Genomic DNA, 288,358 nt, shown 5'->3' with positions numbered 1-288,358 from the left:
CTTAAACTTCTTCAATCTTTCTGCTGATCCTCTAACGAACTTAACGGCCTCGCGTATCCTAGAAATAGATTCATTATACAAATCCATACCGTCTTTAACCACTAAGGCAAGGATATGTGCTGCACATCTAAGATGCATGTGCTCTCCTCCCAAAATTGCAGCCTTCCAACCCACAACTCTCTTGGACAAATAAGCAACTGCTTCATTGTTAGAACTAATATTATCAACTGTCAAAGTGAATACCCTTTCAATCCCCCACTGTAAAAGACAAGCTGCAACTGTTTTACCTAATTCCAGACCAGTATGATCCGTAACTGGACAGAAATTCAATATCTTCTTCTTTAACACCCATTTCTCATCAATATAATGACCTGTCAACACCATGTAGCTCATGTTTGTAACTGAAGTCCACGTATCAGTGGTGAGACATAACCTTCTACCATACTTTTTAAATTCAGCTTTCAATTTGTGGTACTCACTTAAATACATCTTCATGCAGTCTTTAGCTTCAGTAAAACGAGAAGGAACATCAAACCTAGGTTCTAGTTGATGACAAAATTCTAAGAAGCCTTCACGTTGTAAAAACATAAAAGGTAATTCATCTTTGATGATCATTCTGGTGAGGGCTGCTCTGCATGCATCTTGGTCAAACGAGTGATTCACAACGGAACGAGTCTCACCATTATCACTTACTTGAAAGGCTAACTGTTGTTGTCCAGGTGGAGTGTAGTTAGGACACCTTCTTTGCTTTATATGGTTGTTCATGTTTGTTGTTCCATGAGAGTTAGAACCCCCTATATCGTCTTTACCCCATGAAAACTTCCTTTTACAATGCTTGCACTGAACTTTAGGTGGCTTAAGATCAAGGCGCTTATCAAAATGTTGCCAGCAGTCTGATTGCTTCTTACCAGAAGCTTTCGGAGGCTTTGAAACTTCAACCAGAGATGATGGTGTAGCTGTAGATATGCTCTCGACGGTTGCCGGGTTAACTGTAGCCATGCTCTCATCAGGATCGTCAACAGGAATAGAAGGTCCCTTAGTACTTGAAGCCATCTGCTCTCAGATTCTCCTGTTCATACCCATTGACAGTAGATATTGAAAAATAAGATTGACAGAATCAATGATGCAATGATCTATAAACTAAAAGAGTTAAAATCAACTCAAATAAGAAGGCTCACTTTTGGGATATACCTTACCAAGGGAATGCTTTCTACTCGCAACAATATGGATTAGTCAGATTGCTATTTGAAAAGGGACAAAAAAAAAGAGTAAAAATTGCGAAAGTTATCATACAGGCATGCAACTACAGTATGCAGGCACAAAAGCTCATCATTAATAAATTTGCATAAGCTGACCAATAATATGAGTTATCGATGAGTGAAGCGGTAGATCTAACCGAAACTCTCTAATGTTGGATACGATGCTAGACATAAATATAATTAGCCGAGATGTTAGGAAACCAAGTTTCAAATTCGACCCACATGCTATTCAAAAAATCTAATCTTATAATGAATACATATTAGTAGCCGCTATGTAATCATGCTACCGTTTGCAGGAACCTAATTTTGAAAACAATAACCATCTAATAAAAATGATGTACACACTGTACCCACATATGTAATACTATAAGTACTCTAAATCAGTTATCAGTATTCACATGATTTTCCATCTTATGTACATGATTCACATCTTAAATACTACAGGAAATTGCGGATACACTAAAGCTAAATGACTCCACCAGCAATTTTTCTCTATAAGACTATTCTTCCATATTTATTAGTAAGGTATACTATTTGATAACATTTTACACAGAAGCTGTACTACTAAGGTACATACATATATGGCTACAAAGACTTGCAACATGCATAGGAGGAAAAAAATCAGTATTACAAAATGCAAATAAGAAGATATGTTACAGAATGCAGAGATAGCAACATCATACCCAAACAATTGTAGAACTGATAATACAAGCTTCACCACCTACCCAAGGATTTTAAATACTGTTCTCCTGAAGATTCTTCTCTCCAATCCGTGGATCTACCTTGTTTCATAAATAACATACATGAATTAGACAATCCACACCCACAACTGGTTTAATTTTCAGCACTGATAATGGTCTTTACCGACCAAATCACCCAAAATCTCTAAACTGGAAGAAAAAACTAATTTAAGAAAACCCTAAATCAAACATACTCAAAATTATTTTGACATCTAAGAAAATTCCAAACCAATTAAAACGAAATCAACATCACTAGAACATATAATAATCATTGAAAGTCAAAAGAAATGAAAATGAGAGAACTACTTACAGTTACTGATGCTGATGCTGCTCAGAGAAGAAGAATGAATGAGAGAACTAATTTACTGTGATGAGAAGAAGATGAATCGAAGGATATTTACTGTGAATCTGTGATGAGAAGAAGATGAATGAGAGAACTAATTTACTCAGAGAAGAAGAAGAATCGAAGTCTCTTCTCTGAGACTATTAGGTCTCTTTTCCTCTCGAAAAAAACTGATGCTATTAGGTTTCAACGAAAGCTAAAGATGTTTATATATCAAACTCCAACTTCCCATATTGTCCTTAATACATTTACTAAATTCCCTATATGTCCTACGGTGCGGGTAATCCGCGGTTATCAAATCCCAACCGCAACCGTAACCGCACCGCGTGCGGATTTGAGAATGCACCCGTGTCCGGTCCATAACTCTTGCGGATTGGTTTTCACCCGCAATTTTGCGGACGGATACGGGTCAAATCCGCGGTTCCGGTTTTTATGCTCACCCCTATTGGTGGCGTCCCAGCAGAGGAAAAACTGGTTCAGAACAGCAGGTCCAACAGCAAATGAAGTGAAACAGATGCAGATGCAAATGCTATGCAGTGAAATGCAAAAATAGCTAATAAAACTACTAGAGAAACAAACCCGAGTCCCCGGCAGCGGCGCCAAAAACTTGGTGGGCCCGGAGATGTGTGAAAAATTGAAGAGCAATGAAAACGGGCCTACAGTAATACCGCAAGTGCACGGTCGTCAGTTGTAGCTCGTGCAAGTACGGGTCGATCCACAGAGACTGGGAGTGTTTGGAGTTTCTAGCTATTTGGGCTCTAAATTGCTATTGGGTAACTATGAAGCCTTTTGGGCTTTGGGCTTAGGGTACCTTTGGATTATAGGCTTGTTTGACAATGAAGTGAACTGAGCTTGGGCTCAGTTGGTCTTGAAGTGCACTAGGCTTGGCCTTTGAAGTGCACTGGGCTTTGAGTGTCAATGGGCTTCTAGATTAACCCAAGACTGAACTGGGCTTTGTAATGAATCTGGGCTTCAGTAGTCTTTGAAATGAACTGAACTGAACTGGGCCTTAGGCCTTAACAGATACAGTGGGCTTTTGTAATGACTGGACTTGTAGCCCAGAATTGAACTGGACCTAGAGCAGAAGCAGTGCACAGCAGCAGCAGACAAGGCTGGGCTGGAGAAGAAGCAGCAACAGCAGCAGGGGAGGAAGGTAAGCAGGCAGGGTTGCAGGGCAACTGAGCAGAACTGGCAGCAAGGCCAGGGAAATAAGAAGATGGTAGGGGAGGTGGAGCAAACAAAATGTAGCAGTGGCACTAGGCCAAGGTAAAACATGGATATTTACAATGGCAAAAGCAAACAGCAAACAACAATGATGATGGTGAAGGTGACAATGGCATAAAGAATGACAAAGAGATAAACCAAGGCCTAAGCCAAGGGCAATGGCAGGGGAGCAAAATTACAGATACAAAACAGAGAAACAACACAACTAGGTTATGAATCCACCTTGTGACCTAGCCAGATAGTGTAATTCTATGTTAAATCCATGTCCCTAATGGAGCTAGGTGAAGGTTCAAGCCTGCCTATGTTCCAGGGTATACATAAATGGAATGGAAGGAGAAGAAGCTTGCTCAACTGTTTACTCCTAGCATTGACTGTCTTTTGACAGCACAATCAATCACAAGCACAGTTGAGCACTAAATTCCTCCATTACTCAATCAACTCAATTTACATGAATTATAACCTAGCATTCCACCACTAACAGTGACTTAAGGCATCATCTCAGCCTAGCTATACACATACACATGTGAGCTCACATAACAGCAACAAAAACAAAACAATTACTAAACAGAGCATTGAACTGAACATAAACAAACACAGAAGACATAAAACAAAAACATGAACTGAATTGAAACTAAATAAGAGCAACTGAACTGAAACTAAACAAGAGTAATGGAATAAACATAAAGATAGTTGCAAATTAAACACTAACCCTTGAGACACTGGCTATTCCAGTGCTCTTGGGTGACACACTGGCTAATCCAGGCATAAGCCTTTACATCACACCACAGTCCCCTTTTTATACCCAGACACCCAAATTAGGGTTTACAGAAAAATTCCCCCAAATCCCCAAATTGAACAGTGACAAAATTAGGGTTTCTCACCTAATTCGACTAATTTAATCATACCCATGTTTCCACTGTTCTTCCTCATGCTCTCCCTAGCAGTAATTAGGGTTTTCTCAAACAAACCCTAAATGGACAGAAAAATTAGGGTTAGGGATTTTTCTTACCAAACCTGCGATTTGACGCTTCCCTCTTCAACCCATTCCTCTCCTCGTTCACCAGCTCCATTCCCATGCCTTCAATTGCTTTTCTAGCTTCACTAATTCGTCAACCACTCACCTAGGGTTTCGGAAGGGGAGAAATTGACGAATTAGGGGGCTATAAAGATGGGTAATAGTTGTAGGAAGGTAGGGGTGATGATGGTGGAGGTGTGGTGGTGGTAGAGGAGTTGGTGGCGGTGGCAGTGGAGTGGGTAGTGGTGATGAGGGAAAAGGTGGTGGTACGGGTTCTGCAGACGGGGGAAGGAAGAAGAGATGGAGAAGAAAGAAGAAGTCGATAGAGTTAGGGTTAGGGGGCGTTTGGCTAGGGGTATATGGCTCGGATGTTATGGTGTTGAGCGGTTTCAGCGAGGGAAGATGTTATGCGATCTGCGTCGTAGGATGAGAAGATGGTAGGTAGATCTGACGGCGATTCGGAGGCAAGCGATGAGCGACCGTCGGATGAAGGGATACAACGAAACGGACGGCACTTGGTGGAGTTAGGTACTGTAGTGTAGATCGGGAGTATCTAATTTTGATGCACAGGCATAGAAGCGATCGTTGGATTCAACTACAATCTAATCTGAAGGCTTGGAATTTAAGCGCTGTGGTGTTTTGCAGAGACTTCAGATATTGATGCTCTACGAAGGAGCGACCGTAGGATTTCGATGTAGTCCCATCTAACGGCTGAGAACGGAGGCGGTTATGGATATAGAAAATGGGTTTGGGTAAGGGTTTTGGGCCTTGGGTATGCCAAGCCCATATCTTCTTTAAGAACAATTCTTCCTTCTTGAGCCCATTCCTAGCTTTTTGGACGTGTGCTCCATTCTTTGCGGCTTCCTTGTGTAACTCCTCCCAACTTTTCATTACTTTTCTTCTCTTTTCGCTCCGCAATTCATCCAAACTTTATTTACAACCTAAAAATGCAAAATTAATTAATAAAAATATTTATTCTTGAAAACAATGAAAATACAGAATATGGGATAAAATGTAGAATTAATGCACAAAAGATGAGTTAAATGCCAACAAAAATATATAGAAATATGCACTTTTTAGCACTCATCATTTACCATGAATATAACAAACGAAAATTAAGGTGATATATGAAAAGTGCGATTTTGCGCATTTTGCGAGACCCAACAGAAAAATATTGCATTAGGATTCTAGGATTAGACTACTGATCGTCAGTTCTAATTAGACGCCTATATTCTTGCTGAAACCCTAAAGAAATCTCTAAATATCTTGACACGTTAAGCATTCATGTCAATGAGATAATACACTTGTTAAAATTAAAAGTTTACCTTCCTTATTTAACAAAATAGTCCTTCCTTATTGAATTTCAGACGCAATTTTTCCTACTACATTATTACTACTATCATAATTGATTTTTTGTAAAATTCATAGACCAGCACTTATTGATCATGCATGGTTTACCAGGGTTTACAGGTATTATGTGACGCTGGTGTATTTCCATATCTTGATTTGTCAAAATACATCATTATTATCCTCTCCTGACCCGTCCCATCTCTTAATTGCACACAACGTTATCTTTAAGAGTAAAACGAGGCGGTAGCCTAATTTTAAGGCCATAACTGTACCATTATGGTTCACCAGGGTTCGTATGTTTGGCTCATGTATCAAGCCATATAAGTACCTGACCAAGTGACCAACAATAAGATCTAATTAATAATAAAATAAAATAATAATATTTTTCATCGACGAAATTAGGGATGGTCATGGGGCGGGTATGGGGCGGGTAGTGTCAATCCTAGTCACTGCCTCGATCGTAAAAAAAATACCCATCCCCGCCCCGTTACCCATATGAATTGGGGCGGGGCAGGTATGGGGAATACCCATATGGGGCGGGTTTCCCATGGGTTACCCGTAACACTGAGTTAATACATAAATTTGATTATAATCAAAACTTAAATATGATTCAAACAAAAATAATAACGTAAGAACGACGCATTCTGGAATCTTAAATTCAGTAATTTATCTTAAGGTGAACAAAAGAATCTGTTAATGACTTATTAGTTTTTCTGTTTTTTCCTGTCCCGTTCTATCTTCGTCCACGTTAACCATTTCATTATCTGCTTCATTTTCTCTATTTCAACTTTTAGAGAATGTGTTTGATCACAAAAAAAAGAACGAAAGTGATGAATGTACAAGAACGATCGAGAATATGATAAATGAAAGAAAGCTCGACTAAGTGGTGGAAATATAAAAATTATACAATTGTTGCATAAAAGTCTAAACCCCTAACTTGTGAAAGATACGGGGCGGATATGGGGCGGGGACCTTGAATCCCATCCCCACCCCATCCCCGTAGCTTAGTTTTCGGGTATTACCCATACCCGATCCCATCTCCATTTGTGCGGGTAAAACCCTACCCGAAAGGGGCGGGTACCCACGGGGATTGTTTTGGGTGGGGAAAATGGCCATCCCTAGATGAAATAGGCAAACGTGCAACAAGCTGCGCCGTGAGCCCTTTTTGAATTGCAACCTAACCTATGGAAAACAAACTCCCTCGAACCAGGAGTCATGACATTACTGTGCATAAATTTCTGGACTCTTCTGAGGAGTCCAACCGCCTCCGGAGCTAAAAAACCAAAAGTATCAAAAGCAAAAGGAATAAAGGTATGCCCATTATCATGACACGCTTTCTCATGTTTCACTATCTTACCTGAGGCAGCCCTCAACGCCGCTTGCCCGACTATAAACGTACCATGTCCAATTCCTACTAATGGAGAAACCCCAATAAGATTAACACATGCATGTTTTCCGTTAGCCCACCCAAAAATTAAAACATCTGCTGGTCTGAGCGTCGATTTCCCTTCGAGTGGATCAGTCAAAAAATTGACAGCCGCTTCTTTCTTTGCAGAAATACCGGCTCTCCATAGTATATCATATAAAATGTCCCTCACATGATCATGTATATGTTTAAACCTAGGGTCTACGTTACAATGAACTGCATGTTCCCCATAATTGGAATAGCAAGTAAGAAATCCTGAACATGCCCGGCTTGCAGACAACCCGTAAACCCTATCCATGTCTTTAACTGCTTTACCAACAATTAAAATCAAAAAATGGTCAAACATAAGGTCCCTGCACAAATTGTGTATATTTATTTATTTAATTTTAATTAGTTAACAGGGGCCATATCTTGAACTGTAGCTAGCATGGGAAACTACCAACACTATGTCAACAGCGCCTGAGACATAGTCTATTCTTTCTCCCAAACGATCAGCAGCAGAAATCTCTCTCGAATCCTTTCTTTTTCGTCGAAATCGAAATCCAGCTTCATCTTCATCAATTTCACACCCTAAAATCTCCATCAATGTTTACTCAATTTCGACTTAGATTACAGAGTTTGGATTTGGTTGATTGAATATTCAATCTTCTCTAACCTGTAACCCTAAATTCAAAGTTGGGTGAATTGAACGAACCACCACCACCATCACCAAGTTCTTCCTCTGCTTTCTAATCGAAGACTGGGTGAATTCATTGAATTAATTCCACGATGATTATCTTCATGTAATATTCATTTGGGGTTTCTTGGAGATTCATCTGCAGAAAACTTTATCAACAACAATGAATCAATTGATTCTTCTGTGAAAGATCGATTCAGGCCTAGATTTAAGTTTAATCGATCTCTCATAGAAGTATTGCTAGTGATTCATAATTTTGGAAATGCAAATCTTGGTCATCTTCATCTAAGGTATTTCTCATTCATTCATTTGGGGGTTTAATGATTTTTCAAATTGGAGGTTACACATTACTGATTTTGAATGGTACAATTTCTGATGGTGATTATGAACATCTATATCTTTCAGATTTTAGGTGTATTATGTTTGATGTGAATTGTATCCTGTTTTGAGAATGTTTTGGTGATTATGAACATCTCTATCTTTCAGATTTTATGTTTATTATGTTGTTGTGGATTGTATCCTGTTTTGAGGATGTATTGTGATTATGAACATCTCAATTTCATGATTTATGCCTCTACCAAGTAGTTTTATATGTCAGTTGATAGATGATCTTAAACTAAGACATAGTATTTGGTTGTATGATGCCATCATTGGTGAATAAAGCTTGTATTCTGTTTTGAGAAGCAGCATCTCAGGAGTCACCGTGATTTGTATTCACTTTCATATTATAGAATTAAATTAGGTGTGCATAAGGCTCCACCAAGTAGTGCTCATGTCAATTATGTGCAAGTCGAATTAAATTAGTCACTGCGATTTGATCTTTATATCTAAAGATTAAACATATATGGATGTTCGTAATTTGTCCCTTTGCCAGATTGTATATTAAGACTAGGTGTGTATATGCCTCTCTATCAAGTGAATTAGACTGGATAGAAAAACACTAAAGTAACTTGTTGTCAATATGCATTTGTTTTCGATACATCTTACTATCTTAGTCTTGTACATGATCCAGTTCTTTGATTGTAGTTTTAGTTTCTAGAATACACCCTGCATCTCCAACATTATCGACGCACAATCGTTGGACAATATAAATAAGCCGACTTCATCATATTGGATTTAAAAAAGTTACAACCGTTCTGTTCATTCAGTGTTGAGCAACATTTACATGTTCATAAACTCAAGCATACCCATTTACAAGTATTTCACCATCTTACCCACAAAAAATCTAAATATCAAAAAGAAAAATAAAAAAGCAAAATAAACATAACATTCCCCTGCATTTTCAATCTCCATTGCCAGAACCAAAAAAGAAAACATGATTCAGTGACTTACCATTTGCATTAGACCCCTCTCCATTCGAATTCTTCTCTGTACTTTGATAATAGCTATTTCTTAACATTATGTCATCATTTCCATTCGAGCACTTACCCAAAAATCCACCATCTCTCTACAGAAGAATTAAAATGCCGATAAGGCTTACTCATTGTCATACCCACTACTCGGAATCAGAATCATCAGATTCATCTTTCTCCTCATCAGACGCCTCTTCCTCATTATCAGACCCCTCTTATTCCTCGCCAGGCCCCTCTTGCTCCTCATCAAACCACTCTTCCTCCTCGTCTTCATCTGCATCGTCCGCTTCGGAATCGTTCTTTTGGGCCAACACTGCATCATTAATCCCAAATCTCTCATCTTGGCGAAAATCCTCAATCATCACTCTTATAACAGATTCTGTATCACTTCCATACCCAAAAAAAGCAGCAGAATCTTCATCTTCGGAAGCATCACTGTTATTTTCTTTCTTCATTACTTCCCTTTCAGCCAACCTCATCTTTTTAGCATGCACTTCCAAGAACTTCTCCTCCTCTTCTTCATCTTTGGAAAGATCAAAACGACGCTTGTTTTGCAAAATATGTACCGGTTTTTCAACTGGTTTCTCTTTTTCAACTGGTTTCTATTCCGCTTTGATTACATCCACTGCAACATGCATCTCTTCCCAGAGTGTAGGGACTTCAATATCATATAACAAGTCATTTACTCTCTTGTTTACCTTCTTCAGATCATCCTTGTTCATCTGCTCAATCATCTGCATAGTGGCTTATAGCCTTTCACATCTTTCTTTCTCTTCTAACTCTTTCAATAGTTGCTCTTCAGTCATGGGGGCTTTACCCTTTGGTATGTGTTGATCATCATCACCAGCCATTTTGATTGATTTGATTTGATTTGATTGAGAAAAATTCAGAAAACAGTAATCTCCCTCTACAAATTCTCTCTCTGAATTTTTTTGCTCTCTGACCCTTTGGTTTCCTTGTTAATCCCTTTGGTTTCCCTGTTTATTCTCTCTCTGGAATAAACTATATTCTTGTAGGGTCACGGCTATTCCCAAGAGAAAGCTTTAATCGAACATGTACCCTAGTCTAATTGGCACCTATTCTAATCCACAATGTCATAATGACGTGATAAACCTAGTCTAATATTTTTATTTCCTTCTCTTACTTGCGCGTGAGAAAGACTGGAAGAGGCGAAATAGAGAAACCCTAGGTAAGGGATTCTTTCCTTCTCTTATCAGATTAAATTCAAACTTACGTGTTTAATTTCATGAATGGGAGATGTTTTTATTTTATTAATTTGAAATTACTCTTGCTAGGGTTTCAGGTATATACCTTTCCCAACTCTAAAATCGTTTTCTACCGTATTATGTAAACCTAGGGTTCTGTCAATTTTAAGAGTTTTTTATGATCTTGGCTGTGATTCTATATCTTAGTAAGAATTTTAAGAGTTTTTTATTGTCAGGGGTTTCTTTTGTTTTGTTCAGGTCTTTCATATTTTTATGATCATAAACCAATTTAGGTCTTTCATATCTTTGTATTAATTGGTTGACACAATTGATGTTTTGTGTGATTCTTGTGACGGAAATTATGGAATTTGGTTTAGGTTGAGATAATTTTTGTTACTAGTGGATGTCAATGGATTTAGGAATTTGCTTTTGTTGCTGTAAGGAGTAAAAGTTACATTGTAGATTAGGCCGGCGTTGTTATATAGCTGGAAAGGAGAATCTGTTACTGTATTCTATCGATTTTGTTTTTCTTCACTTCGCAACGGTGTTTTATCATGCTAAGCAATTGGTTTAACAGGGAAGAAGGCGTATTTGAACCCGGCGTTCGACAAGCAACGCACATGCACTCCACTTGTAGCCTATTAGAGAACCTACTCATTCCTTACCTCCACATACAACAAATGGCATCGTTTGACTCCGCGGAAGATTTGGCAATCACCAAGCATGGGCAGCCGAAAGTCGATTTCTAGATCGCTCCTCGACCGAGACCCTTTGGGCGAAGATACATAACAAATTTAGCCAAGATTATGGGAACCCGAGAGGAAGAAGTGTTCAACAAATCAAGGATAAGCACAACATCATCCTAGATGCGGTAGCTGGGTTTTTTAAAATCAAACACCGGATCTGGCACTCAAGCCACCTGAGCTTGTCCCCTCTACAACTTGTACGTATCTTTATGGTTTATTCGGCACAATAATTTTTTCAATTTATATGTAACCAAATAAGTTTGTGTGTTGTTTTTGTAGCACGAAACCGTTAAAGCGCGCTACTTAGAGGAAAAGGGGGAAACATTCACATTTGATGAAATCGTTTACTTCATATTATTCATATTTTCGGAGTACCACCAGCTACGGAGTATCACCAGAACTCAATGGTGGGTGAATTGGACTCCATACTCTTATTTGGCTTCCAGATAGCAAAGGCCAATTCTCTGTTAAGAGTGTCTGTAATGTGTTGTCTAGTGCATCTAATACTTTTGCAGGTACTAATTCTGTTTCTCCACGGGTATGGAAAGCTTTATGGAAGTTAAATTATTTGTTTGGAAGTGCTTAAAAGATATAGTCCCAACAAGAGATAAAATAGCTAGATATGGAAATTATTTGTTTGGTTTTAAATATCAATGTTAGTAATATTATGGTACAATATTGTTCATTTAGGAGCTAGATTCTCTCTTGGTTTTCTGCAGGAAATAATATTACTTTTGGTGCAGGACATTTGAAGCATCAGTTTGGACAATTTGATGTTCAAAGATTTTTCAGAACATAACTCCAAATAAGACAATGTCAATAGATGTCATTAATAAACTTGTGCCTCCTGGAACTAATCTTGTTTCTTCTACTAATGGGGTTGTGCAGCCGCTAAGATGGAAACCTCCTGATAATGTTTACAAATTTTGATGCTTCTTTTAAGTCAGATTCATTACAAGGTGGAATAGGGATAATAGTTAGGAATTGTGCAGGTAGCTGCATTCGGGTGCAAGGACAATGCTTCAATGGAGGAATGAAGATAGGAGTTGTAGCTGAGGAGCTGGAATGTAAGTCTATGCTGGCAGTTGTTACTCTGGCACAAACTTTAATCATCTTATCTTTGAATCAGATTGACAAACTTTAATAAAATCCATCAATGATCAAACCTATTATGTTAATTGGATGAATCAAGCTTTGGTTTTAGATATTAATTCTAATTGGACAGAACACACAAATATAGTAGTGTGTTTTAGTTCACTTAATTCTAATTGGGGCCATAGCAGTTCTTACGATTTTTATTTTCAACTGCACCAACACGTACTCCACTTTATACAAAGATAGGTTTTTACTTTAGTACCGTTATAACAACTGCAGCAACACGTACTCCGCTTTTTACCTATCATTTTGATTTATTTATTTATTTTTGATTCATTTTGATTTATTTTCTGAATTCGGGTACGAACAAAAAAAACTTTAGTATGGAATGAATATTAATCGCATCGCATCTAACTCCGGTCATTTAGAGCCGTCAAAGCAGAAAATTATGCAGCAGGATAACAAGATTTGACTGAGAAAATTCTAAACATAGAACGTGCAACATGCAAATTGAAGGATCTTTACCTACCTATTTTACCAAATTATTTACGATATACACTTAAATATTTTGCCAAATTATTTATTAGTAAAGATATTGCCAAATCTCCATTTACCCTACGTGTTCATCTCTCTCGTCTTAAATCATTTCATGTTTCTGATCTTAAATCTTCTAACCTCCCCCTAGAAAACAAAACAAGTTGTTACTTTGATCATCTGATTCATCTCCTGGATAAACCATATATTCCCCTGTCAGTTTTGCTTTGCGGATTAATCGGATCGACCGTGTAAGTAATTCTTTTCAGTACTGCTTTGTTAACTGAGATTGTAACTCCAATGGTCATAGTAGGGTAAATATCGTCTTCACATGCAACTGTATGTAGGTAGATAACCTCTGATTATTTGTATGATTCATATATGATAACTGAACTCACATTGTGATTTGTTATTACTCTTTGTGACAAGTTTTATTATTTCGTAGTTTTATTCGGACCACAATAACATTTTCACAAGATGTTGACAAATTTTTTCTCCGTCTAGGTATCTGAGAATTCATAATGGATCCTAGAGTGGATCCTAGAGTAATGGATAAATCTTGGATGTATACCGATAGAACCAAACCACATTATCAAGACGGAGTTGATGCATTTATAAAGTTTTCTACGCATACATACCAACAGGATATTGCGACTGGGAAACAGAAACCATACAACAAGGGAAAAGTTAAGATTCTATGTCCATGTGTGAAATGTCTCAACGTCTACGTTCACAAGGCAAGTGAAGTTAAGTATCACTTATATACTTCTGGATTCACTCAAAATTATGCCGTATGGACTAAGCACGGAGAAGGAGATGAATCATCATGGTGGACACTTCTGGATGGTAATGGAAGCGACGGTACGCACTCTGATGAACCAGCACATGCTGCAGAGACTATAGAAATGGTCAATGCTTTATTAGGAGAAAATTTTTCAAAGGAATCTGAGAAGATGCAACGGATACTCAATGATGCTGGGAAACCCCTATACGAAGGATGTAAGGATTTTACAAAGATATCTGCAATGTGTGAACTGTTTAACTTGAAGAGCAAGCATGGAGCTTCCGACAAGTTCTTTAATGAACTTCTACCACTGTTACGATCCATGCTCCCTCCAGGAGATGAGATGATGAAAAGTACATATGAAGCTAAGAAGGTGATGAGAGATTTGGGTTCAGGTTACGAAAAGATACATGTATGCATCAATGACTGCATTCTCTATAGGAAGAAATACAAGGATGACATCAAGTGTCCCACCTGTGGGGAATCAAGATGCAAAGTTGACGACACCACCAAAGAGGTGCATGAAAAAATTCCGGCAAAAGTTTTGTGGTATTTCCCAATTATCCCAAGACTGAAACGGCTGTTTCAATCAAAGAGAATTGTCGAATATTTATTGTGGCACGACACCAGAAAGAAAGAAGAGGGTGTTTTACGGCATCCGACGGACTCACCAGCATGGAAAAATATAGATGAAAGATATCCCGTAATTCGTGATGATCCTTGAAATCTGCGGCTAGGCATTTCGGCTGACAGGGTTGACGTAAACAAAGGCATGCAAAAACAGCACAGTGTGTGGCCAATTCTGACAGTGATACAACCTTCCGCCAGAGTTGTGTATGAAGAGAAAGTTCACCATGCTGTCATTAATTATCGATGGGGGGCCTTGTAAGGACATTGATGTTATGTTACAACCGTTTTTCGAGGATCTCAAGGAATTGTTTGAGGGAGTACAATGTTTTGATGCGCTGAAACAAGAGATCTTTACTCTACGTGCGGTTGTTTTATGGACAATAAATGATTACCCTGCTCTCGGTACACTGTGTAGTTGCCCCTACCAGGGACGAGACGCCTGTAAGGTGTGTGGGAGAAATACTTACTATGTCAGGCTAAAACATTATAGAAAAAAGGTTTATACCGGGCATAGAAGATACCTACCATACGATCATCTATTCAGACGTCAGAAGGGGTTCAATGGAAAAGAAGAAACTGAAAAGGCTCCGGAACTTATGACCCCGTCACATATATACAATGAGGTAAATATTATAAAGAATAAATGGGGAAAGGGACGGAAGAACATTGTGGTGGAATTCGTGCAGGATAACCCTGGAAGAGGTGGAAAGATGAAGAGAATCGAAAATACCATCGACCCAAAAAAGAGGAAGGGGAAGGAGAAGGAGACCGAAAGGCGCTACTGGAAAAAGTTCAATATATGGTTCCGGATCCTCCCCTACTGGAGGTATCATGTTGTCCACCATTGCATAGATTTCATGCACGTCGAAAAGAATGTATGCGAGAGTATCGTTGGAACATTGTAGAACAATGAATTTAAGTCGAAAGACCACCTTGCTGCTCGAATGGACCTGAAGGAGATGGGTTTTAGAGACGAGTTGCAACCTCGGGAAAATGGAAAAAGGGGATATATACTAAAGGCAGCATGTCACTCATTAATCCCGGAGGAAAAGGACAAGTTCTATGCAACATTATCCGAGATAAAGGTTCCACAAGGGTATTGTTCAAACTTTTCAACACTGGTGAATCGAAAAGATCGAAATCTTATCGGAATAAAATCGCATGATTATCACATACTAATGCAACATTTTTTCCCCATTGCGATTAAATCAATTATGCCGCAGCCAACAAGATATGCTATTATCAGGTTTTGTTTCTTTTTTAGGGCAATATCTAACAAAGAAATCAAGGTGGCAGAGCTATAAAAATTGCATTCGGATCTCGTTGTGACGTTGTGCTTGCTCGAGAAATACTTTCCTCCATCCCTTTTCGACATCATGGTTCATTTAACTGTGCATCTTACCAGGGAAGTGCAAATTTGTGGTATTGTATACTTTCGATGGATGTATCCGTTTGAAAGGTGCATGAAGGTCATAAAAAGGCATGTGCGAGACAGAAACAGACCTGGAGGAAGCATTGCTGAAGGGAACCTTGCGGAAGAGACAATTGAGGTTATCAGTGATCACCAACAAAGCATGAATGATACAATCGCAATTCCACCAGACAAACTCAACACATCTGACACTGGCGAAGATTCTTATTCTTTCAGGGGAAAACCAATGTCAAATCCTAAGTTTCCTCGTGTTGATAAGGATCTGTTTGATAAAGCGCATTTCTATGTGTTGCGGAATTCGCCTGAAGTTGCTCCTTACGTTGAGTAAGTATAACTAGATCTAACCAAATAACCTCATTTTTTATTTAGTTTTTGATTATGTGTCTGAATTTCTGTAAAGATAATAACATTAATCATTGCACTGTCCAGCCGACACCAGAATTTTTTGAAGGATAAATATCTTGGTATGAGTGATAGACAGCTAAATCAAAAACATCGTGAAGAGTTCGCCAAGTGGTTACAAAAAGTGGTAAGAGTTTGAATAAAATGTCACTCTTGCTATGTAACTTTTGCGTTGAGACGGAGGCTAATTCTTATAATGTATTTCAGGTTGACAGTGAGTGGGCATACTCTAGGAAAAACTTCAATCAGGACTTAAGGTGGCTATCAATCCCACCGAATGCACAAGTAGAGACATACGAAGCATATCACATCAATGGATACCTGTTTCGCACAAAATCTCATGATGGTTCCGTTAACCAGAATAGCGGGGTTTACGTAGAGGCAACTGACACGCACATTAGACAAGCGGGGATTACCCTTAATCTGGCGGATTATTATGGTCTTTTACAAGAGATATGGGTGCTGACATATCATTCGCTGAAAGTTCCACTTTTCAGGTGTAAATTGGTTACCAAAGCAGGGGTCTCAAAAGACAAACTTGGCTACATTTTGGTTGAGCTTGATAAGTTGGGACTCCAGGATGATCCTTTCGTTGTAGCCTCCCAAGCTAAGCAGGTATTTTATGTTCCAGACCAGGAAAATAAAAGAAAGTCTATTGTGTTAGGTGCACCTACCCAAATCTGGAAATATGCTGGTGATGAAGTCGACGATGAATTCAGTACGGCAGTTATTTGTCGGAATGAGTATAAATTGCCAAAGGTAGATAAACTTGACCTGCAAAGGACATCCAGGGATGATTACTATCGTGACGACATTAAGGGTAGAACTACAAGGAAACCACCAGCACCAGCACCAACAGCAGTCCCTGCTTCTCAAACGACTGCATCTGAGCAAACATTTCCAAGGACTAAGCGACAAGCCAGGTGATAGAATGTAGTTGTTTGGATTTTTCTGTTAACTAGAGAATGAATGTATGTACTGTTGAAAAAAATTGATTCTTAAATCATGGTGGGGTTTTGTATGCAGATGGGTTTTAGCAATGTTGGATGAGTTTGGATTTGGCTATACTGATTATTGAATTAATATTCTGTCATGCTAGGATTAGTAGTAATAGTACTAGGCTTGCACATAGATTTTTTTTTGGAATTGGGCCTAAAATAGTCTTTGAATCTTACTCCAACAATATTTTATAAACTGGAGTAATACCCACATCTTAAACAACATTTTATATACCCTATTGATTCATTAATTCAGTCATTCCTACCCATCTCTACTTAACAATCATTGGAATTTTAGAATCATTCACCAAGAACATTGCTTGTTTGTACATTTACAAAAAAAAGAAGACAATAACAAAAACAAGTCCAATACTACAAACATTCCTTTAACATTTATCAGCTCATTGAGCATTATATCAAGTTTTTTCAATTTTCGCATCAGCACCACAAGTTTACACAACTATCAAACCCTCAAAAGATCAAAGCTTTAAACTACCATTACAACTACCATTACATATTCTAAAAATACCTTCACCAAAAGGCCATAACCCAAACCCCTTTCATTACAAACCATTACTACAAACTTGAAACAACGACTACCCCTTTCAACTTTACAATCCAAACACAAGAAAATTCCATGTATCTTACTACTTGCCCACAAAATAAAAATAAAAGGAAATCCAAAACCTTCCGCATCAACTTTCAAAATACAAAGAAACTTACCATCTTTCGCACCAACATCAGGAAGAGTAGAAGGAAGGAAAATTACCAGAAAAGCTGTTTTGCAAAAAACTTGTTCATCGTTTCAGTATTTATGCAATGCCTGAAAATCTATCCTTTCCTGGTAACTCTAATGAGCTTACCACCGTTCATCCTCATCAATATCCAGACCCTCTCCACCATAGTCCTCGCTATCAGATGGTGCAGGAGAAGTCCCACTGGATGATGATTCATCATCACTATCCTCATCCCCTTCTTCCCTTTCTTCCTCACTTGACTCATCATCGAGATCAGCGATTCGACGACTCACCTTCACTGCAACAGGTTCACCCTCACTCATGGTGCGAGCAAAACTCTTGGGATGGGCAAGTTCATATTCAAATCGCCTTCTCGCCTTCTCATCATGATAAGAATTCATCCTTTGCTTGTCCTCCGCAGCATCCGAATCTAGGTCACTGGTATCCACTTCATACTCATACCCTTCTGAGGCCTCGGAATCACTTTCTGTTGAACTGCCAAATTTTGGGGTCTTGGCCTGCTTCTCAGACTTTTCCTCATCCTTCCGTTCTTTCCATTCTAAGAACTTGGGTATCCATGCATTTTAGAGAGCCTCAAATCTCCTTTTCTTCCGCTCCTGAACAACCTCTTCCTCCTCTCTCTGACGAGTTTGCTCTTGAATCCGATGATCAATTTCAGAATGTGCATCTTCTCTTAACTGCTGCAATTCCTCTATGCTCAAAGAAGGGATAATTGACTTGGCTTGTGCAAATTCAGGTGTTACTGGTGGTGCATTTGGAAGATTTCCGATGGAATTGGTTGAATTCTGGGCAGGATCAGCCATACTCTCAATTTAGTTTGCTAAACCTAAACCTTTCCTCTTCTGTTAAAGATCTCTCTGAAAATGGAAATCTCTCTGCTAATTAACCCCTCAAATACCCCATTGTGCCAATTCAATTCCATTTATGGCGCTTAGTTAGCCATCATGTCACTTTGTTAACTACGCCCATTCAAAGCCATCCGTGTCCCCTTCACTCTAATAACCATCATTACCCTATCAAGACCTATTTTCAACACCTAATTCCCATTAAGACTTTTACCCTCTTTGGAACTGCCATTAAGGGAGTATCTGGTGGGTCACCAAACTTTGATGTTTATCTTTGGGGTCTAATTAACTCTGTATATTTTATGCATACTAGGAGATGGCAGCACCAGTTGGGAGGCTTCATTGCAACCTGCTAAAAATGCTCTTCCTGCTAGAACAGTCCTTCATATAATAGCGCGTCCAAAAAAGGAAAATGTCAGTTTAGAGACGGGTAGCCCGCTTGACACTTCAAGCCCGTATCTGACGAAAATAGTTGAGGGCAGCTGCGGTTCGGTACTGGGTTTCGACTTCGGGTCACGGGTAGCCCGCTTAGAGAGTCCGTTTGCCAAATATCTGCCAAGTGTTTGCTGCCGCCTCTTAACGTCCAATAAGTTGGGGTGGCGTTCAATAGGTCTTTGCATGCACTTAGTAGGCATGTGCCTCCATAAGGCCTGTTTGGAAGAAATCAATTTTAATTTCCAATTCTGTAACTCTGTAACTTCCAAATTCCATCTCCGCAAAATCCCTTCAGTGTTCCAATTGTTGAAGCTATGTCTAAGCGAGGTTATAATGCACATCTAAATCTGAATAATCGCTCAGCCATGTCTACAAATCAGGAATCCATGGGTAGACCAGAGGAAAAGAAGGCTAAGATGAATATGCAAGAAAACCAGGTATTGATTTTTGATAATCATGGAAGAATTGTTGGGTTCAAGGTGTTGAAAGTGAATTTCATAGTTGTAATTGGCTTTATTAGTAACTGTGATGGTGTAATTGATTGGGATTCCCCCATTTCTCCAATTTGACAGGTAGTAGAGATAAGCAGTAGCAGCAGTGAGGAACCAAAGCCAAACATGCAAGTTGGTACTGGAGGTGTTAGAGAAGTCAAAGAGGATAGGGTTGTTATGCATGATAGTGCCAGTGCTTATGCGTTGGATCCTCAACTTCCTCAACTCCAAGGGGCTGATGAAGGGTGGGTGGTGTATGTCGTTCATCCTGACAAAGGCCAGTTTGTGATTAATTAAGGTGTGGTGCTTGTAGGGGAGCAACAGGTGGTTTGTGGTGGTTCTAGACAGGGGTTCTATTCAGCACCAGTTCCAATTGCATGCAAAGCTAAGATTCGGAAGAATGACACTCATGGTTTCACCAATGATGTGGTAGTCTTCCCTAATATCTTCATGCTAGCACCAGTGGTGCGACAGTTGGTAGAGAATGCTTATGATATTGCAATTGGACCAGGGGAGATAACTGATTCTAATGATATTCCTGAGGATGTAGTAGTGCCTATGCCTCCTCCTAGGGGAAACTATTTTGTTCCAAGGAGGGGGGATGCACCAGAAGGGAGTGGAGCTAACAAGAAGGTTGTTGGAAGTGGTGTGGGGACCTCTGGGTTTGCACCAGGAGCTTGACCAGTATTCAACCATCCCCTTCCAGATGGTAAAGTAAGTATTCCTGTAAATGTTTTTTGGGTGAATATTGCATATGTTTCTCATGGATAAACAGTTAATGCTAGTGGTGCTGATTTTGGATTTGATAGTGTTGGTTTTAAAGACAATGATGTTCAATTGAATGTATATGTGGTTCTGGTTTATTGTATTATGCTTGGTTGAGTGGCTGTTGTGTTTAATTTTGGTTTTGAGATTGATATGGTGACTATAGTAAATATAAGGGGGAATTTGAAAGGGGGTTATTCCCAAAAGTGTTTTGTACAGAAAGTTATTTACTAAAAATGTCTAGTTTTTTAAAAATTCCGAAAAAGGTATAATGTGTACACATTGTAGGTGTGGATTCTTGATATTGTGTACACAATATCAAGCAATGGGTACATATTCAAACATTTTTGGTAATTTATAACATTTTTGTTAATAACTAAATAAAACTAGACACCTTTGGAAATTTTCTCGTTATCATGAAGGTTTGAAATTGTTTTATGGGGTTAATAGTTTTATCTGGGCATTCATATGAACTACTCCAACTGGTAGCATAGGCAACTTTCAAGTTATAGAGATAGAATAACATATTAGTACAGGAATGCTTGAGAGAGCAATGAAAAATCTTACAAGAAATGCAGTGTGGTAGCTGAGAGGAAATTTTGATAGCACACATAGTCCAGGAGTAGGATCTTTTAGAAACCAAATTGCAGTCTCCCAAGTTATTTATAGCATTCCAATGCAACAGATTAACAAAGAAATTTTGATTATAGGTGTTTAGAAGATTTGCAGAAATAGTTTTGGAGAACCCAATAACTTGCAGAACATGCAAGTCAGAATCTATTCCAGAGAAAGCTATGGAATTAGTCTTGAGGGTTTTGGGTGTACTTTTTGGCCACACTTTCAACTTGGCGTGTTTATTTAAATGTTGAGTAGTTCAACCAATCTAGTATTTTCAAAACACTAATCAAAAACATCTAAAGATGGGAAGCTTGGTGGATTGGTACGTTATCTAAATCCTTCGAGGTCATGCGTTCGAATATGGGCGAAAGATTTTTATTAATTTTTTCAAAACGAACTTTTTAGCCACGCTATAAAACCGGCGTGTCTACAGAACGCACACTATGGACACACATATACTAGCGTGTCCAAAGAAGAACTTTTTGGACACACTTTCAACTTGGCGTGTTTATTTAAATGTTGAGTAGTTCAACCAATCTAGTATTTTCAAAACACTAATCATAAACATCTAAAGATGGCCAGCTTGGTGGATTGGTATGTTATCTAAATCTTCGAGGTCATGCGTTCGAATATGGGCGAAAGATTTTTATTAATTTTTTCAAAACGAACTTTTTAGCCACGCTATAAAACCGGTGTGTCTTTAGAACGCACACTATGGATACACATATACTAGCGTGTCCAAAGAAGAACTTTTTGGCCACACTTTCAACTTGGTGTGTCTATATATCCTACACTATGGACACGATATACTGGCGTTTCAATAAATCGTACACTATGGACACACATATACCGGCGTGTCCAAAGAAGAACTTTTTGGCCACACTTTGAATTTGGCGTGCCAATCAATCATACACTATGGACACGCATATACTGGCGTGTCTAATGAACCAACTTTAAAACCACACCTTAAATGGCATGACTAACCTTTTGGACACACCACAACTCCCTAATATAGCCATAAACTGGTCTATAAACACGCCCAATACCTAATGTGGCCATAGACTGGTCTATAAACACGCCCAATCAAAAATTTGAAGTTAACGTGACTAAACGGTTGAAATTTTGACACGCTAGTAGCCCTGGTGTGGCTGAAAGAACTTATATGAACACGCCCATTGAACATTGTGTGTCTATAGGGTAGAAGTATACCCTATAGACACGCCAAAACCAAAAAGGCGTGACAGGCAAATTTATATTTGGCGTGGCTCAAGGCCATTTCTGTACTAGTGTTTCTGATTGAATACCTTATGCAAAGACCTTATCCTTGATACTTGGAAATTCGTGCTACTCTGCTGCGAGTGAACACAAATTGTCATGCCATATCAACATTAAGGGTGCAGCCAGGGAACATAGCACAAGAAGCATTCAAAGAAACTTATATTAGTTGAATGTAGGCAAGGTGCCAGAATTTACAGAATACCTGGGATTGTTGCTACATGCACCATTCTGGGTAAATTTCATAAGAAAATATTGAGTTTCTCAATAGATGTGCCAGTGAAGAGGTTGACACTCATGGCTCTGTTTCCTTACAGAGTGATGTCACATCAGATGCAAGGTTTTACAATTTTAACCCTAAGCTAAAAAACACCATCAACAACAATGTCATAGTATTATTACATAGTATCAAAGTTCAATTGTATCACAACTTTGACAATAATACTATGGTGATATGTATCACCCCCCCTTAGTCAATACTTCATCTCAACATGTAAAGCACTCCCCCTTACATAATGATCCGTAAACCATATGTGTCTGTTGTATGAAGCTACACATTAATTCTCCCCCTTTTTGTCAATATAAATTGGCAAAGGTACGAAAACTAGTGGGATCCTCAAGAAATTTTCATAGAGATACTTCATGACCAAAAGAGAATAGCATACCAACTTATTTAAATGCAATCATAAAGTCGAAGCTAAATGCATTCATCAAGAAGTTTATAAAGATACAAGATAAACCCTATAATATTCCACAACCACACTCCCTACAAATATTTGGCAATTAAGCACAAGTTCAATTAAGAACTCTCCCCTAAAATGTCATTCCCGAAAGAACAACAAAGGCGACCTTACTTTTACAAGAAAAGAAGGATTTCTTTGGATATAACCAAATCACATGAAAACATGAATTTGAATCCAAAAATTTCAATCAACCACAAAAAATGATCAACTCAATTGGTCATGCTCGACATAAGAGAACTTACGGAGCAACACAGTATGTGCACAAAAATGTGGATCGGAGATCGACCAATACTGCGGAATGCACAAGGATTCATTTTATTTTTCATCACTGTTTGCACAATGACATATAATAAACATAATCCTTCTAACAAAAGTTCATCCTTTCTTCCATCAAAAAAAATGACACAAAAGGCATTAACTTTTGTTAGTATAAAGTTCATTCTATCTTTTATCAATACTTGCATACCAACATAATAGAGATAACTTTTGAACAAGTATGGGACAGTCACAGGTTCACGGACGTAAACAACATATCCCATAACATTTTGCAATATATAAAATCATAAAGATTAAAAGTTGCAAAAATCATCTTCCAAAAAACTTAGATTTAAATAAATAAATCCAAAAACATGAAGATGAAAACGTTGGACATAGCTATGTGTACTCACAATAATGGCTATTCCAAACCCTAATTATTCTTCTAAAAACACAAGAAATAAATTCTCAGAAGATTTACTAGAAAAAATAAATCAAAGACAACTTTAAACCCAAAGAGAAATCACAAGTGATAATCAGAGTTCCGGTACTGAAACTTCACTGGTTGCAATACCTTCAAGCTTATGACTAACTGTATCAACTGTATCTTCAGAGAAGCTATCCTCATTGAGAAGATTCTTAACATGTGACTTCATGAGAACAAGGTCCGAGTTAACCTTTTTCAACTCAGTTCGCAGCATGTTAAGATCCTTTACCGAGTTCTCAAGTTTTAGTTGAGTCTTCCCAAGGTCAGTGAGATAACCATGAACTACTTCAGCAGAGACCATCTCAGCATTTTCTCGATCTTCATGAGAAAACACATAATAGCATGAGGCATAGGATTCGATTTCATCAACTTTAACCAGGTTTTTGTTCTTCTTTTAAAACAAACTCCAAATAAATAGAATAATCAATTCAATCAGCTGGTAAATCCCAAGAGTTTGAAAGAGACCCCATTATTAAAACCAGGATAGGAGAGTATGCGTACTCTCATAGAGGTTTGGTATTTAAAAGGTTTCATAGAAAAACAGAATTTAGGGTTTCCCAAGTTGGTCCGCGACAAATAATATATGTACCCGTACGAACACAACCTTCACCCTTAAAACTATAAAAGACCCTAGAAGGTATCAAACAACCAAGAGCGTTGTTTATTCACCAAAGTGTTTGCTAAGTGAATAGATTCACAGAAATAGGCTCAATAAATCTTATATTCTCACAAGAGAAAAAATTCAGAGCATATAAGGGTAGCAATTTTTTGACTCGACAAAAAAAATCTCAAGAAGAAATTAGTAGAACCCGACACCTATTAGAACAAAAAAATACTTATGCATGACTGTTTGTAAATGATAATCCATCTAAGAACGATAAGAAAATAACATAGAGAATCAGAGAACATTTTGACATGAGTATACCTGAATACATCTCACTCTGTCAGGATTTTTATTGAGAGTGAGGTTTCAACCTTGTGATTAATTAGCACAAGTATGAGCCTTGAGCTCATTAAATGAACGTTGTTTCTATACCTCAATTTTTTCTTCCTTCTTCTAGTACCTTTTTCACATCATGTACAACATTATCTTCTTTTTTGAAAGAAGAAGAACCATGAGTTCTTCTTGACCGAAAAATGTTACAGAGTCTGTTTAGTTCTTGAACATAAAGAACACCTTGAACTGACTTTCCTGGTAGAATACACAGGGTGAGTACTAAAACCAATTGGTTTAGACATACGAATGTCAGTTACACCTTTGAGAATTAAGTCTAAGGTGTGTTGAAGACGAATGATAGAATTTTCATTCAACCTGGATTTCTTCTTTTGTTCAATATGACCTTTTGAATTACAAAAGAGACATACCTTCTGATCACATGAGTGATCAGAAGTAACCAGCTCAACACCATTGCTGGGAGCCTTCTTCCTTCCATGTGGTGTGGATATTCCTTGGTTAGAGGAAGACACATGCACATCCTTTTTAACAGGAAGGGATTTTGGTTTTACTTCTGAAATTGATTTTTTAGTTAAATCAGAAGCAGTTGGTATGGTGGACTCTTTGGAATACTCTTGAAAGGAGAGTTTACTTAAAAGAAGTTCAATTTCCAAAGCATCCTTTTTGAGTTTTTCCTCAAGTAGAGTTCGTGAAGAACAAACAGAGACATCTTCCTCTTAAAGAACCTTTAGACGAGAGTCACGCTCATTTACCATACCAACAAGGACATTGACTTTGTGTTTCAATCGGTTGACATCATCATCCTGGATTTTAATAAGTTTTAGAATCACTTCACTCTCTATGGCTGCATTCCTTTCAACTTCAGAGTCAAACTCGTCGGTAAGGTTATTAGGGTAACACTTGTCAATGTACGTCTGTTTCCTTGGAACACTGGGTTCATCTATATTTGAGATTGACAAATCTTTCTCTTTAATAGGATTTATAGAAACATAACTTTTATTTCTGGCAATGCGTTTATCAGAGACAATATCGTCCATCCTCAGATTACTACAAACACAGACTTATGAGGCCTTTAATGTGTTTTCCTGCTCTGATACGGTTTGATTCACTCGAATCAATCATGAACATTATAACCACGGTTTGCAAAGATTGCATTCCTTATTATATAAATGTTTATGTTCATGTTCATAACCGATTTTAGAACGCATACTTGAAATACCCAGACTAAGATTAGGTTTCGCCAGTACGCAAACGGGTACGCGAACTTTAAATCCCAGCAGAAATTCTCGGACATGAACCTGTACGCCAGTACGCAAATGGGTACGCATACTTAGGTTTCCGGATTTCTCAAACCAACAGGTATGCAAACGGGTGCGCATACTATGGTTCCCGGACATGGATTACATATGTGCAAGAGTGCACAACATGACATATCGAATAATGGATAAGTGTTCTAAACTCTTATCTTAATCATTGAAACTTTCTTAGAGGATCACAATAGCCGTTTTCACACACTATTAGCATCAAAGCAATTTTCAAGTTATTGAAATAATCATTACGAAACATTCCAAGACTATACCAAATGATTGTATCACACAAACCATGTAAGATGTTACTCGGAAATTTTCACATGATATAAGATGAACTTGGTCGAAGTGAAAGCTTGCCAACACATATTTCGAGAAATATGTAAGCGAGATAAACTCAGCTCGAAATCTCAAATGTGTATATAAAAAACTATATAGTAATACGACTTATGTCTCAATATAGGAGATAGAGTATAAATAGACTTTCCAAGTGATAGATGAGTTTAAGTCTCCACATACCTTTTGTCGATGAAGTTCCACAAGCTCCCCTTAGTAGTTCTTCGTCTTCAAATGATGAACGCCGTGAAAACTAAGCTCAACTACACAATCTATGTCCTAGTCCGAGACATCTATAAATAGGCTAGAAATCAAGACTTATAGTTTTGATCACTAACATTGACAAACATGCTTGAGATAGCAACGCATGCGAGTTCGACCGAGCAATCCTCTAACACAAATTATTTTTCTTTTTGCACCAGTATAGAACTTTTTTTTATATATAAAATTGCTTATACAGATTTTCTTATTCTAAATGTCATTTTATATGTAATATTCTTTAAAAAAGCAAACGAATTGTAAAATGAGAATAAATATCCTTCTAGTTTACAATATTATAATGAAAGGTTGATTGTATCACTTCACCAATGCAGAAACTTAACGAGAAGCTATTAAGTTCCCAAGAGCTTCTTTAGGTCTATCCTACATTACCCGCTTGTTTCCAAATAGCTTATAACTCTATTGTCATGTAGTTGAACAATTTTTTTCTTCCTTCAATAAGTCCCACCTTTAGAAAAATTACTAACTATGTCTTATTTTTCTTAACGCGGTCTTAGTGACACTTCCAAAGCTTCTTCAAGCTTAACAAATATATTCACATTATCTCCGACAGAATTTTGCGTTGTTAGTAAATGTTAATACTTAAAGATACAAATATGAGTTTTGATCTTATGTTTTTTGAGGTCTCTTAATTTTAATGTTAACTATCTTTCCTCGAAACTCTACACAGTATGCGCTCCCACATTAAGCGGTGATGAAATCCTTGCTTTTTTTTCTTTTCAAGCAATATTTCGCTTAGAAATTTGTATGGACAAACTCCAATATACTTTTTATGAGAATCAACTAGACAGTCAGACTCAATCAATAAAAAGATATATCAAAGAGTTTATATCTCAATCTCTCGATTTGATTTTTACTCAAGCTAAAATAAATAGCGAGTCTTTATCAAAGAAAGATAACTTGGATGGTACCAAAGACCAATGTCCAAGGATCAATTAATATTAATCACAACCAAAGGTTGGATTTCCAATTGATGATCACGAACGCACAACCTGTATTATTTCAATTATATAAAATATAATGCGGAAAAGAAATAACACAGACACTAGAAATTTTGTTAATGAGGAAACCGCAAATGCAGAAAAACCCCGGGACCTAGTCCAGATTGAATACACATTGTATTAAGCCGCTACAGACACTAGCCTACTACAAACTAACTTCAGACTGGACTATAGTTGAACTCCAATTAGTCTCCCACGATCCAAGGTACAGTTGGACTCCTACGCCTCTGATCCTAGCAGGATACTACGTACTTGATTCCCTTAGCTGATCTCACCCACAACCAAGAGTTGCTACGACCCAAAATTGCAGACTTGATAATAAACAAATCTGTCTCACACAGAAAAGTCTATCAAAGGATAAATTTGTCTCCCACAGATAAACCCTAGTTTTTGTTCCGTCTTTTGATATAAAATCAAGGTGAACAGGAACCAATTGATAATCCGGTCTATATTCCCGAAGAACAGCCTAGATTAATCAATCACCTCTCTACAATCCTTCCTGACTACACAAGAGGATTGTCGAGGAATGACAAACAGTGAGATGAAGATGTTTGTGACTTGTTTATCTTTCCTATCGGAGAACTCTCATGATCTCAAGCCAATCAATCGATTGTAATCGTACGATATAAGATGCAAGATCAGATCACACAACTACGATAAAGTAGTATCGGTCTGGCTTCACAATCCCAATGAAGTCTTTAAGTCGTTAACCTGATTTTAGAGAAGAAAATCAAAGGTTAATGGAGATCGATTCTAGCAGGCGCACTAGTAGCACACAGACGTGTGGGATTAGTTTTTCACAATGCTAGAAGTCTCTTTTATATAGCCTTCAAATCAGGGTTTTGCCTTAGTTACAAAGCAATCCATATTCATCGTTAGATGAAAACCTCATTTAGATTCAAGCTAATATTTCTCAACCGTTAGATCGAAAACTTAGCTTGTCACACACACTTTGGTAAACGTTTACTGGGTTCATGAAAACCATGCCAAAATGTGTACGTGTATGTTGGTTCAACATAGTAACCCAAAAGGTTAACCATATGAGCATTTCATATTAACCATGTTCTTCTTCACCATAACTAGTTCAATTGACTCAAATGAACTAGTTAAAGAGTTGTTCAATTACTATGAGATCTTATGTAACTACACAAGACACAATTGAAACAAAGATGATTCGATTCGATTGAATCGGCTCATGAACATTATAGCCATGGTTTGCATAAAGCATTCCTTAGTAATTTAATGTTTCATGGTTAGAGCACATCTTTAGATCATAACCTCTTAAGTTCACAAACAAGTTCGCGGACTTAAGTTAATCGGTTGAGTTTTCCAAACTTAGTTGAAATTCTCAGAAAGAGAACTTACGCCAGTTCGCGGACTAAGCACACAAACGAGTTTTGGAAAATCCAACAGAAATTCTCGGTCGAGAAATTCCGTCAGTTCGCAGACTGAGTTCGCGGACTGGGCAAGCCAATTCCACAATCCTCCCGATTTCTCTTGATCAACAAAGTTCGAAAACTTCGGTTCAAGGAATACATGGTTATGTAATCTAAACTCTTATTTCAATCATTGAGACATTCTCAGAGGACGCTATGTAGCCGTTATTCACAGACCGATTCACGTCAGAGCAATTCTCAAATTGACTGAAACTTTTCATGACTTTCGTCACTAGGTGAAGATAAACTTGATCAAAGCAAAATGCTTTACCAACACATGATTACAAGAATGGGATCATAATGAAATTTCCACAAGAGACATTTCATGACCAAAAGAAAGAAAACACATCATCTTAATTTAGATGTAATCTTATAGCCGAAGCTAACAACATTCATCAAGGAGTTTTAAGATGCAAGATAACCCCTATAAAATTCCACATCCGCACACCCCGCAAGATATTACCATTATGCACAAGTTCAAAAGAACTCTCCCCCATTTGATGTCATTCCCGAGAGAACAACAAGAGTGACCTTAATTTCGAAAGAAAAGAAGGATTTTTTATTGGACACCAAAAACCATGAGAATGATTTTCTATATCCAAAACTCAACCAAATTAATCAAAAGTAAACCCATGATTAATTCAATTGGAATACGCAACTAATCAAACCACAAAAGTGATCAATTTAATTGAAAGTGCTCAACATAAGTAAACTCACGGAGCTACGACTAAGTCAATCATACGGAGATGACTAACTTAACCGTTCAAATACTCAAGATAAGGAAAACCTTACAGAATATATGACTACATTAACCAATAGAACATGATAGTGTAGCCTTTCATATACTCAACACAAGAACTTGTGGAATATATGAAAACTCAACTATATTAATTACAAGAGAACCCATAATCAATCTAATTGGAATACAAATAACCAAACTAATCACCGAAGTAATCAATTTAATTATTTTGGGCTCAACATAAGAGAACTTATGGAACCCCGACTAAGTTCATCATAGAGTATGACAACGTTAACCGTACATGTACTCAACATAAGAAAGAAAACTTATGGAGTACAAACTAAATAACCAAACTAGTTGATTAATTTAGTTCTTATTGCTCAACATATAATATCTTACGGAACAACCAACAAAGCCAATAAGAATAATCAACTTAGTTGTAAGGTGCTCAACATAAGACACACAATGGAGCCTTCACGGTAAAACATAATAACATGGATCAATGAAGATCAATACCGTGGATAACATACAATGATCTATTCTATTTTCCATCGTAACGACATAATAGACTTTATCCTTGTTACAAAAGATTTCATCCTATTTTCCATCAAATAAATGATTGCATAGGCATAACTTTTGTATATGTCAAAAGTCCATTCTTCCTTTCATCAATACGAATACCAACTCATGAACGACTTTACTTTTGACCGCAATATGAGACCTTCAAGTTCACGAACGCAAACAATACATACCCCATAGAAATATTGCAATATATCAAACCATTAGAATACTGCAATAATCATCATCCTCCAAATATTTTTAGAATTTAAAACCAATAAACCTAAAAAATAACATAAGAAGATGAAAACAAAAATAGCTATGTGTAGTCACAATCATCGTTATTCAAAGCACTAGTTATTCTTCCAACTAATCCAAAAAGAAGACTTACTAGGTATTGTAGATCTTTCTTAGGGCATCTACAGAAAACTCCTTCTTGTTATTGAAAAACCCATTGATTATGGGATCGTTCAATTCCTCTAAATCTTCAGAAACATCAGTTAACTCACTAAGTTCCCTTTTTAGATCACGCAAGGTATTCTTGGTTAAAGACAACCTTTGTTCATAGTGAGTTATTTAAATCATTTCTCTTGCTGATGAAGTCTTTCACCATTTCTCTAGAATGATCATCAGCACGACAACCAGAGAAGAGACAGTTAGAGGAAGAACTTTTTCTATTAAGGAAGTAATTCCTTTGCATAAAAGTACGTTGAATGCTTTTACTGTATTACTTTTGGAAGTCCCTCTAGTTACAGGAGACATAAAACGTATGAGAATAAGGAAGAAGATAAGAAGATTTATAAGTGTCAAACCCTAATCCTTGACACAGTCTTCCACAGTTTAAGGATCCACAATCAAAAATGTTAGTAGGAAAAATTCTTAACAAACAAAGATACATACTTGAGCCACAAGATGCAGAGCCTCAATACTCTCAAGCTAAGAATGATGATGCAGGCGTCTCCGAGCTCAACCAGAGACAAAGTGAGCTAGACGCTCCCCTTGCTTGTCAAGGCTTGTTGCATAAACAGGTTTTCTCCTCATTCTGATTCTGGAAGCATTGGTTTTGCACGACCTTTGATTATCCATATTCAACTTTTGCATGTTCCCTTGTAGTTTAGAAATTCTTTTGTTCTTCTGCTTGAATCTCCGACACGTGTATTGAACATGATTTGCATTTCCACAAAACGAACAAACCGGCGATCCTTTGTCTTGTTGAAGTGCCTTATGTTTATCACAACTGCCAGCCTTTGTTTTCCGATGGCACTTAGGATCAAAGTTGGTGATACCTGCTGTCTTTTTCTTAAATCCTAAACCATTAGTGTTTCCAACGGATTTCTGACCAAATAACATTGCTGAGATTTTATCAGAACTTCCAGATAATCGTTGAAGATCATCTTTGAGAGTATTAATCTCTTTTTCCTTTAGAAAAATGGTTCTGGTGAGTTGATCATTAAGACAATCTATCTCAAGATCTTTCACTTGGATTAAAGATTCCAGTTTCTTCAATAAGGCTTTTAATTGAAGATTTACTTGAAGGACCTCTTTGTTCAAGAAATCGAAAATCTCTGTGTCAGACTCAATTTCTGAATCAGATTTTGAGTGTATGGAGGTTTCTGCTGCGAGAGCTGTTGAATAACTTCCAACAGACGTATTCAAGATGTCGACACAAAGAGATTTATCTTCCATAGAATCTTTAGAAGCAATAGATGACAAGGAATGTATATCACATCTAACCCTCCTCTTTATAAAATCCTTGATCCTTTCTGTTAACAACGGTTTATTGAACCAATGACCAGATGAACAACATTCATCACCCCAAGATAAGTTAGAGGATTTACTTGTCTCGGAAACATCATTGAAAGCAAAGCTTTGAACAGAAATTGGATCACGAATTGTCACCTGTCCACAAGAGGTATTCATGAAAGGAGTATTGAGGTTTGAAAAGGCGGGGGTCTAACAACACCACCCAATATTTCGCTTAGCAATCTGTATGGACAAATTCCAATATACTTTTTATGAGAATCAACTAGACAGTCAGACTCAATAAATAAAAAGATATATCAAAGAGTTTATATCTCAATCTATCGATTTGATTTCTACTCAAGCTAAAATCAATAGCGAGTCCTTATCAAAGAGAGATAACTTGGACGGTACCAAAGACCAATGTCCAAGGATCAATCAACTACAATCAACAACCAAAAGTTGGATTAGAGAAGTTGATGATCACGAACGCACAACCTGTATTATTTCTATTATATAAAATATAATGCGGAAAAGAAATAACACAGACACCATAAGTTTTGTTAACGAGGAAACCGCAAATGCATAAAAACCCCGGGACCTAGTCCAGATTGAATACACACTGTATTAAGCCGCTACAGACACTAGCCTACTCCAAGCTAACTTCGGACTGATCTATAGTTGAACCCCTACCAATCTCCCACTGATACAAGGTACAGTTGTACTCCTACGCCTCTGATCCCAGCAGGACACTGCGTACTTGATTCCCTTTGCTGATCTCACCCACAACAAAGAGTTGCTGCAACCCAAAATCACAGACTTGATAATAAACGAATCTGTATCACACAAAAAAGTCTATCGAAAGGATAAATATGTCTCCCACAGATAAACCCTAGGTTGTGTTCCATATTTAGATATAAAATCAAGGTAACATGAACCAATTGACAATCCAGACTTATATTCCCGAAGAACAGCCTAGATTAATCAATCACCTCTCTACAATCCTTTCTGATTACACAAGCGGATTGTCGAGGAATCATAAACAGTGAGACGAAGATGTTTGTGACTTCTTTATCTTGCCTATCAGAGAACTCTCACGATCTCAAGCCAATCAATCGATTGTACTCGTACGATAGAAGATGCAAGATCAGATCACAAAACTACGATAAAAGTAGTATCGGTCTGGCATCACAACTCCAATGAAGTCTTTAAGTCGTTAACTCGAGTTTAGAGAAGAAACTCAAGAGTTAATGGAGATCGACTCTAGCGAGAGCACTAGTAGCACACAGACGTGTGGGGATTGGGTTTGCTCAATGCTAGATGTCTCCTTTATATAGCCTTCAAATCAGGGTTTCGCCTTAGGTACAAAGCAAACTCTATTCACCCTTAGATGAAAACCTGATTTAGATTCAAGCTAATATCTCAACCGTTGGATCGAAAGACATAGCTTGTCACACACACTTGGGTACACGTTTACTGGGTTTGAGAAAACCATGCCCAAACGAGCACGCGTATGTTGGTTCAACATGATAACCCAAAAGGTCAACCATATGAGCATCTCATATTAATCATGTTCTTCTTCACCATAACTAGTTCAATTGACTCAAATGAACTAGTTAAGAGTTTTTCAATTGATATGAGATCTTATGTAACTACACAAGACACAATTGAAACAAAGATGATTTGATTCGATTAGAATCGGCTCATGAACATTATAGCCACGGTTTGCATAAAGCATTCCTTAATAATTAATGTTTCATGGTTAGAGCACATCTTTAGATCATAACCTCTTAAGCTCAAAAACAAGTTCGCGGACTTAAGTTAATCGGTTGAGTTTTCCAAACTCAGCAGAACTTCTCGGGTCGAGAACTTTCGCCAGTTCACGGACTTAGCACACAAACGAGTTTTGGAAATCCCAGCAGAAATTCTCGGTCGAGAACTTCCGTCAGTTTGCGGACTGAGTCTGCGGACTGTCGCGGACTTGGCAAACCAATTCCACAATCCTACCGATTTCTCTTGATCAACAAAGTTCAAAAACTTCGGTTCAAGGAATACATGGTATATAATCTAAACTCTCATTTCAATCATTGAAACATTCTCAGAGGGTGATATTCAGTCGTGAAGAACAACAGACCTTTCTCGTCAGAGCAATTTCCAAAGTGATTGAAACTTTCATGACTTTCGTCACTAGGTGAAGATAAACCTGATCAAAGCGAAACGCTTTACCAACACATGATTTTGAATAAAAGATAAGCAATGAATACTCAACTCGAAATATCAAGTGTATATGATCTAGTCTATATAGCATACGACTTTTGTCTCATAAGAAGTAGGAGAAGAATAGATAGAATTTCGAGTGATAGATAAGTTCAAGTCTTCACATACCTTTTTGTTGATGAAGTTCCACGGTTCCTTGGTGTAGATCTTCATCGTTGTCGTTGAATCACCATGAAGTCCTTGAGCTCAACTACACTTTTATTATCCTAGTCCGAGACTTAGCTAATAGGCTAGAAATCAAGACTTTATAGTTTTGATCACTAACATTGACAAACATGCTTGATATAGCAACGCATGCGAGGTTGACCGAGCTATGCTCTAAAAATCTCCCCCTTTGTCAATTTTAGTGACAAAACTATTAATACATATGGAATACAAAAAATATAAACTTTAGTGGCTCCTATTCCATAGTCCAATCTTCAACGTTCCTTGAAATCTTCGTCCTTCCAAGTACTCCAATGATCCCAAAGGTTGTAAGTTTAGTATCACCGTTGTTGAAGATCCATAGCTATAACAATGAGAGAAATCGAGATTATCGATCATTATTATACAGTGTCATAGTATTATTATGAACATCAAAGTCCAATTGCATCACGACTTTAACAATAATACTGTGGTGATATGTATCACTCCCCCTTAGTCAATACTCCATCTCGATCATGGAAACCACTCCCCCTTACACAATGATCTGAAAACCATATGTATTTGTAGTGTGAACTTGTAAACCCTCACGTGAGTTGTTTGTATCCTTTAGAATAAGTTTTGTTTGATTTTCTCGAGGACTAGGAAAGTCTAAGTGTGGGGGAATTTGTTAGGTGTTGTAAACACCTTGATTTTATATTTATGTTTATGCTTTCTTTACTAGTTTTCTTGTAAAATATGTATCTTATGTTTCTTTTTGAGTTACTAGGTGCTTCGAAGTCATTATGAGCAAAAGAAGGAAAAAATGTCCATTTGGAGCGTAAAGGAGCATTTCATGCGCAAGTGCCAGTGGAAGCACAATGGAGGAAAAGAAGACAACCACTACAGCTTAGTCTAAAGAAGCATGGAGCAGAGAACTTCGGTCGTCCTTAGCTAATGAGCCTAGAGTCACCCTGGTTACCCCTTATCCATCTCACCTGGGTGGCTGTATCTACTTTAATTCCCACACTACCCTAAAATTCAAAGAATCAATCGCTCAATTATTGTTTCTTCTGAAATTGAGAAAGAGATGAGTAAATGGAGGCGATTGTTTGAGATTCTACATCTGAGATCGACGAGCGCAGGGAGAATTCAGAGAAGATGAAGTGAAGAAGAATATGATGGGGGAAATTGGTTGCTGTTGGTTTACTAGAAGATTGTGGATCTGAGATGTGCGTTTCAGTATGCTACTGTGATGAAGAATAATGAAGAAATTAGGGATTAGAAAGTGGATTTGGTGTTGGAGGTGCAGAGAAGAAATCAGTGAGGGTTGAGACGGTTCTGCATCTGCAATTGAACCGAGAAGAGGATTGATTGAATGGGTGAATTCAAGGGGTTGGTTATGAGAAGAACTGAGGATTTATGTTGAGATTCAAGGTCTGTGAAGAATGGTTTAGTGGGATCTGTTGCTGCTGTCGATTTGATACAAGACAGAAATGTTGAGATGAGTTTTGGTCGGACTTGAAGATGGGAGATGCTATTAATGGAATAGAAGACTCTGTGGGTGTTTATGTTCATGGGTCTTTGATGAATTAGGAAAAATGAGGTAAGATGCAGCTGAACTGTTGGTGTAAGAGAATTGTGATGCTGGTACGATGGAGAATTACAGATGTTGTAATGAACAATCAGTTGAGCAGAGAAACTGGAGGTGTAGCTGTTGGTGGATTACACTGAGCTATGGTTTGCAGAATGGATGTTGAGATGCTGTTGCAGATGCAGTTTTGGTGATTTCCATGGGTCTGAGATGAGGGATCAAGTGCAGAGAAGAAAATGGAATTGCAGCTGTGTTGGCATCACAGATAAGTGGATGAACTGAAATGGTCTTGTTTGAAGTGTTGTTAATCCGGTGCTATGGCTTGACTTGCAAGAAGCTGAATGAGAGAAGATGGGTTGATTTGTTGGTGGTGGTACCAGATTCAGTACAAGGTGATGGAACTGGTGGTGCTAGAGAGTTACAGGAAAATGGGTGTTGCAGAGTGTAATGCAACGGATGAAATCATTGCGACTTTTGATCTGAAAATGGAAATTGGTGGTCACTAAAGCGAAGCAGCTGAGATTTGAGCTAATAGATATGTCGGTGTTATGTTTATTGCAATGAGGGAACATTTTATGGGAGTGAATGCGTTGCAAGTTGGTGCAATGACTTGCATAGGAGGAAGTGCAGATGCAATTGGTGGCATTGGACTGAAGTTGCAGTAGTGGAAGAGTTTGTGTGTATGGCTCAAAGCTGAATTGCGGGTTATGATTGACACTGTAGGTGATCCGTGGTGTTGGTATGTAGCTACAGAGATTGCAGGTGGAATGGTTGAGCAGCAAGATGCTGTTATGTGCTTGAAGTTACATATTTGGTTGCTGCTCATGGACAGTGCAGTGAAGATTATTCCTGGGTTCGAGAGGGTAATGAAGCTGTTATTTCTGTGAAGCAATGGATCCATGTTGTTCTCGATTTACAGGATTGTTGCAGTTGCAGAGCTACCCGTGTTACAGGTGGTTGTGGTCATGAAAACAAGACAAAGAGATGGCAGCTGAGCTACAAGTGGTGACTGCAATTGAAGTTGGTGGTTAAGATGATACTGCAGTTGCAGAGCAGCAAAAGTGGCTCAAGGGAAGGAGAATACTGGTGTTGCAGGTGGGGATGGAATTGAAGCTGAAACTGAGCATGGGAAGGGACGAAGTGCCAACATGGCTGGCTGAGAAGCAATGATGCACGATCATGGTGCAACAGAATTTTTGGCCGTGCAAGATGGTCTGATCCTATGCAATTCAGCTCAATCAGGCTAGTTAGACCCTGACTCGCTTCTGAGTTGACTTGGGTGACCCGGTTTGACTCTTCTTTGAATCAATTGACCCGACCGAGTTGGATCGTTTGACCGGTGACCGGGTGGACTTTGCCGGTCACCTGAGATGTTTTCCGATGACTTTTTCGGCGAGTTTCCGGCTGATTTCCGGCCAATTTTCGACGATAATTTTTGGACATAGTTTCTACATGGATTCTTCACATACATGGGCTTGGTGGACTTCTTGGTGATGGGCTTTTGAAGACTTGACCTAAGAAGAGCTACAAAAAGGAAAAAGTTTCTACTTCTTTGATCACGTATTTTTCTACTGTGAGCTTTGGAGATAGCCGCAACTAGGGTTTGCTTTTGCATATTTTTCATCTTCTTAATTTATTATTGATTATGATTATGATTATGATGAACTCAATTATTATGAGTAACTAAACTCAATTATTGGTTATGGGATAAAAGTTATTTCTCAAGCATGTTATTTAAATCAACGAATTATTTTTGTCTCAAAACTTTATTGTTTATGATTCATGGTTGATATTGTTTTATGATTTGAATGCTAGTGTGGTTGAGTCCGGAATCAATTAGATTAGTCTTCATCTCTATTGCTAGATTAGGGTTATTATATGAAAAAGTGATAATTCCTGATTCTAAGTAGCATAGTGCCATTATTACTTGTAGTGATACATCTCTTTAATTGCATATGAATCATAACCTTTGTTAAAACGAATTAGTGCTTTTACACGTTTGTTTGCATTGATTAGTCTTATTTCATAGAACTTATTGCTCTTAGGGAGTTAAACTTAATTGTGCTTTTACACTTTAGGTTGCTTTCTAGGTAGATTTCACAATAGCATCTTTTAATGTTGTTAGTGATAAAATCGGGAAATAAACGGGATATTCTTGCGATCAAGATATCCTAGGACTTTTGATAAATGAGAGATTAAATTTCAATTAGTCATTGATGAAAATACATGTTTGTGAATGATACTATCCCATGACCAATATCTTCTCCTTATTCATTATTCAAATTATTTTATTCCTTTCAATTACTTTTATTGCTTTGCTAAAACAAAATCCCCCCTTGGTTACTAAGAAACTGAAATTTTATAACAACAAAAGCCTCTCTGTGGGAACGAACTATTTATTATCACGTATTATATTTATATCTAGTTGAGTGAGAAAGTGAAATTATATTTGCTCGGCTGACAACCGGTCACCCACGGGCGGAAGTTGAACTCAGGTTCATCATATAACACATCAATGAGGCGTGCTTTAGACCGGGGCTGCTTTGTAGACCAGCGCATGATCCTGGCATTATCTTTCTCAAAGAAGATGTGACGAGCATCAACATTCGGTCCTTGCAAAATATTACGTGGAATACGTGCATAGTTCTTGAAGTGTTCCCACATCAAAGCTTGAAGAAACATCGTGTTGGCATAGCACTCAATCTTCATAAATCCATTCGACACACTGGAGTCTATTATCAAGGAGTCCAAGTTAGAATACAAGAACCCAGGAATAAGATACCTATCGGAAGTTGCTCACCTTAATCCATCTTGATAGCAAAGGGGATCACGAAGGGCTTCAACAAGTTTCCACTGTCTTCAAATATGTCTCTGGACAGCCATAAACATAAGAAAGCAACAATGGGCAACATACCGTCGATGGGACTATCGGAAACCTCGTCTTTTAGCCACCAGCGTGTTAACCAGTGAGTATAGCATCCTTTACTGCCAGACGCCTTATTCACTTCCTCCATTGCAGATGTCAAGATGTTAGAAACTGCAGTCTCCTCATCTGAAAGATCCCCAGGGAGATTTCCCGTGATTGGGAGATGCATCAAAGCAGCCACATCCTCTAAGATAATGGTAAACTCTCCCCATCTACATATGAAGGTGTGAGTGGGAATACACCAACGAGAAAGTAGAGCCACAATACCTCTCGCATCATGAAAAATGAATAAGTCTCCAGAAGCCTGAATAGCTCTCGTCACTTGCGCCTGATCAAGCATAGCCCTGACATGAGGGAAACCCAGCATATGTCTTGCCCATCCAGAGAATTTTTCCGAAGGTCGTCGAAAAAGCCTAAACTGTATGATTGATGCAAAGAAGATCCCTCGTTCAAGGCAAAACCGGATCACTGTCTTAGGAGTCACCAATTTCTTCTGAGTAACATTTCTTGGATTTATCAGAAGACGATATGCTGGAGATTTGAGATGTTTTTCAGCTTCCTTCTGAACCTCAAAAAATGCATCATCCATATTCGGGACATTCTTAATTCCAGGGGCTTCATCCTCTTCTTCGCCAACGGAAGTCTCATCCATACATGTTTCATCTCTGGAGGTATCATCATCAACGCACATCTCATCTCTCGAAGCGTCATTAGCCTGGGAGTTGGACATCTTTGCGGAGTAGCTGTAAAATTCACACTGCATGCTACTTCAGTACACCATCCAGATATGAAATTCAACAAGATGATGGAATCATGAAAATGGAAATACTAGCATCTACAAAATGGTAATTCTTAACTCTTACCTTTTCACGATTTCACTAATAATAGTGATAGTAATGCGAGAGTTAAACACCTCAAAAATCGTTCATCTCTTCGAAACCTACAAAAAACGAACGAAACTCAGATTTTCATAAAATCATGAACATTTCTACTGTGTGAACATTCACCATGGAATTATGAAAACTAAAACATTATTTCATCATAAATAATTGTTTATTTTGAATACTACTCAAAATCAAACTTGGGTTTTTGAAAATATATGTTTACAAAAACATGAACAATAACTCATGTTTTTATTTTTGTGAGTGATAACTCACGCAAAAAAAAAAATTCCGTGAGCATGTCAAGGTTTTGTATACAAAGATATTTATCGTAGACAGATCACGATCTTATATAAAAAAAAAAAAAAACTTTTCCTTCGTATCATCGTCCGTCTTTAAAACGAAGGTTTATTTCAATTTTTGTGAAATCTCACACCTTATAAGATAAAGTTTTGATTTCCATGAAAGCTCATAAACAAAAAAATTTCACTGGACACAAGTCTATATAAAAAAAAAAACTTTTTTCCTTCGTGTTATCGTCATTCTTTAAAACGAGGGTTTATTTCGGTTTAGTGAAAGTTCACTCCTTTTATGATAAAACCTTGGTTCTCATGAAAGTTTTATCAAAGGACCTAGGTTTATGTATAAAAAAAAAAATCTCTCCTAAATCAGGGATTTTTGTTAGCTTCTCAAACTAACGATCAAATGAACATACGTTTTCAAAGAAAAAGGGGGTTTTCAACAAAACTCACACTCATATATATGCACATGTATATATAACCCAAACATGATCACTTCATGGAACTCTTATGAACTTAAAAAAAAAAAAATCCGTACCTGGTCGGCGCCGCTCGGAAATTGGTCGGACGGTGGCGGCGCTGGAAACTCTAGCGAAAATTTTCTTCCTCCCTGGCGTGAAGATGATGAAGGCATGATGAAGGTGGTGGTAGGTTTAGCTGAAGTAAAAAAAAAAGGATTAATTCCCTTTTATATCAAATTTTATTTCCAAAACCTAATTTCACAAGGATTTCCTTATTGGGGCCGACCCCGCGAATCCTAAACGACCAAGGTCCCGTCGTCCAAATCAGAGGTTCAACACCAATTTATTCTCATTAGACGATGCTCTATCATGGCACTGGGATCTTCATTCAATTCGTGGTTTGCTTGTACTATCAGAAATCCGGTAACGTCATAACTTACGATTAAGTTCAATTACTTATATTGTTGTAACCGGAAAATCACCATTTAATGCTGACTGAGGAACACGATTGTTCCTCACCAAGCATGGGACTTAATGCAGATGGTGGATTTTTGACTAAGGCTAAAATCGTAAACCCATAATTATACGAACTTCTGATCCAGCAATCAGACGCGAGTATCGAGACACGGGTCTCTCATCGAATCTCTGACTGAGAATACTGTCTCTCATAGTACATGCAGATATGTAGTCTCTCGGCTAGGCAACAACATATCTCATGAATACTGAACACTTCAGTAATTACTTCTATATAGAATCACGAGATTGGACGGCTCCTAGACAGCTTGCTTGCTAGTATAGAGCAATAACGTCTTCAGGATACAAACAACAGTTTTCCCTGACTATATAAAGGATATGACGCTTCAACTAGCTCATGTCGCTCAAAATAATTAATGCTCCTAGACGATCGTACTAGTATAGAGCCATCAATTAATTATTCCTAAATTCTTGGATTCATCCACTGAATTTCTGAAAATATTCAAATATTTTCGTAATATTTCGTTACTTCAATCTATGGTTCTTCCCAGCAGAATTCCATGGGTTAGTAATAAATATTCAACGTACGGGCGTCTGAGTTACCTTCGAGTAAGCCCCGACTCAAAAGGTGCAAGTGTATTCGACGATGATGCACTAACAATCACCTGAACGCACGAACGAGTATTTCAAAATACGACGAAACGATGAGCCTATGCAAAATAGGAAAGAAAATAATAAATAATAAAATATTGACCAAGGCGCTGGGGGACTGGGCCCACTAGACGGCAGGCCGTGTCGTGGCCAGTCCCACGCCAGTTTTATATTTTATCATATTTTTGTTATTTTCCTTGATCTTATGAAAATCCTTTCATTTGAACAAATATCCTTCGTTTTGAGGAAACTCCTCAGTTTCATGGTGTTTCCTTCGCACCAAGGAAATAATATAAAATTGGGAAAAATACTGTGGGGCCGTGTTTATTGGCCAACCATCCATGCCTTGATCTCGGCCGGCCCCACACCTCATGGTTCCTTGTTATTTTATTAATATTTCCCTAACCTCATGAAAACTCCTTAATATCATGGTATTTTCATAAAACCATGAAAAATATAATATAAAATTAGGAAAACTCGTGAGACCGGGGCCCAGCCGGCCGACCATGCCCTATCCGGTCCCACACGTCCCTTTATTTTATTATTATTATTTTAAGTTTCCTTGATCCCATGAAATTCCTTGATTTCATGGTATTTCTCTCAAATTATGAAAATTCCTTCAAATCATGGAAATAATACACAAAAATTACATAAAATTAGGGAAACGCACGGGACCGGGCCCCAGCCGGCCGACCATGCTCAAAGTCAGTCCCACACGCCCTTATTTTATTATTTTAATATTATTTGTTTCCTTGGTCCCATGGAAACTCCTTCACTTCAAGGAAACTCCTTAATTTCAACAAACTCCTTGATTTCATGATATTTTCATAAAATCATAAAAAATAATATAAAATTAGGAAAGGCACCATGGGACCGTGGTCACTGACCGGACGGCCATGCCTTGGCCTCAGCGGTCCTAAGCTTCATCATTCCTTCATTTTATAATTATTTTCCTTCATCTCATGAAGTTTCCTCTGTTTCAGCAAAACCCTGATTTTGTCATATTTTCTCAAATAGTTGCTCAAACGCACACCAGAAAATACCAAAATTCTCAGCACTGAGATAGGACGTTTTGACGACGTGAGCATGTTACCTTGACCGACCAAGGTTGGCTCTTTGGCTCGTAAGAAGCCGGTCCCACATATTTTCATGAATTGACCTAATTGGCTCGCACGAAGCCGGTCCCTCATCTCTTCATAATTAATTAGGTTTTATCACCTAAGGCTCAGACGAGTATTTTTCTAATAAATGATTAAACCAGCATTTAATCATTCTTTCATCAACAAATCACCAACTCTTCAAGAGACCCTGGTATTTGCTCACTCGAGCATATGGGCGCTGCATGGCCGATACATGATCCCATGTAGCCGGTCCCTCCTTCATCCCATGTTTAATTTTCAAATAAACCATCAATTGGTCATCAATTGATCGAATTAGGGTTTCTGAGTCCAAGGATCATAATTCCAGATTCAAACACCAATAACTTTACAACGATCTCATGATCAGTACTTTTATTAATTATGCTCGGTTCAATTACCAGTATTTTAAATTAATATTTTATCTTGGTCACGCTATCAATGATTCATCAATTGAGCAACATTTGCTCAGATGAGCAATATTTTCTCAAACCAAGGAATATTGGTTCAACTATCAATATTCAACAATTCATCGAATGAGCAATACTTGCTGACCTTAACTATCAATGTTTACTTAAGAATCATACCTCTGTATCAACAGGCACGTTCAATTCATGAGTCTCAGAACATTTTGCAAAATCATGTTCAACTCAGCAAATACATGGACTAATCGTCCCATGAATTCAACAACTGACTAATTAACCACGAGACGTCAATCGTGTCACATGGGGGGATATTAACTAGGGTTTTGGTCTGGCGGTCTACGGCACGTGTGTTCATACACACGATGGAATGTGAGCAAGTCGTGCAGTCAGTTGAAGGAGTTAACAAAGTAGTGGATGGAAAATCGACCAAGTCTCCGCACGATGAGCAACTGGTTTCAAACACGATTTCCATTTCCCCACTTTTTGATTCCATCAACTGTCACACTTCATGGGATCATGGTGTCTACAATTCCATCAATATAAATAAGTCTCTGAATCATGATTGAATATACAAGAATCTCACGTCAAACAGACAACACGAGATTAACAACTCAACATCTGAGTAATTACTCTCAACAAAGATCAATCATTCAGAACTTATCTTATTCAGAATACATAACACACCTACAATCTTTGATTACCATTGATTCCGCACATTTCTCAACTTCCCTCCTACAGATCGACCCATCCTCTCTTGTGACCGAATTTACTCTGGAACGACCATTGTATTGGTTTAGGATGGAGTACTACAGATTGATCTCTCGAATTCAAAGCACTCCCTTCTTGCAGTGCATCTGTGTGAGGTTGAACATTTCGTTGGGTTCAAGGAGTCTCCTCCGTACGGTCGTCTCCTTAATTCCGTAAAAACCACAAATCATTTTGCCCCATCTACAAACACAGACACCAGAATTTTGTTAAAGAGGAAACCGTAAATGCAGAAAAACCCCGGGACCTAGTCCATATTGAACACACACTGTATTAAGCCGCTACAGACACTAGCCTACTCCAAACTAACTTCGCTCTGGACTTTAGTTGAACCTCAATCAATCTCACGCTGATTCAAGGTACAGTTATGCTCCTACGTCTCTGATCCCAGCAGGATACTGCGCACTTGATTCCCTTAGTTGATTTCACCCACAACTAAGAGTTGCTACGACCCAAAGTCGAAGACTTTAAAAAACAAATTTGTATCACATAGAAAAGTCTACGATAATAGATAAATCCGTCTCCCACGAATATACCTACAAGTTTTGTTCCGTCTTTTGATAAATCAAGATGAACAAGAACCAATCAATAATACCAGACTTATATTCCCGAAGAACAACTCAGTATTATCAATCACCTCACAATAATCTTAATCGACGCAGCGAAAAAGATATTACGGAACCACAAACGATGAGACGAAGTTTGTTTGTGATTAATTTTTATCTTGCCAATCGGAGATAGAAATCTCAAGCCAATTATTACAATTGTACTCGTGCGATAGAAACAACAAGATCAGATCACCCAACTACGATAAAAGTAGTATCGGTCTGGTTTCGCAATCCCAATGAAGTCTTTAAGTCGTTAACCTGGTTTAGAAGAAGAAACCAAAGGTTAAAGGAGAATCGACTCTAGCTTAGCAAAACTAGTATCACACAGAATGTGTGGGGATTAGGTTTCCCAGTTGCTAGAGTTCTCCCTTATATACACTTTCAAATCAGGGTTTGCAATCAATGTTAGCTTAGTAACAAAGCATTTAATATTCATCGTTAGATGAAAACCTGATTAGATTCAAGATAATATTTCTCAACCATTAGATCGAAAACTTAGCTTGTCACACACAAATGAAATGTCCAATTTTGGGTTTACGAACCGTACCCAAACATTAAAATTTGTTGGTTCAACAAGTCAACCAAATGGTTAGCCATATGATTACTCTCATATCAAACTTATTCTTCTTCACCATAACTAGTTCAAATGACTCAAATGAACTAGTTAGAGAGTTGTTCAATTGCAAGGAAATTTTATGTAACTCCACAAGACACAATTGAAGAAAAATCGGTTTGATTCACTCGAATCGGTTTGATTCACTCGAATCGGTTCATGAACTTTATAGCCACGGTTTGCAAAAGCATTCCTTAGTTTATTTAAACATTAGTTAAAGAACAACCGACTTTAGATATAACCTACTTAAGTTCGCGGACTGGGTTCGCGGACTTAAGCTCATGGAAGGAGTGCACAAACTGCAGCAGAAAATCTCGGGCCGAGAAGTTCCACAAGTTCGCTGACTGAGTTCGCGGACTTGGCTCACGCCACTTCCAACTTCTCTTGATCAACAAAGTTAGCAAACTTTGGTTCAAGGAATAGGATTTATGCATATATGTGTTTCCACAACAATGCTTATATCCACGAATGGTTATGTAATCTAAACTCTCATTTCAATCATTGAAACATTCACAGAGAACGTTATATAGCCGTTATTCACAGACCATTTTTCGTCAGAGCAATTTTCAAAGTGATTGAAACGTAACATGACTTTCGTCACTAGGTAAAGATGAATTCGGCTAAAGCGAAAGCTTACCAACACACATTTCGAGAAATAGATAGGCGAGATAAACTCGGCTCGAAATAGCAAATGTGTATAATAAAAGGCTATATATCAAAACGACTTTTGTCTCAAGAGTAGGAGATAAAGTAAATGGACTTTTGAGTGACAAATAAGTTCAAGTATCCACATACATTTTAGTCGATGAAAATCCACCAGTTCCTTGAGTGGTCCTTCGTCTTGTATGATGATTTTCATGGAGTCTTGAGCTTAACTACACTTTCTATCCTAATCCAAGACCTTAGCTCTAATAGGCTAGTAATCAAGACTTATAGTTTTGATCACTAATATTGACAAACATGCTTGAGATAGCAATGCATGCGAGTCCGAACGAGCAATGCTCTAACAGAAACCACGACTATCAGATGCATAGCCAAGAAAAATACCTTCATCGCTTTTAGAATCAAATTCCCTTTCTGTTCTCGATCTTTTAGAATGTAGCACTTACTTCCAAACACTCTGAGATAGTGTAAGTTGGGCTTCTTATCGTACCATAACTTATAAGAAATATTTAGGGTCTTTGACCGTAAATAGACATGGTTGATTAAATAGCATGCTGTAAAAACAAATTCTCCCCAAAACTTTAACGGTAAGTTTTTGTTATGGAGCATTACCCTTGCCATTTCCTGAATATTCCTCTTCTTTCTTTCTGCAACTCCATCAGATTGTGGAGTAATGGGTGGGAGTACTGTTGAATAATCCCCAGTTTATCACTAAATTCAAACACTTTAGTATCCCAGTTCCACGCTCGCCCCTAATTTTTTTTAGTTTGCGACCCCGTTCATTCTGGATTCTATTGACAATAATCTTGAATTCATCAAGAGTTTCATTCTTGTGAGGTAAAAATGCTACCCAAGTGAATCTGGTGTAATCATCTACAATAACCAAAGCATACTTCTTCCCAGAAACATTAGGTTTTTGAATAGGTCCGAAGAGATCCATATGAATTAAATCAAGCAGAGCTTTAGTGAGAATATCTCGAGATGATTTATGTGGAACTTTTGTTTGTTTACCCTTTTGACAGCAGTTATTTCTACCACGAGTTCCCTGAAAAATTACTTTTCCAGTTTTGTCTACAATGTCACATCCATTCGCATTGAACACAACTTTATGGACTTTGTCATAAATTGACTAACAGAAAGAAGATTAGCAGTCATACCTTTTACGTATACAACTTCATGGATTTCAGGAACGCCTGGTAGTTTGATCGTCCCCTTCTTGCTTATATAGCAGAAACTCCCATCTCCAAATGTTACTGGACCTCCTTTAAAATCGCTTGAGTTCATAAACCAAGAAATACCTCCAGTCATATGTCGGCTACATACACTATCAAGGAACCACTGAAAGGGTGATGTTGATTTTAGAGCAAAATCTCCCATACTAACACTATTATCCCAGTTGGGATTTTTTGTTAGACTTGTATACCTTTTTAGAGCAGTAAACAGTTGTTCAGCTTTCTTGTGAACATCACTAGCAACCTTTAAACTTTTCTTGAAAGGTATACATGTATGTTCAAAATGATCACGAGAAACACAAAACATACATGTACCAACATCTTTAAACTCATCAAAGAACTTCTGAGTCACATCAGGTTTTACGAAGCCTAAACCTCGCTTATCCAATCTTACGACAATCCTTCAGGAAATGATTAAAGGAGTTTTTCAAATCCATTGAAGATAAATTGACAGACTTCAAATCCTTGCTTTTTGCAATTCCTACAACATGATCAATATCAATCTGGATTTGTTCATCCAACTTCTTTTGGAGATAACTACCTCTTCAGAACATTCTCGAAGATCATAGTTTTTGATATAAATTTCGCAATGAAGAACATCAATTTTCCTTATCAATCGATGTTTCTCTCGACAAAGATTTTTGATGATTTTCTCTAGATCAAAACATTCAACCTCATCTATGGTTTCTAGAACACACCCGAAGTTGAGTAGATCTACATCTGCTGAAATGTCTATAGAGACTTTGTTGTCCATAGAGTCAGATTGCTACAAACACAGACTTATAAGGTCTTAGAGTGTTTGCCTGCTCTGATACCAATTGAAAAGGCGGGGGTCTAACAACCACACCCAATATTTGGTTCGGCAATCTGTATGGACTAACTCCAATATAATTTTGTGAGAATCAACTAGACAGTCAGACACAATCAAGGATATATATATCCAATAGTTGTATCTCTATTTCTTAATACAATCTGCAATCGAACAATTAAGAATCAGTGAGCCTGATTGATATGAGAAATAACTTGAATGGTATCAAAAACTAATTCAAGTGTCAATCCATTATTACCCAACAAACAAGACCAGATTTACAATTGATTGAACTACGCACAACCTGTGATATTTCAATTATATAAAATATAATACGGAAAAAAGAATAAGACATGCACCAGAAGTTTTGTTAACGAGGAAACCGCAAATGTAGAAAAACCCCGGGACTTACTCCAGATTTGAACACCACACTGTATTAAGCCGCTACATACTCTAGCCTACTACAAGTTAACTTCGGACTGGAATGTAGTTGATCCCTAACCAATCTCACACTGATTAAGGTACAGTCGGGTTCCTTACACCTCTGAATCCCAGCAGGACTCTATGCACTTGATTCCCTTAGCTGATCTCACCCACAACTAAGAGTTGCTACGACCCAAAGTCGAAGACTTATCAATAAATCTGTCTTCCACAGAAATGTCTATTCTGATAGATAAATTTGTCTCCCACACAAATACCTAGTGAAGTTTTGTTTCGCATTATGATAAATCAAGGTGCACATGAACCAATTGATAATCCGGTTTTATATTCCCGAAGAACAGCCTAGAAATATCAACCACCTCACAATGACATAACTATATGGTAGCAGAATAAATTATTGTGGAATCACAAAGAATGAGACGAAGAGATTTGTGATTTATTTTTATATCTTACCTATCGGAGATAAATCTCGAGCAAATCTTAGAGAAGATAATACTCAACACGATTGTAAAAGCACTGCTCGGTCGAACTCGCATGCGTTGCTATCTCAAGCATGTTTGTCAATGTTAGTGATCAAAACTATAAGTCTTGATTTATAGTCTACTATTAGCTAAGTCTCGGACTAGGATATAAAGTGTAGTTGAGATCTAAACTCCATGCCGATCATCATACAAAGACGAAGAACTACTCAAGGAACTGGTGGAACTTCATCGATTAAAATTTATGTGGAGACTTGAACTTATCTATCACTCAAAAGTCTATCTACTCTACCTCCTATCTTGAGACAAAAGTCGTATTGCTATATAGACTATGATTATACACATTTGCTGTTTCAAGCCGAGTTTATCTCGCTTATCTATTTCTCGAAATATGTGTTGGTAAGCTTTCGCTTTGGCCAAGTTCATCTTTACTAGTGACAAAAGTCATATTAATTTCAATTACTTGAAAATCGCTTTGACAAAAAATAGCTTGTGAACAATAACTATATAATGTCCTCTAAGAACGTTTCAATGATTGAAATGAGATTTTAGAATATAACCTTGAAAGGATATAAACATTGTGTGATAACTCATACGTGTGTAATTCCTTATTCCTTGAACCAAAGTATGCGTACTTTGCTGCTCAGGAAAACCGGAACTGAAGTCCGCGTACCAGTATGCGCACTGTCGGAAGTTCACATCCCGTGAATTTCTGCTGGAGTTTGTGAACTGAAAACAAACTTATTCCGGTTACTTAATTCCGCATACCAATATTCAACCCTAGTCGTTCCCATTACTTGCAATGATGTTGAAAAAGATATTTCCTATTGTTCGACTTCCTTAAACATGTTGATTTTGATTGCATGCTAGGCGACACTTAAGCCGCCCCCACTATATGTGGAGATATTTCCAAATAGCAAAGACGCCGTTAGTTTCTAAAAACGATTATTCGTGAACTTAAACTTATATAAACTAAGGAATGCATACTTGCAAACCGTGGCTATAAAGTTCATGAATTGATTCGAGTGAATCAAATAGTTTTTGTTTCGATTGTGTCTTATATACTTCTATAAGATCTAAGCAATTGAACAACTCTCTAACTAGTTCTCTTGAGTCATTTGAACTAGTTATGGTTAAGATGAATATGGTTGATATGAAAGTGCTCATATGGCTAACCATTTGGTTAACTACTGTTAAACTAACTAAATGTACATGTTTGGGTACGGTTACACAAACCTAAATAAACGTGCATTTCATTTGTGTGTAACAAGCTAAGATTCGATCTAACGGTTGAAAGATATTAGCTTGAATCTAATCAGGTTTTCATCTAACGATGAATATTGAATGCTTTGTTACTAAGCTAACATTGGTTGCGAACCCTGATTTGAAAGACTATATAAAGGAGAACTCTAGCAACTGGGAAACCTAATCCCCACACCTCCTGTGTGATACTAGTTGTATTATCTAGAGTCGATTCTCCTTTAACCTTAGGTTTCTATCGAGACCATGTAGGTTAACGACTTGAAGACTTCATTGGGATTGTGAAGCCAGACCCAACTATTTTCTCTGTAGTTGTGTGATCTGATCTTGTTGTTTCTATCGTATTTGAGTACAATCGTAAGATTAGCTTGATATTAATTTCTCCGGTAGGTAAGATAGAAAAATAGTCACAAACACCTTCGTCTCATCGTTTGTGATTCCACAATATCTTATTTCGCTAGTCGATTAAGATTATTGTGAGGTGATTGATAATTCTAGGCTGTTCTTCGGGAATATAAGTCTGGGTTATCAATTGGTTCATGTTCGCCTTGATTTATCAAAAGACGGAACAAAAACTTGTAGGTATTTCTATGGGAGACAGATTTATCTATTACCGTAGACTTTTCTGTGTGATACAAATTTGTTTATTAAAGTCTTTGACTTTGGGTCGTAGCAACTCTTAGTTGTGGGTGAGATCATCTAAGGGAATAAAGTGCGCAGTATCCTGTTGAGATCAGAGACGTAAGGAGCGCAACTGTACCTTGGATCAGTGTGAGATTGATTGGGGTTCAACTACAGTACAGACTGAAGTTAGTTTATAGTAGGTTATTGTCTGTAGCGGCTTAATACAGTGTGTTTTCAATCTGGACTAGGTCCCGGGGTTTTTCTGCATTTGCGGGTTTCCTCGTTTAAAAAACTTCCGGTGTCTGTGTTATTTCTTTTCCGCGTTATATTTTGTTATATAATTGAAATATCACAGGTTGTGCATTGATTCGATCAATTAGGAAATCCAACCTTTGGTTGTTGATTGATCCTTGAACATTGGTCTTTGGTATCGTTCTAGTGATTTCTCTTGTATTCAATTAGACTCGCAGATTTCCATTTGCTTGAGTAAGTATTGAATCGAGAAAGAGAGATACAACTCTTTGGTATACTTTTATTAAGATTGAGTCTGATTGTCTAGTTGATTCTCTTAAAAGTATATTGGAGTTTGTCCATACAGATTGCTAAGCGAAATATTGGGTGTGGTTGTTAGATCCCCGCTTTTTCAATTGGTATCAGAGCAGTCAAACACGTTTAAAGACCTTATAAGTCTGTGTTTGTAGCGATCTGACTCTATGGACAGGAATTCTATCTCCATAAACGTACCACCAGTCTCCGATGGTCAAACTACTTATGGTGGAAAATTGCTATGCATGCTTTTCTTCAAGCTCGTGATTTTCAAACATGGGTACGTGTTGTTAATGGCTATGATCCACCGGTTAATATAGAAGGCGATGTATTTATACCTAAGGATATTGGTAGATATAGTCCGAAAGAAATCCTTGTTGCAAAGTAAAACTCTGACGAGTTAAATGCTATCATACATGCCATTACCCCAGATCTTCATCACCATGTGACTACGTGCACAAAGTCTAAAGAAGCCTGGGATATCTTATAAACTGTATTTGAAAGAAATACCAGTGAGAAAGAAGCTAGGCTTCAAAACCTAAATTCTGATTGGGAAAACCCTCGTATGGAAGATGAAGAACCATTTGATGAGTTTAATCACAAAGTGTCTGAAATTGTTAATGCATGTTTTGCATTGGGTAAGACTATTCCTGAAAAGGACATTGTGATGAAAATTCTCAGATCGCTGCCCTCCAGATACGATTCTAAGAAGCATGCCATCGTTGAAGGAAATAATCTTGCAACTCTATCCAGAAATACACTGGTTGGGAAGTTAAAGATATTTGATCATGAGCATACGTCCAAGTCTAGTAAGGATGTTGCTTTTAAAGCACTAAAGAACACTAAATTACTTGATAAAAGTAAAAGTGTCTGCATCTTTGAAGATGATTTTTCTGAGGCTGATTCATCAGATGAAGATCTTGACAAGTCAGTCTCGTTGATCACAAGACAGTTTAGAGATCTTCTTTTGAAGAGAATTAAAAGATTCTCCAGAGATAAATCCAGGTCATCGGATAAACCCCATAATCGTGTTCCTCCTAAAAATAGGGATAATGATGAAACTGATGACGAGGATATGCCTCGGTGCTTTAAGTGTAAAGGTTTTGGTCATTTTGCAAATGAGTGTCCAAATCAAAAGAAATACACTAGAACAAAGGTCTTGCTGCAACTCTTGATGAAATGTCTGACAACTATGATTCTAATGAATACGAAAAATCAAGTGTTGCACTTCTTTGTGAAAATATTGATTTTGATTATTGTAGCAATACATACATAAATCTTGATATTCTTTCAGAAGAAAACTCAGCCAATCTGGAAGATAAATTGACCCTACTATTGGAAACTCTTTGTGTAATATTTCAGGTTCCACTATGTGTCTAGCATCTTGCACATCTCAGATGCCTGAATTATATCAAAGATTGACGTGATCATATTGTTCACTCAAAGGTCATGAACTATAAAAGCGTTACAAGTATAAACACAAATTGAGGCATGTCAACAAACTTCAACGAAGAGCAAATCGATTAGCAAACAAGCTCAAACTTGCTCAAAAGACCGCTGAGGTATGTAAGATTTTATCTTCGTCTAAGAAGTTAGTTTCCAAGGAAAAAATAAGACCATTGAAAAGAAAGTTGTGGTCTAAGAAGTATGAGAAACAGGGTTCTATGAATTCCGATCAAAAGGGATATGATGGACAAATTATTGTTCATCCCAACACAAATTAAATTGTGTTGGTAAGTGCATCTTGTCTCATGTGCCTAATTAAAAAGAGACAGGATCTTTCACACCTCAGGCTTTAAGAAAAGAAAAATTCTTTAGTTGTCTTGATATTTTTCTTTTGTTTGAACAAAGTCTGAAATTCACACTTCTTTTCACATCTAATTGATTTTGGAAAGAATTTCCTTGTTTAGTCAATAAAAAGAGGGTTAAAATAGACAATTATGCCTTTTATAAGGTTGAGAGTTGTGTGTCCACGAACCTATGTGTTTCTAGGTTTCGTGACCCTACATATCTTTTCCTTCTCTGAAACTCTTTTCAATCAAAGACTGCTTGTTGAGCTTATTTTGTGATTTCCTCTCACAAACTCATACGCATATGAATACTCCAAGCATCATGTCTTCTGATGGAAAAGATGTTAGGTTGTTAAGCCATAAATCATGAAGGAAAAATAAAAATCTCCGATACCTTCAACTTTGAAAAGAAAAAGAAGGAATGTGAGGAAGCCAAGAGTTGTTCCTTCAAATTCTCAGAAGTTTTCTGATGTTCTTGAAGAGTTAAAGGAGACAAGGAAGGAGATTCAACAAATAAAGTCTTTTGTTTTGAGAACTTTTGAAATTCAGAAGGCCCTGGTTCGACATCTTCAGCCTAGAAGATTTGTTGGAATTGACCCCTTTCTTCATGAACCATATGTACCCATGGCGGTGGACGACAAGGAGTTTGGGGACGATAAAGAATTTTTCAGAGGCCTCAATGTCTAGTAAATCTTCTTATGAGAATTTTATTCTTGTTTTTTAGGAAGAATAACTAGAGTTTGGAATAGTTATTATTGTGATTACACATAGTTATGTCCAACGTATTCATCTTCATTGTTTTTAGGTTTATTTGTTTAAATCTAAAATTGTTTGGTAGATGATTTTTGCAGTATTGTCCCATACTTTGTCAAAAGTTAAGTCTTTCACATGTCGATATGCAAGTATTGATAAAAGAATGAATGAACTTTTGACATTACAAAAGTTAAGCCTATTGTATGTCATTATGCAAATATTGACGGAAGATAGGATGAACTTTTCTTTACGAGGATTATGCCTATTATATGTCATTATGCAAATAGTGATAGAAAATAGAATGAATCCTTGTCTATTCCGCAGTATTGATCTTCCCTGGTCCATATTTTTATGTATATACTGTGCGGCTTCATAAGTTCTCTTATGTTGAGCATTTTCGATTAAATTAATCATGGGTTTTCTTGTGGTTAATTTAATTGAATATTTTGGATTCAAATTCATATTCGTATGTGATTTGTTATGTCCAAAATAAATCCTTCTTTTCTTGTGAAGGTAAAGTCGCTCTTGTTGTTCTTTCGGGAATGACATTTTATGGGGGAGAGTTCTTAATTGAACTTGTGCTTAATTGCCAAATATTTGTGGGGAGCACGGCTGTGGAATATTATAGGGGTTATCTTGTATCTTTATAAACTCCTTGATGAATGCATTTAGCTTCGGCTATATGATGGCATCTAAAAAGTTGATATGTGCTTTCTTTTGGTCATGAAATGTCTCTATGGAAATTTCATTAGGATCCCACTAGTTTTCATACCTTTGCCAATTTTATTGAAAAAAAGGGGGAGAATTAATGTGTAGTTCACACTACAAATACATATGGTTTTCGGATCATTATGTAAGGGGGAGTGCTTTCCATGTGAGATGGAGTATTGACTAAGGGGGAGTGATACATATCACCATACTATTGTTGTCGAAGTTGTGATACAATTGAACTTTGATGTTGTGTAATAATACTATGACACTGTGTAACAATGATTGAGAACTCTTGTTTTCTCATTGTCATAACTACGGATTTTCAACAACGATGATGCTAAACTTACAACCTTTGGAATCATTGGAGTACTTGGAAGTGACGAAGATTTCGAGTAATGTTGAAGAACCAAGGAGATCATGCATGTGGAAGAGAAGCTACAAAATTTTATTTATTTATTTTGTATTCCATATATATTGATAGTTTTGTCACTAAAATTGAAAAAGGGGGAGATTGTTAGAGCACTGCTCGGTCGATCTCGCATGCGTTGCTATCTCAAGCATGTTTGTCAATGTTAGTGATCAAAACTATAAGTCTTGATTTCTAGTCTACTATTAGCTAAGTCTCGGACTAGGATAGAAAGTGTAGTTGAGCTCTAGACTCCATGGCGATCATCATACAAAGACGAAGAACTACTCAAGGAACTGGTGGAACTTCCTCGACTAAAAGGTATGTGGAGACTTAAACTTATCTATTACTCAAAAGTCTATCTACTATATCTCCTTTCTTGAGACAAAAGTAGTATTGCTATATAGACTATGATTATACACATTTGTTATTTCGAGCCGAGTTTATCTGGCTTATCTATTTCTCGAAATATGTGTTGGTAAGCTTTCGTTTTGGCCAAGTTCATCTTTACTAGTGACGAAAGTCATATTAGTTTCAATTACTTGAAAATCGCTTTGACGAAAAATAGCTTGTGAACAACAACTATATAACGTCCTCTAAGAATGTTTCAATGATTGAAATGAGAGTTTAGATTATAACCTTGAAAGGATATAAACATTGTGTGATAACTCATACATGTGTAATTCCTTATTCCTTTAACCAAAGTAGGGGTACTTTGTTGCTCAGGAAAACCGGAACTGATGTCCGCGTACCAGTACGCGCACTGTCGGAAGTTCACATCCCGTGAATTTCTGCTGGAGTTTGTGAACTGAAAACAAACTTATTCTGGGTACTTAAGTCCGGGTACCAGTATGCGTATTTAAGTGGGTTAGTTTCTAAAAACGATTATTCGTGAACTTAAACTTATATAAACTAAGGAATGCATACTTGCAAACCGTGGCTATAAACTTCATGAATTGATTCGAGTGAATCAAATCGTTTTTATTTAGATTGTGTCTTATATAATTCTATGAGATCTAAGCAATTGAACAACTCTCTAACTAGTTCTATTGAGTCATTTGAACTAGTTATGGTTAAGATGAATATGGTTGATATGAAAGTGTTCATATGGCTAACCATTTGGTTAACTACTGTTGAACCAACTAAATGTACATGTTTGGGTACGGTCACACAAACCTAAATAAACGTGCATTTCGTTTGTGTGTAACAAGCTAAGATTCGATCTAACGGTTGAAATATATTAGCTTGAATCTAATCATGTTTTCATCTAACGGTGAATATTGAATGCTTTGTTACTAAGCTAACATTGATTACAACCCATGATTTGAAAGACTATAGAAAAGAGAACTCTAGCAACTGGGAAACCTAATCCCCACACCTCCTGTGTGATACTAGTTGTATTAGATAGAGTCGTTCTCCTTTAACCTTAGGTTTCTATCGAGACCCTGTAGGTTAACGACTTGAAGACTTTATTGGGATTGTGAAGCCAGACCCAACTATTTTCTCTATAGTTGTGTGATCTGATCTTGTTGTTTCTATTGCATTTGAGTACAATCGTAATATTAGCTTGAGATTAATTTCTCCGGTAGGAAAGATAGAAAAGTAGTCACAAACACCTTCGTCTCATAGTTTGTGATTCCACGATATCTTGTTTCGCTAGTCGATTAAGATTATTGTGAGGTGATTGATAATTCTAGGCTGTTCTTCGGGAATATAAGTCTGGATTATCAATTAGTTCATGTTCGTCTTGATTTATCAAAAGACAGAACAAAACTTGTAGGTATTTCTGTGTGATACAGATTTGTTTATTAAAGTCTTCGACTTTGGGTCGTAGCAACTCTTAGTTGTGGGTGAGATCAGCTAAGGGAATCAAGTGCATAGTATCCTGCTGGGATCAGAGACGTAAGGAGCGCAAATGTACCTTGGATCAGTGTGAGATTGATTGGGGTTCAACTACAGTCCAGACCGAAGTTAGTTTGTAGTAGGCTAGTGTCTGTAGAGGCTTAATACAGTGTGTGTTCAATCTGGACTAGGTCCCGGGGGTTTTCTGCATTTGCGGTTTCCTCGTTAACAAAACTTCTGGTGTCTATGTTATTTCTTTTCCGCATTATATTTTGTTATATAGTTGAAATATCACAGGTTGTGCGTTGAATCGATCAATTGGAAATCCAACCTTTGGTTGTTGATTGAAATTGATTGATCCCTGAACATTGGTCTTTGGTACCGTTCAAGTGATTTCTCTTGTATTCAATTAGACTCGTAGATTTCCATTTGCTTGAGTAAGTATTGAATCGAGAAAGAGAGATACTACTCTTTGATATACCTTTATTAAGATTGAGTTTGACTGTCTAGTTGATTCTCTTAAAAGTATATTGGAGTTTGTCCATACAGATTGTTAAACGAAATATTGGGTGTGGTTGTCAGGCCCCCACTTTTTCATCGATAGAACAAGTAAGATCAGAATACACAACTATAGAGAAAATAGTTGGATCTGGCTTCAGAATTCCAATGAAGTCTTTAAGTCGTTAACCTAAAATGGTCTTAGGAAAAACCTAGGTTAAAGGAGAATCGACTCTAGTCGCAACTAGTATCACACAGGAGGTTTAGGGATTAGGTTTCCCAGTTGCTAGAGTTCTCCTTCATATATCCTTTCAAATCAGGGTTTTCTAAGTTAGCTTAGAAACAAAGCATTCCATATTCACCGTTAGATGAAAATCTGATTTAAGATACAAGCTAAGTTTTCTTGAAACCAAAGCAATATCTCTCCACCGTTAGATGGTCTTAGCTTGTCATACACAAATGAAATATACTTTCATTTAGATATGGGTAACCGTACCTAAACGTGTATATTAAGTTGGCTCAATAATAGTTAACCAAAGTTAGCCATATAAACACTTTTGTCTCAACCACATTCATTGAAAAAGTGGGGGTCTAACAACCACACCCAACAATTCGATTAGCAATCTGTATGGAAAAACTCCAATATACTTTCTAGAGAATCAACTAGACAATCAGACTCAATCTAGATAAAAAGCATATCAAAGAGTTTATATCTCAATCTCTCGATTTGATCTTTACTCAAGCAAATAGAAATCTGCGAGTCTTTATCAAAGAGAGATAATTTGGATGGTATCAAAGACCAATATCCAAGTGTCAATCAATTTAAATCAACAACCAAAAAGGTCGGATATTATAATTGATTGGACAACACACAAACTGTATTATTTCAATTATATAAACAAATATAATGCGGAAAAGAAATAACACAGACACTAGAATTTTGTTAACGAGGAAACCGCAAATGCAGAAAAACCCCGGGATCTAGTCCAGATTGAACACACACTGTATTAAGCCGCTACAGACACTAGCCTAATCCAAATTAACTTCGGTCTGGACTGTAGTTGAACCCCAATCAATCTCACACTGATCCAAGGTATAGTTATGCCCATACGCCTCTGATCCCAGCAGGATACTGCGCACTTGATTTCCTTAGCTGATCTCACCCACAACTAAGAGTTGCTACTACCCAAAGTCGAAGACTTTAATAAACAAATCTGTATCACACAGAAAAGTCTACGATAATAGATAAATCCGTCTCCTACGAATATACCTACGAGTTTTGTTCCGTCTTTTGATAAATCAAGGTGAACATGAACCAATCAATAATACCAGACTTATACTCCCGAAGAACAACTTAGTATTATCAATCACCTCACAATAATCTTAATCGACGTAGCGAAAAAAAGATATTGTGGAATCGCAAACGATGAGACGAAGTTTGTTTGTGATTACTTTTTATTTTGCCTATCGGAGATATAAAATCTCAAGCCAATTATTTCAATTGTACTCGTACGATAGTAGATGCAAGATCATATCACACAACTATAAGAAAAGTAGTATCGATCTGGCTTCACAATCCCAATGAAGTCGTTAAGTCGTTAACCTGGTTTAGAAGAAGAAACCAAAGGTTAAAGGAGAATCGACTCTAGCTTAGCACAACTAGTATCACACAAAATGTGTGGGGATTAGGTTTCCCAGTTGCTAGAGTTCTCCCTTATATACACTTTCAAATCAGGGTTTGCAATCAATGTTAGCTTAGTAACAAAGCATTCAATATTCACCATTAGATGAAAACCTGATTAGATTCAAGCTAATATTTCTCAACCGTTGGATCGAAAACTTAGCTTGTTACACACAAATGAAATTTCCAATTTTGGGTTCACGAACCGTTCCCAAACATTAACATTTGTTGGTTCAACAAGTCAACCAAATGGTTAGCCATATGATTACTCTCATATCAACCTTATTCTTCTTCACCATAACTAGTTCAAATGACTCAAATGAACTAGTTAGAGAGTTGTTCAATTTCTTAGATCTTATGTAACTACACAAGACACAATCGAAGCAAAAACAGTTTGATTCACTCGAATCGGTTCATGAACTTTATAGCCACGGTTTGCAAAAGCATCCCTTAGTTTAAATAAACATTAGTTCAAGAACAACCGGTTTTAGATATAACCTGCTCAAGTTCGCGGACTTAATCTCATGGAAGGAGTTCACAAACTCCAGTAGAAATTCTCGGGTCGAGAACTTCCGCCAGTTTGCGGACTTGGCTCACGCCACTTCCATTTCTCTTGATCAACAAAGTTCGTAAACTTTGGTTCAAGGAATAAGGACTTATACATATATGTGTTTCCACAATAATGCTTATATCCTATCAATGGTTATGTAATCGAAACTCTCATTTCAATCATTGAAACATTCTCAGAGGACGGGTATAGCCGTTATTCACAGACCATTTTTCGTTAGAGCAATTTTCAAAGTGATTGAAACATAACATGACTTTCGTCACTTGGTAAAGATGAAATTCAGCTAAAGCGAAAGCTTACCAACACATATTTCGAGAAATAGATAGGCGAGATAAAGTCGGCTCGAAATAGCAAATATGTATAATGAAAGTCTATATATCAAAACGACTTTTGCTCAAGAGTATGAGATAAAATAGATAGACTTTTGAGTGACAGATAAGTTCAAGTCTCCTCATACCTTTTAGTCGATGAAGATTCACCAGTTCCTTGAGTAGTCCTTCGTCTTGTATGATGATTGCCATGGAGTTCTTGAGCTCAACTACACTTTTTATCCTAGTCTGAGACCTTTAGCTATGTAGGCTAGAAATCAAGACTTATAGTTTTAATCACTAACATTGAAAAACATGCTTAAGATAGCAACGCATGCGAGTTTGACCGAGCAATGCTCTAACAATCTCCCCCTTTGTCAATTTTAGTGGAAAAACTATTAATACATATGAAATACAAAAAATAAATAAATTAACTTTTGTAGCTCCTAATCCACATGCCTAATCTTCAACATTACTCGAAATCTTTGTCACTTCCAAGTACTCCAATGATCCCAAAGGTTGTAAGTTTAGCATCATCGTTGTTGAAAATACGTAGCTATAACAACAAGAAAACAATAGTTCTCAATCATTGTTATACAGTGTCATAGTATCATTACACAACATCAAAGTTCAATTGTATCACAACTTCAACAACAATACTATGGTGATATGTATCACTTCCCCTTGGTCAATACTCCATCTCACATGGAAACCACTCCCCCTTACATAATGATCCGAAAACCATATGTATTTGTAGTGTGAAATACATATTAATTCTCCCCATTTTTTCAATAAAATTGGCAAAGGTACAAGAACGGGATCCTAATGAAATTTCCGAAAGAGACATTTCTTGACCAAAAGAAAGCAAAAGTATATCATCTTGTTTAGATGCAATCATAAAGCCGAAGCTAAATGCATTCATCAAGGAGTTTATAAAGATACAAGATAACCCCTATAATATTCCACTCCCCACAAAGATTTGGCAATTAAGCGCAAGTTCAAAAAGAACTCTCCCCCATAAAATGTCATTCCCAAGGGAACAACAAGAGCGACCTTAATTTCGAAGGAAAAGAAGGATTTATCTGGACATAACAAATCACATACAAGTATGAATTTTAATCCAAAAAGTTCAATTAAATTAACCACAAGAGAACCAATGATTAATTCAATCGACAAATGCTCAAACATAAGTGAACTTATGGAGACTTAAAAGCTACAATTAGATTAATCACAAGAGAATCCATAATTAATCTAATTGAAATATATAACCAAATTAATCACAAAAGTAATCAATTTAATTGGTCATGCTCGACATAAGAAAACTTACGGAGCAACAACTAAATAACCAAACAAGATGATTAACTTAGTTGAATATGCTCGACATAACGTACCTCACGGAACAACAACATAGCTAATCAAGAATAATCAACTTGGTTGTTTAATTCTCAACATAAGACACTTTACTGAGCCTCACAGTAATACATAAAATATGGATCGGGGAAGATCAATTACTGCAGAATACTCAAGGATTCATTCTATTTTCCATCACTATTTGCACAACGATATTTAATAGACATAATCCTTTCAAACAAAAGATTTTAACCTATCTTCCATCAATAATTGACAATATAGGCTTAACTTTTGTATTTTTCAAAAGACCATTCATTCTTTTATCAATACATGCATATCGACTTACGAAAGACTTTACTTTTGACAAGATATGGGACGGTCAAGTTCACGGACGTAAACACACAAATCCCATTACATATTGAAATATATAAAACCATAAAGATTAATACTGCAAAAATCATCTTCCAAACAAGTTTATAGTTTAAGCCAATAAAACTAAAAACATGAAGATGAAAACGTTGGACATAGCTATGTGTAATCACAACAATGGCTATTCCAAACTCTAGATATTCTTCTAATGAAAACAAGAAAATAGAATATTTACTAGATGAAATCAACAAGCTAAGGAACAAAAGAAGACTCCAGTGCCATGGCCGAACACGAACTAAGGTCAAATAGACGGTTCAGGATCCTCACGAGTCTTGGTGTCTTTGAGCTTGTGATTAGCAGCATCCATTGCATCTTCAGAGAAGAGATTCTTTTTATGAAGATCATTGATGTGAGATTTTATGAGACCAAGGTCAGTTGAAACCTTTTTCAACTCAGTTTTCAACATATCAAGATTTTTCAGAGTATCAACGAGCTGCAGTTTTGCTTCCTCAAAATACTTAAGAAAGTCATGGACCACTTCACCAGAAATCATATCATCCTTCTCAACATTCTCATGAGTATACGCATAGTAACACGAGGAATTGGGATGATTTTCATCTACACGGGTTCTTTTCTTCCTCCCTTCGGATTCAAAACCAATACCTTTATCAAGAAAGCCTTTAGCAAAACCACACGATTGTGAAGAGGACGACATTCTTGATAAACCAAAATAACCTAGAGTATGCAAACGTGACTCATAGGTTTGGTATTTATATGGTTTCTTAGGGAGGAAGACCTTTAGGGTTTGCAAACCGTTGACTCGTGATGGTAACCCGTGTACACATACGAATACAACATGGCCCATAAAGACTAAAACAACAACAGAAGTTTTTCTACATGAGAAATGGATCAACAAAGTCCTTACCATAGGAGAAATTTATAGCACACTTGTAGCAGCTCACAAAGATGTAAAAGAAATACAAAGAGAGAAACGATAAAACAAAAATACATCCTAGGAAATATTGTCTGCAAGCACTAGTTTAGCTATAAACGATAAGAGAATACCTCAACTAAGCAGAACACCAAATTGCCATAGTATACCTGATTTTTACACATCTTGCTCAACAGGATTTTTATGAGCAAGTTCTTAACCCTTGTGATTAATTAGCACAAGTATGAGCTCTGATCTCATTAAAAGAACTGTGTTTATGATCGAGTCTCTTTTTCCTTCTGAATCTAAAGAGAGGTTCTCTTTTATGTGAGAAATTATCATAAAACTTACTGTCATCAAAATACGAGACATAGTTAGAGTTCTTACCAGAAGAATTTTGACTTGCGGAGGATGATAACCTGTCGACAATTTCTGTATATCCTTCGATTATCTCTATCAGGTTATCATCAATTTTTCTTTTTCCTTCTGGAATTTCGTTCACATTAAGGGAAATGTCATTTCCAGAGGAAACTACTTGATCCTTCCTTGGACGATTCTTGTTAAGACTTTTATTCTGCTTTAGAGCATTTGACGAACTCATTGAACTGACCTTCCTGGTAACATACACAGGGTAAGTACGAAAACCAACTGGTTTAGACATACGAATGTCAGTTACACCTTTGAGAATTAAGTCTAAGGCGTGTTGAAGTTGAACCAAGGAGGTTTTATTCAACCTAGAGTTTCTCTTTTGTTTAGCAGAGCCTTTTGCATCGCAAAAGAGGCATACTTTCTGATCACAAAAGTTATTAGACAAAGTAGTCTTAACAACCTCGTTAGGAGATTTCTCCCTTCCATGTGATGTGGAACATACTTGATCAATGGGAAATTCAGACACATTCTTTGCAACAGGAAGGGATTCCAATTTTACTTATATAGTTGGAAAGTTTTCAGGCGTAGCAGAAGTACTTGGTATATTAGACTGCTTAGAGCATCCTTGAATAGAGAGTTTACTCAAGCGATGTTCAATTTCCAAAGCATCCTTTTTGAGGCTAGCCTCTAGAGTCATACGTGAAGAATGATCTTCAGTATTTTCTTTGAATTTGCAGTCTCTAATTACACCAAGCAGAACATCGACATGATGTTTTAACCGGTTAAATCTATCAGCTTGGATTCTAGCAAGATTTAGAATCAAGGTACTCTCTTCAACTGTTTCCCGTTCATTTAGAGAAATAGACTTTTTTGAAGGGTAATCGGAAATACTCATGTCGGAGCCTGTCTGTCTTGTTGGAATACATGGTTCGTCTATATTCTAGATTGAGGAATCTTTCTCTTTAATAGAATTAGACAAGACAAAGTCTTTATTTATGGTGACGCGTTTATCAGAGATACTATCGTCCATCCTCAGATCGCTACAAACACACACTTGTAAGGTCTTGACGCGTTTGCCTGCTCTGATACCAATTGAAAAAGTGGGGGTCTAACAACCACACCCAATAATTCAATTAGAAATCTGTATGGACAAACTCCAATATACTTTCTAGAGAATCTACTAGACAGTCAGACTCAATCTAGATAAAAAGCATATCAAAGAGTTTATATCTCAATCTCTCGATTTGATCTTTACTCAAGCAAATAAAAATCTGCGAGTCTTTATCAAAGAGAGATAACTTGGATGGTACCAAAGACCAATATCCAAGGGTCAATCAATTTAAATCAACAACCAAAAAGGTCGTATATTCTAATTGATTGAACAACGCACAACCTGTATTATTTCAATTATATAAACAAATATAATACGGAAAAGAAATAACACAGACACTAGAATTTTGTTAACGAGGAAACCGCAAATGCAGAAAAACCCCGGGACCTAGTCCAAATTGAACACACACTGTATTAAACCGCTACAGACACTAGCCTACTCCAAATTAACTTCGGTCTGGACTGTAGTTGAACCCCAATCAATCTCACACTGATCCAAGGTACGGTTATGCTCCTACGCCTCTGATCCCAGCAGGATACTGCGCACTTGATTCCCTTAGCTGATCTCACCCACAACTAAGAGTTTCTACGACCCAAATTCGAAGACTTCAATAAACAAATCTGTATCACACAGAAAAGTCTACGATAATATTTAAATCCGTCTCCCATGAATATACCTATGAGTTTTGTTCCGCCTTTTGATAAATCAAGGTGAACAACAACCAAACAATAATACCAGACTTATATTCCCGAAGAACATCTTAGTATTATCAATCACCTCATAAAAATCTTAATCGACGCAGCGAAAAAAGATATTGTGGAATCACAAACGATGAGACGAAGTTTGTTTGTGATTACTTTTTATCTTGCCTATCGGAGATATAAAATCTCAAGCTAATTATTTCAATTGTTATCGTACGATAGAAGATGCAAGATCAGATCACACAACTACAAGAAAAGTAGTATCGGTCTGGCTTCACAATCCCAACGAAGTCTTTAAGTCGTTAACCTGGTTTAGAAGAAGAAACTAAAGGTTAAAGGAGAAACGACTTTATCTTAGCACAACTAGTATCACACAGAATGTGTGGGGATTAGGTTTCCCAGTTGCTAGAGTTCTCCCTTATATACACTTTCAAATCAGGGTTTGCAATCAATGTTAGCTTAGTAACAAAGCATTCAATATTCACCGTTAGATGAAAACCTGATTAGATTCAAGCTAATATTTCTCAACCGTTGGATCGAAAACTTAGCTTGTTACACACAAATGAAATGTCCAATTTTGGGTTTACGAACCGTTCCCAAACATTAACATTTGTTGGTTCAACAAGTCAACCAAATGGTTATCCATATGATTACTCTCGTGCCAATCATATTCTTCTTCACCATAACTAGTTCAAATGACTCAAATGAACTAGTTAGATATGTAACTACACACACAATCGAAGCAAAAACGGTTTGATTCACTCGAATCGGTTCATGAACTTTATAGCGACGGTTTGCAAAAGCATCCCTTAGTTTAAATAAACATTAGTTCAAGAACAACCGGTTTTAGATATAACCTGTTCAAGTTCGCGGACTGGGTTCGCGGACTTAAGCTCATGGAAGGAGTTCACAAACTCCAACCGAAATTCTCGGGTCGAGAACTTCCGCCAGTTCGCGGACTTGGCTCACGCCACTTCTATTTCTCTTGATCAACAAAGTTCGCAAACTTTGGTTCAAGGAATAAGGACTTATACATATATGTGTTTCCACAATAATGCTTATATCCTATCAATGGTTATGTAATCTAAACTATCATTTCAATCATTGAAACATTCTCCGAGGACGGATATAGCCGTTATTCACATACCATTTTTCGTCAGAGCAATTTTCAAAGTGATTGAAACATAACATGACTTTCGTCACTAGGCAAAGATGAAATTCGGCTAAAGAGAAAGCTTACCAACACATATTTCGAGAAATAGATAGGCGAGATAAACTCGACTCGAAATAGCAAATATGTATAATGAAAGTCTATATATCAAAACAACTTTTGTCTCAAGAGTAGGAGATAGAATAGATAGACTTTTGAGTGACAGATAAGTTCAAGTCCCCACATACCTTTTAGTCGATGAATATCCACCAGTTCCTTTAGTAGTCCTTCGTCTTGTATGATGATTTCCATGGAGTTCTTGAGCTCAACTACACTTTTTATCCTAGTTCTAGACATTTAGCTATGTAGGCTAGAAATCAAGACTTATAGTTTTGATCACTAACATTGACAAACATGCTTGAGATAGCAACGCATGCGAGTTCGACCGAGCAATGCTCTAACAATCTAACACATCTAGATCAACTATGATGATCAATCAATCATGAAAGATAATCAAATGAATCTAATTGTGTTTCGTAGAGTTATTCAATTATTGACAATCAAATAGAAATATATATATGATCCAATTGAAGCAAAATCGGAATGATTCATAATGTACAAAGTACAAGAATCAGTTCATGAACATTAATCCACGGTTTACAAAGATTGCATTCCTTATTTCATAAATGTATTTGTTCATGAGTATGTAAACATATTAAACCAATTTTAGAACATTGACCACTAAGTTTGCAAACGGGTACGCAAACTTTAGTTCCGGACTTTGGCCTTGTCCAACAGTTTGCAAACGGGTACGCAAACTGTCGTCCCGGACCTAACTCAGGTAGAACTGTTCGCATACTGGTATGCGAACTTGGTTCCCGGACTTTAACAGTTAAAACCGTTCGCATACTGGTATGCAAACTTGGTTTCCGGACCTGAATCATACCAACACAGTTTGTACACTAAGTAGGCATACTGTGATGTTTTCTAGACATGGGTTTTAGTTCTAAACTCCCATTTCATTCATTGAAACATTCTTAAACCATTAGCTTATAAGCAATTTTCAAATGATCGAATGATCAATATGAAACTTTCCAAATCGACATCAAATGACTGCCTCACACAAATCATGTAAGATGTTTCAAGGCAATTTCCACATGATCATCTTTTGACTTATTATTTAGTTTCCAACAAATAAATTGTTTAAACTCGTCAATAATAATGATGAATGTAGCAAGAGGAAAAAGATACCAACACATATTTCGATAAATAGATAAGTGATTTATACTCAGCTCGAAATAACAAATGTGTATGATGTGAAAGTCTATATCGCTACACGACTTTTGTCTCAATAGGAGATAGAATATACAATAGAAACTCTTTTAATTAATACTCGATTATTTAATAAACTCTCTTAAATAATATTTTTGGCCGGTCCCAAGTCGGGGACAACGTGCCAAATTAATAATTCGCTAAAATTATAAGATAATACATTTTTGATTACCTATGTAGACCCCATATGAAATATAAATTAATAATACATTATATATATATATATATATATTCAATACATTAATGATTTACGAAGACTTTTTGAAAAATGATTTAATTGTCTTCTATTTTTTGCTAAAATCAATAGCGCATTGAATTTCATCTCTAATTTTTCTTATCATCTAATTTTGTCGGTTTTTGTCGCTTAACATCACCTCTTTTAGGAGCAAGACATAGGTACTCTGAAGACCGCTTAATTGTATTTGATATCGTCCCTTGACTCACTTGCAAACCGTAGTTATTAGAAACCCATTCCTGCAATTGCTTTTGAGTGACAGTTGGATTATCCTTGTTGTGCTTGCATAATGCTCTACGAATTTCACCAGTCATTGTTAATTTTTTAACACCTTTAAGATGAGAAGCCGTATTATGTGTATGATTTGTTTGTGTTAGTAGTATGATTTCATATTGTATTTATATATGAAATATTTTTTTATTTGTTAATAAATAAAAAACTATTTAGAAAATATGATTTGATATTGTGTTTATAAAAAAATATGATTTGATATTGATATTGTATTTATATAGGAAATATAAAAGATATGATATGGTGTTTTGTTTGTATAGAAACTAATTATTTGATATGAAATGTATCTATAAGTTAATAAAGTATTAATTAATATATAAATTAATAATTATTAATTTATCGGTTAATTAATATCTCGCTTAATTAATAAATTTTGACGGTCCCGATAGTATTAATTTATAGAGTTTCCACTGTAATAGAATAGACTTCTGATTGATAGATAAGTTTTAGTCTCCACATACCTTTTGTTGATGAAGTTCCTCTGAGTTCTTCAGTAGATCTTCGTCTTCAGTTGTAAGCGCCGTGAAGTCTAAAGCTCAACTACACAATCTATCCTAGTCCAATCCAAAACTCCTATAAGTAGACTAGAAATCAAGACTAAACTTGACAAACAAACTTGAGATAGCAACGCTTGCGAGTTCAATCGAGCAGTGCTCTAACAATATGTATGAACTTGTTTTCATAATAAAAAGGGAAATCCTGATTGGTCTTGTTATTCATTGAATATCTTTTGGATGACCAACGGAAGGTGACTATGGTAGAACCTATCTTAACTTTGTTGAGACTTGAGGTATAACCGGTCATAGCCTATATAATATAGCTAGTTGTAATCGGTCATGAGATGCATTGGAAATCAAGGTGTAACCGATCACAACTATATTGGAATGCATGTTGTAACCAGACACAAGTTACTTTGGGAACCAAGGTATAACCGGTCACAAGATGAATTGGGAAGTTAGTTTTAATCGGTCAAAAGCTACCTTTGGGAATCAAGGTGTAACCGGTCACAAGATACTTCTGGAAGCAAGGTGTAACAGGTCACAAGATACTTTGTGGAACAAGGTGTAACCAATTACAGCCTATATTGGGAATCATCTTATAACCGGTCACAACATATTTTGGAGTGATGGTTTAATCGGTTCCATGTACAAAACCAATATCCATGGTTCACATATTTCTTTATGGTGTATGTGAATTAGGGTTTTGGGTTTGTCAAGATGAGAAGCTTCCAGATGTCGACATATTTGAACATGTACATAACTCTTATCATTTAAAGTTCAAAGATATTCCTTGATTCTCTAGGTGATCCCTGGTATGAAATATTGAAAAGCATTTAATTATGATTTTCATCATATATCTTTTAATTACCAGCAATTAAAGCATATCCTCTGGAAAATATTATTAGTTAATGTGCTAGACTAATAATAGAAGTTTTCTATGAGAATTTTCGGAAATATTGGTTAACATTAATTGGAAATAGGAAAACCGAATTTAAGTACTTTAATGAATATCTTGAGAATATTTTCGGTTTTGGAATTTCCTTGTTGTACAAACAACCTTGGTGTATAAATACTTGAGTTTGTATTTCTTGCAAACTATCCTAAGAGCCAGGCAAACTTCATTTCTTGTTGTTTCTGTTGGAGTCGTCTATCCGAAGAGGAAAATACCATAATTAGGCGAAATCTCTTACGACCGCTCGTTTAAAGAAATCTGTGGGATCAAGAAGCTCTACGAGTACCGTTGGTGGGAAACTAGATAATTCCAGTGTTATTAGTTTTCGATTATTGATTTGATTGACTAACGGTTGTTATAACTTTGATTGCACCTAGTTTGTTTATTCTTGAGCACCTTCTCTTCTGATATAAGGCTCACTGAAAACTAGATCAAATTAGCGACGGGATCTTTAGAGCCATCTTCGGATCTAAAGACATCTTGTGATAATCCATTGTTAACAAACTCCGTTTTATACATGATTTATCACAAGAGGACTCAAGTATTCTTGTGCAGGTTATTGAAGACAATAGAAGATCTGAAGACGAAGAAGAATTCTTATTAGTTTTTGTATCTTGTAGATTTAGTGCACAAACCTTGATTGGTTGGGATCTAACTAGAATCGGTTTATCTTTGATAGACTTGATTGATTAGTTGTGTGAGATCGACATCTCTCTATAGTTTCTCTTTGAGATATATATTGATTGATTGCGAATCTAGAGTTTGATTATTTTGGTAATTAAAAGATTGATTGATCTAATCAGACCAAGGAGTTTATTAAATTAACCAGAAGAGCCTTTGTCAACGACTCATTAATATCTTCTAGCAAGATTGATTAGAGTGGTTACCAAACAGATTCTTCCTTTGTTGTTTGGAATACGATCCAAAGGACTTGCTATTCACGTGCGTGACTCTAAAAGTCAAAGGCGCAGAGATACTGACGAAACTAAGTAGCTAGGGGTAGTCTACTTGGTCTCAACTATACGAAGTTGGTATTAGATTTTGTATAACATCTTAATTCTGAGAGTATTCAAAACTGGACTAGGTCCCGGGTTTTTTTTTTTGCATTTGCGGTTTCATCGTTAACAATATCTTGTCGTGTCATTTAATTTGTTTTCCGCATTATAATTAAGTAAATTACACATGTACGTTAACTCCGTTACACTTGATATTGACCCTATAGAGTTTCGCTTTAATAACGTACCTATTATCAAGTGCACACTTTGTTTTCGTATCGTCTCGATCTTGTATCCATAGCCAATCACACAAGTGATCTTGTTGTTGTATTATCTCGATCTCGTATCCATAGACGATCACACGAAGTGTGAACTGCATATGTTGTATTGTCTCGACTATGTCCATAGACGATCACATTCGGTAAAGGACTTATAGGTGGATAATTAAAAGATTTTGGTGTATTTGGGTACCCTCGTATTTTCACTATATTAGCAAAGACCCATGACATGTTAGCAAAGACCTATCTTGATTTTCAAGAGGAAACCAAACAGAATTTTCAAAATAATGCCAAGACTCTTGCTAAGTTAGAAGTTCAAGTAGGTCAAGAAGTTAAAATTCTAAGTGAACGAGAGAATGGAAGGTTCCCTAGTCAGACCGATCCAAATAAAATTAGAACCCTTAGGAGTGGTATAGTAGTAGACAATCAGGTAACCATGCCTGATAGTGAACATACTTTAGTTCACCCCTCAGGACCACCGGTAGTTAAGGATACTGATAAATTTTCTGATGGTACCAATTCGGTTCCTGAGAAATCCAATGTAGTGCCTAGAGCCCCATTCTCGTAGCTACTATTACCAACCAAAAACAAATCCCATTTTAATGACATATTGGAGCTTTTTAAGAAAGCTACCATAAACCTTCCTTTATTATATGCAATCAGGCAACTTCCTGCTTACACTAAGTTCCTTAAGGATATGTGTACGAGAAAGAGAAAGCTAAATATCCCTAAGAAAGCTTTTTTAGCTACTCAGGTAAGTTCGATCATCTAGAACACCACTACTCCTAAATACAAACACCCAGGTTCCCCTACCATTTCTTGCAAAATAGGTAACTACCGGGTAGAAAAAGCTTTACTTGACTTAGCAGCCAGTGTGAACTTACTTATGTACCATGTGTACCTCGAGCTAGAGCTCGGTGAAAAGAAACCTACCAAGATAAGACTTTAGTTAGCTGATAGGTCTGTGAAAATTCCTTGTGGTGTTATAGATGATGTTCTAATTGAGGTCGACAAGTTTATATATACAGTGGATTTTTTAATCCTAGATACCCAACCTGTCCCTGACCTAGAAAATCAGATACCATTGATTTTAGGTCGCCCATTCTTAGCTACATCCAATGCGATCATTAATTTTCGAAATGGTATCATGAACCTGTCTTTTGGTAATATGACTATTGAGCTTAATATTTTAAATATTTGTAAGAAACCCTCTCAGTTAGATGACTCGTCCTTTGAGGAGGTAAACATGATAGGAACCCTCTGAGTCATTACCAAACACTTTTTTAGAAGATACATTAGAGAAATGCCTATCCCACTTTGGGTTAGATTTTGATGATGATAGTGTGGTTAATGAGGTCAATGCTTTATTAGATTCCTCCCCTTTGATTGACATTAGTAATGGATGGAAGCCTAAGTTCGAACCACTACCAGTTTCTAAATCTACCTTAATTCCTTCTTTAGAACAACCTCCTAAGTTGGACCTTAAACCATTATCATATACCCTGAAGTATGTGTTTTTAGGCCCATCTGAGATTTTACCTGTGATTGTTGCTTTCAACTTGGGTAGTGATCAGGAAAGTAGGCTAGTCACCGTACTTCAAGACAACAAGGAAGTTTTAGCATGGAATGTAGCAGACATTAAGGGTATTACTTCTAGTGTTTGTATGAATCGGATTCATTTAAAAGATGACACTAAACCCTCTAGGGAGATGCAACGTCGCCTAAACCCTAATATGAAAGAAGTAGTTCGAACTAAAGTGCTCAAGTTGTTCGAAGAGGGTATTATTTACCCGATTTCAGACAATAAGTGGGTCAGCCCCGTTCAGGTTGTTCCAAAGAAATCTAGTATCACTATAGTACAGAATGATAACGATGATATAATCCATACCTGGATGACCACGGGGTGGCGTGTCTGTATTGACTATAAAAAACTGAACAAGGTCACAAGGAAGGATCACTTTCCCCTTCCTTTTTATCGACCAAATGTTAGAGAAATTAGCTGGACATAGTCATTGTTTCTTCTTAGATGACTATTTAAGCTATAAAAGACCAAGATAAAACCACTTTTACCTGTCCCTTTGGTACGTTCGCGTATAGACGCATGCCTTTCGGGTTGTGTAATGCACCTATTACTTTCCAGCGGTGTATGATAAGCATATTTTCTAACATGGTAGAACGATTCTTTGAGGTCTTTATGGATGAATTTTCAGTGTTTGGTTCATCTTTTGATGAGTGCTTGCATTATTGACATTAGTTTTAACTAGGTGTAAGGAAAAGAATTTAGTGCTTAATTGAGAGAAATGACATTTCATGGTTAAATCAGGAATTGTGTTAGGGCACATCGTTTCTTCAAAAGGTATAGAGGTATACAAAGCCAAATTTGAACTTATTAAAACTCTACAGGTCTCAAAAACTGTAAAACAGATTATGTCATTCTTAGGGCACGCAGGTTTGTATCGTCAATTCATTAAGGATTTTAGCTTGATTTCTAGACCTTTTTGTAATTTACTTGCGAAAGATGTTAAGTTTGTCTTTGATGTTGCTTGTTTAGAGGATTTTGAGAAGCTTAATACTTTACTCACTATCGCTCCCATAGTCCAAGCACCTAATTGGAACCTACCCTTTGAAATTATGTATGATGCTTCAGATTATGCCATAGGTGTTGTGTTAGGTCAGAGAGAAAACAAATTACTTCATGTGATTTACTATGCTAGCAAAACTCTGAATGATACCCAACTGAACTATACAACTATCAAGAAAGAACTGTTAGCCATCGTCTTTGTCTTGGATAAGTTTAGATCCTACCTATTAGGTTCTAAGGTCATAATCTTTACTGATCATGCTGTTTTGAAATATCTTTTGTATAATAAGGATTCCAAACCTAGATTGATTAGATGGATCCCGTTGTTACAAGAATTCAAGTTAGATATTAGAGACAAAAAGGGTGCAGAGAATGTAGTAGAAGATCACTTGTCTAGGCTTGTTGTGGATTCCCCTGACGATTTCACTCTTGTTAGGGACAGCTTTCCTAATGAACAATTGTTCTTTGTTTTTGAATTTCCTTGGTATGCAAATATAGTGAACTATCTTGTTACTGGTCAATTACCCCAACATTGGGGTAAGTAAGATCGTTTTAGATTTTTACTGAGGCTAAGCATTTTTTTTGGGACGATCCTTATATGTTTAAGTATTTCCCAGATCAGATTATTAAGAGATGTGTACCTGAGAGTGACCAGCCTAGTATTATCTCCTTTTGTCATGACTCATGAACATGCGTGTGGGGGTCATTTTAGTACTAAGAAGACTGTTGCTAAGATATTGCAGTGTAGATTTTACTAGCCTTCGTTTTTTAAAGACTCCCATAGTCATTGTGTTTCTTGTGAGCTTTGCCAAAAGTTAGGGACCATTTCCCGTAGAAATATGATGCCTTTGAACCCTATTTTAGTGATTTTAGGTCTTTGATGTGTGGGGCATTGATTTTATGGATCCATTTCCTAATTCTTTTGGTTATCTTTACATACTTGTCACTGTAGACTATGCTTTTAAGTGGGTTGAGGTGGTTCCGTGTAAAATGAATGACCAAAGGTTGTACTCCAGTTTTTGAAAGATAATATACTTACACATTTTGGTATACCGCAAGCTATAATTAGTGATGGAAGAACACACTTTCGTAATAGACCATTTGCACTTTCTAATGAAACAATATGGTACTGCCCACAAAGTAGCTACCCCATATCACACTTATTGACTAGTGGACATGTAGAGGTTTCCAGTAGAAAGATAAAACGTATTCTAGAGAAAACCGTTAATCCTAATCGGAAAGACTGGTCATCGAGGCTTACTGATGCCTTACGGGCTTACCATACTGCGATAAAAACCCTCATTGGAATGTCACCTTATCGTATAGTATTTGGAAAGGCATGTCACTTACCTGTTGAGTTAGAGTATAGAGCATATTGGGATGTTAAGCAGCTAAACATTTCACTTGACAAATCAGGAGCTTACAGAAATCTCCAGCTCGATGAGTTGGATGAGATTCATAGAGATGCATACGATAGTGCTAAGGAGTATAAGAACAAAATGAAACTTGTGCATGATACATATATTTTAAGAAATCCATTTTCTTCATGTCAAAATGTTCTTATGTATGATACTCGTTTGTATCTATTACCCGGGAAGTTGCGCTCTCGGTGGACCGGTCCTTTTGTGGTACGCACTGTTTTTCCCCATGGCACTGTTGAAATTGAAACACTAGATGGTAGTAGTTCTTCCAAGGTTAACAGTCAGAGATTGGATCCCTTTTTAGAACCTTTGCCTACAGGTGATGTTGAGGAGGTCCCTCTGGAGGACCCTGTACCTTGATTGACCATCGAGGTATTTGGTATTTGTATGTTGTATATTATTTTTGCTATTTGTTTTTAGGTTTTTCTGTTTATTTTCCTCCTTATTCTCCGTTGAAGGATTGCTACACTTCACCCAGATACTATCTTCTTAAACTTCTCTCTTTACTGATTCCTCGTGTTAATATACTGTTGGTACTGCACTTTAATTTGAAACATTGAGGACAATGTTAGATTTAAGTTTTGGGATGGAAGCATCTTGGTTGTAGAAGTTGAGGAACCCAACAATAGAGTATATTCAATAAAAGCATACAACTCAAGTGTTAGAAATAACATGGTAGTTTCGCCATATCTCGTTGAGTCCTTATTACTTTCTGTTTTTATTTTATTTATTTTTGAAAACTTATTTGTTTCTCTAAGTGTTTTGGTGGGGCACACGCATCGAACTGTTACCACTGCTGGGATGATATAGAGTGACTGAGTTACAAAAAAAATGAAATTAACACTTGGATAGCAATGTTTTTGTTATCTAAGACCATACCATGCCAACTAGGCTAATCAGAAAATAAAAATAAAAATAAACAATTGGATAACAATATGTGTGGGTTCTCCCTGTCTCCGTCCCTAAACAAGCGTGGAATGCAGGATCCACGGGAATTACCATGTTATCTGCTGACAAGAAGCATGCGCTTGGATCCGCAAGATCTAATCATGTTGTTAGTTCTTAAAAAAATTGTTTGTTAATGTTCAATGAATAAATCGACCGCTGGATCCCTTGTATATGCCAGTTGAGTTGATCTATAATTAGGATTATCGACCACTGGTTCTCTTGTATATACCAGTTATGTTGATATTAGTTCAGACCAATATCTCAATCCATTAAGATAGGTTCATCTTGGCAGTGGCTTTCAGACGGATATGGGATACACCGTTCACGTTAGTCAACATCTAAAAACCATCTACGTTTTTTTCTATATCCATCTTATTAATCGATCCATATGATTTTTTTAATTCCGAGCATGGATGTGACAATATGAGTAGAGCTTTGTCACTCACATCAGGGTACTTTCTCCTATAGCCAATGAGAGTATGCTAACCAAGGAGATTCTTTAGTTTCGTTCCAAGGTTATGCGTAGATAGATAGGATCTGGAGTAAAGGTTTTGTGGGTTCACCTCTTGTAAACCCTCCCAAGACTACAACTCGGCCCCTGGCCACCTAGGGTTTTAAAGGCTTGTTGCACACGCTAAGTGCAATCCTGATGCCTGCGACAGTGAGTTAGGATTTTATCTTGTAAATTTGATTTGCTCGAGGACTAGCAAATAATAAGTTTGGGGGTATTTAATGAACACAATTTTGTGTTTTATTTGATCTCAATTACGTGTATTTTTAGTGCTCAATTTTGTACTTTATTGGTTATTTATGTATTTGTAGGTGTTTTGGGAGAAATAAGCTTTTGCGGCAAAATTGGTTCGAAAAGTGGTGTTTGCACCCCCGAGAGAAAATTACCGAGGGAACCCAGAAGATGCATCAAAGGCACTCCGGAAATATGTTGAAGACACCCCGAATAAATTGATAAAGGCACCCCATAAATTACTAAGGGAACCCACACTATTTGTTAAAGGCACACCTGTTGATAAAGGAAGGCGCTAAATGGATAGGGGTACCCCCTTTCTTCACCAATTGAAAATTTATTTTGCCGGGAAAACAATCTAGTCGTTGCGTGTCTTCCTGGGTCAGAGTTGGTAGAATTTTAAGTGAACTTTTTGACGGAAATGGATTGGTTCGCCCTGTTACACTAAAACGGGGATGATAATGATTTTAGTTTCGAGAAATAGGGAAAGTTATGTGGAATTGGAGAAAACAGGGGCATGCATTTTTCTCGGGTTTTCTATGGATTAATTATGGGAGTTACGTGAACAATAGGGGAGGATATTCTGCCTACTTTCATGTATATCAACTTTGGAAGAGTTTAAGAAAGTCAGGGAAGACGCCTGAAGGGATAACACAGAGAAATTAAAGAGGGAAAATTCTCGGGATTCATCTTTGATATCAGGCATGAAATATCTGGAAATAATATCTTCTTTAAAGGCAAGTAAATTTGTTAACATGGTATTGGTTTTACGAGAAAAGAGCAGGCGCGTAAACAAATAAAGGAGAATCCGTAACCTGCAAGGAAAGAAAATAGGATATGTTCGAAGAAGATTTACCCTATTTATTGACCTGTGGTGTATAAATAGAGGTGGTTGAAGTGACATGAGGACTATCGAGTATTAAGGGAAGTTGGAGAGCAACAAAAATCTTCATAGAGCGATTCTGCAGCAGCAGGTGTAGAAGAAGAAGAAGAAAGAGGTTGCATATGACACCGAGGAAGATCGTTTTCAAGAACACAGCTATCGCAAGAACTATTGTTTGCAGCTGCAGTTTCCAACAACTGAAGATTAACTTGCTACAACTATTCTTTGTAAGGTGGGATCTATAATACTATTACAGCGTTACAAATTCCTGTGTTATATAATTTCTTCAATAAACACACCTTTTGAGCTATGTATTATTATTTTGAGCGTGTTTTCACCATGAAGAGCTAAACCCCATCACTGGGACAACGGAGGAAGTTGTATTTCATCCCTGTGGTAATTTAATTAGTTATTTTATTACTTTTTGCATGGATTTTTATTAATTACTTGTGACTTTGTTTGATGGAGCATGCTTAGTCTTAGGGATTTTTGATGCGCCATGCTTATAACATACAAATAATATTTTATGATATCTACCTTTGGAAAATAAATTGAGTTGATATTTATTTTGGTTGAGCTATTATTGTCTAGGATTAATTTCTGAACCACTTTGAATATGAAAAACATTGAAATCCTGAGTGTCAGTATCTCTCGATATTGTAACGATCTTTTGTGTATATTTTCTTAATTTTTAATATTTTCTATTATTAAGTTTTAAAACAAATTTTATCAATTCCGAGGGAATGATATCTTATTTACCACTATAAAAATTACATCAGTTAGCTAATCAAAACTATATCATGATTTCTGTCTACTAAGTCAAGTCTCGAACTAGGTTAGAATTTGGTAGTTGAATATCAGACATCACCCTTGAAGACTGAAGATCGACGAGGACATTTGAAGAACTTTTGTATCATGTATGTGAAGATTAGACCATTCTATTTTACTCACTATCTTACCATTCTATTTGTTGAGAACGTTCTATTTTACTCACTATCTTACCATTCTATCTGTTGAGATGATGTCTTACGACTTCTAGTAGATTTACAAAGAAGAAGATTCAAGTCAAGCTTGTCTTGTTAAAACTCTCGAAATATGATTTTAGCAAAGATGTTCAACGGTCCTTAACAATATTATTTCTAAGCAATTTATTGTTTGTGAATTAATTTTTGGATCAATTGAAAATTGCACATGCAATGGTGTTCAAATATGGACGAGGTCCCGAGGTATTTTTGCAGTTGTCGTTCCCTCGTTAACAAAATTCTTGTGTGTATGTGCTTTTTACTTTTCCCCTTTTGATTGTTAAAAGTAATATACAAGTTCATACTCCTATCAAAACGAAAAAGTTGGTAGTGTACTTGGTAACCCTGCATTTTCATTTTCGATTTTGGAAATCCCTTGATATCCAAACTACCTTGGTCATTATAAATAGTGAAGTTTGTTCTCCTTAAAATTTGTCCCGTAACACAAAGTACTCCACGTTTAGTGTGGGGAAATCCCATTAGTAGTAATGTCGTAATATTTTCTCAAAAAAAGGAAAGTAATCTAATTAGATGAAATCTCTTATGTGTGCTTCTTTTAAAGACTTCTTTGGGATCAAAAAGCTTTTATTAGTACCGTTGGTGGGAAACTAAATCGTATTATCATTTATTTCTATTATTGATTTGGTTAACTAATGGTAAAGTTGAATCTTGATTGCACCTAGTTTGTTTATTCTGTGATTCTTCTCTTCTGATATAAGGCCACTCGTACTAGATCAAAAATTAAGCAATTTCATATCTGAAGATAGGATTTATGATCATCCATTGTTAATAGACTTTGTTTTGAGTGTGATCAATCACAAGGGGATCAAGTTGTTTGTGTATGTACATTAAAGACTAAATATTTGAAAACTAGAAGATTTTCTTAATGGTATTTTGATATGTGAGATTATACTTCTGCAAACCTTGATTGACTTGGATCCAAAAAGTTGGTTTATCTTTGATAGACTTTCATAAATTATTGTATAGATCCACGATCTATCATTTCATGGTTCTCTTCAGATTCCAAATCTGATAGGTTGTGAACTAAGGTTTGATTATTTCGATATCTTAATCTTGGTTGATTTAAACCAATACACAGGAGTTCATATTGATTAAAGGGAAGATCCTTTGTAACTCCACTATATCTCTGATTAACTTGGTTGATCTAGAAGATTTATAGATTAGTAACAGGAACGGATTAGTCATTTATTGTTTCCATAGACGATCCACAGAAGTTTAGTGCAAAATGTCTTCACAAGCGGGTGAATCCGTGAAGCAACTTAAGATAGTACAAAAAGTATTACGTGCATAGACTAGGAATACTGAAGGAACTGAGTAACTTGGAATTAGTTTACTTGGTCTCAACTATATGAAGTTGGTAGTGTATAACAGCTTAATCTGAGAGTATTCAAAACTGGACTAGGTCCCGGAGTTTTTCTGCATTTGCGGTTTCCTTGTTAACAAAATCTTGTTGTGTGTTTTTACTTTACTTTCCGCATTATAGTTATTGTTTTATTTATAATGAAGTAATTTCATTGTACATTAATCCGACACTTGGGTTTAATCATAATAGTTAGGTTCGGTTCTTATACCTATTCTATATATCCAATGTCACCTTATTGAAAAGTAATCTCATTGACAATACTTGTCTGATCTATATTAAAAAAGGTGTATCTTAATTAGGTTGATATCAAAAAGATTGTAGTGTGCTTGGTACCCTCGTCATTTCAGTGTTGCAAAAATTACCATTTTTGCAGTGTCATTTTGCTTCTCAGAAGAGTACTATTTTGGTATTGTATATACCCCTTGTTTTTCATTCACATGCGCATCATCCATGCACATCAATAGGTATCAATACATTGTCATTTGTGTCCATTATGTGATTGGCTATAACATGGTTATTAACAAAATGAAGCTATTGCATTTGTAGATGATGTTATACAGCGACAAATATCGATAATACTACATCCTGTTTGTTTGCAGCTGACTCGGCGTCTGGATCTGAGTCAACCTCTGACTCGGACCGAGTCAGCAGTCAGACCGTTTGTTTTGCATTTTAAGTCAGATCTGACTCGACCTATGACTCAGACATAACCCCTGACTCGGACCCGTTTGAGTCAGGTAACAAAATACCCCTGACTCACAGGACCAAACCACTGACTCACGTTTTTTGAGTCAGATGAGTCAGATCTGACTCAAAACAAACATATTGAGTCAGATCCAGATGAGTCAGGTGATTTCACTCAGATCCAGATGACTCAGATCCAGACGACTCAGATGAGTCGGGAGTAAACAAACATAGTGCTACTCATGATGAAGTTGTTTCCTTTGTAGATGAGTATATAGACAAAAGTTCAGATGTTCAAGTTCTTGCAGAGGAGTTTCCCTTTGAAGAATTTGAAAAATCTAAAAAAGAGGCAAAGAAATTGGATGCAGCTGCGGATAATGCCTTGGCAAAACAACAGGCTACAGTTAATGCTCTAACTGAGTCTAGGCAAGCTAAAATATGAAGCAAAAAAAGAAGCTCCAAAAATTGCGGAAGCTAAATTTCAACAAGAAAAGATGGATGAGGATTTAGCTAAATTTATACAGCTATATTTGGATGGCAGAAAAGTTTCCGATGATAACAAGTTTATTACTCCTCCAAAGATTACAAGAAGAAAAGCTCCCAGTTTGCATGATCATTTTGTTGGCGTGGAAACTTAAAATAGATACAGATGGGGAGATGAGGATAGTGACTGTGAGGTTATAGATGGGTTTGTTAATGAGACTGGTGAAGATGAGGAGGACAAAGTTGACGTTTCTATTCCACCGATAATGCCTTTAGTTCACTCAAATGCTGGAATACAATAAGGGTGCAAGTTGAAAAGGAAGATGGGGTGGTTTTGTCCATGACTTTAAATGATACGCAGCGAGCCAAGCTGCAAAAATATAAAGTGAGATGCAAAATGCTATATAAAGAAGCACATTTGATGATGATTCAGGGTAAGTATGATTTTCCAGACATTCCTAAAGGGGAAAAAATGGCAATAAAAGTAACCCGATCGAGTACTGATGTGAAAGATAATATTAGTGAGTTATGCAATGGGGAAAAAAAGAAGAATACTTTAGCCACCAATGAAGCTTTTCCTTATGAAGGCACTCCGGGTATAACAGATAGGTCTGTATCTAGGAAGAGCACCGAAGTGCTAAAACAAAGAGTACACAAGTCTCCTCCATTTCGGCTAAAGCTCTAGCATTGGGATTCTACGGTGGAGGCATGTTTTCTTGTTTTGTTGAAGTTATTTTTAAGTTTGTGTATGGGGTGTTTTTAGGTTTTTCTTTGATATTTTTCGTTGAAGTTTTTTTTCCTCTTTAGCATCCCCATGAAATTACTTGTAATTGTGTTTTTATCTTAATAAAACTTTTGATCTAGCTGAAAAAATGGCTAGAATAACAAGGGAAATTCTTGTTGTGGGAGTATCCTCGTGGTTTCTGTATCTCCTGTTAACTCTAAATTGTTCATTCTTCATGTTAACTTCTTCCTCGTTCTCTTGTCTTCCATATCATTCTCTAAACCTTCAACTTCTTTTTTTTTCTGATCGATCAAAGAGAATATATTAAAAGGCGCACAAGCCGTGTGCGTGGAAATACAACTGACGTAAAGCGAAAATCCAACAGAAAAAGAAACAAAATAAAAACAAAGTTAAAAAAAGTTGCAAACCACAACAAAGACCACCGCATATTGACAAAACAATTAAGACCGTTGCCTATTGACAATTAGCATACTCGTTATCATCTTCTATGACTAAATCATCGTGATTTTTTGCGAGATCATTAAACATTTCTTTACGATTAGTCTTTCAAGGCGGAAATTCTAAGCCCCATGAAAAACCAAAATCCACTAGTTTATTTGCAGAGACTTTGTTATCCACTTTAGGTTTAGGTAGTTTTTTTCTTTTTTAAACTTAAGAGAGTACTCGTACCTGTACCATTGGATTTCCTCCCAATTCCTATAATTGGTTTTGACGAAGAAGGCTTTGCGATGCTAATATTTGGATCTTCCCCAACTAGCGGAATGTCCACCTCTTCTTCTTCTTCCAATCCATGAGAACTGTTATGGGATTCAAAACCAGGGGAAATGCGGGATCAACGGACGAGGTGATTGCGCTTCCTATTTTCTTTTTATCGGCGCCTTTCTTTCTTTTATAAGAAGCCCACTCACCAAGAACCTTACTTTCAATTGCCTCTTCTTCTTTTTTTCCATTTTTATCAACATCAACATCCAAACTCTTATTTCCTTGCAAAATCAGACTCTCGTCCAAATGAATCTTTTCTATCACACTGTCTTTATTGATTAAGTTTTCAAAAGGAAGTTAGAGTCAAGAATGCTATAAGTATTCAAAACTTTTGTAGGCTCCTGAACCTTTTTTTCCAGCTTTCTTCTTTTTTGGGTTTAACCAATTTCCATCTGAAGGCTTAAGAACCCTCTCCAAAACACAATTTCCTTCCAGCATTTTCGATAACTTCATCCACTAGAGGGATTTGCTCAATTCTGTCTTGAGTAATCTCATTTTTATCCCCTGTATTAACAATCAACTCAGTATTTCTTTGAGCGACTAAATCTTCAGCATTAACCGGAGATGTACAATGAAGCAAAGACATTACCTTTGAGCTACACTTAGCACTTGAATGTCCAAGTCTTGCAGTGAGAGCAAGCATCAGGTTTCCAAGGATACTCAGCCTTCACTATAATTTTACAGTATCCACTTAAATAGGAAATTTAGTTGGGAAAGCGCAATCAGCTGCAACTTCAACCAAAATCCCGGCATAAGACATCCTAGTCTTCAGAGCTGTTGGAGTGTCGGTCATGATTGGAATGCCAACAATGCTTGCAATCCTAGATAATCCTAATTGATTCCAGAGATAAAGAGGAACCTGCATGAGATTCATCCATACCGGGACTGAGGTAATAGCACCAATGTCTTTCTCTAATGAAATGGACCAAGGTCGGATAACAAAGAGTTTATTTGCAGTGAATACTGAACCCAATTCTAAAACTTTAATCTTGTCTTCTTCTTGAGCAAATTTGAACAAGAAAGCTTGCTCCCCATGAATAGTCATGGAGAAATTCCCTTTTAATTTCCACAGAGATATTAAACTTTCTTTTACAAAAGGGAATTGAAGTTTCTTTCCCAAAAAATATCCTACTACATAAGATTCACAAAGTGAGATTTGAGTTCACCTGAATTGAAAACAGCAGTTGAGACTCCATCAATCTCCTTAGCTTCATCATAAGAAAGTTTGGTTGATGGGTTTGCTTCAATATTGTTGTTACCGAAACAACCAATATATTGTGACCTTAGTCCCATATTGGTTAGATGGGGCTTAATTGGGCAGTTTATAAGTCTGTGGATTCCCTCATCTAGTCAATTGGTTTTCGAGTTGAGTTCTATCCATGGATTTATGACGAGTCGGGATCGGTATCCTAACATTTGGTATCAGAACCAACCACCACGACCCATGCCCGCTTCACGGAAGGGATGACCTATAGGCTAGATTAAAGTATAGGGACACCTACAAAGATTAGATTAGGTTTTGGATCACTATTAACCCTCAAAGATGGATTTAGCGGTGGAAAATCCCTAAATCCTATGTTAACCTCTGAAAACTAAAGCAGGATTTGATGCTTCTGCAAACGGAATTGAAGTGTAAGAGAACTGGAAGAAGATTCATGGCATCCTGCCATTGATAAACTCAAAAGAAAAATACCCTAAAAAATCTCCCCTAAGGCCCTTGCCACGTCAGCGCTTTTTTGTTAGATAAATATTATCAGTTCCACTAAATCAAGTGACTGAATTACCTTCAACTTCCTTCTTGTATTGAGCAAGTTCTTCAAGTGTTAACCTTGCACATACGAATATTCAGCAGCCTCTACACACTTTTCTTTCATTATGTGCTACTGTCCAATATTGGTCACAAAGACTGTAGGGTTGTCTCTCCCGATGATGATACCACTTGCTGTTGGATTCCTCCAATCTCCTCTTTTAAATGTGTTGTTAAATCCATCTCAACCCTTGCAGTTATCATGCTTCCATACTTCAGTCTACAATTTTGGGGATTAATAGAAATCCTTTTTCCCAAATCTGCCACAGCTTCATCCATGACTGCAAATAATCGAGCATTAGTTAATGGAGTTTCAATTGTAACAGGTTTATATAGAGCTTCGTCTACTACTGCAACAGATTGGTGTTTTAGAAGAAGAAATAATCGAGCATTAATTAATGGAGTTTCAGTTGTAATGGGTTTCTATATTCTTCTTCCTTCTTACTTTGCCCCTCAACTCAATCATCAATTGGAGCTTCAATTTGCTTGTCAATTTACCACAAAAAAAAATAATACAAACACTTTGATTTCTGGCATCCAGAAAATCATGATGGTATCTCTTCTGGAAGCTTGCGGAAAATGTTGGTTGCACCTTCAATTCATTCTTTCCCGCAAAACGAGTCAATAAGCCACCCTCCCAACCACCAAACTCAGAAAATTTAATAAAAACAAGGCAACATTATAGGACAAGGAAAAGAGAGAACGTCTCCGGGAACTCAACAATGTTGCATTAATAGGAAAATTTTAATTTACATCCAGCAACTGTTATGGTATTTGAACTTTCTTTTCTTTTATATTAATCCCTATGTACACCCTCATCTATGGAACTAATTGAGGTCGACAGAGGCTGATTTTCTTGCCTTTTCACTTGTTTTTCTTCCTTCCCAGCAAGGATGGTTCACACTTAGAAAAAAATTACACTTAATGAATTTAACCCCATTGGAAAATCAGCCTTGAATGGGTGCTTTATAAGAAAATGGAGCAACTACATGTTCCTACGACAACGGGATTTTTCATGAGAAAAAGAGAAGAAAACAAGATCAGGATGGGGTTGTTGTCATCATGGATAGACGAAACACAATGCCTGTACTGAGTCCTCAAACTCCACCAACCACAACTGCATCCACAAAGAAGAGTTATAATAAAGCCCAACACAATCGACAAATACCACAACCCCCAACACCGTCTCACTGGAAGATATAACGAGCGCCAATAACAAATGACCTATACTATCATCGTACTGCTAGATTTAACCATCCTTTTTTTCCCCTTTAGGAGGTTGTTGGTATTCACTTGTATCTTTCCTTCAGTACCCGCATCAAACAAATCTCATGCTACCGAGTATCTCAGGAGATGCTAATATGGTGGGGGTTCCTCGGCTCTTTCTCTAATTGTAAATTTTTACAGGCTTCTCGTATGTATGGCGGTTCTGCAACAACAAAAAATGTCAAAGAAGCTCAATATTTCTAGGTTTGAACATTTGCGTAAACAAAAAATATCAAAGAAGCTTTGAAAAGTTAACTTTCATACGAAAAACAAGCATTAACCACCACATAACAACCATACAGTTTAAAAGAGAAGTGACATCTCAAATACTAAGGTGGTAGTATATCTACCTGGTTGGCTGCATACGCCCTTTTTGGAGCACTATCCGAGTGTTCTAACCCTAAATATTGCTCCCAAGCTCCATAAATATCCCTTTTCTGAAGGCACAAAAGTTAGACAAAAATTGGACGTAGGAAGAAGAAAAAGCTACTTAAGCCATTGAATTCTAAAACAATTAGACAAAATACAATTGCAAAAGTTATGATACAAACATACCTGAAAACGACTGGATACAACATCACTGTCCTCGAGGTAGTCAGGCCTTCCCAACGACAAAAACGCAAATCTCCACTGGAAGAAAGAAAATGAAATCTCATCATACAATTCCAGAATAACTTGCCTGAATACAACACTGGACCTGACAAAGGCATGAGAATTAGAGGAAGGAAATACCTTGGCGAACTCCTCGTCTGGCACCTGCAGTTTCTTTTGTATGCGACCTTTAACATCAGCTAAAGTCTCTCCTTCATGGATGAGCAAGAAAAATGGTTCGCCAAAATTTTGGACCTGCTGTAAATTCAAAAGGGTTTGATATAAAATCACAACAGTTAGTGGAAGTATATGAATATGAAGTCTTACAATATGTAATCCCTAGAAGACGACACATGAGATATTTACAATTGTATTTATATACCATTTGAGTTGTATCTTTCGTAAAATGGTAAACATGAATCAGGCGATCATTAGGCCCAAGGTTTTTCTCTTCCTCTGGAATCTGAAACAAGGAACAAGAACAATTGGTATACTAGTACATCTTCCCATACCACCAAAAGAAAATATATTTCGTGAGCATAAATAATTAAGCGAAACAAAACCATCGAAACTTGCCTCCTCCGCACGTAATGTCCAGTATTGATCATTAATATTTTCGATCTTTTCATTAAGTGGGAAAATCTGCAGAGAAGGAACAGACAAGTAATGGGCTTGAGAACAATGAACGAGGGTGTAATCGAACAACGAGTAAATGTAGAATCCATTTAAGAGTATCCCTAGCAGATTGAGTTAGTAAACCAAATAGCTCGATTGTTGGATCCATCACCCGCTCCACCCTGGTACCCAATCTGCTTTCCTTGACACTGGACTTTAATATTGAGCTTACTCCAACTATTAATAGATCCTAACATAAAATTCTCTGCCAATTGAACTTTCAAAACAGCCAAAATGCATTTACCTTGTAGATCTTATGATAGAATACTTCAAGCAACCTGAGCTCTGCACCGGGATGGGACAATTCGACCTGTTTCATGGGTGCAAAAGTTAGTTGGGAAGTTGAGAGTATCCATAGCCAGTAGAAATTCAAGTAAAAAAGGGAAAACCCCATGAGCCCCCAGTACAGAGAAAACCATAACGCATTCCAGCTAGAAGCAGAAACACGCTCAAGTTGTAGAGAAAATGACAATAAGATTCTCAAATGTAAGGTATTTTCGAAAGAAGTAGAAACAGGAATGCAACAACATGTTACCTTTGTTTTCAGGTCATTAATGACATCTCCAACAGTGCTTTGCTTCGGCAATCTAATACAGTGAATTACTGCCTAAAATTTTATGAAAAGGAAACACAGACTCAATTAAGAGTTCAAAAGCGCGTCTTACAAAAATTATATTTTAGTCCAACAATCTGTATACTCACTTCTTCCTTTGTTGCATGATGAAAAGCAACCTTCAAAGTTTTTAAGCCTTGCAATTCTGGTAAAGGAATGTCCAATACTTCATAATACAATATATCGGAAGTCTGGAAAAGAAGATATCCATCAACAAACTTTACACACAAATTACTATTCAAAGGGCACACTGTTTCCAGCAAAAACAAAAGCAGTGCAACATGGTTATGCAAGCAAGATCTAGGAGAACTACCTGATTGTAGTGAACCAACATATCTGACAAACGGTCAACTCCCCTATACTTGATAGGTTGGGGTTTAGGTTGCTGAGAGTAACAGTTGTGTGATGTGAGCCTGATTTTGGATGGATCCTCCAAACCAAGTTGTTGTGCAACTTTTTCAACGACTTCATCATAGGAGAATATTTTTGACCTTCAAAAGTTAAACGGAGAAGGGGTATAAAAATTCGCAAAGCATAAAGGGAGACAAAAGAAAAAGGTAAAAACAACATACAGCTCAAGACAGAAATCATCCTCCTTAGGTTTCTCCAACGAACGGAAATGAACAACCTGTAACAAAAGGATGGAGAGGTATCAGCTAAATCTGAATTACATAATACTGATATATGACAGCAATTCGTCCATTCAGAACCATACCTGCCGATTGTGAACATACTCCAAAAATGAAGGTACATCAGGATAACGATGCCGTTGTTCAGGTTCAGTAGAAGGAGATTTCTGAAAACATATAATATCACCATCTTCGAGCTGCAAAGAAATGTTATCTCAAGGTCAATCATCACAAAATCAAAAAGACTAAAACTAAAAAATATCAAAATTTACCTACATACCTGGCTAGTTCGGAAAGTGAGTTTCTTGTCAATGTGTTCACACATAACACTAGGATCGAACTTTATTTCCTAAACATCAAGAAAATCAAAATTAGCTAACTTTATTAGCAAATAACCAACTATTAGTAGCTGTTGGTGAGACAAGGCAAAGAGGGATGCCTAAAGAAAATGATGATCTGATCATACAATAAAAAATTTAGATGGATGATCAACCTCATAAAGTTCAATTTCTTCACTTGGAGCAAACCCAGCCATTTCATTTAGCTTAGACAGTATCTCCAAGGGCTTGCCACTGCCTTTCACAAATAACCTCCCTACAAACCTGATTATTTTCAAGGAAATAAATCAAAACCTATAATTCTCTTACATGAGCAAAACTTGGATAAAGGGAGACTAAGAATACCTGAGTGCTTCTTTCTCTGAGTCATAAAGCTTGAAGAAAATCAAAATATCGTCTTTCGTTTTCTCAGGTGGAGGAATAGGACGTAGATCCTGCATGAACGTCATATAAGTACCAGTGCCCAGCCATCATATAATAGTTAAACCTACAAGTGTAGAACAACACTTACCAGTCCAACCTCCACTTCCAAGAATAACTTCAACTCTGCGTTGTGAGCTTTATTTGAAACCTCCCTCAGGTGTCCAACCTAAAACACAAAAATGTTGCATACTTTATAGAAGTTTTTGATACTCTCAATATTAAAAATACATGTTTAAAATTCTCAGTAACTCAAAAAGGTGAAATAAATTAGACGTTAAGGACCAAAAATGAAACCAGAAGAGATGCACCCACTAGGACTGATTCTGTCATCCCCAAGTCCATGCAAGTAATAACAAGAGAAACAAAAAATTGCAGAGTATTCACATCATACTGCCAGGATAACCATGTGGAACATAACTAGTACCTAAAGTATATCATTGAGCTATCAGATGAAAATTGAGGATTTATAAGAAATTCGCATGCCTAAGCTCTTCCTAAGATATAGACATTCATAATCATGATACCAAAGATGCACCCGGTACTCCAGTAGTAACTTCTCATGGAGCATCACAATCTTGATTGTGTGACTTTAGTTACGATGCATCAAAGTTCTAATTTCATATAAATTACAGGAAATTCAACTGACTAGATGAGGAAATATCATATAAAGATGTTTTACAAAAGCCAGACAGCGAAAAGGTATTTACCGACTGAGTTTCCTCTTGATGTGTCAGTGGTCGATTTGGACGATATGTGTGGTTCTGCCGCTTTGCCCACAGCCAAAAGCGCTGGCACTCTACTGGTATACCAAACTTTTTGGCCACCTCTTCCTGCAGACATCATCAAGAATGGACAAAATTTAGGGCTTGGCCATAATAAACTACAAAATACATAGTGAGCGAGTTGAGTTTCGAAAGTGCAAGTCGATCATTCAACATTATATATCACGTTGAGCATCCATCTAACAAGATTACAGCGTGACAATCCCACTAAAAAGAGAGTACGTCAACAACACCTATTTATAGGTCATACCTTGAAAACATTAAAAGGCATCTGCTTTTGAATGCGAAAGCTGCGACCTTTATCATGATCCACAAGATCAAAATAGATATCCCTGCCAATCTGTTCCGTGAGATCCTCATTCCTCGCAACCTAGAAGCATCAAAGAATTGTTCTTAAAGACAGAACTTTCATTAAAACAGAAAAAAAAATCCCAAGAATGTGTGTCGAGAAGAAAGACCTTTATAATAGTATAAAGGTGTGCCTCTGCTTTTTCCTTTTTCTTGTGCTCCTTTTCTTCCTGTTCTTTCTTTAATCTTACCTGTATAATGGCATTGATCAGAAATTGCCGTCACAGTACAACATCTTATATATGAAATAAATAGGCGGCGGGTAGATTGGATCTTACCCTAAGGTGTTCAGCAATGTCCTTCTCATCCACATTGCAAATAATCTTATCCTTATCACTATCACGTATATACACAAGCATGTATGCATTTGAATATTTTGTGAACTTAAACGGAGTGTTATTGAAGCCTGCATTTGGCAACTGTTGGACATAGATTGCAAATTCAAAAGATTAATGTCTAAATTGAATGTTGGTGTAGGTGTGATGCTACAGAGCAATAAAAATGATGATTGAAATCACCTCTTCCTCCCCACCATACTGTTCTTCAAGTGCTCTCTTCATATCTTCTTTCGTAACCCGCTCATCATCAAATTTAAACCTAGAAACATCAAGCACCCACTAAATTTAGAGATTTTAAAAAGGGATCTAAAATGATTTGATGCTACATCAAACAAAGAATTAGCCAAGTCAAAACCTTGACAGGGAAGTATGTGAGGCAACATGGAAAATCCATTAACTTTACCATTGATCAGAGAGGGTTGGCCGAATAAAAGCGTAGTAATGTCCACCATGCACTCCGCCACTATGAACCAAGACACTGCAAATAGACCAAAGTGGGTAAGAAATTAATCTCTCAATTTGCATCCATAGGGATGTTGAAACCCAGATAATATAAACAACTACTGGAACACATCCCTACTCTACTCAATCTACCAGATGTCATATATTTTACAGTAAGGACGGATTTTTTACTCATGTCCCTTAAATTTAACAGTTAGCATACCTGTGAAGTGTGTAAAGGTTGCGAACTCCTCTATCTGCATCTGGCGATAAATACTTGCCATTCTCTCTATCAAGGTCAAGTTGCAATGGAAACTCATAACGGTCATTAATCTGCAAAGCAGTATGAACATTCAAGACATATACTCCTTCCAGAAACAAAGATAAGAGCTCGGTAAAGCTACATGGGGAGAAAACATACTGATTCATGAAACTCGGACATGGAAAAGGGAGACAAGTCGAAACTATACACTGACCTTTACCATAGTGTCCCTCATGAAATCATACTCAAACCGCTTCAGCTGAAGCTGGAGAACAGGAGGAAAGTCAATAAAGAGGACACCTTTCTTAGCATCCTGAAACAAACACAGGTCAAAAACCTTCATTAAATCCCACTGTAAAAAAGTGCAAGTTTTACACATAGTTCCCCGTTTATTGTTCCCAATATTTAATTTCTTCTACAAAATATCCTGCAGCAGTAGGAAATTTACAACTAACCTGCAATCCATGTTGCTCAGCATGATACTTGTTATCACCTTCAAGACGTTCCACTTCCACATATTTGTCAAAAGAAGCATAGACATCTCGACATCCTTTAACATCGAGCTGAAGGTCTACCATGTGCACAACAAGTTTAGACTATAATAACACTGGTAACTCATTAGCCAAACACACAAAAATTGGAACAGTTATTAATACCATAAAATGACTCCTTTCTCGTAGATTTGTAGTCCACATTGATGCACTCAATATAGTTCATATGGTGTCCTTCAAACAATTGCTGGATAGTGCCCTCTACAACAGTCCCCTAACCAAAAAGACAGAGATCAAACTGAAATCAGTGCCTGATGTCAGACAGACCAACAAAATTCATCTCTAGGTTGTCAAAGTACTTTGTAATTTTGTTAAAAGATCGGCTGAAAGTGCTTACTTTCATTTTATCCTCGAGCTTTTCAGAAAGAACCCTATTGAGTTCTTGCACATCATGCTGCATGAAAGAATCATACGTGTCCCATCCAAAAGATTTTGTCAGCTCTTTAGTTGCAACACTGTTGTCACTGTATTGAAGCTTGTAAAATAGGCTCTGCAGAGCCAGAGGAATGCTTCCAGATGGCATATCATTCTCAGTTGTTGGCATATGGTATACGGCCTGTAATACCCAATCCCACAATTATAGTTTGATCAAAACAAGTTATAATGAGTCAGAATGAGATTCCAGATGAAAATCTGACCTTTCTGAAGTAAGGGATATGATAAAGAGTTTGCAGTAGAGAGTTCATGTAACATGTTGCACCCTGATTCTTAAGACCAACAAAGCCTGTTTCTTTCTTTGAATCATAACTCCAATAATCCACAACCTTACGAACAATAACCTCGGCTTCAATGATTACTGTATCATTGGCAAGAAATCCTCTGCTAGGATCGTAGAGTTCACTTAAAGGCATAAAGGACGTGAAGCCCCAATCACTCTCTCGTGCATTGAACTGATGTTGCGTGTCTGCAGAGGTGCAAGGATATTGGAATTGCAATCAAACTTAAAAATATATTATTCATAAATCATGTCATTTCAAAAACTGAAAATAAGGGCTAATTGTCCCTACAAGTGGGTGAATTTGTGACCCAGGAGTATAAAGGTTGTTAAAATTCAAAACACTGTGAGCATAATTGAGAAAGTGCCCTATTAAAAATGTGACCATATACAATTTGGCAAACTGTCTTAAGAGAACGGGCGAACACGGTAATTTCCAACAACGGACAGCAAAGCAATACAGAATGGCATTATACAAAGGTACCTTTTCTAACAGTAAACTTATTCTGTGATTGATTCACCACAGCCAAACTGAATTGAGCATATCTACTCCATCCATAAGGCAAGTTCTGTGAATCTGCAACATCTAGGTACATTGACAATTGGTCGACATTGTTTCCCTTGGGAAAAATCAGTACCCGCCTATTCAAAGTAATGTCATCAATTTATTAAATGATACATAATGATCCATCAGGTATAAAGTTCAAAATGAAAATATAAACAAAAGAGATATAGATCACCGTACCATTTAAAACCACCCACTACAAATACATCAGAGTAGTGTTTCTTTACATTCAACCTAGAAAAACTCTCAATTGTCCATGTAAATCTCGAAGTTGGAGGATCCTCAATTTGCTGATTCTCCACGGTACTAACAGTTTCCGGTTGCACTGCTGTTACTCCTAAGTTACAAGAAAAAATAATAATTTCAAAGCCCTAACAATGCAGTCTTTACTTAAAACCTAATATAACTGAATACATAAAATTTTAGAATCAAACACTTGTGAAAGCAACAATTCAAAACCCAAAAGGACAACAGTAATTACCTTCTTCCATAGGTTGAGCACCATCAACAAAATCTGAATGTGGAACCAACATCTCCTCATCTTCTTGCTGCTACACCCAATCAAAGTTCGGATCCAGTTAATAAACAATTTTAAGTGTTGAAATCAAAACCCTAAAAGTCAAAACAATACAATTCCACACTTGCCAATTGTACTCTATCCATTAACCTCTATTTCAAAATCATAAATATAAACATAACAAACCCTAGAAAACGATCAAACAATAACTAAACAAACAGTGATTAACACAACAACATAAAATATAACTAAAATGATAACGGATTAAATAAATAGCAGTTCTAGGTTGGAGCTCCAGAAACAAGATTAGAGATAGTGAATTGGTAAACGTACATCTAATGGTGGAGGAGTCATCATAGTCATGAATGATGATGATGATGATAGTATCTGGACTAGTCTCGATCGATGAATCTGAGAAACCAACAAGAAGAAGAAGACGGAAGAATAAGAGAATGAGAGAATTTTATACTAGTACTAGAGAGGAGGAACGGTCTCTCTTTCTGTAACGAGTCACCACCAAAAAAGAAAAAACACTTCGTCAAGAGGTTTAAGTCTCTGGCTTCGATTAAGGGTAGTTTGGGTAATGTTTGTTATACGGAGGCGAGATAAGAAATAGCTGGGAGTTTTAATTACTTTGGAATCGTAAATATTTAGAATAAAATCATGATTATGTAACTAATTAATTTTTTTAATGGGTACGAGGTCATTTACACCCTTCGTAGGTCCCGCTGAAACGTTAGATCCTAGGATTATAATCAGAAATGCCGACTGATTTACTGATGGACGTAGATATCGACTCAATCAGAAGCTCGGGCATTAAAAACATCCATGTCCATATCTGCATTGTGCGTTTCAAATTGCTTTCCAAAAATATAGCTGAGTGGCTGACTCGCATTCAACTCATCTTGGAATAAAAGTTTTTTACTCCTTGAAGTGAGTAAGGACTAAGGAGATATATATATATATATGATGATAGTATGTATAATGTAGGTATCGGATAAACTGAACCTGTTTTCTTAAGGTGGTTGTTGATATTAATATGGCAAATAATGTTTCGTTAATTTACTCAAAGTAATTTCGAAGTGACAGTTGAAGTAACATGATTATAACATCATTTGTATATTCTTTTTAACGGGTAAAAATTTGAAGATATGAATGTTGTATACAGATATGACCGTTGAAGTAGTCGGAAAGAAAAGGTATGACAATTGAAAGAACATAATTATGATATTACCAAGATAATTTCTTTAGAATATCTCACACGTTTGTTCTTTAGATAACGTACACAAAGCAATTTCGAAGTGACGGTTAGAAAACTTAATAATTACAATACCTGTTGTAATTTTTTTAATCGACAAATTAGATTGTTATGAGGGTAGTTGATATAAATATTGTTCATGACAATTAAAAGAATATAATTGTGACATCAACGATATTATCTCTTTTACCAACGAATTAGACTCCTTAAGAAGGTAGCTGATATAAATGCTACGACAATTCCGATAGGAGGAACCAAATCCAGTAATTAAAAAGACCACGTGCATATCCAAATCTTAAGTCATTGTGGTATAATAATCAAAAGGTTTATTAGATGTACGCCAACGGCTACTATTTTATATCCTATGTATACGACACATCATCCACACTTTCAACTCACACCGTCTCAGCTTTTATCTAGTATTATATACTACTTCAAACTCTTATCAAATCATATCACTTATACTAAAAGAAAATTGACCAGAAATCAGTATGTTATCTCAAGAAAAACATTTAAAAAAGAAGAAATAAAGTGAGACTTTGCCCATTTCGATTTTTTGAACACCTCAGAGTACGAAAACCTCATGGTTGTCTCAATGTGGAATTAGTTAAAAGCCCAATTCTAAGCGAGGTTATTTACTTTAAACTTGATCATTCACTACAAATAAGGGTTTCATGTAACCACACAATTTCTCCCTTGAAAAATTGTGTGTGTGTTGCATAAGGTTGTTTTCCATATCTTTGTTCTTCACGAACAAGAGTAATATTTCAAGAGACTTTACATGGGGAAGCACATGGAAGTTATCTTCTTTCATAATTACGGAACTTGTTCCCAGGTGTTTTTCATAAACCTTAGTTTTGATAGATCAAAATATCTTTAGATTTTCTAGGTGATCTTGTGAGAAGGATCAATTGGGTTACGGAACCGTAAACCCTAATTGTTGAGAAGTATTTTCTAAAGAGAATTAACTTTCTACTAAAGGATTTTTAAGAGCATCTTCTAAAGAGAATTGGGGTTTTGCTATAAGGTTTACAAGAGGAATTCCTAAAGAGAATTGGTGTTCTGCTAGGAGTTATAGGGGTGCACGAATACAGCTGAAGCAGGTATTACATCTAGTCCGAAATCTGGTAGTAGGTAGTTGGTGTAATAGCTTAAATCGGTGAGTGTTCAATCTGGACTAGGTCCTGGGATTTTCTACAAGATTGTAGTTTTCCTCGTCAACAACAATCTCTGGTGTTCGTGTTATTTTTTTTCTGAATTATATTGTTTTATCTCTATAATTGAAATATCACAGGTTGTATGTATCTAAACATATATAGTATTATCTCAACCGTAAAAAACTTACAAGACTCGTTCTTGTTGAATATGTATCATGGAATATAGATTACAAGGCTTGTTCTTGTTGGAATTCAGCTCGTGAACAGTTTAGCAACCTACCTTCTCTAGAATACCTTGATTTATCTTGTGTGTGGCAGCCCAACAGATAATCCATTTTTATTGTGTTGAAAGTGTACCCTCACCAAGAAATGTCTTAGTAAGAAAGATGGTGGGGAAGGCACAAGAACTAGAGCGCACATATTACTGGGTAAGATAGGAATATTTGGTGAAGCCTTAGGATTCATGATTGAATTCTTTTAAATGGTATGTCTATAAACTTGAGAAAGCTTTATGATTCTATCATTATATGCTTGATGCCATGATCCTTTAATATCAAAAACATTTTCTTTTGTTATTGGTACTCTTACTTTTGCTAAGTGATTTGATGAAAATCTGTGTATCATCATGATTAATTGTTTAAACACTTACTTGAAGTTAAATACTCAATGTTTCTGAAGACACTAATATTCATCTTTGTTTCATGTTGAACCATCAATTGCTCCATAGAGATGTATTCATGCCAAATAGTTATGTGACCTTCTGTAGAAATCGTTATGACTGTAAATTTCCCTATTGGTTGTCATAATTGTCTTTCATATATGCACCTATAAGATTCAATATAGTTTTATACGACTCAAGGTGTACCACATCGCTTGTGAGTCCAAATTGTGATGACTTCATGTGGGTATCAACACTTCTATACAGATCATACTAGAAAAATAAAAAGTCTTTTTCTTATAAAAAATAAAATAAAAAATGGGATACCCAAATATCTTTCCTCTAGAGACATTTTCTTGACCTTCATCCTCCTTGCAAGCATTATGCAATGTCTCTCATGTAGATTGTTTGAGAAGTATACAAATGAATTTTGAAAATTTATTTGTTGACGTGAGATACAACTGTTGGAAAACAATTAATAGAAAATTTATTTTTAAAGTTTTTAAGAAAAATAATAGCTTATTGTTTTCTTTTGTGAATGAAACTTTTTAGTCCCACATCGGGGAATTCCTCTTTTTTCGTTGTATTATTCCATTATATAAACAAATTCTCTACTTTTGTAAAATCCATGGGAAAGGGGATTCTCTATTTTTTAGAGAGACCCCCAAAGGAAAATATTTTATGGTGATTTCTTTAACGTTCGCAATTTTCCTTAAGGGTTTTTTCGGAGTTTACAAGATCAAGTTAAGCATCTATTACATATGCTAGTAGTAGGTGTAGTAGGGTGTTTTATCCTGGAGATATCCGTCCTGTGAGGGATATAGCATCACTCTTGAGTGTATCCGGGTGCTAATGTCTTAAGGACGGCGTGTTGAACACGTGACTCACTCTGTTTTTCCAAAGTTTTTCCTTGTTACTGTTGCAGAGATTTGGGGAGCTCGTCTGTTTCATCGAATCGATCACTTCCATTATAAAGGAGCTAAGTATCAATAGCTTTTGCTTATTTGATTTTTTTCCTTATTTTGATTATTGCACCCAACAATATTAAGACATTAGAATTTTGTAATAATCATGGATGTTAATTATGGAGTGAAAAATAAAAAAGAATTTTTAATCAGCTATAGAGTTTCGAATTTATCTCTTAACCTAAAAGGAATTTCGATGAACCCTTTTGACCTAATGTAGTAGACATCTTTATCGTTACCCACATAAAATTTCAGAACTTTTGGAGTTTTAAAAGTATTTTTTTGATATTTTACAAAATAGAGAAACGTTCTTGAAAAATTCTGGCAAGCAGAAATTTGTTGTTGCCTAAATTAGTTTTTATGGGGTAACCACGAGTTTTTTGATATGATGATTCAAAAGAAGTTTGTAGATCTAGATGTCATTTTTAAAACTTATATTTTATTTTCCTATTCGGAACTAAGGTTTGTGAGATGTGGTGTATTTGGTGATTGGAAAATTACCATGTCTGTGGTCAGAGTATGAACGAAGATTGTGACATGAAACTGGAAAGGGACATGGCTACTAGGCGCATGTGGATGAACACAAATCTTCCAAAGCTGACAAAGGCGAGAACATCAAACAACTCTAAGCGCAGTCTTCATAAGAAAGGTATGTTTCATAAAATTGAATCCGACATTACTTTAATTAAGGGTGATTGTTATTTTGTAAAATTCTTGGCCACCCGGCAGTAAATTGTAGACAACATAAAAACCTTAATAAGTAGAAAGTTATTGCTAATTTAGTTGAAACAAACTAGAACGACTTTAGTGGCATGATGTCGGAAGTTATTTTAATAACCAATGTGAGAGACCAGTAGGTGGACTCTGGAGCCACCAAGCATGTTTGTTTAAACAGAGACCTGTTCACCTCCTATCAGAGGATAGGGGATGTCGAGAAACTATTTATGAGTAACTTATCTGCAACAGAGGTTGCATAAAAGAAAAAGGTCAAGCAGAATCTCATATCTGTAATATCCTCACATTGAATGAAGTTTTCATGTTCTGAGCATATGCAAGAATCTTGTATCTTGTTCTGTTGTAGGTGGTAAAAGTTTTAAGCTTTTGATTGAATCTGGATAAGTTGTTGTAACTAGGCAGTGATTTTTTAGGCAAGAGTTATAGGACTTTGGGTCTATATATGCTTACCGGACAAAATGATGAAGTAGTTGATTCTTGTGTTTTCCTTTGTGTGATTGAATGTTTTGCATGGTAGACATGGAACCGTAAACTTATAAGTCAAATCATAAACTGGAGAGCGTAGGCTGCATACCCAAATTTAGTTTGGATATTGAAAACACAAAAGTTAACTCTTCGTAGAATCAAAATACGCTATAAAACCTTTTAGCAAAATTGTTCAGAGTAATTCTAAGACCTTAAACCTAGTTGACGTGAAATCAACCCAAACTAAGGTGGTAAAAGGTGGTTTATAACTTTCATAGATGATTGTACAAGGTACTATCTTGTATACTTACTTAGGGGTAAGGATGATGCCTTAGAAGCCTTAAGAGTATAAACTTGACATTGAAAGCGAAGTATATGTTACCACTAAAAGGGTTAGGTATGAACGTGATGGCATGTATGAAATTCATATAGAAGAACTTTACTTGTTAAATGTCATTATTCATGAATAAAATAACCTTTAAAGGATCAAATAGAACTCCATATAATTATGGTAAGATAGAAACCTTCTTATGCATACATCAAAGTGTGGCGGTGTTTGGATAAGACAGTTATTCCTTCTTCTAAGAGAACTAAGATAGGAACCAAACTTTTGATTGTTTCTTTATATGATATCCGGAATACCATACAGCATATAGTTTTTGGTTGTGAGTTCTGATTTTCTGACTCTGGTATGAATACTATTATGGAGTCTAGGGATGTTGAGTTCTTTGAACATTTTTATTGTGAAACATGTCTCTCCTCAGGGATGTGTTTTTAATCCCTGGATGTTTTTCAACTAGTCAGAATTTACCTTAATTTACCTTCAAAGAAAGATGAATTAGAGTTGATCCTATGAGAAATAAAAGGATTACAACTGAGACTTCTTATGGACCTGACTTCTTAATAAGCCTAGCTTAGTCTGAGATCCATAATCGTAAAGAAGTCGTAACATTTACTAAAACCCTACTCTGGTAAGAAGATTCATTTAGTGAAATGGACCCACTCCATCATAACCAGAATTGAGAGCTTACTAATTTACCTCTAGGGAGTAAGACTATATGATGTAAATGAGTCTTTAAGAGGAAAGGTAAGGTAGATGGAAGTGTGGAAAAATATAAGGCTAGGTTGGTAGCTAAAGGCTATAAACTAAAAGAAGGTGTATATTTCATTGATTCTTATTCACCCGTGACGATAATTACTTCCGTTGAGATGCTAATTGCTATTGCTGCCATAAACAACTTAGAGATACATCAGATGGATGTTAAGACAGCTTTTCTAAAACCGTGAATTAGATAAAGAAATTTACAGAGACTAACCTGAGGACTTTGTAGCGAAAGATTGTGAAGACAAAGTTTGTAAGTTGAACAAATCTTTGTATGGTTTTCAAATAAGCACGTTGTTTATGGGTGAAAACTATTTCTGCTGGTTTTGGTAATTTGGGGTGTGTGGATGAGAAATGAATCTAAACCCTAAACAAATGCACTGCACGGGAGTGCTTTTGATTCGAGAGATCAATCTGTACAATTCTCGCCTAAACCAAGAAATGGTCGTTCCAGACTTGCTTCGGTCACAAAGTGAAGGAGATGTGGTTGATCTTAGGGAGGGAAAATCGTGAAGGTGTTGGTTGTTTTTGACTTGTATCAGAATACCGAACTGGCTTGCAATAATGTAAGCAAAGCTCTGTGTGTTTGAATACGTTGTATCAACACTTGGTTTTTTTCTTGTCTGTTTTATGGAAATAGGGAGGAGAACCTATTTATACAAGTCATCGAGCCTAACCCTCATCTCTCGTAGGAAGTGGAGGAAGTGGAGTGATGGAATAGCGGAGTCGTGTTAGTGTCACACGATCAATCATTGCCCACTTCTCCCATCATTACTAACCATCCATGTCTTCCTGACACGTTCTTGTGATGGCACGTTGCATGCTGCACGCTGTAAACCGCCAGACCAATACCCCGGTATGTATCCCCCAGTTTGTGACATGCTTGATGTCTTGATTGTGTGGATCGTGGGACCCACATAAGGTAGCATACGGTGCTAGGTTAAATAACTAAGTTATTTGGGAAACTGATATTTATGAAATAACGTGTGTATTCTATGCATGTAATGCATCGAATATATTCAATATGCATGAAGCATCGCTGTTTTAAAGCTTATCGGAGTAAGCTGTGGATTAAGCGTCTCAAAACAGTTGCACGCATAACTAGCTTCAAGTGATTGTTTGGAGGCTGCGTAGGCAAGCCCTCCCTTCGCCGATCACATGATGTGGTAGAGTGATGGATGGTGATCACCACGACACCTTATTGGCCAACTAACTCCTAGCCTGGGCTGCCTAACCAAGCTGGTAGAGTTGGACGGACGAGATGATATATGACGCTCATCTGCGACCGTTGATGAAGTTTTAGGGTTTTGAAGAGGTGCGCAAGCATCACTCTTCAGCTTGGTCGAATCCAAGCATGGGAGACGATTTTGGCAGGACCAACCGAGCATGCGTGTAGACAGCTTGCCGGTGTACACGTCTGTACATCACTGTCCCATGAAGATGTGATCTAAGCCACTCAATTTGTCCCGCAAAGTTGAGTGGTCGAGATTTGTTTGCGGCAGAAATCCGTTGTCGCAAAGGAGTTGGAAGCCGCGCGACATGCCTACTTCGGGCGCGCGTTTCGAGACGCTCAGCCATGATTGGCCTTGGTCGATCGGTCATGCGTGTAGATGGGCCCACGGTGATCATGTTGACATGATCGGGACCTTTTAAGTCTACATCTACACCCTCCATCCATGCTTGCGAAGATGGACGCTCGTGATCAATTAACGACACATGTAACATGCCACAAACCCTAATTAGGGTTTTGGATCGGTCATGTGTACACGACTTCAACCTAACGGTTTGGAAAGCTATGCTCCTCCTTTGAGGAGGCCGACCATGTGGGACCCACATTGAGCCGGTGGTGAGCATGTGTGTACTTGTCCCACGGTCATAGGCTTGATCTAAGCCATCCAAACATGCCGGTGAAGTTGGATGGTTGTGATCAATTTAAGACACTAGTGGACATTCCTGTGACCCTTAAAACATCACGTCGGCCGAACTTCGAGCAAGCGTTTGCTCCTCCCTGGCTAGGTCGTGAGAAGGTCGGTCAAGTAAGTAAAAATGGGGCCCGCCGGTGTGCAGGACAACGCTTGTCCAACCGGTCATGGGACGATCTATGTCGTCCAACCATGCGGGCGAAGTTGGACGGCCACGATCTGTTTTGAGACCGACATTGGCAGTCTTGTGCGTACAATCTTTTCCAAGCTACTCCACACCAGCCCAACCATCCTACTTTAGGCTTGCGTTCGGTGGTTGTTTGGGAGGTGTGGTATGTATTCGACCGACTAGGGAAAAAACGGGCCCGCTGGTGGTCATTAAAGGTGGTAGCCTGCTCCTGCTGAGGATCGTCTAGGCTGGTTAAATCATGCGGCCAACTTGCGTTGTCGTGATTGTTTCTGAGACTGACATGGACATCCCATATACTCAATCGGGCTAGTATAACAAACCGAGAGATGTAGCTTGTACGGGTATTTCGTGCATGCCTCATTATCGATACTTGGAGATTCGTGTCACTCTGTTGAGAGCAACACTCAGTCGTCATGCCGCACCATTAATAAGGGTTCTGCGGGAACATCACAGGAAATACAAGGCTAATCGCGCATTAATTAATATTGCTATAAATTCACAGGGTATATGGGATTGTTGCTACATGCTCCAACCTGGATGAATTTTGTGTATTTAATTCACAAAATACTGGGATTGTTGCCACATGCTCCATTCTAGATGAATTAGTAAAGTGAAGAAGTATTCATCACTTATCAATGGCTTTATCCTTTGCAGGATGTCAGCGCATAAATTTGGTTTTACAATTTTAGTCCTGACCTAAAATCCACCATCAACATTATGTCCCCTGCCTAGCACATAATGGTTGCATCATTGTGGGGTAGGCATGAGATGGTGACAAATTTGCATATTGAAATGACCGAGCTAAAGTAAATACATATTTACCGCATAGATAGACATCGCCAGGTGTTTTCTTGGAGCTGGTCAAACCTGATTAGGGTTCGGGAGAAAAGTACGACTTGGTCGGCGTTGAGGCCTTATTCATCGGATAAGCTATGTTGCAGCCGATTCAACCTTTCTCTAGGGTTTTCTCGACACATGTGCAGGGGTTTTAAAAACCGCCCATTGTTGATAGGATTTTCTTGCAGAGACTCCATCTCTTCATCATGTCAAACGACATCAGATCATCTTCTTCGTACCACCCAGGCTCGTCTGCTAAACGCGCACGATCATCTGAGGTTCAGGATGAACAGCTTCGCGATGACTCTCCTGCTCGTATTCGCCGAGTTAAGAAGACCGTACTGATTCGTTCCCTTTACTTTTTCTAAACCATTGCTTGTTCTTCATGATCATACGAATAAAGTTTTCTCTTTTTTGCAGAGACGCCCATGTGTGACAGTGATCGATGATGATGATTTAACCAGCCCTCCTCCTTCGAATTCAAACACACCTACTCCTGTGGACCTTGAAGATGTTGATCTGGGCATCTCTTCTTACGAATATCCCAGTGCATGTCTTCCATTCGATATTCACATGAAATGCATGTCTTCCAGTTATCGAACCGTCGGCAGATTCTTGGTGCGGAAGAAGTTTGTGCCTTTATACACAAAAGTACGGAGGAGGTATGGCCATATTGCAACCAGGAATGTAGTTCAGCACTGTGCATCTGCTTTGGTTACCACAGTAAATTGCCTTCTCCCTATGATTTCCGAGATCGAAGATATCTCCATCTGTAACATTGCTGAATCGAAATTTGAGGAGTGGGAGAACATGGTGTCTACCTATGAAACGATGGGATTCAATGTGGGTTGGTTGCGGCAGCGTCTTGACATCATCAAGGTTGATCGAGCCGGCATCCTTGCGAACGTAGTTCTTGCTGCGAAGGCTATCTTGGAAGAAGAAAAGGCTCTGGACGCTGAAGATGTGATCTAAGCCACTCAATTTTTCCGGCAAAGTTGAGTGGTTGAGATCGGTTTGCGGCAGAAATCCGTTGTCGCAAAGGAATTGGAAGCCGCGCGACATGCCTACTTCGGCGCGCGTTTCGAGACGCTCAGCCATGATTGGCCTTGGTCGATCGGTCATGCGTATAGATGGCCCCACGGTGATCATGTTGACATGCTCGGGACCTTTTTAAGTCTACATCTACACCCTCCATCCATGCTTGCGAAGATGGACGCTCGTGATTAATTAGCGACACATGTAACATGCCGCAAACCCTAATTAGGGTTTTGGATCGGTCGTGTGTACACGACTTCAACCTAACAGTTTGGCAAGCTATGCTCCTCCTTTGAGGAGGCCGACCATGTGGGACCCACATTGAGCCGGTGGTGAGCATGTGTGTACTTGTCTCACGGTCATAGGCTTGATCTAATCCATCCAAACATGCTGGTGAAGTTGGATGGTTGTGATCAATTTAAGACACTAGTGGACTTTCCTGTGATTCTTAAAGCATCACGCCGGTCGAACTTAGAGCAAGCGTTTGCTCCTCCATGGCTAGGTCGTGAGAAGGTCGGTCAAGTAAGTAAAAAGGAGGCCCGCCGGTGTGCAGGACAACGCTTGTCCAACCGGTCATGGGACGATCTATGCCGTCCAACCATGCGGGCGAAGTTGGACGGCCGCGATCTGTTTTGAGACCGACATTGGCAGTCTTGTGCGTACAAGCTTTTCCAAGCTACTCCACACCAGCCCAACCATCCTACTTTAGGCTTGCGTTCGGTGGTTGTTTGGGAGGTGTGGTATGTATTCGACCGATCAGGGCAAAAACGGGTCCGCTGGTGGTCATTAAAGGTGGTAGCCTGCTCCTGCTGAGGATCGTCTAGGCTGGTTAATTCATGCGGCCAACTTGCGTGGTCGTGATTGTTTCTGAGACTGACATGGTCGGCCCAGATACTCAATCGGTCTAGTATAACACACCGAAAGATGTAGCCTGTACGGGTATTTCGTGCATACCTCATTATCGATACTTGGAGATTCGTGTCACTCTGTTGAGAGCAACACTCAGTCGTCATGCCACACCAATAATGAGGATTCTACGGGAACAACACAGGAAATACAAGGCTAATCGCGCATCAATACTTCTTTATATAAAGGAGAATGTTGAAGCTGGCGTGTCAACTCCACATTCATTTTCAAGAATTCTAAATTATTGTAGCGCCACATAGGCATACACTAAGCGCCACATCATATATTATGAATAGACACTTCTTGAACAAGTATTTCGAAGAGATATGTCTTTTTGTTTAAGTTTTCCTTTCCTTTGGCATATGATACCTCGATTCAGTTTAATTCTTATTCAACAGAACGTATGAGAATATTTGTCATTTCAAAACTAGCGTTTGTCAAGCAAAAAAACCGTCCGGTGTGGGTTAAGAAGTGCCTTTTCAACACTAATGTTCTATTCGGGTATGACGCTCAAAAGAAAATCTATATATACTGCACAATTTCTTTCTAAAACAATCTCAGAATAAAACGTCGAAAGAGTTATTTATTTAGAAAAAGTAGGGTAATATTACTTCATCTTCTTGCATCCAAATCTGGTATCTTTGCTCAACAACGTTATTTTCATTTTTTTTTTATTTTTTTTTCCAGCAACAGTTGTAGCGAAGGCAGATGATACATAAAGAAATTGTATATTGGATTTACTGAGAAGGGATCTCCTTTCACGAACAAGAAGTTTGGGTATCATTATTTTGTTAGCTTCGTAGTTGCATCTTCTTTCGACTTAGAATCTCTTTTTAAAATTTTAACCTTGAACATCCGTAGTTATAAATGACCATTTATTCCACCCTTAACAAGCAGTACAATTTTTCTATTTTTTGATTTAACATTTCAGGGATGAATTTTGGTTTGTGTAGTTATCGTGATTCCTATACTTATGATAGGAACATGATGAACACAATTACTGACAACTGAAGAACATGGAAGTTGTATTAATTTTGTCCAGCATTTTTCTTCTTACAGTGTACAGTTTTCTTTCACTCCTTTTTCATGGAAGTCGTATTAATTACAGAGATTTTTCTCTGCCCGCGATTTTTCTCTGCAGTAGATGGATCAAAACGAAAAGAATCTTAAAAGTACGTTCTCTTTTGTGAATAGACCGCTCACTCATTTCTCAGGCATAATGAACAATTAAGAACAAGAAGAAGTTTTTTACTCAGAATATACGAAGAGATGCGTCTTTTCAAGTACACTATAACGTTTGCAACTTCTCAAGCAATAAATGTTTCTTTGGGTTCCGCCGCTTCTGGGGAAATCAACATATATAGTATCGCAGTTTTTCTTCAAGTTCTACCCAGCCACCATTTTTCAAGGTGATGAATTTTGTTTCCGATTTTAGGCTATCCGAAAACTAATCGAAAAGCTTCCACTTCATTTCCAAGAAAATCTCAGGATACGATGGCCGTTAATCGGGAATAATATCTTTACAGGAGAAACTATTTTGCTAAAGATCTTTACATTATGGTCACAATTTTACAAAATTTCAAATCGTTGTTGTTGTGATAATATATATTGCATCTGACAATTCCTTCTTAGTAATTTTTTACAGGGAGAAATTTCAACAGAATTGATACCGATATGCCGGGATTCACTTATATAACTATAAGAAAAAGGTTCCAAGCGTTTCGACAAAGATATAGGATCCGTATGCTGGATGATGGCCTATAAATAATAAAAAAGATTTATTACTTTAAGATATTTATCCATGAATTTTCCCATTTATTTAATCAAAACTAGTGAGAAAATCCCTAGGTGAACAAACTAGTGATAAGAAAAAACCGGTCATATTATTTCTACCAAATAAAAACCGTTTCAAATAAAATTGGGACAAAAACCCCAAGCCAAATAATAATGTGTAAATTTAGTTTTTGTTACTTTAAAAAAAGACAAACATGCCCTTGACCTTTTCTTCTTCTTCTTCTCTAATTTCTTTCTTCTTCTTTCTTCCGTCTCCTTCTCCCACCACCATCATCACCAGCAGCAACAATGGATCTCCACGAAGACCAACAATAATTTTATTCTCCCCCGACACCACTACACGTCCGTATCTCACCACTACCACCACCCTCCTCCGCCTCCTTCAATTCCTTTATTCGGAACTTCTTTATTACTTTGTTTCGTCACCAACCGCAAGAAATAAACGAAAAGTTTCGATCAGATCCGATCGAAACAAAGTAATGAGAGCTTTTCCCCCTTGTGTAAATTCAATCGTCGTCGTAATTTGAGTCTTACACAGAGAGAGAGAGAGATAAAGAGTTCAGTTATTAGTTAAAGTAACATGTAATTACAATTGAAGAACAAGAAGAACATATATGGGTTGGTGACGAATTGATTCTGCTACTGATGAGTACAATTGAAGCAGGAGAAAATTGAAGATGAAATTGAGTCCGATCTTGAGAGAGGGTGGAAGGAACTATTGAGTTCTGAACCGAGAAATTCAAGGGATTGAGAAGATGTTTATGTGGATATCAGAGAAGAAATCAGAAAATGAAAAGGATAAAATGGGTTTGTTAAAGATGGGTATTCGATTCGAAGAGTTTGTGAAGATTTAGAAGATAGGTTTAACTTGGATTTGATTTCCAGTTGAACAAGGGAAGTTTTGGTTCGATTCAGAGAAGATGGGGTCGTATTAGGGTTTCCTTGAACTGAGATTTGAAACTGGAAATGCTGCAATTGAGAAGAATTCTAGATGGGTTTGATTTGTTTATGTTGTTGCTTTTGAGAACAATACATGGAGATAGCAGTGGCGACAGTAAGCTGAAGATAATGTTGCTAATGATGGCGGAGACTGAAGCTAGAAACTGAGATGAAGTGATGGTTATGAGCTACAGGGAATAGAAGGTTTGCAAATTGTGTAACTGATGCTGAACTGAAGTAGCAGAATGAATGAAGTCACAGATGAACTGGAGTTACTGATGGAACTGCAAGGAGGAGGAGTTGTGCTTTGAAAGGCCTGAACCTAGATGTATGTTAGGATAGGTAAAAATTACAGGATCTAATGGGTTTTGAACTGCAAAGAGAACTGCAGCTGAAATGAACCAGTGATGTTACAGAGATGATGGCTGGGCATATAACAAGAATTGGCAGATGATGGTGGTGTTGAATCTGTGACTGAGGTGGGGCAGTTGTGAAGTTGCAGATACAGCTCAAGGAGAAGATGTTATGCTTGCATTTAACTGGATATGTTCGATGCTCAAGTGCAGGCAGTTGGAGTTGCTGCTACAGGTGGTTGAATTGAAACTGAAGTTGTTGCTGATGGAGTTTGAAATGGAGGTAGTGCTACATTAGACGAGCAGTCGAACTGAATTAAAGAAGTGTGGTTGCAGAATGGATGTAATGGAAGTTAGTATGTGCAGAATTTGGAGGCCGGGATAGTCTGTCATGTTGCTGTTGTTTAGAAGGGATTGCGAGATAGAAAGAAGTGCAGGCCTGAAGTTCAATTGCAGTTTCTGGTGGAGAGTTTAATGGAAGCATCGCAAGTGGTTTTGTTTGTGGCAGGAGATGTAAAGTTGCAAGAATTGAACTACAGGACCTGGCTGCAGTTGCAATAGAACTAGAGTTGGTGACTGTTGCAGAAGCTACAACTATGGAGTAATGGTTTCAGTCAGTTGAGTTAACTGAAGCTGTAATGAGCGGAACTTGTGTGTTTGTAGTGAAGCCAAGGATGAGATTGAAGTGAATCTGTAGTTGCAGGTGCAATGAAGTGCTGCAATACAATGAGGAATTGCCTGTAAACCTAGATGGAAAGATATACCAGGTGAAGCTGAGTAATGGGTCTTGAGACATAACTGGTGGTATTGTTGTTGAAGCGCAGAAACCAATTATGGTTTCATCGTATTTCAACAATGTATTTCTATCCATGAAGATGTATGATACCTCTTAAAAAAATTCTTGCAGGTGATTTCTCACGAAACCAAGATGAAACCAAAATCGGTTTCATCTTATTTATGATGAAACCAAAATCGGTTTCATCGTATTTTTGGGAGGTGGTGGTGGTGGGCGGTCGTGGTGCTGGTTTTGGTCGGCGGTGGTCGACAGTGGTGGTGTTGGATGGTAGGGTGGCTGGTATTGGTGGTGCAATTACGTAGTATCGGTGGTGGTGGTGGTGGTGGTCGGAGGTGGTGGCGGTGGTGGTCGACAATGGTGGTGCTGGATGGTAGGGTGGCTGGCAGTGGTGGTGCAATTGCGCAGTATCGGTGGCGGCGGCGGCGGAACGGTGGTGGTCGGTGGCGTCGGTGGTGGTTGGTGGCGGGCGGTGACGGTGGTCGGTGGTGGCGGGCGGCGGCGGCGGAGCGGTGGTGGTCGGTGGTGGCGGCGGCGGTGGTGGTCAGTGGCGGCGGCGGAGGTGGTGGTCGGAGGTGGCGACGGTGGTCGGTGGCGGCGGTGGTCGGAAGTGGTGGCGGTGGTTATCGGTGGCGGCGGTGCTTATTGGTGGTTGTTTATTTTTTTGGGGGTGACAATATAATAAACATTAAAGTGTGGTTGATTTTTGTTTTTGTTTGGGTGATTTAAACTAGAAGGGTAATATAGACAGTTTATATTAAATGGGGTTTTTGTGAACAATTTGTTTTGTTGGAGTTTTTGTATATGGATAGTGACACCTTTGGTGTTATAACTCGCGGACCGTATCTTATGGATAGCCTGTGAAGGAACAACCTGGCAGATTCTAAGTACTTTTTTGGTTGAGGTAAATCTGGCCGCTATTTATGCGAGTAATCACTAGCAGGTCCATGAACTAACTGCATTTTTCTGTTGTCATAAATTTGTACGCCATTGGTATTAGGCCAGGATTTTTAAAAATGGTCCACCGTCCAAAAATCATAAATTTCGAGTAGCAAATAGTTAATAGTTGTCTTCCAACATTCAAATGGTTTTTCTTTCTAAATAAAAAAAAAAAAAATATTCAAATGTTTGCATTGGAATTTAAGTTGGTGAAGATAAGTTTGAGTTTTTATACCAATCTTTCAAAAATGACATTAAGCGCTCCATTTTGGTCCAGATAGCCTTTCAGGCAGTGGCAAACACTCAAAAGATGTGAAAATACCACTTAAGTGTCTTCTTTATGTTATGCAGCACATTCCACATATATATAGAAGAAAGGGAAAGGAAGCTGTAAGATACAGATTCAGCACAATATAACACCACATGCATGTTAGAACATAAAGTCATTTGTATTCCAGAAAACTTCAAGCAGAGAAATGAAAAGGACCACTATTAATGAACTAGCCCGTGCATTTGCACGGGCATAAAAGGCCTTGTTAATTAATAATGCTATAAATTCACAGGGTATATGGGATTGTTGTTACATGCTCCAACCTGGATGAATTTTGTATATTTAATTCACAGAATACTGAGATTGTTGCCGCATGCTCCATTCTAGGTGAATTAGTAAAGTGAAGAAGTATTCATCACTTGTCAATGGCTTTATCCTTTGCAGGATGTCAGCCCATAAATTTGGTTTTACAATTTTAGTCTTGAACTAAAATCAACCATCAACACACGTATACAATGAAATAGAAAATTTGATCATGTGATAATGAATAGTGGATTTAAGTTAATGAATCTGACAAGTATATTTACAAGTAACTTGTTAAGGATGCATGTGTGATTTTATGCTTGTATGTTGATGATATGCTTATACTTGATACAAACATAGATGTGATTAATTCCACTAAAAACATGCGTTGAATGAGAACGTTGACTTGAAAGACTTAGGCCCTTTTGATGTAATCTTAGGGATGAGGATTAGAAGATAATCTAACATTTATAGTCTTAGTCATTCTCATTATGTTGAATTTGTGCTTAAGAGATACAATCAATCTGATTGTAAGCCTGCTTGTACTTCGTACGATTCTTCTTGTAGACTCAAGAAAAATAAGGGTAATGGAGTATCTTAACTTGAATACTCAAGAGTTATAGGATGTCTGATGAATTTAATGAACTGTAAGAGTCCAGACATTGCCTATATTGTGAGTAAGTTAAGTACATATAATTGTAGTCCATAGAAAGAGCATTCAGATGCACTGAGTAGAGTATTATGGTACCTAAAATACTTTATGACCTTTTGTTTGATTTATGAAAGGTATCTTGTTGTCCATGAGGGACTTTGTGATGTGAACTGGATAGTTGACTCATATGAGTCTAAGTCTACGAGTGAAATATGTTTTCACTCTAGCAGGAGGGTTTGTTTTTGGAAGATTTCCAAACAAACATATATTGCTCAATTCATTATGAAATCTGAGAGTATTGTGTTAGATAAAGCACGAGAGGGGGCGAGTGCCTAAGATGCTTTTTAGAAGACATTCATCTCCGGCATAGGCATGTGCCAGCTATATTTGTACATTGTGTTAGCCAAGCTATAATAGCTAAAGCTAAAAATAACTAATCTCAATCGGCATTATTTCCATTGATTAGATAAAGTCCAAGGAGAATATCGCGCAACCTTTGACGAAAGGTTCATCCAAAGAGATAGTTAGAAATGCATCGAGGGGGATGGGGCTTAAGTTCATAAATTAAACTTGCCATGAAGGATACTCAACCTTGCTGACTGGAGATCCCAAGATCAAGGTTTCGAATGAGACAACTAATTTGTGGTGGGTAAAGGTAAACACTATCAGAGAATTTTATTCTCTGTCCCTTCCCTATGGTGTAGACGTGATAGTGTGACTGCATGTGAAGGATGACTTTTAAGAAGTCTTAATGAGTTTTATAGTTTCAATTTAAGATTGAAGTGGGGTGTAGCAGTAACACTCTTTATGGAAACTCACCTATCTGAATGAGGAAGTGGGGTCGCTTCCTATGAGAGTATGATCTTTGATTCTCTAGAGTATTCTGAGAAACAGGATAGTCCAGGGCCAAATTGGACAAAACGGCACGAGCTTGGCAGCAACCTTGGAGATATCATCCGTGGTTATTATCGCGAAATACATCAAACTCTAGCTTGGACACCTCTGCCTAAAATGGTATTTCCTGCATTTTTTATGTGATTTTCATTATGATAGTTTTGGTATTACTGGAACTTAGGACCTAAGGGTCACTAAGGGTTCACTAGTTCATGCATTTTCACTTTAGTGAAAGGAACCTTTAGTCTCACTTGTGAGGAACTAAAGATGAAAGCTCTCTATACTATATGATTTTGCAATCCATAGTATGACCATGGAGTCAACACAAATTAGTGTGAGAGAGAGGACGTTGGAATGGCTAGTATATATGACTTCTACATGCACGGTCCGTCTGTCTGTTCAGTTAGTTCGGTCGTGGAATTGGGGTGTTGATTTACCAAGATCTATCTGTATTTTTCATGTTTTATTTAGGTTTTCATTCATGTGGGGGATTGTTGGAAAACAATTAATAGAAATTTGATTTTAAATGTTTTTAAGAAAAATAATAACTTATTGTTTTCTTTTGTGAATGAAACTTTTTAGTCCCACATCGGGGAGTTCCTCTTTTTAAGTTGTATTATTTCATTATATAAACAAATTCTCTACTTTTGTAAAATCCATGGGAAAGGGGATTCTCTATTTTTTAGAGAGACCCCCAAGGGAAAATATTTTATAGTGATTTCTTTAACGTTCGCGATTTTCCTTAAGGGTTTTTTCGGAGTTGCCAAGCTCAAGTTGAGCATCTACTACATATGCTGGTAATAGGTGTAGTAGGGTGTTTTATCCTAGAGATATCCGTCCTGTGAGGGCTATAGCATCACTCTTGAGTGGCGCTAATGTCTTAAGGACAGCGTGTTGAACATGTGACTCACTCTGTTTTTCCAAAGTTTTGCCTTGTTACTGTTGCAGAGATTTAGGGAGCTCGTCCGTTTCATCGAATCGATCACTTCCATTATAAAGGAGCTAAGTATCAATAACTTTTGCTTATTTTTTTTTTCCTTATTTTGATTATTGCACCCAACAACAACTAAACTCATTTATAACATTATGCATGGTTGCTTTGGTGAATATTAATCAATCATCAATAATAATAAGTGGGATACTGGTGGATCTCTTCTTGCAATAGAGATACCTTTAATCTTCTTATCAGCTTCGGCTTTGGATAATAATCTGATAAAGACCTTCGTAATAAGAAGAAATTGATAAGGTGACAATGGGCACCTTGCGCAAGTCCCCTAGTTGGTTTAAAAGAAATACAAGAAGAGCCATTTAGTTGAATACTTATCTTTGAAGTACTGATGCATTCATGAACTAAAGCACACTAATTTTCATCAAAGCCAAGTTGAAGCATGATATAGTACAGAAATCCGCATTCAACCCTGTCAAATGCTTTTGACATGTCTAGTTTTAGAGCGATGTATCCTTTTTTCCTCTTCTTTCTCTTCATACAGTGTATGAGCTCCTGTGCAAGAGTTACATTGTCTGAAATTTTCCTCTCCGAGACATAAGCATATATCGTAGGTGAGATGATCTTGTTGATATGGGTCTATATTATGGTGGCTAGGATCTTTTTTATAAGCTTGTATGTTTTATTACACAAAGCAGTTGTCCTGAAATCACCAGGTGTTTGGGGAAGCTTGACCTTTGGAATGAGAGTAAAATTAGTTTTGTTCATGATTTTAAGTAACTTTATTGTAGTAAAGAAACTATGAACCATGTTAACCACATCAATACCAATTATATCCCATTGTATTTGAAAGAAACTTGGTGGAAAGACATGAGGACCTGGGGCTTTCCAAGGTTCAATGATTTGAAATTTTTATATATCTCATATGCATCAGGAATTTTTGTAAGAATAATATTGTCCTCAACCATAATACATCTTGGAAGAATATTCGGTGCAAAATGGATGATCTGTGGGTTGACTGAGGTACTAATGTTTAAGAAATGGTTATTTAAGAGGTTTTCCGAACCAATTTTTCCACTACACCAGTTCCCATTTTCATCTTTGAGAGATTAGATTTTGTTTATACACCTTCTTAAGTTGGCTCGCATGTGAAAATGCTTTGTGTTGTTGTCATCTGCTGCAAGATATGATTTACCAGATTTCTGTCTCCAATATTGTGTTTCCTTATGATGTCATTCATCAATCTGAAGCTCAATAGCCTGAATTTCAGCAGTGTTACTCCCATTTGTACTTGTAGCTTGAAGTGGTTACAAATGTTCATGGATTAACTTTATGTTATGTTGAATGTTACAAAAAGAGTCCCTATTCCATATGGAAATATTTTTTCTGGCATATTTAAGCTTATTGTATAACTTGAAAGCTGAAGAGCATTTGACAATTTTGTTCCAAGCATCTGCAATTTGATCTTTACAAGAACCGTCTCTTAAATTGCATTAAAAGAACTTCCATGTGTTCTTTCCAGTTGTTGTTGATGTTGTACAATTCATAAAAATTGGGCAATGATCTGATCCCATTTGAGTGAGACGAAGTAAATGGGAGTCTGAAAATTATGAGAGCCATTGGGAACTGATTAAAGCTTTGTCATGTACGGAATTAATTCTTCCAGTATCATATTGGTCCATGTAAAGGATTACCATGGAATCCCAAGTCATTTAATCTTGCATCATTAATCAATTTCATAATACTAGAAGACATAGAAGAACTATCATTATTTGAATTCATATCCTCTAAATGTATTATAATCTTTAGGTCCCTGGTACTATCCAAGGAAAATATAGATTATTAGTTCCCAACTCTTTAATATAATTTGACTAAGCTTGTCTTTGAGTGGTATAGGGTTTTTCACACATGCAAGTGAGGAGCCATTCAGGTTTAGATGGATCACTAGTGACTAGACATTGTATCATGTTATTATTATGGGTAGCTATTTCAAGGGAAAAACCATCCTTCTAGAATAAAATCAAACCACCAGCAAGACTTGTAGATGGTACATAGAAATTGTTTGGATAATTCAAGTGCCTAACATAGTTCAAGATTATATCAGAGTTAATCCTTGTTTCTAACAAGAAAATAATGTATGGGTTATGAATAATATCTGAATCCTTAAGATGATCTCTATTGTTTGCAAATCCATTACAGTTCCAATATAAGATTCACATTTTTTCTTGGTTAGTAAATGAGAGTTAAGAAAAGAAACTATAGTGTAGTTCAGTAACATGGAAACACAAAGTATTATATATACTATAATACAAATGAAAAAAGTAATCCAAAATATAAAGATGCTTAAGTCTCAAAAAACAACAAGGAGGATATAAATGTTTAAAATCAAAAGAGTTGCGTTGTCTAATAGTTACCTGAGTCCCCCTTGCATTAAGTTCAAAATGTTTATTTTCCACAAAAACTTAAGTATTATGGTCTACAATCATCTTCATTAGTGTGGATTCAGTATGATTGGAACCAGCTTGGTTGATATCAAATGGCTCAGTTCGGGTTTTTCCATGGATATATGGATGGTTGAACATCTGTGTCTCTTTTCGAGTCTAGCTTCTTCATCAGGTTCCTTATTATCTTCAACAGTTTTTTTAGTTATGATGTTACTTGTATATCCACATACCATAAAACCATCAGCTAGTGGGACAAAAGTAATATTTTTGCCACTTTTTTTTGTGTTCTGCTTTAGACTAGCTAGGTATATTGTTCCTTGCTTGCATAAAATTTGTCTTGTTTACCATTCTTACACTAACAAACAGGTACCGGTTTTTTATGCGTAGCATCCATCTAAGCAGTCATATCTGCACATTTACCCTGGGAATGGTGCAGGATATAACACTCTTTGCAGATCTTATGTGGATGCTTCTCGTAAAAATATCCCACCTATTAGAGCATAGCTCGGTTGAACCCACCAAGCGTTGGTATGTTAAGTTTGGTTGTCATATTTTAGTGTACCAAAACTCATTTAAAGAGTCGCTTGATTATGTACTAGAGTCAACTTTGTATAGGTTATCTTGAAAGTATTAGGATATGAGACATTACAAGTATTACGTGAAGACTTGAAGAATGTGAAGAAGTACGGAGCTACAACGACATCATCCTTCCACTTGAGGTTAGTAATATTTGACTTGAACTGTTTCATTCCCTAACGTATTTTTTAAGTCGTGCATATTGAAAACATAACTGTGAAGCTATGAATGATTATACTCTAGTTAGACGTAGTATTAAGGAATACAATACAAAGTATAACGCTTATCTTTTGAACTTCGTATATAAGACATCGACATAATCATTTGAATGCTATTGTGATTATGTATGGGTATGAGGTGAAGATTTCATTTTGGGAAACAATGTTTTACATTCATTTAAAAGAAGTAAATTCATGAACTTGTTTTGTGAATCGAAAGGGAAATCGCTAGGATTATTGGTATTGTTATTCATTGCATATCTTTTGAACTACCAATATGTGTGATTAGTATAACCGCTCATGACTTGCTTATGTTCTTGGTAAAACTATTCACAAGGCTGACTTTTGTATTGGTATGACTTTTATTAGTGAAACCGATCTTAAATAATCACCTGAGATGGTATGATCGATTTAGTGTTATTGGTATGGCCAACTCTAGGCAAAGGGGAACTGATCCTAGTAAGAGGTGCAATCGATCACAAAAGGGGAATCGATCCTTGTAAAAGGTGCAGCAAGTTTCTAGATATTAGGAACCGATCCTATGAACATGTGCAACACGTTTTTAGATATTGGGAACCAATCCTATGGACATGTGCAACAAATACAAGTTAGATACCATATATATGTGGGAACCGATCCTAGTACCTAGTCAACCAAGTTTTGGTAACTAGGGTGACTAATTCTAGTACCCACATGGAGGTAGAACCAAAACTTGTTTTGGTAGAACCGTGAAATCCATGTTTGGTGATTTGATAGGATAATCAATCACATAGTTCTTGAAAGTCAGATGAACTAATTCTAAACTTGTTTGGAAGTGTGGCAAATCGGTTTCAAGAGTGTAAGTATGAAAGAGGACTTACAAAGTAAAGATGTCGACATACTTTGAACATGTGCAATAACGCTTATCTTTTATTGTTCAAAGATATTCCTTAATAGCTAAAGGAGAATCCCGGATCGAAAATAAATTGAGAATCTTTTAATTAAGGTTTTTAATTTTATATTTGGAAAATAAAAATTAGTAATGTGCATTTACTAGTTGGAGATTTTCTAAGAGATTTCGGTCGATATTTGAACAAAGCATTTCCAGGAATTATGGAAACCGAATTTGGTAATATATTGCATATCTTGAGAATATTTTCGGTTTTGGAAATTCCTTGGTGTCCAAACTTCCTTGGTATATAAATATAAAAGTTAGCATTTCGAGCAAACTAATCCTCAGAGTCAGCAAAACTTCCTAGTTGTGTTGTTACTGGTGAAGCCGCCTATTCGGAGAGGAAAGTAACCTAATTAGGCGAAATCTCTTACGGCCGCTCGGTTTAAAGACTTCTTTGGGATTGAGAAGCTCTATTAGTACTGTTGGTGGGAAACTAGATAATTGCGGTTATTATTAGTTTTCGATTGATTTGATTGACTAACGGTTGTTGAACTTTGATTTCACCTAGTTTGTTTATGCTTGAGAATCTTCTCTTCTGATATAAGATTCACTCAAACTAGATCGAAGTTTCGACGGGGATCTTTAGACTGTTTGTAGATCTAAAGACGTCTTGTGATAATCCATTGTTAACAGACTCCGTTCTGTGTGTGATTGATCACAAGAGATTCAAGTTGATTGTGTGCAAGTGTTTATTGAAGATCTAAGAAGATTTGAAAACGAAGAAGATTTTTGATTTGGGTTCATAATCTTTGGTGTGCACAATACTTGTTTCGGGTAAAGAAGATCCAACTATAATCGGTTTATCCTTGTGGTAGATTGGATTGGTTAGTTGAGTGGATCAGTATCAATACAATTCTTTGTAATTAAAAGTATTGATTGCAAAATCTTGGCAATTACTTTGGTAGTTGTTATCGGATAGATCCAAGGACCTGACAAAGGAGTTTATTGAGATAAACGGAAGAGCCTTTTGTCGAACTCATATCACTTGGTTGAAAAGAGTTGTTACCGAACAGATTTGTTGTTCCTTTATTGTTTGGAATACGAACCAAAGGAATTGTTCCAAGTGCGTGACTTATTGCAAGTTGGAGGCGCAGGGATACAAACGGAACTAGGTGAACTATAGGTTTAGTTGCTTGGTCTCAACTATACGAAATTGGTTTGATTTTGTATAGTGGCTTAATCCTGAGAGTATTCAATTCTGGACAAGGTCTCTGGGTTTTTCTGCATTTGCGGTTTCCTCGTTAACAAAATCTTGTTGTGTCTTTTACTTTTCTATTTCCACAATTATAATTGTTTTTATTATAATTAGAAGTAAATTACACAAACGTTAATTCCTATTTACTTGATAGTAATCCTATTGTGTCTGGTTAAGTCTGAACCATTTATCAAGTAAACATACTTCGTTGTTGTATTGTCTCGATCTTGTATCCATAGTCAATCACACAAGTTATCTTGTTGTCGTATTGTCTCGATCTCGTATCTGTAGACGATCACACGAAGTGTGAACCGATTAGTTGTATTGAATCGACTCGGTCTATAGACAATCAATTTCGGAGAAAGGACTTATAGGTATAAAAGTTTTAGATTGAGGTATTTTTGGGTACCCTCGTCTTTTCACCACCCATCTTGATGATCCATCAGTAGTAATAGCCAATATTTCTCTTGTTAGTGGTGTTGACAGGTTTATGTTGACACAAACCTTTAATACCTTTCCAGTAGCTGGTAAGCCATTTGGTGAATCAATTGCCCTATAATTTTACCCATTTATGTAAAAATTTATGGTTCATTTACTCTGGTAGCAGGTGCTTCAGTTGTGTTAGAGCATAGCTCGGTTAAACCCACCAAGCGTTGGTATGTCAAGTTTGGTTGTCATATTTTTAGTATCAAAATTCATGTAGAAACACTTGATTAATTACTAGAGACAACTTCGTTTAGGTTAGACTAGTAAGTCTAGAATGTTTAGACTTACAAGTATTACTCCGAAGACCTGAAGAATGTGAAGAAGTAACGACTGCAATGAAGACATCATCCTTCCACTTGAGGTTATTAATATCGACTTAATCTTGTTTTCATTCCTAGCGTATCTTTCAAGTCGTTTTATATTGAAAACATAACATGCGAAACTATATTTATGACACTTTAGTGATTATACTTGGCCATAACATTATGACCAAAATATCAAGGAATTATATTGAAATACGAAGTATAACGCTCATCTTTTGAACTTCGTAAATACAACATCAACATAATCTATGTAATTAGTTACTTTATTATGTATGGGATATATGTGTAATTTCATCTTAGGAAACTATGTATTATTACATTGGTTTAGTGAAGTAGATGTATGAACTTGGTTCATAATCGAAAGGGAACATAAGCGTGTTGGTCCAGTTCTTCATTGAATAATATTTGGATGACCAATGCAAGATGACAAGTTAAAACGTATCTTAACTTATGTTGAGAATCAAGGTGTAACCGGTCATAGCCTATATTGTGTGACAAGGTGCAACCGATCCTAACTAGCTTTTATAATCAAGGTGTAATCGATCACAACCTACATTGGGAAACATGGTATAACCGATCACAACCTACTTTGGGAAGCAAGGTGTAACTGGTCACAACCTACACTGGGAAGCATGGTATAACCTGTCACAACCTATATTGTGCGTCATGGTATAACTTGTCCTAAGAGCAAAACAAAGTTTCCAATATTCACATATTTTTTTATGTTTTGTGTATTTTGGAATTAGGGTTTGCTAAGACAGGAAACTTCTGGATGTCGACATTATTTGAACATGTACATAACTCTTATCATTAATTTTTCAAAGATATTCTTGATGCTCAAGATGATCCCAAACCGAAATACTGGAAAGCATTAAATTATGATTTTCAATTTTATATGTTTTAATTACCAACAATTAAAACATATTCTCTGGAAAAGGTTTATTAGTTTATGCGCTAAACTAATAATAGAAGTTTCTAAGAGAGATTCGGAAATATTGTTTGACATTTATTTTAAAATAGGAAAACCAAAATTAGGTACTTTAGTGCATATTTTGAGAATATTTTCGGTTTTGTAATTTCCGTGTTATCCAAACAACCTTGTTCTATAAAAACTTGAGTTTGCATTTCTTGCAAACTATCATAAGAGCCAGGAAAACTTCATTCATGTTGTTTCTTGTGGAGCCGTATACCCGGAGAGGAAAGTACCCTAATTAGGCAAAATATCTTACAACCGCTCGTTTAAAGACTTATGTGAGATCAAGAAGCTATAAGAGTACCATTGGTGGGAAACTATATAATTGCATTGTTATTTTAGTTTTAGATTATTGATTTGATTGACTAACGATTGTTAAAATTTTAATTGCACCTAGTTTGATTATTCTAAAGAGCCTTCTCTTCTGACATAAGGGTCACTTAAAGTAGATCAAAGTATCGACGAGATCTTTAGAACCATTTTCGGATCTAAAGACATCTTGTGATAATCCATTGTTAACAAACTCTGTTTGTGTGTGATTGATCACAAGAGGATTCAAGTTTGTGTTGTGCAGGTTATTAAGAAGACAAAGAAGATTTTCTTATTAGTTTTCGTATCTCGTGATTCGTGCACACATCTTGATCGGCTGGGATACAACTAGATCTTGTTTATCTTTGATACACTTGTGATTATCTAGTTGTGTAAGATCAGCATTGCTTTATAGTTACTCTTTGAGTTTTATACTCATCGATTGCAAATCCGAAAATTGATTATTTTGGTAATTAAAGTTTGGATTGATCTAACCAGACAAAGGAGTTTATTAGATGAAACAGAAGAGACTTTGCTGACAACTCAAACATATATTTTTTACCAAAGATTGAATAGAGTGATTACCAAACAGCTTCATTCCTTTGTTGTTTGGAATACGATCAAAAGGAGTAAAGCAACTTGAGATAGTAATTTCTGTCTTGAGATTCACGTGCGTGACCAAAAGGTCGAAGACGCAAGGATACTAAGGGAACTAAGTAAATAGGGGTAGTTTAATTGGTCTCAACTATACGAAGCTGACTTATGTTCTTTGTATAGTATCTTAACTATGAAAGTATTCAAAAGTGGACTAGGTCCCGGGATTTTTCTGCATTTGCAGTTTCCTCATTAACAAAATATTATCTGTGTTATTTACTTTACTTCCACGGTATAATTGTTGCTATAATTAAGTAAATAGTACTATTTTGTGCTAATCCTAATCACTTGACATTGATCCTATAATCAATCGATTTTATTACCGTAACTATTTTCAAGTGAATATAAAGTTGTCATATTGTCTCAACTATTGTCCATAGACGATCATACTTGGTATCAGACTTATAGGTTGATATTAAAAGAATGTGGTGTATTTGGATACCCTTGTCTTTTCAATTGGTATCATAGCAGGCAAACACGAGAATATCTAATAATCTGTGTTTGGTGCGATCCAACCTATAATAATTGAATCAATCGCTGATTCAGTTAACGTATCACAAGAGTTTGGCAAATCACTTTAAAGATTTAATTTTTGCAAATGTTTAAAAGGGGCTTCTTCCTCAAGTTCTACTTGCTCTTCTGAAAATATGTCTCAATATTCTCAAGAAGATGTTAAGTTAAGCCATGTATTCACAATCAATGATTCAGACTCTGAAAAATCTCTTCAGGACGATAGAGAAGACATTGATTACATGAATATAGAAACATCACAGCTAAAAGAACTAAGTGATTGCACTAGAAAAAGAAGGAAAGCTTCTAGAAAACATAAGTTGTATGCAAGCTGAAAATGAACAACTTGATCTTGATCTTACCTCCTTGAAAGTAGAACTAGTTTCTCTCAAGAATACATCTTCCTTCAAGATTCAACCCTTATAAGAGAAACTTAGTAAAAGCATTGATCAAGAAAAGATGACTGATATTTTAAGAATCTCAGCTTCAGACAAATACAATGCCTTAAAAATCTCATATGGTTCAGAGATCAAGACAGTTTCAGAACTTGTCAAAAGGCTAAAAGATGAAAATCCATCTTTAATGTCAAAAAATCAGCCTGTAATATCCTATCCGGATAAATCCAACAAGTCTGATTTATCTTATTCCTCAAAAAGGAAAAAGATTGACATTGAAGTCTCTCGGGAGAAATTTTCACCTTCTAAAGAAGCTTCTGTACCCTCTGGTGATTCCAAGATGAGCTACTCACATTAGAGTATTCCACGACATCACAAACATCACTACAAATAATGTTTTTATTGTGGAATTAAAGGTCATCTTTTAAGAGATTGTCAAGAATTTGTTTGTCCAAGCTCTAAAAGAACAACTTCTAATCAAAGTTGTAACAAGAGGCCTTTTACGAGAAAACTCACACATAACTATGATTTCCCCTGATCAAAGAGTTCTCATAAAAATCCTAAGAAGGGATTTCAAAGAGTGGTATATCACAAAAGGGAAGAGAACCTCAAGACTAGCAACTCATGGAGATGGGTACCAAAGAAGACGGTAGAACCGAACAGGAAGGAATACGGAAAATCCTCCAGTCCATCTCTACATAAGGTAATACCTATATATCTTGATGATAGTCTTTTCTATGATAAGTTCGGTTCATCTTACAAGAGAAGTAATGTCTCTAAGAGAACAAATAAAGGGAAATTCTCTACAACTTAAAAAGAATAGTCTGTCTCAATTAGATACTTAGTATCTTGATTATATACACTAATTCATGAAGTGCTCAAACTTTTGTTTGATGAATTTAGTGTATATAGCACAATAGTCAAAACATTGCGAGATATATGGACGATATTCACAAGAAGTCACTCTCTTAAAACTCTAAATATAAAGAAAAAAATCGGTTCTTTTATACTAAAAGAGAATATTTTTGACTTCCATAATCAATGACCAAGTTTTCGGAAACTGTTGATATTTATAATAAGTTTTGGTAGTCTCTTACATCTCTCAAGGAGAAACTTGTATATTTATCTTAGAATAAGAAATATGTATAATACAGATTACCATGCAAAATTCTCTACAAGGGTTTCAGAAAGGTATGCTGAAAAAATGTCCTTTAATCCTTCTATATACTCCAACTCCATTGGTCTAGATGGAAACAGAGTTACCTCTTGCAATAATGTTGATCCACCTTATTCCATGATCGATTATGAAAAACAATTCCACAAAATGGCACGTACCTATGCAGAAACAAAATTAGAAGTCATGATGTTGAAGTGTTCTCCTGAGAAATCTCAATTTGTTCAAGCTCATCTTGTCAAACAACAAGAAATTCTTCTAAAAAAATTAAATATGGAAAGCCTAATTTGCTCAAGGTTGAGGAATTATTCTTTGATCAAGGATCTCTTCAAGTAATTCGAAGAATTATTCCTATTAAACGAAGAAGATCGCAACATCATGAAGAGATTTGATCTTCAAATCCTTTCTATTAGGAATAGACTAATCAAAACTGTTGATTTAGTTTAGTGTTTTGTATAAGGTCTATTCGAATAAACTATCAATTATTATGAATGAATAAATTTTATTTTATAATTTATGTTTCATTATTTGATAGTTCCGACTGCATAAGCCTATGATGAATGGTTATATTTTTATGATATTGCTTTCGATTTATGAAATGTTAGTTTCGGTTTTTGTTAACCAAATTTTCGATCTCATATTGTGGTATCCCTTATGGTTTGTGTGACTTTTTGATTTAGCGGGATTAAGTTCTAGACTTTTTAGGTAGGCTTTATCAAAAAAACATAAGGAGATATGATTAAAATTCATGTGTAAACGTCACAATGATGTTGATATGAATTTATGTTTACATAAGTTGTGTTTAGCATAACATATGAGTTTTGGGTTTTTTGCTATTGGCACGCAATGGTTAAAACCGATTCAACCTTTCTCTGGTAAAGGTTGCTCTTGTTGTTGTTCTTTTGTTCTTGTGAGAGGATGAAAACAAACAGGGGGAGAGTTCTTATTGAACTGGTGCTTAAATGATATATCTTTCTGGGGAGAAGTGGTTGTGGAAATTGAGGTAACGATTCTTATATTGTTAATTAATCATTTTTTCCTGTTTAAGAAAAGCTTGATTTTATTGCAGATATTTTGCTTTTGCTTAACAAAATTTCGGTACGATTGATATTTTCCATTATGTTGTATGGATTAATTATTGTGATTCAATTATTTTTGTTTAAGAAAAACTTTGTCAATTTATATTGATTTGGTATTTTCGTTATTTTTTGGTATCAATTGTTTTTGTTTAGCGAATTTTGGTGCAATTGTTGTTTTCCATTGGATTATTTTTGTTTCAATTGCTTCAGGTTGAGAAAAACTATGACAATTCAATGATTTGATTCGTATCTTTTTTTTTTTTGCTTAACAAAAATACAGGATTATTTGTTTAGTCCATTTTGATTATGGATGAGAAAAACTAAGTTAATTCTGATCTTAGTTTAGGTTTATCAAATGTAGGATTCGGTTATTCAAGTCTAATCGAAGTCCTTGTCAAGAAAAAATAGTTAACTAACCTAGTGTTTGTCTTGTATAAAGGAAGGTGTAAGTTATTTTATGACTAATTAGAACCTGATGAGATAAATTGAGTTAATTATGATCTCTATTTATGTCTTATCGAAATAAGTTATTGTTGTTAGAGCATTGCTCGGTCGAACTCGCATACGTTGCTATCTCAAGCATGTTTGTCAATGTTAGTGATCAAAACTATAAGTCTTCATTTTTAGTCTACTATAGCTAAGTCTCGGACTAGGATAGAAAGTGTAGTTGTGCTCAAGGACTTCATGGAGATTCACCATACAAGAAGAAGAGCTACTCAAGGAACTGGTAGAACTTCTCGACAAAAAGGTATGTGAAGACTTGAAATTTATCTATCACTCAAAAGTCTATCTATTCTATCTCCTACTTCTTGAGACAAAAAGTCGTATGCTATATATAGACTTTGACTATACACAGTTGGTATGTCGAGCCGAGTATACCTCGCCTATCTATATATCGAAATATGTGTTGGTAAGCTTTTCGCTTCGACCAAGTTTATCTTTACCTAGTGAAGAAAGTCATGATATGTTTCAATCACTTTGAAAATTGCTTTGGCGAAGAATGTTTCAATGATTGGAATGAGAGTTTCTATTACATAACCAATGGTGGACATAAGGATTGTTGTGGAAACACATTTATGTATAAGTCCTATTCCTTGAACCAAATTTTGCGAACTTCGTTGATCAAGAGAACCAGAAGAATGGCAAGAGCCAAGTCCGCGAACTGCCGAAGTTCTCAAACCCGAGAATTTCTGCCGGAGTTGACAAACTAGTGCGTGAAGCTAAGTCCGCGAACCCAGTCCGCGAACCGGCGAAGTTCTCATCCCGAGAATTTTTGCTGGAGTTTGTTAACTCTGCCCGGTAACTTAAGTCCGCGAACCAAGTATGCGAACTTAAGAAGGTTATATATCTGAAGATGATTTCTGAACTTAAACTTAAAAAGACTAAGGAATGCAGTTTGCAAACCGTGGCTATAAAAGTTCATGAACCGATTCGAGTGAATCAAATCATCTTTGGTTCAATTGTGTCTTGTGTAGTTACATAAGAATTCGTTACAATTGAATAACTCTCTAACTAGTTCATTTGAGTCATGTGAACTAGTTATGGTGAAGAAGAACATGGTTGATATGAAATGCTCATATGGCTAACCTTTTGGTTAACTATTATTGAACCAACAAGTGCATACGTTTGGGTACGGTTAACAAACCTAGAAGCGTGCATTTTAATTGTGTGTAACAAGCTAAGTTTTCGATCTAACGGTTGAGAAATATTAGCTTGAATCTAAATAAGGTTTTCATCTAACGGTGGATATTGATTGCTTTGTTACCAAGGTAACTTAATGGCAAACCATGATTTGAAAGACTATATAAGGAGACATCTAGCATCAATGCAAAACTAATCCCCACACCTTACGCGTGATATTAGTTTGCGTGATAGAGTCGTTTCTCCTTTAACCTTTGGTTTTCTTCTTCTAAAACCAGGTTAACGACTTAAAGACTTCATTGGGATTGTGAAGCCAGACCGATACTACTTTATCGTAGTTGTGTGATCTGCTCTTGCATCTTATATCGTACGAGTACAATCATATTGATTGGCTTGAGATTTATATCTCCGATAGGCAAGATATAAAAAGTAATCACAAACATATTCGTCTTATCGTTTGTGATTCCGCAACATTTTGTTTCGCTACCATACGATTAAGATTGTTGTGAGGTGATTGATAACTCTAGGCTGTTCTTCGGGAATATAATACCGGATTATCACTTGGTTCATGTTAACCTTGATTACTATCAAAAGACGAAACAAAACCTTATAGGGTTTATCTGTGGGAGACAGATTAATCCTTCGATAGACTTGTCTGTGTGAGACAGATTTTTTTGTCATCAAGTCTTCGACTTTGGGTCGTAGCAACTCTTAGTTGTGGGTGAGATCAGCTAAGGGAATTAAGTGCGCAGTATCATGTTAGGATCAGAGGCGTAGGGAGTACAACTGTACCTTGGATCAGTGAGAGACTGATTGGGGTTCAACTACAGTCCAGTCTGAAGTTAGCTTGGAGTAGGCTAGTCTCTGTAGCGGCTTAATACAGTGTGAATTCAATCTGGACTAGGTCCCGGGATTTTTCTGCATTTGCGGTTTCCTGGTTAACAAAATTTCTGGTGTATGTGTTATTTCAGTTTCCGCATTATATTGTTTATCTTTATAATTTAAATAATACAGGTTGTGCGTTAGATCATCAATTAGAGTAATCTAACCTTTGGTTGTTGATTGTCATTGATTGATCCTCGGATATTGGTCTTTGGTACCATCCGAGTTATTCCTTGTATTTGATTAGGACTCGCTGATTTCTACTAGCTTGAGTAAATCAAAACAAGAGAGAGATATTAACTCCTTGAGATACTTTTACCTAGATTGAGTCTGACTGTCTAGTCGATTCTCTAGAACGTATTTCGGAGTTAGTCCATACAGATTGCTAAGCGAAATATTGGGTGGTGTTGTTAGACCCCCACTTTTTCAATTGGTATCAGAGCAGGCAAACACTTTGAACCAACAAGTTTGTGTTTGTTCGTTCCTTAAAAATTGTCCCATGGAAAATTTCTTTGGAAAAATTTCTCTCGGCATCTGTAACGCATGCCAGAAATCCTTAAAGATTGCCTCAATATTATTATAGTCAAAACCTCTGGGTTCTCATGATAGTCTCTCTTCATCTAAAAGGCAAGCTTTGGATGATAAGTATCAATCTAAGGAAAAAATAAAAAGAAGGAAAGAGTGAGTAAACATTCGTCACGCTCAAGGATATGGACCCTCACTAGATTAACTCTAGATCTCTTTGAGGAATACTGTCATAATGGATCAATTGATAAAGATCTATTCAGAGCATTCAAATGCGTTTTTAATCTCTTAGAAAAACTTAATTCTGTTAAGTCTAAGAATCATTACTAAAAAGGTTCCGTACATGTACAGCCTAGGAATCGGAAGAATCTTCATTCTAACCAGATTAAACAAAGGAGAGAAACTTATAACTTCCCTGATTATCATCATTATTCTGATTATACAACAGGGACTGTTCACACATATCAACCAGAAATGTTGCATGAGGATTCTCTGCGCATTATGCCTCATGGTAACAAGCTTGGAACTACCCCATTTGTATATATCTTGGAATGGGGCAAGAAATGGTTGGAATTGTGTACAATTTTGTTATTCTCTGTTTGATCACCCAATAAAGCTTTCTACTGCATCCATCGTCTCTCACAAAGTGCGTTGTTACAGGATGCATAACCTTTGTTGTGCAAAAGAAAACCCCACTTTCGTGTGTGTGGGTCGCGGTTCACAAATGGGTCCAAGCCCATTATTGGTCTTATAAAGGAGAAGTTCATACACCCTCTTCTTCTTCACCCGTCCGCGTACGTGAACCTCTAGGGTTTTGTGTGTTTCTCCATTAAAGGCTCTTTGGAGAAATTAAGAGAAAGGGTGTTCAAGATTAACTCCAAGCAAGTAAATTCCTCTTGTTCCTTTCAATTTCTTGTTGCTCATGATAAATTCTAAGGGCTCAAAAACCTCTAGCATGAATTCTCCTTGTGACCAAAATTCTCTTAGGATTAGGTTTGTGAATGATTCTTGTGCTAGAATCTTTGAAAAGATTTCATCTAAAGGTTTTATCCTAGAAAAGAATTTGGATTTATCTAGTGGACATGAAGAGGATTTAGCTTGCTTCAAAAAATTCAATCTTGGAAACATCTTTGATGGTTATGGTCAAGGTTTTGATTCTCTCACAAGAATTTTCTATGACAACATTCATGATGTTGATCTTGATAAAATGGAATTCAAATCCATGATAAATAGAGAAATATTTCTTGTTAATAGAGAATTAATTTCAAGAATTACCAACATTCCGTTGGGAAACGTGCGTCTTCCTAGACCAAATGAAGAACGACCATCTTGTGATGAAATCTCTCTAGGGCTTTGTGGCAAGAAGGTAGCTTGGAATCAAGGAAAGTTTCCTACTAATGATCTTAGTATCCCGTTATTGGCGTTTGGAAAACTTGGTATCCCCAATCTTTGTCCCTCCATAATTGAGAACTCTTGGTGGAGTCATGAGTTTGCGGAAATAGTTTATTTCCTTGAATCGGGTGTTCAAAGTCTCGATATTTGTGGGTTCATCATCTATCAAATGACGTCGATGACTTCACCTATATAGATGTTAGGCTACCCTTGCTTGATTGGACATATTTTTCTTGATCGTGTTCTTGATTCGATTGACAACTCTGTTGGAGTTCCCAAACTGGTTCGTCCGTGTACCTTCAGACGCATAAGGGAAAATGTGTGCAAAAGACAAAGAGATGCTTCACTTAACTATTGTGACACTACCACTTTGAGTATCCTTCAAAAAATTCATAAGGGTGTTAGTAAGGTCGATTCAAGGGTGAAGTGTGTCCAATAACAGTTGTCTTTGGTTGCAACGAAGTTTCCCGAGCTCAAGGAAGAATTAAACACAATTCAAGCATCTTGGAGTATCTCCGATGAGGAAGAAGATGAGTAATTTGTGTTCTGTTTGCCTAGTATGTCTTCTTTTTGGTTTAGTTGGAAGAATAACTAGTGCTTGAATAGCAATGATTGTGACTACACATAGCTATTATTTTCATCTTCTAATTTTTTTTAGGTTTTTGGTTTAAAAAATTCAAAAAAAATATTTGGAGGATGATGTTTTTGCAGTATTTAATCTTTATGATTTGTTATATTGCAACTTGTTATGGGATATTGGTGTTTACGTCCGTGAACTATGTTTGTCCCATACTTTGTCAAAAGTAAAGTCGTTTATGATCGATATTCATGTATTGGTTAAAGAATGAATGGAATTTTGACAATTACAAAAGTTAAGCCTATATTGTCAATCTTTGACGGAAGATAGGTTAAAATCTTTTGTTTGCAAGGATTATGTCTATTGAATGTTGTTATGCGAATAGTGATGGAAGATAGAATGAATCCTTGTTTATTCCACAATATTGATCTTTACTGATCCATATTTTATGTAATACTGTGAGGCTCCGTAATGTGTCTTATGTTGAGCACTAAACAACCAAGTTGATTAATTTTGATTGGCTTTGTTGTTGCTCCGTAAGGTACTATATGTCGAGCATTATGAACTAAATTAACCATCTTGTTTGGTTATTTAGTTATTACTCCATAAGTTTTTCTTGTGTTGAGTATATACGGTTAAGCTAATCATTCCTTATGGTTAAACTTAGTCGTAGCTCCGTAAGTTTACTTATGTTGATCATAATGAATTAAATTGATCACTTTTTGTGTTTAATTTGGTTGCGTATTCCAATTAAATTAATCATGGGTTTACTTGTGATTAATTTGATTGAGTTTTTGGATATAAAAATCATTCTTATGGTTTTAGTGTCCAATAAAAATCCTTCTTTTCATTTGAAATTAAGGTCGCTCGTTGTTGTTCTCTCGGGAATGACATCAAATGGGGAAGAGTTCTTTTGAACGTGCTTAATGGTCATACCTTGAGAGGTGTGCGGCTGTGGAATTTTAGAGGGGTTATCTTGTATCTTTAAACTCCTTGATGAATGCATTTAGCTTCGGCTTTGATTGCATCTAAATTAGTTGGTATGTATTTTTTCTTTTAGTCATGAAATGTCTCTTACTGAAATTTTATTATGATCCTGTTCTTGTGCTTTTGCCAATTTTATTGACAAAAAGGGGGAGAATTAATATGTAGTTCACACTACAAATACATATGGTTTTCAGATCATTGTGTAAGGGGAAGTGGTTTCCATGTGAGATTGAGTATTGACTAAGGGGGAGTGATACATATCACCATAGTATTATTGTTGAAGTTGTGATACAATTGAACTTTGACATTATATAATAATACTATGACATTGTATAACAATGATCGAGAATTATGTTTTATCATTGTTATAGCTACGGATCTTCAACAACGGTGATGCTAAACTCACAACCTTTGGGATCATTGGAGTACTTGGAAATGACGAAGATTTCGAGGAATGTTGAAGATTAGACATGTGGAATAGGAGCTACTAAAGTTTCATTATCTTTTTTGTATTCCATATATATTGATAGTTTTGTCACTAAAATTGACAAAGGGGGAGATTGTTAGAGCATTGCTCGGTCGAACTCGCATGCGTTGCTATCTCAAGCATGTTTGTCAATGTTAGTGATCAAAGCTATAAGTCTTGATTACTAGTCTACTATAGCTAAGTCTTGGACTAGGATAGAAAGTGTAGTTGAGCTCAAGGACTTCATGGCGATTCATCAAACAAGAAGAAGAACTACTCAAGGAACCGGTGGAACTTCTCGAAAAAAAGGTATGTGAAGACTTGAACTTATCTATCACTCAAAATTCTATCTATTCTATCTCGTACTTCTTGAGACAAAAAGTCGTAGGCTATATATAGACTTTGATTATACACAGTTGGTATTTCGAGCCGAGTATACCTCACCTATCTATATCTCGAAATATGTGTTGGTAGGCTTTTCGCTTCGACCAAGTTTATCCTTACCTAGTGACGAAAGTCATGATATGTTTCAATCACTTTGAAAATTGCTTCGACGAAGAATCTTTCAATGATTGGAATGAGAGTTTAGATTACATAACCAATGGTGGACATAAGCATTGTTGTAGAAACACATTTATGTATAAGTCCTATTCCTTGAACCAAAGTTTGCGAACTTTGTTGATCAAGAGAACCGGAAGAATGGCGTGAGCCAAGTCTGCGAACTCAGTCCGCGAACTTCCGAAGTTCTCAAACCCGAGAATTTCAGCTGGAGTTGAAAAACTAGTGCGTGAAGCTAAATCCGCGAACTCAGTCAGCGAGCCCAGTCCGCGAACCGGCGAAGTTCTCATCCCGAGAATTTCTGCTGGAGTTTGTAAACTCTGCCCGGTAACTTAAGTCCGCGAACCAAGTCTGCGAACTTAAGAAGGTTATATATCTGAAGATGATTTCTGAACTTAAACTTAAAAAGACTAAGGAATGCAGTTTGCAAACCGTGGCTATAAAAGTTCATGAACCGATTCGAGTGAATCAAATCATCTTTGCTTCAATTGTGTTTTGTGTAGTTACATAAGAATTCGTTATAATTGAACAACTCTCTAACTAGTTCATTTGAGTCATGTGAACTAGTTATGGTGAAGAAGAACATGGTTGATATGAAATGCTCATATGGCTAACCTTTTGGTTAACTATTATTGAACCAACAAGTGTATACGTTTGGGTACGGTTAACAAACCTAGAAACGTGCATTTCAATTGTGTGTAACAAGCTAAGTTTTCGATCTAACGGTTGAGAAATATTAGCTTGAATCTAAATAAGGTTTTCATCTAACGGTGGATATTGATTGCTTTGTTACCAAGGTAACTTAATGGCAAACCCTGATTTGAAAGACTATATAAGGGGACATCTAGCATCAATGCAAAACTAATCCCCACACCTTACGTGTGATACTAGTTTGCATGATAGAGTCGTTTCTCCTTTAACTTTTGGTTTTCTTATAAAACCAGGTTAACGACTTAAAGACTTCATTGGGATTGTGAAGCCAGACTGATACTACTTTATCGTAGTTGTGTGATCTGATCTTGCATCTTCTATCGTACGAGTACAATCATATTGATTGGCTTGAGATTGATATCTCCGATAGGCAAGATATAAAAAGTAATCACAAACATCTTCGTCTCAACGTTTGTGATTCTGCAACATCTTGTTTCGCTACCATACGATTAAGATTGTTGTGAGGTGATTCATAACTTTAGGCTGTTCTTCGGGAATATAGGACCATATTATAAATTGGTTCATGTTCACCTTGATTACTATCAAAAGACGGAACAAAACCTTTTAGGGTTTATCTGTGGGAGACAGATTAATCCTTTGATAGACTTGTCTGTGTGAGACAGATTTGTTTGTCATCAAGTCTTCGAATTTGGGTCGTAGCAACTCTTAATTGTGGGTGATATCAGCTAAGGGAATCAAGTGCGCAGTATCCTGCTGGGATCAGAGGCGTATGGAGTACAACTGTACCTTGGATCAGTAGGAGACTGATTGGTGTTCAACTACAGTCCAGTCCGAAGTTAGCTTGGAGTGGGCTAGTGTCTGTAGCGGCCTAATACAATGTGTGTTCAAAATGGACTAGGTCCCGGGGTTTTTCTGCATTTGCGGTTTCCTCGTTAACAAAATTTCTAGTGTATGTGTTATTTCAGTTTCCGCATTATATTGTTTATCTTTATAATTGAAATAATACAGGTTTTGTGTTAGATCATCAATTAGAGTAATTCAACCTTTGGTTGTTAATTTCCATTGATTGATCCTCGGATGTTGGTCTTTGGTACCATCCGAGTTATTCCTTGTATTTGATTAGGACTCGTTGATTTCTATTAGCTTGAGTAAATCAAAACAAGAGAGAGATATTAACTCCTTGATATACTTTTACATAGATTGAGTCTGACTGTCTAGTCGATTCTCTAGAAAGTATTTCGGAGTTGGTCCATACAGATTGCTAAGCGAAATCTGTATGGACTTGTCGAACTAATGGGTGGTGTTGTTAGACCCCCGTTTTTTCAATTGTACATACACAATCGGTTCGGTTAAGAACTAAGTTATCTTAGTAGATTTGTCGAACTAATGGAAAATTGTTTCCTTGATAACATACTAAAACAAGATTACTTTTGTAGTTTAGGTTTATTGGTTATCTAAAATGGTATGTGAAACCTTCGTGCTTAACTCTCATAGGTTGTACAAGTCTTATGGATTTGTAAGATCCTTTCGGTTTCCTTTTTATTCGTTCGTTTCTTTGTCATTTTTGTGACAAAAAGGGGGAGAAATATATGGAGTAAACAAGTGATTTATAATCACTACGAAAGGATATATGTGCTTAAACGTTATATCTAACGAAAGAGTAAAGCATAGACTAGGGGGGATATAGTATTTCACACTACAAAAGGAGAATAACAAAGGTGTTTAGATTGAATATTTACCTAACTTTCCTTTAGGGGGCGTAAAGCTTTTGTTATTCAAATGTCAACAACGGCAGTTATTATTTGAATATATGCATGATATTGTGCTGTTGAAACTTGGAATCAAGCGTATGAAGAATGAGTTATTTTGTAATTCGTTTATCTTTATATGTAATAGAGTTTTGTCACTAAAATTAACAAAGGGGGAGATTATTAGAGCATAGCTCGGTTGAACCCACCAAGCGTTGGTATGTTGAGTTTGGTTGCCATATTTTAGTATCAAAACTCATCAAGAGTCGCATGATTAATTACTAGAGTCAACTTAATTTAGGTTAGACTAGAAAGTCTAAAAATGTTGAGACTTACAAGTATTAATCTGAAGATCTGAAGAATGTGAAGAAGTAACGACTGCAACGAAGACATCATCCTTGCACTTGAGGTTAGTAATATTGACTTGATCTTGTTTTCGTCCATAACGTATCTCTCAAGTCGCTTTATATTGAACATGTGAAACTATATTTATGACACTCTAGTAATTAGACTTGGTCATAACATTATGATCAAAGTATCAAGGAATTATATTGAAATACGAAGTATAACGCTTATCTTTTGAACTTTGTAAATACGACATCAACATATTACTTGATTATGTGTGAGATATAGGTATGATTTCATCATACAAAACTATGTATTATTAATTGGTTTAAGGAAGTATATGTATGAACTTGTTTCACAATCGAAAGGGAAATCATAAGTGTGTTGGCTCGGTTCTTCGTTGGATAATATTTGGATGACCAGTGCAAGATGACAAGGTAAAACCTATATTAACTTATGTTGAGAATCAAGGTCTGACCGATCATAGCCTATATATATTGTGTGAAAAGTTGTAACCGATTTTAACTAGCTTTGGGAAGCAAGGTGTAAGCGATCACAACCTACATTGGGAAGCATGGTATAACCGATCACAACCTACTTTGGGAAGCAAGGTGTAATCGGTCACAACCTACACTTGGAAGCATGGTATAACCGGTCAAAACCTATATTGTGAGTCATGGTATAACCGGTCCCAAAAGCAAAACCGAGTTTCCAATATTCACATATTTCCTTATGTTTTGTGTGATTTTGGAACTAGAGTTTGCTAAAATAGAAAACTTCTAGATGTCGATATTATTTGAATATGTACATAACTTATCATAATTGTTCAAAAATATTCGTTGATGCTCAAGGTGATCCCAAACCGAAATATTAAAAAGCATTTAATTAAGATTTTTGATTTCATATGTTTTAATTACCAGCAATTAAAGAATATTCTCTGAAAAAGTTTGTTAGTTAATGTGCTAAACTAATAATATAAATTTTCTAAGAGAGATTTCGGAAATATTGTTTGACATTTAACTGGAAATAGGAAAATCGAAATTAGGTAGTTTAATGCATATCTTGAGAATATTTTCGGTTTTGGAATTTCCTTGTTGTCCAAACAACCTTGGTCTATAAATACTTGAGTTTGCATTTCTTGCAAGATATCCTAAGAGCCAGGAAAACTTCATTCATGTTGTTTTTTGTGGAGTCGTCTATCCGGAGAGGAAAGTACCATAATTAGGCGAAATCTCTCACGATCGCTCGTTTAAAGACTTCTGCAGGATCAAGAAGCTCTACGAGTACCGTTGGTGGGAAACTAGATAATTGGATTGTTATTTTTAGTTTTCGATTATTGATTTGATTGACTAATGATTGTTGAAACTTTGATTGCACCTAGTTTGATTATTCTTGAGAGCCTTCTCTTCTGACATAAGGGTCACTCAAACTAGATCAAAGTATATATCGACGGGATCTTTAGAACCATTGTCGGACCTAAAGATGTCTTGTGATAATCCATTGTTAACAGACTTTGTTCTGTGTGTGATTGATTATAAGAGGATTCAAGTTTGTGTTGTGCGGGTTATTAAGAAGGCAAATGAAGATTTGAAGACAAAGAAAATTTTCTTATTAGTTTTCGCATCTCGTGATTTGTGCACACATCTTGATTGGTTGGGATCCAACTAGATCATGTTTATCCTTGATACACTTGTGAATATTTAGTTGTGTAAGATTGGCATCACTTTATAGTTACTCTTTGAGTTTTAGATTGATTGATTGCAAATCCGAAAATTGATTATTTCGGTAATTAAATTTTAGATTGATCTAACCAGACAAAGGAGTTTATTAAATTAAACAGAAGATCCTTTGTCGACAACTCAAACATATCTTTTACCAGAGATTCAATAGATTGGTTACCAAACAGTTTCATTCCTTTGTTGTTTGGAATACGATTAAAAGGAGTAAAGCAACTTGAGATAGTAATTTTTGTCTTAAGATTCACATGTGTGACCAAAAGGTCGAAGACGCAGAGATACCGAGGGAACTAAGTAACTAGGGGTAGTTTACTTGGTCTCAACTATACGAAGTTGGCTTATGTTCTTTGTATAACAGCTTAATTCTGAAAGTATTCAAAACTGGACTAGGTCCCAGGGTTTTTCTGCATTTGCACTTTCCTCGTTAACAAAATCTTTTATGTGTTATTTACTTTACTTCCGCATTATAATTGTTATTATAATTAAGTAAATAAGACTGTTGTATGTTAATCCTAATCACTTGACATTGATCCCATAGTTAATCGGTTTTATTATCGCAACTATTTTCAAGTGAATATCAATTTGTCGTATTGTCTCAACTATTGTTTATAGACGATCACACTTTGTATGGGACTTATAATTTGATATTAAAAGATTGTGGTGTATTTGGGTATCCTCGTCGTTTCAAGTTATATCCAGAAAACCTGAGAGTCTCATGGAAAGTCATTAGTGGATTTTATTCAAAGAAAACAACAAGATGACCATCACATGGTCTTTCGTCCCACAATATATTAGGTTAAATCCAATTAGCAAATGTGAAACTCATAATGTTAGTATCTACTTCAAAGACTTTTAGGTCTTCAACGGGTATGAAGTCCCAGGTATTTTTGATATGCTTCTCCCTATCTTATGTGACATTCTCCCTTCAATGATAATATTATCGATGAGTGTTGCTTCCATTTCAGCTCCTTATTCTTCTTCATATGTATTTTTCATTAGAGTAAACAACCATTTCAGCAGGTTCATTTCCTTTTCCAGATTTGTAAGTTAGTTTGTATGAAAGGATTTGGTTTTGTGTTTGGATAGCAAGTAGATAGAGCACAACAAAAGTGTTTCTAGCTTGTTAATGGAAGTCTTGGTTTAAGGGAGGATGTTGGAAATAGTAAACCAAGACTATGAGTTTTGGATCAACAAGAACAATTGACACGTTATGGAAGTCGAGTTAACTTGAGAAACAAGTTGCTTTGGTTCTAGAAGAGTTCTATGTTTGGAGTATTACTATGTTTAGAAGTTCTTTGTGTTTCTAGAAGTGTCTTTTATTTAGATATTGATTTTATTAGGAAAGTGATTTGAGTGGTTGTCAAGTTTGTTTTACTTTAAATAGGTTGTTGAGCCATGAGAGATTACACACTAAGATTATTATCAATGTAGTCTTTTATTGCTTCTGCGTTTATTCTCTCCTCTCTTGCTCGATCCTACATATATGAATCAAAATTAAAAAAAGGTTACTCCTCATAAGTATGTATCTTCAAATATGTGTTATTCAACTTCTTGGTAATGTTTGTAATTTCATTTCTTTCAGCGTGAATAATGAAAGTTGGTTGGGAAGCCATGATATTACGTTGCTTTTGATTCTGAACTGAGATCCAAAGTTGCTTGCTATGGTATTTGGTTAAACTTGATTGATATAAATTAGTTTAGATTGACGGATTTATAGGAATGATAATTTTGATCGAAATAACTTTTATACCTTAAATGGATTTTTATTGAGGATATTCCAGCTATATTTCTGAAACAGATAAAGAGTAACTTGGTTTTGAGAAAGTCAAAAGATAAAAAATAAGTGAATAAACAGTTTTTTGGTAACTGCTTTTTTAATTTTAAGAAAAGCTAATTGACCGCGAATTGATGTTTGTTGAGTTGACTGGTAAGGTTTTGGACAAAACCATGTGATCCAACCAAACCTAGTTTTCCAATATAGCAAATGCACCAAATCTAAAGCTTTCAAGCAAGTTACTTGTGGAGGAAAACGTTGTTAGAGCATTGCTCGGTCAAACTCACAAGTGTTGTTATCTCAAGCTTGTTTTCAAATTTAGTTGATCAAAACTATATCTTGATTTTTAGTCTACATTTAGTCAAGTCTCGAATTATGGTAGAAGTATGTAGTTGAGTACCAGTCATCACTGCGTTATACCGTTTGAAGGCGAAGATCAACCGAAGCTTTTGGAGAACTTCATCAACAAAAGGTAAGTGAAGACTGAACCACCTATTACTCAAGTTTTCACCTTTTATCTATGAGACAATATCGCATGACTAAATAAAACATAACATGCATAACAAAAATTTCGAGTCAAGTTTATCTTGTTAATCATTATCAAAATATGTTGACTAAGCTTAAGAACACGTGTCCATAATTTGATGAATTTGGCTAAGAACAATTTATTGTTTATAACCTATGAAAAAGTGGGGGTACAACAACCACACCAAATATTTTGCTTAGCAATCTATATGGACAAACTCCAATATACTTTCTAGAGAATCAACTAGACAGTCAGACTCAATCTAGATAAAAATTATATCAAAGAGTTTATATCTCAATCTCTCGATTTGATATATACTCAAGCAAATAGAAATCTGCGAGTCTTTATCAAATACTAGAGAGATATCTTGGATAGTACCAAAGACCAATATCCAAGTGTCAATCAATTAAAATCAACAACCAAAAGGTCGGATATTCTAATTGATTGAACAACGCACAACCTGTGATATTTCAATTATATAACAAAATATAATGCAGAAAAGAAATAACACGGTGTTTATGGGTGAAAACGGTTTCTGCTGTTTTCGGTAATTTCGTGTGTGTGGGTGAGAAACGAGTCTAAACCCTAAACAATGTACTGCACGAGAGTACTTTTGATTCGAGATATCAATCTATACAATCCTGGCCTAAACCAAGAAATGGCCGTTCCAGGTTTGCTTCGGTCACAAAGTGAAGGAGAAGGGCTGGTCTTAGGGAGGGAAGCGAAGAAAGTGTTGAGACCAGAATAGTTGATTCTGGAAGTGTGGGTGTTTTGTGACTTGTATCATAAAGTTGAACTGGCTATGTGAATGAAAGCTATCAGATGATTTCTGGATGTGGTATTGTTCTCCTGACCAAAACTTGTTGTTTGGTGGAAATATGTGAGACCTATTTATACAAGTCGCAACAAAACGTACCCTGGTCTCGTAGGAAGTGAAAATGATTGAGTGGTGGAAGAAGGGAGTAACGGGTAACGCCTGGAATTTATGTTTCTGTAATGAAGGATACGTTTACACCATTACTTCTTTCCATTACTAACCGCCTCGCTTTATGACACTTTCCTGTAACGGGCGTATTGCACGCCGCACGCTGTAAACCTCCAGACCAATACCCTGATGAGTATCCCCCAGTTTGTGACATGTTTTGATGTCTCGAGTGTTTTCGTGGAAAACATGTAGCACTTTGCTACGTGTAGCGAGTTAAAATTGAGAGGCTTGCCGCAGGCAAATATCATGTGATGCTAGGCTTGTTTTGACTAGTCGCCTAAAACTTGTCACGAGCTCACCGGCTCGGTGGCGAACTTCGATGGCCGAGATCGCATCTTATAAAATGAGGGTAGCCGTTGATTGTGGCTACCTTATGTTGGCGCCTGATAATAGCGCAATGGCGTTTTAGTGTACGCCAGTGGCATTGCGGCATGGCTCATGCATGTCAGTGGCACGGTGGTGCAAGTGGCGCTCGGCGTAGCCACGACCATTGGGTTTAGGCGGCTGGTCGCTTAAAAGTTGCCACAAGTCTATCAGTTCAGTGGCAAACTTGAATGGCTGAGATTTCATCTCAGGAGGAATGATAGCCGTCGATTATGGCTACCTTTTGTTGGCGCCTAATAATAGCGCGATGACATTTAGGGCATGCTAGCGGCATTGCGACATAGCTGGCATGGCTCGTGCAAGTGGTGCCTGGTGTAGCCATGGCCACTGGATTTTAGGCGGCTGGTCGCCTAAAAGTTGCCACAAGTCTATTAGTTCGATGGCGAACTTGGATGGCTGAGATTGCATCTCAGGAGGAAGGGTAGCCGTCGATTATGGCTACCTTCTGTAGGCAGTGGCGCCTTTAACGCGCCTGTGGCATGGCCAAAGTTGGGTCGGGTGCCGTGACCAATTTAGGGTTTGGCGCTGTGGCAGAAGTTAGGGTTTGGCACTGCGGCCGAAATTAGGGTTTGTCACTGTGGCCGAAATTAGGTGTCGTGGCCAAACTGGGATTTTATGCCGTGGCCAAAGTTTAGGATTTGGCGGCATGGTCGCTTAAAAGTTGTCACAAGCCTGTTAGTCTGGTGGCGAACTTGAATGACTGAGATTGCATCTGAGGAGGAAAGGTATCCATCAATCATGGATACCTTTAGTTGGCAGTGGCGCCTTTAACTCGCGCTAGCGGCATTGCGGCATGGATAGCATGGTTGCGCCTGGCGTAGCCATGGCCACTGAAATTTTGGCACGTTGGTGTGGAAATCTTGCCTAAATTAGGGTTTGGCTTGTCGAAACCCTAATTAGCCTATATGGCATGCCGCATGTGGTGAGTGGCCATGTTTGGCGTGTTTTGGCATGCGCGTTTGGCATGTTTTGGCATGTTGGCGCGTTTTGGGAAGCCAACTTGGTATGGCAACCTCTTGACATAATTTCTGCCTCTTTTAAGGCTGCGGCAGGTTTGGAGCAACCTAATTGGCCAATGAAAGTAGGGGGCGGTAAAGCATGGGCGTGGCTACCCTTTAGTGCGCGTGACGGGTTTAATACGACCTGATTGGTCGATTAAAAGAGGGCCGGCCAAGCATGGGCGTGGCTACTCTTCTGGCGAGAGTGTGGCGGCTTTAGAGCGACTTGATTGGTCGATGGGAAGTGGGGCCGACAAGCTAGGGCCCGGCCGCACTTCCAGTGCGTTGTGGCGAATTTAAAGCGACCTGATTGGTCGAGGGGAAGAGGGCCGGCAAGCTAGGGCGTGGCCACACTTCCAGTGCGTTGTGGCGGACTTAATTGCCTAGTTTGGCTAAGCATAGTTTCAACCAACGGGTCTAGTGTACTGCGCGGGGAGCGAAACCCTAATTTTTTGCAAATTAGTCGGGTTTATGAGTTTTTTGTGAGTTATCACAATAATTAGCTGGATTTTGTATGCTGCCACAAAAATCCTTATCTACAGAATGCAGTGTGCTTTCCGTCTGAGCATTTTGTGCGATGGCCTTAACTTTGGTACTTGGAGGTTCATCCTACTGCGCTGCGAGTGAACATAAATCCGTTATGCCATGCCGATATTAAGGGTTCTGCCGGGGAACATAGCACAAGAAAGTACTCAGTGAGTCTTGTATTGGCGAGGTGCCAAAATTTACAGAGTGTTTGGGATGGTTGCTACATTCGCCAGTCTGGATAAATTTCATGTAAATATATTGAATGGCTCAATAGATATGCCGGTGGAGAGGTTAGCACTCACAACACCGTTTCTTTGCAGAGTGACGTCACATCAGATGCAAGGTTTTATGATTTTAACCCTAAGATAAAATCCACCATCAACACACAGACACCGGAATTTTGTTAACGAGGAAACTGCAAATGCAGAAAAACCCGGGGACCTAGTCCAGATTGAACACACACTGTATTAAGCCGCTATAGACACTAGCCTACTCCAAATTAACTTCGGTCTGGACTGTAGTTGAATCCCAATCAATCTCACACTGATCCAAGGTACAATTATGCTCCTACGTCTCTGATCCCAGCAGGATGCTACGTACTTTATTCCCTTAGCTGATCTCACCCACAACTAAGAGTTGCTACGACCCAAAGTCGAAGACTTTAATCAAAAAATTTGTATCACACAAAAAAGTCTACGGTAATAGATAAATCCGTCTCCCACGAATATACCTACGAGTTTTGTTCCGTCTTTTGATAAATCAAGGTGAACAAGAACCAATTGATAAACCAGACTTATATTCCCGAAGAACAACCTAGTATTATCAATCACCTCACAATAATCTTAATCGGCGCAGCGACAAAAGATCTTGCGGAATCACAAACGATGAGACGAAGTGTTTGTGATTACTTTTATATCTTTCCTATCGGAGATATCAATCTCAAGCCAATTATTACAATTTTACTCGTACGATAGAAACAACAAGATCACATCACACAACTACAAGAAAATAGTATCGGTCTGGCTTCACAATCCCAATGAAGTATTTAAGTCGTTAACTTGGTTTAGAAGAAGAAACCAAAGGTTAAAGGAGAATCGACTCTAGCTTAGCACAACTAGTATCACACAGAAGGTGTGGGGATTAGGTTTCCCAGTTGCTAGAGTTCTCCCTTATATAGTCTTTCAAATCAGGTTTGCAATCAATGTTAGCTTGGTAACAAAGCATTCAATATTCACTGTTAGATGAAAACCTGATTAGACTCAAGATAATATATTTCAACCGTTAGATCGAAAACTAGCTTGTTACACACAAATGAAATGCACGTTTCTAGGCTTGTGTAACCGTACCCAAACTTGTACATTTGTTGGTTCAACAATAGTCAACCAAATGGTTAGCCATATGATCACTTTTATATCAACCATATTCTTCTTCACCATAACTAGTTCAGGTGACTCAAATGAACTAGTTATGGAGTTGTTCAATTGCAGGGAAATCTTATGCAACTACACAAGACATAATTGAAGCAAAAACGATTTGATTCATTCGAATCGGTTCATGAACTATATAGCCACGGTTTGCAATTTGCATTCCTTAGTTTATATAAGAATAAGTTCACAAACATCGTTTTTAGATATAACCTACTCAAGTTCGCGGACTGGGTTCGCGGACTTAAGTTCCCGGACGGAGTTCACAAACTCCAACAGAATTTCTCGGGACGAGAACTTCCGCCAGTTCGCGGACTTAGCTCACACCACTATTCTGGTCCTCTTGATCAACAAAGTTCGCAAATTTCGGTTCAAGGAATAAGGACTTACACATATATGTGTTTCCACAACAATGCTTATATCCTCCAATGGTTATATAATCTAAACTCTCATTTCAATCATTTGAAACATTCTTAGAGGACGTTGATATTCTATAGTTGTTACTCACAAACTATTTTTCGTCAAAGTAAGCAATTTTCAAAGTGATTTAAACTTGTCATGACTTTCGTCACTAGGTAAAGATGAACTTGGCTAAAGCGAAAGCTTACCAACGCATATTTCGAGAAGTAGATAAGCGAGATAAACTCGGCTCGAAATAGCAAATGTGTATAATCTATGTCTATATAGCAAAACGACTTTTGTCTCAAGATAGGAGATAAATAGACTTTTGAGTGATAGATAAGTTCAAGTCTCCACATACCTTTTAGTCGATGAAGATCTACCGGTTCCTTGAGTAGTGCTTCGTCTTGTATGATGATTGCCATGGAGTTCTTGAGCTCAACTACACTTTCTATCCTAGTCCGAGACCTTAGCTATAGTAGACTAGAAATCAAGAGTTATAGTTTTGATCACTAACATTGACAAACATGCTTGAGATAGCAACGCATGCGAGTTCGATCGAGCAATGCTCTAACAATCTCCCCCTTTGTCAGTTTTAGTGACAAAACTATCAATACATATGGAATACAAAAAATAAATAAATTAACTTTTGTAGCTCCTGTTCCACATGTCTAATCTTCAACATTACTCGAAATCTTCGTCACCTCCAGGTACTCCAATGATCCCAAAGTTTGTAAGTTCAGCATCATCGTTGTTGAAAATACGTAGCCATAACAACGAGAAAACAAGAATTCTCCATCATTGTTATACAGTGTAATAGTATCATTACACAACGTCAAAGTTCAATTGTATCACAACTTCAACAACAATACTATGGTGATATGTATCACTCCCCCTTAGTCAATACTCCATCTCACACGGAAACCACTCCCCCTTACATAATGATCCGAAAACCATATGTATTTGTAGTGTGAACTACATATTAATTCTCCCTCTTTTTGTCAATAAAATTGGCAAAGGTACAAGAACGGGATCCTAATGAAATTTCCGAAAGAGACGTTTCATGACCAAAAGAAAGAAACACATATCATCTTATTTAGATGCAATCATATAGCCGAGGATAAATGCATTCATCAGGGAGTTTATAAAGATACAAGATAACCCCTATAATATTCCACAACCGCATTCCCCACAAATATATGGCAATTAAGCACAAGTTCAATTAAGAACTCTCCCCCATAAAATGTCATTCCCAAAGGAACAACAAGAGCGACCTTAATTTCGAAAGAAAATAAGGATTTCTTAGGACACAACAAATCACATACAAGTATGAATTTGAATCCAAAATACTCAATTAAATTAACCACAAGAAAACCCATGATTAATTTAATCGAAAATGCTCAACATAAGTGAACTTATGTAGAGTCAAAAATATACAATTAGATTAATCACAAGAGAACCCATAATTAATCTAATCGAAATACACAACCAAACTAATCACAAATGTAATAAATTTAATTGGTCATGCTCAACATAAGAAAACTTACAGAGCAACAACTAAATAACCAAACAAGATGATTAATTTAGTTGAATATGCTCGACATAAAGTATCTCGCGGAACAACAACTAAGCTAATCATAAAAATAATCAACTTGGCCGTTTAAGTGCTCAACATAAGACACTTTACGGAGCCTCACAGTAATACATAAAATATGGATCAGGGAAGATCAATACTGCGGAATACACAAGGATTCATTCTATTTTCCATTACTCTTCGCATAACGACATTCAATAGACATAATCCTTGCAAACAAAAGATTTTAACCTAACTTTGATCAATAATTGACATAATAGGCTTAACTTTTGTATTTGTCAAAAGTCTATTCATTCTTTTATCAATACATGCATATTGACATACAAAAGACTTTACTTTTGACAAGGTATGGGACAATCATAGTTCACGGACGCAAACACACATGTCCCATAACAATGTTGCAACATATAAACCCATAAAGATTAATACTGCAAAAATCATCTTCCAAACAAATTTAGAATTTAAACCAATAAATCTAAAAACATGAAGATGAAATCGTCGGACATAGCTATGTGTAATCATAATAATGGCTATTCCAAAATCTAGTTATTCTTCTAAAAAAAACAAGAAAATATAAGATTTACTAGGCAATAAGACATTTGAAGAATTCTTTATCGTCCCCGAACTCCTTGTCATCAACAACCATTGGGACATAAGGTTCATTAAGGTAGGAGTTTATATCGATAAACCTTCTTGGTTGATGATGTCGAACCAGGGCCTTCTGAATCTCATGAGTCTTATACACAAAAGCCTTTATTTGTTGAATCTCCTTTCGCATCTCCTTCAACTCTTCAAGAACATCAGAAAACTTCTGAGAGTTTGAAGGAACAACTCTTGGCTTCCTCACATTCCTTCTCTTTCTTTTCAAGGTAGGAGATAGCGAAGATTTCTCTTTTTCCTTCAAGATTGATGGCTTAACAATCGTATTAACATCTTTTCCATCAGAAGACATCACGCTTGGAGTATCCATACGTATGGGTTTGTGAGAGGAAATCACAAATTGAACTCAACAAGTAGTCTTGAGATAAAAAAGAGGTTTTGAGGAAGGAAAAATGAATGTAGGGTTTCGATACCTTTAAACAGGTTCGTACACGTCCAACTCACAACCCTATAAAGAGTAGAATTGTCGATAATAACCCTCCTTTGTTGATAGACAGGGAAGAACAAAACTAAGAAAAAGAAAGAAAACTTTTCCTAAAGCCTGAGAGGTACAAAATCATTGTGTCTTTTGATCAGGAACATGAGAAAAGATTTCCAAAACAACACAATCAAGTTGCGTTGTGGTGAACAACAATTTGTCCACCATTTTCCTCTTGAGAGGAATCCACAGACCTCTGTCTATCAAAACGACTCGACCATGCTTTCTTCTCTAATGGTCTTGGTTTATCCTTGGAAACCAACTTCTTATATGAAGATAAAATCCTACATACCTCAGAGGTCTTCCGAGCAAGTTTAAGCTTATTTGCTAATTGATTTGCTATTCGTTGAAGTTTGTTGACGTGCCTCAATTGGTGTTTGTACTTGTAACACCTTGAAAGTTCATGACCCTTTAGAGAACAATATGAGCATGTCAAAATGGGATAAAAGTCATGCTTCTGAGACGTGCACGCAGCTAGACACATGGTGGAACTTGAAACATTACAAACAGAGTTTCCAAGAAATGGATCAAAATTTTCTTCTAGATTAGTTGGGTTTTCTTCTGGAAGAATATCGAGATTGATGTAGGTATTGCTACAATTATCAAAATCAATATTTTCACCAAGAAGTGCAACACTTGATTTCTCGTCTTCATTAGAATCATAGTTGTCAGACATTTCATCAAGAGTTGCAGCAAGACCTTTGTTCCTGGTGTATTGTCTACGATTTGGGAACTTGTTTGCAAAATGACCAAATCCTTTACACTTAAAGCACTGAGGCATATCCTCATCATCAGTTTCATATGTTTCCCTGTTTTTAGGAGGAATACGGTTATGAGGTTTAACTGATGCTTTAGGCTTATCTCTGGAGAACAGTTTACTTCTCTTCAACAGAAGATCCCTAAACTGTCTTGTGATCATCGAGACTGACTTGTCAAGATCTTCATCTGATGAATCTGTCTCAGAGTGATCATCTTCAGAGATATACACTTTTTTACTCTTATCAAGTAATTTAGTGTCCTTTTGTGCTTTGAACGCAACATCCTTAGTTTTGGATGAATGTTCGTGATCAAAGATCTTAAGCTTCCCAACCAGCGTATTTCTGGAGAGATTATCTAGGTTATTTCCCTCAACGATGGCATGCTTCTTAGAGTCGTATCTAGATTGCAGCGATCTGAGAATTTTCATCACAATGTCCTTTTCAGGAATAGTCTTACCCAATGCGAAAGATGCATTAACAATTTCAGATACTTTGTGATTAAACTCATCAAATGTATCTTCATCTGCCATACGAAGGTTTTCCCAATCAGAATTAAGGTTTTGAATCCTAGCTTCCTCTTCACTGGAGCTACCTTCGAATACGGTTTCTAAGATGTCCCACGCATCTTTAGACCTCGTGCATTTTGACACATGGTGCTGAAGATTTGCGGTAATGACATGTATAATGGCATTCAAACCGTCGGAATTTCGCTTTGCAACATTTATCTCGGCAGGGGTGTATTCACCAATATCCTTGGGAACGTTTACATCTCCAACTGCCACGATGGGAGCATCATAGCCATTAACAACATATACCCATGATTGAAAATCACGTGCTTGAAGAAAAGCTCGCATAGAAATTTTCCACCATAAGTAATTAGAGTCATTGAAGACTGGTGGTACGTTAATTGAGATAACACCTCTGTCCATAGAGTCAGATCGCTACAAACACAGACTTGTAAGGTCTTAAACGTGTTTGCCTGCTCTGATACCAATTGAAAAAGTGGGGGTACAACAACCACACCCAATATTCCGCTCAGCAATATGTATGGACAAACTCCAATATACTTTATAGAGAATCAACTAGACAGTCATACTCAATATAGATAAAAAAGTATATCAAAGAGTTTATATATCAATCTCTCGATTTGATATATACTCAAGCAAATAGAAATCTGCGAGTCTTTATCAAATACTAGAGAGATAACTTGGATGGTACCAAAGACCAATATCCAAGTGTCAATCAATTTAAATCAACAACCAAAAGGTCGGATATTCTAATTGATTGAAAAATGCACAACCTGTGATATTTCAATTATACAACAAAATATAATGCGGAAAAGAAATAACACAGACACCAGAATTTTGCTAACGAGGAAACCGCAAATGCAGAAAAACCCCGGGACCTAGTCCAGATTGAACACACACTGTATTAAGCCGCTACAGACACTAGGCTACTCCAAATTAACTTCGGTCTGGACTGTAGTTGAACCCCAATCAATCTCACGCTGATCCAAGGTACAATTATGCTCCTATGTCTCTGATCCCAGCAGGATGCTACGTACTTTATTCCCTTAGTTGATCTCCCCCACAACTAAGAGTTGCTACGACCCAAAGTCGAAGATTTAATAAACAAATTTGTATCACACAGAAAAGTCTACGGTAATAGATAAATCCGTCTCCCACGAATATGCCTACGAGTTTTGTTCCGTCTTTTGATAAATCAAGGTGAACAGGAACCAATTGATAAATCGGACTTATATTCTCGAAGAACAACCTAGTATTATAAATCACCTCATAATAATCTTAATCAACGCAACGAAAAAATATATTGCGGAATCACAAACGATGAGACGAAGTGTTTGTGATTACTTTTATATCTTGCCTATAAGAGATATTAATCTCAAGCCAATTATTATAATTGTACTTGTACGATAGAAACAACAAGATCAGATCACACAACTACAAGAAAGTAGTATCGGTCTGGCTTCACAATCCCAATGAAGTCTTTAAGTCGTTAACCTGGTTTAGAAGAAGAAACCAAAGGTTAAAGGAGAATCGACTCTAGCTTAGCACAACTAGTATCACACAGAAGGTGTGGGGATTAAGTTTCACAGTTGCTAGAGTTCTCCCTTATATAGTCTTTCAAATCAGGGTTTGCAATCAATGTTAGCTTGGTAATAAAGCATTCAATATTCACCTTTAGATGAAAACATGATTAGATTCAAGCTAATATCTTTCAACCGTTAGATCGAAAACTAGCTTGTTACATACAAATGAAATGCACGTTTCTAGGCTTGTGTAACCGTACCCAAACTTGTACATTTGTTGGTTCAACAATAGTCAAACAAATGGTTAGCCATATGATCACTTTCATATCAACCATATTCTTATTCACCATAACTAGTTCAAGTGAATCAAATGAACTAGTTAGAGAGTTGTTCAATTGTAGGGAAATCTTATGCAACTACACAAGACACAATTGAAGCAAAAACGATTTGATTCACTCGAATCGGTTCATGAACTATATAGCCACGGTTTGCAATTTGCATTCCTTAGTTTATATAAGAATAAGTTCACAAACATCGTTTTTAGATATAACCTACTCAAGTTCGCGGACTGGGTTCCCGGACGGAGTTCAGAAACTCCAGCAGAATTTCTCGGGACGAGAACTTCCGCCAGTTCGCGGACTGAGTTCGCAGACTTGGCTCACGCCACTATTCCGGTTCTCTTGATCAACAAAGTTCGCAAACTTCGGTTCAAGGAATAAGGACTTATACATATATGTGTTTCCACAACAATGCTTATATCCTCCAATGGTTATATAATCTAAACTCTCATTTCAATCATTTGAAACATTCTTAGAGGACGTTGATATTCTATAGTTGTTATTCACAAACTATTTTTCGTCAAAGTAAGCAATTTTCAAAGTGATTGAAACTTGTCATGACTTTCGTCACTAGGTAAAGATGAACTTGGCTAAAGCGAAAGCTTACCAACGCATATTTCGAGAAATAGATAGGCGATATAAACTTGGCTCGAAATATCAAATGTGTATAATCTAAGTCTATATAGCAAAACGAATTTTGTCTCAAGATAGGAGATAAATAGACTTTTGAGTGATAGATAAGTTCAAGTCTCCACATACCTTTTAGTCGATGAAGATCCACCGGTTCCTTGAGTAGTGTTTCGTCTTGTATGATGATTGCCATGGAGTTCTTGAGCTCAACTACACTTTCTATCCTAGTCCGAGACCTTAGCTATAGTAGACTAGAAATCAAGAGTTATAGTTTTGATCACTAACATTGACAAACATGCTTGAGATAGAAACACATGCGAGTTCGACCGAGCAATGCTCTAACAACCTAAATTGTGATTCAAGATATAATCATTTGAAAATATCCTGGAACAGTGATATGTGGCATTGATGTTATTCGGGATTGTTTCAAATTGATTATTAGAGAGATATAGAACTACTGTAAATTTGGATACATGATAGTATGCACACCAGTTCACATACTGGCACAACTGTTATAGGTCCGGAGTCGCATTACATGTACCATGTACACGTACCGGCATAGCTATAGTTCGGCAACGACTTTTGGTACGCATACCCGGTATGCACACCTTAAAAATTCTGTTGACTCGTGAACCAGGATGGTACGCATACCTAGTATGCAAACCGGAAAAGATTTGTTGACTCCTAAACCAGGATGCTATGCATACCCAATATGCAAACCGGAAAAGATTTTTTGACTCCTGAACCCATTTTTGTCTTAAGGGTATACAAACCTGGTACACGTACTATGGCAAAAATGCTCACAAACAGAAATAGAATACAACCAGATACACGTACTTACCCTGTCGAATATTTTCAGATGCATCAGAATTACTTCTATAAGATAACCGACATTTGAACAACTGTATAAAAACATTATCTAGACATATTTGATCACATTATAACCTATGGTTGTTACTCAAGATTAAAGTATTATATGAAAATGGTTAAGCTTACAGTTCGTCTGGATAGTTTCGGCTAACCTTTTATGAACAAGTCATTGTACACGGTTCGGTTCCGGTTCATCCTAACCAGAGTGTATATTCTGTTATATTAATCACAAGTCAGGTTTTCGTCTAACGGTGATTATTAATTATTTGATTCCAAAGCTACCTTAGCTTAAATCTAAAGCAACCTTGATCTTGAAAGTCTATATAAGGAGAACCTCAAGCAACTAGGATCTTTGAATCCCTAACACTATTCTTGTGTGGCCTATTTGCAAACTAGAGTCTTATCTCCTTTAAACCTTTTTAGGTTTGACGACTAAAAAGACTTCACCTGGGGATTCATGAAGCCAGGTCCAACTATCGTTATCTTAATAGTTCGCGTATTCTATCGGAGATAGCTTTTGGTACGCATACCCGGTATGCACACCTTAAAAATTCTGTTGACTCGTGAACCAGGATGGTACGCATACCTAGTATGCAAACCGGAAAAGATTTGTTGACTCCTAAACCAGCTTAGGGAGTCGTAAGTACCAGATTTTGAGGTTTGCTAAACTTTGTCTATTGCAATCGATTTGTTATCTCACCTTGATCAAAACAAAAATCACGTATATGCTTATAAGTGGGAGGCAGATTGGTTTAAAGTCTTCAATTGAGTTGAAACAACTCTTCAGTTGTAAAGGACGTCAGCTAAGGGAATCAATTGTGCGAAGTCTTGTGAGATTCAAGAGGCGTAAGGAGCGCGAGTGTAACTGAATTGCTGTGATGATAGATTCGGTTTCAACTACATTCCAGGCCGAAGTTTTGATAGTAGGCTTGAACTGTAGCGGCTTAATACAATTTGGTGTTCAAATCTGGACAAGGTCCTGGGTTTTTTCTGCATTTGTGGTTTCCTCGTTAACAAAATTTCTGGTGTCTGTGTTATTTCTTTTTCCGCATTATATTGATTATCTTTATAATTGAAATATCACATGTTGTACGTAAATCAATCAAAGTATAGATACGTCTATCATAATTGTTGGATAAGAGTTGATTGATCTTGGAAATTGATCTTTTGAATCGTCCAAGAACTCTCATGGTATAATCAGGTTCACGTACTTGTCTCCGAATACATATTGATTGTGGGAGAAAAATATATAAATTCTTCGTATAATTCCTGATTGAGATTCATTAAGTTGTAACTCTCTGAATTGTATTTGAGTTTAGTCCATACAGGTTTCCTAAGAAAATGCTGGTGGTGTATTTTGGTACCCCCGCATTTTCAAACGCGAGGAGGACAAAAGCCCTACAAACGAGAGTGGGACAAACATCCTATTTTGATTAAACATTCTAAACTACTGCATGGGAGAAAAAAAAAACTTAGTTAAACATCATAAAGAAGAAGAAAAAACAAATATTTTTTTTTTTAATTAAAAATTTATCAGAAAGGTAGTGAAAGTTAAAGTTTTAACAATGAGAAGTAAGCAACCTGAGTAAAAGTAAAACAATTAGAAAGAGAACATTTTCGGATTAGAAAACGTTGTTCAATTGTATTGACTCAGTGTCGCCCGATTCACAAAGCTTCTCTCTCCATTTTTTCCCCTGCAATAATACTTCATGTGCTTTGGCGTCTTCTCTCTCCGTTTACTTGGTTTCAACTCTACGAAGTTGCGATAGTCAATTTATACAACGGCTTAGCTGGTTCTGAGAGTATTCATAATTGGACTAGATCCCGGAATTCTTATGCCATGCAATTTTCCCTGTTAACAAAACATTGTGTGTTGGTGCGATTTACTTTTTTTCGCATTGTAATTGACATTTGTATGTTAATCCATTAGGTACGATCCCATAGTTCGTTCAGTCACGAACTTAGACTATATATCAAACTCTAAGTGTAAGATTATGCAAGGTGTGTATGTAATAGGTTGACATCGAAAAGATTGCGGTGTACTTGGTAACCTTGTTATTTCAAAATCCACCTCATAAATATTGTTTCAAAAGTTTTGCACAATTTATCTTGATCTCATATGGTTTATTTGGGGGATATGGATTAACCATGCATATATTTAGAATTACAGTAAGCTCTACATATATCTTGTATCGAACCTTAAGAAGAAAATACAAGGTTAACAAAGCTTGGTTTTTGGAGTGTTAGGGTTTACTCTTCGCTTCTCATTTATGTATATCATGTGGTTTTTCTAAACTCATAAGTAACTAATTTTTTGATTAATTTGGGATGAATTTGTAGTTTTGAACATCAACCTTTATTAGTACTTCGTATTTTATTTTGAATTCTACACATATGGACACTTGTGTATATTTCTTTCGATGTTCATAAGTTAGTTTTTTTAACCGGCGGATAAATAAATTTACTATTGATTTATTACTAGTTCATTATGTTTTTTTTAATAGGAAATAAGAATTTATATTGATTTTAACTAATAATACAGAGTTTTTCTCCGATAAGAGATTCTAACCAATGAGGCACAACAGACTTCCAAAAATTAATACTAGTGATATTACTAGCTTATTTGGCTAGTTCGTCAGCTGCACTATTTGTTTTTCTAGGAATATGATGTTAGAGCACTGCTCGGTCGAACTCGCAAGCATTGATATCTCAAGCTTGTTTGTCAAGTTTACTTGTCAAAACTATAAGTTTTGATTTCTAGTTTACTTTTAACTGTCTCAGATTAGGATAAAATGTGTAGTTGAGCTTTAGAATTCATGGCATTCATCAATTGAAGACGAAGACTACTAAGGGGAGTTTGTGGAACCTCATCAACAAAAGGTATGTGTAGACTTGAACTCATTTATCACTCAGAAGTCTATTATATGTCCTGTTGAGACAAAAGTCGTATAGATATATAGACTTTACATTATACACATTTGATATTTCGAGCTGAGTTTAACTCGCTTATATCTTTCTCGAAATATATGTTGGTAAGATTGTTGCTTTAACCACGTTCATCATTATTCTTGACGAAAGTCAAAAGATGATCATGTGAAAATCACCTGGTAACATCTTGCATGATTTGTGTGAGACAATCATTTGATGTAGGCTCGGAATGTTTCGTATTGATCATTAGATCACTTGAAAATTTCTTATAAGCTAATAGTTTATGTGAGACGTCTATTGCCGTCTTCTAAGAATGTTTCAATGATTGAAATGGGAGTTAAGATCTAAAACCCATGTCTGGGTACATTACGGTTTATGTACTTAGTGTACGAACTGTTTTGACGGAATTCAAGACCGGAAGTTTGCATACCTGTTCGCAAACTTATTCAACTGTTTAAGTCAGGGTACTTAAATTTGCATACCCGTCCGCAAACTGATTTAACTATTGAAATTCGGGAACCAAGTTTGCGTACCCGTTCGCAAACGGTTTCAACTGAATTAGGTCCGGAGCTAAAGTTTGCGTACCCGTTTGCAAATTGTCGGCTTGTGACCAATGTCTGGAACTTAACGCGTCCCCGTTTGCAAACTTAAGTGGTTCAAGTTCTTAAACCAGTTATGTATGATTTCATACTCATGAACAAATACATTGATAAATAAGGAATGCAATATTTTTGCAAACCGTGGCTAAAATGTTCATGAACTGATTCATTTAAATCAATCCGATTTTGCTTTAATTGTGTCTTGTATGCTTCTATGAGAATATAAATAATTGAACAACTCTATGAGTAACACAATTAGATTCATTTGATTATCAATTGATCTAGAAGTGTTAAGATGAACAAGGTTAAGAGAAAAGTGTTCATGTGGCTAACTTCGGTTAACTGTTATTGAGCCAATTCAATATACACGTTTAGGTACGGTAACCCATATCTAAATGAGGTATATTTCATTTGTGTGTAACAAGCTAAAGACCATCTAACGGTGGAAAGATATTAGCTTGAATCTTAAATTAGGTTTCATCTAACGGTGAATATTGAATGCTTTGTTACCAAGGTAACATTTATTGCAAACCCTGATTTGAAGACTATATAAGGGAGAACTCTAGCAACTAGAGAACCTGATCCCCACACCTCCTGTGTGATACTAGTTTCGACTAGATTCGATTCTCCTTTAACCTAGGTTTTTCCTAAAACCATTATAGGTTAACGACTTAAAGACTTCGTTGGGATTCTGAAGCCAGACCCATCTATTTTCTCTGTAGTTGCCTGTTCTGATCTTACTTTGTTCTATCGTATTGAGTAATATCTTCTCCAAGATTTGCTCGAGATTTATCTCCGATAGGTGAGATATAAAAAGTAAATCACAAAGCTCTTTCGTCTCATTCTTTGTGATTCCACAATAACTTTTTCTACTACCATATAGTTAAGTTATTGTGAGGTCATTGATATTTCTAGGCTGTTCTTCGGGAATATAAGACCGGATTATGAATTGGTTCATGTTCACGTTGATTTATCGAAAGACGAAACAAAAACTTCGTAGGTATTTCTGTGGGAGACAGATTTATCTATTATAATAGATTTTTCTGCGTGAGACAGATTTGTTTATCAAGTCTTCGACTTTGGGTCGTAGCATGCTGGGATTCAGAGGCGTAAGGAACACGATTGTACCTTAATCAGTGTGATATTCGGGGCTCAACCACATTCCAATCCGAAGTTAATGTGTAGTGGGCTAGAGTCTGTAGCGGCTTAATACAGTATGGTGTTCAAATATGGATTAGATCCCAAGGTTTTTCTACATTCGCGGTTTCCTCGTTAACAAAACTTCTGGTGTATGTGTTATTTCTTTTTCGCATTATATTTATTGAAATATCACAGGTTGTGCGTAGTTCAATCAATTGGTAAATCCAACCTTTGGTTGTTGATTGAAATTGGTTGACATTTGAACATTGATCTTTGGTACCGTTCAAGTTGTTTCTCATAATAATCAGTCTCACGGATTTCTATCTGTTTGATTTGATAATTACATCGAGAAACAAAGATATAACTCTTGGATATATTTTTCTTGATTGGGTTTGACTGTCTAGTTGATTGTCTTGGAATTATATTGGAGTCAGTCCATACAGATTTCCTAAACGATATATTGGGTGTGGTTGTTAGACCCACGCTTTTTCATATGAGAAACTGACCATTTATTGAAAACTTCAAGAAGTTCAAGTCAATCCCTTATGATAGGGTTAATTAGTCGTCGACTTCATAGTCCATTCTTTTCCCTTTAATGCATTAACTACATTTAAACTATCTCTTTCCAACTGTAGACTGGAAGTCTGCTTCCTCCTAGTCAGCTTTATAGCCTCATATGAAGCTAATGCTTAAGCTTGTTCTTCATCCTCTACTTATGTGGGATACACCAGGCTCCTTAGAATTCACCTGCATTTTTAATAGCTATTAATCCAGACCCTATACATTTAGTCTCCTTATAAAACGATGCATCAATTTTTTTCCCAAAATCAACTTGTGGCACTGTTTAAGGTGGGACAACTGTGATTGTGTTACTTTAGCTCCACCTTGAGGCCAATCTCTTGATGTTTTCCTTCAAATACACAATATCTTTCTTAATCTGATTTACTACTCTCTCCACCTCCACATTCACATTATCAAAAATAATATTACATTGCATTTTCAATATATGCTAAAGTGTGTAACCTGCAACTAGTATCATATGTTCCCTATTGTTATTTACTCGAGTAGAGAACCAAGTTATAATTCAATCACTCAAACCCACACTATCAAATAAATTCAGAAACATTGGGTCTACACTAGTCCATATTTGTTTAGCAGTACTACAATTTAGAAACAAATAGTCATATAATTCAGCAACATCATTACAGAAAACCCATTTAGAGTATATACTATTAACAAATTTAGAGAATCTATACCTAAGAGGAAGACATCTCTGCAAACACCTCCATAACAAGTGTATAATATTAGGTGATAAGTCTTCCTTCCAAAAATTTTCCCATGGGAACCCACTAAGCTCATCAAACCCCCGGTGGGTGCTACCTGAAACATTAACCAATCTGTAAACATTCTTGGATGTGAATATTCCATTGCTAGAGGGTTTCCAAACAAATATATCATCTCCTCTAATAGGAACTCTGATTTTACAGATTTCACTAACAATATTACTATCAAATAAAGTATTCAATAATCTAACATTCCAAGAGTTAATGCGGTGTAACAAGTAGGTCCGCGGTTTTAAGGTGACAAGAACTAAACCTAGATGGCAACAATGTGTCCAGGGTAGGAACCCACCTATCTTTCCAAATGTATATTCTAGTTTCATTACCTACCTCCAAACAATAATGTTTTCTCATAATTCTAAACCCTTACACAACCTTTCCAGACCCAAAAACCACTTGAGATGTTAAAATGGAAAGGGTTATAGTCCTTAAAATACTTATGGTACATCATCTGAGCACATTTAAAATCAGACTCATTAAGTGTCCTTCATGCTACCTTAGCAAAGAGTGTTTCATTAAAAGCAACCGTTTTCGAAGATTCATAATTTCTTGTGCCTTAGACCTAGTCACAGAGTTCCAATTTATGAGATACAAACCTCTTTCTCCTTACTTCTTTTCCACCTGAACATCCTTCGAATTCCATCTAACCTATCAGTCAATTTCTTGGGCATGGGAAAAATAGCAAGATGGTGGGATGTAAGTGTACCAAGAACAGATTGAGTCCTTATGGTTATAACAAGACGGTTCAAATTCTTACCTTTCCATGTAGGCAACCTCTCCTTGAATTTCTCTTCTAGATGGCCAAAAGTCTTCATTTTTTTATGTTGAATGAGACTATTTAATTTTCACGCTATTATTTACACAAGTAATAGCTCATCGGATTTGAAAACATGGTTTTGTTAAGTGATTGTATGTAGAGATTACACCATAAAGCAAACCGATTTGTACGTATGATTCTTAGATCAACCTAATTCATAAAAGAATAAATTATTTGCCCAGGATATACCTTGAGAGACCATTCTTGGAAATTTAGTTGGATAAAATATAGTTGAGAGCCCATTTAACTTGGAAAGATAAATAAAATTTTAGGACAACGAAATCTATTGCTATTGTACTGTTGGTGACAATATGGCTATCAAGATATAAACATGCACACTGGTTAAAATGAAGTTCAATAACATGAAATATTTCTTTATTATTTTCTTCTCACTGTTTGAAAGTATTCAACTTTATTATTCGTTTTCTTGTTAATTAACAAGCTCCGTTTGGTTACGATTAACAACTATCAACATATTACTCTCGAATGACACAATCCATACTTACTATTACCCTACAAGTTAGTGTATTTGGAAGTTATTATTATCGATCGAGTAAACGACCTCATCAAAATTGAGGTTCTTGCTGGAAACAACATTTTTTTTTTCGCGTGTGATGTTTTTGCTTTTAGATTTTCTGTTTTTACTGAACTTTACATTATTTTTAATCTCAGGTATCGGCTTTCCGTTGAATGTCTGAAAAAGCTAAGGCAAATATCAGACAATTATTTTGCAATACTATTCGATCAAAAAATTACTATTGGATACTCTATTGAAAACTGAGATCCCTTACGTAAGAGATGAACCAATTGCGACTCGGTGGACACTCAAAGATTTGATGTCCCCAAACTTGGACCAACAAACCAGTACATATTCAGTTGGATGAGATGATTAAGGAATGAGGTGATTAGCTGAAGGCACATTCGATGCACTTTTTTGTTGTTGTTGGTGTTGTTGTTTTAACCTAAGTTCAAATAACTGACAAAAAAAGATTTTAATCATACTTTTCAACATGTTGTGACGAGCTTGAAGCCAGCCACTGCAAATTCCGATAAGAATATATAGGTTGCTTTGCTTTTCTCATCAATAAACACCCGCATAAGAATATTTGTATCCTCCTTCTTCCTCCCAGAAGTGTAATAATATGGATCAAGATGAAGAAGCGGTTTCTAGAGAAGTACTTTCCATCATCAAAAGTTGCATTAGTTTGTAAAGAGATTTAAGGTATTAGACAAACAACAAGTGAAACTGTTTATGAATGCTAAGAGATATACAAGATACTGTTAGCTAGCTAGTTGTTCACATAGAGAGACACTCGGATTAATGCTGCTAGTAGTGGTATATTGGCGAACAACACTATTAATATTAAAAAAGGTAACGGGTTTGAGCATGGCCAGAGACATGCAACAATTTCGCACTAATGGTGAACCAATGACGAGGAAAGTAAGCAAACTTAGTGTTCGATAGCTCCTCAGATGAGTCAAATGACAACCATATAGTACCATGTATGGATGTTGTAATTGCTCCAACACCTGATGACCTGTATGGAGATGTTGAGCATGCTGATGGTATGGACAATTTTGAGAGATGAAAATATAATTCTTTTGACACCTACAAACCTAGATGAATGAATCAGAGCATCTCCAAGAGAAGGTGCAAAAGATCTTATGTGGATTTTTAATTTGGTCCTTTTATTCATGGGGTCTACACATAGAGTAAATATAAGACCTCATATCTAAAATACCATCTCCAACAGTGAGAATTTTAACTCTTAGAATTAAAAAAAAATTAGTTAAAAACATGACGTGGAGGTGCAACCAGAGGTGTAAATAACACTTTCTTGAACACCTTCATATTTAATAACTAGGAATTACCAATAGGTACTATTATGGTAGTCTTAGTTAATGGCAGGTCCATCCACTAAAGCCCAGTAAGCATAGGTCCATAATTAAAAGAAAACATGAAACTGGACCTAATTTTTTAAGCCTAGGTCATGTACACGTGCGGGACACATGTGACGTATTATCATAATTCCCAAAACACCCCGCAAGTTTTTTTAAGCTAAGAAACACGTTCGTTTCTTTTTTATTCTCTCAATTTATGTTTTCAGAGAAGAGCTCTGCAAGTGAAGATTATTTGAGGTCCTTGTTCGATTCATGAGTTCGAGCTCTGCAAGTGTAATCGGTAGGTGGATTTTTTGTTCTTATGATATTAATCATCACAACGATTTTTTGTTCGAGCTCTGCAAGTTTTATTCGAAGTTTTTCCAGTTTTTTTTGTTCGATCCATGGTCTAATCGTTGTGGTGTTTGATTAAGATTTTGATCTCCATGTTTGATTTCTTGATTATTTACTAACTCTAGATGAATATCATGTTTTTGGTTCATTTCGTTATTAGATTTGATCTAACTAGTTCCATGTTTGATTTCTTGATTATTTACTAGATCTAGATGAATAGTCACGTTTTTGGTTCATTTCGTTATTAGATTTGATCTAACTAGTTCCATTTTGTTGTTTTTAGATTTGTTTTTTTTGTATAAAACAACAGTACGTATATCCTGTATTGACAGAAACCTAGCTTATTTTGAATGAAGAAGAAGAAGAAGATGCATCGTTATGACTTACGACAAGAAGATTTGTTGTGTTTCCATGTATGTTTTCTTATCATCTTCTTTGATTATTTTTTTCGTTTTTCTTCTATTGATTGTATTATGAAGATGAAATCGATTTTCCTGACGTTCTTATGTTTTCAGGTTTTTTACAGTTTGTTTTTGTGTATGAATTGACAGTACATATTTGGTGTACTAATATAAAATTCTTATGATTTACGAGGAGAATATTTGTTTTCTGTTTCCAGGTATGCTTTCTAATCATCTTGTTTGATTATTTTGTTCGGTTTTCTTCTTTTGATTTGTTTTTTTGATTGTATTCTGATAATCAAATCGATTTGATTGACGTTTTTATGGTTTTTAGGTTTGTTACAGTTGTTTTTCGTGTATGAATTGACAGTACATATATGGCGTACTGATACAAAACTCTTATAATTTTGTTTTATTTGAAGTTTTTCCAATTTTTTTGGTTCGATCCATGAGTATGTATGTATAATACTGATAGGAAGTGCTATTTGCTGTGTTTTTGCTCCTTTTTTAGTCTTACCCTTCAGTACTTATGTGAAATACTGTAATATGTCTTTCGATTCTCTTATTTTTCATAGATTTGTCACCTGTTGTTGTCATACTGTTGATTTGTAGTTCATGAATCTTCAGTACATATGTCGCATACTCATAGGAAGTGCTCCTTGTTATGTTTAAGGAGAAGTGAAGAAGATGCAGGCATACAGTGGAGCTGCAATAATGGGTGCTGTTGTACAACAACCCAATCTTTTTACTAAAGGTTCTTCAACTTTTTTTCCCAAGTTGGGTACTACTACTGCGGATAGATTACCTTCTAAAGTTAGGCAAACCTTGAAGTACGTTCAATAATTGATAGTGAGAAGAATCGTCAGTTTAACAGCTTGGAGCTCATTGCTTCAGAGAATTTTACATCCCGCGCAGTGATGGAAGTTGTGGGTTATTGTCTCACAAACAAGTACTCAGAATGGCTTCATGGTAAAAGGTAAAGATGGTGCTTAATGTTGTATTTTTTACCTGTATTTGTGTTGAAATGCATTTGATCATTTCATTCTGCAATGTAGGTACTATGGTGGCAATGAGTACATTGATGAGCTAGAGACACTTTGTCAACAAAGGGCTTTGGCTGCATTTCACTTAGACCCAAAGAAATGGGGAGTTAATGTCCAACCTCTGTCTGGTTCTCCTGCTAACTTTGAAGTCTACACTGCACTTCTCAACCCACATGACCGTATTATGGTAAGTTGAGGCCTCTTTCTCTTTCTCTCCAATTTTTTGAAATCAGTTTTGAACCCCTAAGGGATGTAATCAACTCTCCTTTCAAAATATGGGGCTGTATTAATTTGTTCATGTAACTGGCACAGGGTCTGGATCTTCCTCATGGAGGTCACTTGTCACATGGATTTATGACTCCTAAAAGACGGGTATCTGGGACTTCGATTTATTTTGAATCGATGCCCTACCGTCTTGATGAATCAACAGGTGCTGCTCTGCATTCTTATATTGTGTAATGACTATGTGGTCTATTGTTGTTCATTTATAATTCGTTGATAATTTGCATTCATTACCAAATTCACTTGCAGGCCTTATTGATTATGATATGCTTGAGAAAACTGCCACCCTCTTTCGACCAAAACTCATCATTGTTGGTGCTAGTGCTTATCCTCGTGATTTCGATTATCCTCGAATGAGAAAGGTATACACATATCTTTTGATTGTCAACAGTTGTGATTCTTAGTGATCAGAGAATCAGACTAGTTAACCCATTACGCACACCTAATTCCCTTTCCTGCTATGTTTCTTGAAGATTGCAGATTCTGTTGGGGCTTTTCTCATGATGGATATGGCTCACATAAGTGGTCTCGTTGTTGCATCTGTATTTGCCGACCCATTTGAATACTGTGATGTTGTAACAACCACCACTCACAAGGTACACCTAGTCCCATTCATGAAGTCTGCAAGACTGCAACTACTGACACCAACACAAGCAACATTTGTTTTTATTGGTTTAGGTTCAAGGGTCATGTTGTTTACTATGTCTTCTGTTTCAATTTGCAGTCATTACGAGGTCCCAGAGGTGGCATGATTTTCTTCAAGAAAGATCTTGTTCTTTGGGTTGATATGGAATCTGCGATTAACAATGCTGTTTTCCCAGGGTTACAGGTAACTAAAACTGTAGCGGTTATTTGTGATTTATCATTGGTTCAACATTATAACATTTTTTAGGTTTGTTACAGTTGTTTTTCGTGTATGAATTGACAGTACATATATGACGTACTGATACAAAACTCTTCTAATTTTGTTTTATTTGAAGTTTTTCCAATTTTTTTGGTTCGATCCATGAGTATGTATGTATAATACTGATAGGAAGTGCTATTTGCTGTGTTTTTGCTCCTTTTTTAGTCTTACCCTTCAGTACTTATGTGAAATATTGTAATATGTCTTTCGATTCTCTTATTTTTTATAGATCTGTCACCTGTTGTTTTCATACTGTTGATTTGTAGTTCATGAATCTTCAATACATATATCGCATACTCATAGGAAGTGCTCCTTGTTATGTTTGATTCAATACGTATATGAAATACTGAAATAGATGCTCTTTGTTACGTTTGATTCAGTACTGGAATTGGATATGGAGATGATCTGGAGCTGCAGTTCAGAACTTATTGCAAGAAATGACAGATTTTGAATCATAGGAACGTGAGTTGTTGTTGGTTCAGATTTGCAAGCTTGTGAAATCGGTGGTGGTCTTGATGAAGTTACAAATTGGTTGTGACGTGTGTTTGAAAGAAGCTGTGCTGCAAATGGATTTGGAGGAACATAGAAGGTTGGGTTGCTACATTGTATGATCCTACAATGTATGTGATGTAATACATTTTCTAATTTATTTATCATTGATTCTTACAGATTTGTACTCTACCTGGAAGCAGTGCAGCAAATATGTACTCGAATTTGTAAGCATTCAGATATATAATCGGATTTGTAAGCAGTACGACAGATATGTACTCAGACAGATATGTACTCAAATTTGTAAGCAGTGTAACAAATATGTACTCGAATTTTTAAGCAGTGTACCAGATATGTACTCAAATTTGTAAGCAGTGTAGACACACACGTTTGGTAGTAATGGCCATTATGGACATTTCCATGTTTTAATTAATTTTGGACCTCCGGATAAAAAAAAATTCCGGTTGGACCCTACTATAAATAACTATATGGGCCTAGGACCAACCAAAAAATTTTCCATTTAATAATTGGTCCCTCCTAACTTGTAGGATCCTACTATTGGAGATGAATTTATGTCAAATGGGGGTCTAAAATCTCATGTGTCACTAAAAATAAATAAATCTACACTCCATTGGAGATGCACGATATTGCATAATTCCTTTTTTTTGTTTTTTTCTTTGAACAAGAGCAATAGTGCATAATTCAAACTACAACGAGAGGTGGTTATCGGTGTTTTGTTGAGAAGTTTTCGGTACACATTCATCTTGACATGTCGAGATATCGTCACAGTTATAGACCGACAGTTCCACAGAACGTGGTCCGCACTCTTTCCAGAACATAACCCGTTTCGTTTCCTCTTAAACCGGTTTTTTCAAACTTCTAACAATCTCACTCTACATATCGAAGAGAGGGAAATTCAAGTCTCATCTCGCAAGGACTTGGGTTAATGGCGGCAGTCTTTCTTTCCCGCGTTTCTCGTAGATTAAGATCTTCATCACCGCTCTTATCTCCATCAATCTTCGACCCATTTTTCACAAATTCTCAATTAAAACCATCAACCCCTTTTCATCTACCTCAAATTCATCCTAAAACCCTAGATACAAAATTTGAAACGTATAAGTATCACCAAGTTGGTGGTTTTGATGATCAATTTCTGAAATTTCTTCGTTCCAATTTAAATGTACAGTTATCTAGGTATTCTACATCTTCTGTAGGAGGAGGAAAAAGTGGTGAAAATCAGAATGAGGAGGATGTTGAGAAGAAATCGGGAGTTCAGTTATCGTGGATTGATCTGTACCTTCCTGAACCCGTTCGTCCTTATGCTCATTTAGCTCGACTTGATAAGCCAATTGGAACTTGGTTACTTGCTTGGCCATGTATGTGGTAAGCCTACTGTTACTGCAACAATATGTAGTAGTGTTTATCAGTTTTGTTTCTGTTTGAAAAAATTACTGAATGAAATGTTCTGGTTGTAGAAGAGGAGTCAGGAGATCCCATTGTCTCAATGAAAAGCTTAACATTTTGTTTGAGTTAGGAGTTCTATTAAGAGCTTAGAAGTTTGAATTCATTTCTTAAATACAGTGAGATAGTAAAAACTTTCACTGACACTTGCCTGAAACTGTATTTATGCAATATTTTTAGGTCGATTACTTTGGCGACACAGCCTGGAAACCTTCCTGATTTTAAGTTGTTGGCATTGTTTGGTTGTGGGTCATTGCTTTTACGGGGTGCTGGATGCACAGTTAACGACCTTCTTGACCGTGATATCGATACAAAGGTGTGTTTGAATCTGTTTTCTAGCATGGTCATGTATCCTCTTAGCTGAATTTCCTTCATCTCGAATATAATTTTTGCAAAGAAAGTCCGCCGCATTCTAGTGCAGCTGCTAGTATCATCTTCCTTAGTAGATTGCCACAGTTAGTATGACCCTAAGTGATTGGAGATTCTCTTCTGTTTCTTAAGGGGTTCATATATCTGAAAAATATTCTTGCTCTATTAGCAGAAGGATGCCTCAACTACTGTTTCAATTTTCGTCTTGACTCGTGGATTTTAGCTTTATTACTTTTTTTTAATGGAATTCGTGCTTCTTTGTTGGATATCATTGGCTAGTCTACATTGAGAAGTAATTGTTCGTGTCAAAAACCCTCATCTTATCTAAATTGATCGTCTTTTTAATTCCAAAGGAGGCATCATTTAACTTTAGTCTACATTGAGAACTGAGAAATCTATTCTCAAGAATTCCATTATGCCAAGATATGATTGTTTAGTAACTAATTACTCTCTTATACTTCAGGTGGCGCGCACGAGGATGAGACCAGTAGCAAGCGGCCGTCTGACTCCATTTCAAGGTATCAGCTTTCTTGGGTTTCAGCTTCTCTTAGGTCTTGGAATTCTCCAGCAGCTAAACAACTACAGGTGTGTTATTTTTCTCACAGCTTACACCATGGGTTGCTCACATTTTAGTGGGTTATAAATTTATAGACATATTTGGTTTGTCTATATGAACACATTTTTGAAATGTTCTAGTACAAGTTGTCTTAGGAAACAAAGTTTCACTTTTCACTTTTCAGATAGCAGTTCATTACATTGTTCACCCTGGATTCTATTATTGCAAGACCCACAAATGTGTTATTTTTTAACTGCTGATAACAAAATCATCTGTTATTTTTGTGTCCTTATTCCTCAATCGGTTTCTCTCCTAGTTTACATTCACATCTGAAAACTTGTGAGTTGCAAGTTAATCTACAGTTTCTATTCCGTTTGTTGAAGGTCAAAGTGTTCATTATTTTTTTCAGTATTGTTCTGGGGGCGTCATCACTGCTGTTAGTTTTCACGTATCCTCTCATGAAGAGGCTTACATTTTGGGTAATTGCTTCTTAGCCTTCTTTAATGTTCATCCTCTAGATTCTTTCCTATTATACTAACATTTCCATGGCTAATTTACCAATACACTTCATACTGCCTATAATTGCAGCCTCAGGCATATCTAGGTTTGACTTTTAACTGGGACGCGTTATTAGGATGGACCGTGTTAAAGGAAGCTTGGATCCTGCTATTGTTCTCCCGTTATACATTTCAGGAGTTTGTTGGACTCTCGTGTATGATACAATATATGCACATCAGGTATAGCTACTGACTTCAGAAATCAGAAGCGTGTAGAAACTGGTTTTCTGACGTGTCTTATTTTGCTATTGACATTTCATAGCACCAGTCTCTCCCCTCTCCCCAAAAAAAGGAATGACAAAAGGACATAAACAGAATTTCGCTCCCTAGTGTTCGCTGTTAATCTTTGAATATTGACTATCAAAATGCAGGATAAAGAAGATGATTTGAAGGTTGGTGTCAAATCTACGGCCTTAAGGTTTGGTGCTCTGACAAAGAATTGGGTTAATGGTTTCGGGATTGCATCTATCAGCAGCCTATGTCTAAGCGGATATAATGCGGACCTGGGTATTACTCATTTCTGCTTCTGTATATTTTCCATGTTTGACCTGTTGAGCCTTTTTTAAAACCTTCTTTGTTTTCTCTTTTAACAACAGGTTGGCCATTTTATGCATCTTTGATGGCGGCATCTGGGCAACTAGCATGGCAGATTTGGACTGTTGATTTATCAAGTCGTGCAGACTGTAATAGGAAGTGAGTAATCATCTGAATAGAAGTAAAGATAGTTTGCAGCGCTGTAGTGATCTATTATAGTTGCAGCTGATGGAAAACAAGTGGTCAATTTCTGCTATCCATGTCAGAATAGCATGTCCATCATTGATCATCATGCCTAACCATATAAATCTAATAGGGCAATCCAAAATTTACCCACAATCGCAAAATTGACCTAGCTGTGTTGGAATTTTGGGTTCCAAAGGCCTATAAAGAAAAGTGGTTGATATCTGATTGTTAGCTGTAAATTTTAGAGCAATCACTGAGATTCCAACCTAAGAACCTAAGATAACGGTAAGGCTGGAAAGCACAGGTAAAAAATAAAAAAAAGTCTATGCGGTTTCTAGTTTCAAAAATCTGGTGGATATGAAGTAGAAAGTAATGACATGTTTCTAGTCTAACCTTTAATTCTTAAGAATTTGGTTCTAGTCTGACCAACCATCTAATTTTTATTGTATAATGCTTCTTTTACTGGTTGCAGGTTTGTATCCAACAAGTGGTTTGGAGCAATTGTCTTCAGCGGCATCTTGTTTGGAAGACTAGCAACTTGAAATTGTATGAATGGGGTATTATTTGCTCCAGCCAAAAGATGCTTTTTGGGTTAATAACTCAGGTATGTATGTGCAAGAGTTGTTTATCACCCCTTCAAAATTCCTGCTTGGAGGAGAGTTCAAAAGGTTGATGTCTCCTTTTCGTTACATTTATGAATCTTCAAACGTGGGGTCAGTCAACTGATTGTGTTTCTTAATGCGTTTTCTTCAGCTTAAGCGAGAAGGAGAAATGTTCTCAAGTCAGAAATCTGGTTTAGTGTCAACTAAAAGCTCATTGCTATTGTGGACGTTTGCAAATAAAGGTTTTATTTTTTTAGTGGTGAAAAGACGATGACCCTAACATTTATGCCCATCATCTCTACTATCGACCTGCTTGAAAGCTAGTAATCGGACTGAAGAGGAATCTCGCCGTCCGAATTCACCACCCATCTGCAAGGAGTATCAAATCCAGCTCGTACCCACTTAACCATATTGATGATTTCATGTAGCACATTATCCAGCTATTGCACTGTGATTTTTTCCCACAAAAAACATTAACTGTAGGTGTCCCATTCATTATCAGATACTATACAACTTGAATCCAGTGAAATGTAAAAACAGAGAAAGAATTCCAACAACTCCGATTACTTCTCGAAATGGTGGATTTTCTTGGAGTTGATATCCGCCAGATAGTAAACAAACCTACATATGAATTTAAAATCTGCAGATGTCAACATTCCACATAGGATCAAGACAAGAACCTATGTTCGTAAGAGTCAAATGATCTTACCTTTCCTCTCCTCCTGAAGATTCAACCAAGAATCGAACCTGTTCGAACTTCGAAGCATGCTCTATGAACGGATCTGCTGGCCTACGGGAGTTTTTGGTGCTCTATAAACGGATCTGCTGGCCTACGGGAGTTTTTGGACCTTTCACCAAACCTCTTAATATCTATGCCCATTTCTTAAATTATAAAACCCTAGAGGGGCTATCACAAAAAGGCCTTATTTTCTATCTAAAATTCCAAACGCACCTTATTCTGCTTTAGTACACACTTGACTTTAGGGTTAACCCCTCCTCACCAATAGAGACCAACTGGCGCTACTATTCTGTTCCCAACCTATCTCCTTCTCTTCGTTATTACATCGTCACTCTTCTTCAGGTAGAAACAAAACTTTCGCCTGCAAAACCCTAATTCACAGCGATGGGAGATCTTCAAGATATGAAAAAATCTCCGAAACTACCGATACCTGGGCGTAGGAACATCATGATTACCAGTGCATTACCTTACGTGAATAACGTTCCTCATCTTGGAAATATCATAGGATGTGTTTTGAGTGCTGATGTATTCGCTCGTTATTGCCGTCTCCGAGGTTATAACGCAATTTATATGTGTGGAACTGATGAATATGGAACCGCCACTGAAACCAAAGCTATGGAAGAAGGTTGTACACCTAAGGAGATTTGTTACAAGTAAGATGCTCTTTCATTTTTAATTCATCATCTTATATGCAGTTCTTCGTTTAATTGAACGAAATTATATCTGAGGAGATTAATTATGTTCGATTTTATACTTGTTTAGATCTTGTCAAATTGCATGTTGTTGACGAAATTGGTAACAATTTGTTGAATTATTTTTGATGACATAATATTTTGTACTTTAAATCTAAGTTTTTGATTAGAAGATTAGGCCAAAATAATGAGAATAAATGTCTTAGCTGTAGTAGTTTTTGTTGATTCTGGTGTCAATTTCATGGTTTAGAATTACAAGTGACCAGTGGTCTGGTTACTGGTTAGGTCTGTTTATATTTCAGTTGTACATGTCGGCAATTAGTCTGTTATGGAAATCCGCAAATGCCTAAGATAACTCTCTTGGGTATTCTGCTTATAGAGAACATTTCTTCGGTCTGGCAAAACTTACCAATTTATCCTTACCAATTAATTATATTAAAGTTATATATAGATAGATATTTTACAAAAATGGAGACTTACAATTGCTACTTCTCTAGGTACCATGCAATTCATAGAGATGTTTACAACTGGTTTGACATAAGTTTTGATGAGTTTGGACGCACTTCTAGTCCCCAACAGACTGAAGTTTGCCAAGCAATTTTCAAGAAACTGATGGAGAACAACTGGCTTTCTGAAAATACAATGCAGCAGGTACAGCTTATATTTTTCTAATTTGTTTGGTTGAATTGCATCATGCTTTCCCTAGTTTCTAAAATTAGCCTGCCAATTTTGTTGTTACTATTTACTTATGATTATCCAATGATGGACCTTTGTCTTAGCTTCCTTGATTTTTGATCAGTCCTTCATTGTAAGCACTATTGATTTTTGAGTTCACCTAATTCTAATTATTTACACAGCTTTACTGCAAAACATGTAAACGTTTCTTAGCTGATCGGCTGGTGGAAGGAACCTGTCCTAGACCCACATGTAACTATGATTCTGCACGAGGTGACCAGTGTGAAAAATGTGGAAACCTTTTGAATCCAACGGAGCTACAGGATCCCAAGTGCAAGGTTTGGCTCATGTTTCATTTTCTATGCAAAATTATTCAACCCTCGTTTCGTATGATATTCAAGCAGGCACAAGAAGGGGAAAATAGTTACGACGTCCTGAACATGCTATGAAGTTTAACTCGAAATAGTTATAAAACATCACTGACTGACCTGAGATGCACACTTTAACAAAATGCGTTTGAGTGGGAAGTAGTGCTTCCTCTTTCATCTCCCAACCACTGCAGACAGAGTAGTCAATCACATAAATTCAACATTATTTGCAGAAAAATCTCTCACATATTTTCTGTCACTAGGATTTTATGAGTTATATTACTTGTTAGCAACACGCCAACACCTAAAAATGATTTCTTTTCCTTGTCTTTCTTTGATTTTCCAATGGGGCATATTACATCATGTATAAAGATACACCCTGTCTCGTTTGATCTGTTTATTCTGTCATTTGGTACTATAGGTATGCCGGAACACTCCTGAAATTCGTGATACAGACCACTTGTTTCTAGAACTCCCCTTGCTGAAGGATAAATTGGAAGAGTACATTAACAATATGTCCGTGGCTGGATCGTGGAGCCAGAATGCAATTCAAGCTACAAATGCATGGCTAAAAGAGGGCCTGAGATCTAGGTGTATAACCAGAGATCTTAAGTGGGGGGTTCCTGTTCCACATGAGAAATACAAGGACAAGGTCAGACAGATAATCGGAGTTTTTGTATGGGTCTCAGTTTTTTTCTTTCTTTGTACCGTGATTGCTTTATCTTTCGGACCGTTTTTCACTTTTGATTCTGCGCCTTGTTACCATATCATGTTCAGGTTTTCTATGTTTGGTTCGACGCACCTATTGGCTACGTCTCGATAACTTCATGCTACACTTCTGATTGGGAGAAGTGGTGGAAGAATCCAGAAAATGTGGAGCTTTATCAATTTATGGGGAAGGACAATGTACCATTCCACACTGTAAGTGTTCCCCATCTTTCTGTTCCTCTTTCAAATTATTAGTGACTTCATTATGTCAATTGCACAATAGTTATACTCTCTGCGTCAATGCTTCTGTAGCTAACAGTCTCTCTTCGGTTGACATGAATCATCCAACTGTTCAATTTTTTTGTTTGTTAGCACTTATTATGTTGATGGCTCACGGCAACTTGATGACTGCTACCTGCATTGAATGGTCCAGCGAGTCCATAACTGAGTATTGTTTTAAGATTAAAATTGCTCATAATTTACTCTATCAATTCAAAGTAAGATAGCTTATCCAAGACGATACGAAGATGATTAGCATTTGTGAAACATTATGTATGGATTTTACAGTGTTTCTTAAATTTTGTTGCTCTGATGGGTTAGTTCAATGATCAGTAGTTATTACAGTGCACTCAATATTGGATTCAAACTAAACTATGTGTGCTAGTTTTGCTTATATTGTATCTTTAGGTAATGTTCCCCTCAACTCTTCTTGGAACTGAAGAAAACTGGACGCTGATGAAGACTATTAGTGTTACAGAATATTTAAATTATGAAGCAGGTATGCAGTTATAAAGTAGTCATTACATTATTGCGCAGATATTACTGAAATCTAACACTATCTAGTTTAGCTGAATATTCTATGATTTTGCAATAATTTTGCAGGGAAGTTCTCTAAGAGTAAAGGAATAGGTGTTTTTGGTAATGACGCAAAAGACACAAAGATCCCTTCAGAAGTGTGGAGATACTATCTGCTGACAAATAGGCCTGAAGTGAGAACTCTTCCTACCCCATTCATTAGTTATTGCTGTCAATGTCTATATAGGTTATAATTCTCTTGAAATTATGTGTTCGTTTAGGTATCAGACACTCTGTTTACATGGAAGGATTTGCAAGCCAAACTTAACAGCGAGTTGCTTGCTAACTTGGGCAATTTCATCAATCGTGTCTTGAGCTTCATTGCCAAACCTTCAGGTTAGTCTGTTTACATGTGTATGCTCATTGCAGAACAGAGTCCCTAAGTTTGTGAAGACGCTGGTTCATTGTGTAGTTTAATTTAATAAGCTGTGTTTTGACAGACAACAAACAATCTTTGCATTGTACGTGATGTGAGTAATATCCCTCAAAGAGATTTTCTATTTCGTGTGTGGTGGTTACTTATTTTTATACTTAAGTGCGTTGTGTCTTAATTTTTGCGTTACCTTTTGCAGGTTTAGGTTATGGTTCTATTATCCCTGATGCTGCAAATGCAGAATCACACTCCTTGACGAAGGCGCTGGCAGAGAAAGTTGGAAAACTTGTTGAGCAATACGTTGAAGCAATGGAGAAGGTATGTATAATGTATCTGAATAGAATTTGATCTTCAGCTCTTACTTCCTAGGCACATCCTCCTGTACACTGAAAATCTAATATAACCTCCTTAGAATCATGGCGTAACTATTTTTTCTTCTATTGTGATGTAGGTTAAACTAAAGCAAGGCCTGAAAACTGCAATGAGCATTTCGAGTGAAGGAAATTGCTACCTACAAGTAATTCCAATTTCTCGTGTCTTACTGTTTTTAGCCTATGACCTGTTACTGCTTATGATTTCTCGTTTCTTGCAGAACTTCTTTCTAATTTAACTTTTTGATATTTTATAGGATAGCCAGTTCTGGAAACTATACAAGGAAAATCCAGCTTCTTGTGCCATTGTCATGAGAACTTCTGTAGGGCTAGTTTATCTTCTAGCATCTCTTTTGGAACCGTTTATTCCATCTTTTTCTGTAGAGGTAAGTTGCATCTACACTGTATGTCTGTACTATTGTAACTATATCACGTAATGTCATGTTGCTTTTTCAACATCGAGTCATTTACTGTTTCTTGATGGGTTAGGTAGTAAAGCAACTTAATTTACCTTCCGAGCTTCCACTCTCACTTAGCGATGAAAACGGAGATATAAGTAGGGCAAGAAGACCTTGGGAGATTATACCTTCTGGCCACAAAATTGGGGTACCAGAGCCACTTTTTAAAGAACTGGTATGTGCCCGTGTAAAATTTTCTTGTTCTGATTGGTGTTTGCTCACTGTGTTTTCTTTTACTTTTTCTTCCTAATCTTTTGAAGCTTTTCTCTTGCTCAGAAAGATGAGGAGGTGGAGTTTTTCAGCGAGAAGTTCGCTGGAAGTCAAGCTGACAGAAAGGTAAAGGCTGACGAAGCTGATGCAAAAAAGATGGCTGACCAACTCAAGAAAACCAAGCTTTCTGGTAAGATGATGTTGATTCTCTTTTCAGATTGTTAATCGTTCTAGTGGTGCTGGGGAATCTTCCTCTTTATATTTTGGAGTGATTTGAATATAGTTTTGTTTGGTGATCAGATGCAAAGAAACAAAAGGCATCAAAATCTGCAGCTCAGGGAAAATCTGGGGGAGCTGCTGAGACAGAAATCACTATCAGTAGACTTGACATTCGTGTTGGTCTCATTACTAAGGTCATGAGACATCCAGATGCTGATTCGCTGTATGTTGAAGAGATCGATGTGGGTGAAGCTACACCACGTACTGTTGTTAGTGGGCTTGTGAAGTTCATCCCCATTGAAGAAATGGAGGTGTGTGTCTATTTTAGTAGTTAGATCGGTTACATTATTTAGTACTTTTCTTTGCATAACTTGATGTTCTGTGAAATTTTCCATGTCCAGAACCGAAAAGTTTGTGTTCTGTGTAACCTGAAACCAGCAACAATGCGTGGTATTAAGTCTCATGCTATGGTTCTTGCTGCCTCCAATGAGCACCACAGTAAGGTAAGGAAAACAGTTGCTATTTACTGGCCTCGTCCTTTTACTTTTGGTTCTTTTTTTTTTGATCAATAATTGGTTCTTATTAGCTGTTATACTATTCCCTTCATCATCTGGTTAAAAGACCAGTGCATATTTTTGTTTAATTATATCTACCCACTTGTGTAATCAGAAAGTTCTCAAAAGAATTAAGGTGCTTCACAAAAAAAATAAAAAAATAAAATCTAAGGTTTTGGAAACGTAAATGATGTAATTTGGCATAATTGTTTTCAGGTTGAATTGGTGGATCCACCAAGCTCTGCTGCAGTGGGAGAGAGAGTTACCTTCCCTGGTTTTGAAGGTCTGCCTGATGAAGTGCTAAACCCTAAGAAGAAGGTATGGGAAACATTACAAGTAGATCTGGAGACTGACGCTGAACTGGTAGCTCGATACAAAGATATTCCATTAACTACGTCAGCTGGGGTTTGCAAAGTCTTGTCCATATCAAGTGGAGCCATAAGGTAGAGGTTGTCATGAAAAAGCCTCGTGGAAATTTCAAATATTTTGACTGTTGTTTTGTAATCTTAATTTACGACAATCTTTTCATTTTTTCGACTGGCTATTACTATTATTAGGATTAGGATATAAATGGTTTCCTTCTTGAATTGTGTAATTACTATTATTTGACCATATGCATTCCTTAGTGGCTGTCAAATAGTAACATTTTGCAGCAACGCGAGTATTTATCCTTTATTTCACTTAAAACATGGTTGGTTTGTGTATGAGTACGGGAGACCAGACCACAGCTGCCCCTTACATTACCATTACTAATCAACCAAAGTTAGCTTCAGTCATTATGTACTGATATCCCATACATATGGTCCAAACTGTATAAGGACAGTAATCAGAACTTGGGACTTCGGAAATTTTTATCCGATTCCCGGAACTGTATAAGGACAGTAATCAGAACTTGGGACTTCGGAATTTTTTATCCGATTCCCGGAACTTCGGAGAAGTCTCTAACTTAGCGTTCTGAATTCTACCAATTTGTTGCGGACCCAGGATCTCTGTGTCAATGGTGTAAGAGTCTGTCATTTAGGAGTTGGATGTTTGGGCTGCCTCATGTTTGTCACATAGATGCATGATGTACGGTTCTTCGCCAGTCTCCATTTTGATATAGGACTAGGGATTCTCATGGACTCGTGATGCTTGGAAAGTAAAATAAAACCCTTGTAGCGTATGAGATTGAGTCTTTAAGATGGGCAAGCGATACTCTATGGGTTGGAGACGGCCGTGGAGAATCATATCGAGAAACTGGCCGCATGTGTCCTCCTGTACAAGATGAAGCTATTGTTCGACCTCTACTAGGTGTCTTGTCAAGGATTCATGCGAACTTATGTATCTGAATCAACTATCGAGATCTGTCTTTCTTCTGGAGATGGTAAACCAAAATTAAGAAAAGTGTACGCCTTCTAGGACTAGCAGAACTATGGATGTGGCTGAACAATCGATATGTGGTGACTTTGTTGATGGGATAATTCACTGGAAATCTTCTAGGCATTTCTTCACGCGGTAGAATCGTGTTTCGACCTGAGGAAGTTGTAAGTGATCGTCATATCTTGTCCTTTGCTCATCACGTATGACTCTCACTTATGGGATAGCCTGCCGAGTATATCTTTTTGAGAGAGGAGGCTTTTACTGACAGAACTGCAAGCGACGTGTGGCTTGGAGCTACGGTCTCGGATCCTTCCCCCGTTTACTTCAGCGACAGTAGTTGGTTGTGATTGTATGTCGAGTAATGAAGTTTTATCTGAATTGTTGGCCTCACGAGTATCGTTTCATATTTCTTTTCCCTTGAATAGGTCCGGGTGCGAAGATATTCTCCATCTTGGGTGAACTGAGGTCTCATCGAAAAATGATACAGGATAATCGTTGGTGCAGTTGAGCTAGAGGCTCGCTGAGACTTGGTTGTAATTGCTAGGGATAGTGCCTCCTCTTTCAGACAAAATGGGTGTTGAGGTAGCATATCGACTAGCTAGCAGCTTTGCGTCTCCGGATAAGGTTGAGTTTCGGTTGAGCCTCGTCTTGGGATCTAGTTTCGCTTCATACTTTGTCGCATTCTTGTCACGATTGTCTGAAGCAGGAAAGGCGACCAGATGTATCTTTGTTGGCGGTTTATGACCCCATGTGGCTCTGCAACGCTTTAACCTGGACACAAATTTTTCGGAGCCTTTATAAGTTTTCGCTAAGTTTATCCCGTAGAGATGAAAGACAAATCCGACGAAAAAAGAACTAGGTCAATCGGATACAGAATGAAAAAGTTATAAGTAAAATAGTAAAGTGAAGTAAACTTCCCGGGTCCCCTGTGATCAGGTTGAGGGCCCTTGTCCTAAACGAATTTTGGAGCAAATATTCGTCAGAATCTCCAAGTTTAGAGCGTCATCTGGTCCTTGAGGTCCTTGAGAGTGATAAAGTCGAATGGATGGTTGCTCCTTTGGTTTGTCGCGTTCATAATGAGCTTTATCTTCTCTGGTGAAGTCGATTGCAGGCAAGATCCCGTCAATGCTATTCTCAGCAGTTTTTAGTACTCCTTATTTAGGAAGCGTGTACTCGATCTAGATTTGTTGGATCCATCCCTTCTGGTAACTCTAAAGGCGTTTTCAGATGAGTCTTGATGTCGATCTGAAATTTCGCAAGATTCTATTGAGTCTCCGGGAGTTCTCCTTGGTCATTGTCCAACGTTTTCAAGGATTAGATGTAGATTTTTATGAAAATAGGTTACTAGGGCGTTTTATTGTGCAGGAAGAGATTCATGTGATTCGGGACGCACTACCTATTCACTAAGATCAAACTCGAAAGAGAGAAAAAATGCTGGTAGGGATAACTCTCTCGCCTAAGTTTGTAATGGATTTACAGAGACTGAATCAATGGAACGTTTTTGTGTTTGGATTGGTGGAATCGTCTTCCTTCCTAATAAACCATGATTGATATCTGTAACTCAGTGAACAACCTCCCATTGTGGTCGCCAAAATGTAGTTACCTAAAATCGGTGAGAGGCTAGAGATGGGATTCTAGGGTTTAGAAAGTGAGTTACAGGAGGTTGAGCACGAACAGTCTTCGCCTAAACCACACACAGTGGCCGTTCAAAGGATGCTTCAGTCACATGGATGGAGGTTTAGGGCTGGTCTTAGAGCATCTCCAACAGAGGGTGAGAGTCTTTATTTTTTTTTGACACATAGGATTTTAGACCCCCCATCTAGATTAAATGCATCTCCAACAGTAGGTCCTATAAAGTTGGAAGGGCGTCAAAATAAATATGAAGGTCTTATAGAAAGTTTTATTTAGACCTTGGGAATGACCTCCATGTCATCTTTTTGACCATTTTTTAATTACGATTATTAACTAAATTTTTTAAACTAATAGGAAAAAAGGAAATCATTTTTATCTTTATCCAAAAACCAAATTCTAAAACTAACACCCCACACTGCTGGAGATGGTTCATGAAAAAACATTACTGTTTTTGCTACATGTATATAACCCCACGAATAAGGATCTAAATAAAAATTCCACATAGGAATAGTAGCACCCACTGCTGGAGATGCTCTTAGGGAGGGAAGCAGATGAAGAGAATTCTAGGGTTTGAAGAAGAAATCCTCTGAGAGTTTATGACAAAATTCTGTATTAGCTTAGAGAAATAGAGGACCTATTTATAACTGAATTCTCTAATCTCAGGTCAGTGAAGATAGAGATTCTTTGCCGTGCCGTGCCGTGCGGAGCACTTCTCCCGTCTCTTCAGGAATATATAAAGATAACTAGATTGAGTTTATCTCATTATTCCACCGCCTTTACTCTCTTTTTCGGTGATAAATAGTCCGGGTATTTCTCACACGTGCCGCAGAACGCCATACCAAAACCCTAGTTGTTATCCCCCCATTTGTATGAAGCACTACACCAAATCGACGGTTTTGAGACATATATGTGTTGTCATTATTTTTTGAGACACATATAAGTGTCTCAATTTTGGCGTAGGGAATGTTTTGAGACGGATTTAAAGACCTTTATAAACGTCTCTTAATTAATGTTTGAGACATTTGTATGTGTCGCATAAATGTTTACCGACGGTTTTTTTTCTGGTCATTTAAAACGACGCAAAAATTAATTGAGAGACACTTATATCCATCTGAGATAAAAATTATATTTAAAAAAAAAATTATATTCACAATTCCCTGCACCTGCACATTTGATTTCCTGCACCAGAATATAGGTATCTAGCCACTCCATTCTCAATCAAATCTGAAACCATTATTCAATCAATTCTATTATAAAATATGAATCCATCCATACAATCAATCAGTACTATTACAGATGTAAGATGACTGAATTTTAACAAAATAAACTATGGATGACAGGTCTGTCTCTACAATTTGGGATCAAAGTTGAGCATATTTTGGGTTTCTTGTTCGATCAATGTCATCGGACTTCATCATGCATATGCAGTGGATACATTTTCTACAAGAATTTAAGAAATTACCTACAACTTTTTCACTCAAATCATTATGCTTATCCAACTCTGTCATCCTGATTTCCTTATAATGCCAGCTGAAGTAAATGGACCATCTCTAGGAGTCAGTTTACATATCAAAGAACCAGAACAAAAAACAGGACAAGATCAAGTGGGCACAATTTCTATACATACCTTTATGGAGCATCTTGTTCCGATCTTTCCACTTTTCTTTAGTCCAGCACCACCTAACATAAAGTTTCATTTTTCTTCTTCTGAAGATTTTCCAAGTCAGTCTGCAAAGACAAAGACAATAAAAATAATGAAAAATGTTAGAGACCTGGTGCTATATGTAAAGTAAAAAGGTCAAAAGACAGTTTTCAGTTCTGAAAGTGAATTAACAGTAGTGGAAACATATAGGAAATCAATACCCCAATGATGTGAAATTGGGAATTTTGGTGTTTTGGAGGGAAATATAATGAAATTAAAATGAAAAAGAAATAATAAATTTATATATGTAAAAATTATTAAAAGGTTTTGTAAAGTTATAAATATTTAAGACACTTGTATGAGTAGTTGAAATATCAGAATTAAAGCAACTCATATTTTTAATTTGAGACTCTTACATGAGTGGAAGCACTAAATACATGTATATGTGTCTCAAACCCAAAAATCAAAATGTCTCAAATCAGGTCGTACAGTGTAGTGAAGCTGACTCGGCCTTTGTGATGATGTGTTGGGGGAGAGAATACTCTCTTTAGCCGAGTTGGCCAAGATAGAGAGATATTCTCCGATTTGTAAGAATGACTAAGATGAGTCACATGAAAAGGCATAGGATGCCTCAGAATTCGTGTGGAGAGTGTGAGAGGAGCTGAGGCTGATCTCCCTCTCTCCATGGCCGGTTACATATGTCATGTAGAAACCGTATTATTGCTTGTGGGTCCCTTTGTTGAGCATGCAGAGCTCAAGAGAGGCTGAGAAATAGGATTATCCACGTTTTTGGATAGATATGTATAGTTCAGGCTCAATTTACTACCCATTAGTGTGTTTGAGAGGCTGAGAAATAGGCTTGAGCCCTAGGTAAGGTGTGTGACTATCATGTGAATCTCTCCGAGATTTTGCGAAGAGACTTGAATCTCTCCGAGATTTTTCAGAGAGACTTGAATCTCTCCGAGATTTTTCAGAGAGATATGAATCTCTCCGAGATTTTTGCAGACGGATCCAAATCTCTCTGCGGTCAGCTGGGACTCGTCCTGAAGACAGGGAAAGGGCTTTGTACGCCCGATTAATGTCTCTGCGAGACTTTGGCTCACTTGTATTTGACCATCATATCTTGCAGATATGTGCTAGGAATCAATTGTGTCCATATTTATGGGGCTGACATGACCAGTGTATCTCGGAAGGATGTTCTAGGAGTCTGTCAAAAGGGGACAGAGGCAGAATAACCAGCGTATCTCGCGGCGATGTCCTAGTAATTATTTTGAAGCGTCGACAAGTCGAGTCAGAGCCTAGAGTAGACATGACCAGTGTATCTCGCGATGATGTACTAGGAATCAGTCCTTGATCTCAAATAGGGTGAGCCATGCTTACAGGAGACATGTATGTCTTTTCTCTGGGTCATAAGTCCTTCGGGAATGTTTTTACGCATCTACGGAGCCTACATGACCAACAGTATCTCGCGGGGATGTATACTAGGAATCATGACATCACAATCAGCTGCGTCTCGTGAAGACATGTTGGAATTGTGTATGTTCTGGTTCATAAGTCTTCCGGGGACGTTTTACGCTCTACAAAACCTACATGACCAGCAGTATCTCGTCGAGGATGTGCGCTAGGATTCACAGCATCACGACCATCAATATCTCGCTGTGACGTATGCCCGAAATCGTGGCTATTAGTGCTATTAGAGCACTTCTCGGTCGAACTCGAAAGCGTTTCTATCTCAAGCTTGTTTATCAAGTTTAGTTGCCAAAATTATAAGTCTTGATTTCTAGTATACTTATAGCTAAGTCTCGGATTAGGATAGTAAGTGTACTTGAACTCTAGACTTCACGTCGTTCATCGATTGAAGACGAAGAACTACTCAAGGGAACTTGTGGAACTTCATCAACAAAGAGGTATGTGGAGACTTGAACTTATCTATCACTCAAAAGTCTATCTATTTTATCTCCTATTTTGATACAAAAGTCGTATTGCTATATAGACTCCAATTATACACATTTTCTATGTCAAGCCGAGTTTATCTCGCTTATCTATTTCTCGAAATATGTGTTGGTAAGCTTTCGCTTTAGCCAAGTTCATCTTTACTCGTTGCGAAAGTCATGTTGATTATTTCAGTAACTTGAAAATCGCTTTGATGAAAAATAGTTTGTGAATAACAACTATATAACATCCTCTAAGAAAGTTTCAATGATTGAAATGAGAGTTTAGAAACAAGTAACCATGTTTGGATATAAACATAGTGTGTTATCACATTTGTGTAAAAGTCCAAAACCGGGAACCCAAAGTATGCGTATCCGTATGCGTACTGGCGGTTGTTGGAAATCCGGGTAAGTATGCGTACCCGCACGTATACTGGCGGAAAGTTCACGTCCGCGAATTTCTGCCGGAGTTTGAAAGTGAAAACCAAACTCAATCCGATTATTTAAGTACGCGTACCCGTTTGCATACCTAAGTAGGTTACTTTCTAAAATCGGTTTGTTCATGAACTAAAATATTTATATAATAACGAATGCAATCTTTGCAAACCGTGGCTATAATGTTCAAGAATTGATTCGAGTGAATCAAAACCGCTTTGCTTCATTTGTGTCTTGTATACTTCTATGAAATCTAAGCAATTGAACAACTCTCTAACTAGTTCATTTGAGTCATTTGAACTAGTTATGGTGAAGATGAATAAGGTTGACATGAAAGTGCTCATATGGCTAACCATTGGTTAACTATTGTTGAACCAACTAAGTGTACACGTTTAGGTACGGTTACTCAAATCTAAATGAAGTTACATTTCATTTGTGTATAACAAGCTAAGTTCGATCTAACAGTTGAAAGATATTAGCTTGAATCTAATCAGGTTTTCATCTAACGGTGAATATTGAATGCTTTGTTACCAAGGTAACTTAGATTGCAAACCCTGATTTGGAGACTATATAAAGGAGAACTCTAGCAACCGGGAAACCTAATGCCTACACCTCTTGTGTGATACTAGTTGCATAAACTAGAGTCGATTCTCCTTTAACCTTAGGTTTTTCACGAAACCCTGTAGGTTAACGACTTGAAGACTTCATTGGGATTGTGAAGCCAGATCCAACTATTTTCTCTGTAGTTGCGTGATCTGATCTTGTTGTTTCTATCATGATTGAGTACAATCGTAAGATTGGCTTGAGATTTATATCTCCGACAGGAAAGATATAAAAGTAGTTACAGACACCTTCATCTCATCGTTTGTGATTCCACAATATCTTGTTTCGTTAATCGATTAAGATTATTGTGAGGTGATTGATAATTCTAAGCTGTTCTTCGGGAATATAAGTCCGGGTTATCAATTGGTTCCTGTTCAGCTTGATTTATCAAAAGACAGAACAAAACTCGTAGGTATTTCTGTGGGAGACAGATTTATCTATTCTTGTAGATTTTTCTGTGTGAGACAGATTTGTTTATCAAGTCTTCGACTTTGGGTCGTAGCAACACTTAGTTGTGGGTGAGATCAGCTAAGGGAATCAAGTGCGCAGTATCCTGCTGGGATCAGAGACATAAAGAACGCAATTGTACCTTGAATAAGTGTGAGATTGATTAGGGTTCAACTACAGTCCAGACCGAAGTTAGTTTGTAGTAGTCTAGTGTCTGTAGCGGCTTAATACAATGTGGTGTTCAATCTGGACTAGGTCTGGGGTTTTTCTGCATTTGCGGTTTCCTCGTTAACAAAAGTTCCGGTGTCTGTGTTATTTCTTTTCCGCATTATATTTTGTTATATATTTGAAATATCACAGGTTGTGCGTTGAATCGATCAATTGGTAAATCCAATATTTGGTTGTAGATTGAAATTGATTGATCCTTGAACATTGGTCTTTGGTACCGTTTAAGTTATTTCTCTTGTATTCAATCATGCTCGCAAATTCCTATTTGCTTGATTGCGGATTGAATCGAGAAATTGAGATATAACTCTTTAATGTACTTTTTATTAAGATTGAGTCTCATTGTCTAGTTGATTCTCTTAAAAGTATATTGGAGTTAGTCCATACAGATTTCTAAGCGAATATTGGGCGAGGTTGTTAGACCCCCGCCTTTTCGATTGGTATCAGATCAGGAAAACACGTTTAAGACCTCATAAGTCTGTGTTTGTAGCAATTTGGCTCTATGGACATAAATTCTATCTCCATAAACGTACCACCAGTCTTCGATGGCTCAAACTACTTGTGGTGGAAAATCGCTATGCGTGCTTTTCTTCAAGCTCGTGATTTTCAAACATGGGTATGTGTTGTTAATGGCTATGATCCTCCGGTTAATACAGAAGGCGATGTATCCATACCTAAGGATATTGGTAGATATAGTCCAGAAGAAATCCTTGCTGCAAAGCAAAATTCCGACGTCTGAAATGCTATCATACATGCCATTACCCCAGATCTTCAAAATCATGTGACTACTTGCACAAAGTCTAAAGAAGCTTGGGATATCTTAGAAACCGTATTTGAAGGGAATACTAGTGAAAAAGAAGCTAGGCTTCAAAACCTAAATTCTGAATGGGAAAACCTTCGTATGGCAGATGAAGATTCATTTGATGAGTTTAATCACAAAGTGTCTGAAATTGTTAATCCATCTTTTGCATTGGGTAAGACTATTCCTCAAAGGACATTGTGATGAAGATTCTCAGATCTCTGCATCCAGATACGATTCTAAGAAGCATTCCATCGTTGAAGGAAATAATCTCGCAACTCTTTCCAGAAATACTATGGTTAGGAAGTTAAAGATCTTTGATCATGAACGTACATCCAAATCCGGAAAGGATGTTGCTTTCAAAGCACAAAATAACACTAAATTACTTGACAAAAGTAAAAGTGTTTGCATCTCTGAAGATGATCTTTCTGAGGCTGATTCATCAGATGAAGATCTTGACAAGTCAGTCTCCTTGATCACAAGACAGTTTAGGGACCTTCTTTTGAATAGAAGTAAACGGTTCTCCAGAGATAAACCCAGGTCATTAGTTAAACTTCATAATCGTTTTCCTCCTAAAAACAGGGATACTGATGAAACTGATGATGAGGATATGCCTCAGTGCTTTAAGTGTAAAGGTTTTGGCCATTTTGCAAATGAGTGTCCAAATCGTAAAAAATACATTAGGAGCAAAGGTCTAGCTGCAACTCTTGATGAAATGTCTGACAACTATGATTCTAGTGAAGACGAAAAGTCAAGTGTTGCACTTCTTTGTGAAAATATTGATTTTGATAATTGTAGCAATACATACATCAATCTTGATATTATTTCAGAAGAAATCTCAACCGATCTGGAAGAAAAAATTGATCTACTTGTTTCTACTGGAAACTCTTTTTCTGATTTTTCAGGTTCCACTATGTGTCTAGCCGCATACACATCTCGGGCGTCTGAATCATTTACTAGGTTGACATGTCCTTATTGTTCTCTCAGAGGTCATGAGTTATCAAAATGTTTCAAGTACAAACATAAGATAAGATATGTCAACAAACTTCAACGAAGAGCGAATCGATTAGAAAACAAGCTAAATCTTATTCAAAAAACATCAGAGGTATGTAATCGCATCTCTTCTTCAAAGAAGTTAGTTTCCAAAGAAAATACTAGATCATTATAAAGAAATTTATGGTTTAAACACTATGAGAAACATGGTTCTATGAATTCCTTCCGAAAAGGATATGGTGGACAGATTATTGTTCACCCCAGCGCAACTTAAATTGTGTTGGTTAGTGCATCTTGTCTCATGTGCCTGATCAAAAGAGACAAGATTTTGCACATCTTAGGCTTTAGGAAAACAAAAGTCTTCTAGATTGTCTTGATTTTCTTTTTTCGTGTTTTTTCTCTGTGAGCAGTGTAAAATCTGGAATTCATGCCGTTTTCATATCTAATTGATATTGGAAAGGACTTCCCTGTTTAATCAATAAAATAGGGTTAAAATAGACAATTCTTCCCTTTTTAGGGTAAGAGTTGTGCGTACGTGAATCCTTTAAGTGTATAAAGGTTCCATAACCCTACATTCCTTTTTCCTTCTCTAAGAAACTTTTTTCATCATAAGACTGCTTGTTGAGATTATCTTGTGATTTCCTCTCACAATTCCGTTTTCATGGATACTCCAAGTATTATTTCGACTGATGGAAAATATGTTAATATGATTGTTAAGCCATCAATCATGAAGGAAAAAGATAAATCTCCGTTACCTCCAATTTTGAAAAGAAAAAGAAGGAATGTGAGGAAGCCAAGAGCTGTTCCTTCAAATTCTCAGAAGTTTTCTGATGTTCTTGAAGAGTTGAAGGAAACAAGGAAGGAGATTCAGCAAATAAAGGCTTTTGTGTGTAAGACTCTTGAAATTCAGAAGGCCCTGGTTCGACATCAGTCAAGAAGGTTTATTGATATTAACTCCTATCTTCATGAACCTTTTGTCCCAATGGCTGTTGACGACAATGAGTTCGGGGACGATAAAGAAAATTTCAAGGGTCATAATGTCTAGGAAACTTCTTATGAGAATTTATTCTTATGTTTTAAGAAGGACAACTAGGGTTTGGAATAACCATTATTGTGAATACACATTGCTATTTCCAACGATTTTCATCTTGTAATGTTTTTAGATTTATTTAAATTCTAAAGTTTATTTGGAAGATGATTTTGTAGTATTAATCTTTATGGTTTTATATATTGCAACTTGTTATGGGATATGTGTGTTTGCATCCGTGAACTGTTATTGTCCCATACATGGTCAAAAGCTAAGTCTTTCATATGTCGATATGCAAGTATTGATAAAAGATTGAATGAACTTTTGACAAACAAAAGTTAAGCCTATTATATCATTATGCAAATATTGATGGAGGATAGGATGAACTTTTGTTTACAAAGATTAAAGTCTATTATATGTCATTGTGCAAACAGTGATGAAGAATAGAATGCATCTTTGTTTATTCCGCAGTATTGATCTTCCCTGATCCATATCTTTATGTGAATACTGTGCGGCTCCGTAAGTTTTATTATGTGAGCATTTTCGATTAAATTAATCATGGGTTCTCTTGTGGTTAATTTAATTGAGATTTTTGGATACAAATTCATATTCTTATGTGATTTGTTACTGTCCAAAGAAATCCTTCTTTTCTCGTGAAAGTAAGGTCGCTCTTGTTGTTCTTTCGAGAATGACATTTTATGGGGGAGAGTTCTTAATTCAACTTGTGCTTAATTACCAAATCTTTGTGGGGAGTGCGGCTGTGGAATATTATCGGGGTTATCTTGTATCTTTATAAACTCTTTGATGAATGCATTTAGTTTCGGCTATATGATTGCATCTAAAAAAGTTGATATGTGCTTTTCTTTTGGTCATGAAGTGTCTCTATGGAAATTTCATTAGGATCCCACTAATTTTCGTACCTTTGCTAGTTTTATTGACAAAAAGGGGGATAATTAATGTGTAGTTCACACTACAAATACATATGGTTTTCGGAACATTATGTAAGGGGGAGTGGTTTTCATGTGAGGTGAATTATTGACTAAGGGGGAGTGATATATATCACCATAGTATTGTTGTCAAAGTTGTGATACAATTGAACTTTGATGCTGTGTGATAAAACTATGACACTGTATAACAATGATTGAGAGCTATTGTTTTCTCATTGTTATAGCTACGGATCTTCAACAACGATGATGCTGAATTGAATACCTTTGGAATCACTGGAGTACTTGGAAGTGACGAAGATTTCGAGTAATGTTGAAGAACCAAGGAGATCACGCATTTGGAAGAGAAGCTACAAAGCTTATTTATTTTGTATTTCATATGTATTGATAATTTTGTCACTAAAATTGACAAAGGGGGAGATTGTTAGAGCACTGCTCGGTCGAACTCGCGAGCGTTGCGATCTCAAGCTTGTTTGTCAAGTTTAGTTGCCAAAATTATAAGTCTTGATTTCTAGTCTACGTATAGCTAAGTCTCGGATTAGGATAGTAAGTGTAGTTGAACTCTAGACTTCACGACGTTCATCGATTGAAGACGAAGAACTACTCAAGGGAATGATTTAAGATTTTTCGTGGGGTTGTAGTAATGAAGGTTCGAACTCTAAGACTTGTGAAGGTGAAGGATTTTTAGATTTATAAAAATTATATACAAAAATATTGACAAATTGGTAGAGAGGTACTGGGACTAATGATTCGGCCAATCTTCATAACATAGGGCTCAATGATTTATTCTCAACAATAATCGTTCAAAACATATATGGACTCTTATTTTGCCAAAGTAGATTCTCAAAACATTGATTGTAAATGTTAAGCATGGAACATCAAATCACCTAAGCTAAGCATGACCCATCTAATCAAATAACACCCAATTTAATCAAATCATATTTCAATTAATTTTTAATGCAAAAGTCTTAAAAAGAATTAATAAAATTACCCATGTATGAAGCTCGGCCTCCTCCGTCGTCCCAGTGTTGGGGTTTAACTCATCATAGTAAAAATGCTCTCAAAATAATTTATTATGGCTCAAAAATGGTTTACAAATGATGAGAAGAAGAGAAAATGGTGTAAAACTATAATCTGCGACGCACAAAAAGCGTCACAGAATGAACGATAAAAAACAAGTGTTGTTGCTGTTTAGATTGCGCTGCGACCCACGGCTGTGCGTTTTAGACACTGTTCATAAACGACTGTCCTTGCGAGTCCGTTCTTCGTGTTCTTGGTGTTCTTCATCAGCAGCAGCAGCAACAACATAATTTCATCAACTCTTGATTTCTGCTTCTCTGGACCTCCTCTCGACCCCAAACTCTCGACACCCCTTCTAGTAGACCCAAAGTTCATATTTATACTCAAAGACACGCTGAAATACCTCGCCATAACTCCAAATAATTCGTCTTTACCCGGCAGTGAATAACATTATTTTTGAATATTTTCTTACCAAATTTGGAATTTCACACGTAAACTTCCTCCCAGCACGCTCCAAATCGATTTATCACGACCCAAAGTGTTGCTCGAGCCATCAAACATGAGCAGAACACTTCCAGAACTCTCCATAATGCGTGATTATCTTATCCCTGTGTGTGTGTGTCTGTTTTGAGCTCGTGAATTGTCTAGAAAATTGTAGCCAATTCTGGGATAAACGAACACTCACACTAGCTTACTTATGTCATATCACAACTTCCCACCAAATTTCAGCGATTGAATCGCACTAGAACACCTTCATTTTCTCGATCACAAATCTGCCAGTTTTGAATATATTTTTCCCGCCAAAAAGCTGCTTTTGAATTTAAAGAGAAGACGGATGCCCCTTAACCAGAGCTTGGGTGCGAATAGCAATTGGGGTGGAAATAATAATTTTTGGGTGGAAATAGTAATTTTTCTGGGTTCCTCCGGGACATTTCTGGACTCCCTTAGTAATTTTCTCCGGGGTGTAAAACGCTACTTTTCGAGCCCATTTCGCCGCAAGGGATTATTTCTCTAAAAATTCCTACAAAGACATAAAATAACGAAATTAGTACAAAATCGAGTGCCAACAATATATAGTATTGAGATCAAATTAGACACAAAAATGCGTCTATCAGGGAACTTGTGGAACTTCATCAACAAAGAGGTATGTGAGAATTGAACTTATCTATCACTCAAAAGTCTATCTATTTTATCTCCTATTTTGAGACAAAAGTCGTATTGCTATATAGACTTCAATTATACACGTTTGCTATTTCGAGCCGAGTTTATCTCGCTTATCTATTAATTAGTACAAGTATTTATTCTTGGAAATAATTAAAACACAAAATTTGGGATAATATATGATTTTTGTTAGAGCATTGCTCGGTCGAACTCGCATGCATTGCTATCTCAAACATGTTTTTCAATGTTAGTCATCAAAACTATAAGTCTTGATTTCTAGCCTATATAGCTAAAGGTCTCGGACTAGGATAGAAAGTAGTTGAACTCAAGACTCCATGGAAATCATCATACAAGACGAAGGACTACTCAAGGAACTGGTGGATCTTCATCGACTAAAAGGTATGTGGAGACTTGATCTTATCTGTCATTCAAAAGTATATCTACTCTATCTCTTATTCTTGGGACAAAAGTTGTTTTGATATGTAGACTTTCATTATACACATTTTCTATTTCGAGCCGAGTGTAACTCGCCTATCTATTTCTCGAAATATGTGTTGGAAAGCTTTCACTTTATCCAAAATCATCTTTACCTAGTGACGAATATCATGTTATGTTTCAATCACTTTGGAAATTGCTCTGACGAAAAATGGTCTATGAATAAAGGCTATATAACGTCCTCTGAGAATGTTTCAATGATTGAAATGAGAGTTTAGATTACATAACCATTGGTAGGATATAAGCATTGTTGTGGAAACACATATATGTATAAGTCCTTATTTCTTGAACCAAAGTTTGCGAACTTTGTTGATCAAGAAAAACGGAATGTGGCGTGAGCCAAGTCCGCGAACTGGCGGAAGTTCTCGACCCGAGAATTTCTGCTGGAGTTTGTGAACTCCTTCCGTTAGCTTAAGTCCGCAAACCTAGTCCGCGAACTTGAGCAGGTTATATCTAAAATCGGTTGTTCTTGAACTCATGTTTATATAAACTAAGGAATGCTTTTGTAAACCGTGGCTATAAAGTTCATGAACCGATTCGAGTGAATCAAACCGTTTTTGCTTCGATTGTGTCTTGTGTAGTTATATAAGATCTAAGCAATTGAACAACTCTCTAACTAGTTCATTTGAGTCATTTGAACTAGTTATGGTGAAGAAGAATATGGTGGATATGAAGGTAATCATATGACTAACCATTTGGTTAACTATTGTTGAACCAACAAATGTTAATGTTTGGGAACGGCTACATAAACCCAAAATTGGACATTTCATTTGTGTGTAACAAGCTAAGTTTTCGATCCAATGGTTGAGAAATATTAGCTTGAATCTAATCAGGTTTTCATCTAATGATGAATATTGAATGCTTTGTTACCAAGCTAACATTGATTGCAAACCCTGATTTGAAATACTATATAAAGGAGAACTCTAGCAACTGGGAAACCTAATCCACACACCCTTCGTGTGATACTAGTTGCATAGCTAGAGTCGATTCTTCTTTAACCTTTGGTTTCTTCTTCTAAAACCAGGTTAACGACTTAAAGACTTCATTGGGATTGTGAAGCCAGACCGACACTACTTTTCTTGTAGTTGTGTGATCTGATCTTGCATCTTCTATCGTTACGAGTACAATTGTAATAATTGGCTCGAGATTTATATCTTCGATAGACAAGATATAAAAGTAATCACAAACACTTTGTCTCATCGTTTGTGATTCCACAATATCTTTTTTCGCTGCGTCGATTAGGATTATTGTGAGGTGATTGATAATACTAGGCTGTTCTTAGGGAATACAAGTCCGGTTTATCAATTGGTTCCTGTTCACCTTGATTTATCAAAAGACGGAACAAAACTCGTAGGTATATTCGTGGGGAGATGTATTTATCTATTACCTTAGACTTTTCCGTGTGATACAAATTTGTTTATTAACGTCTTCGACTTTGGGTCGTAGCAACTCTAAGTTGTGGGTGAGATCATCTAAGGGAATCAAGTACGTAGCATCTAGTCTGAGACTTAGCTATAGTAGACTAGAAATCAAGACTTATAGTTTTGATCACTAACATTGAAAAACATGCTTGAGATAGCAACGCATGCGAGTTCGACCGAGCAATGATCTAACAATCTCCCCCTTTGTCAATTTTAGTGACAAAACTATCATTACATATGGAATACAAAAAATAAATGAATTGACTTTTGTAGATCCTATTCCACATGCCTAATCTTCAACATTACTCGAAATCTTCGTCACTTCCAAGTACTCCAATGATCCCAAAGGTTGTAAGTTCAGCATCATCGTTGTTGAAAATCCGTAGCTATAACAACGAGAAAACAAGAGTTCTCAATCATTGTTATACAGTGTCATAGTATCATTATACAGTATCAAAATTCAATTGTATCACAACTTCGACAACAATACTATGGTGATATGTATCACTCCCCCTTAGTTAATACTCCATCTCACATGGAAACCACTCCCCCTTACATAATGATCCGAAAACCATATGTATTTGTAGTGTGAACTACATATTAATTCTCCCCCTTTTTGTCAATAAAATTGGCAAAGGTACGAAAACGGGATCCTAATGAAATTTTTGAAAGAGACATTTCATGACCAAAAGAAAGTACATATCATCTTATTTAGATGCAATCATATAGCCGAAGCTAAATGCATTCATCAAGGAGTTTATAAAGATACAAGATAACCCCTATAATATTCCACAGCCGCACTCCCCACAAAGATTTGGCAATTAAGCACAAGTTCAATTAAGAACTCTCCCCTATATAATATCATTCCCGAAAGAACAACAAGAGCGACCTTAATTTCAAAAGAAAAGAAAGATTTCTTTGGACATAATAAATCACATATAAGTATGAATTTGAATCCAAAAAACTCAATTAAATTAACCACAAGAGAACCCATGATTAATTTAATCGGAATACACAACCACAAAGAGTAATCAATTTAATTGGTCATGCTCGACATAAGAAAGCTTTCGAAGCAACAACTAAATAATCAAACAAGGATGATTAATTTAGTTGATCATGCTCGACATAAAGTACCTCACGGAGTAACAACTAAGCTAATCTTAAGCGAATAAATAACTCAGTTGATTGTGCTCAACATAAGACACCTTATGGAATAACACAGTATATGCACAAAAATTGTAGACCGTAGGTCGACCAAATACTGTGGAATAATCCTTGCACAATTTTTCATCGCCATTTTCACAATGACATACAATAGACATAATCCTTGTGAACAAAAGATTTTAACCTATCTTCCATCAATAATTGACATAATAGGCTTAACTTTTGTATTTGTCAAAAGTTCATTCCTTCTTTTATCAACACATGCATATCGACATATAAAGGACTTAACTTTTGACAAGGTATGGGACAATCACAGTTCACGGGCGCAAACACACTTATCCCATAATAAATTGCAATATATAAAACCATAAAGATTAATACTGCAAAAATCATCTTCCAAATAATTTTAGAATTTAAACCAATAATTCTAAAAACATGAAGATGAAAACGTTGGACATAACTATGTGTAATCACAATAATGGCTATTCCAAACTTCTAGTTATTCTTCTAAACTAAACAAAAAAATAGAAGATTTACTAGGCATTATAGAGTTCTATTTAAGGCTTGCTATAAGGTTGCGAACACAAATTAGTTCTTCATTAGATTTCTTCAGCTTGATCTTCACAAACTCGAGATTCTTTTTCGCGATCATGAACTGTTTACGTAGAACTTCAAAATCTTGAAGAAGATTTCCAACCAGCAGCTGTGATAATTGAACTGGTTTCTTGTCTACATGATCAATTGCATGGTATCAATTTATCAGAACATGGTTCTCATAAAACTCAGCAGTGTTGTTTCTTCCGATCTCATCATCCTCTTTGCACCCTTCCTTAGTTTGCATCATTATCTCTTGAGAGACTATTCTGTTCCCGAACTTGTATATACTAAGAAAAAAAACTTCATGATATATATATATATATATATATGTATATGTACGAGATACATATAGGAAAACCCTAAGGTTACCCTCTTAGAAGTCGGTAATGGGCCAGGTACGCAAACACTCACAGTTATGAACTAAGTTCTAAACCGTCACAACAGAGGAGCCTTATAGGAGGCTTTGTCAAGGTGCAACAAGAGAGAGACCACTGAAAAGTTCAGTGTTTCAACAAAGCATGATTTTTTGAAGAGCTTTTATGGATCAGCTATACTTCAATATGAAAGGAAAGCTAGAGTAGGATTCTACTTAGAAGGCATTAATTTAAAGAGCCAAAAGAATACTACAACAACCATTTTTTTCAAGACGAGTTGTATCTTGACTTTATGTGCATCCTCATGAGGATGAAGCGAGGATGCACAGAAAGAATGGTCAAGTTGTAGACGGAGCACGTAGCTCATCATCGTTTTCCTTCTCTGAGTCAAATAGAGGATTAATTTCAAGAGAATCATTACAAGGAGAATAAGACATACCTGAAGATGCTTTCTTCCTTAATTTTTTGATTTTCCGCTTGAGATTATTTATGCTGGTTCTTAAATCGGAAGCATGGTTGTTGATGTGAATGTGATCGAAACTCAGTATTTTTGACTCAGTGTGATCCTTGACACAAGATGACATTCCTTTCTTCCTTTGATGTCTTTTCTATTTACTGGAACATCAAACTTCTTACCTTTCCATATGACATTCTTTCCTCTACGTATGTCAAAAGAGTCAGTGTCATACATATAACTAAGAGAGGAATTATCATAGTGCTCTTCTGGATTTGAGACTATGTTGTTTTTAGCACGGAGAGAGACCGGCTTGATTACTTCCTTGGACATCCATATAAGAATGTTATGAATTTTTTCATTCCTTATCTGAAAACGTTATTTTCATTCAACGTGACCCTTGTTTCCACAATAGTAACAGTTGAAAGAAATGTTTTTAACGGTTCTCCTACGCCTTGACTTTGAAGAATGACAATCTGTCATGAAACAGAGTTGAGATCAAGAAACTGCAATACCTTCTCTTCCTAACTTAAGGATAGAGCCTAATTTTTCATTAACTTTCTCATAAGTTCTCTTACAAAAATATCTGGCCAATAAATAGCCACACAACTCACAGTTCTCTGATTAGTTGTAAACAAGAATACTAAACACACCCCATGGGTGGCAACAACCAATCAGGTGCCCTAAACAAGATAAATGGGTTTACAAAGAATTAAATCCCAAAATAGAATAAACTATTAAGAAACCCATTTAGTTATATGACAATACTCCCTCGTTTGGAAGATCTTTGTCCTCAAGGATAAAATCTGGGAACTGAGCATGTATGTGACTGACATCTTCCCATGTGGCATCCTCCACAGGAGCTCCATCCCAATGTATAAGGACATATGGAATGGTGGTGTCTCTTCTGAGGATGTATCTGGAGTCTAGAACTGCAATGAGAGTGACTATGAAAGAACCAGTAGTGTCCACCAGTGGCAGTGAGGGAGCAGTGGTAATATGCTGGCCTATCTTTTTCTTTAGCTGGGACACATGAAAAACTGGATGAATTCTTGACTCCACTGGAAGTTTGAGCTTGTAAGCTACCTTGCCAATCCTTTGCAGCACTTCAAAGGGTCCAAAGTATTTAGCAGACAACTTCATATAAGATCTCAAAGCAACAGAAGACTGTCTGTAAGGCTGCAATTTTAAGAACACTAAATCTCCCTCAGTAAAAGATTTGTCAGTCCTGTGGATATCTGCAAAGTGTCATTCTGTGCTGAGCTTTAGAAAGGTCTTCCTTGAGTAATTGGAGCATGTGATCTCTCTCAAGCAGATAGTCCTGGACAGCAGCAACTGAAGTGGTAGCTTGCACTGGAAATGCCAAGTGTGGTGGATTGTAGCCATATAAAGCTTGAAATGGAGTCATCTTGAGGCTAGTGTGGTAGTTGGTGTTAAACCACTATTCAGCCAAGGTTAGCCAGTTAAGCCACAATTTAGGAGTGGTACCAGTCATGCATCTCAGATATTGCTCAAGGCAAGTATTTGTTCTCTCAGTTTTCCCATCAGTTTGTGGGTGATAAGAAATGCTGAGGGTTAACTGAGTGCCTAAAGATTTAAAGAGATGTTGCCAATGTGACTGAGAAATACCTTATCTCTGTCTGACACAATTGAGCTGGGAAGTCCATGAAGCTTGAAGACATGATGCATGAACTCCTTAGCCACAGAGTGCAGTAAAGGGATGGCTCAAGGAAATGAAGTGGCTGTATTTAGGAAGCATGTCAACCACCACCAGTATAACATTCTTTCTATAAGACTGTAGATGGGGAAAACGATTTGCTGGTTTTTAAGGAATTGAGGAGACGACCGTACGGAGGAGACTCCTCGAACCTAGCGAAATGTTAAACCTCACACAGATGCAACACTGCAAAGGGGGTGCTTTAGATTTGAGAGATCAATATGTAGTACTCCGGCCTAAATCAAGACAATCTTCGTTCCAGAGTAAATTCGGTCACAAGAGAGGATGGGTTGATCTGTAGGAGGGAAGCTTAGGAATGTGTGGAATCGATGGTAATCAAAGATTGTGGGTATGTGAATTCCAAATAGATAAGCTCTGAGTGATTGAAATTTCTCAATTGAGAGTAGTTGCTCAATTGATGAGTTGATGATCTCGTGTTTTCAGTTTGACGTGAGATTGATGATATTGATGATGCTGATTCAATCATGATTCAGAGACTTATTTATATTGCTGGAATTTTAGACACCATGATCCCATGAAGTGTGACAGTTGATGGAATCAAGGAGTGGGGAAGTGGAGATCGTGTTTGAAACCAGTTGCTCATACGTGTGGAGACTTGGTCGATTTTCCACCCACTACCTCGTGAATTCCTTCAACTGATTGCACGACTTGTTCACATTCCATCGTGTGTTTGAACACACGTGCCGTAGACCGCCAGACCAAAACCCTAAGTAATATCCCCCCAAGTGACACGATTGATGTCTCGTGGTTTGTTAGTCAACTGATGACTTCGTGGTTTGATGGGACGATGAGTCCATGTAGTTGCTGAGTTGAACATGATGTTCTGAAACTCATGAATTGAACATGTCATGAGACAGAGGTATAGTTCTTACGATGAAGCGAGCAAGTATTTCTCATTCGATGGATCTTTGAATATCGATCGTTGAACCATTATTCCTTGTTTTGAGATAATATTCCTCATCTGAGCAAATGCTGCTCACGTGATGAATTGTTGAATATTTTATCGTCTGAGCATGTGTTACTCATCTGATGGATTATTGGCAGCGTACCAAAAGTATTAATTAGAATACTGGTCGTTGAACCGAGCGTAATTAATAAAATTAATGACCATGAGGTCTTCGTAAAATTATTAAGGTTGGAATCTGGAATGATGATCCTTGGATTCAAAAACCCTAATTTGATCAATTGATGATCAATTCATGGTTCGTCAGAAGTTTAACCATAGGACGAAGGAGGGAGCGACTATATGGGATCGTGGATCAAACATGTAGTGTCCATATGCTCACGTGAGCAAATACGAAGAACTCCTGAAGAGTTGATGATTTGTTGGTGAAGGAATGATTAAATGCTGGGTTAATCATTTATTCAAAAATACTCGTCTGAGCCTTAGGTGAGAAAACCTAATTAATTATGACGAGGCGAGGGACCGACCATGGAGTCATGAAACCGTCCCTGGTTGTCACGTGACCTCCTGACAATCACTTCATGAAAATCCAAAGTGTTTGGGAGAGTTTTGGACCTAATACGAGCAATTGTGCAAATTAGGTCAAAACTGTGAAAATTGATGGGACCGGCTTCCGTGAGCCAAAGAGCCAATCTTGGTCGGTCAAGATAGTGTGATCGTGTCCCCAAGGTGTCCGCGTCTCAGTCCTGAGAATTTTGATATTTTCTGGCGTGCAATTGAGCATCCATTCGAGAAAATATGCCAAAATTAGGGTTTCGACGAAACTGAGGAAAAGCACCATGAGATGATGAAAAATAATGATAAAATAAGGAATGAGTAGGCATGGGACCGCCGTGGTCAAGGCATGGTCGGTCGGTCGTGACCACGGTCCCGTGGTTCCTTTTCCTTAATTTTATAATATTTTGATGATTTTATGAAAAATCCATGAATTTTGAGAAATTTGATGAATTTTGGGAGTTTCCATGAATTGAAGGAGTTTTTATGAGTTCAAGGAAGCAAAAGGTATTAAAATAATAAAACAAGGGCGTGCGGGACCGTGGAAGGCATGACTGGCCGGCCAGGTCCCGGTCCCACAAGTTTCCCTAATTTTATAATGATTTTATGGAAAATTCATGAATTTTGAGAAATTTGATGAATTTAGGGAGTTTCCATGAACTGAAGGAGTTTTCATGAGTTCAGGGAAGCAAAAAATATTAAAATAATAAAAACAAGGGCGTGTGGGACCGTGGAGGCATGGCCGGCCGGCTTGGGCACGGTCCCACGAGTTTTCATAATTTTTTAATATTTTTTAGGTATTTTTGATGATTTGAGGGAATTTTTCCTAATTTGAGAGAAATACTATGAAATCAAGGAATTTGATGAATTCAAGGAAAACTAATAATAAAATAATAAAACAAAGAGGCATGTGGGACCGGCTAGGGCATGGCCGGCCGGCCAAGGCCCGGTCCCACAAGTTTTTATAATTTATATTATTTTATTATTATTTTATGATTTGTGCAAAAATACCATGAAATCAAGGAGTTTTTTCATGAAATTAGAGTAATAATAATAATAATAATAATAATAATAATAATAAAATAATAAGGAACCGTGGGTGTGGGGACGGTTGGGACCAAGGCATGGCTGATGTTTTTCAAAAGTTGTTGTAGATAGTGGTAGAAGGGTTTCTTTTCGAACTTGTGAAGGTAACTTTTTTTTTAGATTTAAATAAATAAATAAATGAAGGAAATTAATTTTTTGATAGTAATGTCAAGATTTTAGAAGGATTAAGGCTCAGGATTCACTACCACTTCAAGTTGATTGGTTATAAATAATATTTCAGAAACTATTATTAAGCTCTTTTCTTATTAAATCACTTTTTAATTTAAAAGGTGTCCAAATATTAAGTTGTAATCCTTAAGCATGATTTATCAAAGAATTATTCTAAGCATAAAGCATCAAACTGATTCACAACTAATTAAGAAAAACATTTTATCCTTTTTTTATATTTATCCAAGTGAATTAAATAAAGTAAATAATTAAAGAAATTATAAATAAAAATATTACCAATCAAACATGAGTGAATAGATCCTCCATTGCCTCAATCACCAATAATTTAGCCTCTCATCGTGCTGGAAAAATACTCAAAATATTTTATTAATGCTCAAAAGTTGAGTACAAATGATGAAATAAAAAGAAATCGTTTTAAGACTGTCCTTTGCGACACACAGGAAGCGTAGGGAAGAAAGACACTTCAGAAGTGTTGTAAGATCGTCGCGGGAAAGGAACTGAGAATTGTCGCAATTATGCGACACTAATCAACGACTTTCCTTGACTGTACAATGTTCTTCGTGTTCTTCCTTTGACAGCAGCAGAACTTTTTCTCTGTCGACTCTTCTGGTGATTCTCTCGGCTCTAAATCTCTCCCAATCCCGTGCTAACCTTTCCCAAACTGTTTTGCCTTGTATTTATAGTGTTTCAGGACCAAAAATCCCCTCATTTATTGCGTATACTCTCCATTTAATCCGAATATTCCTTGCTGCCCATAATAACGATAATTTCCATTTTTAAGCCCATGCACGCGTTAGATTTGATCCTGCACGCTCTAGTTAGCCTTCTCCACGTCTCAACACTCTTCCAACGCTAGTAGAACTCCTCCATGCACACAAAAACTTCAATTTTTGCTCGTGTTACAGTACACGTGCTCTGTTTTGGGTGTGTGAATCATCACGCGTTTTCCAGCCAATTCCGATCGAACCCACTTCCCAAAATGTGTTCCTTAACCTATATCACATCTCTCTATCAAATTTCAGCCATTGAATCGACCCGTAACACCTTCATTTTTGTGATCAAACTTCTGCCAGTTGAGAATTTCATTTCCCGCCAAAAAACAGTTTTCAAACGAAGAAGAAAGGGTGTCCCCCTATCCTGAACTGGGGTGCGAATAGCAGGTGTCCACTGAGGTTCCCCTTAACCGATAGTGAGAGTCCGAATAACAATTGTCCTTCAAGGGTGCCCCGGGCAACTTTTCGAGCTGATTTTTCCAAAAATGTTTATTTCCAAAAAAATACCTAAAAACACACAAAACACTATAATAAGGACAAAAACAAGTACTAACAATACTTAACATTGAGGACAAATTAGACACGAAAATGCATCTATCAAATACCCCCAAACTTATTATTTGCTAGTCCTCGAGAAAAAATAAATTTAGAAATTAAAAAGACCGAGTTATAAACTCGGGAGGGTTTACCAGAGGTGTACCCACAAAACCAATACTCCAGACCCTATTATTTACGCAGAACCTTGGAAGACACTAAATAATCTCCTTGGTTGGCATACTTATTGACTACAAGAGGAAGTACCCTGATGCGAAATTCCAATTGATGTACACGAGTTTGCACTCAAGCATACTAAAATTCATATATAAGTGACACAGCTCTACTCAGATAGTTGCACTATGTACATCATATTCCGAGTCAAACTAATCACATGGAAAGATTAAGAGATGGATATAGAAAAACATAGATGGTTTTGATGTTTACTAAGTGAACGGCGTTTCCCATATCTGTCTGAAGGCCTCCGCCAAAATGAACCTATCCTAATGGATTGAGATACTAGTCTGACTAATATCAACACACTGCATATACAAGGGTACCAGTGGTCGATAACCTAACTCTAGGTCAACACAACTGGCATATACAAGGGTACCAGTGGTCGACTTTATTGAATTTATTCCTTTTGGTCAAATGGTCTGGTCTCAAATTTTTTTTTTTTCATGGTATCTCAATCACTCTAATTCACCCTAGCATTGGTAACAACTTGAATCGTGGGGCCCACCTATCACTTAGAGAAACATAGTTTAAAACAAAATAAAAATAGAAGTGAAAAGGACTCAACGAGATATGGTGCAACTATCATGTTATTTCTAACACCTGAGCTCTGTGCTTTTATGAATAGACTCTATAGATGTTTCCATCTAATCAGATTGGTTCCTCAACTCCTACAACCAAGATGTTTCCATCCACTTGGATTAGTTAGTGCCATCCTGAATACGCAAATTTCTAGGCTCTGGAGTTTATTTATTGCAACTAAAAGATTTTCCCATACCCCCAAACTTAAATCTGACATTTTCCTCAATGTTTCCAATGATAAAATTAACAGCATGAACGAGGAGAAATTGTTACCACTTGAAGCAAAAAGGGTTGAGGAAAGATATTACCGTGTTGCGTGAGATTAGGTTACCTCCCAAGAAGTTCTAAGTTTAAAGTCTTCAACCAGATATCAAACACCTCAAAAAGGATCTTCACCTTCCAAAGTCATATACCAATAGCCGAAAAAGTTGTGGGTCCATAATACCAAATAGAGCTAACACCAATACGAGACAACTGCACTGGCTCAGAAAAATGAACAGAAGGAGCACATCCTCATCTAAGGTTTCTTGCAAGACAACCGGATCTATCCAGAGCCTCCAGTTGGGCTTCATAAGAGTGTCTTGAAAAATAGATTCATCCGAAAAACGGGTTTCTAATATATGGATTTCCTCCTGAACAGTATCAGGCGGATCAGGTTGTGGAGTCTGAATAGACTCAAGCGATACCTCAGATGCGCTAGGCTTGAGTCCCAAGTTAGGGACTTCTACTGGGGATAATTGACAATCTCTACCCCCAAATTTAGGGTAATCACTATTCTCCGTAAGACCTTTAACTATGGCTTGAATTTCCGAATTGGGAGAGTATTTAAAATACTCTAGAGCTTCTTCTAGTTCACTACCCCCAAACTTAGGGTTTTGGGTGTCCCTAGATAAACTAGTCACAATATTCCTAATTTCTAGACCATCCGGTTCCTGAAAAAGGTCAATTGCTTTCTCTGAGTTATAATCAGGTGGTTCATCCTCTAAATTCTTTTGAGGTATACTAGCTATATGACTTATATGTTTCATATCCTCTATGGTCATCCCTAGAGTTTCCTTATTGTGTTGAAGCACGGTTACTGGCCTAATCTCATGATCACTATCCAAATCGGAAGTTATAGGCAAAATCTCAGATGAGCCTACAAATGCATAATTGGGGTCCAACTTAGGAGGATCTTTAGGCTCTTCGAAATAAGGGCTTAAGGTAGATTCGGTAGCTAGTAATGGTTCAAACCTAGATTTCCATCTATCGGTATCTAACATAGGAATAGAATCCAACAGAGAATTTACTTGTTCAATGTTGCTATCATCGTCGAAATCCATGCTAAAACGGGCTAGACAACTCTCTAATGGATCTTCCGATTCGGTGTTTGGTACAGACTTCGGAACTAAGGTTCCTATCATGTTGACCTCTTCAATGCACGTGTTATCTAGCTCAGAGGGTAGCTTACTAATATTAAAAATGTTCAGCTCAATAGTCATATTACCAAAAGACAAATTCATAATACCATTTCGACAGTTAATGATCGCATTGGATGTAGCTAAAAACGGGTGACCTAAAATCACTGGTATTTGGTTCTCTGGGTCAGGGATAGGTTGGGTATCTAGGATAACAAAATCCACCGGATATATAAACTTGTCGACCTCTATGAGAACATCCTCGATCACACCACGAGGAATTTTAACGGACCTATCATCTAACTGAAGTGTCATCTGTGTAGGTTTCATCTCACCAAGTCCTAGCTTAAGGTACACATGGTATGGCAGTAAGTTCACACTGGCTCCTAAGTCAAGCAACGCTTTCTCAAAACGGTACTTACCTATTGTACAAGCAATGGTAGGGGACCCTGGGTCTTTATACTTAGGAGTAGTGGTATTCTGAATAATATAACTCACATGACTAGCTATGAAGGCTTTCTTCTGGACACTGAGCTTACGCTTTCGCGTACACAAGTCCTTAAGGAACTTGGCATAAGAGGGAATCTGCCTAATTGCATCTAATAATGGAAGGTTGATATTAACCTGCTTAAAAACATCCAATATATCATTAAAGTTGGACTCCCTCTTAGTCGGAACTAGCAGCTGGGGGAACGGGGCTCTGGGAACAAAGCCGGGCTCATCAGGACCCTCATTGGTCTCTTTGGAGACTCTATCAGTCTCCTCATTTTCTGGCTCATAAGGGTGAACTACAACATGTTCACTTTCAGGTATGTCGACCTTATTATCAACTTTCCTTCCACTCCTAAGGGTCGTAATAGAGTTAACATGACTGTACGATTTCTCTCCTCTAGGGTTAGGATCAGTATGACTAGGGAACCTTCCTTCCTCTCTCTCATTAATATACTAAGCTATTTGGCCGACTTGAAGTTCTAATTTAGCAAAAGACTGGGCACTATTCTTAAAATTCTGTTTGGTTTCCTCTTGAAAATTACCCTGGCTTTTTACTAACATTTCCTGGCTTTGTGATAGCATTTCCTGGATCTTCCTTAATATAGTAAGGGTTTCCTCTAAGCTAGTTATTCTATTCTCAGATGGGTTCTGGGTCTGTCCTGAAGAATTCTTAGTATAACCAAAACCTGGGGGAGGCTGAGAATTACTAGACTGGCCTTGATTCTGGCCCTTAGACCAAGAGAAATTAGGATGGTTTCTCCAACCAGGGTTGTAGGTCTCTGAGTAGGGGTCAAACTTCTGATGGTTCTCAAACCTAGCATTGTTATAGACATCATGAGCTTGCTCTTCACTAACCCGACCTTCCCAAAATGAGTTATCGGGCTCTATTCCACAACTAGAGATTTGAGAGGCTCTATTAGGTTCAACAAGGGACTTATTTTTAGGTTGACCCATTTCTAATGCTTCTAACCTTCTAGATAAAGCAGCAAACTTGGCATCTGACACAAAACTTGTATCTACCATATTGGTGCTACTTCTATTGACTAAGAGTCTTTTAGGGGGTTCCACACAAGACTCCCACTATTGGGATTTCTCAGCGATAGCTCCTAAGAAGGTAAAAGCATCATCAGCATTTTTACTAGTGAACTCACCAGCGCACATAGACTCGACCATGGCTTTGGTCGAATAGTATAAACCATTATAAATAATCTCTATAAGTTCCATCTTATCAAATCCATGGTGCAGACACTGGGATAGGAGATCATTGAATCTATCTAAAAACCTATAAAGAGACTCTCCCTCTTGTTGAACACTAGTACTAATGTTCTGCCTAACAGCTGTAGTTTTATGCTTAGGGTAGAAATTCATATAGAAGGCAGCGATAAGTTCCTGCCATGTTTCTATGGATTCAGATGGTAGGTTGTTCAACCAGGTCTTGGTTTTATCTCTCAAGGAAAAGGGAAACATCTTAAGTTTCAAGACTTCATCAGTAAGGTCTTTTATTCTAATTGTCCCACAAATTTCCTCAAAGTCCCTAATATGGAAATAAGGGTTCTCATCATCTTTTCCTAAGAATATAGGGATCATCTGAAGAATACTAGGTTTTATCTCAAAATTAGCCGTAGTGGCTGGCAATTTAATGTACGAAGCTCGGTTGGACCTAGTTGGGAACATGTAATCTTTCAAAGTTGCCATCGCTGGCACAACAGAAGTACTAGGGGTACTTTCCTCACGAAGAGACAGATTCTTAAAACTGAAGTTTCCAAAAACAGGGCTCTCAAAAGAACAATCTTCGAGCTCCCTGCTTATATCAGAAGAACTACTAGGTTTTTCGCTAATCAATCGACCTAGATTATCTCTTTTCCAAGACCTATTAACAAAATCGGGCATACACTAAAAAAAATCAAAAAGAAATAAAAATCCTAACATGAAGGTTCTAGCAATCACACAGCAGGCTGACTCGACTTTACCACAACAAACTTAGAGATTTCTAGCAAACAACAAGCATGATGGCTCACTTAGATTGTTTCTAGACTAGCTTCTATATCTCGAAAGGGAATTCGTTACAATTTAAGCAAACCCCTCTGGAATCAATCCGAGTCAAAGTAAGTTGAATCGAGGCGAGGGAAGCTTAGTGGAGCTTTGATACCCAAGGCCTCACCGCAGTACAAGGCGGCGCAGTCACGCATTCAACTCACAGAAACCGTCATGAACTTCGAAGTATGCTAAAAGAATAACCAATATCCTTCGAAATTTTTTCCTAACAAGCTCGATACCCTATAGGTCTCTTTTTAATCAGATTTTAAAGCTTGGGTTCGCGTAAGGTTTTGTTCTCCTAAAGCGGGAAAGAAGGGAGCGGTGATGAAATCCGAACCCTTATCTTGTTTAGGCCAGGCCTTGCCCTTTACTAGGAAAATAAAGACAGTCCGGTTCGTCCTCAAACAATTAGCACCTTAAGGAGTACAGTAACTCGCTTGCAGGGGATTCGCGAGTGTTTCGATTGGACTTACCTCCCGTACCAGACGGGGGATGAACCGTTCTCGTCGACTCGGGCCACGACTCCTATGCCTTATGCGAACCCGAGGGGCCGAGGTGATATTGTAATCACCGTCCTTCCCTGCACACAGTTTGTATTTAAGGGTACCCTTCCGTAGGGTTTAAAAATTAAAGTCCAAATGTCCAGTCCAATTTAAAGTTCAAAAAAAATAAAAAAATTACAGTTTTCCTCACACACTCAAAAAAAAATTAAAAATTAAATCCTAAAATTGTCCTCTTTTCTTCTCTTTTCGCTTTTCGCTTTAAGCTTTTTCCTCTCCAAGTCCTTAGTTTTCACTTTGAACCTGCAAAATAAAGACAAAAAGAAACGTAAAAAGGAACAAACAATTCTAAAAAAACAAAAAAAATTTAATAAACCTAAAAAAAAAAATTCTACCTAAGCACAGGTCCGCGTCGGCGGCGCCAAAAATTTGATGTTTTTTCAAAAGTTGTTGTAGATAGTGGTAGAAGGGGTTCTTTTCGAACTTGTGAAGGTAACTTTTTTTTTAGATTTAAATAAATAAATAAATGAAGGAAATTAATTTCTTGATAGTAATGTCAAGATTTTAGAAGGATTAAGGCTCAGGATTCACTACCACTTCAAGTTGATTGGTTATAAATAATATTTCAGAAACTATTATTAAGCTCTTTTCTTATTAAATCACTTTTTAATTTAAAAGGTGTCCAAATATTAAGTTGTAATCCTTAAGCATGATTTATCAAAGAATTATTCTAAGCATAAAACATCAAACTGATTCACAACTAATTAAGAAAACCATTTTATCCTTTTTTTTATATTTATCCAAGTGAATTAAATAAAGTAAATAATTAAAGAAATTATAAATAAAAATATTACCAATCAAACATGAGTGAATAGATCCTCCATTGCCTCAATCACCAATAATTTAGCCTCTCATCGTGTTGGAAAAATACTCAAAAGATTTTATTAATGCTCAAAAGTTGAGTACAAATGATGAAATAAAAAGAAATCGTTTTAAGACTGTCCTTTGCGACACACAGGAGGCGTAGGAAAGAACAGCACTTCAGAAGTGCTGTAAGCTCGTCGCGGGAAAGGAACTGAGAATTGTCGCAATTATGCGACACTAATCAACGACTTTCCTTGACTGTACAATGTTCTTCGTGTTCTTCCTTTGACAGCAGCAGAACTTTTTCTCTGTCGACTCTTCTGGTGATTCTCTCGGCTCTAAATCTCTCCCAATCCCGTGCTAACCTTTCCCAAACTGTTTTGCCTTGTATTTATAGTGTTTCAGGACCAAAAATCCCCTCATTTATTGCGTATACTCTCCATTTAATCCGAATATTCCTTGCTTCCCATAATAACGATAATTTCCATTTTTAAGCCCATGCACGCGTTAGATTTGATCCTGCACGCTCTAGTTAGACTTCTCCACGTCTCAACACTCTTCCAACGCTAGTAGAACTCCTCCATGCACACAAAAAATTCAATTTTTGCTCGTGTTACAGTACACGTGCTCTGTTTTGGGTGTGTGAATCATCACGCGTTTTCCAGCCAATTCCGATCGAACCCACTTCCCAAAATGTGTTCCTTAACCTATATCACATCTCTCTATCAAATTTCAGCCATTGAATCGACCCGTAACCCCTTCATTTTTGTGATCAAACTTCTGCCAGTTGAGAATTTCATTTCCCGCCAAAAAACAGTTTTCAAACGAAGAAGAAAGGGTGTCCCCCTATCCTGAACCGGGGTGCGAATAGCAGGTGTCCACTGAGGTTCCCCTTAACCGATAGTGAGAGTCCGAATAACAATTGTCCTTCAAGGGTTCCCCGGGCAACTTTTCGAGCTGATTTTTCCAAAAATGTTTATTTCCAAAAAAATACCTAAAAACACACAAAACACTATAATAAGGACAAAAACAAGTACTAACAATACTTTACATTGAGGACAAATTAGACACGAAAATGCGTCTATCAATGGCCGCTTGGCCAATGGTCACGCCCCACACTCCTTTCCTTAATTATATATTATTTTTTATGGATTTATGGAAGTACCATGAAACCGAGGAGTTTTCTCGAGACGAAGGAGATTTGATAAAATGAGAGAATTTTCATCAAATCATAGAAAATAATAAAAATGCATTAAAAATATAAAACTGGCGTGGGATTGACCACGACACGGTCGGTCGGTCGTGTGTCCGTGCTCCCAGCACCCTGGTCAATAATTTTAATTATTTATTATTTTCTTCTCTATTTTGCAGAGGTTCATCGTTTCGTTGTATTTTTGAAATACTCGTTCGTGCGGTGACTGTTAGTGTATCGTCGTTGAATATACCTTCACCATTTGAATCGGGGCTTACTTAGAGGTAGCTCAGACGCCCGGTTGTTGATTATTTATTACTAATTGTGGAATTCGGTGGAGAATAATTCACAAAATTGAGCAATAAGATGTTTATTATTAATTCATAGGATCTGCTGAGGATTCGACTACGAATTCAGAATAATAAAGTGAGCATTATCATTCCATGGGATCGTAGATTCGACCATAGAATCAGAGTAATTAAGATTTATCTATTACCATTTATGAGACCAGTTGTGGATTCGATCGTGAAATCGGAGTAATGAGATAATATTGTTATTGCTATTCTATGAGATCAAGCTGTGGATTCGATCATAGAATCAGAACAATTCTTTATTGCCATTCCATGGGACCAGCCATGGATTCGACCATGGAATAGGAGCAATTGTAATTAGGAATAATTAACTTTGTGGCTCTATACTAGCAGAGCAAGCTATCTAAGAGCATTAATTATCCCGACATGAGCTTGTCGGTTAGTCACATCCTTTATATAGTCAGGGTAAACTCGTTGTTTGTTCCTGAAGACGTTATCGCTCTATACTATCAGAGCAAGCTGTCTAGGCGCCGTCCATCTCGTGATACTATATAGAAATAATCACTGAAAGTGTTCAGTATTCATGAGATATGCCGTTGTCCAGTCGTGAGACTACATATCTACATGTACTCTGAGAGAAAGTACTCTCCGTTGAGAATTCGATGATAGAGCCGTGTCTCAATACTCACGTCTGATTGCTGGATCAGAGCTTCGTATAATTATGAGTTTACGATTTTAGCCCTTATCGAAAATCCACCATCTACATTAAGTCCCCTTCTTACTGAGGAAAGCTGTGTTCCTCAGTCAGCATTAAATGGTGATTTTCCGGCCATAAATAATAATACCAGTAATTGAACTTAGTCGTAAGTTGAGACGTTACCGGATTTAGAGAGCATGAGCAAACCATGACTTGATGAAGGCTTCAATGTCATGATTGGAGCATCGTTTGATGAGCATAAAGTGGTAGCACCGCTGATTTGGTGATGGAACCTTGGTCGTTTAGGATTCGCAGGCCGGGCCCAAGAAAGGAATCCGTTTTAGCACGGACGCTCGTTCGTTCGTTAGTTTAAGAAACAACAAAATAGACCTGAGTCTAATGATAAAATTTTTTTCTATGAGCTTTCACGAATTTTTTTTATCTCGAGCTTTCATAAATCTTTGAGAATATACTCTCGCTTCAGAGACAGATGCTCGTGCGAGGGAGCAAAAATATATAGATACATTTTCCAAATTTACGTAAGTTTCACGTTAAATATTTATATAGTTTGTAAAATCATGTTTTGATTTTGAACAACTGTTGAATGTAGACCATTATACATGGTAAAATAATGTCTATATGTGAGTTTTCACAATCGTAGAATGGACGTCTGTCCAGATTTTGAGAAACCAGTGAATGTTCACATTGTAAAATTTACGTGGGTTGTTCACGGTTTTATGAAAATGATGTCAGAATTTTGCTCGTCTTAGCAGGTTTGAAGGAACGAGCAATATTTGAAGTATTAACTCATGTACTGTTAGTGGAATCGTAAACAGGTAAGAGTTGAAAGTTACCATTTTTGCAGACGCTGATGTGAGCATCTTTATTCCATGATTCGTTGTTTTGTTGAATCCTGCGCTTTAAATGATGCGCTGAATGTTATGCATCTGTCACAGCCAATTTTCAAGAATGACTGACTCCCATGATGACACTTTCAAAGACGATGTTTCCAGGGATGACATCTCCGCGGGTGCAACTTCAAGAAATGGTACTTCTGGGACCTCTGAGTGATGGTGAGAGATCCTTCATACTGAGTTGTACTCCTGGTTATTTCATCAACTATACCATAGGATGATCGTGTAGTGAGGTTTCAGATCAATGTAGACTCCTCGGAAATGGAAGAAAGTCTTCGGGGCGGAGCACCCAGAAGTAAGGACTGCATGATGTTAGCAAATGACGTGCAGTCCCCAGCCGTTTCTTTGGTGAGTCGTTAGCGCTCCTTGTGTCATGATTTTTTCCTGCCCGTGCAATTAGGATCACGAGACCAAGGTTTTGTTACTTCTTTTCATACTTTTGCTCCATCGATTGACGGTCTTCAACTTGTTCCCGGGTAAACAATTCATGAATCCAGCACTGATGAAGAAGTCGATGTAAGTAATTGTTGTTGACGAACCCAGGAAGAAATCATGGTATATAAGCATTATGTTGATGAAGCTCGCTCTTCTTTGGGATATGAGAATATGGAGAGTTCCCAAAATCCCAAACCGAATGAAGATAATGGAGTTGCCAACGGAGATTCCAACATTGCCGAACCCTCAAATGGTTTAGAGACTCCCCTAGTAAGTATATCCTGTGACCTCTTCATAGAAGTATGAAATTGCTGATTTGTGAGTAAATGAATGAAAACCCATGTGAATACACGAGTAATTTTGCCGAAATACGTCACCAGGAAATTTCAGACTTCAGCCTTTAGTAGAAACGCTGTAGAATCTTCGTTTGGGGTCGTATTTTCGACATCTGCATATGTATCCTCAAGCCCAGGAAATTTCCAATCTTTATCAAGGAAGCTTTTTGAGTTTAGAGCTTGTTTAGGATCCGAAATCGACGAAACAGTAAACTTCCAGGAAACCTTCAGAAAATTTACAGCTGGCATGGGGTCCAATGTTTTGGCCACAACTCTTCGCTCGTTTCTCCAATTGTTGTGAATTTTGGATATGTTGTAGAGGACATCCATAAGAAAATGGTATATGAACCATACCTAGATTCTTCACCAATTGCTCCCATATCGTAGGTTTGTACAGGACAGCATAAAATTATTTCAGACGGGCTTGTTGTAAAACACTCATGTTGCGTCTTTAGACCATTCGCTTGTGTCTTGAACGGTTGGTGAAGGATTGATGCCATTGATTCAATTGAGATAAGGACTCCTTGATTGGCACATGAGCATGGTGCTTGATTACCACCTTGTTTCTGTCAGTCGTAGAAACATTACTTCTGAAACCCTGGTCATGGGACCATAACTGAGGTTGCTCTCAAGAGGGGATGATGTAATGACCATGGTTTCATGTCCCGGCGGTAGCATTCCTTTTATGATGAGTGATTAGCACTGGAGAGCCCGGCACCACGAGTGTTGGGCTGTGAAATTGATCGTCATGATCGGTGGACCGACAGTCCCCAGTATATTGTTGAATCTCCCTCTTTCGTTTTCCCTTCTTCTGTCAAGACCTAGATAGAGGATCCGGGTAGAAAAATTGATGTAAAGACCTAGGTGGTCGAAGTTAGAGGTACCTTGATGAAGGACTTAGCGAAAATACCTGGTGGACACCGATCGATTGTGGAAGTTATGAATCCCGTCCACGGATCTCTGGTTGCGCGTTGTATGCTCTGGAAGCTGTTGAAACCTCATACGACGTCGTAATTCGATGCTTAACCCCAACTTTTGTAGATAAGAGATTGAGTTATCACATGAGAAAAGAATCACTCAATTTGGAGTTGTAGAAGTCATCCAACGAGGCATGCACATTTGTAATTTGTAATCCCGTACAGATTTTCAGATCTCGTAGACCTGACAGTAAAGGCCATATATTTTAGCTCGTATGTTCGATTGATGCGCCCTTTTGGTATGTTGTAGAAGAGACATAGTCGAACATCTTTTATTGAGGAAGTATTGTCCTATTCCTCACTCATTGGTACGTTTTTGTAAACCCATGGGATGAAGTATGTTGTACTTTATCTGTAGAACATCTTGTAGAAGACTTTGGCTTGTGACCGTCCACCATGCAAGCTTTCGGAAGATGCTCATGCTAACGTGTTTTCACGTCTATATACAATTCAAAGAATGGTTAGTTGATGAAGCCATGTCATGAGGATGTTTCTCCCGTTGTTGATGTTGAGATCACTATTAGTTTTCTCCATATATTCTTATTGATGCTGAGACCATGGAAGGATTTCCACCAGATATCCTTGCTGATGTCGATGCTATGGTTAGAGCTTCTCCAGAGATCGGAAAAGGCTGGAACCATGATTATTCGTTGCTCCTCCATTCAGTTAGCATTTATATTGATGAACTAGTTAGTGAGTTGAGAATCCGGTATATTGTGAGTTCAACCTGAGTGCTCTTGAAAGCATGACTGTATCGTGAAGAGGCTTTGTAAGTGAATCCACATTTTTGTGGAAGATAGAAGCATAAATCTCCATTATGGATCGGTGAAGGGAAGAAGTTCCTCAGTCATGCAGGGTTTTGTGATGTAGAGAAGTCCTCGTTGATGAAGTTTCACGGAATCACCTCAGATTGTCCAGTGTATGTTGAAGGAGTTAATGCCATCCATGTATGAATGATGTTGCATCTGCTTCAGAAGTATTATCATGGGATAATGAAGACTTATCGATTGTAGTTTAGTAATACTTTGATCGTGCTGGTGTTGAATCAGTGTAGAGATATTTGTGTTGAAGCCAGAGACGTCATTATCGAAGGTGTACTCTTTGATTAGGAGTATAATTTGAAGGCTTCTTAGATGCTTGATTGTTGAAGAATCATATCCCTTAAGCATCAAATGTCGTAGCTTTGATCATCTCGGCCCTGAGTATCTTCTGTTGATGCAGCATTCTTCTCGTTGCGGTAGTAAAATTCAACACTTGTGCAGCCATCAGAGTTTTCTGATTTTGTGGCACACATGGACGCTCCTGCAAAGCTATGGAGAAACGCCCAAAGTATTTTTTGCCATGCTTGGACATCATCTCGGTAATGAATGTTCGGTGCTCGATTTGGAGAGGCTACCATTCACAACGTCTTGCAGAGTTTCTAGCAGAATTGAGTCCCCATGCTAGGATAGCATGTGAATAAATAAATGACGTAGACACGGGAGGAATGAGACTTGCCTGAGTGTGGAAACTCTTGATGAATGTCTATGCATCTTTTGCAGGTTCTTGCTTCAATCTCGTCGAAGTTCGAAATTCCTCCAAGTGCTCTGATGATGGTATGTCCGTAAAATCTTCTGGATCAGAAATTTCTTCGTTGGAGAGATGTGTAACCAGAGGCGATTTGTAGGTACCCATCTTTTCAGCATGGATCCACGTTCTTCTGAAGGACATGTCATGTCCTGGATCTTCCTGGTTATGTGAAACATGGTTTCTGCCCAGTTTGGATTTATGTTTATTTTGAGAGTGATGTAGCCAGAAGTATTTCCGAGCGCTCCTTCAAGGTCTCTGAGACGGGAGCATGAGCGGCTTCTTGTCGAGTGATGCCTGCGGATCTGATGGTTTTCAGTGGAATGTTGTTGATGGCGGTGCCAGCATCGATCAACGTTCTTGCAAATTCGTTTTTTCTGAGATTGACTGTGGTAAGCACTCCCCGGTCGTGCATCTCCTTGTATGTGGATGAAGGTTTCAAGGAGTTTTCCAGGATGGAAAGACGTCTGACACAATATGATTCGGTATTGTGAACATGTCTTTTCTTTGTGCCTTTGATGAATAGAGCAATTCACAGATATGCTCGATCAATGATTGAACTGGTTGTTCGGAGAGTGTAAAGGTTCCGATTGAGAGAGGATTCTTGTGTACTCATTCAGTCCCCAGTTGAAGCCATGGTGGATCCACCTTATATGTTGCAGTTACTTGTTGGATGATTGATGAGTCTATGAAGACGACGGTACCTGGGATTCTCCATTTTTCCTTCAGTTGGCCCTCTATGATGAACAGTAGATTGCATCATCTTAAACCCAGAATTCCAGTAACTCGATCACTTCTTCAGTTGGAAGATGGCAGTTTGAGTCCCCGATCATTTCCCCGTTCTTTGATGTCGGTCGAGGTTTTTGCATTTCAAGGTTGGTTATCTTTTGCGCCTTTAGAGGGGTCTGGGATGTTGGAGAAGCGATCTGATGCCGTGTCTAGGATTTCCTTTCACTTCTTTCAGCAACAATGTTTGTCGAAGGATGGAGATTGCACTGATTGCTGACTAGGCGTCGGCTGATTCGAGGTTCTTCGATCTTGCAGACTTTGCTTTTTCAGGAAAGCAGGTGCAGTATTCGCGGATCATTTGGCTGCTTCATAAAACTCTGAGAAAGCATGGACCCGGAGGTTTTCCAGTAAGGCTCTGTAGACCGGGATCATTATGTTGATGCACAAGTCTACTAGTTTCTGCGATGTGACGTTGGGTCGTGGCAGTCCAACGCTTGAACTCTGAACCTTTTCACATAATCATCAAGATGTTCGTTGCTCCTCTGAAACATCCTTCCTAGATCAGAGAGAGTGACTTGCTCTGACACGAAGAAGTATTTTCTTTAGAAACCATTAATCATCTCTCCTAAATCGGTGATACTTCCTGATGCGATGTTGTTGTACCAGGTGTATGCTCTGTCTGTCAGAGACTTTGAAAATTCCTTCAGACGGACGACATGGTTGTGCTCGTGTTCGCTCAATAATTCCAGAAATCGAGAAATATGTTTTTGAGTATTGGCAGCAGGATACGGAGGTTGGCGAAGATGGACAGATGATGTCTTGTCTTTTCCTCGATCCTTAAAAGAGTGATCCAGGTCTTCACGAGTGATGAAATTTGCAGGTTCCATTGCTGGAGAGTCATTTGCAGCGTTGCAGAATTCTTCATCATGTACAACATGTATGGGAGAGATTTTAGGATCAACAGTTGAAGATGTTTCTTTAACTTTTCCTTTCTCGCGCTGAGGCTGAGTTCGTTCAGACGCAAGCTTGTCTGTGAGAGTTTTGAGATACGTACACAACTCTTTCTGTGTTGCAGCCACGTCAGTATGAACCTTCATGATATCAACAATGGTAGGATGATTTTCTCTGGTTCTTCAGGAGATCAACCGAAGAGTAGATTGTTGATGGCGCCAGTGTCGTCGCTTGCAGGGTGATCACTAGAGCACCAGTGCTCGGAGGAGTAGTAGTAACAGGTTACGTCGGAGAAGTGGTGTTACCGGTACCACTAGTGCTTGCGATATTAGGATCGGGTTTTAAACCCGGATTGGCATACCTAAGACCGTCCATCCTTGTGAGAATTGATATTGCAACCGAGAGAATGATCTCCCACTGTGGTCGCCAATCTGTAGATGGGGAAAAATGATTTTCTGGTTTTTAAGGAATTGTGGAGACGACCGTACGGAGGAGAGTCCTCGAACCGAGCGAAATGTTAAACCTCACACAAATGCACCGCTGCAAAGGGGGTGCTTTAGATTCGAGAGATCAATCTGTAGTACTCCGGCCTAAATCAATACAATGACCGTTCCAGAGTAAATTCGGTCACAAGAGAGGATGGGTTGATCTGTAGGAGGGAAGCTGAGGAATGTGTGGAATCGATGGTAATCAAAGATCGTGGGTATGTGAATTCCAAATAGATAAGCTCTGAGAGATTGAAATTGCTCAATTGAGAGTAGTTGCTCAATTGATGAGTTGATGATCTCATGTTGTCAGTTTGACGTGAGATTGATGATACTGATGACGCTGATTCAATCATGATTCAGAGACTTATTTATATTGCTGGAATTTTAGACACCATGATCCCATGAAGTGTGACAGTTGATGGAATCAAGGAGTGGGGAAGTGGAGATCGTGTTTGAAACCAGTTGCTCATTGTGTGGAGACTTGGTCGATTTTCCACCCACTACCTCGTGAATTCCTTCAACTGATTGCACGACTTGTTCACATTCCATTGTGTGTTTGAACACACGTGCCGTAGACCGCCAGACCAAAACCCTAAGTAATATCCCCCCAAGTGACACGATTGACGTCTCGTGGTTTGTTAGTCAATTGATGACTTCGTGGTTTGATGGGACGATGAGTCCATGTAGTTGCTGAGTTGAACATGATGTTCTGAAACTCATGAATTGAACATGTCATGAGACATAGGTATAGTTCTTACAATGAAGCGAGCAAGTATTGCTCATTCGATGGATCGTTGAATATCGATTGTTGAACCATTATTCCTTGGTTTGAGATAATATTCCTCATCTGAGAAAATGCTGCTCACGTGATGAATTGTTGAATATTTGATCGTCTGAGCATGTATTACTCATCTGATGGATTATTGGCAGCGTACCAAATATATTAATTAGAATACTGGTCGTTGAACCGAGCGTAATTATTAAAATTAATGACCATGAGGTCTTCGTAAAATTATTAAGGTTGGAATCTGGAATGATGATCCTTGGATTCAAAAAACCTAATTTGATCAATTGATGATCAATTCATGGTTCGTCAGAAGTTTAACCATAGGACGAAGGAGGGAGAGATTATATGGGATCGTGGATCAACCATGTAGTGTCCATATGCTCACTGAGCAAATACGAAGAACTCCTGAAGAGTTGACGATTTGTTGGTGGAAGAATGATTAAATGCTGGCTTAATCATTTATTCAAAAATACTCGTCTGAGCCTTAGGTGAGAAAACCTAATTAATTATGACGAGGCGAGGGACCGACCATGGAGTCATGAAACCGTCCCTGGGTTGTCTCTTGACCTCCTGACGATCACTTCATGAAAATCCAAAGTGTTTGGGAGAGTTTTGGACCTAATACGAGCAATTGTGCAAATTAGGTCAAACCTGTGAAAATTGATGGGACCGGCTTCCGTGAGCCAAAGAGCCAATCTTGGTCGGTCAAGATAGCGTGCTCGTGTCCCCAAGGTGTCCGCGTCTCAGTCCTGAGAATTTTGATATTTTCTGGCGTGCAATTGAGCATCCATTCGAGAAAATATGCCAAAATTAGGGTTTCGACGAAACTGAGGAAAAACACCAAGAGATGATGAAAAATAATTATAAAATAAGGAATGGGGAGGCGTGGGACCGCCGTGGTCAAGGCATGGTCGGACGGTCGTGACCACGGTCCCATGGTGCCCTTTCCTTAATTTTATAATATTTTGATGATTTTATGAAAAATTCATGAATTTTAAGAATTTTGATGAATTTAGGGAGTTTCCATGAATTGAAGGAGTTTTTATGAGTTCAAGGAAGCAAAAGGTATTAAAATAATAAAACAAGGGCGTGTGGAACCGTGGAAGGCATGACTGGTCGGCCAGGGCCAGGGCCCGGTCCCACAAGTTTCCCTAATTTTATAATGATTTTATGGAAATTTGATGAATTTTGAGAATTTTGATGAATTTAGGGAGTTTCCATGAACTGAAAGAGTTTTCATGAGTTCAGGGAAGCAAAAAATATTAAAATAATAAAAACAACGGTGTGTAGGACCGTGGAGGCATGGCCGGCCGGCTTGGGCCCGGTCCCACGAGTTTTTATAATTTTTTAATATTTTTTAGGTATTTTTGATGATTTGAGGGAATTTTTCCTAATTTGAGAGAAATACCATGAAATCAAGGAATTTGATGAATTCAAGGAAAACTAATAATAAAATAATAAAACAAAGGGGCGTGTGGGACCGGCTAGGGCATGGTCGGCCGGCCAAGGCCCGGTCCCACAAGTTCTCATAATTTATATTATTTTATTATTATTTGATGATTTGTGCAAAAATACCATGAAATCAAGGAGTTTTTTCATGAAATTAGAGAAATAATAATAATAATAATAAAATAATAAGGAACCGTGGGTGTGGGGCCGGTTGGGACCAAGGCATGGCCGGTTGGCCAATGGTCACGCCCCACACTCCTTTCCTTAATTTTATATTATTTTTTATGGATTTATGGAAGTACCATGAAACCGAGGAGTTTCCTCGAGACGAAGGAGATTTGATAAAATGAGAGAATTTTCATCAAATCATGGAAAATAATAAAAATGCATTAAAAATATAAAACTGGCGTGGGATTGACCACGACACGGTCGGTCGGTCGTGTGTCCGTGCTCCCAGCACCCTGGTCAATATTTTTAATTATTTATTATTTTCTTCTCTATTTTGCATAGGTTCATCGTTTCGTTGTATTTTTGAAATACTCGTTCGTGCGGTGATTGTTAGTGTATCGCCGTTGAATACACCTTCACCATTTGAATCGGGGCTTACTTAGAGGTAGCTCAGACGCCCGGTTGTTGATTGTTTATTACTAATTGTGGAATTCGGTGGAGAATAATTCACAAAACTGAGCAATAATATGTTTATTATTAATTCATAGGATCTGCTGAGGATTCGACTACGAATTCAGAATAATAAAGTGAGCATTATCATTCCATGGGATCGTAGATTCGACCATAGAATCAGAGTAATTAAGATTTATCTATTACCATTTATGAGACCAGTTGTGGATTCGATCGTGAAATCGGAGTAATGAGATAATATTGTTATTGCTATTCTATGAGATCAAGCTGTGGATTCGATCATAGAATCAGAACAATTGTTTATTGCCATTCCATGGGACCAGCCGTGGATTCGACCATGGAATAGGAGCAATTATAATTAGGAATAATTAAATTTGTGGCTCTATACTAGTAGAGCAAGCTGTCTAGGAGCATTAATTATACCGACATGAGCTTGTCGGTAAGTCATATCCTTTATATAGTCAGGGTAAACTCGTTGTTTGTTCCTGAAGACGTTATCGCTCTATACTAGCAGAGCAAGCTGTCTAGGAGCCGTCCATCTCGTGATACTATATAGAAATAATTACTGAAAGTGTTCAGTATTCATGAGATATGCCGTTGTCCAGTCGTGAGACTACATATCTACATGTACTTTGAGAGAAAGTACTCTCCGTTGAGAATTCGATGAGAGAGCCGTATCTCAATACTCACGTCTGATTGCTGGATCAGAGCTTCGTATAATTATGAGTTTACGATTTTATCCCTTGTAAAGACATTGGTAAGCCCTAAATAAAGTCCACTGATATATGCTGCCAAGCTGTGTCTGGAATTGGCAATGGTTGTAGAAGGCCAGCAAGAGCAGAGTGTTCATTTTTGTTGCATTAACAGATGTCACACTGAGCAACAAACTGGAAAATATCTTCTTTCATCTTGGGCCAGTAAAAATAAGCCATGGCTCTGTTATAAGTACCCAACATGCCAGAATGGCCAACCACATCAGATGAATGCACATAATGGATGATTTGGTTTCTAACTTGTAAGGAATTGACAACATAAATTCTTGACTTGTACCTGAGTATACCATTGTGTAAGGAATAATGAGGGTGAGTTGGTGAAATAAGCAGCTGTGAGATGAGATGTTGGACCACAGTGTCATCAGCATAGCTGGAAATGATATCTTGAACCCATTGTGGTTGAGCCACTGAAAGAGAATGACAAACATAAGCATCATGAGGAATTCTAGATAGAGCATCAGCTGCTTTATTCTCCAGCCGTTTTTTGTACTTAATAATGTAGTTCAGACCCAAAAGTTTCATGAGTCATTTCTGTTGTAGTACTGTAGTGATCCTCTGTTCCATGAAGTATTTCAAACTCTGGTGGTTAGTGTGAATTATGAACTGTTGGTGAGATAAATAGTGCTTCCATTTTTGAACTGACATAACAATAGCCAATAATTCCTTCTCATAGGTGGACAAGGCTAGAGCTTGTGGTCCCAATGGTTTGCTGTAGAAGGCTATAGGCTGACCAGATTGCATCAACACTGCTCCAAGGCCTATAGAGAAAGCATCAGTCTCAAGAATAAAAGGTTGAGAAAAATCAGGTAATGCCAAGACAGGTGCAGATGTCATGGCCTCTTTGAGAGCAATAAAGGCTTGTAAGGCTGAAGGTGACCAAGAAAAACAGTCTTTCTTCAGCATATCAGTAAGTGGTTTTCTGATGTTGCCATAACTTCTGATAAACCTTCTATAGTAACCAGTCAAACCAAGGAATCCTCTTAACTGCTTCAGTGTAGTAGATTGTGGCCATTGTTGCATTGCAGCTATCTTGTCAGGATCAGCAGCTACACCCTCAGAAGTAATTAAGTGTCCCAAATAGGCCAGCTTGGTTTGAGAAAAACAACATTTATTCTTGTTGGCAAATAAGGAATGTTGTCTCAATAAGGACATTACTTGAGCCAAATGCACTGTATGGTCTTCTAAATATTTACTATAGATCAAGATGTCATCAAAAAATACCAAAACAAATTTCCTTAAAAATGGTTTAAAAATAGTGTTCATAAGGGATTGAAAGGTGGCAGGTGCATTTGTTAAGCCAAATGGCATGACTCTAAATTCATAGTGCCCTTGATGGGTTCTAATGCATTTTTATGTATGTCAGCAATGTACATTAAGATTTGGTAAATCCATACTTAAGATCAATTTTGGTAAAAATGACAGCACCATGAAATTCATCCAATAAGTCATCAATCAATGGAATTGGAAACTTATCTTTAATAGTGATGTCATTGAGCTTTCTGTAATCTACATAGAGTCTCTAAGAGCCTTCCTTCTTCTTGACTAGAAGGATAGGTGAAGCAAATGGACTATGGCTTTCCTGTATAAATCCAGCATCCAACATTTCTTGATTTAACTTCTCAACAACTGATTTTTGCAGATGAGGACATCTGTATGGCCTTTGAGAGATAGGAGCAGAATTAGGCTTCAAGGGTATTTGGTGATCAATAGCTCTTTGAGGTGGTAGGGAGGTAGGTGGTTCAAAAACATCAGCATATGAGTCTATCAATGTAGATATGTCAGAGTGAATGGGTTCTAATGGAGCAGTGGGAATAGAGAAGAATTGGCCAATGATAGTAGGGGCATTATTTTTTAAGAACTTCAGAAAGGAGCTACCAGTGATCAGATTGCAAGAGGGTACAGTGGAGCTGCCTTGTAGAGTAATCATATGTCCTTGATGAAGAAATGTGAGCTTCAGTTCAGCCAAATTGAATGTGATGTCACCCAATTGTTTGATCCAATCGACACCCAGAACCATATCACAACCACCAAGTGATAGAACCCTTAAATCACCCTGGAATTGGTAGTCCTACATAGACCATTGTAAGTGATTGCAGATGCCTCTACTGAAAGTTGAATCACCATTAGCCACTGCTACTAGCATGTGGCCAGTGGGTTCCACTGGAAGTTGTAGCTGCTCAGTTAATTTAGCATCAACAAAATTGTGAGTGCTGCCTGTGTCAATAAGTATAAGTATATCATGAGAGTAAAGTTGACCAGGTACTCTGATGGTATTTTGTGTGACTAAACCAGTAAGGCATGTAAGAGATTTCCATGGTAGATATTGCAGGTGAAGGAGGAGATGCAACCTCAACTTCAGTATCCTCAGAAGAAGGTGATGCAACATCATTTTAAGCTACTAACATAAACAATTGTCGAGTCTTGCACATGTATCCCTGTTTGTAAAGTTCATCACAATTATAGCACAATCCCTTGTCTCTTCTCACCTTCATTTGAGCTGGGGTAAGTCTCCTAATTGGAGGTGTATTGGGTTCAAGTTTAGAAGGTGTATGAGGAAGTGTAAAAATTGGTTTTGTGTTTGAAAAAGATGGTTTAGGTGGGGTGGTGAGAGGTGACAAAGTTGGTCTAGAAGTAGATGGTAAATAGTTAGTGGGAGGGTTGAAAAGGTCGAGAAAATGGCTTATGGTTTTTATATTGAAAGTCAACAGAAGCCTGTTGCATTCTAGCAAGGTAAAAAGCATCAGTATCTGAAGCAGGCTTGAACATCTGAACAACATTACGGATTTCTTCCTTTAACCCACTAACAAAACTCATAGTATAATAATCTTCCGATAAACTTGGATTGCGAGATTTCATTAAAACTTTTAAGGACTCATAACGTTCATAATATTCTTCAACAATAGTAATTTGAGCTAATTTGTTAAAACTGCCAACATAATTATCATAAGCTACGTCTTCAAATCGACAACATACATCAGAAGAAAATTGAAGCCAATCTATGAAAGGTTTACCCTCTTGATAGTCCAAAAACCATGAATCTGCTTTACCATCAAAATGGATTGAAGCTAGATTCACTTTATGAAATTCATCAATAGAATTTAACTGAAAATACCTATTGCACTTACGGATCCAACCTCTAGGATTAGAACCATCGAATCTGGGAAAATCAATTTTTGGGTGTCGAGAATATTTACCAGATTGATGAATCAATTCCTGAGCAGCTGGGATGGCAGTTTGTTCTGGGTTTTCCGACTGAACTGGAGTAGTAGGAATACCCAATCGTTGACACAACAGAACAATTGTGGTGAGAGATTCTTTAACAAGGATGATATCAGTAGCTAAAGAACGAACCTCAGAAGAGATTGTCTTAACAGCCTCTTCCAATGTTACCAATCGATCTGAATGAGCCTGCAACTGAGCTGCAACCTGTTTTATTGTAGTAGCTTTATCGACACCTCCGGTCATAACTACAGGCGATCAGGATATTTAATGGTTGATACCAATTGTCATGAAACATAGTTGAGATCAAGAAACTGCAATACCTTCTCTTCCTAACTTAAGGATAAAGCCTAATTTTTCATTAACTTTCTCATAAGTTCTCTTACAAAAATATCTGGCCAATAAATAGCCACACAACTCACAGTTCTCTGATTGGTTGTAAACAAGAATACTAAACACACCCCATGGGTGGCAACAACCAATCAGGTGCCCTAAACAAGATAAATGGGTTTACAAAGAATTAAAGCCCAAAACAGAATTAACTAGTAAGAAACCCATTTAGTTACATGACACAATCTTTGTTTACCGAAACATCAGCTGTAATAGGTGATTTTTCACTCGGCACGTTGTTATTGGCACAAACAAAATTGATCTTCCCAGTGTTAGGAGTGTCTATTCCTTTATATCCCAGACCACGTGTATTACGATGCCCTTTACATGCTCCTATCATGGAAGATAATTTTGTAGAGCTAGTGTTGAATCTTCTCAGATTCTCTTCTAGCGATTTTGCCTTGTTAACAGCTATAGAGAGATCATTCTTCAGTTGTTTTTCTTTGGAAAGAAAAAGGCATTATCTGTCGTTATAGTATTTTTGTTGAGAGTCATACTTTTCCTCAGATTCAACAAGTCTTTCTTTAAACACATACAAACTCTTCTGAAGGTTTTCACATTGAGTAATCTTTGAATGGACTTCTTCATCACGATCTTTAAGGATGGATTGTAGAAGTTTATAACCACTGTCATATCCTTTAAAGAGTTTTTTAAGTTTCCTATTTTCACGACAGAGAGGAAACAAATATTCTGCCAGGTGGGCAGTTGATCCCTTTTTTCATTGATATTGTCAAAGAGTATAATATACTGTGAGACTTCTTCATCAATACTTGGTCCCTCGTCTGAGTCACTTTCATTTGAAAGTTCATCTAGGAAATTATCCCAGTTGACATCGGTTTCTGACAGAGGGGAAGATATGATAGATTTCTTGGAGGTCTCAGAACTCTTATCGTTATCAAGAGGATCCTGATCTGGTTTTGCAAAGACAGAGATATCCTTCTCTGATACCAATTGAAAAAGCGGAGGTCTAACAACCGCACCCAATATTTCGATTAAAAATCTGTATGGACAAACTCCAATATACTTTCAAGAAAATCAACTAGACTCAATCTTAATAAAGTATATCAAAGAGTTATATCTCTCTTTCTTGATTCAATTCTTTCTCAAGCAAATAGAAATCTGCGAGTCTAATTGAATACAAGATAAATCACTTGAACGGTACCAAAGACCAATGTTCAATGATCAAACGCACAACCTGTGATATTTCAATTATATAACAAAATATAATGTGGAATAGAAATAACACATACACCAGAATTTTGTTAACGAGGAAACTGTAAATGCAGAAAAACCCCGGGACCTAGTCCAGATTGAACACCATATTGTATTAAGCCGCTACAGACACTAGCCTACTACAAACTAACTTCGGTCTGGACTGTAGTTGAACCCCAATCAATCTCACACTGATTCAAGGTACAGTTGCGCTCCTTACGTCTCTGATCCCAGTAGGATACTACGCACTTGATTCCCTTAGCTGATCTCACCCACACTAAGAGTTTATATGACCCAAAGTCGAAGACTTTAATAAACAAATTTCTATCACACAGAAAAGTCTACAGAATAGATATATCTGTCTCCCACAGATAAACCTACAAGTTTTGTTTCGTCTTTTGATAATCAAGGTGAACATGAACCAATTGATAACCCAGACTTATATTCCCGAAGAACAACCTAGTATTATCAATCACCTCACAATAATCTTAATCGATGCAGCGAAAGAAGATATTGTGGAATCACAAACGATGAGACGAAGATGTTTGTGACTACTTTTCTATCTTGCCTATCGGAGATATAAATCTCAAGCCAATCGTTACGATTGTACTCAAAACGATAGAATCAGCAAGACCAGATCATACAACTACGAGAAAGTAGTATCGCTCTGGCTTCACAATCCCAATGAAGTCTTTAAGTCGTTAACCTGGTTTTTAAGAAGAAACTAAAGGTTAAAGGATAATCGCCTCTAGCTAATACAACTAGTATCACACATGAGGTGTGGGGATTAGGGTTCCCAGTTGCTAGAGTTCTCCCTTATATAGTCTTTCAAATCAGGGTTTGCAATCAATGTTAGCTTGGTAACAAAGCATTCAATATTCACTGTTAAATTAAAAACTGATTAGATTCAAGCTAATATTTTTCAACCGCTGGATCGAAAACTTAGCTTGTTACACACAAATGTAATGCACGATTTTAGGTTTGTGTCACCGTACCCAAACATGTACATTTATTGGTTCAACAATAGTTAGCTAAATGGTTAGCCATATGAGCACTTTCATATCAACCATATTCTTCTTCACCATAACTAGTTCAAATGACTCAAATGAACTAGTTAGAGAGTTGTTCAATTGCAAGGAAATCTTATGTAACTACACAATACACAATCGAAGCAAAAACGATTTGATTCACTCGAATCGGTTCATGAACTTTATATCCACGGTTTGCAATTTGCATTCCTTAGTTAATATAGATAAGTTCACAAACAATCGTCTTTAGATATAACCAGCTTAAGTTCTCAGACTTAGTTCGAGAACTTCAGTTCCCGGAAGGAGTTCTCAAACTCCAACAGATTTTCTCAGGTCGAGAACTTCCGCCAGTGCGCAGACTGGGTTCGCGGACTGAGTTCGCGGACTGATTTCACGGCTCTTGTTCCGGTTATCTTGATCAACAAAGTTCGCAAACTTCGGTTCAAGGAAAAAGGACTTATACATATATGTGTTGTCACACAATGCTTATATCCATTATTGGTTATATAATCTAAACTCTCATTTCAATCATTGAAACATTCTTAGGGGATATTATATAGTTGTTATTCACAAACCATTTTTCGTCAAAGCCATTTTCAAAGTGATTGAAATATAACATGACTTTCGTCACTAGGTAAAGATGAACTTGGCCAAAGCGAAATCTTACCAACACATATTTCGAGAAATAGATAAGCGAGATAAACTCGGCTCGAAATAGAAAATGTGTATAATCAAAGTCTATATAGCAAAACGACTTTTTTCTCAAGATAGGAGATAGAGTAGATAGACTTTTGAGTGATAGATAAGTTCAAGTCTCCACATACCTTTTAGTCGATGAAGTTCCACCAGTTCCTTGAGTAGTCCTTCGTCTTGTATGATGATCGCCATGGAGTTCTTGAGCTCAACTACACTTTCTATCCTAGTCCGAGACTTAGCTATGGTAGACTAGAAATCAAGACTTATAGTTTTGATCACTGACATTGACAAACATGCTTGAGATAGCAACACATGCGAGTTCGACCGAGCAATGCTCTAACAGATTTGAACAAGGGAGAAAAACTTGATGGCGACAACTATAACATATGGGGCCGAAAGATCGTTTTTCTCTTACTCGGGGATTACCATAAATGGATTAATAAGGATCATAGTGCTCGTCATATGATCCTGAGCTCAATGCACAATGATCTCATTGGCGAGTTTGAGAACCACCAGTTTGCTCATGACATGCTACAGGAAATTAGGCAGAAATTTGGAGTTACCTCTGTGGCTAAGTTGTGCGCTTTAACTATGAAGTTTGACACTTGTCAAAAGAAGTCGAATGTTATAATCAAGCAACATTTAAGGACAATGTCGTCAATGATACGTGAACTTGAGGCTATAGGTCATCACTTGACAGATGAACAACATGTACAAGTTTTTATTCGTTCGTTACCTAACTCTTGGGATCAGATGAAGCAAAACATGACACATAATGACAATGTCCACACTTTTGAGGATATTTATCGTCTCGTGGAACTAGAAGTTGAGCGCTTGGAAGCTGCTAAGACTGACAGTTTTGTTTTCGTTGCTGAATTTGTTTCGCGTAAGACCAAAGATTCTAAGCGCAAGAGGGGTAAGGGTTCTTCTGCTAAGAATCCTCGTGATGGATCTGGGCCATCCACTACCAACACTCTTAAGCGCAAAAGAGGCAAGCGTGCTGGTAAGAAAGACAAAGCAGAGATGACATGCTTTAACTGTGATAAGAAAGGAAACTTTGCTCGTGAATGCAATGAGCTAAAGAAGGTAATTTCTGAACCTCTTCCTCGCTCTGAATGTTTGTTTCTAGTCAAGCATTAGTTGCTCATTCTCCTCATTTGTGGGTTGTAGATTCGGGAGCAACCGACCATGTAGCGAGGGACCGGGATGGGTTCCTAGATTATCGTCGAGTTCCTGCTGGGAGCATGAGAGTTTATATGGGGAACACAACTAGCATAGAAGTACTTGGCACTGGTACCTATATGTTAAATTTGCGACAAGGGCGCACGTTAATCCTCCATGATGTACTTTATGCTCCAGATATTCGACAAAATTTAGTGTCAGTCAATAGTATGTTGCGCCTAGGATTTTGTTTTCTTTTTGAGGGTAATTCTGTTAAGATTTGCTTGGCAACTGAGTTTTATGGTTTTGGTTTTATGTCGGATGGTTTTATGGTTTTGAATATTGACAATTTTAGTTCTTATGATGCTAATAAATATGTTTCATTAGTTGCGTCTTCCTCAGATGTTAATAATGATTCTGTGATTTGGAATGCTAGATTAGGTCATATAGGGCAAGAAAGGATGACTAGGTTAGATAGAGAAGGTCTTTTAGGCCCCATCGTTAAAGTCTCCTTGCCTACCTGTGAACATTGTCTTGCAGGTAAATCCATTAGAAAACCGTTTGGGACAGCCAAAAGGGCCTCTGAGCCTTTGCAATTAATTCATTCTGCTATATGTGGCCCAATGAATGTTAAGGCAAGATATGGAGCCTCTTATTTCATCACTTTCATAGATGAATTTACGTGATATGGTCATATTTACTTGATATCCCACAAGTCAGAAGCATTGGACTGCTTTAGACGCTATGTATGCGAAGTGGAAAATAAACTAAATAAGAGCATTAAGGCTCTCAGAACTGACCGTGGCCGCGAGTATCTATCTGACCTATTCAAAGGATATTGTAAGGAAGAAGGGATCCCGAGACAATTGACTCTTCCTGGTACTCCGCAACAAAATGGTGTAACAGAGAGAAGGAATCATACTTTGTTAGACATGGTTAGGTCAATGATGGTGCAAGATCATCTTCCTATTTCTTTTTGGGGAGACGTGTTACTGACTGCTGTCTATGTCCTTAATCGTGTGCCTTTGAAGTCAGTGCCTTCCACCCCATATGAATTATGGACCGGAAGAAAACCTGAATTGGGTAATTTGCGACCATGGGGTTCAGCTGCTTATGTACACAACAGTTTTCATCGGTATGGGAAGATGGGCCCTCGAGCGAAAAAGTATATCTTTTATCAGATATTCTGATCACTCAAAAGGCCATGTGTTCATTGGTGAGCAGCCTGATGGAAGTGTAACTGAGATTGAGTCACGTGATGCAGATTTCCTAGAACGGGATTTTCCTAGAAGGAACGAGGTAGGGGGGATCTTACCCTCTTTGAGGTGGAAAAGTCAATGGAAGACGTACCAATTCGTCTAGTTGAGAATAGCGAAGAAATTCCTCGTGCTCCTAGGGAAATTTGGAGTGTTCCACATGATAATGGATTGGCTCCATCAAATCAGGATCCCCAATCTCGGAGAAGTGAACGTGTAAAAGTCCCTCGTCGTCGTTCTCGGATTGAGGGGTAAAGTTTCATAGTTTGTTCACATGATGACGCAGAGCCTAAGAATTTCAAAGAGGCTATGTCATCTCCTAAAAGGGAAAAATTGATTATTGCACAGAAAGAAGAGATAGAAACGATGAGGATAAATGTTGTGTGGCAATACGTTGACCTCCAAGAAGGGCGCAAGGCTATTGGAAACAAATGGGTTTTCAAAGTCAAACGCAATGCAGATGGTTTAGATGAAAGATATAGGGGTCGCCTTGTGGCGAAAGGATACGCCCAACATGAGGGTGTTGAATACGAGGAAACTTTCTCCCCTGTGGTGAGAATTTCCTCGATACGCCTTATACTAGCTATTGTCGCACATATGGATTTGGAACTTCACCAAATGGATGTTAAAACTGCATTTCTCAATGGAGAACTAGATGAGGAAATTTACATGGAGCAACCAGAGGGCTTCGTGATTAAAGATCAAGACCGCAAAGTTTGCAAGCTCCAAAAATCTATTTATGGCCTAAAACAATCATCTAGACAATGGTATTTAAAATTTTATCGAGCCATTGTTTCCAATGGGTTTACGATGATAGAGGAAGACCATTACGTGTACGTTAAACGATCTGATAAAGGTTTCCTTATCCTGTCCTTATATGTTGATGATATCCTTATAGATGGAAATAACATGGAAATTGTTGTCGCCACAAAAGAGTGGTTGTCCTCAAATTTTAAGATGAAGGACATGGGAGAAGCAAGCTATGTGCTTGGGATTAAGATCCATAGAGATCGTTCAAAGAGACTTTTAGGTATGTCACAAGAGACATACATTAAAAGGGTTCTTGAGCGATTTCACATGAAAGATTGCAAGCCCATAGACACTCCAGTTGCTAAAGGTCAGAACTTAAGCCTTGAGATGTGCCCCGATACCCCTGATGAGAAAGACAGGATGTCGCGGGTACCCTATTCCAACGCAATTGGGAGCCTGATGTATGTTATGATGTGTACTCAGTCTGACATATACTATGCTATTGGATTAATTAGTCGGTACCAGTCGAATCCTGGTTTTGAGCACTGGCAAGCAGTCAAGAGGATACTAAGGTTTCTCAAAGGGACGAGCGACCTCATGCTATGCTACAAGGGTACAGATCTACGTCTCAGTGGTTATTGTGATACTAACTGGAATGGAGAAATGGGAGATCAAAAACGCACATCAGGGTATGCTTTCTTGCTCAATGAGGGACATCACATGGAGTAGTAACAACCAGTCAATTGTCGCGTGTCTTCAATGGAATCTGAGTTTGTAGCTTGTCAAGCCGCAAATACAAGAATCTAATTGGTTAAGGAGGTTCTTTGAGAGTTTTGAATTTGTCACTCACGCTACTGATGCGGTTAAAATTCACACTGGTATCACATCAATGATTGCTTATGCAAAATACCCAAAGTACCATGGAAAAACTAAGCACATTGATAGGAGGTGTTGCTTTATTAGAGCTGCTCTTGCGAAGAAAGAAATAGTTTTGGAGTACATGCCTACAGAATTGATGATAGTTGATCCCCTTAATAAACCCATACCAAGAGATGCTTTCTTGTCTCATGTTAGGGCGTTAGGTTTACGTAGGTGGTAATGGATGTCTCTTTATTTTTATTTTTCTAAGACATGATGATCGTAGATGCATATGTTTTATGGATATTTATTAATAATCAATATAATTTGATAATTGATCATTGTTGTGATTAATTATTTACTTATGGGCATGGATATACACGTTGACATAGGTGCATAGAGAATGCATTATGTCAAAACTTGATTGATATGTCACCAGGTATGAACTGGCTTACTCACATAAGCAGTCACCTTTTGGCGCTAAGGAGAGCGAGAAAAGATGAGATGATGCATCGCCTTGGCAATACCAAAATGAGATCTATATAGTGAAGATCGATGATGAATGTACCTACTGTTCATCATACCTGTTGATGGTGGTTTTTAGCTTAGGGAGAAAACCGTAAAAGTCTGTCTACCTGACCTGGCATCAGAAGTAGTAGACCTTGATATGTCTATATATTTCGCAAGGAATTTGAAGGATATATCAAAATCTGATGAGTGCCTATGCGCTCTTCATATTGTATTGAAACTCAAGCTCCTAGATGAATTGTTAACTAGTATAAATCCTAATGAGTATTTAATATCCCGCCAGCATTATTCATTAATGTATGGCTTATCGAGTATTTTTCCTATGCTATGTTTCCCGCCTGAACCCTTAATATTGGTATGACATGACAATAAGTGTTCACTCGCAGCTGAGTAGCATGAATTTCCCGAAATGTCAAGATTAAGGTCTGCATGAAAGTACTCAGTCATAAGCGTTAAACTGTTTTCTGAGAATAAAAATTAAAGAATTTCCGTGTCAACACACAAAATTTATCAAATTTATTCAATTTTGTGACAGCTCACAAGATTAAATTTTTGGCCTAATTAATTTGCAAAAATTAGGTTTTTTGTGCCCTGCGCAATATCTCGAACCCTATTGTTCGAGACCAAACCTAGGTAAGCTAGGAAATTAATCCGCCATGGACTAGTAGGAGCAAAGTCCTACCAAAAATCAGAAGAACAAGAAATAAAAGAGGAGCTGCGGCAAATAGGAGCAGCAACAAGAGGAAGCGTGGCCGCGCCACATGGTCGACCAGTTCGCCCTAGCAGACGCCACCTGTAGCCGGATGGCCACACTCCATGTTTCCCTTGGCGGCCCCCCGTTTTCCCACCGACCAATCAGGTCGCTCTATATGCGCCACACGCATTTGGAATGTGGTTGGGCCCATGCTGCTTGTCGGCCCCCTTTCCCATCGACCAATCATGTCGCTCTAAATGCGCCACACGTACTTGGAATGTGGTCAGGTCCATGCTGCTTGCCGGCCCTCTTTCCTATCGACCAATCAAATCGCTTTAAACCCGCCACACGCATTAAATAAAGCCAAACTGCACCAACACCTAGTGGTCGTCGCGTCAACGTGGCCGCCATGCGAATTAGCTAATCAACCTGCCAAATCGCGCTGGCATGCTAATTGGCAGGCCATGCTATTCCGCGGCAGTAATACGCCAACGTGCCATAACAGCGCAACCGCGTGCTATCTCACTTTTCATTCATGGCCAACACCATAACAAACTCTAACCAGTGTATTCTGATCAGAATAGAACTCTTGTTTTAATGACATTGGTCGAATCAAGAGGAAACCCTAATTCCTAGTCATGTCCAGACTATGCCACTTCGGGCCCACAACATGCCACAAGCCATGTGGGACCCAGAAGACCCTAAAGAATGGCGCCCGCACCATATTATGGCTACCCATGATCGTCCCTGCATTATGGCCTTGCCATAATTTCTTTATTCAACATGGCCACGGTAGTATATGCCAAGATATAGTGGCCGCAGCCATGCCATGCAGGCGCCACTACGCCACTGGCAGGCGTCAATTATGCCACTATGCCACTGGCAGGCGCCAACGAGATGTGGCCATAATCAATAAACCACCCCTTCCATAAATTGCAATCTCGGGCGTCCAACTTCGCCAGCCGAATTGACCGACCTAGATTAAATCTTAGGCGACCAACCAAGACTAACTTAATAACGTCACACACTATTTCTTGCGGCAAATCTCATGACTTAGATCGCCACACATGATTACCCGCCGCTTAGCCTGCGCGCAATTGGTCAGAATAAATAGGTCTTGCATACAAGACCCACTCAACAATCTGCTGCATATTTTCCACGAAAATACTCGAGACATCAAACATGTCACAAATTGGGGGATGTTCATCAGGGTATTGGTATGGCGGTTTACAGCGTGCGGCGTGCAACGCGCCCATTACAAGAAAGTGTCAGGAAAGGGCGGACGGTTAATGAGCAGTAAGTGAGTAGTGGGTGTAAAGCTGACCAGTCTTCCCTCGTGATGGAAACATGATGGTCACCACTTTTTACACGACTCCACTTCTTCACTACTTAACTGTCTCCACTTTCTACGAGATCAGGTGTGCTCAATCATGACTTGTATAAATAGGTTTTCGACCTATTTCGAAAAAGGACAAGTGTTATCAACACAAGTATCCAGAAAACACCAAGAACTGATAGCTTACATTCCGCAAGCCAGTTCCATATTCTGATACAAGTCATAAAACAGCCACACCTTCATAATTAAATATTTTGATCTCAGCACTTTCTTCGCTTCCCTCCCTAATATCAACCCTTCTCCTTCACTTTGTGACCGAAGCAAGATTGGAACGACCATTTCTTGGTTTATGCCAGGATTGTACAGATTGATCTCTCGAATCTAAAAGTACTCCCGTGCAGTGCATTTCTTTAAGGTTTAGATTCGTTTCTCAGCGGCACACCCAAATTTACCAAAACCAGCAAAATCAGTTTTTACCCCAAAACAATACCTTAAAGTATGGCCAAATGAGAAATCTCTTTCACGACGCTTGTTGAAAGCGAGTAGTTATAAATTTCGGATTAGGCGCAAGAATTGCGACTAAGTCAAGATTTGTAGAGTGTAAGAGTTTGTGACATATACTTGTGTAGACAAGTAAAACTCCACTCTAGCGTATTTTCATATTATGTGTGCTTGCGACCACTACAGAGGTGCGAAAATGGTTCCCTGTTTTTCTCACCATGTGAGTCCGTATGATAATTATATTATACACAGGTAACCTTATGACTTTTGACTTTGTTATTAAGTAAAGAATCGATGATTGATACTTTAGTATGTGTCCTATGGCCATGGATGATCCGGCTTAAAAGGTAAATATTTGGAAAAGCAATTGATTCTGAAACTTCATGACAATAGGGCGAGAGGAAGGTCATTAAACTCATGAATGTTTTATATTCACAGTCGACAACTTGAGTTGCCTTGCTGGAGTTGCAACACAAGTGTGAATGTATTTACATGAAGCTAGCATGAGGGTTAGACTAGATATACGAGGGATCATAGTAGTCTAGACCAATGAGATTTTGATGGACCTAGGATACTACGAGATACAAAAAATAAAATAAAAAAGGGTTGATGTCTCTATGCTGACTCATATTGAGCTGCTAGTACGGAGCTCCCAAGATGCAGGTACATCGACGGTCGCATGGGTAATTTACTAATATGAACTTTTCTTTCTTCTGGTACAATCCAAACACACTATGTGCGAGCGGGAGATGTTAGATATTCGGGTTGGATCCGAATATGGTCTCCCATATTGTATGTGGCAAGTCCAGTAGGGTTCCATATTCCTTAGGATTTGGAACCTATATAAACATCTCTAACATGTGTGTAGAAAGTAAGTGATTCCCACCGATATCACACCCAAGTTTTACCATTAGAAAAGTGGTAACTCTAACCCTAAAAGAGAGTTACCATCAGGAGAAAAGGTTTCAAGTTCTTAACATGTGAATCAAGTTTGTGCTCATCTTTGGTGATTGTAGTACCTGCTGATCCTCGTGTTGAATTGTTGTTGCTGTTGTTGCTGCTGTTCCTTGTTCTTGCTAATCGGAGTTCAAGTTCAAGGTATGAACCGATACCCGCTTGCGCTTAATCGTATAATCTTTGATAATGATAAATTATGGTGTTAATCATGCAAGATCACAAAGAACATATGAATCCTGGACAAGGTTTATTGGTATTGGAACAATGTATCTCTAGTAATACACGAGAAGAGGATGTACAAGGAATCACTATATTAACTATATCTACTTTGTTATATAAAAGAGGTGATTATTATATGAAAGAGGTGATTACAACGGCGCTATGGAAAAATTAGAAAAAATTCAAGGTTTAACTCATTCTAATTTGGGCGTTAAAGGTAATTTATAAGTTTTGTTTAGTTGGTTTTGAATACTACGATTCTTGATTTGGCTATTAATTGAGTTTTTTGGGAAACTTGTAGTTGCTGCTATGGAAGGTTTAGTTGGACTCAACTTAGAAATGGGGCAGGTTTAACAACTCAACCATTTTGATATTTTCATTTACTGGTGTTGTTATGAAGTTTTGGATAATTTTGGAGCCAATTTTTTTTATGTATGTGTAGGATGTTGCTTCGTCCAAATTAGCAGATACTTGCTTGCAACTCTTGGATTCCAACCTTAAATATGGTTCTCATGACTTTGAAGTGATAAACCATCTGTCTAAAGCGATTAAGAGACTTGTGGAGTTAGTTGTAGGGAATCATGGAACCGGTGGGTGAATTGTAGTGTTTAATGATTCCTTGTGTTTCGATCTGGTGTTTAGTGTTTGTGTTGTTATAGTGTTATAGATATGTTTGAAGAAATGACTGAAAAATGAGATGGTCTTGTATTTCAGCAGAGACGTACTATGGGATGGCTCCGATGGATAAGAATTTACCAGGTAGATTAGGAATTTATTGATAGTTGTTACTTGTAATTCATACAAGAATTTTCCAGGTAGATATGAAATTTATTGATAGTTGTAACTTTTAAGTCATATAGTTCATTACCGGTTTATTTACGCATCGTTTATGGAATTTGCAGGGAATGTTGTGTTATCACATGGGAAGTTCTTACATGCTAGTGGAAAATTTTCTTCGGCGAAGGAGTATTACCAGAAGGTAATTCAAGGGGTGTCAGAGACTGAGATCTCTGTTGATCCATCTAGTTTGGCAACTGGTAATATGGTCTCAGCAGAGATTCTATTAAGGGCCAGTTGTGCTTTAGGTCAACTTGAAGTTCATTCAGGGTAAGCTTTTGGTTGAAACAAAATACACTATTTCACCTTCTTATGGTCGTATTCTAGATCACATATACCATTCGTTGTTGCTGTGAAAGGCCTGCTAGTTGTAATTTTTCGTATGTGACCCTCTTCATGGAAATTTAAACACTAGATTTGACCTGGGTGCACTCTGTAGATGAACAAACATCCCTTGTGATAGAGAACTGTCCTTGGGGTCTTTCAGTTGTAGGAAATACGACATTTGGCCTCAGTTGACCTAAGGACGAGGAATAAACTCTGACTTGGAGCTCATGGCGTCATCTGTTTCTTTTCCGGGTCTTGTTGTGTCTAAAACTGTTGAGGCATTTTTTCTAACCCTCATTGCTTGTTCTAAACTTGATTTTCTTCTTCTCCTTCGATGTTTGAAGCTCGACTAACTGCCTCATTATAAGTTCTTAACTAGAGAAGCTGCAAGCTGCTGTCTAACATGTGATGGAAGTCAGCTAAGATTACTGAATCTAAACCAATTAGTTGGGAGAAATTTCTATGTTTTTTTCTTGAGTTAGTTATGTTAGAGCATTGCTCGGTCGAACTCGCATGCGTTGCTATCTCAAGCATGTTTGTCAATGTTAGTGATCAAAACTATAAGTCTTGATTTCTAGTCTACTACAGCTAAGTCTCAGACTAGGATAGAAAGTGTAGTTGAGCTCAAGAACTCCATGGCGATCATCATACAAGACGAAGAACTACTCAAGGAACTGGTGGAACTTCATCGACTAAAAGGTATGTGGAGACTTGAACTTATCTATCACTCAAAAGTCTATCTACTGTATCTCCTATCTTGAGACAAAATTCGTTTTTCTATATAGACTTTGATTATACACATTTGTTATTTCGAGCCGAGTTTATCTCGCGTATTTATTTCTCGTAATACGTGTTGGTAAGCTTTCGCTTTGGCCAAGTTCATCTTTACCTAGTGACGAAAGTCATGTTATGTTTCAATCACTTTGAAAATGGCTTTGACGAAAAATGGTTTGTGAAAAACAACTATATAACATCCTCTAAGAATGTTTCAATGATTGAAATGAGAGTTTAGATCATATAACCAATGATGGATATAAGCACTGTGTGGCAACACATATATGTATAAGTCATTTTTTTCTTGAACCGAAGTTTACGAACTTTTTTGATCAAGAGAACCGGAACAAGAGCCGTGAACTCAGTCCGCGAACCCAGTCCGCGAACTGGCAGAAGTTCTCGCCCCGAGAAAATCTGCTGGAGTTTGAGAACTCCTTCCGGGAACTTAAGTCCGCGAACTAAGTCTGCGAACTTAAGCTGGTTATATCTAAAGACGATTGTTTGTGAACTTATCTATATTAACTAAGGAACGCAAATTGCAAACCGTGGCTATAAAGTTCATGAACCGATTCGAGTGAATCAAATCGTTTTTTCTTCGATTGTGTCTTGTGTAGTTACATAAGATTTTATTGCAATTGAACAACTCTCTAACTAGTTCATTTGAGTCATTTGAACTAGATACGGTGAAGAAGAATATGGTTGATATGAAAGTGCTCATATGGCTAACCATTTGGTTAACTATTGTTGAACCAACAAATGTTGATGTTTGGGTGCGGTTACATAAACCCAAAATAGTACATTTCATTTGTGTGTAACAAGTTAAGTTTTCGATCCAACGGTTGAAAGATATTAGCTTGAATCTAATCAGGTTTTCATCTAACGGTGAATATTGAATGCTTTGTTACCAAGCTAACATTGATTGCAAACCCTGATTTGAAAGACTATATAAGGGAGAACTCTAGCAACTGGGAAACCTAATCCCCACACCTCCTGTGTGATACTATTTGTATTAGATAGAGTCTATTCTCCTTTAACCTTTGGTTTCTTCTTAGAAACCAGGTTAACGACTTAAAGACTTCATTGGGATTGTGAAGCCAGACCGATACTACTTTCTCGTAGTTGTGTGATCTGATCTTGCATCTTCTATTGTTTTGAGTACAATCTAATGATTGGATTGATATTTATATCTCCGATAGGCAAGATAAAAAAGTAATCACAAACATCTTCGTCTCATCGTTTGTGATTCCACAGTATCTTCTTGCGCCGCGTCGATATAGATTATTGTGAGGTGATTGATAATACTAGGCTGTTCTTCGGGAATATAAGTCCGGGTTATCAATTGGTTCATGTTCACCTTGATTTATCAAAAGACAGAACAAAACTTGTAGGTTTATCTGTGGGAGATAGATTTATCTATTCTGTAGACTTTTCTGTGTGATACAGATTTGTTTATTAAAGTCTTAAACTTTGGGTTGTAACAACTCTTAGTTGTGGGTGAGATAAGCTAAGGGAATCAAGTGCGTAGTATCCTGCTGGGATCAGAGACGTAAGGAGCGCAATTGTACCTTGAATCAGTGTGAGATTGATTGGGGTTCAACTACAGTCCAAACCGAAGTTAGTTTGTAGTAGGCTAGTGTCTGTAGCGGCTTAATACAGTGTGGTGTTCAATCTGGACTAGGTCCCGGGGTTTTTCAGCATTTGCGGTTTCCTCGTTAACAAAATTATGGTGTATGTGTTGTTTCTATTCCGCATTATATTTTGTTATATAATTGAAATATCACAGGTTGTGCGTTTGAATCAATCAATTGGAAATCCGACCTTTGGTTGTTGATTGAAATTGATTGATCCTTAAACATTGGTCTTTGGTACCGTTCAAGTGATTCCTCTTGTATTCAATTAGACTCGCATATTTCTATTTGCTTGAGAAAGAATTGAATCAAGAAAGAGAGAGAGATATAACTCTTTGATATACTTTATTAAGATTGAGTCTAGTTGATTCTCTTGAAAGTATATTGGAGTTTGTCCATACAGATTGCTAATCGAAATATTGGGTGAGGTTTTTAGACCCCCGCTTTTTCAAGTTATGTATGGACGTGACAAGGGGATATAAACCGCTCAAAGTTATATTCTATGGATCGAGTGAAGGTGTGTCTCAGTGGTTTTGGAAATGTGAGTACCAAAAATATGTTGTGCCACGTGGCACAACATTAAAGGTGGAGCAACTTATTATGTTACAACAACATACACCACATCTCTCCTTAAGATGCTAAGTTATAAAGTTATCTCCATCAACTTGTGGCGCAATGTTAAAGGTGGGAGTAGAAAAGTACGCTACAACGGAGTACACCAAATCACTACCAAGATTGCTTAGTTATTAAGCAATAGGTTGTAGTATAGGCACGTGGGTGTGTCTGTCTGTCAGAGGTAGCTGAGCAGTCTGCACAGCTTTTAGTATGAAGGCGCAGTCTTCAACCACGTGGGTTCAGAGTACGTGGCATCCTCTGACTGGCGAAGGTACACGGCCAACGAAGGTACAACTTGTACGGAGGGTTCACAGTTCACGATGGTACGTGGGGGAAGTTAAGGTTCCATTGTCTGATTGGAGAGGTGGGCGGCCAACGAAGGTACTAGATTGACCAAGGACCATCAGATCTCAATGGAACATTAGACACCAAAGATATTCATGATACATGTGGAGCTATAAATACCTATCCTCATCTCAAGAGAAAGGGGGGACAATTGGGTTGGTTAGGAATTAGGGAAAAGGCTCTCACTCTACTCTTACTTCTAGAGCTTCATACTTTCTTCAGTGGAGTTCTTCCACTCAAATGTAACAAGATCAATAATAAACTTATCATTTTTACCCGTGGATGTAGGTTAAGATTGACCGAGCCATCGTAATCTCTTGTGTGTTAATAACTTAGATGCACTTACATTATCTTCTCTCTTAGAGATTTACTTACTGAGTTATCTCTGTTTACTAAGTTATCTCTGTATTCTGAGCTATCTCTGTTTTCTGAGTTATCTGTTCATCTGAGATATCTTTTTATTTAGCTTATTTGCTCACTCGTCTCTGTTTTACAGACGTACCTTTGTTTTCTTAGCATCTGCTCTTACGAAGTATCTTTACTTACTTAGTATATGATCTTCCGAGCAGATCTTATTTCGAACGTACCTTTTATTTACTCAACAATATCAGTTCAACTGAGGTATCCATACTACTTAGTATATGATCTTCTGAGCTGCTCATATTACGTAGATTATGGGAAAATTAGTAGTCACAGGAGATGTATATGTAAGGTTGTCTCGGTTAGTTTCAAAACAAGCACTTCCTACCACCTAAATGTTTTTCAGGTTTAAAACAACAGCTTTTCAGATTAAAGGTTTTATAGCATTTAGCCGAGCACTAATTATCTACAGAGAATTAGAAAGTTAAGAGTTCAGAACAAGCAATGAGGGTGAGGTGAGACAAATGCCTCAATTAGTTTCAAACATGACAAGACCCAATACAGAGATACATGGTGATATTGACTCCAAGTCAGACTTTCGGGTAGGGACATCTGGGCTGGAATGGCGGATGAGGGCATTTACACGACCTTCTTCACCGTCTTTAGGTCAGCTGACGCCAGTGTACTTCCTACTACCTAAACACCCCAAGGACAACCTTTTCGAACATCGGAGGTTTATTCGTCTAAACAAGTGTTCATGTCAAGTTAATTATATCAAGGCTAGTGTTAAATTGCCATGAACTCGGTCACATAAATAAGAACTAACCAAAATCACATCTAGCAGGCTCATCGCGGCAGTTTTAAATAATTAGCCATGGGACAGATGACAACTAAAGTTCCAAGTCACACATTCTTTAGGCTAACTGACTGCAATGGCAAATGGGCTAACAACATGACCTTCTTAATGAACGGTTTTTTGGGGACCATGGTTACTTTGGGGGACCATGGTTTTATTTTGGGTAAAGACATTAGAAGTAAATCTAGGTCACCCCTTATCTAGATATTTATATTAATACCTAAATTACCCTCTTGATTAATTTTTTGGTAATGATTAGTTAGTGTTAGTTAGTGTTAATAATAGTTAGTGTAGTGATTACTAAAATGAATAAGTTAAAGATAATTAATGAGATTAAAAAATCAGATGGCTTGTTTTTTAAAAGAAGCAGAATTATTGAGAGAGTAAAGTTGGAGAAGATGAAGAAGGAAAACATATAAAACAAAGGATTTTACCAACCACAACCGGAGGAAGAGTATTTGGGTACCCAGGTATGTTTCAAACTTAGATAATGTTGGTTGAATTGCTCCAAATTTTCAAAAAACTGTAAATTTTTAGGGTAGATTTGGGCTTGTTCGGTTACCTTATGTGAAGAACAGGTTACCGAACTCATCTGAAAGTGTAGTTCGGTTACCTTTTCCATATACGCAGGTTACCGAACTCGTTCTTTAATGGAGGTTTTTAGTTGTTCGGTTACCTTCTCCATACACACAGGTTACCGAACTTTGTTTATAGGACTTACAGAGTAATGTTCGGTTGGTTCGCAAACTTTAACCCAACAACATATCTAACCGAACTCCACATGTATGCAATTAATGAAGAGTTCGGTTTGTCAAGAATTTTTGCGAACAAACCGAACATAGTGGAACAAGTTCGGTTAAATTGAAACTCAACATAGTAGGCAAAATAACACAGTTCGGTTACATGGGAAAAAAAATTTCTTTTTGGAATATGAGTAGAGTTCGGTTACTAGATAGTTTTAGAAATTTTTGCGAACCAACCGAACAAGGTAGGTAAAGTTCGGTTATATCATAACTCAACATAGTAGGAAACATAACACAGTTCGGTTACATTTTTATTTTTTTTGTATTATGGGTAGAGTTCGGTTACTAACTAGTTTTAGAATTTTTTGCGAACCAACCGAACTCCGAGTTCGGTTATGAAAAATTAAATTCGTGATAACCGAAGTGTTCTTCGTGTTCTTGGTTTCAGAATGTTCGGTTACAAAACTAGTTTTTTTTAAAACTATTCCTAACCGAACATGCCACTTTAACATCCATTTAAACCATATTTTGATGATTACTACTCAATTTTCCTATCCAAAAACGAATTAAAAAGATTGATGAGTTTTTCAATCGAACGAGGAACGTCAAGGAAAGAGAGAAGAAGAAGAGAATAAACTTTTTTTCAAAACTAAAAATTTTCGATTGCTTTTTTGATTTTGATTTTGATTTTGGTTAATAAATTCATTTAGATTAGATGTATATTATTAGATTAATATAGTTATTAAGTTAGTTTTAATTAAAATTAAAGTAAAAGGTAAATGGGTATTTACCTAACTTTGGGACACCCCTTATAAATATAGGGAGGTTAGCCTAATAAGATCATGGTCCCCAAAAAAGACCATGGTCCCTAAAAAATCGTTCTTCTTAATTTTCTATGGATCAGTTGCGGCCGTTTGGGTCTTAAAAAGCCTAGGTACAAAACCAGGTATCCAGGTGTTTGGTGTCTACAACTTGATCAATATTGAACTGAGGGTTGTTACTTTTTCTGCCGATTCCTTTTTGTTGAAGTTTTTAAGGTCTAACACTTTTTATTTGACTTCAGCAACTTCGCTGACGCAAGCTGAAGAGCATTTTGGTTAGGCTTGTCAACTGAGTCCAGCTTGTGTTGATATTAGATATGGCTGAAGATGTTGAATAATTGTTCTCAGCTTTATGTGTTTCGAATTAGGTTCACGTCATCCGAAAGTCGGGGTTGTCCTTACGTGCATAGCTCTGATGGCCAGGCATAAAGCAAAGCTGGAGCACTCCAGTTTTATTATGATGCAAGAGATACGGATTGTTATTGGACAAAAGTATCAACAGAAGTCACCACAAAGTTTTTACATGCGTTTATTGGCTAAATCTATTTGGTGAATTTGATACGCAGCATACGCTTGTCTCTGGTAGAATATGATTGAGAATAATGTTTGTATTTCATATTCTGTGTATCATGGATCAAGTTTTATGTCCCCCCTTAATTGTTTGGTGAAATTTTTATTCTCAGGGACTCTATAGGAAGGCATTAGATTTGCTAAAAGCTCCACCCCTGGAGGCTGAAGGTGATGTTATATCCCTTTCCCTTATCACTGAACCTTTTCCACTTTCTATTTTTGTGTAAATTCACTCTAATGGGGAGAGTGCTTTCTTTGCTGGTCATACAGGTGGAGAAGCGAAGGCAGAGAGAAGTAACATAGTAGCCCTTGCAAGAGGTATTACTACACATTGCATCACTTATCTTCCCCCAGATACTGATTTATCATTTACTTGCTTTATTCAAGTGTATTAGCTTCAACAACATTCTACTAATTGTTTCGGGTGGTCGATTGTGTTTGTAGGAGGTTATGCTGATATTCTTTGTGTGCAAACAAAACCGAAAGGGAGAGGGAGAAAGAATGAAGAACTGGGCAGAATCTACATGGAAAAATCAACGGTTATCACTGGCAGAAGCACTGGAGATCTCTGAGCCATCCAAAGCCGCAGTAGTTGACATTCGAATAAGCAGGGTTCTATAGTTTCCCAGTCTTGGCTTAAAGAAATGCAGAGTAAATTTGAACAAAACACTATATATCTAAATTATCAGCCATTACAGGCAAAGGGAGACCTCTCCAAGAGCGTTCTTTACTCTTGCAAATAAGCCGAAATTTTGTTCAGCTTGCAGCAGGGTACAAGCTTCACCAAGGATTACTAAATTACTAGATTTGTGTCCGTGCTATGCACCAGACATACTTTTTCTTTTAATCTGGTGTGCGTTGGGCTTCCCCTCTCCCTGTGGCAATGCATTTTTTGATTTGGTGGGTGGTGGGTTTCATCCCGTCCCGTGGTGATGCCTTTTTAATTTGGTATGCGTGGAGCTTCGCCTCGCCCCGTGGCGATGTATTTTTGATTTGGTGTGGCGAGGCAAATACGTTGAATTGGTGGAGAATATGTGTAGATTTTATTTGTTTTGTTCTTTTAATTTAGTGTCCCGTTAGAAATGTATTTTTATTTGGTGTGCTCGGGGCTTCGCCCCGGCCCGTGGCGATGTATTTTTTATTTGGTGTGGCGGGACAAATACTTAAATATGTGGAGAATATGTGTAGATTTTATTTATTTTTTCCTTTGAACTTGGTGAGCATGGGGCTTCGCCCCGCCCCGTGGCAATACGTTTTTGATTTTGTGTGCTCGGGGCTTCGCCCCTCCCGTGACGATGTATTTTGAATTTGGTGTGGCGGCGCAAATACATTAAATAGGTGGAAAATATGTTTAGAGTTTACTAATTTTTTCCTTTTATTTTCGCGGAAAAAATATGTGGATTTTTTCCCGTTTATATATTAATTCGGAAAAAAAGAGTCCTAATATAGTAGGTACTCGATTTATGTGTAGAGTTTGCTTTTTTTTTTTCCTTTTTTTTCGGGGAAAATGTGTGGATTTTTTCCAGTTTATATATTAATTCGGAAAAAAGGGTCCTAATATAGTAGGTACTCGATTTCCAAATTAAATTTGGACTTCCATAAGATTAAACACGGTAAGTTAGGTTTCCATTTAAGTTTGTAATTTTTAAACCAATCGTTACATTGCCAAGTGTCCTCACCTAAATATTGAATTTGTTTTTTTTTAATCTTTTTCCTATTCTTTTTAAACCAATCATAGGTTGCCAAGTGTTCTCATTAAAACGCTTGTTTCACAAAACTCAAAAAAGATCTATTTCAACAGATAGAAAGTGAGGGTTTCCTCGTCTTTCAAATATGAAAGACTTATTTATCTAGGTCTTTAAGTCTTTAGATTATTGAATATGATTACCAAAAACATTGACATTGTTTATTATTTCAAGTTTTGAACATATATATATATGTATAAAGTGAACAAAAACAATACTTGTCGTCATGTAATTCCTGATAGAAATAGTCTCACATACAGTATATGTGAAGCTTACAAGCCTGTGCAGCCCTAGAAATCATTTCAAGTAAGACTTCTGTGTGGGCTGTTAAAATTGAGTCTGCTTGCCTAGGACTCGATTTTGGTACCAAGAGATGTTCTGGTTTGGGAACTTCAGCAACCAGGAGCTGACCAGCACCATAACTTCTTGATTGTGCAAGGAGATCAGAGCTTCTGGATGGTGCTGGGAAAGAAATCAGAGCTTCTGGATGATGCATGGGTCTACTTGCAAATTGGAAATGCAATGAACTACTCAGAATAATCTTCGAAACATTACTAAATCAATGAGTGGAACTGTGAAATCATTAGAAGGGTTTTAATCTTTTCGCCTACCATGGATAAATAAATTTTAGAAGGTATTTATGGATATGGAAGTTCAAGAGATCTTTACGGAGAGACATTGTTGGAAAGGACGACCTGAAGGTGAAGTTGGATCTTTAATGGAGCAATTTGCTGATTATTATTTTGAGTTAGAGGTTTGCATCAAGTTGCCACTCAAAAGCAGGAAAGGACGCTGTGAGTTGCTGCTGCTGCTGCTCTACCTGCCCCTCTTGCGGAGGAACTTAGTAGGAGATTAGCTGACAGAACACTCATGGCCTTCAGGTGGTGAATTTTACTGCTCATTCTTTAGCTAAAATGGGTGCAATGCTCAATACAGGTGATATAATATGACTATACATTTGGGTAGAACTGATTTTGAAGGTATAGAGATGCCAGATATGTCTTGGCACATTTGGGTAGAACTGATTTTGTTGAGATTATTAGTCCCACATGGTTGGTTATTTAAGATCATGCGGTTTATAATCTATTAGGGCCTCTCCACTCATTGCCAATTGGTTTTGAGTTGGATGCCCGCAGACTTTAATATGGTATCAGAGCAGGCTATTTGTGTCGAGTCAGTTGACCGCACCTTTACTCGGCGTCACCCGATTTAATTGTCCACGTGTTTGTAAGACCCGCCGAGGTTACACGTGAGGGGGAGTGTTGAGATTATTAGTCTCATATGGTTGGGTTATTTAAGATCCTGCGGTTTATAATCTATTAGGGCCTCTCCACTCATTGCCAATTGGTTTTGAGTTGGATGCCCGCATACTTTAATATAATAGGAAATAATATAAGAGAGTCTATATTTAGGAGATACGCATATTAAGTTGCGAGAGTTATATTAGGAATTGAGTATCTTGAGAATCAAGTCTTGTGTCGTAAGAACCAAGTCTTGTGACTGTATAAATAGCCTGAGGAATTAATGAGAAACACACACCAAGATTATTATCAATGTAGTCTTTTATGCTTCCGCGTTTATGCTCTCCTCTCTCTTGCTTGATCCTTAACATGGTATCAGAGAAAGGTGAGAGGGAGAGAGGAGAGGAAGAAAATTAGGTGTTTCCATAAAGAGTTTTGCAAAGTTGGAATAAGGAGAAAAAGACTAAAAGAGGAAGAGGATCGTGCTAAGTTTGATGATAATAGTGAGCTGAGAAGAAGGCAGTCTTATATCGCTGCTCCAAGACTTGTTGAATCAAGAAGGAAAGAGAGTTCGAATTTTGTTAGGGTTCGGAGCTAACAAAAGATGGTGGATGTTGTTATAAAGTTTGGAGCAAACCAGTGACAACTAATAGGGGTTTCCGAATTCTGGCGAGATATAAAAGAACACAGGATCAGCGAAAGCTCCGTGTAAAGTTATCAACATAGTTTTTGATCAAAAAAAAAACAAAAAAAAACTGAGGAGTTCTGATGAGATGAAGAAGACGTTGTGCTGCTATTTCTGAAGATTGAGAAGGAAGATGGAGATGGAGGTGATCATTCATTGACAGGCTTGTGTTTATGGTAGTTTTTGGACGAGAGAAGACATGGACGTGCTGTTGCCATTGACGATGCTATGGAGCTCGAAGGGGACCGAAATGTCCTTAAACTACGAAGATGGGACCGAAATGTCCTTAAACTACGAAAGGGACCGTAATGTCCTTAAACTTTCGAATATGGGACCGTAATGTCCTTAAATTTCCGAAGATGGGACCAGAATGTCCTTAAACTTCCATTGGGACCGCAATGTCCTAAAACTATGATTGGGACCGTATTGTCCTTAAACTTCCGAAGGGGACCGAAATGTCCTAAAGCTACGAAGATGGGACCGAGATGTCCTGAAATTACGAAGAGGACCGAAACGTCCTGAAACTATGAAGAGGACCGTAATGTCCCTAAACTACGAAGACGAGGACCGATACGTCCTTAAACTACGACGAGAACCGAAATTGGCAGAATTTTTCACAAAGATATTTGTGAAAGCTTAATTTAAATTTCTTTTGTCCAAGATGGGCATTCGTGATCTACATGCTCTATCTTGAGGGAGGGTAATAGGAAATAATATAAGAGAGTTTATATTTAGGAGATACGCATATTAAGCTGCGAGAGTTATATTAGGAATTGAGTATCTTGAGTATCTTGAGAATCAAGTCTTGTGTTGTAAGAATCAAGTCTTGTGATTGTATAAATAGCCTGAGAAATTAATGAAAAAAACACACCAAAATTATTATCAATGTAGTCTTTTATGCTTCCGCGTTTATGCTCTCCTCTCTCTTGCTCGATCCTTAACAGATTTTTAAGGCATATAGAGATGCCGGATATGTCTTTGCTTGTTCATGTAAAGTTTAAAAAGACGTGATTCAGGGGGAAAAAAGGAAGAAAAAAAACATTTGGCCAGTCTCTTGATCCCTCGAATCCTCACTCCAAACGCAACTTATTCTATTCTAGTGTTTGCTTAAGTCATCTAGGGACCAATTGGCGCATATTATTCTACAGTATTTTTTAGTGTTTGCTTTGGGGGGATTCTTCGTGGATCTTTAACCCCTCACCCATAAACGCTAATTGGCACTCTTATTCTATTCTCCTACTCTTCGTTGTAACATCACTCTTCTTCTTCGAGTAGAAAGAAAACTTCTGCCTGAAAAACCCTAATTCACAGCGATGGGAGATCTTCAAGAGAAAAAACCTCCAAAACTGCCAATTCATGGGGGTAGAAATATCATGATTACAAGTGCATTACCTTACGTGAATAACGTTCCTCATCTTGGAAATATCATAGGATGTGTATTGAGTGCTGATGTATTCACTCGTTATTGCCGTCTACGAGGTTATAACGCAATTTATATGTGTGGAACTGATGAATATGGAACGGCTACTGAAACTAAAGCTATGGAAGAAGGTTGTACACCTAAGGAGATTTGTGACAAGTAAGATACTCTTTCATTTTTTTAATTCATTTATCTTATATGCAATTCATCATTTTTATCTGGGGAGACAAATCATGTTTGATTTTTATCTTATCATATTTGCATGTTGTTCACTGTGATTTAATTTACAATCAAATTATTTTTTTGTTTAATTTTTGATGAGTTAAAATTTTGTATTTTAAATCTAAGTTCGTTTTTATTTGAAGGCCTAAATTAGAATAAAAAGTTAGGTTTATGTCTTAGCTGAAGTAGTTTTTGGCGGTTTTGGTGTCAATTTCGTGGTTTAGAATCACTAGCGACCAGTAGTTTGGTCTACTTATATTTGTATTTTACATGTTGGCTGGAAAAATCCACAAATGACTAAGATATTTCTCTGAAGTATTCTGCTTAAAGAGGACTATTGCTTGGTCTGGCAGAACTTTACCAATTAATTACATTACATTTGCTGCTTTTGTAGGTACCATGCAATTCATAGAGATGTTTACAACTGGTTTGACATAAGTTTTGATGAGTTTGGACGCACTTCTAGTCCCCAACAGACTGAAGTTTGCCAAGCAATTTTCAAAAAGCTGATGGAGAACAACTGGCTATCTGAAAATACAATGCAGCAGGTACAAACTTATGTTTTTCTAATTTGTTTGGTTGAATAGTATCATGGGTTTTCCTAGTTTCTAAAATTAGCCAGCCATTTCTGTTGTTAATATTTTTTACGGTATTATCCAATGATGGACCTTTGTCTTAGCTTCCTTGATTTTGATCAGCCCTGCATTGTAAGCACTGTTGATTTTTGAGTTCACCTAATTCTAATTATTTACACAGCTTTACTGCAAAACGTGTAAGCGTTTCTTAGCTGATCGGCTGGTGGAAGGAACCTGTCCTAGACCCACATGTAACTATGATTCCGCACGAGGTGACCAGTGTGAAAAATGTGGAAACCTTTTGAATCCTACAGAGCTACAGGATCCCAAGTGCAAGGTTTGACATATGTTTCAATTTACTTTCCTTGTGTTTTTTCATTTCCCTTTCTCCTCAAGGTTCAGCTTGTAGTTTTAACATAGGTGGGACATATTGCATTATGCATAAAGATACACCTATCTCTTTTGATTTGCTTATTCAATCATGGGTCTTATTGTTGGTACTACAGGTATGCCGAAACACTCCTGAAATACGTGATACAGATCACTTGTTTCTAGAACTCCCCTTGCTGAAGGATAAATTGGAAGATTATATCAAAAATATGTCCGTGGCTGGATCATGGAGCCAGAATGCGATTCAAGCTACAAATGCATGGCTAAAAGAGGGCCTGAGATCAAGGTGTATAACCAGAGATCTTAAGTGGGGGTTCCTGTTCCACATGAGAAATACAAGGACAAGGTTAGACTAACTAACCCAAGTTTTGAATGAGTCCCAGTTTTTTACTTTGTACTTCGGTTGCTTTATGTTTCCGACGGTATTTCACTTTTGAAACTGCGCCTCATTACAATTTCATGTTTAGGTTTTCTATGTTTGGTTCGATGCACCTATTGGGTACGTCTCGATAACTTCATGCTACACTTCTGATTGGGAGAAGTGGTGGAAGAATCCAGAAAATGTGGAGCTTTATCAATTTATGGGGAAGGACAATGTGCCATTCCACACTGTAAGTGTGCTCCATCTTGCTGTTCCTCTTTCGAATCACTAACGACTTCATTATTTCAATTTCACAACAGTTATTCTTTTTGCGTAAATGCTTCTGTAGCTAACAGCGTCTTCTTCGACTGACATTGAACTGTACACATTTTCTGTTTGTTAACACCTACTATGTTTTTTCTCTGTTGGTTTAGGCCAATTTGAGATGTCTTTGAAGTTGCATCTCTATTTTTTGCCAGTGATCCATAGTTATTGTAGTTATATAGTGCATTCAATATTTGATTTATGCTAAACTATTGGTGGTGATTTTGATGATATTGTAAAACTTTAGGTAATGTTCCCCTCAACTCTTCTTGGAACTGACAAAAACTGGACGCTAATGAAGACTATTAGTGTTACAGAATATTTAAATTATGAAGCAGGTATGCAGTTGTATTGTAGTCATTACATCAGTGTGCAGATATTACTGGACTATTTTAGTATCTAGTGTAGCTGAATATTCTGTGAATTTGCAATTTGTCAGGGAAGTTCTCTAAGAGTAAAGGAATAGGTGTTTTTGGCAATGACGCAAAAGACACAAAGATTCCTTCAGAAGTATGGAGATACTATTTGTTGACAAATAGGCCTGAAGTGAGAACTCTACCCTATTCATTAGCTGTTGCTGACAATGTATATACTGGTTATAATTCTCTTGGACTTGTGTGTTCGTTTAGGTATCAGATACTCTATTTACATGGAAGGATTTGCAAGCCAAACTTAACAGCGAGTTGATTGCTAACTTGGGCGATTTTATCAACCGTGTCTTGAGCTTCATTGCCAAACCTTCAGGTTAGTTTATTTTCATGTGTATGATCACTGCAGAATAGAGTTACGCACTTGCTGATTAATTGTGTAGTTTAATTCAATAAGCTGGGAATTTGACAGATAAAAAAACAACCTTTGCATTGTACGTCATGGGAATAATACCCCTCAAAGAGATGTTTTCTGTTTCATGCTTGATAGTTACTTATTTTTATACTTCGGACATGTCTTAGATTTCACCTCAATTTTCGCAGGTCTAGGTTATGGTTCTATTATCCCTGATGCTGCAAATGCAGAATCACACTCCCTGACAAAGGTGTTGGCGGAGAAAGTTGGAAAACATGTTGAGCAATATGTTGAAGCTATGGAGAGGGTATATATAAATAATATAATGTATCTGAATTGAATTTGATCTCCGGCTCTTACTTCCTTAGCATCCTCCTATACTCTGAAAATCTCTGATATAACCTCATTAGAATTGTATAACTGTTTTCTTTTCTGTCGTGGTGTAGGTTAAACTAAAGCAAGGCCTGAAAGTTGCAATGAGCATTTCAAGTGAAGGAAATTGCTACCTACAAGTAAATCTAATTTTCTAGTATCTTTACTATTTTGAGCCGATGACCTGTTACTGCTAGGGAAAAACTTCTACTTTCTTGCAGAACTTCTTTCTAATGGATGTTTTTGATAAATTATAGGATAGCCAGTTCTGGAAACTATACAAGGAAGATCCAGCTTCTTGTGCCATTGTCATGAGAACTTCTGTTGGGCTAGTTTATCTTCTAGCATCTCTTTTGGGACCGTTTATTCCATCATTTTCTGTAGAGGTAACTTGTATCTACGCCGTTTGTCTTTACTTTCGTAACTATATATTATCACTTGGTGTCTTGTTGTTTTTTACCTTCTGAGCTTGTTGATGGACTCAGGTAGTAAAGCAACTCAATTTACCTTCTGAGCTTCCACTCTCACTTAGCGATGAAAACGGAGATATAAACAGGGCAAGAAGACCTTGGGAGATTATACCTTCTGGCCACAAAATTGGGATCCCAGAGCCACTTTTCAAAGAACTGGTATGTGCCTGTGTAAACTTTTCAAGTTCTGTTGGTGTTTGCTCACTGTGTTTTCTTTTACTTCTTCTTTTTAATCTTCTGAAGCTTTTCTCTTGGTCAGAAAGATGAGGAGGTAGAGTTCTTCAGGGAGAAGTTCGCTGGAAGTCAAGCTGACAGAAAGGTAAAGGCTGATGAAGCTGATGCAAAAAAGATGGCTGACGAACTTCAGAAAACCAAGCTTTCTGGTAAGACGATATTCATTCTCTTTATCAGATAATTAATTGTTTTCATGGTGCTGATGTTGGTGCGGGGGAATCTTCCTCTTGATTATTTGGAGTGACTTGAATAGAGTTTTTTTTTGGTGCTGAAACAGAAATTAGCATCAGTAGACTTGACATTCGTGTTGGTCTCATAACTAAGGTCTGGAAGCATCCAGCTTCCGATTCGCTCTATGTTGAAGAGATCGATGTGGGTGAAGCTACACCACGTACCGTTCTTAGTGGGCTTGTGAAGTTCATCCCCATTGAAGAAATGCAGGTGTGCGTCTATTTTAATAGTTAGATCCGTTACATTATTTAGTACTTCTCTCAACGAAACTTGATGTTTCTATTAAAATTCCATGTGCAGAACCGAAAAGTTTGTGTTTTGTGCAACCTGAAACCAAGAACCATCCTCGAGATTAAGTCTCTTGCTATGGTTCTTGCTGCCTCCAATGAAGATCACAGTAAGGTAGGGAAAGTAGTTGCGTTTTACCGCCCTTTTTTTTCCATTTAGTTTTTATTTGTTGTTATACGATCCCTTCATTATCTGATTAAAAGACCAATACACATTTATGTCTAATTATATCTATCCACTTGTACAATCTGAAAATTCTCGAAAGAATCTAAGGTTTTAGAAACATAAATGATGTGATGGCAGGTTGAATTGGTAGATCCACCAAGCTCTGCTGCAGTTGGGGAGAGAGTTACCTTCCCTGGTTTTGAAGGTGTTCCTGATGACGTGCTAAACCCTAAGAAGAAGGTATGGGAAACATTACAAGTAGATCTGAAGACTGACCCTGAACTGGTAGCTCGATACAAAGACGTGCCGTTAACTACGTCAGCTGGAGTTTGCAAAGTCTTGTCCATATCAAATGGAACCATAGGGTAGAGAGGTTGTCATGAAAAAGCCTCTTGGAAATTTCATAGATTTTGATTTTTGATTGTTGTGTTATAACCTCAGCTATTGCTATTATTAGGATATATATACACGATTTTTTTATTGAATTATTGATACCCCACAAATGTAGTAATCAACTTTAGCTCAAATGCAAAATGGAATGGCGGGCGAAGTCTGTCTGGGATAAAACACAGAGACTGATTTTTTGAGGCCAAGCCAACAACAAAAGTCTTTTATCTTTAACTATGTAACTAAGAAAGCAAATCAGTCGGCAATTGCATTGGCTAACAAAACCAATGCAATTTCAACCCGTAACTATCAAGACCTCCTAGTTATATTTTCGAACTTCTAGACAGAGACAGAATTGGGAGCTTAGCCTCTCAACAAAGCCATGTATCTTTTCCCTTTCAGTAATTCTAAATTTTTCTTATCAATTTTTTTTCAGCTCAAATGGTTTACAAGGATCAAGGATGCTCTACTAGACCTCCTAACTTGACTAGATTTTTCACTTCCAAGAGCCTATATCAAGGAACTTCCGCAGAGCTTAGAACTATAATTCACTTGAGCGTTTTCATCTGGTTCCAGGAACTTGGTAATAAGGAGCTGACCAGCATCCGAGCTTAGAACATTTCAGTGCAACAGCAAAAAGAAGAGAAACAAATTCATGCAAACCGTATTCAGAGAAAAAATCTAGGGCACAAAAAATTCCGACCTACCGGATTCGAACCAGTGACCTAAGGATCGTCTGCTACAAACTACAGTCCTCCGCTCTGCCAACTGAGCTAAGGTCGGTTGTGCCTTTAGCTTCTATTTCTACGTACTTAACCAAAATATAATTTTAACTTTGTCATTGTAGGTCAAATGTAAATTGCACGTGTAAGAGACCGATAATGTGACGTGGGAAGTTTTTCTCGTTCCCTCTTTCATTGTGGACGTTACAAATTACTTTGTGTTTCATCACTTTCTCGTGGACTCTGACAAAGGAAGGAATACAAATCCTTGGCATTTTCCCCGCATAAACGTATAACTGCCTAATCATAACTTCTCGATCTTCCTTTTCTTGTTTTCAAGAAATGGAGGTTGCATTTGATTGTGGATCTGTGAAATCAATAACAATAAGCTATGCTGGATGTCTCAATCTTGCATATCAGTATATCACTAATTAAGTTGGCTATGGTTGATTTATAATTAGCAATTCATATTCCTAATTATGTTCCAAACAGCTTACTTGTTGTAGTTAGACCTCTGAAATAGAGATTCTCTGCCTCTGGCATCTCAGTTGCGGGTAACACATACAAATGAAATATTAAAACAAGATGACTAAAACACACCACCTTAAACGAATAAAGATAAAGAAAAGTACAGCACCAATGATAATAGGAGTAACATACACCTCAGTCAGAAGAAACTAGACAAAACTGGATAAGAACTTTAGTTTATAGAGTGAAGAAGCAACCACTGCATGTATGACAAGTGAGGATCAACAAAAACATCTACATAGCTTTTGCTGATGCTTTACTGACGCGTCAACCAAATGGGACAAGTTCTGTGAACTGCTTTACATTCTCTACGCAATTATAACAACTATAATCTAGATAGAGTGTGAGAGAAACAAAAATGGAGACTAGCACCTTTGATCAGTCTACTGGAGGAGGAGGAGAAGGAACATCAGTAGTGATGCAACAGGAACAAGAACGGATTCCGCAACAACAAATGATGCCACCAGTATTAGCTGAGAAAAAGAAACCAATGAAAGTTTTGGTAGCTATTGATGATAGTGAAGGAAGCTTCTATGCTTTAAAGTGGGCTCTTGATAATTTATTTATCTTTGGTGCTGCTTTTTCAACCGAACCTGATCAAAATCAAAATTTCGGAATGTTATATCTTCTTAATGTTCAGCAACCTTTCCAACACTACATCTTTCCTGCTGGCCCTGGTAAAATATAAAAACAAATTTCATATTTTTTCTTAAAATTAAGAAAAATAAGTCGAACTTATGATTTATTTACCCCAAGAAGGGGTTAAACCTTCGACCTTGTGGTTAACAACCACACACTCTAACAAAATAAGCTATTCCAACAATTTACTTCGGTCGATTTTTAAGTTTTTTTTTTTAATTGAATAGATTGAAAGATATTTTATTTGTGTAGCCGTGTATGCAACCACATCAGTGATAGAATCGGTAAGGAAATCACAAGAACAGAACTCTACCATGTTGTTGTCTCGTGCATTACAAATTTGCAAACAAAGGCTGGTATGAAACTATTTTGATTAAATTTTTCCTTTTTTTTGAAGCATTTGATCGATAATGAAATAGTGTGTTTTTAATTATTTGGGGAATTTTTATGGATGACAGGTAAAAGTGGAAACATTGATGATGGAAGGAGATCCAAAGGACATGGTATGTCAAGCAGCTGAGCAGATGCATGTTGATCTTGTTGTTGTTGGTAGCCGTGGTCTTGGAAAAATTAAGAGGTTGACTAAAATTACTCTGTAAATTTAACTTCATTGTAAAAAACTAATCAAATTCAATTGTTATCTGTAATTTAAGTTTGTTTGGTTTAATTTCCTTTGTCCTAATTTTAGTGGATGAATTAATGTGCAGGGCGTTTCTTGGGAGTGTTAGTGACTACTGTGCTCATCATGCCAAGTGCCCTATCCTCATTGTCAAACCACCGCAGTGATGATAAGATAATTCAGCAAATAATTAGAGTTAACTTCTGATGCAGTTTCACAAGGACTCTATGTGCTAGTGATGTACTATTAATATTACTACTAATAGAATATATATAATAAGGGACTTAATAAGTCTTCTTGTGGGGTTTTTCCTTGTAAATGACTGGTTTAAGTTTAGCTGTGAAGCCCTTTTTAATCAAACCTTGTTGCATTTTGTTTAGTACTTGTACAAGTCCTTCTCTTCTCAAAGAGAGTGCACAACTTGTTTATCCGAGGTTTCATTACGATTGGTTCACCTAAAGGAGAATGCACAACTTTGTTTATACAAGGTTTCATTACAATTGGTTCACCAAAAGGACACGCTGGACAAACAGACAACTGACACCTCTCGAATAGTAATAGCATAAATAACTAACAGTGACACACTTCTAAGGCCAAGCACTAGCAAGATAAACTAACAGTGACACACCTCTAAGGCCTAGTGTGGTAGTGTGGTCCAAAGCCAAAAATTTATGTTCCCGGTTCTAGCTAAGAAATTGAAAAAGTGGGGGTCTAACAACCACACCCAATATTTCGTTCGGCAATCTGTATGGACTAACTCCAATATAATTCTAAGAGAATCAACTAGACAATCAGACTCAATCAAGAAAAGATATCCAAAAGTTATATCTTTTTCTCAAATCAATCAGCAAATCAACATGATGAAATCCGTGAACTGAGTGGTATGAGAATAACTTGAACGGTACCAAAGACCAATGTTCAAGTGTCAATAATATTCAATCAACAACAGAAGCTTGGATTTACCAATTGATTGAACTATGCACAACCTGTGATATTTCAATTATATAAACAAATATAATGCGGAAAATAAATAACACAGACACCAGAAATTTTGTTAACGAGGAAACCGCAAATGCAGAAAAACCCCGAGACCTAGTCCAGATTTGAACGCCACACTGTATTAAGCCGCTACAGACACTAGCCTACTACAAGTTAACTTCGGACCGGAATGCAGTTGAGCCTAACCAAGTCTCACACCGATTAAGGTACAGTCGCGTTCCTTACGTCTCTGAATCCCAGCAGGACTCTACGCACTTGATTCCCTTAGCTGATCTCACCCACAACTAAAAGTTGCTACGACCCAAAGTCGAAGACTTTATAAACAAATCTATCTCGCACAGGTAAGTCTATTCTGATAAATAAATATGTCTCCCATATAAGTACATTTGAAGTTTTGTTCCGTCTTTTGATAAATCAAGGTGAACAGGAACCAATTGATAATCCGGTCTTATACTCCCGAAGAACAGCCTAGAAATATCATCACCTCACAATAACTTAACTATATGGTAGTAGAAGAAGTTATTGTGGAATCACAAAGAATGAGACGAAGAGCTTTGTGATTAATTTTTATATCTTACCTATCGGAGATAAATCTCGAGAAAATCATAGAGAAGATAGTACTCAATACGATAGAAAAAGTAAGATCAGAACACGCAATTACAGAGAAAATAGTTGGGTCTGGTTTCAGAATCCCAATGAAGTCTTTAAGTCGTTAACCTATAATGATTTTAAGAAAAACCTAGGTTAAAGGATAATCGACTCTAGTCGCAACTAGTACCACACAGAAATGTGGGAATTAGGTTTTCCACTTGCTAGAGTTCTCCCTCATATAGTCTTCAAATCAGGGTTTGATAGCTTGGAAACAAAGAAATCAATATTCACCGTTAGATGAAAACCTGATTTAAGATTCAAGCTAAGTTTGCTTAAAACCAAAGCAATATATCTCCACCGTTAGATGGTCTTAGCTTGTTACACACAAATGAAATATACTTTCATTTAGAAATGGGTAACCGTACCTAAACGTGTATATTGAGTTGGCTCAATAACAGTTTACCGAAGTTAGCCATATGAACACTTCTGTATTAACCACATTCATCTAACACTTCTAGAACAAATGATAATCAAATGAATCTAATTGTGTTACTCATAGAGTTGTTCAATTGTTTATATTCTCAAAGAAGTATACAAGACACAATTGAGACAAAATTGGATTTGATTCATGATTGTACAAAGTACTTATTCAAGAATCAATTCATGAAAATTAAGCCATGGTCTGCAAAGATTGCATTCCTTAATTTATTAATGTATTTTTTCATGAGTATGAAATCATACTAAACCGATTTTAGAAATTTAACCACTTAGTTTGCAAACGGGTACGCAAAATTAAGTTCCGGACTTTGGTCTTGTCTGACAGTTCGCAAACCGGTATGCATATTATCGTCCCGGACCTAACTCAGGTAAAACCGTTCGCTTACTGGTATGCATACTTGGTTCTCGGACTTTAACAGTTAAAACCGTTCGCATACTTGTATGCAAACTTGGTTTCTGGACCTGAATCATACTACAACAGTTTGCATACTGGTATGCAAACTGTGTTATATCCAGACAAAGGTTAATTGTTCTAAACTCCCATTTCAATCATTGAAACATCCTTAGAAGACGACAATAGCTATCTTATACAGACTATTAGTTTATAAGTAATTTTCAATTGATCGAATGATCAGTACGAAATATTCTGATTCGATATCAAACGAGTGTCTCACACAAATCATGTAAGATGTTTCAAGGCAATTTTCACATGATCATCTTTTGAATTATTATTTAGTTTCCAACAAATAAATTGTTTCCAACTAAACTCGTCAAGAATAATGATGAACGTAGCTAAAGCAAAAAGCTTCCAACACATATTTTGACAAATATATAACCGAGTTAAACTCGGCTCGAAATATCAAGTGTGTATAATGTGAAAATCTACATAGATATATACGACTTAGTATCAATAGGAGAGAATAGCAACGCTTGTGAGTTCGACCGATCAGTGCTCTAAAAATCTCCCACTTTGTCAATTTTAGTGCCAAAACTATTAATACATATGGATTACAAAATAAATAAACTTTGTAGCTTCTCATCCAACATGCTTGATTCCTTGGTTCTTCAACATTCCTTGAATTCTTCGTCACTTCAAGTACTCCAGTGATTCTGAACATGTTCAACTCAGCATCATCGTTGTTGAAGATCCGTGGCCATAATAATAAGAAAAGAATTGTTCTCAATTATTGCTATACAGTGTCATAGTATTATTACACATCATCAAAGTTCAATTGTGTCACAACTTCGAAAATAATACTATGGTGATATGTATCTCTCCCCCTTAGTCAATACTTCATCTCACAATGAAAACCACTCCCTCTTACATAATGATCCGTAAACCATATGTATGTAGTGTGAACTACAAAATAATTCTCCTCCTTTTTGTCAATATAAATTGGCAAAGGTACGAAAACTAGCGGGATCATAATGAAATTCTCAAAGAGATTATTCATGACTAAAAGAGAACATATCAACTTGATTTCGATGATTTCACATAGTCGAAACTTAAAGTATTCATCAAGGAGTTTATAAAGATACAAGATAACTCCTATAATATTCCACAGCCGCACTCCCCACAAATATTTGGCAATTAAGTACAAGTTCAATTAAGAACTCTCCCCCATAAAATGTCATTCCCGAAAGAACATCAAGAGCGACCTTACTTTTCAAGAAATAAGGATTTCTTTGCACATTAACAAATTACATGAAATATGGATTTGTATCCAGAAAAATCGAATAAATTAACCACAACACAACCTTAATGATTAATTTAATCGGAAATGCTCAACATAAGAAAACTTGCGGAGCCATACAGTACTTTCACATAGAAGTGGATCAGGGAAAGATCAATACTGCAGAATATTCAAAAGTTCGTTTTATCTTTTATCAATATTTTCATAATGACATAATAGACTTAACTTTTGAATATATGAGATAGTTATAGTTCACGGACGTAAACACACATATCCCATAATATTTTTACAATATATAAAACCAATAAAGATTAATACTCCAAATCATCTTCCAAATAACTTAGAATTTGAATAAATAAATCTAAAACATTGCAAGATGTAAATCGTTGGCAATATCTATGTGTAATCACAATATTTGTTATACCAAACCCTAGTTATCCTTCTTAAAACACAATAATAAATTCTCATAAGAAGTTTCCTAGACATTGTAGAGCTTTCTCAGAGTATCTACTGAGAATTCCTTCTCATTATTGAAAAACCCATTGATTATTGGATCATTCAATTCCACCTGATCTTCAGAAATATCAGTTAACTTACTAAGTTCTCTTTTCAGTTCACACAAAATGTTCTTTGTCAGGGATAACATTTTTTCATAGTGAGATATCTTTTTAAAAGAGAAAACGATTTGAGATTTTAAATCATTTCTTTTGCTGATGAAATCCTTCACTACAACCCTAAAGTTATTATCAATCTGACAAATATACAAAAAACAGTTAGAGGAAGAACCTTTTTCATCATTTGTAGACCTTTCCTTTTTCTTTCTTGAGGATTGAATTCCTTCACAAACATACACATTAACTGCTTCTACTACATCCTTTTGTGGTACCTCTAGGTACATAAGCCATGATACTGTTATTGTATCTTTCAAAGAAAATAGAGTGAAGAGCATTTTGATCACAAATGAATATAAATAGAGCACCAGACAACCAAATCCTAAAAGATTTTGAAAAAGTCTTCACGGTTCACAATCCATTATCTATTTTTGATAAGAAAATATTCAATTGCAAACCATAACTTACATAACCTTATAAAATCCGAGGATAAGAAATTAACAACTATACATGACTTGAGCAACCTTGATACAATCATCATATTATCAAGTTAATAATGAGGATGCATGCAATCACTACAATTAGACAGTGATGGAGTGAGCAGAATGCTCACATCTTATGTCACATGGTGACTTATCAAGGTTTGAATAGACTTCTTATCCCGTCTTACTCTGGTTCTCTTAGACTTCTTCTTGCCTTCAGGAGTTCCTTGTTGATTACCCAAAGCAAGATTCATCCTTTGCATGTCATTCTGAAGTTTGACAATTCTTTTGTTCTTCTTCTTGAATTTTCAACACTTACTTTGAACATGATTCGCATTTCCACAAAACAAAAAATTCAGAAAGAATCCTTATTTTGCTGATTTGTCTCTTGTTTATCACAACTTACACCATCCGTAATTCCAAAACCGGCCGGAGCAAAGGAGTTGTTTGTGCTTACAGTCCTACTTTTGAACCCTAAACCATTTGTGTTTCCAAAATACTTCTAACCAAATAACATTGCTGAGATCTTGTCAGAGCTTCCAGAAAACCTTTGCATGTCACACTTTAGTGTGTCAATCTTCTTTGCTTTTAGAGACATGGTTTTGGTGAAATCATCAATTAAGACAATCAATCTCAAGATTTTTCACCTGAAGTGATGATTCAAGTTTCTTCAACAACATCTTTAGTTGAAGATTTTCTTGGTGAATTTCTTCATTTTTATCCAAGAATTCCAAAATCTTAGTGTCAGACTCGTATTCTGAATCAGAATTTGAGTTAGTAGAAGTTTCTGCTGAGAGAGATGAAATTTCTGTGCAAACTTCGGAAGTATGCGTATTGACCAACTGATATGATTTTTCTTGTATTGAATCATCTGAAGCATCAGAGAGAGAGTGTTGTTTCTCAGATCTTTTGCTTCTTTTCACAATATCCTTGATCTTTTGTAAAATCAATGACCTGTCAATTTTAACATGATTTGGACAACATTCATCATCCCAAGACAAGTTAGGAGAATCTCTTGTATTGGTCACAGCATTGAATGCAGATGTTCTGACTGTGTTCTGATTATGATCAAGAACTTTTATTTTTCCAACAAGTGAGTTTCTGGAAAGTATTTCAAGGTTATTTCCCTCAACGATGGCATGTTTCTTAGAATCATATCTGGCTGGTAGTGATCTGAGAATTTTTATCACAATGTCCTTTTCAGGAATAGTCTTACTTAATGCAAAAGAAGCATTAAAATTTCAGAAACTTTGTGCTTAAACTCATCAAATGAATCTTCACCAGCCATACGAAGGTTTTCCCAATCATAATTTACGTTTTGAAGCCTAGCTTCCTTTTCAGAGGTATTCCCTTCACATACGGTTTCTAAGATATCCCAAACATCTTTAGACTTATTGCATGTGGTCACATGGTGCTGAAGATTTGGGGTAATGGCATGGGTGATCGCCTTTAAACCGTCAGAATTTTGCTTTGCAGCGAGAATCTTGTCAGGTTCATACGCACCAATATCCTTTGGAGTAGTTATACCGTTTACTATAACCACTGGAGGATCATCGCCATTAACAACACGAACCCATGATTGAAAATCACGCGCTTGAAGAAAAGCATGCATAACAATTTTCCACCATAAATAATTCGAGCCATCGAAGACTGGCGGTACGTTTATAGAGATAGCACTCATGTACATAGATTAGATTGCTACAAACACGGACTTATGAGGTCTTAGCGTGTTTGCCTGCTCTAATACCAATTGAAAAAGCGACGGTCTAACAACCACACCCAATATTTCGTTCGGCAATCTGTATGGACTAACTACAATATAATTCCAAGAGAATTAACTAGACAGTCAGACTGAATCAAGGAAAGATATACAAGAGTTATATCTATTTCTCAAATCAATCAACAAATCAACAAGATGAAATCCGTGAAATGATTGATATGAGATAACTTGAACGGTACCAAAGACCAATGTTCAAGTGTCAATCAATTTCAATCAACAACCAAAGGTTGGATTTACCAATTAATTGAACTACACACAACCTGTGATATTTCAATTATATAAACAAATATAATGCGGAAAAGAAATAACATAGACACCAGAAATTTTGTTAGCGAGGAAATAACAAATATAATGCGGAAAAGAAATAACACAGACGAAGAGCTTTGTGGTTACTTTTTATATCGTACCTATCGGAGATAAATCTCGAGCAAATCTTAGAGAAGATAGTACTCAATACGATAGAAAAAGTAAGATCAGAGCACACAACTACAAAGAAAATAGTTGGGTCTGGCTTCAGAATCCCAATGAAGTCTTTAAGTCGTTAATCTATAATGGTTTTAGGAAAATCCTGGGTTAAAGGAGAATCGACTCTAGTCGCAACTAGTATCACACAGAAGTGTGGGGATTAGGTTTTCCAGTTGCTAGAGTTCTCCCTTATATAGTCTTCAAATCAGGGTTTGATAGCTTAGAAACAAAGCAATCAATATTCACTGTTAGATGAAAACCTGATTTAAGATTCAAGCTAAGTTTGCTTAAAACCAAAGCAATATCTCTCCACCGTTAGATGGTCTTAGCTTGTGACACACAAATGAAATATACCTTCATTTAGATATGGGTAACCGTACATAAACGTGTATATTGAGTTGGATCAATAACAATTAACCGAAGTTAGCCATATGAACACTTTTGTATTAACCACATTCATCTAACACTTCTAGATCAAATGATAATCAAATGAATCTAATTATGTTACTTATTGATTTGTTCAATTGTTTATATTCTCATAGAAGTATACAAGATACAATTGAAACAAAATCGGATTTGATTCATGATTGTACAAAATACTTATTTAAGAATCAATTCATGAACATTAAGCCACGGTTTGCAAAGATTGCATTCCTTAATTTATTAATGTATTTGTTAATGAGTATGAAATCATACTAAACCGATTTTAGAACTTTAACCACTTAGTTTGCAAAAGGGTACGCAAACTTAAGTTTCGGACTTTGGTCTTGTCCGACAGTTCGCAAACCGGTATGCATATTGTCGTCCCGGACCTAACTCAAGTAGAACCGTTCGCATACTGGTATGCATACTTAGTTCACGGACGTTAACAGTTAAAATTGTTCTCATATTGGTATGCAAACTTGGTTTCCGGACCTGAATCATACTACAACAGTTTGCATATTGGTATGCATATTGTGTTATATCCATACAAAGGTTAATTGTTCTAAACTCCCATTTCAATCATTAATACATCCTTAGAAGACGATAATTGTTTTATCACACAAACTTTAGCTTATAAGTAATTTTCAAGTGATCGAATAATCAATACGAAACATTCCGAGTCGACATCAAATGACTGTCTCGGATTAGGATAGAATGTGTAGTTGAGCTTTAGACTTCACGGCGTTCATCGATTGAAGACGAAGAACCACTAAAGGGAGCTTGTGGAACTTCATCAACAAAAGGTATGTGGAGACTTGAAATTATCTATCATTCAGAAGTCTATTTCTATTTTATCTCCTATTGAGACAAAATTCTTATAGTTATATAGACTTTACATTATACACATTTGATATTTCAAGCTGAGTTTAACTCGCTTACATATTTCTCGAAATATGTGTTGGCAAGCTTTCACTTTAACAAAGTTCATCTTTTATTCTTGACGAAAGTCAAAAGATGATCATGTGAAAATCGCCTGGTAACATCTTACGTGATTTGTGTGAGACAGTCATTTGATGTAGACTCGGAATGTTTCGTATTGATCACTTGAAAATTGCTTTGAAGCTAATAGTTTGTGTGAGACAGCTATTCCCATTTTATAAGAATGTTTCAATGATTAAGATAGAGTTTAGAACGATTAACCATTGATTGGATATATCACTTTATGCGTACTTGTATGCTAACTGTTGCAAGTTACTCCAAGTCCGGGAACCATAGTATGCATACCCGTATGCGTAATGGTATAACAGTCGAAGTCCGGGAACTTAGTATGCATATTCGTATGCATATTGGCGTAACAGTTCAGGTCCGGGAATTTAGTATGCGTACCCGTTTGCATACTGGCGAATTGACCAAGTCGGAACTCTAGTATGCGTACCCGCTTGCATACCTGAGTGGGTTAAGTTCTAAAGTCGGTTTATTCGTGAACAAATACATTTATATAATAAGGAATGTAATCTTTGCAAACCGTGGATATAATTAATGCTCATGAATTGATTCGAGTGAATCAAAATCGATTTTGATTCTGTCTTCTATACTTCTATGAGAATATAAACAATTGAACAACTCTATAACTAGTTTCATTTGAGTCATTTGAACTAGTTGTGATTAAGATGAACAAGGTTGATATGAAAGTGTTCATATGGCTAACTTTGGTTAACTATTGTTGATCCAACCATGTGTACACGTTTAGGTACGGTTATCCACATCTAAATGAAGGCACATTTCATTTGTGTGTAACAAGCTAAGTTCGATCTAACGGTTGAAAGATATTATCTAGAACTTAATCAGGTTTTCATTTAACGGTGAATATTCAATTCTTTTTTACCAAGGTAACATTGATTGCAAACCCTGATTTGAAGACTATATAAGGGAGAACTCTAGCAACTGGAAAACCTAATCCCCACACCTCATGTGTGATACTAGTTGCGACTAGATTCGATTCTCCTTTAACCTAGGTTTTTCTAAAACCATTATAGGTTAACGACTTAAAAACTTCATAGGGATTCTGAAACCAGACCCAACTATTTTTTATGTAGTTGCGTGTTCTGATCTTACTTTGTTCTATCGTATTGAGTACTATCTTCTCTAAGATTTGCTCGAGATTCAATCTCCGATCGGTAAGATAAAAAGTAGTCATAAACATCTTCGTCTCATTCTTTTTAATTCCACAATATCTTGTTCCGCTTCCATATGGTTAAGATCATTGTGAGGTGATTGATATACTAGGTTGTTCTTCGGGAGTATAACACCGGATTATCAATTGGTTCCTGTTCACCTTGATTTATCAAAAGACAGAACAAAACTTCATAGGTACTTCTATAGGAGACAGATTTATTTATCAGAATAGACTTTTCTGTGTGAGACAGATTTGTTTATCAAGTCTTCGACAACGGGTCGTAGCAACTCTTAGTTGTGGGTGAGATCAGCTAAGAAAATCAAGTGCGTAGAGTCCTGCTGGGATTCAGAGGCATAAGGAACGCGATTGTACCTTAATCGGTGTGAGATTGGTTAGGACTCAACTACATTCCAGTCCGAAGTTAACTTGTAGTAGGCTAGAGTCTGTAGCGGCTTAATACAGTGTGGTGTTCAAATATGGACTAGGTCCTGGGGTTTTCTGCATTTGCGGTTTCCTCGTTAACTAAATTTCTGGTGCTTGTGTTATTTATTTTCCGCATTATATTTGTTTATATAATTGAAATATCACAGGTTGTGCGTAGTTCAATCAATTAGGTAATCCAACCTTTGGTTGTTGATATAAATTTATTAACACTTGAAGATTGGTCTTTGGTACCGTTCAAGTTGTTTCTCATAATAATCAGGCTTGCGTATTTCTATCTGTTTGATTTGGTGATTACATTGAGAAATAGAGATATAAATCTTGGATGTATTTTTCTTGATTGAGTCTAAATGTCTAGTTGATTCTCTTGGAAGTATATTGGAGTTAGTTCATACGGATTGCCTAAACGAAATACTGGGTGTGGTTGTTAGACCCCCGCTTTTTCAAAGCCTTTCAATCACGATGTAGAATATGAGTCGCTTAAAGTCATTGAAAAATTAATAGAGAATCAAAATGAAGATATGAGTATTACTCCTTCGGAAAGCTCTAATATTACCCAAAAATCTTTTTTTAAGTCAATTCCATAATAATACCCAAATTCCATCTCCTAGCCAAGATCCTCAAACGTGTTCAAAAATCAATTTCCAAACTCGTTTAACATCCCTTATGGTATCCCTCTTCAAAAAGGAAATCTAACTACTACCAACCAATATACAACACCTATATCGTTGTTTGGTAATGGAAACAATACCAGAACTGCACTCGATAAATACAAGTCAAGAGCTCAACTTAAAAATATCGCAAGTAAGAAAAGAATCTCTCAATCAAGCACACCTCCTATACCATCATCACAAGAATCACTCATGAGTTATGCGGGTTATAAACTTATTGAATATCTTAAAGATTCGCGAATAGCTAATGAACCCAATCAACAACAACAAAACGAAAATATGGAAAGTTTTTTAACAACATAACAAGAACAAATTCATCTCACTATAAATGTGGAATAAAGGCGTATAATATGGAAAAGGATCTCTCAATGTTGGCTCCAAAGGAAATAAGATATTATGAACTGAAACAAGAAGCCATTTTGCAAAAGATGAATGTACATGAATTTCCTCCACCACACCCATATTTCTTAGACACGTGTTAAATCTAGTTCGAACTAGAATTTACATTCGAATGCAGATAAGGATTTCACAACCAATCCTGAGTCAGCACTGATCCAAAGGACGATCGCAAGTCAGAAACGAATACCGAACCGATCCTAAATGTATTCGGACGTTGTATATATTTTTGAATTGTCTGTTTCTTCTCTGGTTAACATATTTCAATTTAAGTTAGAATAAGAAAGTTTATTTGTCGGGAAATCTTGAACATGTTTTTAATCCAATATATTATTGTTCAAATTTATTTATTTGATACCAAAGGATAGATCCTAATTAATTATTAAAATATATTTTATTTATTTACTTAGTATTGAAATTTATGCTTTACTCATTTCCTAAAAGATTCCACACAACTAGTTCATTAATTATGTAAAGTACATGAATTACTAGCTAATACTAGTCATCATACTAGTAGGATATCTCAATTATTAATGTTGGAATACATTATTTATTATATATTTTGGAAATAATATTTGTATTTATTATGAACGTTATATATTTAATATATTAAGTACACGGCTAGGTTAACAATAACTTTGTCGTCTTAGCCAAACCTATGACTTGTGTTTTGTAGCCCAATTTATATCCAGAACGTTTGGCTAAGAATATGATGGACGCGGTAAATCCGAACAATATTCGGCTAGGAATTTAGTCTAAAAACTCCATTCAAGCTAAATTCGGTTGCCTGTTATTTATTTTCCTAGCCGAACTTAGTCCAAAAACTCCATTAGCTATTTTTTATTTTTTACAATATTTAGTCAGTCCAAGCAATTGAAACTAACTGAAACTCTTTTTGAAAAATATACATGAATTTTTATTTTTCATAGACTTCAGTGGCTGAAACTTGGCATGTTTTGTGTTCCATCTACATCCTTCCTGCGGAGATGAATATTTTTTTCGGAACCAATTTGGAGTAGCATTCTGCATTAGTTTCCATTGAGTTAGAATTTCTACTCTTCATTGGATTGCTTAATACTACATTAGACTTGTATTCTTCTCCATGAGCTTTCATATGCATCCGTAAATTCGCATATCTTTTGAACCCCTTTCCACAAACTTGACAATAGTGTGTGTACTTGGCCAAGAAATTTGTTGCATCTGATTTGATTAGTTTGTAATTTGTTGGAGAATACCCATCAGTTCTCATATCTTTCTTTTCGACTTCATTGCGTAATCCCATCTCTTCTATAACAACTTTCTTATTGGTGGTGGTAACGTCATCATGAACATTAGTAGTATTGTAATTGTTATAGTTGTCTCCATACCACTCTAGATGTTCGTCAGAAAAAAAAAGTTGCTGCCTCGACCAATTTCGCTTCCAATTTGAACATGACTTGGATGAGGATCCTGAGTTGCATATTGGTAGCAAACCAACTACATCGTCAACCTTATGAACGCGCCATAATTGATGCATATCATCATTACTACCCATACCATTAACATAGGGAGAATCTTTATTACTCACAGTTGTTAAAGCCAACTGTTGACAAGTAAACATCATGGAAGATGCTAGCCGGACTTAGTCCAAAAACTCCATTAATTTTTTTTTATTTTTCATAACATTTAGCCAATCCAAGCAAGTGAAACTCACTGAAACTCTTTTTGACAAATATACCTGAGTATCCTAAACATTATGCTCTTTATTTTATTGGTTTCGAATTCAAAATTCTGAAAACCTAGTTTTTTTCAAAAATCTTCTTCCACTTCTTCTTTCTTAAATGATTATTCATCTTACTCTATTAACACTAATACTAACTCAAATGTATAATCTAATCTTAATAATCTACCAGTCTAGACGCATGTGTGAAGATCCTGATATTTCTTTCCAAAACAAATCAAATGTATCATTCAATAACTTTTCAATGGAAAAACACAATTCAAAAAAGATAAAAAAGATTAAAAAAATAATAATAACCATTTACACAAAAATATGTGTTTTTATGTTTTTTTCTACGGATTTCCACCACAACTCTATAAATTATCTTATGAAATCTGTAAGCATCTTTCCTTAAGGATTTCCACCATAATTCTGATGTGATGGAAAAAGATGGACAAACTCAGTTAAGGTGTTTGATCAGTCTACATGAGAAGAGGAGAAGGAACATCAGCAATGATGCAACAGGAACAAGAACAAATTCTGCAGCAAGAAACGATACCACCAGTGTTAGCAGCAAAGAGAAAACCAATGAAAGTTTTGGTAGCTATTGATGATAGTGAAGGAAGTTTCTATGCTTTAAAGTGGGCTCTTGATAATCTATTCACTTATGGTGCTGCTTCTTCAACCGAACCTAATCAAACTCAAAATTTTGGAATGATGTATCTTCTTAATAATGTCAGCAACATTTTCAATACTACATCTTTCCTGCTGGCCCTGGTAAAACAAAAAGACAAATTTCATATGTTTTCTTAAAATTAAGAAAAATAAGTTAAGTTTACCCCTAAAACAATTGGGGTTAAACCATCGACCTTGTGGTTAACAGCCACGCGCTCTAACCAATTGACTTATTCCAACAAATTTGCTTCGGTTGATTTTTAACACATGTGTATTTTTTATTATTATCATTGAATAGAAATATATATATATTTTTGTGTGTGCAACCACATTAGTGATAGAGTCAGTAAGATAAACGCAAGAGCAAAACTCTACCATATTGTTGTCTCGTGCATTACAAATTTGCAAACAAAGGTAGATACGACATATGTTATTCTGATCATAATTAAATAGATAAACCTAAAAAAATTGTACTTACGAAACTATTTTGATTGATTTTCTTTTTTGGAGCATTTGATCGGTAATGAAATAGTGTGTCTGTAATTATTTTTATGGATGACAGGTAAAGTGGAAACGTTGATGAAAGGAGGGTATGATATGTCAAGCAGATGAGCAGATGCATGCTGATATTCTTGTTGTTGGTAGCCGTGATCTTGGAAAAACTAAAAGGTTAACTAAAATTACTCTCTAATTTAACTTAATTGTAAAAGTACTTGATCAAATTCAATTGTAATTTATAGTTCAAGTTGCTTGGATTTTATATCGTTGTCCTAATTTTAGTAGATGAACTAATGTACATGGCGTTTCTTGAGATTGTTATTGACTATTGTGCTCATCATGCCAAGTGCCCTATCCTTATTGTCAAACCACCACAGTGATGATAAGGTAATTCAGCAAAGAATTATAGTTAACTTCTTCTCAGCTTCAGCTTCAGCTTCACAGGGATTTTATGTGCTAGTGATGTACTATTAATACTACTAATATTAAAATGTATGTATAATAAGGGACTTAATAGGTTTTCTTGTGGGGTTTTTCCTTGTAAATGAATAGTTTAAGTTTAGGTGTGAAGCCCTTTTTAGTCAATTTTTTTGTACCTGGTTATGTGTTTGTACAAGTCTTGCTCTTCTCAAAGAGATACATAGAATGAACAACCTTATTTGTACACGGTTTCTTTACAATTGGTTCACCTCAGGACATGCTGGACAAACAGACAAATGACACCTCTTTGTAGTAACAACTAACAGTGACACACCTCTAATGCCAAGTACTAACAACTACAACTAACAGTGAGACACCTCCTAAGCCAAACACTAATGTGGTCAAAAGCTTTGGCTTAGCTAGTGAAAGAAAAATAATTGTTCCCGATTCTTGCTAAGGCTAAGAAATGGATGACTCGCTAAGAAATGGATGACTAAAATTGAGTTTCCAGTTTCCGTAATTCAACTAGGTGAATACTGAGTTTCTGTTTGCGTATTGAAATTTGTGTTTTTTTTTTGCTACACCTCTCCCACATTTGATCTTGATAATTTACCATTGTTTAACGGTTTCATATTGTCCACTGCCGGATATCAAATTTTTAAAAAGAAATTGGTAAAAATGTCTATATATAATAGATACTAGTTTCTCTTCTCAAGTCACTCCAAATCATCTCCTTACTACTTGATATTCCACTCAAATTTTCTCAAATCATCTCTCGAAAACTTTTTTTCTTATATTTTTTTCTCCATCCCTTTTGTAGACAAAAGTGTCAGTAAAATTACGAGAAAGGAACACTCTCCTATAGAAGACTTGCATCTTGTTATTGCATTTTGTATTCTAGATAAAGAAGGAACTTATTCCGTGTATAAGAATTTGTTTCGACAAAAAGTTATGGAAAAATTTGTACAAGTTTGTTGTGGAAATCCTTATAATCGTACTCCAGTTGGTATTCAAAGTAGATTTACCATTATCGAGCAATTGACAGAGAATTTTTATTTTGATATTCTTTCTTTTAATTCGAAAATATGCAGAAAAAAAAACGAATTCGATTAGCTTAATAGAGTTTTAAAATATGGTTAATCGTTATTATTTGAAGAAAGTGAAAGTTTTTTTTTTTTTATGAAAATGATTAAATGTCGATCAATTTTTTTTATGAAATTGGGGGGGGGGGGGGAATTACTGACAAGAAACAAATCAGTCACCCTATAAAGGCCTCATTTCAAACTTCCAAACAGATAATCCCGATCAAGATATAGATGCTTAGAGAATCTCCAATTATAACCTACATTTAAACCTTTTTTATGGATATGCGATCTGAATCGGATGAATTTAAGAATGTGTAAAAACTATCCCCAACCATTAACTATTTTACTTATCCAGTTGTCATATATGTTGATTGTATTTTTTTAAATCATTGACTATTCATTGAATCCTTTTAATAACGAACCTTTGATTTTAATAACAATGATGTCTACATCCTCTATAAAAACCTCTGAAACCGTATATGATGGGTTAAAGGATGTCCACATAGCTACCTACACGTCATCATAACATTCATCTTTGATATTTCAATTGGAGAATTATTATTTTTGGTTTAAAATGGCTCCAGATCACATATCTTCTAACTTCATGTCTCCTCCCGTCCTAACCAATGAGAATACGCCACCTATGTTTTCCCTATATTTTTTTATTTGTAATTGACAACGTAATTAAATTAATTTAACATCGTTATTTCGAAAACTAGAACATGTTGATATCTCATGTCTGTGGTTCTTCATCTTTTTGAAAAAAAACTTATATTTACGCTCTTTGATAAAATTTAGATGTTTAATAACATATCTCAAAGATTTCAAATAAAGGGCTTTTCATATAACAATGTTAATTTTGTTTTGTTTTTTTGAAAACAAAATGTTAGAGCATTGCTCGGTCGAACTCACAAGTGTTTCTATATCAAGCTTGTTGTCAAAACTATATCTTGATTTCTAGTGTACAATTAGTTAAGTCTCGGTTTAGGATAGTGGAGTTGAGAAACGACCCAGTCATCATTTTGCGTTCTACCGTTTGAAGGCGAAGATAAACCAAAGTTGTTAGAGAATTGCTCGGTCGAACTCGCAAGCGTTGCTATCTCAAGCTTGTTTGTCAAGTTTAGTTGCCAAAACTATAAGTCTTGATTTCTAGTCTACTTATAGCTAAGTCTCGGATTAAGATAGTAAGTGTAGTTAAGCTTTAGACTCCGCGGCGTTCATCGATTGAAGACGAAGAACTACTCAAGGGAACTTGTGGAACTTCATCAACAAAAGGTATGTGGATACTTGAACTTATCTATCATTCAAAATTCTATCTACTCTATCTCTTATTTGAGACAAAAGTCGTATTGCTATATAGACTTCAATTATACACATTTGCTATTTCAAGACGAGTTTATCTCGCTTATCTATTTCTTGAAATATGTGTTGGTAAGATTTCGCTTTAGCCAAGTTCATCTTTACTCGTGGCGAAAGTCATATTGATTATTTCAATAACTTGAAAATCGCTTTGATGAAAATAATTTGTGAATAACAACTATTTTAACATCCTCTAAGAAAGTTTCAATGATTGAAATGACAGTTTAGAACTAGTAACCATGTTTGGATATAAACATAGTGTGTTCACACATTTGTGTAAAAGTCCAAACCGGGAACCCAAAGTATGTGTACCCGTACGCGTACTGGCGGTTGTTGGAAATCCGGGTAAGTATGCGTACCCGTACGCGTACTGGCGGAAGATTCACGTCTGTGAATTTCTGCTGGAGTTTGGAAGTTAAAAACAAACTCAATCCGGGTACTTAAGTATGCGTACCCATTTGCTTACTTAAGTAGGTTACTTTCTAAAATCGGTTTGTTCATGAACTAAAACATTTATATAATAAAGAATGCAATCTTTGCAAACCGTGGCTATAATTTTTATGAATTGATTCGAGTGAATCATAACCGATTTTGCTTCGATTGTATCTTGTATACTTCTATGAGATCTAAGCAATTGAACAACTATCTAACTAGTTGATTTGAGTCATTTGAACTAGTTATGGTGAAGATGAATAAGGTTGATATGAAAGTGCTCATATGGCTAACCATTGGTTAACTATTGTTGAACCGACTAAGTGTACACGTTTAGGTATGGTTACTCAAACCTAAATGAAGGTACATTTCATTTGTATATAACAAGCTAACGGTTGAAAGATATTAGCTTGAATCTAATTAGGTTTTCATCTAACGGTGAATATTGAATGCTTTGTTACCAAGGTAACTAAGATTGCAAACCCTGATTTGAAATCTATATGAAGGAGAACTCTAGCAACTAGGAAACCTAATCTCCACACCTCCTGTGTGATACTAATTGTATAAGCTAGAGTCGATTCTCCTTTAACCTTATGTTTTTCACGAAATCCTGTAGGTTAACGACTTAAAGACTTCATTGGGATTGTGAAGCCAAACCTAACTATTTTCTCTGTAGCTGCGTGATCCGATCTTGATGTTTTCTGTCGTGATTGAGTACAATCGTAAGAATGGATTGAGATTTATATCTCTGATAGGAAAGATAGAAAAGTAGTCACAAACACCTTCGTCTCATCGTTTGTGATTCCACAATATCTTGTTTCGTTAATCGATTAAGATTATTATGAGGTGATTGATAATACTAGGCCGTTCGTCAGGAATATAAGTCCGGGTTATCAATTGGTTCCTGTTCACCTTGATTTATCAAAAGACGGAACAAAAACTCGTAGGTATATCTGTGAGAGACATATTTATCTATTGTGTAGACTTTTCTGTGTGATACAGATTTGTTTATAAAGTCTTCGACTTTGGGTCGTAGCAACTCTTAGTTGTGGGTGAGATCAGCTAAGGGAATCAAATGCGTAGTATCCTGCTGGGATCAGAGACGTAAGGAGCACGACTGTACCTTGAATCAGTGTGAGATTGACTACATTCCAGACCGGAGTTAGCTTTGTAGTAGTCTAGTGTCTGTAGAGGCTTAATACAGTGTGGTGTTCAAATCTGGACTAGGTCCTGGGGTTTTTCTGCATTTGCGGTTTCCTCGTTAACAAAACTTCTGGTGTTTGTGTTATTTCTTTTTCGCATTATATTTTCTAATATAATTGAAATATCACAGGTTGTGCGTTGGATCGATCAATTGGTAAATCCAACCTTTGGTTGTTGATTGAAATTGATTGATCCTTGAACATTGGTCTTTGGTATCGTTCAAGTTATTTCTCTTATATTCAATCAGGCTCGCAAATTATTATTTGTTGATTGCGGATTGAATTGAGAAATTGAGATATAACTCTTTGATATACTTTTTTATTAAGATTGAGTCTGACTGTCTAGTTGATTCTCTTGAAAGTATACTGGAGTTAGTCCATACAGATTTCTAAGCGAAATATTGGGTGAGGTTGTTAGACCCCCGCTTTTTCAATTGGTATCAGAGCAGGCAAACACTATAAACCTAATAAGTTTGTGTTTGACTAATCCCTAAATTTTGTTCCTATGGGAAATCTAATTGAGAAACTTGCTCTTGGCATCTGTAGCGCACGCCAGAATTTCTTAAAGATTGTTTAAAGCTTATTATCCACAAGACCTCCGGTCTCTCAAGATAATCTCGCTGCATCTAAGACTTTGGAAAACTTGGATGATGAGGAAAAATCTAAGAAAAAAATTAAAAGTTCTTATAAGAAAAATTGTTCAAGAAAACGTGGTCAACGCTCAAATATATGGAATCTCACTAGATTAACTCTTAGTCTTTTTGAGGAATACTATCGTGATGGATCAATTGACAAAGATCTAATTAAAGCGTTTGAAAGCGTTTTTAAATTCTTAGAAAAACTTATTTCGATTAAGGAATTGAATCATTCTGATAAAAGTTATGTGCCTGACAAATCATGTGTACGAACTAAGTTTCCTACCAACTCATATGAAATTGATAAAAAAAATCTCTGGTGAGTTTTATGTAGGTTCTAATGATCGGAAAACGTCGTTCCTTGGTCACAGGAAAAAGGATTTTAAAAATTTCATTAACCCTGAGTATCATCATTACTATGATTATACACGTGGCACATGTCACAAATATCAACCGCAAAAGTTGCAGAAGGATCACTCTGCACTTCTTTCCACTTGGTAACAAGCTTGGATTTACCCCATTTGTATATAACTTGAAGTAGGGCAAGTAACGGTTGACTATTTTGTTTGGGTTCATTTATTTTGTAATCTTTCTTTTTCTTCCCAAGGTTAGTTAAAAGTGATGTAGTCTCTCTACTATTCTTTTACTCCACTATACTGATTCCGTTAGTGTGCGAACCTTGGTTGGTAAGCGTTTAAGAAATCTTGCTTTCCTTTTGTGGGTCGCGGTTCATAAACGGGTCCAAGCCCATTCTTGGGTCTATAAGAACTTAGGTACGCTTACCTTTCTTCTTCCTTCTCTTGTCCGCGTACATGAACGTTTCTAGGGTTCATGTATTATCTCCATTAAAAATTCATACTTGGAGATTCATAAGTAACTAAGGATTGTATTCATCATCAACGAGCAAATCAAGTAAGTTCTTCCTTCTTCTTGTACTCTCAATTCCTAGGTCTTATGGGAAATTTTAAGGTTTCAGAGAAGGTTTCAAAAACTTTGGATTCATCATCTTCTAGCATGACTTTACCTCAAAATCAAGATTCTATTAGAATTAGATTTGTCAATGATTCTAGTAGTAAGATCTTTGAAAGGAACTGAAAAGTTATGTAGAGTCCGAAACTTGCTAATTGCATAAGTTTGCAAACCGGATCATGAACTGAAAAGTTATGTAGACTCCGAAACTCGGTAATTGCATATAAGTTTTCAAACCGGTCCACGAATTGTAACTCAACCGATTCACGAACGATTCAAGTAATTGTACTTTGTACATTTGCAAACTATGTCGATCATAATTCAATTGCGATTAAATAATTTCTATGAAGTATTTTGCATTTGATCATTTATCTAATTAACACTAGACTCATTTTATCACATGATTGTGATTCAATATTAATGTCTTAGTGAACATGAAAATGAGTGTTAAGCTTTTAAGTTCAAATCGACTAGTTTCGGATAACCATGTTGAACATAGTCTTTATACACGGTTCGGTTACGGTTTACCTAACCATAGTGTATATCTTGTATACGTGATTAAGATTCAAAGCTTTCATCGAATGGTGGATATTGTTTGCTTGGTTCCAAAGCTATCTTAGCTTAAACCTAAAGCAACCTAGGTTTTGAAGTCTATATAAGGAGAACTCTTGGCAACTAGGATCTTTGAATCCTGACACTACTTTTTGGTGTGTCCTAGTTGTATCCAGAATCGTCCTCTCCAGAAACCCCTTTAGGGTTTAACGACTACAAAGGCTTCACTGGGACTCGTGAAGCCATGTCCAGTTAACTTTTATCTTGATAACTTGAGTATCTTGATCTTGATTGTTTGTAGAGCTTGCTCCATCAATCAAGATCGATAGTAATCAACAAAGTCTCTTCGTCTCATACTTTATTGATTCCACAAGTTTTATACTTGTGAGGTGAATAATAATCTAGGATGCACTTCGGGTTGCATAAGTCCAGATTTTGAGGATAGCTATACTTTTGTCTAAGGTGTTACCGATTTCCATCACCTGGGTCTATCGTTTGATCTGATCATGCGTTTAGATCGTAAATCAGGAAATCAAATATAGGCTTAATCTGTGGGAGGAAGATTTGGTTTAAAGTCTTCAATTGAGTTGAAGCAACTCTTAGTCGTGGGTGAGATCGTCTAAGGGAATCAATTGCGCAGAGTCATGCTGGGATTTAAGAGGCGTAAGGAGCGCGATTGTACCTGAATCAGTGAGAGACTGAGTTCGGGCTCAACTACATTCCAGTACGAAGTTAATTAGTAGTATGCTAGTTTCTGTAGCGTATTAACACAGTTTTGTGTTCAATCTGGACTAGGTCCCAGGGTTTTTCTGCATTTGCGGTTTCCTCGTTAACAAAACTTCTGATGTCTGTGTTATTTATTTTTCCACATTATATTGTTTATCTTTATAATTGAAATATCACAGGTTTGTGCGTTGATCAATCACAGTAGCTAGGTCCAACCTTGTTAGTTGGAAAAGACTTGATTGATCCTTGGACATTGGTCTTTGGTACCGTCCAAGAACTCTCTTTGTAATTAGGTTCACGGATTCAATTCTATAAAGGTTCTAACAACAAGAGAGAGAGAGAGAGATAACTCTATGCACTTTCCTTGATTGAGTTTTTACTCTCAGAGTTATGTTGAGTGTGTCCATCCAGATTACTTATAAAAAAGTCGGTGGTGTATCTTGGTACCCCCAACACTTTCACAAAATCCTTCTTGAAATACGTTAACTTAGGTTGATAATGCTAGTAGTGGCCGGTTATAGATAAGATTAAGTTCACGGAAGAAATCCATTTATGTTCAAAGAACGAAAAATTCAAAAGAGGCGTAAGAAAATTGAAAGAAAAATAGCGGAGTTATGATTAAGATTAAAATCTATTTTGATTAACTAAGAAAAACAAAATGGTTATAATTAAGAAAAGCTTTAAAGTGATACTTTATCATAGAGTTATAAAAAACAGTAGCAGAAATACAATTTATAATCCAACGAACGTTAGTTTGCTAATTTTCTGAGATGATTTAGATGAGACATAATCATAATCAGTAAACATTATCTTTATGTGTTAGACACTGTTAACTATACTAATACATTTTTAAAGCAAAACAAGTGAAATATTCTTATTGGTTGGGACAATAGGAGACTGGAAAATAAGTGACAGGTGATCCGTAGCCCTTTAAAAATTAAAAAAAATAATCCAAGGTGGCTTAAATAAAATGTATGAATTCTCGAGGTCTAGTCGGAGAATCTCTTATACTCGAGATTATCTTATATTATCTTTAGATGATACCTTAGGGATTGGGGTGATGCCTCTTTTTCCACTAGGACTTCCGGTTCATATTAATATCGAGCAATTTTCTGGACCAACCTATTTTTGAGGGGCCTACTAGTACTATGTGTTTAGGCCATCTGGTATGATGGGATAAAGGGTGTATTTGAGAATGGAAAGGACTAGGTTTTGCTTCGATTTAAATCAACTTAAACTAATGTAAAACTAAACTAATAAATCATAGATTAACCTAAATTCTAAGTCATGAATCAAAAACTAATTTTCTTCTCCTAGTTTTTTTAATAAAAGTTTCATAGCCGAATCTGAAAAACATTCCAATTAGGCCCCCAAAAATATCATGGTTGAACTCTTCTCCTATGTTCAACTACGTTAAGTTTTTTTGTTTGGTTGTCGAATATTACCATGAGTCTCTTATGTTACATCATTTTTAGTCGAACTTATTATTTTCATAGCTGAATTTATTAATTTCCTATCCAAACTTCTAATATATTTTAAGTTATATTAAATGCAAGGTTCGGCTAACAATAACATGTCTTCTTAGTCAAACTCAAGGCTTATATTTTGTATTCTAGTTTCTATCCATTATGTTTGGCTAAGAATATGGTGGACGCGACAAATTTGAACATTACTCTGTTCATCCCAAAATGTAAATTCGCCTAAGCGTTTAGTCTAAAAACTCCATCCAACCTAAGTTGAACTACCTGTTTTATATTTTCGTACCAAACTTAGCCCAAAAACTCCATTAGATTTATCATTTTCACAAGATTTTAGCCAATCCAAGCAATAAAAACTCATTGACTCTTTGACAAATGTACGTGAGTATTTATCATTTTCACAATATTTTAGCCAATCCAAGCAATTGACTCTTTGACAAATGTACCTGAGTATCCTAAATATTATGCTCTTTATTTTGTGGGTTTTAAATTCAAAATTCCAAAAAACTAATTTTTCCAAAAATCCTCTTCCCCTCCTTATTTCTTAAATGATTATTCATCTTAACCTACTAACACTAATACTAACTTGAATATATAATCTAATCCTAATAATTTATTAACTACTAATGAATAAAGGATATTTTCTCAAAATCTCAAAAGATGTTGAGTTGGAATCCCATTCTAAGGATTAAATAATATATGTATAAAGGATTTTAGATTTTACTTTGCAATGACATAGTCCTTAAACCTTCGATGCTCCCCTCAAAAGACAGAGGGGTCCTAAAACCCCTGGTTGCTAAAAGCTGATACCACAATTGTTAAGGCAGGTACCAATTGTGTTTTATATGGGTTGGTACCCGCAAAGCTAAAACTGGTATCGGCCTTTAGCAATTACCAAAAAATCGTTCTTAATATTTGTGAACCCTCGTTTGCGAAGCCCAACTAATATCTGGTCCATCATAGTCAAGCCCGTTTGGTCAACGAAAGTCAATAGCTCAACGCACAGAACAATCCCACAAATCTGTAGAGATCCCGGAATCTATACACAAAACAGAAACCCTAAAAATAAAAAGAAAGCTCTAAATTCTGCCACCACTACCACTTCCCTCTGGTATATTTTTCTCTCCATTAAACCAAGTTTAGTACTATCCTGTATTAGGGCTAGGGTTTTTCAAGGTTTAGTCCCTTGATTTATTTATTTTTTAAGATCTGCCTTTGCTTTTACTCTTCTCTGAATGGCGAAGAAAGAAAAGATGAAAGCAAAGGTGGACGAAGAATTCGAAGATGATATTAAACAGAAATCTGTAATTTTATTGAGTAGTGATGACGAAGAAGCAAATGGAGATTTGACCCTTGAAATCGTGGAGAAAGCTAGAGTTAGAGAGAATAAGAGGAAACGAAATCAGGATTCTGTTATTAATCTTTCTTCTTCATCTTCGGATGAAGTTTGTAATGGAGGTGTTGGTGGTGGTGATGAAATAGTGACTGATGAGGTGGTACCTGAGGTGAAGAAGAAGAAAAAGAAGAGAGGCAAAAAGAAGAGAAGGGATAGAGAAAAGGAGTTAGTTGTAAGTATATTGTTACATTGGTGTTTTTTTTATTTGTTTGATTATACAGCTAAGATTGCTTTTGAACTGTTTTATTGTATGTAACCACTTTCTAGGATTAATAATTGAATTTGGAGCTTCATTGGATTGAATTTGATTAGGTTTCCTAAACAAAGAGTTATTGGAATCTGTACTTTTAATTATATTCACTGGAGTTGGGAATTGTATATCATTTCTTACTTTTGAACTTATGATGATTGTTTTGGATGTGTATTGGATTGGTTTAGCTGAATTTTGTGGCTGAAGAGGAGGCGGAAACAGTTGAAACTGCTGGAACACAAACAGTTGCTGTTAGTCAGACTGAAGAAGATGTAGTGGTGAGAGCTCAACCCATGGAAGTGGAAGGAAATGGAACTTTAGAGATTGAAGAGCTAGTGGAGAAACCTAAGTCCGAGCAAGGAGATGGAGCTGAAGTAGTAAACAATGTTGTGTTAAGAAAATTGCTTGTGAGTGGAATTATTGTAGTTTTGAATATGAACAGAATTTTAAAACCCAAGTGATATGCAAATGGCTTAGTCTTTTGTTTTTCTTATTTCTCTTATTTCTGTTATTAGAGAGGACCAAGATATTTCGATCCTCCAGAGACCAATTTTAATAGTACGTGCTATAATTGTGGTGAAGAAGGCCACATGGCAGTAAACTGTAAAATGGAGAAGCGTAAGAAACCGTGCTTCGTTTGTGGAAGTGTTGAACATGGTGCAAAGAAGTGTAAACAGGTACACAATCTTCAGCTTCAGCTCCCTCTCTCTTTCTCTTCATACAGTTCAAGTCAGTAATTTCTCAAGGTTTAATTTTCTTAAGGTTAATACTCTCTTTCTTTATTAAATCAAGCTGCATATATATCATGTATTATCAACTAACATCATATGCAATTCTTGGTGTTCCTGTCTAAGCGCATTCATGGTTCACTGAACTCATCTGTAATCTGAGACAGTTAGATCTGTACTGATAATAATGATGATTTCTTTTGAAGTTTTACTAATGTATTGAAAGTATCTGTTTGATATCTTTCTAGGGACAAGATTGCTACATCTGCAAAAAGACAGGCCACCGTGCAAAGAAATGTCCAGAGAAAGACAAAGTAATCACCCAGCTTTCCGAAATGTGCCTGCGTTGCGGAGATTATGGGCACAACATGTTCTCATGCTTTAACGACTATGCACCTGAGGATCTCAAGGTGGTGGCTTTCTAAATCTGTAGTTTTATTTTTAAGCAAGGGCCTCTGTTTAATTTCAGAAGTTAGAGATCATGACACAATTTTTATAACAGCTGCTTTTGTTTTTGTTTTTTCTGCTGATCTTGAGCAGGAAATCCAATGTTACATATGCAAAATGTTTGGGCATCTTTGTTGTGTTGACTTCATGGATACTGGTACAAGAGTAGTTTCTTGTTACAATTGTGGTCAGTCTGGCCATACTGGTTTGGTTAGTTACATCTGCCACTTTCTAATATAAACCGTCCATTCAGTATAGCACTTTTTTTTTATGGGATTCATTTTAGCACTTACTTTAGAGTTATAATCACTCTGTTCTTATGCAAGTCTGCTATTATAGGGATGTGCAAAAAGAAGAGGGGATACAAGTGGTGGTGTGGCTACACCTACTTTATGCTACAAATGTGGAGAGGAAGGACATTTTGCACGAGGATGCACAACTTATGCTAAGGTTTTTGTCAGAATCTCGCTCATTTCTCTCTCCATGTTAGCTTTGCGACATGATATTTTTTGATGGCTATCCTTTTATCTTCTTCCGAACACCATGTATACTTTGTAAAACATTAAATCTTTTGCAGCCGGATTGGAGGAGGGGTGAGTTTAGGAGGGAAGTCAATGATTCGTATGGTGCGAAATCCTTGCCTCATGATATCTGTAAACCTCGTAAAAAGAAAAACATCATGCATGATGGAAGAGATACTGTGGCTCCAGTAAAATCAAGACATAGAGGTGGATGGATGGCTGATGATCCAAGTGATACCATGGCGCCAGTAAAATCGAGACATAGAGGTGGTTGGATACCTGATGATTCAGGTGATACCATGACACCAGTAAATTCAAGACATAGAGGTGGGTGGATTACTGATGATGCAGGCGATTTCTCTAACAGAAATTCGAATGGTTGGAGCTCTCCGTCAACACCAGCCCAAAATTTCCACAGGGGTTCTTCATCTTATAAACAAAATGGACATCACTCTAATACTCGATCACCTAAGAAGCCTAAGCATAATCCTGGAACTCCAACTTTCTATGGTCAAGCTAAACCTTATGTTCCTCATGAATATACTGCTTCAAGGTTTGGAAACTCGAACAGTTGGGGATCAAGGAAAAATAATAATTGGTACTAGCAACCTTTTTTGTTCCTGTGCTCCTTTGAGGTCATCTGTTGTAACAATGTTTGTATGCCCTCACAATTAGTATAAGTCTTATTTTATTTGTTTATTTATAAATCAAAATATCCGGAGAGGAATTCCTTATCTGAATACATTTTTGTTGAGGTTAATGAAGTTTCAAGGTTTCTTCTACTACAAAAATCATACAATAATCAGCAAAAATCTGTATATAGAATATTTACAAAATAACAAAAATCTCAAACTCAGTGGTCCAACGGAAAATTTTAAGTTCAAGCGTTAAGAACCTGTATAAATAAAGCAGAAACCAAGAGTAAACTCAAAGGTTATGTCGACTTTGCTCAAGTTCAGATAAAATTCAAAGGTTACAACAACTCCGTTCTCATTCAAGTTTTACATCTTTGTTAGTGTAGTTTTTCCTTCTTTTTTTTTTCTTGTTCATAACTGAATCTACTCTAATTTACTCTCATTGTGAAACAATGTACAATGCCAACATGATCCAACAAAATATCGGAGAGAACCCGAAAGCTAAGGAATAACTCCATACTATAGCTCGCAGAAGCCAGGGGGAGGCCTTCATAGGATCCACTGTTCCCAATCACCCCTGCTCATAGCATTAACAATGAATTTGATTATCAAAAAGCCACAAGCCGCAGATCAACCCACTAGTTATTAAGCAATGGAGCCACAACAAACAAAAGGAAACACATACCTGTTGAGTCATAAGAATTTCCACCGCAACACTTGGGTTTCCCTCAGCAGCTGTAAGAGCAACTTCAGCCTGCGTCTGCAGCAGGCCCCATTCATTTTGTCAGACACCAACTGTATATATTCTTATTCAGGATACAAGATAAACTGCCAGAGCTATTTCACCCTAAAGTGCCAACCTATTGTAATTAGAACAGCAATTAAACTACTAGCTGTAATTATCTTCTAATACTTTAGGAAATTGGTAGCCAAGTAGGTGTGCAACTATGTGCATATGTATCAACTTATTACTTTTTTGTTTCTTCTGTTTTTGTTTTTTTGTTTTTTTTTGTATATGACAGATTAGTGAGTGTTTCATGGGACCAGAAGTCCCAGTTTAGCGAGTGTTTCGTGGGATCAGAAGACCGAATTAGTGAGTGAAGTGTGTGGCGACATTCCACATACATATATAACAATGGTCTTTAAAAAAGTCCAAAAAGTAGGTAAATGGTGTACCTTCTCAAAACCCATCGCAACTAGTTTCTTAAGCTCCTCATCAAAGGCTCCTGAGTTCTGCATCCATAGTCATGTAAACAATTTTTATTTATTTTTGGAAATAATGAGGCATGAAATTGAACTATAACCAAATCCATTTTCAAAAGGGCGAGAAGTGCGACGTACTAGAGGTTGTCCAACTGCTGTTGCATTATCCATAGGTAAATGCCTGTCAAAAACACAAACCATTCACTGTTAGAGTAGTTTCTGATGATCATGAAGAGGCTTCCTGCAACTTCACCTATTGAATCATCTGGCCCAGTCTGTTCACGAGGCAATGCAAAATACATTTTTGAGCGCTCAAAGTTCATGAGGCGACTCAATTTGAAGTAATCATTCAATTTTCAGAAAGTACTTAGCTTCAAGCACTGATAAAATTTTAAAAAGTGTTCAAGTCCTATATGTAGCTGATATTCGATGCAGGTTTCATGACAGGCTCAAATTACGACACTTTTACAAGACATTCAAATACCTTGTGTTTGATAATTGTCCTGTTCCAGTTTCTGTTGTTTCTGAAAGACGGTCAGGGCTGCTGTTGTCTAAGAGTCTAGCCTGCAGGCTTGAGTCGGTATTTACAGCACCAGAGGATTGATTTATGACAGCACCTAGGGTCCTTCCTGTCCCAGGGAATCTGCCGTCTTGTGTTGACTGCAAGTTCTAGTATAGAGTCACCAAGACAAGGAGAAATAACACTCAGACCTAAGTCTAATTACCAAAAATGAAAAGCTACGATCAAGCGCCACTAAAAAGTAAAAACCCTTAACAAAAGTTTTAAAACACAGATTAGTTTCAAAAGAATGAAACATCATGGCATCTTACCAAATCTTCTCAGAGTATACAAGTAGGTCTTTCGAGTTTTAGCCTGTCAGACAAATGCTTCTATATACAGATATCTTAAACCTATTAAGTTAATATATTCATGCTACGAAATGGGCACTTGAATATTCACACAGTAGAGGAGGATGTTGATGTTAGCTTCACAGAAATGGCTATATATTCCTAACCATCAGCAATTGGCTATTGCTTACTAGTTCTGACTGAAACAGTATAATAATACCTGAGAAGATGCTGATTCTCTTTGTGGCATCCATGACGAAATGTTTCTCCACAAATTGCCAGGTATCAAACCACTGAACAAGTGAAGAACCATATGTTAGATTTTCTGTTTAAGATTGAAAGCAAAGCAAGAAACAGTGTAGGAAAAAAAGAAAACCTGGAGGTTGGACTTGTATGTGTAGGAATGTAGCCGGACAGATTTCCTCCAGCACACATTATGAATTTAGGGCGCCTCACGCATGAAGACTACAGAATCAAAAACTAAACCTTCATATGGATTCAAGAATAACAACAAGTTATAATATCTGAAGGTCGTAGAGCTACTCTAGTCAGTAAAGAAACTAATTTAATATATATGTGAGATCACACCAACAGATAGATCAGTATTAAAAAAAAAGACAAAATGGATGATTTTTACAAATGGTAATAACAAAAAAAAAAAAAAAATCAAGCAGCAACAGCGATTTGTCAAAATTATTAAATTATAGGCATGATATCCTGATGTAAATCAGGTTATCTTGATGTTTGAAATTTCTACCAGAAATGAGGCGCTCTCAATGGAAGAATAGAATGATGGTCCAGGTAGCAAGTAGTTGAACAATCCATAAGCATCTGATAGAAGAAACATAGATTCTAGTAAGTGTCTGACCCAGTGGTCTTAAAGCATATACCACTACAAAAGAATGACTTGGCTTAATAAAATAAGGAGATGGAAAACTGACATGCAAATCCAGACAAAATGCCGCATAAGTGTCCAAGTAATGAGACATTTGTCATCAGCAGCTGGAACACCACTAATAATAGCCAAGGATACCTGAATATAAACAAACCAAAATATTGCATTTTGAAGAAAAGTTATTACAGATAATAAGAAAGAGCAACTGCAACTTCCTTCAATAGAATTATTACCATTTGGCCGGTAAGTTAAACAGTCCAAAAACACTGCACGGAATAGAATGTTTTCATTAGTAAGAATGCATATCATTCCAAGAAAATGCATAAAATAAGAAGTAATCGAAATCACACTTCCAGTTAAGCATTATACTACTTGACATTACCAACCTTCTTGTTGAGACTCCACTGAGACTTGTCTCTATAACGATCATGGAGAACAAGACTCCTGAGAAACCTATTGCACACTCGTTCATGAGATCGGCATAAGGATTACGCGGAACCACTAGTGCAATACAGAGGTGAAAAACAGCATTTGTAGTAGCCAACAAGATTATCACATACAACAAGCGTACAGATCCCATGATTCTCTCGAGCTCAGTACTCAAAGGTACCAGAGTTAGCATATTAAACAGAACATGCAGCAGAGAACCATGAAAAATAGTTGCCGTGAAAATTCTGTAAACTGCACGAACGAAAGAAATGAAGTTAGAAAAAGATTTTTTTTTAAGTAATTAGTTCTATTCAGTGATTTACAGTCTATAGATGTAAACTGTACCTTGAAAATGTGATACCACAGCAGAGGGTAAGAAACATATCTCAGCGAAGGAGTCATACCCAGTTAAAAGACACCCCAAGTAGATAATCCCACACAGAATCACTATCGCAGAAGTAAGGAATGGGATACCTTCCCACCATTGGCTTACCCTAGTTTGCAAACCTGCCTGCACATTATAAAAGCCAAAATAAGCCCACCTAATGTAATTGTCAAAGGGTCTTTATCTGTCAGCGAATAAGAAAGGTAAAAACCACATCAATGACTTAAAAAATCAAAACTAAATTTATCGCTCAAAATAAAAATACAATTTCTTGGTATACAGAACTGAAAAACTGAGTACATTCTAATACAGAAAATCCTTCTAGTTGAGAGTGTACTAAAACTTGTCAAATAACAATTAAACTAACCTACTCCTGCTGATGGGTATCTTAGACTCCACTAAGACTTGTCTTTATACCGTTCCAACTAAATCATTCGCAAGAACATAAAGAACCAAACAGAAGGAAATATCAAGTCTATATTTCAGCCACTGGAGCTCCATTTGTACTGTACATGGACAAAACTATCTACTAAAAAAAATGACAAACAAAAAAACCCATTTTCTATTAAAATACCTTCAACACTTAGATCTTCAATTCTCATAACCCTATATTTCCTACGAATTTCATTCCAAATTAGGACATGCAGAATCCTAAAACCAAAGAGCAGTCCATTTCTACACATTTTAACCAAAGTGCGTGATTCTTTCGTTATTAATCGGAGATTCAAGTACTCTCATAGCATCACATTAGCTAGTTCCCATCTCAAACTAAGGCTTCTTTACTAAATAACCCTAACGAGCTAAAAAAGAAATAGAATTAACTGAATAACTTGCACTTCGAACTAAAATCAGAAGAAGAAAGTAAATTTTATGTTAATGATCCTGAAAAACTAGGGTTTAGGGTGAATTTTACCTCAGTAACGATGTTCGATCTCATATTTGCACTTCTTGTAGAAAATGATTTCCCGCTATGGATCCCACGAAAATACTCTCTCTAGTTTCTTCTTGGAAGTTGGAGTTTCTACAAAAGTTTTACGGCAAGTGCATTGAAAAGACCTTAATAACCCTATAAGTTCTATTAAACGGCAGAACCAAGGAGCCCAACGGCCCATTAAGCAGGGTTCACATCCTACTAGCTCCGTCTCTAAAAGATGATTTAGACACAAACCTGCCTATCTTTTAGAGACGGAGGGAGTAATTCAGAAGCAGTTGTTACTGTTATTTGGTTCTTCTCTAGTTCTCTTTGTGAAGATTCTTTTATAAATCTTCTTATTTTTCTTTTCTTTTTTGAAATGTGAGAACACTCTTTTAGAGAGACGGGACTACTTTGGTCTTCCGTATAAATGTTGATAATGCGAGGTGAGGTGAATCAAACTGAATTGAATCCATCCCTTGTCTTTCCTTGCGGATGTTAGTGGCAGCAAAAATTTTATTGCGACATATCTGCCGTCTCCAAATAATTTAGTTTTGTGGTGTTGCAAGGGAAATATAAATCACTGTGCTCCAAGTAAGTTAGTTTCCTAGTGTTACACTGGATATTTGAATACAGATTGAGACAATGAGTTCCGTATCCAATCCAACTTTAGAAGCTATGTTTATCTGATTTAACCAAACCTACAACAGGTGGAATAAGAACTATCCGAGGAAGGTAGAAGGTGTCCTATTGCGGCCTTCCCAACCACCTAACCTCTCTCCAGGATCGTAGTTTGTAAACAGCCTGAACTCGTTTCCAAGTTTACTAGAGTGCCGAGGCCTGAAGCCACATGGATATAAATTCATGAGTTCTGCTGCTCTCTCCTCTTGAACCTCCCCTGTTTCAACCAAAGGCCAATCAATATATTAGAAAGAAGTTATTGTACACATTAAGGAAGCTATGCTTCTTTATATGGGTCGTTTGAGTAAGCAAAATACACCAAAGAAAGGTTATCTCGTCCTGGCAACCAACAAAGATTATTTTGTTTGTCATGGTGAATCTCATAAGACAGACATGTTAGTCGGTCCTCCTATACTTTGGTCCGGACTATAGTTTGATATGTGATGGGAATTTAATTCCTTATGCAATATGCTGGATTCTTTGGAATGAAAGAAACTCTAGGTCGTTTGGTTTGGTGGACAACGGGCAGTAGATACTTGGAGATTATTTAACAGATGAAACGATTGACCATTCTTTGGACTTCAGATGAGGAGCAGTTTTAAGGGATATCAAGTGTCAATTTTTTAAGGGATATCAAGTGTTAATTTTTTAATGTTGTAGTATTTTGTCTTGGTTCTACAAAAGTGTATATGAACATATAACCTTTTTCCTCAAAAAATTACATAACTGAAATGAGCATGCCTACTCTTAATTGAATAGAAGAGCAAGTTCTACAGTTCTACCTATCAATAGCAGCAAGTAAGAGTCGCCTGGTTTCTTAAGAAACTCCACTGTTTGAGTTACTTTCTCCAAGCATTCCTTACTCTGTCACATTATGAAGATACGCCAACATAAATCATCAGATGCATTAATAGTACAAAGAATTCGTTGAACGAAAGGAAAAACAAATTCTATGCTCATGCCACATGTGGCACAATGACTCATGGGTTGAATCCAACCCCAATGACAGAGACCTCTTCGAGTGAGAGATGGGTCCCTTTAAATCACCACCATCTCTCGGATGAAAAGGGAAGACAAGCAAAAGAAACCTCTTCGAGTGAGAGATGGTCCTGATATCGTGCCTCGGTTCGAGACTATTATCAAAATGATTATTGACATTTCTGGTACCATGACTCCAAGCAAAAGAAACCTTCAAGACTGGAGGATGGAAGATGCCATCCTAAAAGACTTACAGTTTCTAGTTTAATTTCTTACCCTCCAGTGACATATATGCAGACAATGCAGAAAGGGCAATATCAGAGGATTTTCTCTAGACAGAATCCATGTACCAACTACAGCTTTATCTTATACTACATACCAGATAAGGAGGATCTGCAACAACGATTTGATAAGCATGCTTCAGTCCTGTGGTAGCTCTTCTGGTTTGTTGTAATCATAAAATGTGAAATCACTCCCATATTGTTCAAAACGGTTGTCATACTCGAGAAGTTGCACTGAGATGCTAGGATCAATTTTCTGAAATTATGATGACGAGTTAAAAGGGTTACTGGCAAAACCAAAAAATTGAAGCAAAATTAAGCTCCATCAGTTGGGAAAATATAAGGTGCAGAAAATCCCACATTGTATTTCATTAATTTTTGATACAATATTAAGTACGTTGAAAACAATGAGATAAAAGAACTCCCATGATCTTGGTTTGTTGTAAAATCATTAGCCAACAATAGAGTCCCAAAAAGAGTTTTCCTCCACTGTTATTATGATCATGGTCATATGGAGTATAGGACCGACTTTTAAGGATCTCTGACAAGTAGAAAGCTAAAGTCTAATGCTGAAGTTTCTTAAGCACACAAATTATCTGGTGTTAGTTGTCCCATAATATGAAATTTCTTAAGCACACAAATTGTATCATGCTTCCATGGACCTCTATTGATAGTAGCTGCTTCCATAAGTATCTAACACTCTTGCGAGCCTGCGTGGCAGTCAATTTAACTAGTTTTCTGTTCAATGTTTGCCAAAACACAGGTTTTAAGCAAAACTTCCCCACCAAATAGCTAAACATATTCGAATGTCAGCATACTATAACTGAGAACTATGTGACAAAAGTCCCTAAGCGTTGAAATGTATTATCCAACTGGAACCTTTTTACTTCTACTAACACATCATTTTCATACAGCTACCCAAAGATCGCATCAAGTCCGAAATGAAATCGGGATTCACAAAATATAACAACAAGTCTCATCTTATACCCAAGTACGTAATTCCCTAGACCACCCATGCTTTAGAACTCCAAAACTCAAAGAAATTAGCAAAAATTCTACATACCATGATTTAAAGTAGCTACCGTTAACATTCAATTTTACCTAAAAATGAAAGTGAAAAAAAGTAATAAGCATTTTACCTTGAGATAAGCATAAAGGGTAGGGCAAGCAATGCAAACAACAGAAGAAGAAGTGGAAACACTGAGTTTCCGAACTTCTTCAGCTACAGTTTCAGCAGTTTCTTTATCATACCAAAACTGACTCAATCTCCAATCCTCAACAACTAGGTCAACTTTTTCAGAATCTTCTCCTCTTCCATTCTCTTCATGTGACTGATTATTTTGTTCACTTAGAAACTCTTTTAGGGCTTCTAAAGCTTGAGAACTTAGCATTGGTTGATCATCGTCGTCATCATCTTGTTGTTGTTCTTTTACTTCTTCTGGTTCCTCGATTACGTTTGCTTTCTCCCTTTCTGATTTTGCTTCTGCCTCCATTTTCAAACAATGTTACGGTACTGGTTGCCTGCCTGCCTGGTTGGAGCCTGAGAGTAATGAGTAAAATAGAGTGATGTTACTCGGTCGCTTGATGAATCCGATTCTAATCGGGCGAGTTAGGGTTTTTTCTTGTAGGGAGATTTATTTTTTAGTCCATTCGGATTCTAGTCTTTCCAGCAAAAGCCCTTGAGAAATAAAGAATATTTTTTTCTTATTACCTCATATTTTGATAATATACACGGTTTCCTTAATTTGTGCTATACTCCAAGGGAGTTTCCTCTTATGAGAATGATTACAAACAAGGGAGTTTTCTTTATTGGTGAAATTCTCGTGATTTATTAGAAGGGCGGCATTTTAATAGGATAAAAAGGATCATTATATGATTATTCAAGGTGTCCGTTATCAAAAAGAATTGGAAATGACAAATTAACTCTCATAATTGATAACCTAGTTTAGTGATGATAATCAAGTTTAATGTTAATGATTAAATTCACTTATATTAACTCAAAATCAAAACAAAATCAGATTTTAGAGTTTAAAAAAAGAAAGCTTGAAGATGGTAGAGAAATTTTAACCTAAAGGGAAGGTCAATCTCAATCACTTGAAGAAATTAACCAACAAAGTGAAAATCCAATGCCTGAAAATGACCAGGTATACTTCTAAATTAGTCCCAACTAGCTTTTTGTTGCTCAAATACGTAAAAAAATTCAATTTCTTACATTCTCAGAACTAATTACGGTTGGCATTTTGCTCGTAACCAACCGTAATTCATAGTTACGATTCGTAAAAGATGAACTACCAACCGTAACTGGTTAAATTTGGGGAAAAACCCAATTGTAAAACCAGTTACGGTTGGTAACTAAATGCTCGATACCAACCGCGGTTGGTAACCAAATGCTCGATACCAACCGTAACTCAGTTACGGTTGGTAAATAAAAATGGTTACCAACTGTAACTGAAGAAAATTTTCAGATATAAGAACATACGGTTGGTAATTGAACTATTACCAACCGTAACAACATCAAATTCTCCAGTTACGGTTCGTAATAGAGTTAAAATCAACCGTAGCTCACATAAATCCAGAAATTTGAATTTCAATTTTCACCTAAAACCCTAATTTCTGATAGAAATTAAACTTAAATCGAACAAAATAAACTAAACCCTAACTGGATTTTCATAATATACCTCATATAAGTCATTACACTTGATTAATTTTCGAATCGCTGATTAATCGAAGACGACGAAATTTCCAGTTTTAATGGAGGTTACAGTTGATGGAGGAGAAGAGAAGATGAAAAAAAAACTGATTTGATTTTTTCTGATTCATTAGGTTTAAAAAAAATTGATTTGATTTTGGTTGATTTAAGGTGAAAAGGGTAATGTAGTTAATTTACGTCCCCTTTTGGACATCCCCTAACCAACTAAAGGGACATTACTATCACAATGCCGCCCCTCTAATAAACCATGCCACCCCTATAATAAGCTTGATAAATAGGGTACGAGAGTGCTTGTAGAGGACTGGACTGGAAGGATACTAAACATAGAATTCAAGGGAAAAGACACAAGGCAGAGAGGCGGACAAATTCTTGCTCTTAAGGCCTATTCCTATGCACCATGTCAAAAAAAAATTAGTTTGGCATGCCATGCGGCATGGAAAATGAGTTTCTCCACTATGGTAGATATGCCAAACTTGATTAAAAACACATTCTCCCTCCGTCCCGCTTCTGTTTATAGTCATATTTTTTAGTCAAACTCACAAATATATCCTTCAAACTTTTACAATTATAAAATTATTTTAAATATCACCAATCTAAATATTAAATGATATCTTCCTCAATAGGAAACAAATCTACTAAATAAATCCATAAAGATTTTTATTTTTATCTTCTATTTAAATATTTCTGTGAATATTATAATTATCAATATATTTTTCTTACATACTCCATATACTCCTTTTAATTTAGTAATAATATATCATTTAATAGGGGTAGTTTTGTACACTCCTCCGGTCTCCTTAATATCTTGACTTAGTCAAAGCGGATTAATAATTTAGGATGGAGGGAGTATTTAATTGTGTTGGGTGGGACCCTAATGAATAAAAAATATATCTATGTTTGTGTAGTGGGGTATTTATATAAGTTTTAGTATTATAATATATTCAGTGGGACCTTTTAAATATAAAAGTATATTAGAATAATGAAAAAGTAGGAGAGAAGGAGAATTTATATATGGGCTTTTTAATAAAGTAACCACCTTTTTGAACCATATTTAAGAAACTGGCCGTTTTTTTGAATCTTTATATAAACTGGCCGATATTGACATTTTCCATCCCGTTTTTTTCAAAAAACGGATTTAGGTAGTTAACTGGCTATGTGGCAGTTAACCTGCTAGGTAAAAGACGACTTAACCCTCGTCTGAGTTCGTAACCAAACCAGTATCGAGTCAACTCGGTGACTCATTGCAACGGTCGGATTTGTAACGGTTGGATTTGTAACGGTCAGATTCAGCTTCATTCATATAAATTAGGCCCTGCAGAGAAGAACCATAGTATTTGTCATACTCAACAGAACATAGCATACCTCACTTGTACAGATTGTGACGGTTTTAAATGGGTCTCAGATGAAGTCTTCATTGCTGCAAAAAACAGAATTATGCATTCAAGTTTACAACTTAATGCTATATGTAAGGAACTCAACAATCTGAAAATGTAACCTGCAAATGTACTAATAAACAACCTGCCACTTTTGATTCAACATTAATTCAAGTCTACAAAAGAAAAAAATATTGTCTTCTTAAACACAAAAAAATCAGAAAACGGATCTCAAATCATTTGTTGTGGTTAGTAACATTTCCACATTTCAACCTCAGCATCAATTTCCAACGCCAGGTTCATGCTCAACTGTATCCATCGCAGCCGTAACTAGTTCATTTTGCAAATTCTCTATGCTTCCCGAGGGTGGCAGGCAATCTTCTCTTCTTAGCAACTCCACCACAGTCATCAACATATACAAGCATGAGGTTATCATACCATTATCTAGCAAGAACAACTGTAACAAGCGAAACCCAACATCGAAAACAGTTAATGTCATCTACCAATTGAAGGAATAGAGAATCATAAACACTAATTTCATCAAATGAGCAACCAAAAACAGCTAACTAAAAGGTTCAGTGCCATAACTTGGTATTATGCTTAAAAAATATAAATTAACCATTTCATTCATAAACCATGCGTCCCAACATATGAGTGGCGCAGGAT

At 36.9% G+C, this 288,358-nt stretch overlaps 8 protein-coding genes, 1 non-coding gene and 3 pseudogenes across 12 annotated transcripts; 8 read left to right on the top strand and 4 right to left on the bottom strand.

Annotated features, from left to right (window-relative positions):
* Window positions 1-84,805: 84,805 nt before the first annotated feature.
* On the bottom strand, window positions 84,806-93,680 carry LOC113314054 (ubiquitin carboxyl-terminal hydrolase 12-like). 3 transcript variants are annotated; one of them, XM_026562833.1, is made up of 32 exons: window positions 93,488-93,680; window positions 93,119-93,188; window positions 92,818-92,974; window positions 92,557-92,714; window positions 91,996-92,261; window positions 91,695-91,913; window positions 91,463-91,571; window positions 91,262-91,377; window positions 91,021-91,119; window positions 90,768-90,877; window positions 90,507-90,581; window positions 90,284-90,362; window positions 90,044-90,184; window positions 89,876-89,956; window positions 89,668-89,787; window positions 89,343-89,465; window positions 88,724-88,801; window positions 88,558-88,646; window positions 88,368-88,476; window positions 88,155-88,223; window positions 87,961-88,071; window positions 87,818-87,873; window positions 87,559-87,736; window positions 87,335-87,436; window positions 87,168-87,239; window positions 86,877-86,942; window positions 86,534-86,599; window positions 86,340-86,420; window positions 86,099-86,215; window positions 85,922-85,996; window positions 85,717-85,803; window positions 84,806-85,529 (listed from the first exon to the last, which is right to left on the bottom strand). In XM_026562833.1, the coding sequence occupies exons 1-32, from the start codon at window positions 93,515-93,517 to the stop codon at window positions 85,488-85,490; spliced, it is 3,351 nt and encodes a 1,116-aa protein (XP_026418618.1). In that variant the 5' UTR covers window positions 93,518-93,680; the 3' UTR covers window positions 84,806-85,487. The 3 variants fall into 3 exon arrangements, with proteins under 3 accessions (XP_026418618.1, XP_026418616.1, XP_026418617.1); XM_026562831.1 differs by having other exon boundaries at window positions 92,818-92,965; XM_026562832.1 differs by having other exon boundaries at window positions 92,818-92,965; window positions 93,119-93,185.
* Window positions 93,681-102,649: 8,969 nt separating this feature from the next.
* Window positions 102,650-161,071, top strand: LOC113312834 (serine hydroxymethyltransferase 3, chloroplastic-like; the record flags this gene model as incomplete). Its single annotated transcript, XM_026561570.1, has 8 exons — window positions 102,650-102,781; window positions 102,864-103,322; window positions 159,742-159,899; window positions 159,979-160,153; window positions 160,279-160,396; window positions 160,498-160,610; window positions 160,722-160,844; window positions 160,973-161,071. Coding segments are annotated over exons 1-8 (1,377 nt in total), but the record flags the coding sequence as incomplete, so codon positions are not given.
* Window positions 161,072-162,546: 1,475 nt separating this feature from the next.
* Window positions 162,547-166,690, top strand: LOC113314036 (annotated as a pseudogene).
* Window positions 166,691-166,884: 194 nt separating this feature from the next.
* LOC113314034 (probable methionine--tRNA ligase) lies at window positions 166,885-172,813 on the top strand. Its single transcript, XM_026562809.1, has 16 exons — window positions 166,885-167,298; window positions 167,835-167,988; window positions 168,195-168,350; window positions 168,802-169,032; window positions 169,158-169,301; window positions 169,776-169,866; window positions 169,971-170,077; window positions 170,165-170,279; window positions 170,516-170,634; window positions 170,768-170,833; window positions 170,945-171,073; window positions 171,177-171,320; window positions 171,422-171,545; window positions 171,656-171,885; window positions 171,976-172,077; window positions 172,345-172,813. Exons 1-16 carry the CDS (start codon window positions 167,030-167,032, stop codon window positions 172,573-172,575), a joined length of 2,412 nt encoding a protein of 803 aa, XP_026418594.1. The 5' UTR covers window positions 166,885-167,029; the 3' UTR covers window positions 172,576-172,813.
* Window positions 172,814-229,946: 57,133 nt separating this feature from the next.
* LOC113312832 lies at window positions 229,947-230,895 on the top strand. Its single transcript, XM_026561569.1, has 4 exons — window positions 229,947-230,001; window positions 230,086-230,132; window positions 230,227-230,374; window positions 230,687-230,895. The coding sequence occupies exons 1-4, from the start codon at window positions 229,947-229,949 to the stop codon at window positions 230,893-230,895; spliced, it is 459 nt and encodes a 152-aa protein (XP_026417354.1).
* Window positions 230,896-242,472: 11,577 nt separating this feature from the next.
* On the top strand, window positions 242,473-247,693 carry LOC113314035 (annotated as a pseudogene).
* Window positions 247,694-248,250: 557 nt separating this feature from the next.
* On the bottom strand, window positions 248,251-248,336 carry TRNAY-GUA. Its single transcript is given in 2 exon segments — window positions 248,251-248,286; window positions 248,300-248,336. It is a non-coding gene; the product is annotated as a tRNA-Tyr (tRNA).
* Window positions 248,337-249,034: 698 nt separating this feature from the next.
* Window positions 249,035-250,416, top strand: LOC113314046 (universal stress protein A-like protein). The gene is made up of 4 exons (XM_026562821.1): window positions 249,035-249,480; window positions 249,695-249,798; window positions 249,901-250,019; window positions 250,150-250,416. Exons 1-4 carry the CDS (start codon window positions 249,162-249,164, stop codon window positions 250,226-250,228), a joined length of 621 nt encoding a protein of 206 aa, XP_026418606.1. The 5' UTR covers window positions 249,035-249,161; the 3' UTR covers window positions 250,229-250,416.
* A 13,057-nt stretch (window positions 250,417-263,473) lies between these two features.
* On the top strand, window positions 263,474-264,540 carry LOC113312831. The gene is made up of 3 exons (XM_026561568.1): window positions 263,474-263,764; window positions 264,249-264,331; window positions 264,462-264,540. Exons 1-3 carry the CDS (start codon window positions 263,474-263,476, stop codon window positions 264,538-264,540), a joined length of 453 nt encoding a protein of 150 aa, XP_026417353.1.
* A 9,529-nt stretch (window positions 264,541-274,069) lies between these two features.
* LOC113309450 (zinc finger CCHC domain-containing protein 7-like) lies at window positions 274,070-277,120 on the top strand. The gene is made up of 7 exons (XM_026557872.1): window positions 274,070-274,586; window positions 274,853-275,071; window positions 275,180-275,341; window positions 275,641-275,802; window positions 275,933-276,049; window positions 276,179-276,289; window positions 276,417-277,120. Exons 1-7 carry the CDS (start codon window positions 274,254-274,256, stop codon window positions 276,963-276,965), a joined length of 1,653 nt encoding a protein of 550 aa, XP_026413657.1. The 5' UTR covers window positions 274,070-274,253; the 3' UTR covers window positions 276,966-277,120.
* A 140-nt stretch (window positions 277,121-277,260) lies between these two features.
* Window positions 277,261-281,790, bottom strand: LOC113309451 (rhomboid-like protein 15). 2 transcript variants are annotated; one of them, XM_026557873.1, is made up of 13 exons: window positions 281,670-281,790; window positions 280,717-280,882; window positions 280,329-280,623; window positions 280,176-280,208; window positions 279,989-280,080; window positions 279,805-279,878; window positions 279,424-279,512; window positions 279,268-279,340; window positions 278,683-278,867; window positions 278,337-278,379; window positions 278,172-278,228; window positions 277,681-277,755; window positions 277,261-277,572 (listed from the first exon to the last, which is right to left on the bottom strand). In XM_026557873.1, the coding sequence occupies exons 1-13, from the start codon at window positions 281,691-281,693 to the stop codon at window positions 277,567-277,569; spliced, it is 1,212 nt and encodes a 403-aa protein (XP_026413658.1). In that variant the 5' UTR covers window positions 281,694-281,790; the 3' UTR covers window positions 277,261-277,566. The 2 variants fall into 2 exon arrangements, with proteins under 2 accessions (XP_026413658.1, XP_026413659.1); XM_026557874.1 differs by having other exon boundaries at window positions 278,683-278,858.
* A 395-nt stretch (window positions 281,791-282,185) lies between these two features.
* Window positions 282,186-285,150, bottom strand: LOC113313737 (annotated as a pseudogene).
* Between the last annotated feature and the right edge of the window lie 3,208 nt (window positions 285,151-288,358).

The sequence above is a fragment of the Papaver somniferum genome, chromosome 9 (assembly GCF_003573695.1).
Source record: "Papaver somniferum cultivar HN1 chromosome 9, ASM357369v1, whole genome shotgun sequence".
Taxonomy (NCBI): domain Eukaryota; kingdom Viridiplantae; phylum Streptophyta; class Magnoliopsida; order Ranunculales; family Papaveraceae; genus Papaver; species Papaver somniferum.
This window is presented reverse-complemented; position numbering and strand designations above follow the sequence as displayed.

Coding starts and splice junctions, on each gene's coding strand:
- LOC113314054 (XM_026562833.1), bottom strand. CDS start 93,517: ATGACTATGATGACTCCTCCACCATTAGAT. Junction 88,477..88,557: donor TCAGAGAAAGAAGCACTCAG/GTATTCTTAGTC, acceptor GAAAATAATCAG/GTTTGTAGGGAGGTTATTTG. Junction 88,072..88,154: donor TCACTTTCCGAACTAGCCAG/GTATGTAGGTAA, acceptor ATTTCTTTGCAG/CTCGAAGATGGTGATATTAT.
- LOC113314034 (XM_026562809.1), top strand. CDS start 167,030: ATGGGAGATCTTCAAGATATGAAAAAATCTCCGAAACTACCGATACCT. Junction 169,302..169,775: donor ACAATGTACCATTCCACACT/GTAAGTGTTCCC, acceptor TTGTATCTTTAG/GTAATGTTCCCCTCAACTCT. Junction 171,321..171,421: donor AGCCACTTTTTAAAGAACTG/GTATGTGCCCGT, acceptor TCTCTTGCTCAG/AAAGATGAGGAGGTGGAGTT.
- LOC113312832 (XM_026561569.1), top strand. CDS start 229,947: ATGGAAAAATTAGAAAAAATTCAAGGTTTAACTCATTCTAATTTGGGC. Junction 230,002..230,085: donor TTCTAATTTGGGCGTTAAAG/GTAATTTATAAG, acceptor GGAAACTTGTAG/TTGCTGCTATGGAAGGTTTA. Junction 230,133..230,226: donor TCAACTTAGAAATGGGGCAG/GTTTAACAACTC, acceptor ATGTATGTGTAG/GATGTTGCTTCGTCCAAATT.
- LOC113314046 (XM_026562821.1), top strand. CDS start 249,162: ATGGAGACTAGCACCTTTGATCAGTCTACTGGAGGAGGAGGAGAAGGA. Junction 249,799..249,900: donor AAATTTGCAAACAAAGGCTG/GTATGAAACTAT, acceptor TATGGATGACAG/GTAAAAGTGGAAACATTGAT. Junction 250,020..250,149: donor GGTCTTGGAAAAATTAAGAG/GTTGACTAAAAT, acceptor ATTAATGTGCAG/GGCGTTTCTTGGGAGTGTTA.
- LOC113312831 (XM_026561568.1), top strand. CDS start 263,474: ATGAGAAGAGGAGAAGGAACATCAGCAATGATGCAACAGGAACAAGAA. Junction 263,765..264,248: donor CATCTTTCCTGCTGGCCCTG/GTAAAACAAAAA, acceptor CGTTGATGAAAG/GAGGGTATGATATGTCAAGC. Junction 264,332..264,461: donor GATCTTGGAAAAACTAAAAG/GTTAACTAAAAT, acceptor ACTAATGTACAT/GGCGTTTCTTGAGATTGTTA.
- LOC113309450 (XM_026557872.1), top strand. CDS start 274,254: ATGGCGAAGAAAGAAAAGATGAAAGCAAAGGTGGACGAAGAATTCGAA. Junction 274,587..274,852: donor ATAGAGAAAAGGAGTTAGTT/GTAAGTATATTG, acceptor GGATTGGTTTAG/CTGAATTTTGTGGCTGAAGA. Junction 276,290..276,416: donor GATGCACAACTTATGCTAAG/GTTTTTGTCAGA, acceptor AATCTTTTGCAG/CCGGATTGGAGGAGGGGTGA.
- LOC113309451 (XM_026557873.1), bottom strand. CDS start 281,693: ATGAGATCGAACATCGTTACTGAG. Junction 280,081..280,175: donor TTTAACTTACCGGCCAAATG/GTAATAATTCTA, acceptor GTTTATATTCAG/GTATCCTTGGCTATTATTAG. Junction 278,868..279,267: donor GAGAATCAGCATCTTCTCAG/GTATTATTATAC, acceptor ACTCTATACTAG/AACTTGCAGTCAACACAAGA.